The sequence below is a fragment of the Amblyraja radiata genome, chromosome 8 (genome assembly GCF_010909765.2).
Source record: "Amblyraja radiata isolate CabotCenter1 chromosome 8, sAmbRad1.1.pri, whole genome shotgun sequence".
Lineage (NCBI taxonomy): Eukaryota > Metazoa > Chordata > Chondrichthyes > Rajiformes > Rajidae > Amblyraja > Amblyraja radiata.
Window position 1 is genome coordinate 60,459,988 of NC_045963.1, and position 260,771 is coordinate 60,720,758.

The 260,771-nt window shown below is 40.6% G+C and overlaps 1 protein-coding gene and 1 long non-coding RNA gene across 4 annotated transcripts in view; one reads left to right on the forward strand and one right to left on the reverse strand.

Annotated features, from left to right (window-relative positions):
• The window catches only part of LOC116976283, a 19,900-nt gene extending 19,669 nt beyond the window's left edge, over positions 1-231 (forward strand). Inside the window, exon 3 of the long non-coding RNA XR_004412916.1 lies at positions 1-231. This exon is cut by the window's left edge and continues 102 nt beyond it. This is a non-coding gene — a long non-coding RNA (uncharacterized LOC116976283).
• Positions 232-8,045: 7,814 nt separating this feature from the next.
• Positions 8,046-243,373, reverse strand: col12a1 (collagen type XII alpha 1 chain). 3 transcript variants are annotated; one of them, XM_033026046.1, is made up of 65 exons: positions 243,129-243,373; positions 231,959-232,066; positions 225,555-225,671; positions 215,868-216,011; positions 215,451-215,507; positions 211,304-211,567; positions 210,673-210,837; positions 208,531-208,704; positions 206,519-206,809; positions 203,169-203,771; positions 201,908-202,180; positions 186,867-187,139; positions 176,629-176,898; positions 175,165-175,431; positions 170,120-170,312; positions 163,929-164,053; positions 158,335-158,484; positions 158,113-158,232; positions 155,916-156,080; positions 155,090-155,236; positions 150,634-150,773; positions 146,901-147,030; positions 144,554-144,699; positions 138,844-138,973; positions 137,150-137,289; positions 133,783-133,912; positions 129,758-129,897; positions 127,285-127,417; positions 125,692-125,718; positions 122,623-122,759; positions 116,215-116,344; positions 113,984-114,126; positions 108,068-108,197; positions 107,062-107,204; positions 106,659-106,788; positions 103,298-103,440; positions 103,013-103,142; positions 98,275-98,394; positions 96,756-96,902; positions 91,924-92,040; positions 83,369-83,521; positions 81,505-81,579; positions 80,210-80,349; positions 79,173-79,296; positions 77,900-78,043; positions 75,025-75,189; positions 74,177-74,215; positions 72,536-72,674; positions 66,678-66,820; positions 59,021-59,130; positions 44,118-44,276; positions 42,138-42,215; positions 40,427-40,513; positions 39,916-39,969; positions 39,257-39,352; positions 35,417-35,470; positions 34,117-34,170; positions 32,652-32,705; positions 32,090-32,161; positions 27,558-27,593; positions 24,737-24,803; positions 22,976-23,164; positions 20,780-20,857; positions 17,746-17,910; positions 8,046-9,442 (listed from the first exon to the last, which is right to left on the reverse strand). In XM_033026046.1, exons 2-65 carry the CDS (start codon positions 232,029-232,031, stop codon positions 9,321-9,323), a joined length of 9,054 nt encoding a protein of 3,017 aa, XP_032881937.1. In that variant the 5' UTR covers positions 232,032-232,066; positions 243,129-243,373; the 3' UTR covers positions 8,046-9,320. The 3 variants fall into 3 exon arrangements, with proteins under 3 accessions (XP_032881937.1, XP_032881938.1, XP_032881939.1); XM_033026047.1 differs by having other exon boundaries at positions 8,046-11,245; XM_033026048.1 differs by lacking the exons at positions 163,929-164,053; positions 170,120-170,312; positions 175,165-175,431; ... (9 more) ...; positions 215,868-216,011; positions 225,555-225,671 and having other exon boundaries at positions 243,129-243,368.
• Positions 243,374-260,771: the final 17,398 nt, after the last annotated feature.

Consider the following 260,771-nt stretch of genomic DNA (forward strand, 5'->3'; position numbering starts at 1 on the left):
GGGAACTAATGGAATCAGAAGAGAATGCGAGGAAAGTACAAGCCAATCTGGGACAATCACTTGACCTCTGCCTTGAGGTTGGAGAAAAACAAAACTTAATACTGAGTCTATCTCTCTGCAAGAATCGTATAACTATCTGGGGAAGAACGTGAAAAGCAAATTCAGTGGTATCGAGAGAGAAGAAATGTTTTCCTCGGTTTTATGGAAGAGGCGGAGAAGTGGTCGTCAGAAATCATGGCACGAACATTACGCTCTACCAAGGAAGAAGCAATGCAACAAGGTGCTAAAATGGAAGAAAATATAGCATTTCAAATGTCCCAACACGAAGATCAAGACATAAATCTGGTTCTGTAGCCAGTTCAACCACAAGGGTCTAGAATAGAATAGAATAGAATAGCCTTTTATTGTCATCCAGACCGAAGTCTGAACGAAATTTAAGCAGTCATACATATAATACAATACAATAAAAACAACAATAAACACATATTAACATCCACCACAGTGAGTCCACCCAACATCTCCTCACTGTGATGGAGGCAAAAGTCTTAGGGCTGCAGTCTCTTCCCTCCTCTTCTCCTTCTGCGCTGAGGCGATACCCCCCGGGCGATGTTAAAACCTGTCCTCGCGGCTCAAACACCGCGGCCCGGGGTAGTCGAAGCTGCCGCTCACCAGACCTGCTGACGCAGCCGCTGGCCCGCGGCCGAACCCCCGGTCTCAGGCCACCGCCACCAGAACTGCCGTCCCAGCCCCCGGAGCATCGTTCCAGCCCCGAGCCGGATCGCCCTCACGTGAGTACTGCCACCGTCTCAGCCTCGCGCCAGGCCGCCGCTCCTCCCTCGGGCCAGGCCGCCCCGACCGGGCGCCGCTCCTCCCTCAGGCTGGGCCGCCCCGACCGGGCACCGCTCCTCCCTCAGGCTGGGCCGCCCCGACCGGGCACCGCTCCTCCCTCAGGCTGGGCCGCCCCGACTGGGCGCCGCTCCTCCCTCAGGCTGGGAACGCCGTACCTCCCCGAGCTCGGCTACTCCGACGGGAGCACCGTTCCTTCCTCGGGCCGGCCGTCACAGCCCCTCACGAAAGCCCTGTTCCAGCCCCGAGCCGGGCCGTCCTCACGGGCCTAAGTCTCTGCTCATATGGAAGCTGAAGCAATTATGGTTGCTCTTTTGCTACAAGCTGCCACCTTGGTGAAAACGCCTAAGATTGAAGCACAGGAAGAATAGTTGAGAGAAGCTGAGGCACGTGCGGAACAGACGAAAAGAGAACCTGAGGTACGTGCGAAACAGATGAAGAGAGAGGGTGAGGAACAAAGAAAGCAGTTAAGTAGAGAGAAGGATCAGTTGGAACTGGATACGAAGTTTGAAGAAGCCAGGACGAAGATTGAGATACTGGAAGGTCAAGGTTCAACGTGTGGCTCGAAAGTATCTTGGAAGAAAAGTTCCTTAATATGAAAAGGAGCGGCCATGCTGGAAACAGCAGCTAAATCAAATTTACAGCCAGAGAATATCTGGTCTCGTGACTCAGAACTAGCACTGACTAGGTGGATGAGCCACAGAACTTCATCTCAGCAACTCGGCACTCTTCTCAGAGGCCTAATGTACGGGATCAAATGAGCCAAGATTGGCACAGGTCTGTTGATCATCCATCTGTGCCCAACCAGGGATTTCACCCAGTTCTGTGAATTGGTGAGGAATCAAACAAGAATCAGCAAGCTCCTAGCTCAACAGAATCTTTGTTCCACCTTACCTCCAATGAAAGTTCCTAAGTATTTATCCTTGTGATCCTTTGCAATATGAAACTTTCATAATAGCGTTTGAGGAAGGAGTGGAAATCAAAATATTAATCAAAGAGATCGCTTACGATTTCAGGAGCAATACACAAGCGGATATTCAAACCAGCTTGTGAAAAGTTGTCTACATTTGCCTGCAGATGAGGGCTAGCGAATGGCAAGAGAATTGCTGAAAGAACATTTTGGTAATGAACAGAGGATTGCTAATGCATACATGAACAAGGCTTTTGCTTGGTCAGTTATCAAGCCAGAAGATGTGGCATTGCATGAATTTGCGATATTTCTTAGATTGTTGTAGCTCGATGAAAAATCTCAACCACATAGAAGAAATGAATGTTGGTAGTAATATGAAGACTATCATTTTAAAACTGCCTTATAGCCTTCGAGAAAAATGGATGGATAAAGCAGGTCTGCTACAGGAAGTTGAGAATCGAGAAGCCATGCTTTCTGATCTGGTGAATTTGATGGAAAGGGAAGTACGGTTAATGTCAAATCTACGTCATGCGAGTATTCAAGATCCTAAACCAATTACAACTGTTAAAGGTTCTACTTTTACAAGAAGGAAAGGAAGATCCGGACCTAAAGAAAGCAGTGTTGCTATGCTGTAATACCTGTAGATACAACAGGTGGAATGAAAGGAGATGCATCCACTATTAAGCCAAAAGGATTATGTTTGTCATGTGATGAAGTTGGTCACACCATAAGGTAGTGTCGAAAATTCAAGGAGAAGGGATATAAAGCCAAGATGGACCTTAAAGGAGAAGGGAATCTGCTTTGTATGTTTGAAGAAAGGACACATGGCTGGAGACTGCAAGTCGTATAACTTGTAATAAGTACAACCAAGATCATCCTGAATTACTTCGCACTGGACAGAAGAATGCGGAAAAGAAGCCGCAGCAATTAGAACAGAAGGAGAAGCCAGTTAAGAATGACACTGACACCTCACCTCAGATAAATGCGCATATTGGGGCCGGGGTAGAAACCTATATTTTCTCCATCTTACCAGTACAGGTAAGAAGCAGCAAGGGGAATACAGTGTTGCAAACATGTGCATTTTTGGATCATGGAAGTTCGGCTACTTTTTGCACAGAAAGCTTGATGAGAAGGCTGGACATTACAGGAGAAAAGACTGAGATTCTCTTGCGTACCATAAATGAAGAGAAATGCTGCGATAGTCATCACATCACAAGTATGAAAATATCTAGTCTGGATAAAGACAATTTTATACAACTATCTGATGTGTTTACACATGAGACAATGCCTGTTTCTCATCTAAATATACCCAAGCAAGACCTTGAACAATGGCCTTACTTGAAGGATGTCAAGATACCTAAAATAAATTCTGGTACCTACTTATCGGAACAAATGCTACGAAGGCATTGGAACCTAAAGAGTTTGTCAGTGTCAAGGGGACGGACCATTTGCTGTGAGAACCCTACTTGGATGAGTTGCCTATGGCTCCTTGAGAAGGAACAACAAAGGCAGGAATAAGAATAACTATCCTGCTGCTGCTGTCAAACAAATATCTACTGTAAAATTAGAAGAGCTATTGATCAAGCAATACAATCACAACTTCAATGAAAAAACCCCAGCATGGGATCAGAAGAAATGTCCAGAGAGGAGGTAAAGTTCTTGGATATTATGAATCAATCGGTAAAGATGACAGAAGGACATTATTGTCTAGACTTACCTTTCAAACAAGAAAGTATTAATCTGCCAAATAATCGTTGCATTGCAGAACAGCGCACCCAGAATCTGAAACGCAAGTTTGGCAAGAATACAAAATTTCATGATGAATATACATCTTTACTAAAAGAAATGATTGAGAATGATTATTGTCATTGCAAAATGCAATTATCTCTTTCGGTCAAAGACAAAGATACAAAGAAGAGATATCGAGGTTGGAAGCTGGCGTTCATGGTGTCAAAAGAAGCAGTCATTTGTACAAGCTTGATCCGGTATTGGAAGAAGGACTTCTGAGAGTAGGCGGTCACCTGCATAGACTAGCAATGCCTGAAGAGGCTAAGCATCCTATTTATTCTCTCGAAGGACTTTCATATTTCAACATTACTATTACGACATATCCATGAACAGATCGGACATGGAGGAAGAAATCACATGCTGTCGTAACTTCGTAAGAAATATTGGATTATCAAAGCTAACTCTGCTGCAAGAAAGGTAATAAAAAATTATCCTGTGTGCAGACGACGGCGTGGAAAGGTTGGAGAACAGAAAGAGGCAGACTTACCTCTGGAGAGGATTTTTCCTGATAAACCTCCATTCACAGATGTAGGAGTAGATTACTTTGGTCCTATAGAAGTCAAGAGAGGACGAAGTCTTGTGAAAATATATGGTGTAATCTTCACTTGCATGGCAAGCAGAGCAGTGCATCTTGAAGTTGTATCTACACTGCTTTGTCTGAATGTGAATATAGAGTGCATATTACTTTTGTTTTTGATGTCGGTTAAGTTTTTATAGCTCTTTTTTGTTTTAATGTTTGTTGGTAATTGCTTCGTTATATACGTAGAACAATTAGGTATGTAGGAGCCATTATGTTTAAGTCAGTATATTAGAGCCATGTCTAATATTTTTAGTTATTATCTGTCTGTACTTTTGTAGGTGGGATTGATGCATAGAGGGGTGTGTCTACTTTGGAGGAGACTAGCGCAAACTCATAGATTTGAGTTTTAGTTTGTCTCGAGGCTAACAGTTTTTAACCACAATCTCACGCTCATACCAGACACGAGACGCCACATTCTTATAAAATGACATTCTTATATGATTTATATGCCACAAATTGGACAGGTATTGTGAACGGAAAGTTATGAGTTATTTCTTTGTCGTGTATTACTTCAATAAAGACCATTTAATCAAGAAGCAACGTCGTTTTTGCTATGATAAGAGTTTGGTGTGTGCGTAAATGAGTAGCTTCATCACATTCCAGAGGTAACGGATATCGAAGTTGGACTTTGAGAAGGTATAGAAACTGCCATTACACTTCGATCATAATAGTCTTAGTAAAGAAGAGTTGTGATGTCATGGAAGAAGTTATTTTTACAAATGGAAACTACAAAAAAATTGATTTTATTTAATTACGTCATTTTGTTTCGGCAAAATCATTCAATGAAAATAACGGAAATATTAATTCCAAAGGTTACCTGGTTCCAATATGGTGTCTAAGTCCATAAGCACAAACATCAAAGATTTATTTTTGTATTGTGTGGAATAATCGAAATACCCCTTTAATGGATACAGATGGTGTGATTCTTTCTTTGAAATGGATCATAATATTGACATTTCTTTCATATACTCCCAGCGGTATGATTCATGGTGTTGTTATATTGATAAACTCAAGTCGACATTTACTAAAGCTACTGATATTTTAACCTCGGCTGAACAGTAACCACTTTTCAACTAACAAGGAAGTGATATCGTAAGGGATATTGGATTATTTTCTAATTATTTCTCTGCCCTTTGTTTTTGCAATCAATCACATGGAAATAGTATCAGCATTTTTTTCATTTTCCAAAATTTTATGCATTATGAAATGGTTCTTGCTAAATGAGGGTGATGAATATATTTAAAAATTGGAGGAGAGACAAAGTCAATATAGATTTATTGAAGGCTAAACATATTTGACCAAACTACAGGACCTTTTTGAGGATTGGTAGAGCAGATAAAGGAGAACCCATGGATTTGGTGAACTGTATTTCAGGCCTTTAATAAAAACTACCCCGTACGAGGTTAGTGTTGTGACAGCATCTCCTCCCTCATGTGCCGCTCTGATCCCCATCACCGTCAGACAGTTGAAGAGAAGCCAATCCTCAGCACCACGAACAGCGCATGGTTTCCAGAAAACACCATCACTCTGCTCAGAGCTCCATATTGATCTAAGGCCACAGGGGGGGGGGGGGGGGGGGGAGAGAGAGAGAGAGAGAGAGAGAAAGAGGGGGAGAGAGAGGGAGGGAGGGGGGAGAGGGAGAGGGGGAGAGATGGGGGAGAGATGGGGGGAGGGGAGGGGAGGGGGAGGGGGAGGGGGAGGGGGAGGGGGAGGGGGAGGGGGGGAGGAGAGAGAAAAAAAACGGCACCTCCCTACTAGATGTGTTCCCCTTTTTCGGGTTTGGAGGAAGACTGAGTTGGACAAGTCCAAGATCACCAATACCTCCTTTTGAGGCAAGAGTGAACTGCAGAGACAAGACTGAGATTGCTGTGCATCCATTTTTGAGGCTACGATTGAGCTGCCGGGTCAAGCCCTAGATAGCCGCTGCCTCCTTTGAGGCCAAGACTGAGCCATCAGGGCAATCCTGAGACCGTTATGTCTCTTCTTCGAGGTCAAGACTGAGCTACCAGGACAAGCCTACGAGGGGATTGAATGCAACATCTCCAAGTTTGCGGATGACACAAAGCTGTGAGGAGGATGCAAGGAGACTGCAAGGTGAATTGAATAGGTTGGGTGAGTGGACAAATGCATGGCAGATGCAGTATAATGTGGATAAATGTGAGGTTTTCCACTTTGATGGCAAAAACAGGAAAGTAGACTATTATCTGAATGGTGGCCGATTAGGAAAAGGGGAGATGCAACGAGACCTGGGTGTCATGGTACACCAGTCATTGAAAGTAGGCATGCAGGTGCAGCAGGCAGTGAAGAAAGCGAATGGTATGTTAGCATTCATAGCAAAAGGATTTGAGTATAGGAGCAGGGAGATTCTACTGCAGTTGTACAGGGTCTTGGTGAAACCACACCTGGAGTATTGCGTACAGTTTTGGTCTCCTAATCTGAGGAAAGACATTCTTGCCATAGAGGGAGTACAGAGAAGGTTCACCAGACTGATTCCTGTGATGTAAGGACTTTCATATGAAGAAAGACTGGATAGACTCGGCTTGTACTCGCTAGAATTTAGAAGATTGAGGGGGGATCTTATAGAAACTTACAAAATTCTTAAGGGGTTGGACAGGCTAAATGCAGGAAGATTGTTCCCGATGTTGGGGAAGTCCAGAATAAGGGGTCACAGTTTAAAGATAAGGGGGAAGTCTTTTAGGACAAAGATGAAAAAAACATTTTTCACACAGAGAATGGTGAGTCTCTGGAATTTTCTGCCACAGAAGGTAGTTGAGGCCAGTTCATTGGCTATATTTAAGAGGGAGTTAGATGTGGCCCTTGTGGCTAAGGGGATCAGGGGGTATGGAGAGAAGGCAGGTACGGGATACTGAGTTGGCTGATCAGCCATGATCATATTGAATGGCGGTGCAGGCTCGAAGGGCCGAATGGCCTACTCCTGCACCTATTTTCTATGTTTCTATGTAATACAACTAGCAGCACTTCTCGAAGCAAGAGTGAACTGCAGGGATACACGTCAAATCATCATGCTTTCTCTATTGAGGCCAGGATTGAGCCACTGGAACAAGCCCAATACAGCCTTCGAGGTAAGGCCTGAGCCTCCAGGCCAAATCTAAGACTGCTAGTGCCTCCTCTTCGAGATCAAGACTCAGCTGCCATGATCAGCCCAAGACAGCCAGCACCGCCTCATATGCACACTGATGATGGAGGGACTGTACCCCCACTCAAACCTGGACTTTCTCATTACTATTGTCCTTCATATAAATAAATTATATGATGTGACTGCACCCTACTGTGAGTGATGGTGCAGTCCGTGTGGTGAACCTGTGGAATTCATTGCCACAGATGGCTGTGGAGGCCAAGTGTTTGAGTATTTCTCAAGTGAAGATTGACAGATACTTGATTAGGGTGTAAAAGGTTATGGGAAGAAGGCAGGAGAATTGTGTTGAGAGGGAAAGATCAAACCGACCATGATTGAATGGTGGAGTAGACTTGGTAGGCCGAATAGCCTACTTCCACTCCTATGACATACAACATTATTGGTAACCCAGCATCATCACTGATGACCCTGTGTGTAAAATTAAACCATATGAAATTGAAGGTAATATTCTATCATGATTGAAAGTTAATTGCTAGACAGGGAGAAGCGATTAGGGATAATTGGACAAGAATAAATAAAATGCTGGGCATTCAAGATCATTACAATTCAGTGTTTCCAAAAAAAATATTTTTGGCCTTTATAAACAGTATCGCTATTCCTATCACATCCACTCATAGTTTTGTAACTTTGAATATCTCCTCTTAATCTCTTGTTGGGCTTTGCATCTCTGAGAACCATCTGTACTTTTCCAAACACTTCTTTACCCTCAGTTTGTTGTTATTAACTGTTAAACAAAATAATGTTAAAATAAAAATAGAGAGCAGTTTAATTTCAGTAGTTTTATTGAAAAATGCCTCTTTTGTTTCAGAAATAAATAGGAAATTTAGGCTGTGAAATTCACAATGGGCAGTTACAAATATGAAGCAGCAATTCTATATCCATAGGCTTGCAAATATTCCAACTGCATTCATGTTTCCGAAAACACTATATTCTGGTAAAAGTTCCATACTAAATATACATCACAGACATGCTTTTCCATCATTTTATGTAACAATTCTGCTGAGAACCAGCACATTTACATTTAAAGTATTAAAGTCTTAATGTAAAAAATAGTTCTAAGCAGTGTTAAGTACTGTGTCTGGTAGGTACATTGAATCTAAGCAGTATTCTTTTTAAGAGTGTGTTGCACTTAATCTTTTGATGTAACCAGCTGATACACTTGTAAGATAAAGTAAAATATTCCTATAAGCTTATAACTTAAAATACAGGCAGACTATATAATAATTGGAATGTATTGACAAGCAGGTCTTTGATTAATTGTCGCTATTGTTTGAACATAATCTGGAGTGCTAACATTGGGTAAAGACTCAGAGTAACCATTGTGAATGCAGGCATAATGGGGACATTTGTAATTGGAAAGAGAGACTGAGGTGTAGACTGATGTGAACAAAGATATTTCAAAAATATTGTAAACCTTTTTTTAGTGTTTTGTCATGTAATTCTGTGATGTAATTAAAATTAATGGGGATGCAGTTAAAATCAATCAATGCATCTGAATAACAGCAAAGGCATGTTACAAAGTAGAAGCATAAACACAAATAGGAGGAAAGTAACAGGCGTGAGTACAAAGAGGATATTTGCTGTACAGAAATGCCATAAATGTTGACAACGAGGAAAGAAAAGGCTAACCTGATTGCTGTGGTTACAACATTGAAAGAAAGCTTGCCATTGTTTTTAACCAAATCGTTTCTACATGCACATTGTGCAGGGGAAATTGTGTGGATATTAGGAACTCTTCCAGATTTTGCATGTAACAATGTTGCAGTAACAAAAATGTATCTACTTTCACTCAAGTCAACTTGGGAGAATTCTTCACTTATTGTCAAATGAATTTATGCAAGATATAAATCCAAAACCGAAAAGTTACAATTCAGATCATGAATATTTTCTAGCTGGTCATTCAAAACTAAATAATCCAAAATATAGAAGCTTCTGCAGGTATGAATGTGGCAATAAGGCACAGACTGAAATTCAACTGGATTCAATGCATCTTCATGCCCTCCCCCATTTATTGGAACAATGATGGACATTCCTTATGATTACACTTGACTAAATCCAGGCGACTGAATTTCAGATTCAATTTGGTCGATTTCTTCATCCTCTTCCCTTTCTATGGGAACAACACGGGTTTCTGGACGGTAGGGTTGTTGCTCGTAATGTCCTGGTTGGAAATATGGGTCTCATATATCAAACACTATAATTGTCAGCCTACCAGTCCTCATGTGTAGACATGTACACATGTTGGACACAAAATCTTACAACATATTCATTTATATATAATATCTATATATGTTTACATTTATATGCATATTTTGATTTACATTCACCTGAAAATTAGTCTTTTGCAGTTATACTATTTTCTAACAAAGCAATGGGGAACAATAGAATTGCTTCTTTTTAACTCATCAGTAAGATTTGTTTAAACACCTTTTTCCTGAATAAAATAATTTAAAAAAATAAACCAAAACAGTAATTGAACATGAAGCATAACCATCATCACATTTGGAATTGTAGGGCAGTTTAAATCATGTGGTGCAACATACATAAAGGGATGCCCAATAAAGGACAAATATTTTGTTAAAAATTCTATGTAGGTCTGAGCATGATTAATACTCACACTGAATGTTCTGATTTTGAACTGCCCAAGGCTGTTAACAAATACCCACTAAATACAATTTAATAATATGAAGGCAATTGCAGTTTTAAATAGGACAATTAAGGGAAAATAGCAGACAGAAATACAAGGTAGTCATGGAAGAAAAAGGGGAAATAAGTAAGAACAGTGGTGGATGCATTGCTCATATATTTGAGGCTCTAATTCACAAATCCTATGTTATCATGGGGGAATTTAGTTTGTTTGGAGTATGCATCAGAGGAATTACCGATACTCTTACTCATGTTTGGCTGTGTGTGGCTCCTTACAAGAAGAACAGGAACAAACAAATTCAGACTTAGAAATTGTGGTATCATTCCTAGATTATCACCACCTATGCAGCTGATAATACTACAACAGCAAAGCCATATTGTTTGTTTCTTATTGTTGTACAACCATTTTTCTAGTTAAACCAAAACATTTAAAATATATATATGCTCTGCCTTCATGAAGTCTGAAGTAAGTTATTTTGACCTCACTCCCGCTTAACCTGCATTTCTTCGTGCCTATCGTGTCTATCACCCACTTAGAGAAAGATTTTGATGAAAGATGTTTTGTTTTTGGTAGCAGAAAATGGCATTAGTGAATCAGTAGCCCATTTAACTTTCAATCTAATTTTCGTTTCAAACTTTGTAAGACGTTATCTGGCCCGTAGAACATATATCCAATTAACGATTGCTCATTGTAGATTACCAAAGACAAATTTCACCTCTCTATGCTTCTATGATTCTTTTGATTTATTTCAGTATTGTTGTATCAGTTTTTAGGGGGATACTTTAATGCAAGAATGGTTACTTTCTAAAGCAAATAGCAAATAGCAGGCCTGAATATAGAAGCTGATTTAATAGATATTACATCTGGTGTGGGTTGTGATTTAGATTGAACCATTGAAATGCCACAATTAGTTATTTACAGAAACAATACGACAAAATAATTTGAACATTCCAAGCTAAAAATCTATGATTTTTGTTTGTTGTGGTTTGCAAAATAATACAACCTCCGTGGGGTTAGTTGTAATTTTAAGCTTTGTTCGTGTGTGAGATTTTTTTTGCTTCACGATGAAACAATCTTACTAGGACAGGCATCTCTGACGTCTGTTTCATATATAGAAATTGCAAACTCTCTTAGTTTAGTAGGTGTGATTTTCTTTCCTTATGAAGAACTGATGGTCAACAGAGTTCGTTAAATCAACTCCTGGTGAATTTTCCAAAAAGGCTCATTTCTTATTAAGATCGGGAACAAATATTTCAGAAACAGGACTTTTCGGTTTTTTGTAAGCATCATAGGTATCTAGTAAAATTTATCCGGAACCTGAAATAGGTTAAGAATGATATTAGTTTTGGGAAAAATAACTAAATATATATATATATATATGTATATATAGTTTTCTCTTTTATTGCAGTGGCGAATAAACAAGATTTTTCTAATTTCTTTTAATTATTCAGTACAAAAATCAAACATGTTACATCACAATATTTAGACCATTAACATATCTGGGAAGAGAGTTAATTTTCTCTGTGCCCTAGTTGGTGTTAATTCCAGGAAGCCTTTTTATCTACACCGATTTGGTTGTATCTTAAACACAGTAAAACTATTGCACTGAGAAAATTAAAGTCTCTTTTATTGATGTTTTTATTGTATTTAACAACATTTATTTAGTTTATTTTTATTTTTTTTATTGGTAGTAAGTTAAAAAAAACCCCAACTTAGTTAGATTTTAGTATGTTTCAGCATGTTATAAATTTAATTTGTTCTCAAGATCTGTTTATGTTTCTTGTGAAGATTTTTTATTACTTTTCATTTATTCATTTTTGTTAAATTAGACTGTAAATTCAACTCTATAGTACTTTTAAAATAAACAATGGCTACAGTTGTAGGGACAATATATTTTATCATCAGTTTATGGATTTATCTGCAATAATAAAGCTCTAATAATATTAATACTTTTGTTCACTCTGGCCAAAGCTTTCTTTGATGATTAGAACGATTTCAGCTCAGACAGTTTGACCAAGTATATCACATTTTTGTCTGTTGGAGGGAAGGGGATCATAGAAATCAAAGAAATGAAAGTCCTGAACACCGATTACCAGGGAAAGGAAATCCCTGAACAGTTGAAGGAAAGTTTGTGGGACTGGCGATTAGGACTGAGATGAAGAGAATGTTATTTCTAAAACCAATTATGAAATAAATTGGAGTTTAAATTGGAGATAGGATAATGAGAAAGGGAAAGGAATGCATATTTTGAAGTGTTGAAGGAAAGGAAGTCCTGGAAATAGGGGTAGAAAAGTTATATTTGCATAGATTTTATAGTGGGAAAACTTTGAATGTACGGGGCTTTTAGGTGAGGTGAACCTCTGCATTCATTGGCTTCGTGAGGTTGGAAAATACTGCACTCGTGGTGTCAGTGGAGGAAGAGGACACTTTAAATTGGGGGGGAATGTAGCAATGTCTGAGTCAAAGCTATGATATTTTCTATTCCTATCAAATCAGCCACCTTCCTTCCAATGCGAACAAGGCCAGCCTATTTAATCACCCAGCATAACAAAAGTAAATATTAAGCATAATTTTAGTCTACCTTATATTTTCTAAACTATTGAAGAATGGGAGATAATCTCATTAAAACGTGTGAATTTAATGTGAGGTTTTGATGGGATAGAGTACATTACTAGAAAATCAAGAGCAATAGAAAATAATCTGAGAATTCTCGTTTAGTTGTGATTCTTTGAAACTCCCCAAAAGACTATGGAAGCTCGGTTATGAATACATTAAAGACGATTAAATAGATTTCTAGGACCAAGTGAATCAAAGGATTTGTAAAGCCTATGGGCATGGGGTTGAAAGGCTAATGGGAACAGCATTGAGAAGGGAGAAGGGTAACAATTGTGGGTTTAACAGATGAGGGGCAGTGTGGCTCATATTAGTATATATTTTTTATGTATGAATAACAAAATTGCAAAAACAGGAACAATAATGCAAATAATCCAGTGGGCAGAAAGTGCTTAAATGAAAATAGAGTGCTACGAATATTATGTAAAATTCTAGGTTTCTCTTTTGTAGCAGTCAAAAGTTGTTAGTTATCTTTGCATATACTGTAGATGGTGAAAGTAGTTTTCACTTTGAGGTGAATTGTTGCAAGCAATGTTAATAGGTTTTTTGCTTCAAGAAAGACCAGATACAGTCCTGGTGAAAATAAGCAGTTATTTTGATAGGAGGGATAGAGATATATGACACGTCCTGTCATACAGTAATGAGGGGCAGATAACATAAGCTTAAGGAACATCACCTTATCTTTCAATTAGGCATACTACACCTCTCAGGACTCAATATTGAAATCAGCAATTTTAGATACCAGACCTTCCAGTTTATATCAGATCTGCCCAGTACTAAAAGTGTTTTGTACCATCATCCCTTGTCATTCATCTCCTTCTAATTACATCTGTTCCAGACTGATAGTTAAAGGCTTCACCACTTTCTATCCGCTAGCACCAGACTGTTTGCATTATTCAATCTCTCTTTGTCATTGCTCAGTCATGGTAATTCCCTTTGCCCTCTCCATGCCTCTTCTTAAAAGCAAATTTGTTTTTAACTTTTCCTGGTTCTGATGAAAGGTTAATCTTAAATGTTAACATTGTTTTTCTCTCCACAGATGTTGCCAATTCTGTTCAATGTTTCCATAATTTACTTATTTAATAATTTTGAAATGGATATCACTCTCTGTATTCCATGAGTATTCCATAGAAACCTTAATTGGAGTTTCAAAAGTGGCTTTCCAGTTGTGACTTTCCTGAAAGATTCTCTTCCGTTGGTGTTTCCTTTCTCACTTTCTTTCTCTCTACCTCATCAATTGTGGCATATGGTCAACTGACATTATACCAAAAAGTGACACTTCTCACAGCATGAATTAGTGATCACTGCTGAATTACAGAATTGGAGTATTTGATCATGTTTTCTTTCCTGCAGGCGCATGGAACTTAGAGAACCACAGGCAAAAATCTGAGATGGAAACAATGAATTGGAATAGTTAATACTTTTTTCCTATGTTTCTTATTGTGCCTGGCGCAGAGATAGAAGGTTATTTGACCCAATGTTTCAAAGCTGCCTCTTTTGAAGAACTTTGCAGTGAGGCCCACTCTGACACTCTTTTCTCTTAGTTCTATAAGTAATTCCTGTTACTGTTGAATCTGCTACCACTGCTCTTTAATGTAATGTAAATCAGATCATAGCTTTTTTTCTTATGTTCCTTCCATTCTGAAGGAAAAAATGTTAAATTTATGTCTTTGAGAATGGAAAAAGTTATTCTTATCTACTCAAAAGCACTCAGAATTTTGAACTTAAAAAAAAAAATCTGCTCGAACCATCTCCATCTCTTGTTCCTTAACATAACAGATTACTAAACTCTGATATTGTTCTTCTTTTTTTCAGGATGTTTCTCAGGATGACCTCTTATTCCATGCCAGTTGGTGTGTCTATCTCAATACCTCTTAAGCATTTCTATTGTATTTGGTTCTATGACCATACTTGGCAGTGCATTCCAGGGACTTACCACTCTTTGAGTAAAAAAACACTTATCTCCCACATCTCTTTTAAAGCTTCCCTCTCTTCTCTTAAACCTATGCTGTTAGTATTTTACATTTCTGCCTTGGGAAAAATACTGTGAAAGATTCAACCCTATCTATGCCTTGCATTATTGTATATGCTTCAACCATGTCTCCCCTCAGTCACTCACACTCCTGCGAAAACAATCCAAGTTTGTCAAACCTCTCCTTACAGCCAATAGACTCAAATCCAGTCAGCATCCTGGTAAAGCTCTTCTGCAAGGTATATTTGGTGGCAAAAACAAGGGGGCAGATTATTATCTCAATGGGGTTAGGTTAGGTAAGGGGGATGTACAGCGAGACCTGGGTGTCCTTGTACACCAGTCACTGAAAGTTGGCGTGCAGGTACAGCAGGCAGTGAAGAAAGCTAATGGAATGTTGGCCTTCATAACAAGAGGATTTCAGTATAGGAGCAGGGAGGTTCTACTGCAGTTGTACAGGGTCTTGGTGAAACAACACCTGGTGTATTGCGTACAGTTTTGGTCTCCTAATCTGAGGAAGGACATTCTTGCCATAGAGGGAGTATAGAGAAGGTTCACCAGACTGATTCCTGGGATGTCAGGACTTTCATATGAAGAAAGACTGGATAGACTCGGCTTGTACTCACTAGAATTTAGAAGATTGAGGGGGGGATCTTATAGAAACCTACAAATTTCTTAAGGGGTTGGACAGGCTAGATGCAGGAAGATTGTTCCCGATGTCGGGGAAGTCCAGAACAAGGGGTCACAGTTTAAGGATAAAGGGGAAATCTTATAGGACTGAGATGAGAAAAACATTTTTTACACAGAGAGTGGTGAATCTCTGGAATTCTCTGCCACAGAATGTAGTTGAGGTCAGTTCATTGGCTATATTTAAGAGGGAGTTAGATGTGGCACTTGTGGCTAAAGGGATCAAGGGGTATGGAGAGAAAGCAGGTACAGGATACTGAGTTGGACGATCAGCCATGATCATATTGAATGGCGGTGCAGGCTCGAAGGGTCGAATGGCCTACTCCTGCACCTATTTTCTATGTTTCTAGGAGTAAAGAGGTTCTTCTGCAGTTGTATAGGGCTCTGGTGAGACCACATCTGGAGTATTATGTACAGTTTTGGTCTCCTAATTTGAGGAAGGACATCCTTGTGATTGAGGCAGTGCAGCATAGGATCACGAGATTGATCCCTGGGATGGCGGGATTGTCATATGAGGAAAGATTGAAAAGACTAGGCTTGTATTCACTGGAGTTTAGAAGGTTGAGGGGGGATCTTATAGAAACATATAAAATTATATAAGGACTGGACCAGCTAGATGCAGGAAAGATGTTCCCAATGTTGGGCGAGTCCAGAACCAGGGCCACAAGAATAAAGGGGAGGCCATTCGAGACTGAGGTGAGAAAAAACCTTTTCACCCAGAGAGTTGCGAATTTGTGGAATTCCCTGCCACAGAGAACAGCAGAGGCCAAATCACTGGATGGATTTATGATAGAGCTTTAGGGGCTGGTGGAATCAAGGGATATGGGGAGAAGGCAGGCACGGGTTATTGATTGGGGACGATCAGCCATGATCACAATGAATGGCGAATGGCCTCCTGCTGCACCTATTTTTTATGTCTATCTTTCTTTAAGGGGGAATCTATCCAGGAAGTGCCTGGCAATTATATACTTTAAATAAGTGCAATGTAATATGAGTGAATTTCAGAGATAGAATTATTTGCCAAGATAGTGTTGCAGCACAGAGTTATGTGTCATTATTATCATCAATAGAAATATATTACCCTTTAATCATCATATAATATTCGTGTTTATGTCATTATCCAAAAGGATCTTAGAATTGTTTCTGGGAGCTATTCGGGTCTGTTAGACTGACGCACTAGGACTTGCCTGTCACCTTACCCTTTCCATTCATTCCCTTTGTTTCCCACTAACCAGACTGAAAATATATTTCTCAATTTTATCCAGTGTGTAAACCACTGGCCACAAGTGACTCAAGAGAAATCTAGATTTTGCATCTGATTAATAGATAACGAGAAGTATTTGGTAATGTGGTTATGGACATGTGTTTGTTTAACATAACTATGGTTACTGAATGATAATAATTGTAAATTTAAAACACATTTACTGAAACTGTGAGAATATGTGTGAAGCACTAAAATTAATTTATGTAACTAAATATAGCCACAACAGTGACCAGTCAACACTTTCAAATGAGTAACATTGATTTAGCTATGCATTTCATCATCCATGAAAACATATTCATTTTCTGTGGAAAGAATTGCCTGTCATCCTGCCAGGAGGATACAATTCAGCTACCATGCAATTCCTGGAGAATCTCAAACAATCAGAGAGCCTCGACAACCCTAACTGTGGTCCTCACTCGCCTTTGGACCTGATAGTCATGTGAACCAAGCCACAGATAGACACAAAATGCTGGAGTAACTCAGCGGGACAGGCAGCATCTCTTGAGAGAAGGAATGGGTGAAATGGGAGTTATTCCAGCATTTTGTGTCTATCTTCGATTTAAACCAGCATTTGCAGTTCCTTCCTACACATTGAATTAAGCCACATCCTGGCTTCACAAATCCTTCTAAATAAAATTATTAGTGGAAAAAGATCTAATACAGGTGCCATACCATGACAAATCACTTTTTACAGATAACATCTCTGCCAAATACCACAGTTATTCCACGCTCTCCTATTAAAGTGATTTGCTAACTTATGTTGTTATTTCAGTTACTTGTTGATTTAGCCATCTGTTTAAATTCAGATTTATACAAGCAGCCACAGGAGCATTAAAAAAAAAATTCCAGTAACTGCTTACATTTGCAAAAAAATGATCAATGTTATAACACTGCAATTAATATTTATTATGTCCTGGTTGACCTATCGATAAATAAAGTGCATACCACAGGACAGAATGGTCGACTGATCACACTCCAGTTTTGTGAAGCTTAAACTATTCATTTGTCAAATTGATGGTTGGTTTACAAGCTTCACCAGAAGCCTATTAGTTTTTAGTACCTTGATTTAAATTGTTAATTACTATGTTAAAAAGTCATATCTTTTAAAATAAAAGTTATCTTTTAGAAAAATATTTATAGCATAATTATAAAAGTAGTTAAAGAAGTTCTGAATTGACCAAATCAACAGGAGTTTATTACGAAAAGGTGTTTAAAAACTATTGTCAGTTATATGATTTCAAAATACAAAGATTTGCATAATTAACTTTCAAAAGTATAACCTACTTGGATATCCATTGTAAGGGATGCCTGCACACATTGAGGAGTCGCAGTAACCAGGAGGGCCAGCTGGTCCTCTAATTCCATAATGTCCTTGACGACCAGGTGGTCCAACGGGTCCCCTTGGACCTGGACCACCTGCCGGACCAGTTCTTGATTCTCCAGGTGGGCCTATAAAGAGAAAACAGACTGATCATGCCTGGTCCAGAATAATGTTAACATTATTTCCCTGTTTCAGTTTCATTTCCTGTTTCAGTTTCATTTCCTGCCTCAGTTTCATTTGATCTCTATTATGTCTCATCCTTTAATTACCTCAGCAAACCCACAACACTGTTAGAACACAGAACAGTGCAGCACAGGAACAAGCCCTTCAGCGCACAATGGCTGTCCCCAACTTGATACCACTTCAAACCAATCTCCTCTGCCTGCACATGATCTATATCCTTCCATCCACCAATTAATGTACATATCTAAAAGCCTCAAGGTTACTAAGGAGGTAACAAATAAGGTTGATCAGGGTTGTATTTCAAGTAGAACTGCAGATGCTGGTTTGCAAAAAAATGACATAAAGTGCTTAATTAAGCGGGTCAGACAGCATCTCTGCAGAACATGGACAGGTGACGTTTTGGATGGGGGAGTGATAAAGCTGAAGCAGAGGGGGCAAAACAAAGTCTAGCAAGTAACAGGTTCATACGGGTGGGGGAGGGGACAAATAGGCAGGTGGTTTGACAAATGCTAAAGATGAAACCAAAGGTGTGGACAAAAGGATTGAACAGTTGTGAATTGAAGCTGGAGGTAAGAATGTAGGTGGAAGGGGAGGGGCCAGGGAAAAACAGGTGCATGTCCAGATGAGGCACAGGGAGGGGAAAGAAGGGTGGAAATGTGCACAGCTTTACTGGGCACAGCTTTAAGGTGAGAGGGGCAAAGTTTAACGGAGTTGTGTGAGGCAAGTTATTTTAGACAGAGTGATAACAGGGGTGGTGCTGGATGTAGATATTATGGTTAAAGAGGCTTTCAGATTGGTGCATGGATATCCAGAGAATGGTGGGGTACAGATCACATACAAACAGAAGGGATTAATTTAATTTGACATTATGTTCACCACAGACGTTGTGGGTCGAAGGGCCTGTTCTTGTACTGTTTGGTCTGTGTTCATGCACGCAGAAACGTATATCCATATAAAAGTTATTGTTTACTCTAAAAGATGAACTCACTTCTTAATATAGCACACAGAGGATGGTGGGTGTATGGAACAAGCTGCCAGAGGAGGTAGTTGAGGCAGGAACTATCCCATCATTTAAGAACCAGGTGGACATGTACATGGATAGGACAGGTTGGGAGGGATATGGACCAAGCGTAGGCAAGTGGGACTAGGGTAGAGGACATTGTTGGCCAGTGTGGGCGAATTGTGCCGAAGGGCCTGTTTCCACTATGTATTAATCTATGACTCTATGTACTAACAGTGTATGTGTATCCATATATTTTAGAATGGGGAGAATACCCACAAGCATAATAATATTTCTGATTATGCACTGAATAGAATATGAGCGCAACTAATGCTGGTGACTTTATTTTACTATGTAGAATGGGATCACCCTTTTTTTCTTATTTTTTGTTTGAATGGATATTGTAAAATCCCGAGTTATTAAATGAAATCAGTGCATATGTACATTGAAACACTAGTGATTTAATATATTTTCTTTTCTCGTCCTCTTTGATAATTAACTTGCAAAACTAATGTCTAAGCCCAGAACAGCCTGGCAGCTGTGCCTCTTAGTGTCTAGACTCCGTCCACATAATTCAAGAACTGTCTTCCGTAACTTTAAACATATGTTTTAAATTAAGCTACAAAGCTAGGAGCCCTTCACCCAACCTTCATGAGGTCTTACCTGCCCCTTACACCTCCCCCCTACCTCTCCTCCACCCCCCCCCCCCCCCCCCACCGCCCCCCACCCATCAGCTTTGCTCCTGAAAGGAAAATGAAAATGTCTTATCACTGTATAAGTGACTCATGTACCCCCCCATTTTCCAAGATCAAATTACTCTCATATAATTACCAAATTATTCACTTATGGCACATAGATTCAATATGCTACAAATGAACACATGGCAAATCAAAATCTCTTTAATTTACAGTAGGAATGTGAGAAAAAAAGTTTTGTTTTAAATTATGAGCTGTGGCTATTTTGGTTGATAGCCTGCCTTAAACAAATAAAACAAGCCACCACCTATGCCTCCCTAAAACCCAGAAGGGGATGATGTAATATTTATGTTGGATTTAGACATTTCAAGGATAACAGAATAAATCAACCTCGTAGTGTTGAAGACTGAGAAAACCATATGGATTCCAGATCTTGTGTTTCTCAACAAAATAATGCTTAAATAACAGTAATATAATTCGAAGGACATGGTCCCAAACATCATTCACAGAACATTTCTTATGGTAAAGGTGTTTTCAGAAAGGTTTGAAAAGAGAGACTTGGGGGTTAGTGGGTGGGGGGCAGTGAAATTAAAAACCCTGGAAGCTGCTGCCTGTAACCTAGGGAGAAATCATATCATCACCATTTTCCTTTGTAAATTATTTACTATTACAAACTAATGAAGCTCATTAGTTTGTACTGTTGTGTTGTCTGGACATGTTATTTCAGGCTTTGTCTAACTGAATTATTGTTAACATGGGGCAGAATATTTCAGGAAGAAATTTGGAGCTATTATGTGTTTTTGTCAGGGAAACCGAGAATTCCTCGCCAAATATTTCAGTACAATGGCTCAAAAATTAAAAATTAAATTTCCCCAAATCTAATTAACATTAAATTGAAATAAATTGCAAAATCATGATGGTGAGCCAATTCACCATAACCCATTTCACACAATCATTGAAAATTGTAGTATCTCCATGATATTGGCATTCAAGCAAAATAGTAGAGCAATTTGATTTTAATTCATAATTCCCCAACCAATTTGGAGCAATAAAATCTGCATCACGTAAATTGCATTCCTTGCTCATTGCAAATATTTTTTTATAAATAAACCCACATACCAGGAGGTCCAGGTAAACCTGATGGTCCTTGCTTCCCAATACCTGGATTACCCCGTTCACCCTTTTCTCCTGAAGGTCCTATCAAAGACAAAAAAAATGCTTTTACATAATTGAAAGGCTCAGATGCGTAACAATTATACAGGAAAAGTCTACTTCACAGTAAGTACTTTCTTGGGACATATTGCAAAAACAAAGCTGGAACACCATCAGTAAATGAACCACAGCAAATTTTCTCAACATAATCCTTTATTACCACAATAATTAACCGTTTAGTTCAGATTAAATTTGATATTACATTGTAATATCATAGAATCTGCTTTTTGGAGACTAGGAGTCCACAAGTTCTCCTTGTTATAATGTAACACAACATCCCACAGACAGTCCTGCTTGTGACTGCAAACATCCAGACCAGACCATCCCACATATCTTGAATGACTGCTCACTGAGGCTTTTTCCCTGGTGGCATCAAAGCCATCCACCCAGTAACTGATGCTGTCCTGGCCTTGATGTCTACCCTTGATCTACAACTTTAGGCTGTGCACGCCATACGCAAGAAGACGACAAAATCCCCCCCACCACTGATGGGCCGTGGTTTATTTCTTGCTGGCACAATTAAACAGGCAATGCCTATATATGGGAAGCTGTGGATTTAGGAGACTGGGAGATATGTACATGCAACAACTCCATGGACCAGATTCTACAACACTTGGCAAAATATCATCACTGCAGCCTGTCAAAGGATTTGGATTCCTAGCAAAGGGTTGGAAAATGGAGTGTCCAAAGGTGCACTTTGAGTGAACAGTTATCAACTACAGCTTTAGAAATTAACTGTTGAACACTAAAAACATTGTGGTTTGTTAGATCTCTTCCAAAGGTGAACTATATCAGAGCTGTTAACCAATGTATAAAATCAGATGGTGTTTGGGCTAACTTTTATCGGCCAATTATCAACAAGAGGCAATCTGTCTATCTCTGGTTCAGGCTCTGTATGTCTGGAAATGTAGTGTTCAATTTCAATTCAAAATCTTTATTTTTTTCCAGAATAAAACATGATATTTCCAAGGCATAAAATCAATACAGCCCCTTCGGCCCAACTTGCCCACACCGGCCAACATGTCCCAGCTGCACTAGTCACACCACCCGCGTTTGGTCCATATCCCTCCAAACCTGTCCTATCCATGTACCTGTCTAACTGTTTCCTAAATGTTGGAATTTCTCAATTACCTCCTCTAGCAGCTTGCTCCATACACCCACCACCTTTGTGTGAAAAAGGTGCCCTTCAGATTCAGATTAAATCTTTTCCCCTTCACCTTAAACCTATGTTCCCTGGTCCTCGATTCACCTACTCTGGGCAAGAGACTCTGTGCATCTACCCAATCTATTCCACTCATGATTTTATACATTTAGTGGTAGTGGTCATTTAATGGTAGAGGCTATTTCTGCAGCAGCTGCACATAGAATGGCATAATTTCAAGGGAAAGTTAACAGGGAACCACAAAGCATGGGCACTGATGGGCCAACCTGTATCTTCTATGCACAATGTGGGATTGGGACTCCTGTAAATTGAATCCCACACTTACCTTTGATTATTTAGGATCCACCCCTCCTCTAAACACGAGTCCAGGTCCATAATGTAGACCCAAAACTCTATCTTCTCGCAATCAAGCTTTGAAAATTGCCCCCCTCAAATCTTTCCCTTCACCAGCCATCTACTCTGCATGCTGACACAAATTCAGACCTCAAACCTAGACCTGTAGATATAAATTCTTCTCCTCTTGTCCCTGGGTCAAGATTTAACCAAATAGAGCATGTTTTCAAAATTGTGTAATATCCTTTAAATACTACTGAATTATTATTATTAGTAGTTTCAGGGCATTCTCGTGGACCTATTTTTTTGCAGTAGAATTTCCAGGTCCTGTTTGTCCCCTGCACAATGTTGCCAACCATTTGCAGGAGCTAGAATGGGTCAACCTCACTTAAAGTAGAGCTCATTATTCCTTTCTCAAAGTTGTATCAGTAAGTAATGATTTATACTAGGAAGCATTTAGTTGAAGGTCCAGTACCCAGTCGCTACACAAATGTTGAATAATGTAATATTTTTCCTTAAATTATGATTATCTGCAATTGTAACTGGAACATTCTGGGAAGAGAAGAGATTCATCTGCAATTGAATAGTGTAGAATTAACAATTCATACCTCTTTCACCTGGTGTTCCTCGATCACCAGGTGTTCCAGGGAATCCTGATGGACCTGGTGGTCCTGTTTCTCCTACTGGTCCACGATTACCTGTTTGGCCAGGTGAGCCAGGTGGGCCTGGGACAGCACGGTTACTGTGGTAACCATTAGGAATCTGGTTTATCATTGAGTTCACTCTTCTCATTTGGTCTAAAAATAAGAACATAAGTTAACAGAATATCTTAAATCATGATCATTTGTTAATGTCATGGTGTGAATCTTGTCTTATATATCCCTAAAGCTGCTAGTTCCTTGGGGCGGCAGCTGTTTGAAACCAATCTCGGGATATTCATCTACATAGACTACTAGGATTTTTGTGCAGTTAGTCTAATTAAGGCTTCTAAAAGCAACATACTGCTCATCAATAATAAGCAAGCAATCAATCAGTTAATCTTTAAGATATCCAAACATGACATAAGGAAAACCCCCAGTGGAAGCACAGTTCAAAGTCAAACATTTCCCAAGCTTGCTGAGTTACTATGTCTTGACTCAAATACGGTATACATTTTTTGGAGATAGCAACCTCAATATCAAACTAACTTTTGCTTCTTTCATGATAATTATTAAATATGATTATTATAAATATCTTGCCAATGATGCCTATAATTTCATAATGAATTCACGAACCTTATTTGATGATACCTGGATAACCTTTTCAACCTCAACATATTCTTCAAACAATTAGCAAATTTGTTTGATCACAGAAACGTCTTGAAAGTTAATTTAAGAGTTGTATACTAAAATATGTTCAGATGGTCTTTCTGTCTTTCTCTCAAGTCTCATCCAGCTTTGTTGTAGTATAGTTAGGAATAATGTTAGTAAAGTCATGGAAACAGGGAGGGTGACTGAACTTCCTTTTGGACAGCAGGACTGAAATTAGGATAAATTAGTTGTCTGCTTTGTCTTATCTATACATAATATCCATCCATGATTTCTATCCATGTTAGTCTCATTTTGCTGCATTCAGCCATATCCCTTTAAACCGTTTCTCTCCCAGCTCTCACACTTAATTTGTACCACATCTGTATACGATCAACTTTTGTAAGCTGACAAAGTCAATTAGCAAATACATTCTTTTCGTAATGATCTATAAAATATTTTAATGACTGTTTAGGAATTAAGGCTTTTCTGTTTGGCCAGTGGCATATATGTATATTTGAGTTCAAACGTAACATCTTTGCTCATATTTGTCCTCCGAAAGCAAAAACCACAGCATTTTATATATTTTTTCATATTTACTTTAATAGTGTTTACATAGTGCTTAATCTCTGCCCTAGGAGAACTGTAGATACTCTACGATATCAAGGTCCACACTGAAAAAAATGACCACTGATCAGTGGTCATTTGACTATGAGGATGGAATCCCACCATTAAACTCAACATGTCAGAAAAGCTTTATCTATCATCAGGAATGATAGAACAGGTCCGACTGACATTGGTTTAATCAATTATTGCCAATGTTCTCTAACTTTGCTTCAGGAGAGCAGCAGTCAGCCTCTGTCTCACAGCAATGAAGATGGAAAGTTTGAGAGCAATCTGATGATTGATGTATATTTCATTCCTTTCATCTCCCCACTCACTGAATTATGAGAAAGCACATCAAATAGAAAACTTAATATTCATAGCTGTCTCAAGTATAGGAAGCAAAGAATATTGCAAGCTGCCCAGCCCTCAGCTCCCAAAGACCTGTAGTTGCCTGTGGCAACTTTACAATTTACTCACTGTTCATCATCTGCTCACAGACTTGTCTTGAAATTGCTCTCATCATGTTCTGAGAGGCAAAGTCTCCCTGGAAAAGTTAAAAATTTTTTTAAATTAAATCCATGTAGAAATCAAAGGAAGACTTCGGCATATGTCATATCTTCCAAGCCCGAAAATAAATTCCCGAGTGTTTACAGTCAATATAGTACTTCTAAAATATAATCATAGTTGTAATGTAGGAAACGTGATTGCCAATTTGTAAACAGCATCTCCATTTATTTGTTGGTTAGAAGATAAATTTGCGTTACAGTAAGAAATCCCCTATTCTTTGACAAGGGTTATGGTATGTTTTACAACCGCCAGAGAGAGTGAAATACTGAGGCCTGAGTTCCCTTGATCTGCGTCATCAATTATATTCCCTCCTACATAACAACAACAGAATTGTTCATCAGAGAATACATAATTCAATTTCAAACTCTTCAGATAATTAATTAGCCTATGTTTGAATGCAGTCAAATTTGGATAACACTCAGACATGGGCTGATTAGTTGAATATATATACTTCATTATTACAAGGCAATGATTATCTCCATCAAGAGAGGGTCAAGCATCCTTTCCCTGATAATCACTATCAATGAGTTCTTACTGTCATCACCCTGCAGGAGTGAAATTCACCAATTACTACAAACTTAATTGGGTTGGCCAGGTACATCCACAGGATAGAAGAGCAAGTCAGAGAGTGTGCAATCTTCCTGACTCCCAAACGATTTCCAACCATCAGTAAGATACAATTCAGGATACAATACAATTCTGATGGAATTCCTTCCAATTGTGAATGAAACAGTCACAAGCAGATTGACACCATCAAGAATAAAGCAGCACTTAATTATAAGTACAGCCACCACCCTGAACATTTGCTTCCCCATCACTGGCTGATTGTGATACACTATATACCATTTCCAAAATGCACTGTATCTGTTTGTCAGTGCTTATGCATTACTTTGCAAACCCACTCAATAATCACTACAGAGGAATGGCACTACAAGGTTTAGAAAAAAACATAGAAATTAAAAATATGAGTAGGACATGTGGCTCCTTGAGCCTTCACAACTATTCAACATGATTATGGCTGATCTGACCACGCCTTAGCTCCACCTTTCAGGAGGCACAAGAGACCATAGATGCTGGAATCTTGAGTGAAAAACAAAGTGCTGCAGGAAGTCAGCAATTGAGGCAGCATCTGTGAAGGGAAATGGACAGGTGACATTTTGAGTTGGGACTCTCCCTTATACTGATCTTAATGTACCCTTTCATCCTTGACTCTCAACAGATCAACAATCTAGCGTATGAAAGAATTTCAAAGATTCACATCCCTCAGAGAAGAAATTCATCCTTTTCCATCTTATTTTGAAACCATGCCCTCATTCTACATTTCTCAAGGAAGGGAAATATCCTATCAACATCTACCTTGTCAAATTTCCTCTATGTTAAAATATGATCAGCTCCCATTTTCCTGAAGTCCAATGAGTACACACCTAACCTATTCTATACCTTTCATCCCAGGAATTCTGAACAGTGCCCAAATCAGGTATATCCCTCCTCACCAAATCTAGAACATGACTTTTCTATTTTTATACTCATCCCCGCAAAATAAAGGCCACATTCCTTTTGTCTTTCTCATTAATTGCTGTAACACATGCATTCTGTTTCAAGTCTGAGGAACTCAATTTCCTCTATATTATTCTATGGTTCCTCTCCATTTAAACAATATTCTGCTTTTCAATTTTTTACACAAATTGCATACTCTTACATTTTGCCATGTTATATGGTATCTGAAACATTTTTGCCTGTTGTCTTGGACTTTGCAGAACTCAATGATATCCGTACACTATGCGTTCTTGCTTATCCTTATAACTATAGTGCACCTGTCCCTTCTTCTAAGTCGCTAGTGTAGGAGCAGGGAGGTTCTACTGCAGTTGTACAGGGTCTTGGTGAGACCACACCTGGAGTATTGCATACAGTTTTGGCCTCCTAATCTGAGGAAGGACATTCTTGCCATAGAGGGAGTACAGAGAAGGTTCACCAGACCGATTCCTGGGATGTCAGGACTTTCATATGAAGAAAGACTGGATAGACTCGGCTTGTACTCGCTAGAATTTAGAAGATTGAGGGGGGGATCTTATAGAAACTTACAACATTCTTAAGTGGTAGGACAGGCTAGATGCAGGAAGATTGTTCCCGATGTTGGGGAAGTCCAGAACAAGGGGTCACAGTTTAAGGATAAAGTGGAAATCTTTTAGGACTGAGATGAGAAAAAAAAAAATTACACAGAGAGTGGTGAATCTCTGGAATTCTCTGCCACAGAATATAGTTGAGGCCAGTTCATTGGCTATATTTAAGAGGGAGTTAGATGTGGCCCTTGTGGCTAAAGGGATCAGGGGGTATGGAGAGAAAGCAGGTACAGGATACTGAGTTGGATGATCAGCCATGATCATATTGAATGGCGGTGCAGGCTCGAAGTGCCGAATGGCCCAGGAACTTCCATTGAGCAAACAATATAACTAAGCCAAATACTAATATCTTAATGAGATAACGGCTACCTTATAGTATGGTCCTTCATGCTTAATGCTTTCGTGCGGTTCTTGATTTAGCACTTTGTTTTGTTGGTCGGTCAATCCAGCCTAACTTTCCATTAATCTCTATCCCATAATTCATTCTCAGTTACTCTGAGATATAAACCTTCATTAATAGCTGTCACAGACTCAATCAGTTTAATTGATCTCAGCTTTTTATGATGATGCAATTTTTAATGTTTGAATTACAATATCCTTTTGGCACTTACTCGGTCACCCTTCTCACCCTTCGGTCCCATTGGTCCCTGAAAAACAAAGACAAAAAATACTTGAATTGCGTTATTCTTTTAAAGGTAAAACTATACAATGCTTAACACAGAGTGTTCAAGGCACAAAAAAACAAAACAAATAAGGTCAATATTTTATATATGTAGTCCAGTGCAGTGGATGCAACCTCATGTGCTTTATCATCTCACACTTGTGCTCATCAACAACTTAATGTATTCCAAACCCATATTTTATCCAGCAATAATTTCTATTAATTAGAACTGATACAAATATATGAACATATAAACATTTGATTAGGATAATCAAGGGTAATCACCCATAGGTCTGCTCTACCATTTCATATCATGGCTGATCTTGTGGTAAACCTGATTCTGCATTCTTGTCTGCAGTAATCACCTCCTTGTGTATCAAGAATCTATCTATCTCTGACTAAAAACATTTAAAGAGCCTCTTTGCACCATTCTTTGAAAAAGAGAGATTCAAATCCTTAAAACTCTCTAAAAGACACAAAGAACACCTTATATCTGGTGTTAATTTTAAACACTAATCTCTGCATTTTTAACAACTTTGAACTTGGATGCAAGTTGGCACCGGAAACATGGCAACTCTTGTGTACTACATTAGTATGATCTATTCTTACACTCTTGTACAAGTATGGTTATACCTATGTACAGTAACTTTTTTACTGAACTGTATGTAAAAAATAATCACTGCACAGTTAGATGGACATTGGCTAATTAGGGATAGTCAGATGGTTTTGTACGTGGGAAGTCGTATCTCACGAATCTGATTGTGTTTTCTTTTTGAAGATTTGACCAAAGAGGTTGACATGGGCAGAGCTGTATATATGCATTTCAGCAAGGCATTCGACAAGGTTCCACATGGTAGGCTGCTCTGGAAGTTTAGAGCGCATGGGATCCAAGGATGGATAGAAAATTTGGCTTCATGGAAGGAAGCAAAGGGTGATGGCAGAAGGTTGCTTTTCAGACTGGAAGCCTGTGACTAATGGTGTGCCTCAGGGTTTGGTGCGGGGCACATTGCTGTTTGTCATCTATATCAATGATTTGGATGAGAATGTACATGGAATGATTAGCAAGTTTAGTATAGTTTAAAGATACAGCGCGGAAACAGGTCCTTCAGCGTCGACCACAAATCCCCGCACATTAACACTATCCTACACCGACTAGGGACAGGTTTTACATTACCAAGCCAATTAACCTACAAACCTGTACATCTTTGGAGTGTGGGAGGAAACCGAAGATCTCGGAGAAAACCCACGCAGGTCATGGGGAGAACGTACAAACTCCGTACAGACAGTACCCGTAGTAGGGATTGAACCCAGGCCTCCGCCGCTGCATTCGCACACAGAATTGGGGGTTCAGTATTGATGTGGATAGAGAACTGGCTGGCATACAGGAAGCAAAGAGTAGGAGTTAATGGGTCCTTTTCAGAATGGCAGGGAGTGACTAGTGGGGTACCGCAAGGCTCAGTGCTGGGACCCCAGCTATTTACAATATATATTAATGATTTGGACGAGGGAATTGAATGCAACATCTCCAAGTTTGCGGATGACACAAAGCTGGGGGACAGTGTTAGCTGTGAGGAGGATGCTAGGAGGCTGCAAGATGACTTGGATAGGCTGGGTGAGTGGGCAAATGCATGGCAGATGCAGTATAATGTGGATAAATGTAAGGTTATCCACTTTGGTGGCAAAAATAGGAAAGTAGACTAGTACCTGAATGGTGGCTGATTAGGAAAAGGGGAGATGCAACAAGACCTGGGTGTCGTGGTACACCAGTCATTGAAAGTAGGCATGCAGGTGCAACAGGCAGTGAAGAAAGCAAATGGTATGTTAGCATTCATAGCAAAAGGATTTGAGTATAGGAGCAGGAAGGTTCTACTGCAGTTGTACAGGGGCTTGGTGAGACCACACCTGGAGTATTGCGTACCGTTTCGGTCTCCTAATCTGAGGAAGGACATTCTTGCCATAGAGGGAGTACAGAGAAGGTTCACCAGACTGATTCCTGGGATGTCAGGACTTTCATATGAAGATAGACTGGATAGACTTGGCTTGTACTCGCTAGAATTTAGAAGATTGAGGGGGGATCTTATAGAAACTTACAAAATTCTTAAGGGGTTGGACAGGCTAGATGCAGGAAGATTGTTCCCGATGTTGGGGAAGTCCAGAACAAGGGGTCACAGTTTTAGGATCAAGGGGAAATCTTTTAGGACTGAGATGAGAAAAACATTTTTTACACAGAGAGTGGTGAATCTCTGGAATTCTCTGCCACAGGATGTAGTTGAGGCCAGTTCATTGGCTATATTTAAGAGGGAGTTAGATGTGGCCCTTGTGGCTAAAGGGATCAGGGGGTATGGAGAGAAAGCAGGTACAGGATACTGAGTTGTATGATCAGCCATGATCATATTGAATGGCGATGCAGGCTCGAAGGGCCGAATGGCCTACTCCTGCACCTATTTTCTATGTTTCTATGTCTATGTTTCTATGAAAGCATTCGTTCATTCTTCTCTTCCCCCCCCCCCCCCCCCCCCCCCCCCACATCAGTCTGAAGAGGGTCTCGACCCGAAATGTCGCCTATTTCCTTTGCTCCATAGATAATCTCAGGTGTAGTCTGCATAGAGTCTCCAGTTTCCCTCCCCATCCCAAAGATGTGCTGTAGGTTAACTATCCACTGGAAATTATCCCTTCATGTAGGATAGAGAATCAGTTCCAGAAAATAAGGAGGAGAGAATCTGGATGTTGTGATTGTTCTGTTGAGACCTATAATAAGTCAAATGGAATAACTTCCACCTGTTTGGATGAATGCACCCCTAACTACATCTATGAAGTTTGAAACATTTGAAGACAAAGTTGAACACTTAAGTGGCATCACATGCACCATCCTAAATCCCTCCACTATCATGACTGCGCTGTAGAGTGTCAACAAAATACATTGCGTTTTCTTATCTGGCGTACTCTTAACAGCACCTCCCAAAACCTCCGCCATCAAGGAGGCACTTGCTTTATGGGAATATCATTGCCTAAATTTACAAGCAACAATCTTGGAATTATTTCTCCATTCTTGCATTCTATAAATGAAATTATCGATGAACTTCATCAAAGGGACGTAAGTTATTTAAGAAAGTGACTTATTACCATCTTCTCCACATTGACCTTGCCAATGACATTGACATCTCATGAAATTAGTTTTCAAACAATTTGGTGTACAATCTCTGGCATTGTGGACTTCAAACATCAATGAGCATTTACTTTCTTGGGCTCTGAGTCAACCTATTGCAAGTACATTTCCAATTATCATATTCCAGGGGGATGGCACAGCCAGCGAATTCAAATTGTCTGTGCCTTTACCTTGACTATACCTCTGAATTAACATAGGACCATTGCCCTAACATTCTTTCCAGGTTCAATCATCAATATCATTGCTTGCCCACATACTTTCTCTTACACACAAATATAATTTTCCATTCTATGTGTACCACCCACCTCATCCAAAATTGCCTATGAATTGGCTAAAGAAAATTAGATGCAAATAATGCAAACAAACTCAGCTCATCAATCGGGATAAATGAAAACTCTAGGTCAGTGCTTGGAAGACATTAGGCTAGGAATCATCCATATGCATCAGATCAGGGCCTATTTGAAACAACACTGATGTCCTCATCATACTCTAGTGGAGCGCTCAGCTCTAGACTTATACCACATCTGTGCTTAATTTATTGATATGTCAGGCTACCAAGAATAATTTAGCTCAAAACAGTCTGAAAAAATCACATAGCTTGAAGCTGTCAAAAGTGAGAATCCTAAAGGCTTTGGAATTATGCTCAGGATCGGAGTGTGAATGTTTGGTGAATTAGTCTAAAATTTCCCTGTGTGTGGAATTCTAAGTGAATGTGCCCAGCATATTTATCAGTCAGGAAATTGATGATTTATTTACTATTTGTGCACTAATGGACCATTTGATTTAAAGTTTACTGTTATTTTCTAATACCATTTACTCCTTCATTGTCCTTAACATTATATAATAGGATTTTAAAATAAAGTCTTAATCACAGAAGTAGAGCTGAAATGGTTTTAAATTGTCTAACAGACATGGAGAAAAAGCATTCTAGAAATCGGTCTAAATGTTCGGAGGTCCTTGAGAATTTCCAATAAAATGTCATACAATAATAATATTTGAACGTGTACAGAATGTATTCAACTATGCATAAATTCAGTCTTTTGCCATTTTAACACAAGAAAGGATTTAGAGCAATCATTCTTCCAAATCCACCTGCTTGAGGTATACAGAGCAACTGGATGTCTGCAAGTGTTTGCCTCTGCTGAGATCTCAGGGACACACAGTATTAAGCACAGGTCTTTGAAAGTAAAGATATTTTTTTGAAACAGAAGATCTGCAGGAATCTGCAGATACATAGAAAAACTGATGATGATAACAATTCCTTATTCACCAATTCCTTCAACCAGGATATTGAATTACTTAAGTTGACAACTTACCTGCATTCCTGTGGAACCTTGTTTCCCTTGATTCCCAAGGGGACCAGGCGAACCTGGGTTACCCGGAGGACCCTGAAATGAAATGAGGGAAATAAGAAGTGAGTTTCTGAACCATGACCCTCATATTTCACATGTGATTACTTGAATAAGGCCCAGGATTACAGATATTAACATAAATTAAAAATTGAGAATATTAGGATATTGGCTTTCCTTGATCTCTTACTAAACTGGTGGGTGTTCCCTTAATGTTAAAACTGATAAAACATTTGAGACTCAAAATCAGAAGGGACAGTTTAAGGTTTCTCAGCCAATATGATTTCTCAGGCATATTCTGCTGAATAGCCTTCTTCTCTGCTGTAAAGCACAATAATTTTAATATCAAATGTTTAGACTTCACATTTATGCAGGTTTGAAGAAATTAATCTTTCTCGTTTTTGCCTTGTGTTTTAACATTGAGTTTTTGAAAAGATGCTGCCCAAAAATGATGAATTTTAGATGCTATTATGATGAAGATTGACACATTCACATTAAATAACAATACATTTCTGAAGACATGACTTACGATTGGTCCTTGGGGTCCACGTGGACCAATTGGTCCATCTTTACCTGGGAAGCCCTACAGCATAAAAGAAATATTGCTTCAATAATGTCAAAATAAGTTATTATACCTTTTCGCATTCAATTCCCATTCAAAGTAAAGCATCAGAAATTGTTTTTTTGGGGGGTTGTGAGGTGGAATTAGATGTCTAATTAAATAACCACTAAAGCTTGTTAATGTCTACTATTACCTATGATATCAGAAGGGGATAAATATACACAGACAGAAGGAATTAGCATGTGGATCAGATGCCTGGATAGTTTGAGTGAATCTGTTACTTTAATGGAATTATGGAGCCCACCTAAGAATTCCAGGCATATCCCTTGCCAAAATCAGAGCAGTGCCAAATCTTGAAAGCTCCTTCTTGAAGACAAATGGCTGTATTCACCAGCAAGTAAAAAATGACATATTTGGTGCCATTTATCCTTGCATTGGTAGATGCCTAGCTATTATTCCACAATGACCGTTTTGCCTAACTACATGACTCCCTATTGTCCACATTAGGCCTATATGCTTCTAAACCCTGTTTATTTAAGTATCTGTCGAAATGCCATTTAAACGTAGTAATTATATGTGATTCCAGCAATTCATCTGCCAGTGCATTTCAAAAATCCACCATTCTATGTGTAAAACAAAACTATCATTCCTATCCCTTTTAAAACTCTCACCTTAAAACTATGTTTTCTTAATTTTGTAATTGCTACCATGAAAAATATTTTGACTACCCTATCTACCCCTTTAATAATCTTATTATCAGATCACTCCTCAGCCTACTTTGCTCCAGAGAGAACAAGCCCCTGCCTATTCAAACTCTCCCCATAACTAAGGTCTTCCAATACTATCATAATCCTGGCAAATTTCCTCTGCATTCACTTCCAGCACGATCAGATTCTTTCTATTGTGTGGTGATCAGAAGTCGTGAGGGGAAGGGGGGGGGAAAGTACAACAGAGGACCAGGCATGGGCGAGCTGCAGTGACGGTGGGGGGGAAAAACAATGGGGACCCGGTGTGGGGGGGGGGGGGGCCACTGTGAGGGGGAGGGGGAGGGGGAGGGGGAGCGAACAAAGGAGGAGCCAAATTTGGAAGATGTCAGTCTGATCGGTTTATAGTTTGTCCCTCTCCCTTTTTAAATAGTAGATTTAAATTTGCCATCTGCCAAATATGGAAAATATACTCTTTTATGTGTTGAACTCATTCTCCACACTGTTAATGCAGAAATTGATCTGCCTAGTTAATATGTAAATTTAAAAAAATAGTTCCTACTTTGCTCTGTGACTCTCCTGATTGATACCTTTTACCTAATGTATTATTCACAGGCATAAATCATGGACAAAAACTGAAAGCTACTATACCACAATTGTTTCAGCAACCAAGTTAGAGCAGTGAATCATCTTTAAACCAGTTTTTATATGACAGCAAAGGTACCTACCCTTGAGCCCTCTGTTCCTGGCGAACCCGATGGGCCTTGTCGTCCAATTAATCCCTATTAACAAACAAATGATTTAGTCAGACATTGCTGTTAAAATATGTCTTATTAAAAAATATGTAATCTTGTGCATTTCCCAATGTGCATCTGACCTTTACCATAAGACTGTAGAAACAAGTATTTAAATACTTAATACATTGCTAAGGTCGACGTTATAAATAGTTTTTCCAAATACTGACACTATCTTTTACAAATTAAACATCTGAGACATGGCACACAAGCATTCTTTTGCACTATTCCACTGACACCTTTCACAGATGCACAGTAGGACGACGCTTTCCACAGATGCTGCCTGACCTGCTGTATGTTTCCAACATTTTCCATTTGTATTTCAGATCTACAGCATTTGCATTTTTTTAATTATCATCTAGTCCAAAGGAATTTAGTTGTTTATAGTAAATTTCAGCAATGGCTGTTCAGCTACCTCTTGACAAACAAGAATGTGGTCATAATGAAATCTGATTAAAGATGAGATCTTAAATTTCAATAGAACATACATACTGGCAGAAGTACAAAGCAATTTTAAAATCTTCTATGAGAGTAAATTTTTTTTTAATGTAGCAAGCTAAGCAGAGTCATTTTAGACCAATCTCAAAACATCGTGTAATAAAAGATCCAATTATTATATTACAGAACTGATTCAGAAATTCAAAGGATGCGAGAAAAAGGTTGGGATAATCATTGCGATAATGTAATATCAAATTCAACAGGCTTTTTATTATATAGGTATACAATTTTATATAATAATATATAATTTTAGTTCACTAAAGATTAGTCAACTTTGCAACAAAATTATATGTTGCTCTGTATAAATGAAATAGTACATTAATGTTGCCTAAGAGTGATTTTATAAAATGAGCATTATAACAATTATATTATTCATAAAATCCAATAGAACATTGGTTAAATGCAATATTCTATTAGCCTTTGATCCAAGGTCAGTGCAAGGTAAAATTCCAACTATACACGGTTATCAAATATACTCAAGTCTCAGGTGGGACTGAATTCTTGGTAAAACTTTTTAATGAAATGCTTCATCAACTGTTTCTAGGTATAAAAGGGCTACCCTATCAAATAATCAAAGAAGAGAATTGTTTATAATATTATTATAAATTGTTTATATTATTATTATTTATTATTATTAATTATTGTTTATTCCCTACTGCAAACATTAGTTGACTTTCTAAATGAGATTCCCAATTACATTCATTAGGTGTATTTAAATGAAAGAGATAATACTTACTGGTCGTCCTGCTATTCCTGGTTCACCTGCATCACCTTTCATTCCGGAACGTCCCTGTAAAAGACAAAGTCCACATCATCAGCATGACAAACAAAATTATCCTGGAATGATCTATACGGTTAACAGTGTTCCCAGCTGTATGACGGATTTGATGGAAGTTGCAAGGTTAATATTAGACCAAAGATAGACACAAAGAGTAACTCAGCGGAACGGGCAGCATCTCTGGAGAGAAGGAATGGGTGACATTTCGGGTTGAGACCCTTCTTCAGACTGATGTCAGGGGAGAGGGAGATACAAAGATAAGGAAGTGTAAGGTGCAAAAATAGGACAAAGGGAATAGATAACAAAGCAAACAGATAAAATGTAGTCGGAGACAGTAAGACTAGTCAGAGAACTGGGAAGGGGAGGGATGGAGAGAGAGGAAAAGCAAGGGTTACTTGAAGAGAGGAATTCAGTCAACATCCACGAGGACCAACAAACATCCGTACACTGGTTATATCCTACCCATTCGGGACTATTTACAGAAGCCTACAAATCTACACGTCATTGGAATGTGGAAAGAAACCTGAGCACCAGGAGAAAACCCAAGTGATCACATAGAGAACATCCAAACTCCATACAGACAGCACCTGTAGTCAATGTAAAGTAGAAACTCTACTGCTGCGTTACTATGCCACCTCTTTGATCCATTTTTCACCTTCTGGTCCCTTTATCACCTCCTCTCCTCCTCATTATACCAGCTAACTTCCCTCTCCATTCTCAGTCCTGGTGCAGTTTCAACCCAGAATGTCAACAATTAATTTCCTTCCACAGGTGCTGCTCAACCCGCAGCTCCTCCAACAGATTGTTTTTTTGCTCTGGAAACCCATATATATTCTTGCTAATAACGGAAGCAATTCTGAATTTAGAAACTTCACCATGATAATCAAGAAATCAATGCATCAACGTGTAGAAAATATAAAAATTCTCCTTTCTCCAAACATAATATTTCAACAATTAATAAGGGCATTATGTCTTTGAATGCTTTTATTTGTCAAATGAAAATTGTTGCTATGCTTGTGTATACACTGATCCCTCTATTTTCCCCTCTATTTGCATCTTGTCTGTTCACTGCCTTACAGGATAACACCCAGTTATGGTTTCATGGCAATGATGTCCCAGAGTGTTAAAATTGATTCTGTCTCCAGAGCAGAAAGGACGATGATGGTGGGGCAAAGTTAAATTTTAAATGGCTCGTTAAAAAATTGATTGATTTAATGGTTCCAGTTAACCTGCATGGTAAAATAAAAAATAAATTAAAATAAATTTAAAAAAGGGTCTCCTCCTCCATTGCCAGAGTGAGCAACACCGGAAATTGGAGGAACAGCACCTCATATTCCGCCTGGGTTGCTTGCGTCCGGATGGCATGAACGTTGAATTCTCCCAGTTTTGCTAGCCCTTGCTGTCTCCTCCCCTTCCTTAACCCTCGAGCTGTCTCCTCCCATCCCCCCACCCTCGGGCTCCTCCTCCTCCCTTTTTCCTTCCTTCTCCCCCCCACCCCCCATCAGTCTGAAGAAGGGTTTCGGCCCGAAACGTCGCCTATTTCCTTCGCTCCATAGATGCTGCTGCACCCGCTGAGTTTCTGCAGCATTTTTGTGTACCTTTGGTCACTTTAGACAAGCCATTTAGTTTCTGTTTAAAACATTATTACTTCTCTTCTAAGAATTTAGGAATAGGAATTATCCAATCTGATCCTTGAGGTTAGTTTGTTGGCATGACTTTCATTTGAGTATTTCAGTGCCAACAGATCTTGTCCCACTTAAGTCTCAATGCCAATGGAGCAGAGCCATGGATAAAGTAGCAGATTGTTGAAAGATTACTTGAAGCTCAGGAATAAAAAAGTCACAGCTAGTCCAAAATCCATCTTGGAAAGTTGTTAAAAGACGCAAGACAGAAAAACAAACTTTCTTTTGCAGCTGAAGCATATCTGTGAAAACTATCATCGTGAAGCCAGTCTAGGTTTTAAATATTTTTCATAGATATATTAAAGGAGCATCATTCAAATTATTTGATTAATGGTCCTCTTTGTTTCAACTATAGGAGCATAGCGGTCTGAACACAAAACATACATGGGAGAGGGGGGGCAGAGCTGAAAGGAGAACTTGGAATTTGCTCACAGTAAAAATATTATTGCTGACACCATCCCTTACATATGTTCAAGCAAGATCTTTTTCAGTAATGTTATCTGAATATTAGGACAAACTCCATTGTATTTGTACATGGCAATTTCCCAAATTGTTCCCATTTATGCAATGTGAGATCACCTCCCCAAGTAATAGAATGGAAAAGTATTATGTTTACTATTCCTTCTCATGTGAATCTTCATAATAGCTGTAGCCTAAAACAGCTGATAACTAGAAACATCTCGAAACCAGTTTCTCTTGATGTCCCAAATTAACAAAATCCAAATGACTACAAATGGCTGGAGTTTTAACATTAAAATTAAACAACCAAGGAAAAGACTTGACCAACTGTGTTCAGTAATCATTTTTGAGGTTCATATTGTTGAAATTGTTATGCAATATGTAAAGAAAATCAACTATTTTTTTGACAGGTACAATCATTTTTAAAAGACGTATTAGATAATGCTCACAGCTGCAAAATAATTGTTCATAAAAGAGAATTGTGGCTTGATGTAATTGTGATTGACAATCAGCCATTGGAAGTATAGATCTATGACTAAGATCTTCCTATTCAAAATTCTATTTTGTTTAAAAAATGCTGCAGTACTGGGATATTATATATTCTGGGCTGGCCATACTCTGGTTTGCTAAAAGGCTGACCATATTGATGTTTGCATTAAATACAGTGAGAGCCAGTAGGTCTTGTGCTGCCTGTTGCTCATGGCAAAACAAATCCTGTAAAAATTTAGACCAAATAAGGTTTTTTTTAAATGGCATTTCTTTCCCTGCCCACATGATTTACGAGGATATTGTCAGGATAAGAGGGTCTGAGCTATCGGGAGAAGTTGACTAGGCTGGGACTCTATTCCTTGGAGTGCAGGAGGATGAAGGATGATCTTATAGAGGTGTATAAAATCATGAGAGGAATACATCGGGTAGATGCACAGAGTCACGTGCCCATAGTAGGTGAATCGAGGACCAGAGGGCATAGATTGAAGTGGAAAATATTTAATAGGGGTTACTTTTTCACACAATAGGTGGTGATTGTATGGAACAAGCTGCCAGAGAAGGTAGTCGAGGCAGAGATCATCCCAATGTTTAAGAAAGTTAGGCAGGTACATGGATAGGACTGGTTTGGGGGGGGGGGGTATGGACCAAATGCAGGCAGGTAGGACTAGTGTAGCTGTTCTACTCCCCATTAACATAATTTGGACATATATTGCCATTTCTTCATCATCCCTAATACAAAATCATGGAACCTGCTCCCCAACATAATGTAGAGCTATTTCACCACATATACAGCAGTGGCTTAAATGGCAAGATTACAGTATCTTCCTCGAGTCAAATTGTGGAAAGGTAATAAATACCAGTGCCTTCTTTGATAGTGGTACCTGATAGTGAAACCAAAAATGGATAGGTGTCAGAGTCTGAATTTTTCTTTATTATGAGCAACACCAATAATTCCAACCCATTTGTTCTCTTCTCTTTCATGAAATGCCTTTAGATTATTTACCGAGTAAACTATACTGTTCTGGCATTGGTCCTGCTGTTGATTTCTGAAAGCAAACTAGATTATGCGCAATGGCTTTGCTACTATAAAGCAGGTTGATCAGCCTAACACGTTATGAACTGCCTATAACCTCACACTCACAGGTAGTAATAAAACAAACAGACTTACCGGTTCTCCTGGAATTGAGAGTCCATTAGGACCCTGAGGGCCTGGCAGACCTTGTGGACCTGGGGCGCCTGGCTCACCACGATTTCCTGTAGAACCCTGCAGAAAGGTAGTTCAGCATTTTTATTATTTTTGAGTTCTGAATGACAAACATAAAGAAATCTATTGTTGTCATTGCATTCATCTGTATCCATTACATAATTGCACAAATTGGTCCAAAGCAAACATGCATACATTTCACCCAGCTATCACTCAGGCATTGCGAAATCCTAGCAGCTCAGTAGGAAAAAACATCAATCAACATCGAACAGAACCAGTCCGACTATGGTCGATTCATGATCTGTGCTGCATGAACTGATTGGCTTGTTGTATTGTCGGAAATTGCAGCAATCAATTCATGCTCAGAAAGATCCCACTGCTGCCACTCAGGGCTTTGAATATTTTTCTGGATTGTTAAACTGATCCCCAAATTGCCAGTCTGTTAAATTTGCCAACGCCCCACTATTACATTGAGCTGGGTGCCAAAATTGCCAGAGATCATAACCTGTTGATGTTTATAGTCATGGAACCAGAGGATTTTTAACTTGAACTGGAACCAAGCATCAATTAATATTTTATAGAAAGATAGAAAGAAAGTTAGAATAAATTAAAATTAAATTTACATGTGATCCATGTAGTCCTCTGTCTCCTCTGGGACCTTTGCCACCAAATTGACCCTGTAAATGAGAGACAACACAGATAAGATAAACAAAATGCTTCTTTTAGTCTATGCACTTGAATTACTTTCTTTCAAGATTTCCCCTAGCTCTTAAAACTCCCCAGAAAAGCACGGGGTACATATGAGATTATAAGATTTGATATGCCAGGAGACTAGTGCAAGTCTATATGCAGCAGTGGAATTAATAAATACAAAACATATGTCTAAAATTGCTGGCTCAATATACTCTGTTTACTTGACATTGGAATTATCATGACTTTACTCCTCTTGAATTCAATGATATACATATTCACAAATATTCCCTGTAAAATTTTGCTGGTGTTAATTCCGTTGCAAATCCCTCTCTCTCTCTCTCTCTCTCTCTCTCTCTGTTTCCCAGTATTCCCACAGATCAGAATTATATAAGATATTATGATTACATAAGGAAGACAAGAAATAAACAAATATTTCCTTACAGCAGGTCCGGGAGGTCCTGGAGGCCCTTTGCTGTCTTGAGAGCATGTGCAAGCATGCGGAAGGGCAGGGCATTTTGCTTCATCTCTCTGAAAAACAAACAAAACAGCAACCATCAAATTATGGAACAAAGTGTCACAAAAAGAACAAAATTTTTAAAAAACGAATCAATTTCCTAATCAAACCAACGGCTGTTGGTTATGAAATTTTGAAAACAAATTGAACTGCTATATCATTCAAATTAACTAAAGCAGAGATATTCATGGACCTTGCATGACACTATTTTCTGGTAGCTTTTAATCAGTATTTTCATTTGCACATGCATTTGTTGGCAACATGAATAATACCTCCATGCTAAACAAGCGGAGAAGAAATAGAATTGACCTGAAAACAGTCAATAGTGATTTATAAAAAGGTTATGTAGGAAGGAACTGCAGTTGCTGGTTTAAACCGAAGATCGACACAAAAAGACCCGTCTCGATCCGAAACGTCAACATTCCTTCGCTCCAGAGATGCTGCCTGTCCCACTGAGTTACTCCAGTTTTTTTTCATTTTTTAAAGGGAGTTGGACACTTGAGGGCCAGTACTTTGGACGTATACAAGAGTAAAAGAGGGAATGAAACCAAATCATTTGATTTACAAGAAGCATATTCTTCCAGTATATCTGAAAAAATAACACGGAGGCACATGAAAGCAGAAGAAACTGCTGATGATGGAATCTTGAGTAAAAAACAAAGTGCTGGATATTAGGTAGCAATTGTGAAAGGAATGGACAGACTACACATCAGGTCATTAACCTTTTACATATAGATTGGACTGGTAAGGAGAAAGCTGGAAAAAGGAGGTGGAGGTTGGGCAAAGTCTGGATACAGACGTAGGGAGGGTGGTTAGTGATGGGTGGAGTAGGTAATACCGCTGCAAGGTGAAAAGGAGACAAAGGGGTGTTAAGCAAGGAAAGAAGAGAAAGAGTGAAATGTGGAGAGAGGGATTTACGTTTGGGCTCGCCAATATAAAGGAGGCCAATACTTCCCTTTTTTCCTCATTTTTTGTCTGGCTACCCAGGTCCCTCCTTCCAACCAGATCCCTCACTCCAGCTTATCAGACTGTCTTTCCTTATTGGACACTCTTTTGTCTCCCTTTCACTTCTACCCTTATCACTTATTCCACCCATATACCGATAATAACCCCCTACCCCACCTCTATTGCAACTTTCTCCTTCCCATTCCAATCAATCTGAAGAAGGGTTCCAGTACATTATTTTTTTGCTCGTGGAAATACATGAGTTAATTTACTCAGATACCCAAATTCAACCAATCATTCAGAGCAGATTTTTGAACCACCCTTTTTGTGTTTGTGTGTAGTGTCAATTTACTCTTTAAAAAAAAGGTCAATATTTTGTGCTAGTAAGATTGCAACACCTCAAGCCGTGTAGCCAACCTTAACACTATTATTTGTGATCAAAACTATGCTCCCTTCTCATACTTCTTGTTATTCAGCTGGATTACTCTTGACAATAATCAAATATTCCCTTTACTCCAGGTTAAAACAAATCAAATGGAAGAATTTAAACAAAATAGCATTTTGTTTAATATCACAATAATTACATGCAGTGTAAATGCCTAACAGTTGAATCAGGGAAGAATTAAATCAAAGGAAGGAACACAAGCAATCACAACCTGACAATCTGTCATCTACTGGGTATTAGATACTTACCATGGAAGGGATGTCGCAGCATTTGTCTCTAATGGCCCAGCCCAGACTGCAGATGATATCAAAACTTTGGATCTCGAACTAGAATTGAGAGAGAGAAAAATGTTTTATAAGCACATAGCAAGCAGTTGCTGCAGCTGTATAAACTTTAATTCACATAGCAGTTGTATAAAACTTTGCTTAGTCCAAATTTGAGTACTATGCAGTTTTGGTTGCTGCATTATTGAATGGATATGGATGGTGAAGAAGACATTCACTCGGTCATAAGGTCATAAGTAATAGGAGCAGAATTCAGCCCATTCAAGTCTACTCCGCCATTCAATCATGGTTGATCTATCTCCCCCTCCTAACCTCATTCTCCTGCCTTCTCCCCATAACTCCTGGCACCCCTGGATTGGATATTATCTATCAGTTAATATTGGACTAACTTTGATTGTTTTTTCTGGAGTTTTGAAGGCTGAAGGGTGAATTATATAAAAGTGATAGAAGTATATACAATTTTGAGAACAATTTATAGGGTAAATAGTCAGAGTCTTCTCAGGGTAAAAATGTCAAATACAAAAGGACATAGCTTTGAAATGAGAGGGGGGAAAGTTTAAAGATTTGCTCAACAAGTTTTTTTGAGAGACTGATAGGTGCCTGGAACATGTTGCCAAGTGAGGTGGTAGCAAATACAATATCAACGTTGAAGAGGCATTTAGACAAACTGTCAGAGAATAGAGGGATATGAACCATGTGCACACAGATGGGGTTTGTTAGATTGGCATTATAGTCAGCATGGACGGAAGGGTCTGAAGATGCAATCATGTATTATGTAATCATACATATGTAATCATGTATTATCTTTCTGCTGACTAGTTAGCACGCAACAAACTGTACCTCAGCACACATGACGATAAACACAACTAAACTGAACAATATTCATCCTCCAGAGATGTTGCCTGACCTGCTGTGTTACTTCAGCACTATTTTTCGAAACTAGCATCTGCAGTTCCTTGTGTCTCCCAATTTGTATATGGTTTGACCAATGTCAAGGATGGTGAATGCAGTAGACTAGATTTGAAAAAGCGTAATTGTTGCTTCACCCAGTTTGTGCTCCTGGCTGCTGGGAAGGGAAAAATGAAATGAATGGATTAGTATTGCATCTCTTCTTACTGCGAGGGAAAGTGTCAGTGGAGGGGGCGAGGTGGGTCTGGATGAAAGTGTGGATAAAGTAGTGACAGAAAATAGTCCTTGCAAGACACAGAAAGGAGATGAATAATTTGTTGAATGTGATGGCTGGTGGTCGGGGGGGGGGGGGGGGGGGGGGGGGGGGGGGGTTACCAGGGGAACAAGATGCATGTTTGTGTGCCCTCAATTCTGGTTGGAAGTATTTTGTGCCGTGACCACTGGAAGGAAATCACAAACTCTCTAGGCATACAACGTCACAATACATTATCACTAACACATGGAGATGCAGTTTAAATCTGTTCTATCTCTTTCAGACAGCACGTGATATTAACTTTGCAAATTAAGTAAGTAAAGAGGGAAGTGCAAGGCAAATGAAAAGGTAGTTTGATACAAAGAGTGGAGGGGTAAGTTGTAGATTTGCTAAAAATAAATATCTTTATTTTTTATGTATGTCTCTATTCTCTGACAGCATCATCTTGGGTTCTTGGTTGATATACATAACCCCATGGGCCCTGAATAGGTAGTGTAAGCCACATTGAGAAATGAAACTGATGAATAACATTTGTATGCAGCAGGGAGGAGGAAATGTGCTATCTGATATCTATCACTGGCACAGACTGTGCCATTACTAATTCCGTTTCAGATTGAAGCTAAGGAGAAAGGACCTAATTTCACCTCAAAAGTTACTTAATGTTCCGCGATTGCATAAAAATGAATTGCAAACCAACAATCTGGAAGGAATGTTTATAAATGAGCATCGAACACCGTAGTGAATGTAATTTGCTTTTTAACAATAAAATGTACACCACTTACTGCAGCAGACTTGCCCTTTGGCCCTCGAGATTTAACCAGTTTTCCAAGGCTTTCATATCCATTTGTTGTTATATTGCCAGGTGGGTTTGCCATCTTCTCTTCAATTTCTTGACAGTCCACGATCAGTTTAACACTGTTTTGATTTACCAAAATATGAACCTGTGCAGGAAATATTTAAAAATATATATTTGGGTCAATGTTTATCATTGTCAATTGGATACTTTCTTGCAGTCACAAAATTGAAGGATTGATTGAAGTCTGTGTTCCTTTCATCCCCTGGGCCTCCAATTTTTCACATCTAATAGTTCTTTGCCTTAAGCTCTGTAATTAAATATCAGATTTCACTTACCTAGTCACAGATTTATTTTTCATCACCACTGGTAAATCTGCTTTCATTTCTAGCTTATGAGATTTACTACTTGTTTAAGATAATCCTTAAACCCATACCTATGACAAGATTTTTGTTCCTTGCTTCTACCAAATGTCTCTTCCTCAGGATCTGAAGAAGGGTCTCGACCCGAAACATCACCCATGCCTGTCCCACAGAGTTACTCCAGCATTTAGTGTCTCCATCAGGATCATGTCATCTCATGTTGGAGGTCCCAGTGACCTATATATATCTTGGGCCTATTTATATTTGACCCAATATATCTTGGGCCTCTCTAACTCACAACCTAGGCCAACTTACTTTTCTCTGCAGATTCCATGATAGTAGAGTAAGCAAAATATAAGTCTTTGAGTATCTAAGGCCTTTATGTGCAACATAATTTTTCAGCAGCGGACCCCAAAACATGTTGTTACTCTACCTTCAAATTCTATTTAATGTTCACATGGGCATTTAGTCAGTGACGTAAAACTGGAGAATTCAACTGGAGAATTGGGTTGTAGACTACCCAAATCGAATATAAGGTGGTGTTCCTCCAGTTTGAATGTGGCCTCACTCTGGCAATGATGGAGGCTGACGAGGTCAGTAAAACCTATTCAAGCCTTTGAAGCAATGAAATAAAGAGTTTTCCATTGAGTCTTCAAAGGTTGGATTGATGAAGGTGCAGTAACTGCCCTCAGATAAAATTAGTAAACTATCAACAGGAAGGGTGTTGATGAAGGGTGTTAAATGGAAACGTTAGCAGAAGGAAAACTAAGAGGCAGAAGTGAACAGAGTCTGCTGAGCTTCTAGCAAAAGCAAAATTATGACATCAATTGTGTCTCAGAGATCTGTAGGAAAACGAGATAAAAGATCTCTTCTTGAGCACTCAAAGTACTAACCTATACAACATGAAAGATATAAGATACCTTATGGTCTTCCGTATAAAGAAAAGACCAAAAATTGAATGCTAAAAAGATAATGGAAGAGGAACATTTGCGCAGAAGACCGAAAAACATGATTAAGGAGAAAGATATTGTGGCAGTTTTCTAAAAGCTTGAAAAAGGTGCAAGATAATTGGATTAGGCAGGGGTCAAACGTATAAGTAAAATAAATTAAACAATAACAATTTGCTTAAAGGGTTTTAAACTCTGACAAAGGCTTTGAAAGTTTTTCAGTCATTAATGAATGAAATATCAGCCAATATGTTTCAACCATACAGCTGGAGAATGCAAAATATCAGTCACTATTTGGGGAAAATCAATGGTAAAATTGACCGTATTTTAAATTTTATTTTTCGCATGGCAATAAATTTCTTGAATCTTGAATCTTGAATCTTAAAAGTACTTCCTTATCCTTTATAATTCTTTAATGGGATGACAACTTTTGTTTTCTGGCTTGAAACCTCTTAGTCAAAATCCAAATCCAGTTAGGATTGATGTTTATCTCTGAGATTGAGATTAGGACCACCATGAGTGGAGGTGTGTCCAATATTAAAAACTCCATAAAATGAAAAACAATTTCAGGAACTGGAAAATGCACTAAAAGTACTAGTCCACTCTGCTGATTAACTGATTACCTGCACCTTTTGACTATTCATACTGTTTTACCAGGGACTGGATTGTTTTGATTTTATGTGTGAAATGTTTAGGTTTTATGTGCGATGCTCCGGTATTCCCTGGGAAACATCTTCTCATTTTGCACTGTACCTGTTGCTTTGCAAGATGACAATAAAGGTTGATTGATTGATTGATTGATTGATTGATTGATTGATTGATTGATTGATTGTTTGATTGAATGGAACCCTGTAAACCAACTAACATTATAATTTTCTGTCTTTTCAACTTTTTAACTAAGCCCTCTTCAAACAATCCTCATTCAACATGTTTTCGTCATTTTCACTCAGCATTTTTGTTTGTTTAAACTGCATGCTTTTAAGTAATTTTGGCTGGGTTCTTAGTATATGAATGCTTTATATTCTTTACAGCTGGCGACTTTTTAAACTGCTCTGTCAGTACTATGGCAATGAGGATTTTGAAATCTCTGTGTTTATCTAGCTCATCCTCAACAAGGTACTTGCTGGGTTGGCTCTCATCCATCAAGAACTTTATTTAAAAGATTCAGCTGTTCTTACCATCTGCTGCCTCCTGCAATGTGAATGGAAAACCCATGTAATCAAGCACATTCAGATCTCAATCTCTCAAAATTGTTTTTTCCTGAAAAACAAATTTCCCCTTGATGTTGCTTTGCAGGATATCACTGAGTTGAATAGCTCCTATCATCAATCCCTGACGTGACCCCGTCATTATAATGCAAATGTCAGTGCACAAATTGGCAGCATTCCTACATATATTATAACAGCCCCTATACTTCAATTGCTAAAAAAATATTTCAGTCAGCCTGCGGTTGTGATATGCTCTATGTAAATACAACTCTTTCCTTAAAGTAGTTATAACTTAAGTGCATTGCACTCAACAATATTATGAAAATAGAAGCAGATGACTAGTGTTCTGGAGTTGAAATCTGTAACTTATTTACAAACTACTCAGTACTTTTCTGTCAATCTCTGACACACAAATTTATAAAATCCCATAAGGAACATTTGGAAATTATTCCAAAGACATCATTAGTCATTCAGGCATAAATCCATGGTATCTCCAATCTCCAAACAAATAATTTATGTTTCCCTTCATACCACCCATTCTGCCAAGTCTTACTGCACTGATGACATAAGATTTGGAATGAAACCAACAGGGATCTTAAAACAACTCTGTCCCAAAATGACTATCACCAGTGGTTTGATGGGTAAATGCAAAGCTTGATGTAACTGAATTTATAAAGGTCTTTCTCTTCTGTGGTCCCTCCGGATTGAGGGTGACTTATGTATATCTAATCCAATTCAGTGAGTTCAGAGTTGATTGATGAGCCCCATTGTGGGACATATGATTCAGCTTGATGGTTTGAGTGCATGGGTGGTTTGGGAGGTGGTGAACTCTTTCCATTATTTTGATGCACCACCATGTGCTTCCAATGGAGGTACTCAGTGCCATCTCACACATAGGTAGTTGGGGCATTATGTTAGACCTGTAAAAGTAATTGATAATACCTCGATTGGAGCATTGTGTACTTTTCTGGGCACTCTTATAGGAAGGGTGTCATTAAACTGGTAAAAGATGCAAAATTAATTCATGAGGATGTTACTGAGTTTAGAGGGTTTGAGTTATAAGGAGAGGGAGGATAATTTGGTTTTATTTTTCCTGGACCAGTGGAGGCTGAAGGATGACCTTACAGAGGTCCATGGAATAGGAGAGCTTTAAACTAAAAGGTTTACATTTAGGATGAGAGGGGGAAATTTTAAAGGTATTTAAGGAGCAACACAGAGATTGATGTGTGTATGGAACAAACTGCCCGAGAAAGTCATACAGACAGAAACAATTAAGACATTTACAAGACACTTAGATGGGTACTTGGATAGGAAAGACTCGGAGGGATTTGGAGGGAACCACGCGCAGGCAAGTGGTAACTTGATTAGCATGGACGAGTTAGGCCAAAGGGCATGTTTCCATGCTATGTAGTCCTACGATGCTCCTCTAGCACACCAAGGAAATCAAATTTTCAAGGAGACTAAAAACATCCTTGAAACATTTCCTTTGACCTGGTAATCGTTTGCCATGACAAAGCTTGACAAAGAGTACTTTTTTTGGAGTTTAGTATTAAACATGTGAACAAGTGACTAGCCCACTTGAGATGGCTCAATATAATTAGAGCCTCGATGCTGAGGATGTTGGCATGGGGGAATTATACACTTCATCTGGCAGCTCATTCCATATATAATGATCCTCTGGGTAAAGATGTTTCTCCTCAGTTCCCTTTTAAATCTTTATACTCTCACCTTAAACCTCTACTACCTGATTCCACTGCCCTGGAAAAAAAAACTGTGCATGTTCACCCTATCTATTCACCTCATTATTTAGCAAGTGCCAGTGAATGAAGAAATCAAATTGCTATTCCAGAAACATACCTATAGGATGAACAAAGCTTGAAACAAAATATTCCAGAGTATTCAATACAAAGGAAGGATGGAAAGAGTAAAGCAGATAGACACAAAAGGCTGGAGTGACTCAGCGGGCCAGACAGCATCTCTGTAGACAAAAGTGCTGGAGAAACTCAACGGGTGCAGCAGCATCTATGGAGTGAAGGAAATAGGCAATGTTTCGGGCTGAAACCCTTCTTCAGACTGATGTAGGGTGGGGAGGGGGGACGAGGAGAAGAAAGGAAGAGGAGGAGCCCGAGGGCTGAGGGAGAGCTGAGAAGGGGAGGAGACAGCAAGGGCTACTGGAAATTGGAGGTCAATGTTTATGCTGCTAGGGAAATATGAGGTTCTGCTATTTCAATTTCCGGTAGTGCTCACTCTGGCCATGGAGGAGGCCCAGGACAGAAAGGTTGGATTTGGAATGGGAGGGGGAGTTGAAGTGCTGAGCCACAGGGAGATCAGGTTGGTTAACGCGGACCGAGCGGAGGTGTTCGGCGAAACGATCGGCAAGCCTACGCTTGGTCTCACCGATATAGATCAGCTGACATCTAGAGCAGCGGATGCAATAGATGAGGTTGGAGGAGATTCAGGTGAACCTCTGTCGCACCTGGAACAACTGCTTGGATCCTTGAATGGAGTCGAGGGGGGAGGTAAAGCGACAAGTGTAGCATCTCTTGCAGTTGCAAGGGAAAGTGCCCGGGGAGGGGGTGATGCGGGAGGGAAGGGAAGAATTGACCAGGGAGTTACGGAGGGAGCGGTCTTTGCGGAAATCAGACGGGGGGGGGGGGGGGGGGGGGGGAGATGTAGAAAAGGAATGGGTGATGTTTCGGGTCAAGACCCTTCTTCAGATTGAAACATAGAAACATATGGGCCATTCAGCCCATCGAGCTAGCACTGCCATTTAATATGATCATGGCTGATCATCTAAAATCAGTACCCCATTCCTGCTTTTTCCCCATATCCCTTTATTCATTTAACCATACAAGACCTAAATCCAACTATCTCTTGAAAACATACAGTGAATTTGAAGAAGATTGGAATCTGAAGAAGGGTCTCAACCCAAAATGTTACCCATTCCTTTTCTCTAGAGATGCTGTCTAACCCGCTGAGTTACTCTAGCATTTCATGTTTATCTCTGGTTTAAAGCAGCATCTGCAGTTCCTTCCTACACACTATGGAAAGTAAAGAAGGTCTGATTGTGCTATTAATAAGGGATGATATCAGTACAGTTCAGCATGGCTCAGTTAGGTGCAGCTAAGAAGCAGATGAGGGCAGTAAACATTGGGAGTTGCCTAACAATCTCCTAGCAGCTGGCTTGATGTAGGCGGACTGTTCCCGTACTGGGGATTCCTCTCAGAGGCCCGCATCAGATGGCGGGGGTGGCGGGCACATCCGCCTTACCGCATTTTTGGCAGATTTGGCAAATCTCGGGTTGGCCCTGTAGTCCTGCTGTGAAAACAGCTTCTCTGTCCAGTGGGCAGCTGCTGATCTGCCCCTCATTAGGACTTACGAGGACAACTCGCTAAGTGGCACCTCGTGCCTGTGCAGGTTTCGCTGTAAAATTTACATTTATAATTGGTTTTATTTTAGTCTCTAGCAATCCATGATGCTTTAGAGACATGGGAGGGATATAATTAGTGGGTCAGCGGTGTATTGCTGTATTATTATTACGTGACCTCTGTTGGTCCAGCAAAATAGATGATATAGAAAGGCTCTGGAACTTAGGGTGCTGCAAAATCGGTGGTGGACCTGTTTTAACAATGTAGTGGTGAATTCCTGGTATGCAGATGAGATAGATTTCTGGATCACCATAGTGAGGAACAATGAGGAAGCAGACTGTTTTAGATTGGCATTGCTGAATAAGAAACGTCAGTGAATCTTTGTACAGCTATGCTCAGGAGAGCTGTTGAAGTCAGGCATTGATTGCATTCACAATAGATCTTGATAAATTTCCGAACATTGAAAGAATCAAGAACTAAGGGAATGAAGCTGGAAAATAGCCATAATTTTGTTAACCGGCAGAGTCGTTTGAGGGGCTAAATGGCCTTCTCCTGTTTCTGTCTCTTATATTTTTCTGCTCCATTTTGTTCCTGCTATTTCCAGCTCTAATTATATCTACTGAGCAAAAAGACAATTGAAGTTGTCCACAGGAAAGAGGTGCATATTTTTTCTTCAGAATGTTGTGAGACTATATTCCTCATAATTCCTCTTTGAAGACTTTTAAGCCAGAGCATATGAAAGGTTACTGTGGATAGATGGGAATGCAAAATTAGATTCAATCAGCCATAATCTTGTTCAATGCAAACTCGAGGGGCTATTGATTTATTTCGACTGTATTATCTTATCAGATTTGTTTATCATATTTGTACAACTCTCTGAATGTTATTATTATGATTATGATAAGTTCAACTGTTTGTGGAAAACCATGTTCCAGGTCCAAATGTGCATTATTGAAAAGAAATAACACAACAGAAGGAAAATGAGAGGGAGGGAAAGAAAAACAAACTTTCATTCACATCGCATTCTTCAACCTGCAATAGCTCTTACAATGGTGACTTTGGGCAGTTCTAAGTAAGCAAAGCAGGCCATTTGCACACAGCATGCATTCACACTTAACAATGAGATAATGGTCACCACATCTGTTTTGGTATTGTTAGAGGTATAAATATTGGCACGGATAAATGGAACACATTCCGACTCTTTTTCATTTGTATCGTGGGATCTTATGCAAAGAAAGCATATAGAACCTTGCCTTAATGTCTCATCCAAATGACAGGCTGGTATTCCAGTGGTCTCTTTATACAGCATCTGGTTGGATTATGTCCATAAGTTTATGGAGAGGGACTAATCCATAAACCTCCAAATGAGAAATGAGAGTCATCTCACTGATCCTTGATTGACACGATTAAGAAGGAACACAAACTTTAACATGTAGCAAGGCTGATATCATCAGGAAATACAAAATAACACATCATTTTCTGAATCCTTTTACTCGACTCCACATGCCATTAATCAACTCCTGGCAGTCTATTTTAAAAGTAGAGATTATTATTGGATACTTGTATTGCAAGCTCATATATTTTAAAATGAATGCAACAGATTTTCCACAATGCATTTTGATAGATTCCCTGTTGGACTGTGAAGTTATAACATTGTCCTAGTTAGATAATCCATTTGATGGCTACCTTCATCAGCGGCCGCTAGAATGACAAATCTGTACAATCATGCAACAAACTGATATGCAAGAATACAAGAAAATAGAAGCGAGTAGGTTACATGGCAGCCTGCCCCATCATTCAGAATGATCATGGCTGATCTATGCTGACCTCAGCTCTTCATCTGAGCCATTTCTACACCCTCTACTCAACGATCGATCAAATATTTATCCTCCCGCACTTAAAATATTTTGAGTGCTCCAGCTTCCACTACTCACTAGGGAAGAGAATTTGAGACATTTACAATCCTCTGTCAGTTTTAAATAATGGGCCACTGTCAAGCCTCCTTAAGCTTATCATTCTATTATATATTTCATTTTTTAAACTCCTGGTAAAATATGCCTAATCAGGATCTGCTCTGTCCAATTGATCACTTTCTTCTTTCCATCAACCAGAGAGTCTTTTCCACATAGTATCCAGCTGTCCCACCATTGTGGCTTAATTATCTCTTTTTAGTAAACTTTCTCAGATGCTGATCACCATTTGTGCAAAGAAACCGTACTGTTGGCTTTAACCATAAATTGATCTAATGACCGTAATAGCCTTGGCATTAGAGTATACTTTCACGAGTATAATTTCACAATTCCACCAAAAGAACCTAGCACACTTCTACAATACCTAAAATGTTCTAAATGCAGAGATCAAGCAAATTAGATATATTACACTGTCCCACAAATTTGAGGCACTGCCAAATTTCAGTTAAAAAAAATTGTATCAATATTTTCCATTCATGTGTCTTTGAGAAAGATAATAATATGAAATCTATCCCCAAAAGACATTGAGGCTACAATTATACTTAATTCGTGATCAACAGATAATGTAACATTATGCACATACTTTCACTTTTCCCTTTTGAAGTTTCCATTTATAATTTTAGTTCATTCCAATTGGATTAAATCTAACTTTCTGTGTGTGTGAAGCAATTGAGATGGAATTTCCAAATGTGCTTGAAAGAAAAAGATGGCACCAGCTTGTTGTTTCAGGATATAGTTGTGTTAATCAAGTGCAGCTTCAAGTAAATGTGACAGAGTGGAAAAAAAAGGAGGATTTCAAATTCAAACTACATTCTGTGCCAGATGCAGGCTGTGTTTATTGTGTCCTCCTTGAGTGGATAAAGGAGATATAGGAAAGAGATGAGGATGGAGGGTGCAGGGTAAGTGAGTATGATTCCACGATTGACTCATTGAGACAGCAAGATTTCATGATAGGAAGGTGCTGTAATCAGACTCAGTGATTCTGGATGATTAATAAGTAATTAGTATCTAGGGTGCAGCTCCAACTGTGCTGTATGTCTTTGATTCACATTAAATCTATCGGGTCCAGTTCAGTTTGGGTTCAAATGTTGAATTTTTACAATATCTGCAATCAAAATGCACAAACAGATAACGAAGAAGGTTGTTTCCACAGAACATTAAAAAAGGGAATTATATTAGCAAAATAATTGTAAGGGTACATCAAAGAATGGGATAGTGCACAAACTGGGAAGTCCTATCAAAGAATTAGAATGGAGATCATTAGAGCAAATGGCCTCCTGCACTGTAAATCCCACTAATTTTTCCAATTCTGTCAGCATTGGTAATACAATGCAATGGTGGGTGTTAGGAAGTGTGAGGGGATTATTTAAGAATAAGATATTCCTCACAATGTTGCACTATGCTTTGTGGCCTGAAAGCTCACTGGGTCAGGGGAATTGAATGTTTAAGGAAGTGCAAAAATGTCTTTAAACTAAACAGTCAGAAGCCTGTCCTTGGTCACCAATATATTCTGTTCCCTTGCCACCTTTTTGATTCTATTTCTTGTCAACTATCTGAAAGTGATACAAGCTGCTTATAATGTTGGAGGTAAGGAGCTTAGGTTCTCATATTGATGCCACAGCACCACATACTCCACCTCCGTCTCAGGGATGTACTAGAATGGTGTTCAACTTATTGGACCAGCTACCAGATGATAGCGTGTTTCTCTCTGCCCTCTCAGATGAATATAAAATACATTATTCTTTCTGATATTAATCCATCTTCAAAGTCACTGAAGCAGATGACTTGGCCATTAGCTCATTGGATATTTGGAAGGTTGGCATGTCCACATTAACTGCAACAGTGACTATGTCTCAGGCGTGCTTCTTTGTTTTGGATCATTAGAAGATATGGAAGGCTCTATTGTCATGAGAAATGTTATTTACCCAGAATTAAGAAAATACATATTTTATATGTTGGCAAAAATTATCTTTCTACCTAATTTATGCATGAATTTCTGTGCCATAATATTGCATTTGGACAAGAAACTGAAGTGTGAGTGTCCAGTGGGAGAGTAATCAAGTAATAGGATGACGATTGGTATTAAACACTGAAAGATGCATAACACTGTGGTCTTTGTTTTACATGTAACGTGTCCAAAATTCACAGCTACTTAATAGCAGTGATTCCTGATTCTTGTTTTGATGACTACATGGGGGAGTAATTTGTCTGTGAGCTATTTCTGGTGAAATTACACATCCAAATTGCTACTTTTTATATTTCAGCATCAACCTTTGAGTGAAAGTCATAGTGTCTGCCAGATTTTTTTTACTGGGGATGGAAGGAAATCATCTGCTGGGGGAATTTAGGCATGGGCCAAAGATCAATGACTGATGGCCAGGAAATGAATGGACATCAACTAAGACATGAAGTCATATCCAGAGAACTGCTAAACTATTCAATGGGCCAACTTTATTTCCTGTTAGAACCACGTGAGGTCGTGTGGACTTGGGAATGTGGACAAGGATAAGTAAACTGAAGGACAGCAGGCACACTTAACCAGGAGAGATGAAAGTGCTTATACTACATGCTCCAGTAGGAGGTTTAGAATCTGTGATCAGACAGATTGAATAGATGAAGTTCATTTTAACTCAAGCCATGCATTTGGACAGCCAAAGAAGGGGCAAGTACAAAATTCACTCACTGAGACTACAAGGTTAAACATCAGGTAATGTGATAATCGGCAAACTATATACTGCCCTGTCTTGTACTGATTTTAATAATATACTAGACGGCCCATGGACCCGTTGGGTCCCATTGTGACGCCACCACGACAGAGGAACATATAATGTTGAACAGTAAAGCAAGTTCAGACCCTTTTAATATACCCAGGGCAAGAGGAGCATAAACAAGAACCAATATTTGGTAATTCATCAACTAATAACCAAAGGAAATAAGAGTTTCTACAGCAAATTGAAATCCATCAACTTCTCAAAATCGGCTCAATTGGAACAGAAACATTAGCATGATTAATTGAGTTTAATAACCTTCTACTGCATATGCTAAACCTTTCTATGTAATGTTAACACAAATATAAGTACAGCATTCTTGAAATAAAAATGTTAAAAGGTAGCCTATATCAGTTCCCAAAGCCTGCATATTTACTTCTCTATGTTGGTAGCAGTACCCACACTTACTCTCAATTTTTTTCCAACATCTAGACCCAATAGTAGTACATAAATGATTGTTAAGACTACTTTGTTATATGCATCTCAGGCACGATGTGAACATGTCCACCAAAAAATTAATGGATTTTAAAATTAACGACCTGTGGACCAGTTGGGTCCCCGTTGTTACGCCAGTCAAGTACAACACTCCCCCAACTGCACACGCGTGGATACCGGGCCCGGCAACCCTCCCCCAACTGTGCGGGCGCATCTGACGGGCCTGGCAAGTGGGAGCGCACTGTGCAGGCATGAATGCCACCCGTTGGGTCCCCATTGTGACGCCAGTCAAGTACAACACTCCCACAACTGCACGCGCATGGATACAGGGCCCGGCTACCCTCCCCCAACTGTGCAGGCATGACTGACGGGCCTGACAAGTGGGAGCGCACTGCGCAGGCACAACTGCCACCCGTTGGGTCACCATTGTGACGTCAGTCAAGTACACATGGTAGTATTAGACTTGTCCCGTTCACCGTATAAAGTTAATTAAAGTTTATTTGGTGAATTACTTTGTTAAACAGAACAAAACTTGATACTGCACACCACAGGCAAATATTGAATAAGGTGCCCCTAAAATTGTTGCGCTATCGTGTACCATTTTGGCTGTATTTCAGGAACATACATACATACATACATACATACATACATACAAGATGACACTTTAGTTATATATATTAAATGACCCGTGGACCCGTTGAGATTATATATATATGTGCATGGATGGATGGATGGATGGATGGATGGATGGATGGATGGATGGATGGATGGATGAATAGATGGATGGATGAATAGATGGATGGATGGATGGATGAATGAATGTATATATGAATGGATGTCAGGATCTTACAAGGAACGTGTTGATTTTTTGATCTAGTGTTTGCTTCTGTACTGCACTTGGACGTAGAACATAGAACAGTGCATTACAAGAGCAGATACTTTGGCCCATAATGTCTGTGCTGAATACGATGCCAAGACTATTTCTTATCTCCCTGCATATAATCCATATCCCACCATTCCCTGCATATCCGTATGCCTGTCCAAACTGTCTTCTAAATGCCGCTATCATATCTGCCTTAACCACCAATCCCAGCAGCACATCCCAGACACTCATTAAAAGTTGCCCCGCATATCTTCTTTAAGCTTTGCCCCTCTCACCTAAAACCATGTCCTCTAGTATTTGATTTTTTCATCCTGTTTAAAAGGTTGTGTCTGTCTACCCTACCTACGCCTCTCATAATATTATATACTATTAGATCTCCTGCAACCTCTGGTGTTCCAGAGAGAACAATCCAAGTCTGTCCAACCTCTCTCCCTTACAATGTCCCCTATTCTAGGCATCATTTTGGTAAACCTCTGAACTTTCCAAGCCTACGCATCCTTCCTGTAATGGGGTGTCCAGAACTGCACACAACACTCCAAATGTGGCCTAACAAAGTCTTATAAAGGTGCATCACGACATCCTGACTCTTATACTCAAAGCCTCAACCTATGCATGCAAGTGTACCATATGCCTGCTTTACCATTCTATCTACTTGTGTTGTCATTTTGTATTGGAGTTTGACTCCAAGGACCCTCTGTTAAAGGTCATGCCATTAAAAACAAAACACAGTACCTCACACTTGCTCAGATTAAACTCCATCTGCCATTTCACCATCAATTTCTGTTGCTGATCTATATCCAGCTGCATACATTGACAGCCTGCCTCACATTCTGCGACACCAGCAAACTTTTTGTCGGCTGCAAGCTTACTAAACAACCTGTCCACATTAACGTCTAAGTCATTAATGTATATCACAAACTGCAGATGTCCCAGCATAGATCTCTAACGAATTCCACTGGTCGCAGACCACCAGCCTGACTATTGTCCTTCGATTAACCCTCTTCTATCAGTAAGCCAGTTCTAAATCTTTATGACCAACTCACTGTTAATCCTGTGCATCTTAATCCTCTGGATCAGCATTCCGTATGGGACTATCAAATGCCTGAAGGGCTTGTCACACTTGCGAACATTTCAAAATCCAGCGGCGACAAAATAAATGTTGATACACTTGAAAAAACACCGCGTGTCAAACGTCATCATGCCGCGTCACCGCCGCGTCACGCCGCATTGCTCCACAAATTTTTCGGTGACCCGATACGTCAGTCAATGATGCTGGCAGTCGCCGAAAAAAATCGCCAAGTGGGACAGGCCCTTTTACTAAAATCCATGTAGACAATATTCACCACCCTTCACATATTGATCAGGTAGGGCGTCAACTCCTCAAAAAATGTTCTCGTTAATAAGACATGACAGCTATCCTGACTGTCTCTAATTAACCCATTCTTTTAAAAATGGGAGTAAATGCTATCTCGAAGAATACCCTCCAATAGCTTCCCTACCACTGACGTGAGGCTCATTGGCCTATAATTCCCTGGATTCTCTCTACTCATTCATAAATAAAAATGACAAATCACTCCAGTCTTCTGGGTCTTTGCCTGTGGTTAGAGAAGACTAAAATATTTTGAGCTATCTCCTCTCTTGTCTCTCTCAATAACCTGGATAAATCGCATTAGGTCCTGTGGATTTATTCATCTTAATGTTCTTCAAGAGCCCCAACATCTCCTTTTCTAAATTTCAAGCTGCCACTGCCGATTAGTATCCTCCACACTGATCTCATTGTCCTCCATGTCCTTCTCCTTGGTGAAAACAGATGCAAACTATTTGTTTGGTACCTCGCCTATATCCCCAGACTCCAAATTCCCTTTTTGATCCGAGATTAGTCCAAACTTCTCCCTGGTTTTAATATAGATATAAAATATTTTGGGATTTCCTTTAATTGTTCCTTCTTTCTTGATATTCCACAAAGGGCCTGTCTGATTCCATTTTCTTAAGCCTTGCACACGCTGCCTTTTTCTTTTTGACCAAATTTACAACTTCCTTGCTCCTCTAAGGTTCCCTTACATTGCCATCCTTATCTCTTTCCTCATTGGAACATGCTGGTTCTGAATTTGATTAACTGGTCTTTAAACAATTCCCACATGTCAGATGTAGACCAATAACAATTGCTTGCAGTGTACCCTCCCAAGCTCCAGTCTTAGAACGTTGCAGTTGCCTTACTCCAATTTAGTGTTTTACTGCAAGGTCTAGCCTTCTCCCTATTCAAAACAACCATAACACCAGATATGCTGGCAAATAAAGTGAAATATCTGCTTGTCATCTTCCAGTTCTGAGAAAAGATCATTGAAATGAAATGTTAATTTGCTTTCTCACTCTACAGATTAACACGTGCATATTTCCAACATCTTCCCTTTTAATTTGATGTTTCCAACTGTCACAATATTTTACTTATCAATGATAATCCTGTTTCTTATTTCTATGAACATTTATTACACTGTTGAGAAGAATCATAAGTAGAAACAAGGGAAATAAAATTCTTAAAAGTAAGCTACTTAACAGCGAATCTAAAGAATGTTTTGCATGTGAGTGAACCAGATCGGGCCTTTAAGATGAGCAGAAGCAGGCCTCACATTTCTTTGAAATACTACTTCTGTACAAATTGCATGTTAAACTAAGATGTTACTTAAGTTGATTTGGATTTCTTTGCCAATTACTATGTAATGACCCAAACTGGTGCCTGGTGTCTATGTCAATACCTATGAAGTCTGTCACTAAGTTGACAGTCAAAGAATGTATAATTTTGAAATGGCACACACCACTTCACTAGAGGCTACATTCCATCAAACACCGTTTTCTCAATGTCTCAAGGACCAAAGAGCCACTCAATCACTAGGTACAAGTATGTTTTATCCTGGTGGAATTAAACATCAAACCAGGACAACACCAGGACTGACCTTATGAAAGTTGCCATAGAAGAGTTTCTTCACGTCTTCATTGTTAAATGTGATAGTCTGGGACTCGCCTCTCTCATCCTTGTTGAAATATGATAGTGTATTACTGTTACCTATAATTTGAGAAATCAAATCATTATTAGATGGTAGGTTATTCATGCAAATTAAATAAGAGGCACACTTCCCTACTTTTGCTAAAGCATGCATAAAGTTTAATCCTGAATTATACTTAACTACTTTCCATAACATGGTTTAAAATTTCTAATTCTTGCTTGAAAATATCTATTCACTCGTGCATTTAAACAACCCTTGTCAAAGAATTGGCAAATAAATTACTGAAAGACTTAAAAGTGTGAATACCCAGGTAAAAAAGGATTGATAACTGCAGTATGTTTCACTTAAATAAAGTGTGCTGGCACCACTGAGATAACAATGGAAATGACAGATGTATTGTTGAGGAGTATTGATAGATTGTTGTGAGGTAACGGATAAGTGTTATTCGGCAGATCACTCATGATTTAATTTGATAACAGAACAGATGAGGAGATAAAGCTTCTCCACATTGCAAAAAATTGCCACAAACACAAGCATGATGACATTCTTTCGTTTTATTGGCAGAATTTGTCTGTCACTGGCAAGGCCACCATTTATTGCACCACTAAAATTTCACCTTAAATAAGTGGATGATATTACATTTTGTTATATTTTATCCCATTTGCCATATAATCTCTTTATACAGTATCGCATTGACACCCAGCTTGATACCATCAATAAACCTGTCTAAAGACAGTCTTTACGACGTTCTCGAAGTCCAACTTCGATAGCCATTACTCCTCGGGGATGGTTAGGAGGTATATTTTACGCACTCACGACACACTTAAGGTAGTAAAAACAAATCTTCCAAATGTTGTTTCTTGATTAATTGGTCTTTTATTGAAGTAGTACATAGCAAAGAAATAATCCATCACTTTACGTTCTTAATCGCTGTTCCATTTATGTCATATAAATCATATGAAAGTTTATTTCTATTAAAGTATGTTGTCTCATTAACTTGTGCGTGTGTGTGAATAAATGGTAAAAAAATGTATTCTCACCATCCTTCCGAGACCAAACTGACTCCTAATCTATGAGTCTGCGCTAGTCCCCTCTAGAAATAGACACACCCCTTCTACGTATCAAATCCCACCTCCAAAAATACAGACAGATAAAGACTAAAATATTAAAAATGTTAGACATGACTATAATATACTGACTTAAGCTTAATGGCTCCTACATACCGGCCCCTAATTGTTCTACGTATATAACAAAGCAATTACTAATTACCATTAAAAAAAAGGAGCTACAAAAGCTTAACATTTATCAAAAAACAAAAGTAATGTGCATTATATTTAGCATTCAGACTTCTTTAGCGATTCTTCCATCTTCACCCTCGCCTTCTAGAAGCAGACATATCTTGGTTATCGGTCTTACCAAGACCAAAGTTGTACTGTACGCACCAAACCTTTGATATCCGGCATGATTTCCAGTATCCTTCCCAAAACCCAAAGTTTCGACAGCATATAATTTCTTCCTCCATGTCCAATCTGTTCATGGATATGTCATAATAGTAGTGTTGAAATATGGAAATTCTTTGAGAGAATAATACGAAGCTTAGCCTCTTCAGGCATTGCTAGTCTATTCAGGCAACCACCTAATCTCAGAAGTCCTTCCTCCAATACCGGATCAAACTTATACAATTGACTCTCTCTTTTGACACCATGTACTCCAGCTTCTAACATTGATATTTCTTCTTCGTATCTGTCTTTGACAAAAATATATAATCGCGTTTTCTGCCTTGAGAAGATCATCAAGACGTAAACCCTATCCACAATACGATGCCTTAAAAACTTGCATCTTGCTTTCAACCTTTTCCTTTCGTTTTTCAGGATCTTTTTCAGAAATACTTTCAGCAATTTCTTTCCTTTTTCGAGCAAATAGCAATAACTTTGTTTTAGCTTTAAGAACCCAAGCTGCCACAGTCACCAACTTATTCCATGATGAAAAATGGGTAATTAAGTAATTTGTTATGTTTGATGAATCCTTAGCAATAACATTCACTTGGATGTCTATGTTGAATTTCTGGATCATTAGCTGAGATTTCAAATCACAGCTCAAGCTTTGGCCATTCTCTGTCTGACTTACAGAGAAACTCTGTTCCATTGATCCATCTCCTTCAGCTTTAGAAGCGATCTGCTGTTAATCCTCCAGAAGTTTCATCCGCAGGATTTTCCTTTGTATTAACATATTTCCACTGTGATACATTAGTAGCTCTCCTTACATAAGAAATTCTGTTTGCTACAAATGTTAGAAAATGCTTGTTCTCATTGTTAAAGTAAACACTGTAGTAATATCAGTCCAGAAGATAGATTTCTCCAGTTCCTTTTGCAGCATTATGTCAACTTTAAGAGCTAAGACTGTGGCAGTAAGTTCCATTCTGGGAATCGTCATTTGCTTCAATGGTGTCACTCTGGCCTTTACCATTAAGAATGCAACATGTACTTCATTGTTATCATTTTCCAGTCTTAAATATGAAACAGTACAACAGTCACTTTCACTTGCGTTTGAAAAGTGATGCAGCTGTGCATATCTGATTCGACCAAAGTTTGTAGGCTTCATGCACCGGTCCACTTTGAATTCTGAGATCTTGTTGAGATCTGCTAACCATTCTGTCCATCGCTGAGAGGAAGTTTGCTCTCATCCCATCCAAGTTTTTCCTTGTAAAGATCCTGCAAAATCAACTTGGCTGGCAGTGTAAATGGTGCGAGAAATCCCAAAGGGTCGTAAACAGAACCAATTTTGAATCAAGATTCTGAACTGGAACACATCTGTTTTGACACACCAGTGCAATCCCACTGCCCTTTTCATTGGCAGATTTTCTTTGTCCAAATCCAATTCCCTGGTCTCCTTAACTCTGTTATCTGGTGAAATGGTTTTTCATACAGCAGGGCTGTTGCTGATCCACTTGGATAACACAAATCCCCCCTTATTGCAGTGGGAAGTCAGATGTTTTATCATTTAAATTGCTTCCTCTTCCGAAGACATGGATTTTAAACAATCATCCACATAGAAATTATTCTTTACTGTGTTTGTCACTTCTTCTGGAACGTGAGCTTTATTGCCCTTGGCAGTCTTCCTTAATGCAAAGTTTGCACAACTTGGTGATGACACCGCTCCAAAGAGTTGTACCTTCATCCGATATTCAATGAGAATTTGTTGTGCATCACCATCAGGCCACCATAGGAATCGCAAATGGTCAATATACTTTTCTGATATTTTGACTTGATAAAACATCACTTTAATATCAGCCATTAAAGCAACCGGTTCTTGTCTGAATTTAATAAGAACTCCAATGAGTGAGTTGGTAAGGTCTGGACCTTGCAGCAGTTGACAGTTAAGTGATGTTCCTTTGAAGACTGCAGCACAGTCAAAGACCACCCTCAAGGTCTCTTTCTTCGAGTGATACACCCCGTGGTGTGGAATATACCAAAGCTCCGTCACTTTGATTCAGCTCGTCTCTTGGTACCATTTTGGCATAATCATTGAGAATCATGTCCTTTAGGAAAGATGTATATTCATCATGGAATTTTGTATTCTTGCCAAATTTGCGTTTCAGATTCTGGGTGCGATGCTCTGCAATGCGACGGTTATTCGGCAGACCAACACTTTCTTGTTTGAAAGGCAAGTCTAGGCAATAGTGTCCGTCTATCATCTTTACTGAGTAGTTCATAATAACCAAGAACTTTAACTCTTCTCTGGACATTTCTTTCAGCAAATTATCTGTCCCCTTGACTGCTGACAAACTCTTTAGGTTCCAATGCCTTCAAAGCATTTGTACCGATAAGTAGGTCGATACCAGAAGTTATTTTAGTTATCTTGACATCCTTCAAGTAAGGCCATTGTTTCAAGTCTTCTTGCTTGGGTATATTTAGATGAGAAACAGGCATGGTCTCATGTATAAACACATCAGATATTGGTATAAAATTGTCTTCATCCAGACTAGATATTTCCATACCTGTAATATGATGGCTATTGCAGCATTTCTCTTCATTCATGGTACGTAAGAAAATCTTAATATTTTCTCCTATGATGTCCAGCATTCTCTTCAAGCTTTCTGTGCAAAAGGTAGCTGAACTTCCTTGATCCAAAAATACACATGTTTGCAACACTGTATTTGCTTGGCTGCTCCTTACCTTTACGGCTAAGATGGAGAAAATGCAGGTTTCTACCCCGGCCCCAATATGCACAATTTTTTGAGGTGAGGTAACAGCATCACTGGCTTCTCCTTCTGTACTATTTGCCCTGGCTCCTTTGCCGTATTCTTCTGTTCAATATGAAGTAATTCAGGATGATCTTGTCTGCACTTATTACAAGTTATACGACTCTTGCAGTCTTTAACCATGTGTCCTTTCTTCAAACATCCAAAGCAGATTCCCTTCTCCTTTAAGAAATCCTTATTTTCTTTATATTCCTTCTTCTTGAATGTTCGACACCACCTTATGGTGTTACCAACCTCATCACATGACAAACAGAATGCGTTTTGCTTAATAGTAGATGCATCTCCTTTCATTCCTCCTGTCGTATCTACAGGTATTACAGCGGTAGCAACACTGGTTTCCTTAGATCCGGATCTTCCTTTTGTTTTGGTAAAGGTAGAACCTTTAATAGTTGCTGGTTTAGGATCTTGAATATTCCCAAGGTGTAAATTTGACATTAACCATACTTCCCTTTCCATGAAACTCACCAGATCAGGAAGCATTGTTTAGAAGGAACTGCAAATGCTGGAAAATCGAAGGTAGACCAAAATGCTAGAGGAACTCAGTGGGTGAGACAGCATCTATGGAGCAAAGGAAATGGGCGATGTTTAAGGTCGAGACCCTTCTGACACCTAGAGCAGCGGATGCAATAGATGAGGTTGGAGGAGGTGCAGGTGAACCTCTGCTGCACCTGGAAAGACGGCTTGGGTCCTTGAATTGAGTCAAGGGGGGAGGTAAAGATCAGGAAGCGTGGCTTCTCATTTTTCGACTTCCAGTATCAGAATTGCTCTATCCCTCCACTAAGCTTATAGGGCAGTTTTAGAATGATAATTCTCATATTACTAACAACATTCATTTCTTCTATGTGGTTGAGATTTCTCATCGAGCTACAACAACCTCTCAGAAATATCGCGAACTCAATCAATGCCTTCACATTTTCTGACTTGATAGTTTTCCAAGCATAGGCTTTCTTCATGCTTGCATTAGCAATCTTCCGTTTATTATCAAAATGTTCTTTAAGCAATTTCCTTGCCATTTGATAACCCTCTTCTGCAGGCACATTTCGACAACGTATTACAAGCTGCTTTGCATATCCGCTTGAGTAGTGCTCCAGAAATTGTAAGAAATCTTTTTAATTAGTAGTTTTCATTTCCACTCCTTCATGAAACGCTATTATGAAAGTTTTGATTGCCAAGGATCACCATCATACTTAGGAATTTCCATTTAGGGTAAGCTAGGCTGATTCTCGTTTGATTCCTCACTAATTCATAGAATTCACTTTGAGATCCTTGGCTGGGCGCAAATGGATGATGAACAGGCCTCTGAAAAGAATACTGGTCTGGGTAAGTTTTGTCACGAGTCCCATGACCAGTTATTTGTCTCTGTCTCGAAGCTGTTTTCAAGTCTGCATAAACAAGCTTCCAACTGCATTCTTTATTTCCCCAGAATATTCTCACAGGCTTTTAAAAATTAATGCTTCTGGCAGTTCTCAAACACGGCAACCAATCGATCTACTCACGGCCCTCTCGGTCAATGAATTCTTCTCTTCCTCGAATGACCCAGGTATCAACCTTGTCAGTTCCTTCAGTACACTGTTGAATCAGTCTTTGTCTTACTACCTCCTGGTAGTAACACAGTTTTTTACTCAATATAATGGCAGTCTTTACGACGTTCTCAAAGTCCAACTTCGATAGCCATTACTCCTCGGGGATGGTTAGGAGGTATATTTTACGCACTCACGGCACACTTAAGATAGTAAAAACAAACCTTCCAAATGCTGTTTCTTGATTAATTGGTCTTTCATTGAAGTAGTACATAGCAAAGAAATAATCTGTCACTTTCCGTTCTTAATCGCTGTTCCATTCATGTCAAATAAATCATATGAAAGTTTATTCTTATAAAAGTATGTCGTCTCATTAACGTGTGTGTGTGAATGAATGGTAAAAAAACTATTCCAACCATCCTTACGAGACCCAACTGACTCCTAATCTATGAGTTTGCGCTGGTCTCCTCTAGAAATAGACACACCCCTTCTATGTATAAAATCCCACATACAAAAATACAGACAGATAAGGACTAAAATATTAAAAATTATTAGACATGACTATAATATACTGACTTAAGCTTAATGGCTCCTACAACCTGTATGTTGAACAGTCCCATCATCTAAATCATTGATATAAATTGTGAAAGGCTATGGCTCAGTATCAATTCCTGCAGCTCCCCACCAGTCACCCAATTATCCATCTTGAAAATACTCCATTTATTCCTGGCTTCTATTTTCAATAACCAAACCATAATATTTTAATTTATTATCCTGTCAATGCCTAATTTTTCTTTATATAATGTATAACAAACATGTGATATTATTCACTGTGGTGGTAAAGAAAATGGAAATACTTTTTTTTACAAAGATGAAATATTAATGTTAAAAATAACCTGTACAGCTGTCACTATAAGTTAGCTATGTGAGCAACTAGGTAGTTAAATTGAATGTTTTCTTTAAATAATCTCTTGTGAGGTACCATTTGAATGTACAAATACATTACATCTTTTGATTCTCCCTTATCTATTCTGGTAGTTACATCCTCAGAAACTCCCAATAGATTTCTCAAACAAATTTCACTTTCAGATCTCCATCAACAGCCTAAATCTATTATTATTTTCCATGTGCCCTGCTGGCAACCTTTAATAACAGATTTCAGCATGTTATGAATGAATGAATGAATGAATGAATGAATGAATGAATGAATGAATAAGTTTATTGGCCAAGTATGTACACATACAAGGAATTTGTCTTCTTTTATATCAGACTAACTGCGCTATGTATACCTGTTTTCTCTATCTGTTTCTTAAATTATATATTTATATTTGCAGCTTACTAATCTATGAGAAGTGTTCCAGAATCTGTAGACTTTTAGTTAAAAGAACCATAATGAAGTTTTTAAATACAAATTTGAACTTCCAAATCCTGTCAAGTAAAGCAGTAAAATTGCACATAATAGAATTGGTAAATAGTGTTCATGAAATGTTTCACCAAAGTGATTTATGAAATGTTATCCAGCCATATCTGCCTAGTTTTTTTTATATACAGCCTCCCAGTTGGTCATCATTTTTAACTTATTTTCAATAATCTTAAAGGATGGTCACTCAAATGCATCTTGTTTGTATGCTTGAAAAAAAAACTGATGGATCTACTGCACGAGTTTATAATTCCTATTCATCAATTTCTGTACAGTTGAATAAACCATAGATTTAAAACTAAAATCCAGGCAAACAAACAATATGTAATGTATCAGTATAGGCATAGAGCACTGGAATCCACCTCGAGGGCAGTTCCTATTTGATACAATGAGAAACCAACTCACCATCTAGACGCACTCCAACTTCTGGCTTGAGATCTTGGTCTGTGATCTGCCAAATGGTAAAAGGCTCAGAGGTTGTGGTTGGAAGAATGCGGAAAAGCATCATAATGGTGTAGCTTAATGGCATGCCACTTGGATGAACATCTCTGTTGGACAATAAAACACATTAACTTGGTGAATTAGGTGGATAGTTAGAGGTCATTCAGTTCATTCATACTCTGTCTTCACTCTGTCCCAATGCAGGATGTCAACAGGAAATGTTGACAGTTCCTTCCCGCCCACAGTGCTACTCGACCCACTGCGTTCCTCCAGCAATTTGCTGTTCTGGCATCTGCAGTCTCTTGTGACTGTTCTGATGACAGTTGCCGACACTAACCACAACACCTTGTGTTTGAACCATATCCCACAGGTCACAGCTCTTCAAGTACACTCAGGTATGGTTTAAATGTGATGAGGCTTTCTGCCTCTCCCTCCTTTTCAGGTAATGAGATCGAGACCCTCATCAACCTTTAGTGTAATTTTTTTTTCATCTCCATTCCAACCTTTCTTCCAGACACTAAATCTTTGCCCCCTAAATTTTCTGCTTATGAAAATACGTCCTTCTTTTATCAAGGATCCTCAGAAGTTTATATGTCTTTCCTCACCCTATGTCCACAGAAAATAATCTAGATTTTGACAATACTTCGTTTTAGCTAAAAATTTCAAATCCTAGCAAGGCGATTGTAAATCTTCACTGTATCTTCTCCACTGTAATTATATATTGCTTATAATGTAAATATTGCCCTTATTTCTTTATATTTGGATAGACTCCAGAGGCTAAACGGTTCTCCGTCTATTGTCCGTGAAATAAAGGAGATTGTGAAGGATTCTGGCAGAGATATTTAAATCCAGGAAATGTAAAATAGAACAGAGAGAAAGTGTTATCACAGATGGCATAGACAGGAATTAGAACAAATAAAAAGGAAAAACATTTTTACACAGTGAATGGTTGGGGTCTAGAATACACTGTTTGCAGTCATATCAGAGGCAGATTTTAATGCAGCATTCAGAAGGTATTCAGAAGAAACATTCATGATCTCAGTAGGTATAAAAAAACAAAAATGCAGGTCTATGGAGAGCAGATGGGGGGAGGTTGATGGTGGGAGACAGCTGGATTGCAGGTCTCATTCAAGAAATAGAAAAAAACATAGATTGTGCAATTGAGGGTTGTGGGGGACTGCGCTGAAGAGGAGTTGAGGCCAACAAAGATCAGCATGACCATTTGGAATGGCTTGTGTGCTGGCTTATTGAAGTGTTAATATTCTCCAAAAATTGCTTTCGGCTTGAGAGGTTGAGTGGTCAGCTTCTGTTTTCCTGTATTATTGTGAAACCATTATGAAACATGAAGCTATCACCATTCTTTGAAATTGTTTCCTGAAGTTGTTTTATGTCTCAGGAATTGCAAGCAAACACTTTGCTTGTCCATTAATGTGTAAGACATTTCTATTCAGCTTTGGAAACAACTGGCTTGTTACCAGATTGAAGTACCCCTCCCTCTTATTTTATTTTTAATGTTGTTTCACCGTCCCATTTTGAGATAAAGGATCAAATTAAATAGCAGCACCACTGATCAATTTCAAGTCTTAGTATAGTTTAAATCTACAAAAAGCAAAATAAATACTCCATGAACAGCTTGTAATTTGTTTCAAAATGCTAAGCAGTAGCTCTTCCTCCAATGTTACCAAATTTCCATGGTATCCAAATGCCATGGACTGTTTAATTTAATTTAAATTGTACACACTTTGTACTAGCAAAACAATTTTAAATAATGGAAGCCACTCTCAATTTTAGACAGTCCCACTGAGTTACTCCAGCATTTTGTGTCTACTCTTAATTTTAAACACCTACTTTCCCTACAGGTACCTTATTTACATAAAGCAACGGCACAACTGTAGCAGAAACACATAATTCTACTCAACAAGTCAAGCTTTGTGCCATTTCAAACATTAAGCACTTCCAGCTTTTATTCTTCACATAATCAATTTGTTTCAAAATAATTAATTTTGAAGAAGAATGGGGTATCAAATTAGGAAAAATCTTGCTTCAAATGGACAAGGGCTTTATGGGATTGTTCTATAGGTACTGTATATAATTTTTGTCTCATTGTTAGTGGCAATGAGGGGGTTCACTGGATTAATTACTGCACTGAAAGAAGGGTCCCATGTATTATATTACACTGCATGGTAATAGGCTAATTTGCCCAATTAGTCCATACCAACCATATTATCCATCTATGATCATCTTATCTTCCTGTGTTTGGCCTACATCCCTCTAAACATTTCCTATCCTTATGAGGTTGGAATGTTTAATAGCATGATGGCTACAGTGAAGAAGCTGTTCCTGAACCTAGACCTTACAGTTCTCAGGCTCCTGTACCTTCTTCCCGATGGCAGCGGTGAGATGACTGTGTGGCCAGGATTCATACACAGCAAACAATAGTTAGCTTGGGAACTTTAAAGATGGATAGTTATAAATGGGATGGGATCTTTTAAATTTACAAATGAGACTAATTTAGATAGCCAATTTAGTTGGCAGGTGATCAGTTGAATATGTCCATTCTCTCCACAGATGTTGCCTGACCCACTGACTTCCTCCAGCACTTTATGTTTTGCACAAGACTCCAACATCTGCAGTTTCTTATGGCTTCCTGAATAGTTATTTTGTTAAGCAATCTGAGTCAGACTTGTAAGTCATAAAGTCAAACTGCTGTAAGGGAGGTCGGTTTGTGTAATGGTTTAGGCTGCGTCCTCAATTCACTGCAATTTCTTGCGGTCTTGGATGGAGCTGTTCCCAAACTAAGCTGTGATGCATCGTGATAAAATGTTTTCTGTGGTGAATCTGTAAAAGTTGGTGAGAGTTGTAGGGGACATGCTGAACTTCCCAAGCTTTCTAAGGGAGTAGAGGCATCGGTATGCTTTTTTAGCCGTTGCTTCAATATGGGTGGTCCAGGAGAAGTTGTTGGTGATAAGAGTCCTAGGAATTAGAAGTTTTCAACCATCTTTACTTTGGCACCGTCAATGCAAACTGGGGTATGTGTACCGCTTCGCTTCCTGAAGTCGATCCCAATCCCCTTTGTCTTGTTGACATTGAGAATAAAGGTGTTGTCTGGATACCAGGACACGAGATTCTCGATCTCATCATTTTTTGATATCTGGCCCACAATGAGGGTGTCATTGAGAATTTGAAAATTGAATTGGATTTGCACAATCTTGGGCATACAAGGAGTAAAGAAGGGGGCTGAGAACACATCCTTGCGGAGCCCCCGTATTGAGGATTATCGTAGAGAATGATTTGTCTGCTATCCTCACAGATTTGGGGCTGTTGGTCAGGAAGTCAAGGACCCAGTTGCAGAGATGAATGCTGACACCAAGTCTAGCATGTTTGGTGATAAGGTTTGATGTTATAATGGTATTAAAGGCAAGCTGTAGTCTATGATACAAATGCTTAAAAGACTGATAAATTGATGGGAGAAAACCTCGAGAAACCTTTAAAAATACATAACTGGTAGGTTTATTATCTTTTAAAAGTGTAGTCACCATTATTTTAAAATATAATATTATAAACAGTTCAAGGATGGCTATAATGCACAAAGATCAACAATAGTAAAACTGGACAAGTTCCTGCTCGTGTCCAAATATAATTATTTAAAATGTTTTCAACAAACCAGCTGGTGGCTTTATATTTTAGTCCATGGACCTTGTCTAAAAAAAAAAACCCAGTCTCCCTGGATCTGATCCTGGGCTTAATTGCAGATATTGGCCTTAAATCCAGAGGGGAGGGGGGGTGGGGGAGGGCCCTGGCAACTGATTGATACCTAATATCTGAACCTTAAATCTTATGTAAAGTAAGAAAATAGATCTAGTATTTTATGGATCAATTTTTGGATGAGAAAACTCACAAAGTACTTTTTATAGAAGTGTTAATGTTGTTGTAATGCAGGAAACACACTAGTCAATTTAAGCGAAACAAGGATCCGGATCTAACAATGCGAAACTTCCCACTGCGAATGTAAGCTGAAGGATAAACATTGAATGGAGCGCCAGGGGGAAGAAACCATCACTTCATTAAGTAAGGTCATGGGATTCTTTACGAGGTTGAGGGACCTCAGTTTAGCAACATTTGAAAAATGGCACCTAATTTGTGTTCTTTGATGGGATGGGGCCTTCAAATCATAAATCTCAAGACTCTTGAGAAAGCTGTAATGAACCAACTTTCTGAACCTTTGCTGTCCCTAAAGTAAAGGAATATTTTAAGTGTTTGGCAAGGAATTTTAGGATTTTGGATGAGTGTTAATGAAGAATTGACAATATAATTTAAGTCAGAATGGTGTATAAATTAAAGAGCAACCTGGAGTTGGTTGCATTTCAATACTCACTGTCCTTGACCCTACGGACAGTAGAGGTAACATGCTTGAGAAAACTCTAGTGACTTCTGTATTGAAATCTGTCGATCATATAGACTTTAATGACTGTGGGTCAGTGGTTGAGTTGGTAACTTTTCAATGGTGATTGCTGAGTGCTGTTCATAGAGATATACAGCATGAAAACAGGACATTTGGCCCACTTTGTCCATGCTGACCAAGTTGGCATACAGGTCTATATCTCGTTTTGTCTGCATTTAGCACATGGCCGTCTAAATCCTTCCTGCCCAAATACCTGTCAAACAATCTATTTTGTCCTGGGCAATGATGAGCATTGCTGGATTTACACTCATTCAGGCAAATAGAGAGAACTTCATAGCACTCCTGACTTAAGCCTTGAACACAATGGAAGGACTCTGCGGAGGCAGGAAATAAGCCACTCACTCATAACTGAATACATAACATCTGACCTGCTTTTAATACCACAGTATTTATATGGCTGGCCCATTTAATATTCTGTTCAGTGTTGATCATGTTTGTTGGGAATTTGATAATGGCAGCTCTGGTAAACATAATTGGGAGGTAGTTAGTCGCTGTATTTCTGGAAGTCATTGCCTTACATTTGGCTTGGTTTGCTTAGAAAAGGCTTATTGCCAGATAAATGTAGGTCTTGAAGCCATTCGAAACTGCATGGCAAGAGGTTTTGGTTGTCATGAAACATAAGATGGGACATTTATACTTCATTGCATGGCATTCTTAACCATCTTTTATATCACATGGAATCAGCAAATTGGCTGAAGAATATAATGGTGATTGTAAGAACCTTAGATTAGTTGAATCATTCATTCTGTAATGATTCCTCTGAGCTTTTCATGAGTTTGATAATGATTATAAATATGTTTCCTTTTGCACTCACAAGCTGGCTTATGCTAATGTTGAGAACAGAACATTTCATCAACTCCATTTCATTCTAGCGACTTAAATGTGCTCCATCATTTATGTCTGAATGTGCAGGAGAGACGAGGTTTCAACTAATCCATTGATAGCTGAGCACTTTGTCAATGGCATGTCAAATCTGCTGCTCTAGCTTCAGCTCTATTATAGTTTCACTGAGACAGTTGATGTTTTGATACTACTCCTTGAATTCTACAAATGTCTGGTGGCACCATCAATACTGTATCACGAGTGCCTGCTTGTGCTCCATACTGTGGAGTGATGATGAATTGGCAACTTTCAGATTCAACGGCAAGGTTTTACCATTAAACTATGGCCAACTGTGATAGATACTGAGAGAGGTTCACTCTGAAGCAAAAAAACAAACTGCAGAGGAATGCAGTGGGTCAGGTGGCATCTGTAGAGGCAAAGAGACAGTTGTTGTTTCGGATCAAGGCCCTGCATCATACGCAGGTTCTCTCATGAGTGACTACATAATGTAACAATGCTATGTTCACTGATAACTTACACAGTAGGTTGCTGGAGGTTTGCATCCTTATGAATGTTGTAAGCTGTAAAGCTATTGAAAGACCCTGGCACCATAGAAACTCCTGCAAGATTTGCAGCTTCCTTTGTCGTCATATTAAATGATTCCAGCATTCTGTAACCTTTGGAGGAGAAACATGTGTAAAAAAATATTAGATATTCATTCCATGTTATAAAATTCTAAAAGTATTATAAAATGGTAACATTTTCAAATCCTGCTGGTTGAGCAACAGTGCCCGGGTGCTTCAAATTGGCAGATGTGCTACCTGACTTACTTCCCAGTAATGGAGCTAAATCAGGCATGTGCCATGTGTAATTACTCAGGGTGGGCAGTCAGTCGGCTTTTAAAAAAAATCTTAAACCGCGCAAGCGCAGATTGTTCTCTTCTCTAAATCCTCTAAAAATAAAAAATTAAAATAAAGAAAGGAACAATTCAATTTGCCCAAGCCTCCCAAATCTCCTTCATTCTGAATTACTGAATCGGTGGGGGGTGGAGGGTGACGCCAGGTGAAGAGATGGTGGGAAAAACGGGAGCACACCGGGACAAGTTGAATCGGTTGTGATCTTATTAAATGACAATACTAGTTCAAAGGGACCAATTGGGGGGGGGGGGAAAGAGTTCCTTTCACAGCATGTGGGGAGTCTGGCCAGGGGTAAAGTTGCAGAGAGGCCAGGAGCATTGAGAAGAAGGGGGTCGGGGATGTTCTTGATGTTGCTGTACTGAGGGATAACCAAGCCTATCTTTCTTGGCTACAACCTAACCTTCAGCCTCCAACATGCAGGTACATTTTCGTGCCTTATTTTTGGGTAAAAAATAGTGTCTTCGTTGCCGGGAAATATGGTATTTAAAAACATATAATTCAAAGAAATCTACTGAACACATTATTTGTACATGAACCCATTCTTCTCTCCTTGATACTCTTAAGAAAGTGACAATCCATGTTTGAAAAACCCGCCAAGAAACTTGCGCTGCGCCTGCGCAGTACGCTGCTGCGCATTCGCAGTACACAGTCCACACTGCAAAGGCAGAATTTCAGCTGCCTTCAGCTCCCCTTGAAATTGATGGTTTGAAGCAGCGTTGACGGCACGTCAGCTGCACAGACTTTCGCGAATTACATGTACTGCACATGAAAGGCACAGAGAATTATGCCAACCTAAGGAATCGATCTCTTAGGTAGGCATAATTCTCGCGTGCCTTTACTATTTATATTTATTAATTATAATTTTATAATTTTAGTCAGGGTAGGCAGTGCCTACCTTGCAGGCACGTGCCTGAGCTAAATCCATCTTAGCTCCCAGACCTTTTCTTGGAATTGCTCCCATTCTTCTCCTGCAACTTTGCCATAGGTATGTCAGAGTGTTAGAGACAGATAGAAATAAACACAGATGATGAGAGAAGTCACAAAAGAAAAAGAAGTGAGAAGAAAGAGAGCCTACAGAAATATACTTGCTGTGACTAGTACAAGATTGCTTCTGGTGACAGCTTTAATTTAGAGAAATGTATTATCGATAAAAAAAACTATAATTAATCTTCCAAATGCTGCATTCCAGTTGTAAAGCACATTCTTTCTTGATAATGATAGCTTCAGTGAACGAACGGAAATGACTACAATGTGTCCCCTACCTGGTGTAGTGAATCCATGAAGATAAATCAATGGGCAAGCTGCAATGAGACAAAGAAGTGGATGTCAATAGGAAAATATGCACATTTCTATAAAAGGACAAAATAACAACTGGCTTCCCATTATAATTTCACTTTTATATGGTACCAGCATTTTCTGTGTCATCTGGTACTTATGGTCTCCATCCATTCGCAGACAGTCTCTTAGTTCTCTACACCTCTTCTCTGCAATGTAAAAACAGGCTTCTTTTCTCACTTTTCCCAGGTCTGAAGAAGATCCATGACCCGAAATGTTAACAATATTTCTTTCTCCACAGATCACTGCCTGACCTGCTGTGTATCTCCAGTATTTTCTGTTTTTATTTCAGATTTCCAGCACCTGCAGTTTATTTGAGTTAACAGAGGCAAAGCAAGTAGGGAGGGGCAGGAAGAGTTACATTTATTTATAGTTTGCTTGGTTCTTAGCTATACACCAGATTTACTCATTACTGTTTAAAACAGGATGAGGAAGATTGTATTTGGTACTTCATTCTCATCACATTGATTTTAAGGTGCTGGTCACATCATCGCAACCAAAGAAAGTAGATTTTGTACCATAATTTTTCTTCTTGCTGGCAGTCATTCACATTGCATCATAGTCTGATTGGTACATGCAACTCTCTGATACACAGTCGATTATTTAGATTTGTCGGTAGACTTGCCACACTGGATACTTTTTGAGAAACTTGTTGCATAGGCCAATCTTTTTGTCGGGGAAGTAGATAACTTTTTCAGCGAAGTAGCAAGATGAGTGTTTCATTAATATTAAGAAGGAGAGTGACCAATCAATGAGATGAAGAAAAGTAACTCACTTGAAGTAGCTGTTTCACAAAGGAAAGTGATGAGCTCATCCTGAATCTTCTCGAATGCGTCAAAATCATTTACAAGGAAGAGATGCCTTTCACTGGGTTTGCTGCCAATGTTTTTCAACTCATTGATATCAATGTCAGCCACTCCCACAACGAACACACTGTAACCTGCATGGAAAAGGAAACATCTCTCCAGTTTAAAGGACAGCCAGCACTTATCAGCAAGCCTCAAAGAGGAACATGCTGTGCAATAAAATACATTCCAAATAGTATGCATTGCACCACAGTGGCGGACATGTACTACAACTATCATGAATTATTTATTAATCTGCATGATCGATATTTAAAAATGTATCCACAAGAGACCCAGGCAAGAAGCAAACTATTTTTTCAGTGGCAGAGACCATTTGAAGCAGTGGACTTAAAGTCAATAGTTCCTCCCAATTCTGCTGCATTTATCACATTGCTTGTCTCAAATTGCTCACATACTTTAAAAAAAAAAAGGTCATAAGAGATTCTTCATAGATTGTATCTTTACTATAATCTTTGGATTCATCCAGATGAATCAATCCTGAAAATATTTAAATGAGATTAGTAATGCAGAAATGCCTCTGCACTGTGGCGACGGGGAGAAGCAGCGTGTACATCACTCTGAGCATAAATGGATTTATCATTGAACTCTTAGGCCCAAGCTAGAGGAACGTTGGTGGTGATACTTATTATATTTATATTGTAATTGTAGTTATGTATTTATATTCTCTGATGAGAATTGACACACCAAGGTCATTCTTCTTATACAGCATGAACAAAATAGGTCCAAGAAACGTACCTTGGACCCAGAATTGAACATTTAAATATTCATGACTCGAGCAACTGTGCAATTACTTAATCGCATGCAAATGAAGTTTAATTTACAAAACATTAATGAGGTAGTCAATTTATCGGTGAGCAATCTGACCCTCATATATCGCTGCATATTTCCCCTCACCACACCTCCAGCTAAATACACACTATCATCTGATAGTAATCAGTGGTTCAAATATGTTTGTGAATGACTTGCCAGGGTTTAAATTTGACTCATCTTACTCATGCAGTTATTTGGTTTCCCTTGCCAAGAATGTTTCAGCATTTAAATCCATTAAGCTGTGGTCTGTTTGCTGATCCATGTGAATGATAATTGAATGCATTGAAGGAGGGTTGAATAACTTAGAAAAAAAGACATCCTAATTCCCAGATATAACTTCTTATATGGGAGTTAAGAAGTAGGTTATGTGATAAAAATGAGTGGGCATATCTCCCACAAAATAAATGGCTATCCGTTGGTAAAGAATGCATGAAATGGGAATGATCTGATCTACAAATATGATCAACGGTCCCATTAGAATGAATATTCATGATTACAAATGACCATCAACGGCCTGACAATCAATAGTCACTGACTGGGAACTTTTCCAGAATATAAACAAGACCCAAATTTGTTAAAGGGAGGATTAGGGACAGTATTTTGCCACATATTGTCAGAGCAATCATTTTGGTCAATAAATTTTAACGTACATATTATTGCACAGAAGGAGGCTTTCTGGCCCTTTGGATCAACGCAGTAGTTCCAATACAGTAATCCCATCAGTCCCATTCTCCATTTTCTTACTTCCCGCACATCTGCAATTTATTCCCTCTCAAATGTTCAGCAACTCCCCCTTGATTTTTATGCACTTACTTATACTAGGGGTAATTTACAGCAGCGAATTAACCTCTCATCACATCTTCGTGATGTGGCAGGAAACTAGAGTACCCAGAGGTCACAGGAAGAACAATCAAACGCTGAAAACAGCACCCAAGGTCAGGATTGAATCCCTATCTCTGTAGCTGTGAGGCACCAGTGCTACTTTCATTTAGTGACAGAAATAAACATTAAACAAAGCGCCCACAAATCAGTTATTAAAACCCATTATAATAACACAAAAACAACGCATTGTGAACAATGATAAAGTTGATTTTGTTATATTGTAAAGACTTTGGATGCTTATCACCACTTAAAGAACAAGACCATAACTGCATAACAAAATAGCAGGAATAGATTAAACCTTTCTTGTCTGTTCCACAGTTCATAAGATCATGAATGATCTTTTACTTTAGAGCTACTTTCCTGGATTAATATATTCCATTTATCATGTTCTCACCAATGCATTTAATCTGTCCACATCCCCTTGAAGCCTTTTAATATCCTCCTCAGCCCACACTGCCAGCCAGCTTTATGACATCCTCACATTGGGATACATTTACATTTGATCGCCTCTAACTGGAACCTTACATCCACCCAACACAAAAATAACCTTTTCATTCCAATTTCTTTTTTACGTCACTACATTAAACAATCCTCTGTATATTATGCCAGCACTGTTTATTTTTAATTTCAATTATTATTTATATGGGATTTGAAAGTCAAAATATATCACATCAATAGGTTCCTCCTGATTTATTATGTCTGCACCTTTGAAAATAAAATGTAAGAATAGAGCAGATTCTGCATGGATTTATGAAAAGAAAATAATGCTGAACAAATTTGTTACAGTATTTTGAAATAGTAACCTACAGAGGAGATAATGGAAAATAATTTGTTGTGATATATTTGAACTTTCGGATGCCTTTTCCTCATCTTTGCAGTGAATAGTTACAATGTGCAGTATCGACTGAAAAATAAAAAATGAAGGACTGAATTTCTCACTTCCTAAACCAGTCATTACAACTAATAGGACACTCCAGGATGTGAAAGGAAACAATGACACTTTTGACTTGGACAGGATCATTCAAACTTATCAAAGACCGATAAAATAAAATGAAACACTGCTCATAAAGAGTCATTAACTGCATCACTTACCAGTTTCTTGGAGCACAAGTGCGGGCTTCTTAATCTCATCCTGTGAACGACCATCAGTCACAACAACAAGCACCTTGGGTACACCCCTCCTCATACCATTTGAATGAGCCAAGACATGTTCATTCATATATTTGAGAGCCCGACCTAGAATATAAAAGTGAGTCCATAGAATTGGTGACTTGCCAAATCCATGGCACATTCATTTGTTCCATTAAGATTTGCCTCTTTTAATTGGGAATGGACTCCTTGCTTTTGAACAGAAAACCTTTCAGTGCTTTGCACCCAGTGTTGGCATCAAGCATACCCGAGGTCAGATTTAGATGGTTTCATGGTTTAGAGAGAGGGCCATTGTTTACTAGTTCCTGAGAGTTTATGGCAATGGCCATCACAAAACTAATGCACCGTTTGGTGCATCAAACAGAAGAGACGTAACACAAGGGTCTCAACCCACAATGTCACTCATTCCTTTTCTTCAAAGATGTGGCCTGTCTTGCTGAATAACTCCAGCATTTGGTGTCTATCTTTGGTGTAAACCAAAGTTCCTTCCTATATACCCCAACTTGCCCAGTGGTTGAGCACTTAAAAAGCTCTGTGATAGCCTCACAGATACACTTGTGTAACATACATCTGTCAGGAAAGGTCAGAGAGACTCCAAGGATTGGAAAACTGAAAAAAAGCCCTCCAGCAAAAACACAATGGGCTGAATGGCCTCTTTGTTGTATTATTCATTTTGTGAAAGCATGGACTCCACACCTCACCAATCCTCTACACCTACTACACCTCACCAAAGGGATCATTTTACTAATCCTCTGCATTCTCTCCCTCACCTTGACATCCTTTCTCAAGGTCAATTGTTGAGTGACAGCAATTAACTTAATGAGGTTTCCTATAAATGTATTTATTTTGTCCCCTAAAGTCTCTATCGGGTTCCCATAAACATTTTATGGAGTCATGATAATGGAGACATGCAGCAGAGAAACAGGCTGTCCACCATATCCATGTCTGCATTAAGTACCCTATACTAATATCAGTTTTTTTATTGATTTGTTTAGGTACATTTTAAATTGATTTGTTCCTCTCCTTCATTCAATTGTGCCATTCTGTTTCTCCCTTGATTATAAGTGAGCTCAACAGTAAAATATTATGAGGGCAATTTTCAAATATTTCTCAACGCATTGCCACCCTGGTTTATGCTTTTGTACAATAATGCCTCACAGCAGACGTGCATCCTATGAACCATTAAAATAAATAAAGAAACATTATTCATTAGTACCTGTTTTAGTGTTTCCTCCTTTGTAGCTGATTAGCTGAAGAGCAGCAAGAACCATTCCTTTATCATGGTAAGTGTCCAATTTAAATTCTGCTTTTGCATCATCACTAAACTGAACAACTGAAACCTATGCAAAAAGAGAAACAATATTTTAATTGAACAGGAATATCATATGAATAATATCTTTACAAAAATAAGTTAACACAGGACAATAAAGCAGCACAGCGGTAGAGCTGCCTTCACACAGCACCAGTGACCTGGGTTCAATCCTGACTACAGGTGCAGTCTGTGCAGAGTTTGTACATTCTCCTTATGACCTCGTGGGTTTTTTCCGGGTGTTCCGGTTTCCTCCCACATTGCAAAAGCATGCACGTTTGGAGGTTAATTGGCTTCTGGAGATTGCACCTAGTGTGTAGGATGCAAAATGGGATAACATAGAACTAGTGTACGGGTGATCAATGGTTGACGTGGTCTCGGTAGGCAGAAGTGCCTATTTTCCACACAGTATCTCAAAAAAAACAATAACATCTCGCAGAATGGTTTTTGCACACAATAATTTGCACTGATGTTGTACAAGTAATTGTAGTGACCATTCTGCACAACTGGTGCTTATAAAATGCTTTTAATCCACCACCTATATTGAGGAAGTAAAGGGTAGCCAGAATCTTGATCCAAAATATATGTTTGGAGAAATTATCAATTGGAAGCTAGTGTCAAGGATAGCTAAAACATGGGAAATGGGCATTTATACACAACAGACTGAGTGAACGATAGCCTCTTTCTCTGTCATCTGTCACAGTTAAGTCTTGCAAACCGCATCGAGCAACATCTATTTACAATAACAGATATCGGACCCATAAACTTCTCAATGGGTCATATCTCTAATGGTGCAACATTGCTTCATTTCACTTATTCCCTGTCTTATGCCTCTAATCCATAATTAACCCTCTTAGGCAGTAGTGGTACCACTTGACCCAAGCTCTATGTAAGAAACAAAACTAATTTTGCTTTATGAAACAGGAATAAAGTCTTGCACATACCTGCATTCCACCTGGGCTGATCTCATCCAGAGCCCCAATGATATCGAAACAGAACTGCAAGACCTTTTGGAAGTTTTCATCCCCAATACTCCATGAGCCATCAACTAAGAACACCAGGTCTGCCTTTGCACCCGAACACACTGATGGTTAAAAAAACCCCATAGGTAATAAATCGATGCAAGCTATTTCTCCCTCATCTTTCATGCAGATTTTTACAACACGTGCTGAAATATTTTGACTGAAATGTTCATACTTTGAAAGCAGCTGCTTTAATTAGATGCACAGTTGAAATAAAATCTGTTGATTGGTGAGTGATACGAGAAAAAATAGAATGTGAAACTTGTTACTACAAATAATAGTTGGAGCAAATTGCACAGAGTCAGAAAGATACTGATATCACACAGAGAAAAATGACCATGGGATTGGAGAAGGTAGGTTGGGAACATTCAACGCTGGCATTGATCAAATAGATTTGTATGTTCTTTTGCTATCAGTTTTCCCTAATTCTATGTAACATTTCCAAATTGATACATTAAAAAAAAATTGCACATTAGTCTGAAGAAGGGTCTCGATTCCTTCGCACCATAGATGCCGCCTCACCCACTGACTTTCTCCAGCATTTTTGTCTACCATCCATAATTTAATGTCAATTTTTGTTCAAATGATTTGGTTCCAACACCACACCCAACCAACTCTGATATGGATGACTTACTTTCTGAGATGATAGCAAGTTTGCAGCCTTGCCTCAGCTTCTCACTACTCAGACATGAAATGTTTACCACATAGTTTATAATAAAAAGAAACTATTGTTTTAAACCAAATTCAGAAGTCCCTCATCCTATTACAATAATTTGTCCCTAATCACCAACCCCAGTGTGGAACATTGACATAGGTATGATTTTTTTTTAAATTTCGTTGGATGGGGATGTCATCAGAAGTGCAAGCAATTATACCCGTTATTAATTGCTCCTGAATTGAAGATTATGGTTAAGAGTCAACCACTTTGTGAGTTTGAATGCAGCATAAATATTAGACTGGGTAATGATGGCAAGTCCAACCAGAGTTAGCAAATTTTGTGTCCGTGTAGCCATAAACATGTTCTTTCCTTTCTCAGATACTTTTGACCTGCTGTATTTCGCTAGCCTTTTCTGTTTTTAATACAGAATTCCCTTTATTCAATTGACCAAAACAGGAAATTTAGATGTTTTCAGAGAAGCCTCTGCCTTTGTGCCCAACCTACTGTTCTGTGGATGCAAGTGCACGAGATGGCAGCACAGACAAGGTAAAAAGCTTACCTTCCCGGGCAGGTGGGATTGTTGGTGGAGGGGGAGGAGAAGGCGGCTCTGTTGGAGCTGTTGTTGGGCGAACCACTGCAAAAGGAAGAAAACAGGCATTTGTAATTTAAATCAAATTAAGCTGATCATAAATTTAACACTTTCACATTAGACTAGTTTTTCAGTTAGGTCATACTATTCAATTCCAGACAGGTTGCCAGTACAAACACAAAAATACCACATCTTGATAGAGAACAGTAGTCATTCTCAACTGGTGCAAGTGCTTATTCTTTCTCCGAATCAAGAACGTACGACTTCAGTTGCAGAATGTCACTAATGGCAAACATGATAAAGGCCATTCTTTCTCCATAAGATCAGACAGTAAATCCCAGCTGCCTGAACAAAGTAAATTCACACTTGCCCTTCTCCCATATCAACCTTTCTGTCCTTGGCCTAATCCACTGCCAGAGTGAGGCCAAACACCAACTGGAAGAAATGGAAGCACGTCATATTCTGCTTGGGTTACCTTCAACCCAATGACATAAACATTGATGTCTCCAGTTTCAGATAAATTCCCGCTCTTCACCATCCCCTTCCATCCACTATCTCTCTCTGCTCTAACATTTCACTCCTCCTCTACCCTTCTGATCTGACATCCTTATGTCTCTATTTCACTGCTAGTCTTTGGTGCTATCTCCACCCGTCTACCAATCTTTTGTACCTCATTTGTATCAACCTATAACTTGCTAGTTTTTGAAGCAGGAATTGCTGGAGCCCTAACTAGAATATACAAATCATCATTAGTCACGGGTGAGGTGCCAGGAAACTGGAGAGTGGCTAACGTGACTCATTTTAAGAATGTCTGCAAATTAAAACCAGGGAACTATAGAGTAATAAGACTAATATCTGTGGTAGGCAAGTTATTAGAGGATTCTGATAGATCAAATAGACATGCATTTGGAAAGATGAAAGGTGATAAAGGATAATCAGCATGGTTTTGTGTGTGGAAGATTGTATCTCACAAATTTAATTGACCTTTTTTAAGAGGTAAACCAAAAATGTCGATGAGAGCAGCACTGTAGATGTAGTCTACATGGATTGCAGCAAGGCCTTGGACAATGTTTTGCTTAGTAGACTGCTCTGCAAGGTTTGATCTCATAGGATACTGGGAAAGCTAGCTAATTGAATACAGAAGTGGCTTGATAGTACGAAGCAGAGAGTGGTGGTGGAAAGTTGATTTTCAGGCTGCAGAACTGTAACTAGTGCTCCTCTGTTCTTCCCTTACAATGTAATAATAATAATAATGGATGGGATTTATATAGCGCCTTTCTAATACTCATTCCTAACTGATACTCATTCCTAACTGCATCGTTATCAATGTCAATTCAGTTTCACCCATTGATTCAGTTATAATTCATGTTGCTTCCATAAAACAACCAAAATAATCAAGGTCCCCTTGCACCCCAGTATTTCCCTCTCCTCCTCTCTTCTATTGGGCAGGATACCAAAGCACGTGCCACTTTCCACTCCGTTATTAATCAGTCCACTGAACAGTCCTTCCATTAGCTAGGGTCCAGTCCTGATCTTTCTACCGATTTCATTGCGGAACTTGCAGGTTTTTAATCTCCAGTTCCTCTGCAACTGCAATGCTATAACACCATATTCTGGACTGATTATTTTGTGATTTCTGTTGTACTTGTATATGGCTTGATTATAATAAAATTTTGGTATGATTTGACTAGATTGCATGCCAACAAAGCTTTTTGCTGTATCTCAGTACACATGGCAATAAAATAATACCAATACCAATTGTCGCCATCAATTTGAAAGCTTATTGCCCCATCCATTCTCTAAACTTCATTGCCGTTTACACTCAAGTACTCACCTGTACGTTCCCGCACGGTAATTCCAGGTCCTTCCAGGTTTGGAAGCTGAGTGTAGACAACAGCATCATATAGGGTATCAGGGTTAAGACCAGGGAAGCAGTAACTGGATTCAGCACCATTGATGGTAATTTCTTGGTGTCCCCCAGCATAAGCTTCAAAATAATCAGAAACATAGTCAGGTAAAAATGATCATGCACTGTAGAGAATGTGGCTACATCCAAGAAACAACTCAGTACAATATCATCGATTAGCGAGACAAAAGAGAAATAGACAAGTGCCTCATATGGTAAAATTTACCAAATAAATTTATGGCATATTTATGAATATAGTATTGTTTCACACAGCATTGACCTAATTTTATTTTATATTTCATTTTTTAAACTCATATTTGCAGGCAATACCCTATATCTAATCCGCTTTTAATATATTTTTTATCGATACAATTTCTATTTTTATTTGTTTGCAACACACCTTTTGTTCCATATTTTATATTTTATTTATTTTAGAATCTCCTGTTATCTCCCTATGACTTCAGAAACAGAATTTTTAACCTCAGTTTTTTAGGGGTGGCTTTTAGTTGTGTAAGTATCAGATGTCCTAAGTATCGGAGTGAATTTTCAGTCTGTTCTCGGGAATGACCAGCACATGGTTAATTATTATTGGTACAGCACATAATAGGATCATTGCTTAGTTATTCTTAAGTTTCAAAATTCTTAAGTTTTTGGAGAATAGAAAAAGGTAGGGGTTAAGGTGGGGTTTGTGGATAATGAAGTAGATTTTCAAAGTCCACAGAGAGATTTATGCCAGTTGGAAGAGTTGGCTGAAAGATGGCAGATGGAGTTTAATGCTGATAAGTGTGAGGTGCTACATCTTGGCAGGACAAATCAAAATAGGACGTACATGGTAAATGGTAGGGAATTGAAGAATGCAGGTGAAGAGAGGGATCTGGGAATAACTGTGCACAGTTCTCTGAAAGTGGAATCTCATGTAGATAGGGTGGTAAAGAAAGCTTTTGGTGTGCTGGCCTTTATAAATCAGAGCATTGAGTATAGAAGTTGGGATGTAATGTTAAAATTGTACAAGGCATTGGTGAGGCCAATTCTGGAGTATGGTGTACAATTTTGGTCGCCTAATTATAGGAAGGATGTCAACAAAATAGAGAGAGCACAGAGGAGATTTACTAGAATGTTGCCTGGGTTTCAGCAACTAAGTTACAGAGAAAGGTTGAACAAGTTAGGGCTTTATTCTTTGGAGCGCAGAAGGTTAAGGGGGGACTTGATAGAGGTCTTTAAAATGATGAGAGGGATAGACAGAGTTGACGTGGATAAGCTTTTCCCACTGAGAGTAGGGAAGATTCAAACAAGGGGACATGACTTGAGAATTAAGGGACAGAAAGTTAGGGGTAACATGAGGGGGAACTTCTTTACTCAGAGAGTGGTGGCTGTGTGGAATGAGCTTCCAGTGGAGGTGGTGGAGGCAGGTTCGTTTTTATCATTTAAAAATAAATTGGATAGTTATATGGACGGGAAAAGAATGGAGGGTTATGGTCTGAGCGCAGGTATATGGGACTAGGGGAGAATACGTGTTCAGCACAGACTAGAAGGGTCGAGATGGCCTGTTTCCGTGCTGTAATTGTTATATGGTTATATGGTTAAGAGGGAAGCAATTCTGTTGGAGTAACTACTCATATATATGTGCAGTGAGATGAATGATTAGCTGGAACTGTGCTATCAAAACTGGAGAGCATAAAGTGTGGGCCGCTGGTATCTTTAGCCCAGGCAAAATCAATGCTTAAAGCAAAATAAATGCAAAAAATAAATTTAAGCAGCATACGTAGATACGAAACAAAATTAAAATGGCCATGAGGTCAGTCTACATCAATGGAGATAATCAGAGTAGCAATCCTGAGCTGACAGGGTTTGATAGAAGTTCCGAACTGAAATCATTCATCTGAACATTCCACAAGTCCTGCCTTACAATTTTAGAAAAAACTCATCCCTTCCATTAAGCACCAATAGGATATTGGAGGGTAAAATTGTTTGGCTTGGAAATAGATCAGGGTGCAATAGCTGCACTGCCAGAAACGTAGAAGTTTACTTGCAGAACACAAGACATGTTTTAAAATATTGAACAGCTCTTCAAATCAGCTACTATACACAAGCCAGATATATATAACAAGAGGAATCGAATATAGGAGCAAAGAGGTCTTTCTGCAGTTGTACAGAGCCCTAGTCAGACCACACCTGGAGTATTGTGTGCAGTTTTGGTCCCCTAATTTGAGGAAGGACATTCTTGCTATTGAGGGAGTGCATCGTAGGTTTACAATGTTAATTCCCAGCATGGCGGGACTGTCATATGTTGAGAGAATGGAGCAGCTGGGCTTGTACACTCTGGAATTTAGAAAGATGAGAGGGGATCTCATTGAAACATATAAGATTGTTAAGGGTTTGGACGCGCTAGAGGCAGGAAACATGTTCCCTATGTTGGGGGAGTCCAGAACCAGGGGCCACAGTTTAAGAATATGGAGTAAGCCATTTAGAACGGAGACGAGGAAACACTTTTTCTCACAGAGAATGGTGAGTCTGTGGAATTCTCTGCCTCAGAGGGCAGTGGAGACAGGTTCTCTGCATGCTTTCAAGAGAGAGCTAGATAGGGCTCTTAAAAATAGCGGAGTCAGTGGATATGGGGAGAAGGCAGGAACGGGGTACTGATTGGTGATGATCGGCCATGATCACATCGAATGGCAGTGCTGGCTCGAAGGGCCGAATGGCCTACTCCTGCACCTATTGTCTATTTCACTTTGAAAGTATTGTCAATTTCACTTTGTCTATTTAAAACAAACTGAAATTGTATTCACAGTGGATTTTCTCTAATTTCCTGTTGGTTCATATTAAATAAATACTCCCAAATTATTTACTATACTTGGCACTCCATGAAAAAAATAGATGATTAATCCAAGGGTCTGGATCAAAGAACTGGATATTCAAGAAACAAGTAGATGAATAACTAATCATGGACAATCTCTCCTCCCTCCATATGTTTGCATAACTGGCCTATAATAATGGGCAAAAAACAAACCGCTGAAGGAACTCAGCAGGTCCAGCAGCATCTATGGAGGGAAGTGGGCAGATGACCTCAAGTCTTGAAGAAGGATTCTAACACAAAGCATTGTCTGTCCATTTTCCTCGGCAAAGCTGCCTGAACCAGTGAGTTCCTCAAAGTTTGTTTTTTGCTCAGGGTTCTAGAATCTGAAGTGTCTTGTGTCAACATAATTAATATCTGAATGTTTGTTTGCTACAAATTCAGTGTAATTTTATGTACGTGTGTAGAGGTATGTATTTGATTAATCTACATGTCTGCGTTACTATGTATATACACCCATACGTATAAATATGCAGATGTGTGTGCATAAATATATGTATGTATCTACATGCATTTCTTGTTTCAAACTGAAGCTAAAACTAAAAGTTCCATTCAGATACCATTAACTTCTTTATTTTATATTGGTTAACAAATTAGTTGGCAAATGTTAAGAGATTATGCGAAGGAAGGCTAAAAGATCATAGCTTTCAATCCTCTTTATCTTCCTTTTTTTACATCCCGCAGGCTTTGTTGTGAATTGAGACCATGTGGAAACAACATAATAGCTGCAAACCATCCAAAGCCACATCAAAATAATAAAGGTTTACACATTGAAATTGAATTGCCTTTTGGTGCCAGCATTTCTAAAAGGTTTCTTCTTTCTCAGTCATCACCAATTTAAAATATGGATATTAAATATCCCATGGTTTTGAATAAACAAAATTACAGTGAAAGCATATTTGTCTACTTTTCCAATCTTCAAGAAATAACCACAATTTCTTTAAGTAAATTAACTTAAGTAATTTTGGCGTGACTCTGGTTATGGCATGATGACTATTTTGTAGGATCACTCTCCTGTGAATAACATGGAAAGAAATGGGCATAGAAATTAGTCTGTCGCTGTGAGAGGAAAAATTGCCATCCAAGCATTACGACAATAAATATGTTCTGATGCCAATTTCCACAATATTCTTTAGAGTATCAATCAGCTCTACACTCATATTTGGATAGCACTGTGCAAATGTTTAAAGTTAATGTGGGCAAGTCGCAAATATGGAAAGATAACAGCTCCATCTATTGCATCATGCATCAACATTCAAGAATCAATCTAAATTAATGAACATTGTAATTATGCATGCCTGTGCCACAATCGTTTGATAATGCCAAGTTACTTTGGAGGCTTTTGATTATGGCTATAATAGCTTATAGCTAAAAATATCGGTGGATATTTTTAAGGCAGAAATAGATTATTGATTAGTACAGGTGTCAGGGGTTATGGGAAGAAGGCAGGAGAATGGGGTCAGAAGGGAGAGGTAGATCAGCCATGCTTGAATGGCGGAGCAGACTTGATTCTAATGGCCTAATTCTGCTCCTATCACATGACCTTATAACGTTTTCTGCTTTAAGACCTGAGCTTATGATTTTGTATTCCAGTGCAGTACTGGTGGAGCATTGGATTACAAGTTGTGCGTTCTTTTTGATGAGAAACCAGGCTCAACAGCTTTTATAGCATCTTTAACGTGTTAAATGGCTCTTGGGAATATTATCAGAAAAAAACTCCAATGGTAGATGTGGAGGACAGATGACCAAGACTTCAGCCAAAATGGACGGGTTTATGGAAACATATTAATGGAGAGAGAGGTGTGGAGTGAGTGATTTAGGGAGATTATTCTGGAAACATGAGCTTTGGTAGCTAAAGACAGAGTTTTCACTCGTAGAGCACTTAAATTTCAGTATGATCAAAAGTCATAATTAGAGCTTTACAAAAATGACTGTGAGACTGACATATGAAGTTTGAGGACTGGAAAGTAGCCAATGTTTATAAGCCAGTGAAACTCATATTATTGGCAGGGAAGATATTTGGGACTTACTCATATTTAGAAGATAATTTAATAATTCGGAGCAGTCATTGGTTTTGGCTGTGGCATGTCATATCTTACTAGCTTAATCAAATATTTTGAGGAGGTGATGAAGGTGATCATTGAGGGTAGGGCAATGGATGATGTTTACAAAGATTTCATTAAGGCATTTCATAAGGACCCCCTATGCTAGGATGATCCAGAAGATTAAGTTGAACAGGATACAGCAGGATATAGATAAAAATGGGTAGAACAATGGCAGATGAAGTTTAATCTGAGCAAGTGCGAGGTGTTACATTTTGGGAGGTCAAATGTAAGGTTAAGGTATGCAGGTAACGGCAAAACTCTTAATAGCATTGATGTACAGCGGAATCTTGGGGTCACAAGTAGAGTGGCAAAGAAGGCATATTGTATGCTTGTCTTCAAAGGTTGAGTCATTGTGTGTGTCAACAATTCATGATGCAGCTTTAAAAACTCTAATATTTATGGAATTATCTATTTAATGTTAATCCATGAATTACGTTAATAACTTAACTAGCATCAGGGACCAAACTAAGTCTTCCTGTCGGGTTTCACATTGAATTGTACAACACAGAAGAAAGTTATCTGGCACCATGTTTGTTCTGGCTCTTTGGAAAGATATCTTCAAATTGTCCTACTCCAGCCTTGCCTCATGGGCCTGTAAACTTCTGTTAGAACATGGAAACAGATAATTTGACCCAACAATCCATGGTGCACATACCCTCATGTGATCATTTATATCCAATCAAATTTCTCATCCAGTACCAAAATCATTTGTTCCTTTTCGTTTATTCACCTATTTGATTTAATAAACTTCGACTGAGTTTCGGTAAATTCACACGAGTAGGCTGAGCATTAAGAACCTTGGTGACAGGGTCATGTGTTTATAGCTCGTCACTGGACAATAATTAATTTTGATTTCAATCTGTTAGTCACAGGAACAATGCTGAGTTATTCAGGCAATGATTAATTGTCTCAGCTTCCACACTATATCCGCTTATGTGAGTCAGAGCCTTCAAATTTTGTATCATTTCTCTGAGTGTTCGCACCAACATCTTTCTAGTGTAGAATTTTTATGTTTATTCATTGTCCGTATATAGTAATTGTACTTGGAACAAAGTCAACAGTAACTACCCTATGAGTTGGTTGAGATACTATTTAGAGAGAGGCAGCTAAAAATAAGCAAATCTATGATTTTATTATTGTTATAGTTGGGTACCTCTTAATATACTTTTCTCTTGTGAAAGTATCTCCTCTGATGGAGAGATTCCAGATCCACAGGCATCCAAGCTGCCATGGGACTTCACCAAGAAAGTATTTATCATATATGGGCAATGAAGGGTTTCAACTGGAGCGGAGTCAAACCACAGCCCCTGGGAATGAAAAATGGTACCAGTGCTTAATCCACTGCACCATCTGAGCTTCTCTTTTTTATTTCTGGCCTTGGAATGTTTTATTAATGATTTCCAGTTGTGTTGAGTCATTGACAAAACATAACATTTTGCTAACTAAAATAAAAGTAACTGTCACATTATCATATCACATCGCACAACTGAAGGCATGGCCATTTCTGCTGCAGGAGTCACTGTAGCCACCTCACAGTTTTAGTGTGACGGACTCGATCCTGACCTAGCCTGCTCTCTGTATGGAGTTTACATGTTCTTCATGTGACTTTGTGGATTTCCCCTGTGTGCTCTGATTTCTTCCCACATTCCAAAGTGGGTGGTGGACACAATATGCTGGATTGACTCAGTGGGACAGGCAGCATCTCTGGAGAGAAGGAATGGGTGACGTTTCAGATCGAGACCCTTCTTCCAAAGTGGGTGGATTGATTAGCCACTGTAGATTATCACTTTTCATAGATAGATGGCAAAAACAAAAAGTCAAATTCGGACTTGGGAAATAAGATGGGATGTTGGACTGCAGAATTGCTCTGAAGGTCCCAGGGTAGGTTAATTGAGGAGAATTATCTCCGTTATGTGTGTTAGTGAATAAGGCGGAGGAAGGAGGTGATGTAACTAAAGCAGGATTTGCAGGACAGATGAAATCTTGCAGTATGTAAGAGGTTACAGAAAAATGGAGGAAGGCACTAAGTAATGAGTATATGTAGACTTTCAAAGGAATTTAATAAAATATAATTTAATAGTCTTGACACCCGTCTGAAGAAGGTCTTGACCCGAAACGTCCCCTATTCCTTTTCTCCAGTGATGCTGTCTGACCCGCTGAGTTACTCCGGCTTTTTGTGCCTATCTTGAAGCAATGAATAATCGGGCTGGATAAAGAACTGGCAAAGTGACAAGAAAGAATCCAAAGGGTTATTTTTAAGATAGGAAGGGAATGCACAGTAGATTTCCCCAGAGGCCAATAACAGAACCACTGTTTTCTTTAATAAATATTAATGACTTGGATGTGTGGAATAAGAAAGTTGGAAGCATAGTAAAGTGTGATGGGAATAGTAATGGACTTCAATGGGATTCAACTGGAATGGTGGGATGCTTGGACATCTGGCGGATGAGTTATGCATAACAAAGAAAAAAACGTGCGGATTGAAGAAAGACAGAATAACCTAAAAGACATTTTGAAAAAAGTGCTTAGGAGCCAAGTGATCCACGGGTAGATTTGTGTACATCATTGAAAGCAACAGTGCAGGTTGAGAATGTGGTCAAAGATGTATTTAGAATTCTGAGCTTTGCCACGAGGTTCAAAGACCACCAGAGCAAGGAAATAAAAATGAACCGTAACAAAATACGACAAATCTATGTGAAAGACTGATTTAGCCACAGCAGAAATATTTCCAGGTGTGGGCTTCACATTTTAGAAGGAACATGAAGGCTTCACAGAATGTGCAGAAGAGGATTACTAGTATAATTCCAGAAATGAGAGTTGTTACTTCAGTAAATAGACTGTAGAAGCTCGGATTGTCTCCATGGAACAAAAACATTGAAAGGAGATCAAGTAGAGGCACTTAAAATTAAGAAACATCTTGATATACTGTACTGAATTATAAACTTGGAAGCACATTAAATTATAATTGGATTTCAACATAGTTTTGAGTTATGATTCAAATAAGTAGATCAACTTCTAGAAAGTGTAAATGCAGAGGGATGAAGGAAGGATGACCAAGAAAGAAGGTGACTTTAAAATAACCAAAATCAGAGGGAAAACCGTTTTGCACAATGAGCAGTAAAATCTGCTATGACATGATAATAGAAGTCATATTCATTTGCAGTGACAAGGAAGAAATGGATAAGTTGATGTAGGAAAACCAGTAGGCTGGGCTGTGTGTGGTGTAGAGGAAGAAGTGGATTGCTCTTGCATAGTCAGCACAGTCAAGGGGCTGAATGTTCTCTTTCTGTGCTGTAACCTTTCTGTGATTCCGTGCTTCTGAATAGTGAATCAAAAATAGGCAATATCTATTCATTAAATTTGTCTTTGAGACTGTAAGCAAGGTAGGTTAGAAAGCCTTCAGCTTTTGAAGGAACAAGACAGTAGGAATTAGGCTATAAAGACAAAGATTTTTAATATAGTGAATCTATATTTAAAAACAGTAGTTTGTTAAAATTAAGATAACTTTAATGCTTCCTTATTATTACCATCAGCTGGGTTCAGCTTTATTCTATAGGAGGTTGCTTCTCTGTGAGGGTTCCACTGGATGCAGAAGGTGTCCCAGTCTATGTCATACGTGTTTATTCCTGTCACATTCAGGTACACTAGAGGAGAGAAAGATGAAAAATTTTTTTAAATTCCTTTCAAGGCAACATCAAATACAACTGATATGTTCCAAACCATGTGAAGATATGTGTTAAAGTCTTCCTGAATATTTGGTAATTGACAACAGTTGGAGGAGGAAATGTGAAAATCCATTCCGTTTACCTTCCGCTGTCCTGGAGGTTATATGGCACAACACCTATGAAGTCCCAGGCGAATCAACACAATCAATATTTATCAATTAGGATGCCACAAACCAAGCCATAAGGCATAGGAAATCCCCAACGAAGGAGAGCTTTGAGAACCATAAGCCTAATGTTAACAATTCTAATCAAGGCTCCCATGCCTACCTCGTGTGTGAGTTGGAGGAAATCTCACATTTGCATTGAACTGAATGAATGAATGAATAACTTTATTGGCCAAGTATTCACATACAAGGCATTTGCCTTGATGTTCCACCCGCAAGTGACATGACATAGTGACAGTTAGGAATGACACATAAAACATGAAACATTAATAAAACATTATTGAGTAAACATGTGAAATAAATAAACTACCAGAGCAAAAGGAGGCTACAGATTTTTGGTTATTGAGTAGAGCTACTACTCATGGAAAATCTGTTTTTATGTCTGGCTGTGGCAGCTTTGACAGTCCGGAGTCGTCCTCCAGAGGGAAGTGATTCAAAGAGTTTGGGGCCAGGGTGAGAGGGGTCAGAGATGATCTTACCCGCTCGCTTCCTAGCCTTTGCAGTGTACAGTTCGTCAATGGAGGGAAGGTTGCAGCCAATAACCTTCTCAGCTGATCGGACGATTCGCTGCAGCCTCCAGATGTCGTGCTTGGTTGCTGGCATGATGGAGAAGGTGAGAACAGACTCTACGATGGTCGTATAGAATTGGACCATCATTGCCTGTGGAAAATTGTGCTTCCTCAGCTGCCACAGGAAGTACATCCTCTGTTGTGCCTTTTTGACTGTGGAGTCGATGATGGCCCCCCATTTAAGGTCCTTGGAGATGATGGATCCCAGGAACTTAAAAGACCCCACAGATGTGACTGTGGTGTTGTTGATGTGGGTTGAGGGGAGGGGGAGCTCTCCTAAAGTCTGCAATCAATTCCACTGTCTTAAGAGCATTGAGCTCCAGGTTGTTGCGATGGCACAAGGATGCCAGCTGCATCACTTCCTGTATGTAGGCAGATTCCTACCCATCCTGGATCAGTCCAATCAGGGTTGTGTTGTCTGCAAACTTGAGAAGCTTGACAAAGGAGCCAGTGGAGGTGCACTCATTGGTGTAGAGAGAGTAGAGGAGAGGGGAGAGTACGCAGCCTTGCGGTGCTCCTTTGCTGAGGGTTTGCGGGTCCAATATGCGCTTTCCCAGCCTCACATGCTGCTTCCTGTCTGTCAGGAAGCTGGTGATCCACCGACAGAGGGGTCAAGGCACAGTCAACTTGGAAAGTTTGGAGTGTAGTAGCTCTGGCACAATGGTGTTGAATGCAGATCTAAAATCAACAAACAAAATCCTCGCATAGGTCCCCTGGCAGTCTAGGTGCCGGAGGATGAAGTGCAGGCCCAGGTTGACTGCGTCATCCACAGATCGATTGGCCCGATAAGCAAACTGCAACCAGGGTTGTGATATTTTTCAGCTTGGCCAGCACAAGCCTTTCAAGGGTCTTCATGACTACAGAGGTCAGTGCGACAGGCAGTAGTCAATAAGACCAGTAATCCTTGCCGTTTTGGGTACAGGGACAATAGTGGAGACTTTGAAAGGACAGTACAAGTTTGCAGGGACTGGTTGAAAATGTCTGTGTAGACCGGTGCCAGTTGTTTGGCACAGAGCTTGAGAACAGAGGCGGAAACATTGTCCGGCCCTGGAGATTTCCGGCTTTTCTGTCTTCTGAACAGCCTCTTCACCTCCTCTATTTTTATTGTTGATGATGGAGAAGTGATGTTGTGCAGCACGGAGGGGGTGGGTAGTGGACGTGGCCGCAATCTTTCGCAGTCAGGCTATAATTGGGTGTTAAGTGGTGATTGGAGGGGGTTGGATGGGAAAGGTTCCAGTCTTTTCAGACTGGAGTCTTGCTTTAAGTAGGTGTGAAGTGGAGATTGACGAGGAGTGGGTGTAGAAGGGTCCAGTCTTTGCAGACCGGGGTCTGGCTGTGTTGGTTGGGGAGGGGGGAGGGGGTACCAGGGTTACGTTTCTGCTTGTCAAACCTGCAGTAGAACCCATTCAGGTCATTGGTCAGCTGACGATTGTCCAAAGAGTGGGGGGCTTTCCTCTTGTAGCTGGTGATTTCTCGCAAGCCCTTCCAAACTGACGAGTCACTAGCTGAGAACTTGCTCCTCAACTTCTCGAAGTACCTTTCCTTGGCAGCTCTGATTCCTCTTCTCAGCCTTTACCTGCCTTTAGAGGTCTGCATCCCACTCCTGTCAGCTTCCTCTTTAGACAGTCGGAGCTGTCTGAGTTCTGAAGTAAACCAGGGCTTGTCGTTGTTGAACCAGGTCCGGGTCCTAGTTGGAATGCAACTGTCCTCATAAAAGCTGACAGATGATGATACAGTGTCTGTATACTCATCGAGGCTGGTGGTTACTTCCCTGAACACATTCAAATCTGTTCAGTCAAAGCAGGATTGTAGGTTCTCAATGCCCTCGCATGTCCACCTCTTTGTTGTTCTGACCACAGGCTTAGCAGATTTTAGTTTCTGCCTGTAGGTCGGAATAAGGTGAACTAGACAATGATATATTTGAGCAAACTATATTTGCTTGCACCACATTCCGTAGGAGCTTGCACCATCGGTTGGTCAACAGCTAACTGAATATTTTGCAATAAAATAATACCAGTGTTCACACTGCGAATAGCAAGAAATTTGGCTCCTGCTGTCATCAGTGTCTACATAGTGTGGTCAAGTGAACAACTGCTCGGATTGGACAGGATTTAAAAGGCATTTAGGTGGACACATGAGAAGACAGTAAATGGAGGGATGTAGACCATGTGCAGTCGGATATACAATTCAAACTGACATCATGTGCAACACAGACATTGTCGGCTGAAGAGCCTGTTTCTGTGCTGTGCTGTTCGATCTCACATCTCAGTTTTGAAATCCCACTCTGTTACATAGAAACATCGAAAAATAGGTGCAGGAGAAGGCCATTCGGCCCTTTGAGCCAGTACTGCCATTCAATATGATCATGACTGATCATCTAAAACCAGTACCTCGTTCCCTGCTTTTTTCCCCATATCCCGTGATTCCTTTAGCCCTAAGAGCTAAATCCAACTGTTTGATGCGTGACTTCCAAAGGGTGACATCAGGACAGTGTCATGTGAGAATGACTTCTGGGGTGGCATCTAGATGACATTTGCTGGCTCATATTTACTGGTAGTGATATTTCTTTCACATCTGAAGTTTAAAGATATAGAGTTATATGCAAGACTTGTGAACATACAACTATGTGTAAGACAATTATATATGAAGGCTTTAAACCTTTCACCTACATTCCAGAGTAAGCTTTTCACCAGATTACCTCAGAATTGGCCTGAGATCTGTGTTGGATAGAACAAAAAGCTGAGAGATAAAACATTACACTTTTCTGTGGGGATTGGAAGCAGATCGATTACAGGGATGGAAATTTAACATTGGCCAATGTTTCTGCTGGATTTGGGCAGCTTTCTATTTTATCCCATAAGAAACCAGCAACATAAAAATTAAATCCACAAATGGAATATGTGAGTTACCCAAGGAGCACAAGGAAGCAGAAACCAGGTTACTGCAGAATAATCTCAGCATTTCTTTACAGAGGAGAAATAAGGAATGGAATTTATGTAAAGATGCCCCAAGCAATATTTAACAAAGTTCGCCAAATAGGATGATAAATAAATATTGGTTTAGGCAGCATCGTCTACATACAGGGAGTATAAAGATTATTTTGTATTGTTAGTCCTTCATTAATCCATCTCACAATTGCTGATATCACTTGTAACTTGCTCCTTGTAACTAAACTCCAATAACGAGTGTCCCTTTTCCTTGGGTTGGTAGAGAGAATGGGTTGGTAGAGAGAATAGAGAGAATGTTGCTTTCCCATTCATTTTTTGGATGTGAGTAAATGGTCAAGGAGTGGGTATAGCACAGAAACAGGCCGATTATGTCCATACAATTATGTCCTTATCTACATGTACACAGATCGTAATGCCCGTGTTAGGTCCATATCCTCCCATACCTTGTCTATTTATGTGCCTGTATAAATGCAGTGATTGCATCCAATTCCACCACCTTACCTGGCAGCATGCTCCAGATATCAACCACTCTTTGAGTAAAATAATTTCCTCTTGGATCCCCTTTAAAACTTCGACCCATGTTACAACCATGCCCTCTTGTTTTTGATATAACTACATAGGAAAAAAGATTCTGACCATCTATTCTATCTATCTAGTCTATTTTCATATTAAATTTTTTTTTTGCCATTGATGCAAAACCAAACATGTGATTTATGTCCCTTTCAATTTTGCAATGTGATTCCTAGGTACATAAGACCCAAATTGGCGATTCTATTAATATGCCTTCTAAAGTGATGCATGCAAAGAAACTTCCGTCTCCAATCCTTCACCAACAGCGAATTTCATTGTTTGTACATGGTAAGACATGGACGTTGAATGTATGCATAAACATAAAAGAAGTAATCAAAGGACCCATTTCATGTTTCGGTAAAACATTGTTTATTTCAACTCACAGGTAGTGCCTTGGCCTGTCAAAGCTTCACTGTTTCCTGATGCATAGGTAGCATAGACCTGGACATCATATGGTGTACCGGGCTTCAGGTTTTGCGGTGTGTATGATGTCACGTCTCCCACAAATACTTCCATTCTCTCATTGGTGCCTGAAAGAATCAATCATTGCGCCTGTTAAATTCCATTTTGAGCTTATTCTTGTATGTATTCTTGTCCCACTGGGCACTGTGAACAGACATTGACTTCAGTATGGAGGGAAAGGAGAGCACAATTTAGTATATTTAGTCTAGGTTCTAGTTTGATTGAAAGAAAACCGCAGACAAGGAAACAACAGTTCCAATCATTTTACTGAAAATCTGTCTTAAAACCTCAAACGGTTGGAAATTATTTCAGGGCATAATTCCAGGAAGACTTCAAATTGGACCCAAAGCCTTGACTGTCAAATTAGTTCAAGTCCTGGGCATCAAGTCTTAGGTGTTATTCCCTTGAACTTCGCCTACATAAGTATCATGGCCAGTATAAATAGGCAAACATCAAAACAAAGGTATGCATTAGTGAAGGAGTGGATAGGCCAACACAAGAGGGTTAGGGCTAAGTGATGACAGGGAATGATATTTGATGTCACAAAAGATCCAAAGCCTATTTCAAGTGATTCCCGACTTTCTACTTGGGGATACATGTAATTCAGGAGTAATTTGTTGATGGTTATTGGACATCACTTTCATTTTGTTCCCCAAAACCCTGTGCAAGAGGTTCCAATTACCCTCCCAGATTCGGCCTCAGCACAATCTCTTGCATCCGTATTTTCCTTGTAAGCCCATCTGCAGCGGATGTCAAATTATACACAACTTGTTTGTGGTTTGAATTAACATGTTTGCCCTATTTTATTGGACATTGTATTCATTACAATATGACATCTATTCACTTCCCCTTAATTAATCCAGCACCATCCAGCAATTATGACACCATTCATTATTACTTGAATGTAACGGCCCAGTAGTATTTCCAGGCTAATAATGTTTTATCTAAACTTCATCCACGCGACTAATACCTCCAGAGTCAGGACAACCAAACAGCTCACCACATCTGCAAGAAACACAACATGAGAACCAAGCCCTACCTGTCTCAATCTAAGGATTTTGTTTTGTTTTAATATTAACAACACTTAAGGAATGGTTACAGAAATTTGTAATTATAGTAATTTCTGCCAAAGTCTAAGACGTGGATTTTGTGAACCTCTCTTTCTCTTTAACCTCCAAGATACAACCTACAAACAACCAATTTTGTGTCTTAATATTATGTTGTACCTGTGAAACATACTGCATTTTTTACTGCTTTAAGTATGCTAAGTAAAATTACATTTATCTTATTGGACTCCCTACAAGAAATCTAGAGATGGAAAGAGTGGGCAAAGTTGGATTAGCCAGGGGGCAGGTACAGGAGTGAAACAAAAATACATTGAAAAGCAATAAACATCAGGAATTTGTGGTACATGCAACATAGAAGCCTGCGTTTACCTACCTGCGGGCTTGTAAACAAGTTTGTATCCAAGGACTGGTGATGGAGCAGGGTCCCAAGTTACATGGAATCGTGTGTACCACTCATCAGAAACTCGAAGATTGCGAGGTTCCAGCAAGCCCACTGAGAAGCACATAGAAAGTATATTAGTGAATGGAACTCCGACTTTTTAAGTGGTAGGGAACTTTCTCCTGTTGATCGGATGTCTGACTTATTGGTCTTGAGTTGAACAGCTTTATTATCAAATATACAAAAAACAAAAATATCGAGACAAAATAACATTAAAAACTGACAAACCTAGAAACTGGATTTCACCTATTTTTAATGCACTAAAACATTGTTGTTTTTAGCATTACAACAAATCAGCTCACCAATTAAAATTCACAAAATTGTCCAAATTCAACATGCCAGGGTAAAGATGCATCAAAAAGAGATTTCCACACTTCTTGATGGGACCACACTCAACTGAATGCAACTTCCAGCATTTTATTGAGCAGCAATGGGTGGCTCGTTGGTGCAAATGAAAGAGTAGCTGCCTCACAGCTCCAGCAGTCCAAGTTTGATTCTGATCTCTAAGATTGTATAATCTCCCTGTAGTTACCTTTCACTGGTTACCTTCCACATCTCAAAGAACTGCAGGTAGTCAGTTGATTAGTCCATGTTAAAGAAATCTTCTATTGTGTGGGTGAGTGGTAAAATGTGGGGGAAATGGGACATTGATGGGAATGTGAGGAGAAAATAGGATTAGTGCAGGATTAGTAGATGATGCTCAGCATGGACGTGGTGGGCTTTAGTACTCTAAATCTCTGAGTCTATGAACAATCAGGGAAGAGTATCAACTGTTAAAAGCACCTTTCTGCATGGAAGGCAACTGCAGAGTAACCATGGATGAGAGAACAGATGCAAGGGAGAGAGCTCCCAGAATATTTGAGATATGGGTTCTTGTTAGGAAATAGATCTTGTAACCCATGAGGACAGAAGACACAACATAGCCACCAGAAGAACCCTGGAAAGAACTAGCTCCAATTGTCTCCTGGTATAAAAAGCCTTGCATGATGAAGCAATGCAAAATAAATGTTGTGTCTTCACAATGCAAGCAGATCATTGAAAATATTGCTCCCTCTCACAAAGCCAAAGACTAGTTGCGATTAACTCAACCATTTACTGCAATCACTCAACCTGCAGTAAGCCTCTACATCCTTCCTTTAATGGCACAATCAGAACTGCACATGAGATTCCAAATGTGGCCTAACCCAATAGCGTATGTGCTTGAAAGATAGTCCACCAGATGATTTCCCACTTCCTTCCTGCTGTTATCAGACAAAGAAGAGGGTGTAGTTCCATTCTTCCAACCCTCCCCATTATGGAACATGCACATTTTTTAATCTGCACTTTCTCTGTAACTGTAATATTATTATGCTGTAACACTATATTCTGCACTCTGATATTTTACTCCTGTACTTATGTATGCCTTGATAGTACATGCGTATAGTATGATTTTGATTGGATAGCATGCAAACAAAACTTTTCACTGTCTTGATACTCATGACAATAATAAACTAATACCAATACCACTCTCCGTACTTGTGTTAGCACTTTTGGGAGCAATGAACTTGGATCCTAAAATGCCTTTGTACTTCAATGTTGTTAAAGGTCTTGATATTAACTGTATAGTTTTCCCTTCCATTTGACATAATGAAATGCAACACCTCACAACTGCCCAAATTAAACTCCATCTGCTGTTTCTCCACCTATATCTGTAAATAGTCTATATTATTTAACAGCCCTCTGCACTGTACATATGTTCACCAATATCTTAGCAGCCTTCTGCACTGCACTTAAGTCCACTAACTAAGCAACCCATCAACATTTTTGTCCAAGTTACTTATCTATATCATAAATGACTGAGATTGCAGCATTGTTCCCTGTGGAATATCACTGGTCACAGACCTTCAGCCAGAATAACACCCTTCCACCACTATTATCTGTATTGTTAAGCCAATGTTGAATTCAGATTACCAACCAGTATGGAATTCAAACTACCAAGTCACCATGGATCCAATGCATCCTAATCTCCTGGATCAGCCTACCGAAAAGGACTCTGGTAAAGTCCATGTAGACAAAACCCACCCAATCACCATTGTCACCTTTGCTCAATCCATTTTTCAAGGTATGACCTGCCGTGCAAAGGCAGTGCAATACAAGTGCTTCACAAAAGGGGAGCCTAAATGTAATGTCAAATTAATGAGATCTGGATAGAACTAAGCAAAAATCAATCAACAAGAATCAAATACTGTAGTTGCTGAGCAGCAGTAGCGTAAATGATGCTGATGTTCAAGCAAATCCATTGGTTCGTATTCTATTCATTTGTGGAATAAGTCTCTAGGTTGCTTAGGAGGGCAGTTAAGAGTCAGTTACATGGCTCCAAGAGTGGTGAATCTCTGGAATTCTCTGCCACAGAAGGTAGTTGAGGCCAGTTCATTGGCTATATTTAAGAGAGAGTTAGATGTGACCCTTGTGGCTAAAGGGATCAGGGGGTATGGAGAGAAGGCAGGTACAGGATGCTGAGTTGGATGATCAGCCATGATCATATTGAATGGCGGTGCAAGCTCGAAGGGCCGAATGGCCTACTCCTGCACCTATTTTCCATGTTTCTATGTTTCTAAGATCTGGGTCAGGTATGTGTCCAAATTAGGTAAGGGCAGAAGATTTATTTTCCAAAGAGCAGAACTGAAATTTGTACCTTTAATTTGACAGCTTTATTGTCACGTTCACTGAAACCAGCCTTCTATTTAAACTGAAGTGAATTTCTGAATATGCCATGGTGAGATTTGAACTCTGGATATAATTACGAAAAATGTTATTCATTCACAATGTTGTAGTGATTTGGCACATGCTGTCTGCTAAAGCTTTGTATCTTCCATAAGCAATTGGACATGCACTCAAAAGTGTCCATCTGCAGGGTGATAACAAAAGAAACCAGGTTTAAGACATCATTGGAGAGCTTGTTCAAGGCTCTGGCATAGGCATTGTGAGCCTAATGTCCCCTCCTGCGGTGGAAGAATTCACAATGCATAATTCTGTAGCGGAAATCTTTTACGCAGAGAAATATGATGGTATGGAATACACTGCTTGAAAGAGACTTTCAAAATAAATTTGATAAATACTTGCATAAACAACATTTGCAAGCGATGAGGAAAGAGCAGTGTGTGGAACTAATTCAATAGTTCTTTCAAAGAACCGATCTGTCAAGTGGCCTCTTTCCTTGGTTATTCATACCATGATTAAACACATGTGTATCCTAACAAAAATAAATGAATAGTAAAATCTGTGCTATTTTATCTTCTTTTCATGGTTAAGCCATAAAAGCAATGAATCACAGTGAACTTCGAGTAGAACTAATGAGAGAAAAAGATGTAGATTTCCAACATTATATATCAGAGGTTGCCCTGTGTTATTGTATTTCTAACCCTCTATCAGATTTCTATTCTTTTTGTTTTTGTTTGAATTACGAGCGCATTGCTTCTAGTGTGGTATGTTGGATATGTAATACAAAGGCATGGTTTGCTCATGGAGTAGCTAACAGCATCTGTGGTTTCAAGTAAGTGATTTTGAAGCATTGTTTGGAATGAACCCATCATAGTTTCAGCATACGCATGGCAGTGTGCCATTATTTACACACTGCAGATCGGATGCCAGTATTTTCATTGGACCATTGAGACAAACTGCTTATTTGTAACAATGTTTGGGAGTGTGTCAGCATCATAAGGGGTCTCCAAATGGCAGACAATTATTTTGAGTGGGGGGGGGGGGGCAAGGAGCGTGTCGGCATGGTGGATATAGGTCCACTCTAACAAATGACCTACAATTAAATATATTAATGTTGATGCTGTGATCAAGTCCCGAGTTATCTGCTGTTGGTCATTTGCATCTGAGGCAGAATGACTGAAGTCCCATTTCAACAAATTGACTTTGTAGTTCAGGATGCATCCCCAATGTAGTGTGAAGGGTGTGATTCACTGACCACAATACTTTCCTTAAAGGGTAAACAAAGATGCTATTGATCTCTTTCAGGTGATATCAAGGATCCCGCAGGACAGTTTGTAAATAGCAGCAGTGTTATCTTTGGTGATATAGTCCCAATGTTTATAACTCGATCAATATCACTACAAGCCAAATAAGCTGATTATCACCTGCAAAATACTTATAGATCCGGAGCATGCCATGTTTTTTGCATTATTATGGAAATATAACATACTTTTTCAAAATTTAGTATATTTTAGTTAGTATTTTGGGCTATCCTGAGATTACGACTTTAAGTCCATCAATGTGAATCAAATGCATTATAATGCAACACTTGTGAAGAATGGCCATAGGTTATAGCTTTGTCACACTTTTGTAAACTGACGTTTACATCGCAGTGCTGTTATACTGTCATTTCTACATGACGTTCGGTGCTCAAACAATTGAGCACACGGCCAAACACAAGTAGTGAGGAGTTGTGTTCATTCCTGCTATGGAAAGACCGGATGAACTGATGTGAAGACTCTGCTCAATAAAAACGTACGTTTTTGGGAACCCAGTGGTCTGGTCGATTATTGTCGCAACAACCGATGAAAAAAGGCTTGAAACCTCAGTAGCATTTATTTTCTTGCATTTGACAGCTAAGAAAGATCAGTTATTACTTTCTCATGACCAGGTGATTAGGGAACAAAAACAGCAATGAATTAAAGATGATTACCTGTCCTCCCATCTCCAGTCAACTGCCCTCCATCTCCATCCTCATACATGGCCACAACATTAATTCTGTAGGGGGTATCATGCGTGAGTGGTTGCAGAATCACATTGTTTCTTCTCGCAGGAACAAAGGTCTGGACAAAATTAATGTTTGAAAAAAACAATGTTAAATCAGGTCAGACTAAAGGAGAGAGCCGACGTAGAGGAGGGAGGTGGGGAGACATAATTTCAAATAATATAATTTTTATATACAATCAAATCTATAAGCCAGATTGCAAAATCTACTTACAAATTCCTCAATTGGGTCTCCAACAGTTGGAGCATATATTATCCTGTACTGCTGTACTGGTCCCTCTGCATGGTCCCAGTTCACAGTCAAGCTGTTGGTGGTTTCATCATACACCCTCATGTTTCTTGGCCCACTACGAGTTACTACAGGGGGAAAAAAATGTCTCGTGAAAAAGTGTAGATACTATCACGCAGGACACACTACGTAGAAAATAAAATGTAGAGACAGTCCATTGTGTCTAATTGGCACATGCTTCATATTTCTGTTCCATTCAAACCTCCTCCCATCTCCCTTCATTTAACCTATTAGCACTATTTTTTTATTTCACCCTTCCTCATTTATTTATCAGCTGCATCTAAGTTCGTCTGCACTGATTGCCTCATCTAACCCCAACATTGTGAGTTCCACATTCTCACTGTACTCTTAAGTTTATAAACATCTCCAGGTAATGTAGTAAAAACACAAGTAAGATATTGCACAGCAAAATGTCCCTGCATTATAACACAAGGATAATTATTTTACATTAGATCACCCTGTAATATTTGTTTCCTCACACTTGCCGACTGCCCTTTTAAGCAGTGCAAAAAAGGCATAAAATATTTAAGGAGGAATGAGGAGAACATTTTCACCAAAACAGAAGAGCTGGATCTATAATTCACTGCCTGAAAGAATGGGAGAGGAGTGATCTTCACCACATTTGACGTGTTCTTGCAGGTATCTAAATAAATCTGTTTAAGAAACCAATTTATTTACAGGGGCGATCGGGAAGGGTTTCGTACTGATATTATTTATACTCTTGGGTCAATGAATTGATACTTCAGGAAAACTATCTTCATCCTGTTCAATGGTCAGTTATCATTGCACAAAATATTTTTTTTTAAACGTACGATGTTGGGAATTTGAATTAAAATCAGAAAATGCAGCAACTGTGGATAGAAACACAGTTAATGTTAAAGGTCAAAGACCCTTCACAGTTGCTGACTTGCCTGCTGAGCATGCTGCAATTGTACAAAAGGCTCTTTGTTGGGATGATGCTTATCTGCCAGGTTTACTGGCATTCTAACTCATTAGAGATTAAAGTGCTGAAAGAACTCAGCTGATGGATCCTAACCCAAGATATCGTCTGTCCACTTTCCTGCACAGATGCTGTCTGACCAGTTGGTTTTGGGGGTTTTTTTGTTCAAGATTCCAGCATCCGCTGCCTCTTGTGTCTTCTCTCTTAACTCATTGGAGACATGTTTCATATTATAGTGCCAGAAGACTTAGGGCAGGAAAATAGAATCAGGCTGGGTATCCTTTTATTTTCCAACCAGCAGCACATGTTGTACTAACTTTTATATGAGTGCAGTGTTCTAAATAAATAAACACTGCAGGTATTGACCCTGCCCCCCAATGAATCTCAGCATGATCAATCATCTCTTGGAAATGCCAATATCAAGGTTCATGTCTAACAGAAACCTATTTCCCTCACCCCCAAGAGTGCTAATAAGCTTAAAGTTCTAGGTCATCATTTCTTCAATGTGGTCTTTGTGTAATAATGACTGATCATTGAACAGGATGGTACTGTTTTCATCAGGTGGCAATTTATTGACCAAGGATTGTATTTTATTCTCTCCAGGTTTCATGAATATGAATCAAAGGGAAGTGGATAATTATGTGGAGTTGAAATTACAATTAAATCGGCCATAATAACATCACATTCGACCAGCCCCGATGCGAGGTTCGATCGCCCGGCACAGGAGGAGCTGATATCCCCCCGATGCGGGAGCTAATCGCCTCGACGCAGAGGGCAGCTGTGGGAGCCAAGATCATCTCATCAACGGAGGGCTCGAGGCCCCCGACCGCGGGAGAACAAAGGGAAGGGACTTGAACTTTATTTTGCCTTCCATCACAGTAAGGAATGTGTAGGAATCACTGTGGTGGATGTTCATGTTAAAGTGTGTTTTGTGTGTTCTGTTGCTTTTTATTTGTATGACTGACATGGCAAATTAAATTCCTCGTATGTTGCAAAACATACTTGGCAAATAAAGTATTATTCTGATTATGATTCTGATTAAATAGGAGTGCAGTGTGCGGGGGGAGAGGGGGGGAGGGAAGCAGAGATGGTGGTTCCTTATAGGTAAGAGTGTAAATTTGTATATATCTCAATTCTGCTTCAATCTTCTCACAAAACAAGATTGCCTGCCAGTTTAGTCATTCCTAATCATTATACTTAAAAGCAATGATACATACAAACAAGGTGGCACAGTGGTACAGATGATGGAGCTACTGCCTCACAGCACAAAAGACCTGGGTTCAATTCTGATCACAAATGCAGAATGTGTGAAGCTTGAATATCATAATCACAATCACAATCACAATAATATTTTATTAGCCAAGTATGTTATGCAACATACGAGGAATTTCATTTGCCAGGTCAGCCATACAAATATAAAGCAATTGAACACACAAAACATATTTTAACATAAACATCCAGCACAGTGACTCCTCCACATTCCTCACTGATGGAAAGCGAAAAAAAGTTCAATCTCATCCCTTTGCTCTCCCGCGGTCGAGGGCCTCGAGCCATCAGTTGACGGGACGATCTTGACTGCCGTGGCCGTCGGCGTTTTGGGCCTCCGCGTCGGGGCGATCCAGCTCATGCATCGGGGGGGATGTCAGCTCCCGCATGCCAGGCGATCGAACCCTGCGTCTGGGCTGGTCGAGCCTCTGCGTTTGTCGGAGCTCCCGACTGCGAGCTCTTGATTGTAAGTCCGCAGGCCGCGGTTGAAGCGATCCCAGGCTAGGGATCGGCTCCGATATTAAGTCTGCGCCCGGAGTGGGGCCCAAGGTCAGTCCGAGGTGGCCTCCAGCTCCATCGATGGTAGGCCGCAGAGTGACCGGAGACTTGACCTGGAAACATCGTGTCTCCGGCAAGGTAAGAAACTGAAAAAAAAGTTTCCCCCCCCTCCCCCCACATAAAACAAACCGGAGAACATTTACACAGACTTATAAAATGCACCGAAATTTAAAAAAAGATGACAAAACAAAGACTGTTGGCGGGGTTGCCAATTGTTCGGCGCCCCTGGTGGTCTCCATGTGACCACAAGGGCTTCCTCCGTGTGCTCCAGTTTACTGCCACATCCTAAAGACGCACGGGTTTGAAGGTTAATTGGCCTCAGTAAATTGTCCCAGGGAGTGGACACAAAAGTGGAATAACATAGAACTAATGTGAATGTGTGATCAATGGTTGGTGTGGACTCGGTGGGCCGAAGGGCCTGTATCCATGGTGTATTTTTCAATCAAGATATACAGAATCACAGCCGCATGCTAACATATTCATACATGTACACAGACCAACTAAAACAGGTATTCAACCTACATGTCCTGCCTCTATCGGCGAGCTGACCACCTTCCCCATCTGCATACAAAGCCACCACATTGACAGAATACGGTGTGTCTGGCTGCAGGCGCTCCAAAAGGACATTGTTGGTGTTTCCTGGCACCACCATCTGCTCAACAAAAAACAGCTCCATATCAGCACATCCACAACTATGAAATGGAGTGGTCCTACCAAACAATAGTTACCATTATTACATCAGAGAATTAACTACTTGCATCAAGACCGCATACATTGCATTTCCCCAAACTTGAATAATAGAGGGGGAAAAAAAATCAATGGACATTGTTACTTTGTTTTTAAATTATTGACACTCAGAGAGTTATGAAAAGGTGTAAAATAATCAATTGTAAATGTGTATCATTGGAATGGTGCAATGACTTACAGATTGTGAGGGTTGGGTCCCAGTCAGAGGTGCGTAGACCACCCTGTACTGCTGCACAGGACCGGGAGCACTGGTCCAATGGACATTCAGGGTGTTTGGTGATGGGTTGAAGACTTTAACATTCCCTGGTGCTCCACGAATTACTGAACAGCCACACAAGAAAAAAATTCCATTACATTTTCAGTATAGAGAAGGCATTTCAGAGCAACAGATAGATGTAAGTAACCTAACCAGTATCCCGCACTTCATCTCACCACAACCTTGTGAATGCACTAGCCTTGTTCAGAGTTGATTAATGCTTTGGGTTGGAAGACAATGCAATGGCAAAGAAAATATGATCACAGTGGCCTCAACCACTTGTTAGCTATTAGTTACTATGGAATGTTATCCAGAATACTCCACTACCTTTAGAGAATATTCTTAGAGGATTGGACAGGGTAGATACAGGAAAGATGTTCCCGATGTTGGACAAGTCCAGAACCAGCGGTCACAGTTTAAGAATAAGGGATAGACCATCTAGGACTGAGATGAGGAAAAACCTTTTCATCCAGAGAGTTGTGAATCTGTGGAATTCTCTGCCACAGAAGGCAATGGAGGCCAATTCACTGGATGTTTTCAAGAGGGAGTTAGGTTTAGCTCTTAGGGCTAAGGGAATCAAGGGATATGGGGGGAAAGCCAGAACGGGGTACTGATTGGGGATGATCAGCCATGATCACATTGAATGATGGTGCTGGCTCGAAGGCCCGAATGGCCTACTCCTGCACCTATTTTCTATGTTCCTTTGAATAGCACTGGACCACCATGGGAGTCATTCCACCATAAGGGCTACAGAAACATAAGTAGAAAAATCTCACATACCCTCTTGAAGATGAACCAGGTGACATTAACTACCAGTCATGCAGTAACAGCCACATTTCAAGAATTCAAAGGATATAAGAATTAGTCACCAGGAGATTAAAGTAGGAAGTTAACTGATTTTGAGGCTGGCATCTCACTAAGAACTCACATGTTTTTCCAGTGCTGGACTTCGGAGCTCCATCACCTTCTCTAAACACAGGAACCACTGTAACATCATAAGGTGTATCGGGATGCAAGCTCTTCAGGACCGTACTGTGTGTGTTTCCTTGGACTGTGACCTGCAATATAAAAACAAGCACTACTCATCATCTGGGAATTATACCAGATGGATTACAATGATATGTAGGAAAGAACTGCAGATGTTGGTTTAAATTGAAGGTAGACACAAAATGCTGGAGTAACTCAGCGGACAGGCAGCTTCTCTGGAGAGAAGGAATGGGTGATGTTTTGGGTCGAGACCCTTCTTCAGACTGATTACAATGATACATTGGTAAAGTTATTGAACAAATCATCTAATGACCTGGACTAAGAATTCATTGGAAGACAAGTTCAAATACCACTTCCGATTTCAACACAACTTAAAAATTGAAAATGGAAAATACTTGGTGGTGTTAGTACAATTGACCATGTCATATCAGATCAAGCCAACCAAAACTCCCTCAAAGTCTTCTGGAGAAGGAGTCCTTTCATGATGACTTGGTCTGGTTAATATGTCACTCCTGTCTGAGGTCATACTAGTTGATTCTCATTTACCCTCTCAAGCGGTTTAACAATCAGTTCCATTGCATAGAATCAAAAAAGTGATACTGGCGATGTCAACATATATCGAAGCCCTGCGTATATTGAAGCGCTAAATATATATCGAAGCATACATATATGTATGCTTTCCTTTTTGCAAAGCCATTTGCAAAAAGGAAAGCAAAGTACCTGCAAAAGAAGATTGATGAAGGTAGGATAACAGACACTGTCTGGAGAGACTTTGGCCAATGCATTTGATAAGATTTTGCAGGGTCTGCTCATCCAAAAGGTTAAGGCACATGGGATCCAAACAAGCTAACTAATTGGATCTAAAATTGGCTTGGAAATGGGAGGTATAAGGAAATGATGGAGGTACGCAATGTTGAGACTTGTGGTATACCACAGGACTTTTGGTTGTGTTTTATGACTTGGATGTGAATGTAGGAGGTATGGTGAGTAAGCAAGCAGATGACACAGAATTTGGGGGTGTTGTGGATAGTTAGGAAGGATAGAAAAATAGAATATATAGATCAGATGGAAAGTTGGGGGAGAGCATTCGCAAATGTAATTTAATCCAATAAGTAAAAAGCGATGCATTTTAGGAAATCAAATGGGGAAAGGACAATCCTAGTAAAATATAGGCACTAAGAAATGCTGATGAACAGAGGGACCTTGGGTTAGAACATAAATCCCTGAAATATGGGTGGTGTAGAAGGCATATATGTATGCTTCCCTAGGAGGTAAAATATAAAAGTTGGGTTGTTTTGTTGCAAATTTATAAAACACTGCTTAGACTGTATTTGGGGTATTCTTGGGATAATCTTAGCTATCTCATGCTCACTCTTTGCCCTCCTGATTTCCTTCTTAAGTATGCTCCAACATTCCATATACTCCTCCAAAGATAGGAAGGAATAGGAATACTTTATTGTCACATGTGACTAGGCACAGTGAGATTCTTTGCTTGCATACACAATGTATCCAAATAGCAGTCACCTATGACAACGTTACAAAGCACGCCGGCTCCCCATTTTGTCATCCCCCCCCCCCCCCCCCCCACCCGCCCAACAGTTTCCCCAAGCCAGGTCCCAATTGTCCATTGGTCTCCCCCACCTTCTTCACGCCAGGTCCTCCATTGTTCTTCCCCTCCCCCTCTCATGGTGGCCCTCCACGCTTTCATCGACCGTCGATCGCGACAGGAACCGCGAAGCATCGCCGTCGGTGCGAGGCTTCACCACCGCCGAGGCCCCGTCGTCGCAACGCTTCACTGCTGCCGCCGCCGAGGCCTCACCGCTTTCGACGCCCCACTTCACGCCTCCGTGGTGCCGACCCGGGCCCCAGCCATGGGCTCCGTCAGCTGCTTCACCCGACCTCTACGTGGCGATCCGAGAGGCATCGAGACCGCAGCACTTCAATAAAGGCCTCCGGCCGTGTTCACAGTCCACAGCCGCGGGGCCCGTCGGGAAGCCTTCTAGCCGCGCGATGCACTTGATCACAGCTGCTTATACTTTAAACATGCTTCCTTTCTTTTTCCTGACCAGAGCCTCCATTTATCTCGTCATGCAGGGTTTCTTACTCCTAGCCCTTCACTTTACCAGGAATTCGCACTATCGCAGTTTTAAAAGCATCCCACTTTCTTGAACTCCATTTGCCTGCAATCAACATACTCCAACTTAGCATGTTCCTGTCTAATACCATCAAGGTTAGCTTTGCTGCTGAACCGTCTTGAATTCCCTGTTCTTATCCATAACAATTTTAAAGCTAATAGAAAACTGTGGTCGCTGGTCCCAAAATGCGCAGTCACTTATCCTACACAATTTCCTAAATTTAGGTCTAGCTTTGCCTTATCCCTAGTAGGGCCCTTTACATATTGCCTGAGGAAGCTTTCTTGAACACATTGGACAAATTTAATTGAAATAAATGCAATTTAATCCAACTGTCTTTCCTTTCTCCTTGCAGTGTTCCTCTTGCTGAGGAGATAGAAAGAAGGTGGGTGCTGGGAGAGGTATATTGGAATTATAAGAAGGTAGATAGAGCCAAGTCAGAATCTTTTTTGCATGGTAGGGATATGGAAAACAATACCTAAGTTTAAGGAGAAAGGAAGGAATTTTCAAAGTGATTTGAAAGGAAAAGTTTTTTTTTTATACAGAGAGTAAACAGGTTGGTAACTGGAACTCACTGAAGTTAATATCGAATCACATCAGATATATTTGGATAGGCACTCAAATCAGAAAGGCAAGGAAGGATACAGACCTAATGCGGGCAAATGGGATTGGTGTAGATGTGCAGCAATGGCGCACGAACATGGTGGGTGGAAGGGCCTGTTTCTGGGCTGTATAACTCTATGACTGTAACTCTAGGAAGCAAGCAAGTTAAGCAAGTGGGCAAGAAGGTGGTAGGCAGAATGCGGTGGGGGAAAATAATAAGGTGTGCATGTTAGAAGAAAAAATACATAGAGTTTGAAATATGAAACAGTTAAATGTGTGTACTGAAAGATCTTGGTGTACTAATTCATGAAAAACAAATGTTAAAAAAAATGGATTGCGCCTATTTTTAAGCATGGCCACATTTGGCTGATGTCCAATCAGGTTTCCCAATATGAGTTCAAGCAATTGTGTGCATATACTAATTCACCAGTCAGAGAAGGCATCAGTCTTTAAAGGATTAGTCTTTAAAGGCATATTCCCATGACAGGCATTTAGCAGCAACAAACACTTCGGCTACCATGGAGACAGAGGCTGCAGGGGAGAGATGGACAGACCCTACATTTATGCATCGGGTCTGGCAATTTATAGCCAATGTGATATGTGCCAGAATGAAGCTTTTAATCACAGTCACAGAATTATACGAAATGAACCAGGCCATTTGGCCCAACTCATCCATGCTGACATAGGCGTCTTCCTGTGCTAGTCCAATTTACCTGCATGTGGCCCATATCTCTCTAAGCATTCCCTATATATGTACATATCTATATGTGCCTAAGCTGGGACATCCTTCATCTGCCTGCTCTTTCTGCTGCTCTCCAGCTCAGTCACATCGCCCTCAAGCACTAGGTCACCAGAGAACATAGAACAGTGCAGCACATGATGTTCGTGCCGATCATGATACCAAGTTCAACTGGTCTCATCTGCCTGTACATGATGCCTATTCCTTTGTTCATTGCACCTCTAAGTGCCTATCTAAAAACCTCGAACATTACTATCGCAAAGCCTCCACCACCATCCCTCACACATCTCTATGCCCTCCAGTGTTGGACAATTCCACCCTAAGGAAAAGGTTCTGATTGTCTACCCTATCTATGCCTCTCATAATTTTATGGAATTCTGTCAAGTCTCTCCTCAGCCTCCAATATTCCAGACAAAATAATCCGTTATCCATCTCTCCCTGTAGTTATACACTTTAACACAGGCAGCATTCTGATAAACCTCTTCTGCACCCTCTCCAAAGCCACATTCATCCTGTAATGGGGCAATACTCAATACCATGACTGATGTACACCTTCTTTACCACTCTATCTATGTGTGTTGCAACATTCAGGGCACAATTTGGCACTCATTGTAACTACGGTTAGTTGCTGTATTTAGAGAGTGCACTGGTATGAATAGCCACAAAGTAGAGGCTCATCTTTGTCACCAGGGATCAATTTAAACGCCGTGGAAAAGTAAAGTTTGATCATTGACCTTTTTTTCCAATTTAAGAGGGACTGCTGCTTTAGGTGTTGAGAACCTGCTTCCTCAGGCTGGAGAACCAAGATCTGGCACACTGACCAAGAATAAGATTCTTCTTTTATTTTTGTGCGGGGGAGATTGTTGTACATAATATGCCGTCAATGTTTTCTGCATTGCATCAGTGTTAATCACCTGGGGAAACGCCTGCTGTCTGTGATTTCATTCACATATGTAACACTGCTGGTGTTGGGGGGAGCAGTAGGTTATTGTTGAATTTACTGTTGCTTGGTAATTTATTCCTTTGTGTCTCTTAGTCAATTATTGGCACAAAAAGTTGCAATCAAGGGATAAGAAGCCATAAATAGAAACCTGAACAACAATCTCCATTCAACTGATACCAGCCTTCTTTGCTCCTACGCAATGTTTTTGCACAACTCTGATGGTAGTGTGCATTCCGTAAACTTTACCCTAAGCTCTGAAATTCCTCCTAAAACCCCTCTGCCCTCTATTTCATTCTCCTCCTTCAAAACCTGCCACTTTACCAGTTTTTAATTACTCCCCCAAAGACTCCTTAAGCAGCTTTTAGCAAATATTTGCTGCATCTGTATTTTTTTTTGGAGTCGAGAGAATGAGGGATGATATTACTGAAACATCAGATCCTAATGGACACAACAGGGAAGATGTTGCAATGTTTCCACTTGTGGGAAAGTTTCAGACGTGAAAACATAGTAACAAGGAAAGGGACTGGCATTTCAAATTGAGGTGCAGAGGAATTTATTCTTATAGAGGGTGATGAATTTCTGGAATTCTCCCCGCCAGAGGTTAAAGCTAACTAAGAAGGAGCTAGATACATTTGTGAAAAATTGTGGCAGTTCTGGTTGACTGGATTCAGACACATCAATTACAGGATGTGGAGGTTTCAGAGAGGAGCCAGAAAAGATTTTCCCCAATGCAGCCTGGCTTAGAGGGTATTAGCTATAAGGAGAGTTTGGACAAACTTAGATTTTTGTTTCTCTCTGGTGCATCGGAGTTTGAGGGGAGGCCAAAAGTACATAAAATTATAAGAGGCATTGATAGGGTAGACGGTCAGGACCTTTTTCACAGAGTGAAAATGTTAAAGATTAGAAGTTATAGCTTTGAGGCATAGAGGGGGAAGATGTGAGGGTTGATTTTTTTTATACAAGTGGGGTTGCCTGGAATGCACTGCCAGGGATGGTGGTGAAACCAGATGCGAGTGTGCTTTTTAAGATAATTTTAGGTGGGCACATGGATATGCAGAGAATGGACGTATATGGAGCACATGTAGGCAGAGGAGAATAGTTTAAATTGGCATCATGTTCTGCTCAGACATTGTGGGCTGAAAGACCTATTCCTATGCTGTACTATTTTATGTTCTGTAAGGGAATTGAGGGCTATTAGGAATAGGCACAGTAGCACAGATTTGCCTGGGGAAGATTAGCCAGGAGCATATTGGATGGCAGGCCAGGTATCAGGGGATGTGTGGCCTACTCCTGATTTGTGCTTGTGTTCTTTGGTACATTCCTGTAAAATACCTTGGGATTATGCTATTATAAAAACTGTTGTTTACTGCTGCCACACTAAATCTCGTAATGCTTGATTTCATTTGATAGTGACTGTGAAAATGAAGTTGAGAAACTTACCACTTCTTCATTTCCAGGTCCAGCAGATGGAACATAATGGACCTTGTAGCGTCGCACGACACCTTCAGCGGGATCCCAGCTCACACTCAGTGTACTGGTTGATGGGTTGTACACCCTAAGATTTCGAACTGAAGCGAGTGGTTCTAGAAGAGAATGAGACCAATGGTTTTAAATCCTGCCTCAACAACAAGTATCAATGCTGCTCTCCTGATCGGAACTAATTACATTTCTTCACCCTAGCCTTAGCCTCATGTCACCCTTCTACCATTTCATAATTTGATAATGTTATCTCAATTTCATAATTCAAGCAAGTGAGTATGATGGCATTTTGCCTCAGTGGGGGGGGGGGGGGGGGGGGGGGGGGGGAGGGGGCACGTGCCATCCCACATGCCTGTTATTGTGGACTATTACTGGAGAGCATGAATGTTTATGATGGAGAATTGGAAGGCATGCAAATGACTGCTTTGTCCTAAATCTTTTTTCTTCCATTTAATTGGACATGCGTACAATGTTGACAATGCCAACATTTACTGTCCCTCCTTAATTTACACAGTTGCAATTGCATTTCGTTGGTGCTGTTAGAATTGCACTCACTGAGGCAAGTAAAGATGGTTCCATCACAATCCTGTGCATTTCAGTCAGAAGACACATTTATCATTACAGAAAATGTAGGCAGTGACTGTACTCAGTTGCCACACCAATTATGTGGCTTGATCATTTAGATTTCTAGTCTCCAGGATACTAGAGCCATAAAATCGGAGCTGTACATCATGGAAGCTGGACCTTTAGCTCACCTTGTCATCCCAACCAAGTTGGCATATTGGGCTAGTCCCATTTCCTTGCATTTGGCCCAATGCCCTTCACACATTTCCTATCAATTATCTGTCCAAATATCTTTTAAAACTCATTATTATATCTGCTTCTTGAACTTCTTTTGCACAGTGTAATAATATCATGCATTTTGACTTAATCCCTCATACTGTTAAGGAATTTGTCTTCTTATTGCTGAATGCAACTGTGCAATGTGCGAATGATTTCTATACATTTTCCATAATCCTTTTCCCAATCAGTTCATTCTACCATTGAGTTATTCAAAACATAATCTGTTTATGTAAATGTCTTTCTTGCTCCCAAACTCATTATTTTTACATTTTTCAAACAAGTTGTTTTCCTGTGGTCTCTTTGAAGGAAGTTGAGATGTTTGAGCCAAATGAGGAATTGTTTGTACTATGGATTTCCAACTATATTTCAACAGTTCCAAGGCTCAATGTATTTAAGGACAAGCAGAGAAAGGGGAATTGCACTCTGCCAACTGAACATTGAAGTTAAATTATAAACGGACAATGCTGAAAATGATCAGCAAGTCAATCAGTATCAATGAAGAGAGAAACAGGTTGCCATGAGGTTAAGCAGTCGAGGAGGTCCAATTTTAGATAACCTCTGACCACCCCCCTCCCTCCTTTCTCTCCCACTCCCACCCCAATGCCCCAACCTATTTCTTCCCTCCCCTTCAATCTCCTCCTAAATTCCTTCCTTTGCCTTATCAATTCGCAACACCTCCAACATGTCTCTCACCTTTTGCTTTTATTCCCGGCATTTGTTCCAACCATCTGCCTATCAAAGCCCCCTCCGCCGCCTGAGTCCACCTTTTATCTGACACACTTTGTCCTGCCTCTCCACTCTTCTAACTTTCTCCCCACCCCTCCACAATTACACTGAAGAAGGGTCCTAACCCGAAATGTCACCTATCCATGTTCTCCAGTGATGCTGCTGGAGCCACTGAGTTACTCCAACACTTTTTGTCCTTTTTTTGCCATGTGGTTAATTTCTACAGTTGCCATGGGGATAAGTGTGGATAGAACTTATCCCCATATCAAACCTGACATCACCAAGTTATAGATATTTCCTTTGTCTTATCTCTCCCTCCCACCACATTCTATGTTAATTAAAACTAACCAATTTTCTCTCTTGCCCAATTCTGACAAATGGTTTTCCATTTAAATTGCCAAGCCTGTATCTCTTTCCACAAATGTTGCTTGATCTGCTGTCGAAGCATGACCTAAACCTGGTTCCTTTATAGCCAATGGGATAATTTAATATTGAGGTCAAAGGGCTAACAAGGCTAGCAAATGGATGGTTTGAATGGTTTCTCTATGTTCTTAGATCCCTGGGATATAATATTCAACAATCCTTACACGGTTAACAAGTAAGAAGAGGAATATTGAACATACTTGTTCTGCCATTGCCGGTTATCTGTCCGCCATCTCCGGTTTTGGAGAAAGATGTGACTCTGATTGAATAGGGGGTATCTGGTTCCAACTTCTGCAACACAATACTGTTTTGTTTTGCACCTACTGTGACCTGGAAGAGAAAAAATAAGTTTGTTAAATATTGTGGATAGTCCCAGGAAAATATTTTTATTTCAAGAGCACCTTTGCCTTAATGAAGGATGTACTAAAGAGCTTTCTAGTCAATAAGGCAATTTTGGAGCTGTGGCACATCAGTGATGAAACAGAGCCGTCGATTTGCATTTATTAAGCTCACACAAAGAGGCAATGTGATGAAAATGTTAATAACATTGAGTGATGGGAAAATATAGGCCAGGGTGCGTAGTTTCCTGCTCTTCTGGATAGATGCGGAAAGCAAGGACCAGACTTTGTCCCTCAATGACCTCTCACCACCTCCGTCTTTTGAACTGTGGAACACAGACTGGAGGTGGACTATATTGCTCAGTATTCTAGCTCTCCAGAGTTCTAGGCCAACTCCAGAGCCTTGAGCAAAAAACTCAAGGCTGATATACTCGGTTGAGTATTAAGTATAGAGTAGCACTGTTGAAAGTATTATTTTACAGATGAGGCAAACTATATAATGGATGTTACAGCATGTACTCCTCACTTATTACTCATCCCTCAGACAAAAGAACAGAGTATTATTTATCTCATTGTACTTTTTGAAATCCCTGGCAAAAAATGATGCCAGACTTCTCACTGCACCCAGCTGTGCTTCATCAGTTTTAAAGGACTTTCAAACTGTCTGCTAGTCCTGTTCTTCATGATGATGAATATTAAATATGCTTCAAATCAAGTATGATACAATTTTGATGAGCATCGCTGTTTGATGTAATATTAATATTTTAAATTAATTTTCATGAATGAATGTGATATTTATTGTTATTTATGGTTAAATATTTTCAATTACTTAAATGGACGGCACTATTTCTAAATGTCTATAATCATCAGAAAGTTTTGGCACTGTGGCAAAGGTCTTTAATGACAAAACCTGTCAGAAGACAATCAGGGCGGTCACTGCATGCAGAACATTACATACTGCTCATATCTCCTAATGTCATCGACTGGAGAAAATATAAAATAAACCTCAGGCTCACAGATGCAAGAATCTGGCATGCATAATTAGAATGCTGGAAGAACTCAGAAGGTCATGCAGCATCTGACAAGGACTAACCGTATGTGGACATTTCAGATTGAGACCCTGATGGTTGAAAACAATTTAACCCATCAGGTCCATATTGGCTCAAAAAGATCTGATCTAAATTTATAAAATTATGAGAGGCATAAATAGGGTAGACAGTCATCACCTTTTCTCAGGGTTGAAATGTCAAAGACTAGAGGGCATACCCTTAAACTTTAAAGGTGATGTGTGGGGCAAGTTTTTTTACATAGCGAGTAGTAGGTTCCCGCTGCCAGCGGTGGTGGTGGAAGCTGACATGATAGTGGTATATAAAAGGTTTTTAGAAAGGCATACGGATATGCAGAGAATAGATGGATATTATTCATGCACAGGCATATGAGATTTTATCTTGGCATCATGCTGAGCACAGGTAATGTGGGCCGAAGGGCCTATTCTTATGCTGTCCATTTTTTTGTTCTATATAAATAGATTTCAAGGTGTTCTGATGGCAATACTGAAAACCATTAATCATTTTTATGGCAGATGAAGATTGTAAAAGGATTAAGCAGTGCTTTTGGATGGCTTTATGTTAAACAAAGCAAAAGTCTGTTTCTGATAAGGTGTGTGGTGCAATGCAACAAAACCCTGGATAATGGATCAATGAAGATCACCAAAAACTTCTCTATTCATCTTGTCAGATTAGATGCCGGTTAGAGTAACTTGCCAAAAGGGTCAGCCACAGTAAAGAGTAAGTATTTAATTTAATGCAAAACATTTTATTGGCAGGCATCAAATAACTGGTGTTTTGTATTCTCGCAGAGTGACCTTACTTAAACTGTAACTGAGAAATGACCATTTGGAAAATTGGTGAGCCAGGACATACACAATTTTATTATGAATACTTTAATCTGTTTATTTGAATCTGTTGTCAGTGTTCACTGATATACCGTGCAAACAATACCGAGATCCACGATTGGAGTAATTTGCAATATGTCATATGATGAATGCAAGTGCACATCGGGAACAAGGAGGTTGCTCATCCAATTGTAGTCCAAGGTAGACCACCTGAGAGAAACGGAATGTTAGCTTTGATCACAGCCCAAATATCTATGTAATTAAAAGTCTAAACTTGACCACTTCCTGTTTACACGGTATGAAACTGCATTTGAATTTGGTGGCCTTGCACCCTGCTTGAAATGGTATGAAACTGCATTTGAATTTGGTGGCCTTGCACCCTGCTTGAAATGGTATGAAACTGCACTTGAATTTTGTGGCCTTTCACACTGCTTGAAGTGGTAGGAAACTGCACTTGAATTTGGTGGCCTTGCACCGTGCATGAAATGGAATTTCAAGGAATAGCTGTGACCCAACTGCCAGCCCACCAGCCGTGAGTGACTGAGCTGCCAGCCCAAGAATCCATTCGGCCCACAATGTCCATACTAGCCCTCTGGAAACCAGTTCCTTCAGCCCACAACACCCATACTAGCGCTCCAGAAAGCCCCCCCACTGGCAACCAATATTGGAATTGGTGGAGAGGTGGAATATTGCATTGGGGGACCAGCCCTCCCATGTGAACATGGGACCCAACGGGTCCCACTTAGTCTAGTTGTTTTCTAAAAGTGACTATCAGGGATGTTGTAGACAGAAAGTCAAAAAACTGCAAATGCAGGTAATCTGAAACGAACACAGAAATTGTTGGAAACACTCAGCAGATCAGGCAGCATCTGCGTAGAGAGGAACAATTAACATTTCTGAATGGTCTGAAGAGGATCTTGTCCCGGAACATCACCTATTCCTTTTCTCCAGAGATGCTGTCTAACCCGCTGAGTTACTCCAGCTTTTTTGTGTCTACCATTCAATAGAACTGGGGAAGAGATAAACACACTGTATTTTTAGTATTAGATAATATGGAGAAAGATGATGTTCCATCACTCCCTAACCTTTTCTGCTAATTTTCTGTTTTTATTATATGCCAGATGAAATAGGTTTTCTTTGTCAGATGATTACGAGCATTAACGCATAGAATCAGGATTGGAGAGAGTTCTGAACTATAGTTATTTTAATAAATTAAAACCAGAAAATGAAGGGCAATTTCAGACCACCTCTGTGGAATGAGAAACAGAATTATTCATTTTTTAGCAGAATTATTCTAATAACAAGTCATTAATGTTAACTCTGTTTCTTCCTCCACAGACACTGTCTGACCTTTTGATTCATTTCAGGGTTTTCTATTTTAATTTTAAATTTCCAGCATTTGGAGGATTTAGCTTTATGATTGCAGTGATTTTTTGAGGGGGTAGAAAACATTATTTTACATCAATTAGGTATCTTGATTTTTTTTGCACACAAAGCTGAATAAATTAATAAGGGTGATCAGAAAAAAAAACTTGACAGAAACTATTCTTGTGTAACATGCTGACTATTTTGTTAACTGAGAGAGAAAAACATCTGTTAAAATAGGGAAACCTGATGCAGATGTGTTAAGTGTCTACTTAACAATGATGCCAACAGTTTCTGTCTTGAATTATTTTAAAGAATCACATTGAAACTTTATATTTGCAAACTGTTAAAAATCACTCCAGCATTTCACAATGAGGTCCACACTGAAGACCAGGTTTACATTTAACAGTGGCAAGCATTTTTCTATAGTTAAAGCAGCTGCAAATAGTTTTGAGAGTAAAATTGCTTCCATTCGTCTAATGTGCTCAGTTCTATTCACACATGCACACACCCTTTGGGGACATTTGCATTGGGGGTATGAAACTCCAGCGTTTAGCAATTCATTGCCAAACGCCATTTTAGATTAACTACAGTGCCCTCCATAATGTTTGGGACAAAGACCCATCATTTATTTATTTGCCTCTTCACAATTTGAGATTTGAAATAGAAAAAAATCACATGTGGTTAAAGTGCACATTGTCAGATTTTAATAAAGGCCATTTTTATACATTTTGGTTTCACCATGTAGAAATGACAGCAGCATTTATACATAGTCCCCCCATTACAGGGCACCATAATGTTTGGGACACAGCAATGTCATGTAAATGAAAGTAGTCATGTTTAGTATTTTGTTGCATATCTTTGCATGCAATGACTGCTTGAAGTCTGCAATTCATGGACATCACCAGTTGCTGGGCATCTTCCCTGGTGATGCTCTGCTTCCCTGGTGATTGCAGCCACTAGCTTATGCTTGTTTTGGGGTCTAGTCCCCTTATGTTTTCTTTTCAGCATATAAAAGGCATGCTCACTTGGGTTCGGATTGGGTGATTGACTTGGTCACGGAAGAATTTACCATTTTTTAGCTTTGAAAAACTCCTTTGTTGCTTCAGCAGTATGTTTGGGATCATTGTCTTGCTGTAGAATGACCAATGAGTTTTGAAGCATTTGTATGAACTCGAGCAGATAGGATGTGCCTATACACTTCAGAATTCATTATGCTACGACCATTGGCAGTTATATCATCAATGAAGATAAGTGAGCCAGTACCTTCAGCAGCCATACATGCCCAGGCCATAACACCCCCACTACCGTGTTTCACACATGAGGTGGTATGCTTTCGATCTTGGGCAGTTCCTTATCTCCTCCTTGCTTTGCTCTTGCCATCACTCTGATACAAGTTAATCTTTGTCCCATCTGTCCACAAGACCTCTTTCCAGAACTGTGGTTGCTCTTTTAAGTACTTATTGGCAAATTGTAACCTGGCCATTTTTGCAGCTAACCTGTGGTTTGCATCTTGCAGTGTAGCCTCTATATTTCAGTTCATGAAGTCTTCTGCGGACAGTGGTCATTGACAAATCCATACCTGACTCCTGAAGAGAGTTTCTTGAGCTGTCGGACAGGTGTTTGGGGATTTTTCTTTATTATATAGAGAATTCTTCTGTCATCAGCTGTAGGGGTCTTCCTTGGCCTGCCAGTCCCTTTGTGATTAGTAAGCTCACCAGTGCTATATTTCTTCTTAATGATGTTCGAAAAAGTTGATTTTGGTAAGCGTAAGGTTTGGCTGATGTCTCTAACAGTTTTATTCTTGTTTCTCAGTCTCATAATGGTTTATTTAAGTTTCATTGGCACAACCTTGGTCCTCATGTTGATAAACAGCAATAAAAGTTTCCAAAAGTGATGGAAAACTGGGGGGCAGTGTTAGCTGTGAGGAGAATGCTAGGAGGCTGCAAGGTCTTTTAGGACCGAGATGAGAAAAACATTTATTACACAGCGAGTGGTGAATCTGTGGAATTCTCTGCCACAGAAGGTAGTTGAGGCCAGTTCATTGGCGATATTTAAGAGGGAGTTAGATGTGGCCCTTGTGGCTAAAGGGATCAGGGGGTATGGAGAGAAGGCAGGTACAGGATACTGAGTTGGATGATCAGACATGATCATATTGAATGGCGGTGCAGGCTCGAAGGGCCGAATGGCCTACTCCTGCACCTATTTTCTATGTTTCTATGGAAAGACTGGAGGAAAGATTAGGTGCTGAGAGCTCTCTTTACCTGCATTAAGGAGGCATTGAAACACACTTGAGCAATTACATGTGAAGCCATGTGTGAAGCACACCTGTGAAGCCATGTGTCCCAAACATTATGGTGCCTTGAAATGGGGGGACTATGTACAAACACAGTTGTAATTTCTACATGGTGAAACCAAAATGTATAAAGATACCCTTTAATAAAATCTGACAATGTGCACTTTAACCACATGTGATTTTTTCTATTCTAAATACCAAATTGTGGAGTGGCAAATAAATAAATGATGGGTCTTTGTCACAAACATTATGGAGAGCACTGTATATACATCCAGCTGGATTCTCCGATAATCAATTCTCATTCTCTCCCCCAATCACCACTTGCATTAACATGTTTGCTTTGAAACAAATGCTAAAAGAAAGCTATCAGTAATTTGCAATCTGAAAGTCACACAATATATTGTGGAAATAACTCAATTATGGCTTCTTTTGAGAGTCATAAAAGTAATGCTGCCTGTCTGACTCAAAACTTTGACTGCCTGTCTGTGGAAGGATGTTGACCACTCAACCCATCAAACTAACCCTATTGTTACATCAGATGCAGAACAATAATTGATCCCAATGCCAGTGCATCATCCAGTTCTGGTTTCTTGGGAGGTGATGCAGCAAAAGAAGCCAGATACCAATGTGGGCTATGTCGACGTCTCTTGGAGACTATTAATACACTTGCAAGGCAAAACAAGATACATGTTGCCTTCAAAGTAATTTAACTTACCGTTTCATCAATGGGGTCCCCAGTCAAGGGTGCATAGATAATCCTGTATCCTCGGACTCGGCCAACGGCAGGATCCCACTTTACAGTCAGGCTGTGTGGTGTGGCATTGTACACTTGGAGGTTACGTGGGGGAGGAACTGAAGAAGAAACAAAATCATTGTCAATACTCATTTCCTTCCCTGGACTATTTTCTAAATGGGGAGCAAATTCAGAAATCGGAGGTGCAAAGGGACTTGGGAGTGCTGGTGCAGGATTCCCAAAAAGTTAATTTGCAAGTTGAATCAGTAGCAAGGAAGACAAACACAATGCTAACAATTATTTCAAGAGGATTAGAATAAAAAAACAGGAATGTAATGCTGAGACTGCATAAGGCGCTGGTCAGACTGCATTTGGAGTATTGTGAGCAATTTTGGGCCCCATATCTGAGGAAGGATGTGCTGGCACTCTAGCGGGTCCAGAGGTTTACAAGGATAATCCTAGGAGTGGGTTAACATGTGATGGGCGTTAGATGGCACTGGGCCTCTGCTCGCTGGAGTTTGGAAGGATGAGGGGGACCTCATTGACAAATACCAAATAGTGAAAGGCCTGGATAGAGTGGATGTGGAGAGGATAATGGGAGTCTAGAACCAGAGGTCATAGCCTCAGAATTAGACATTTCTTTAGGAAGGAGGAATTCCTTTAGTCAGAGGGTGATGAATCTGTGAAATTCATTGCCTCAGAAGGCTCCCTGAATTCCAGTGCATTTGTTAATGTCAGATACAAGAAAACAGACAATAGATTACTTTTCAGGGTCGCAGCCTGAAACATCCTCTGTCCATTCTCCCTACAGAGGACCCGCAGAGTTCCTCTTTGGTTTTTTTTTTGTTACAATACTTTGGTTTTTTTTTGCTCATTGTCAATGTCAGTCTGGATTATGAGCTCAACTATTAAAATTTCCAATCATGGTCAATCACTCTTTGCCAATTCTCTCTCATCAGCATTTTCTCTATTTTACCATCATGGCATTTCAGCCGTCTCTGTGGCACCTCCTTAATAATCTGAAGCTGTGCCAAACACGAAGGGTTTATTATGCAATGGAATCTTGCTCACTAGCAATGGGGCTCCAGCCAGCAGAGCTCATTTAACCTTTTTAAGCCAGCAGATGGAGGTCCCTGGCTATGTTTAAACCAATACATTCATTACCTCACCTAGATTCTGCTGCCTTTACAAATTTCTTTTCAGCAATAAAATATATTGAGAGTATTTGAAAGATTCGAATATTCAAACATATTCTGCTCATAGATGACCACTTGACAGATTTTTATTTTTTTTATCCCCGAAGAATTATGAGGTATATTCATCTCAGTGACAAAAGGTAATGGCCACGATCTATCAAGCCCATCCAGTTATTTGAGTTATCAACCCAGTTTTGAGTGTTTGAGGGCACTGGGCCTATATTCGTTGGAGTTTAGAAGAATGAGAGGGGATCTCATTGAAATGCATAGAATAGTGAAAGGCCTGGATAGAGTGGACGTGGAGGATGTTTCCACTAGTGGAAGTATCTAGGACTAGAGGTCATAGCCTACGAATTAAAGGACGTTCTTTTAGGAAGAAGATGAGGAGGAATTTCTTTAGTCAGGGGTGAATCTTTGAAATTCTTTGCCACAGAAGGCTGTGGAGGCAAAGTCAGTAGATATATTTAAGGCAGAGATAGATAAATTCTTGATTAATACGGGTGTCAGAAGTTATGGGGAGAAGGCAGGAGAATGGGGTTAGGAGGGAGAGACAGATCAGCCATAATTGAATGGCGGAATAGAATTGATAGGAGTAGAATTAGGTCATTTGGCTTATCACATGATCTTATAATCTTATGATTTGGTTACAATATTTGGTGCACCATAAAACTGCTAAATACATAAGAGAGCTAATTTGAAGAGTTATAGAAGCAAAGGCAGAGGGGGAGGTAAATGGGACTACTTGCAGAGCTTGTGAAAGATGATAGAGGCATGATGTGCCAAGTGATGCTGATAGGTGCCAGTGGCTTTACTCACTCTCACTGACAATTTCATCATGAACTGAGACTTAGAAATAAATATTACAAATGCTTTTTGTAATATTAGAAATGTGTTTGCACAAAGGCAGAACCATTTTAATTTGGCCTTTTATTGAATCAATACTTTAACTCCAAGGATAATGTTGATCCCCAGCAGGGTATTCAAGCTCAGAGAAAGCGATAAGTTTAGAAAATAAGGAGGAATATTGAAAGGATTCACACACTGATTAACAGCTTCTTCCATGCCCTTAACCCTGCTAATTGGGGGGTTAATCCAATGCAGTGGGTCCCCCAACCCATGCTGTGATGGAAGGAAGCCAGGCCTTTCATCTGCAATGTGTTAACTCCCTTCTCTATGTCAATAACAATTCCAAGTCTGGCCTCCGCACAGGGATGATGTCTGCAATGGGGCTCATATTGTGCACTTCTACCATCAAAGCAGTTATGCTACCCCAGTAAAACTCTGATAATCCACTATGTTTATTTGCAAATCCTGACGGTTCAAAAAAGGGGTTACAGATGATGTTTCCTGTGTTCCCCTGAAACTCCTTGGGGCGTTAGTTCTCATGCTCCCTGAAACTCAAATTGGCCTCATTTTCAAAGCTCCCCTGAAACATTCCAGAGTTGACCTGAGATGACAAAATCCCCTGAAACTCGCCTGGCACTGTTCCTGCAATCTCCCTAAACTGACGTCAGCACCAGTTCTCCTTAAAGTGACATGGGCTCAAGTTCCTGCAAACTTCAAAATCACCTGGGCCCCAGTTCCCATGCTTCCCTGAAGCCTGCCAAGGTTCTAGTTCTGGCACATCCTACCAAAATATCTCAAAAAAAAAATAACACTGCTTATGTTCTAAAACAGGAACTCCAAGTATTAATTGTAATACCATCCATGAGTCAAAAATAACTACCAACCCAGCTTCACCGATGTCCCAGGCAAGAATGGTTTAAGGAGCTCCTTACAACACCCTGGATAAACCCCGGAACTACAACTAGCCTCCTTACTTATGAGTAGAGATTTCAACAAAGCATAAGCTTACCTGGATCGATCAGAATTCTTTTGACTACTGAAAAATATAAAAAAGAAGGTATATTAATATCAGATTTAAATGATGACAGGTTTTGCCTCAGACTGATTTCTTCAAAGACTTAGAGTCAAATAATATACTTCTGCTGTTGGTTGTTTGGTGGAGACAAGGATTTATTGAAAATTCAAACCACAACAAAGGTAAGGCAAAATTTGATCTGTAATACGCAAATTGAGGATACAGAAGCAGGAATATTAGCAGTCAGATAGAATTAGTTCATATACAGAGTGAAGGGGGGTGTTGTGATGAGCGGGGAGTACGTGAAGGAAGTTTCAAAATAATCCAGTAAATTAAGAAAATGCTCAGCAGGTCAGACAGCACCCTGTGGAAAGAGAATCAGAGTCCTTGATTTGAAACTTTATCTCATTTTCCACAGATGCTGAGTGACTTGCAGAGTGTTTCCAACATTTTCTGTTTTTATTTCAGATTTCCCGAATCCGAGTTGTTTTTCTGATTTTTAATTCTTTGATCTCAATGATAAAGTTAAATTCAAGACTTATAGGATTTGCTATTGGAGAATACTGATCATGGATCTGGTGGATCAGTGGGTTGAATTCCATCAAAAAGGAGTGGCAGAGTAGAGCCACAAGGTCAAAGCTCAAACTATCCACATTCAATTTGGATCTCCAATGATGTTTAGTTGGTGTTTGCAAGTTCTCCCTGTGACTACACAAATTTCTCTGAATGTTCTTGTTCAAGTTTACTCTCACATCGCAAAGACCTGCAGGTTGGCAGGTTAACTGACTTTAGTGGAAACACAGAAACATAGAAAATAGGTACAGGAGTAGGCCATTCAGCCCTTCGAGCCAGCACTGGCATTCAATATGATCATGGTTGATCATCCAGAATCAGTACCCCCGTTCCTGCTTTCTCCCCATATCCCTTGATTCTGCAAATGGTCCCTAATGTGTAGACGGGTGGTACAATCTGGATGAGCTCATGACAATGTGTAAAGAATAAAATGGGACTAAGGTAGGATTGGTGTAAATGGATATTTGATGGTTAGGATGCAACCTGCGGGCAGAAGGTCCTTCTTCTGTGATATGGTTCTAATGATTCTTATAATTTCTAATGATCTTCCTTATTACCCTTTCCATTAAAAAGGTAGATCTACTGAAAAGATGTGTTCAAAGTTTACCAACAATAAACATTAATTGTGTTTAATTTATTAATCAGTGTGCATACTATATTTTTTAATGAGGAAAGAGAAGTTTCAATATTAGGTAAGTGTTAATTTAATTTATAATGCAGATATACTTTAACGCAGGTGCGAACAATGTCCCCCAACACCAGCATTATGTCATATGAGTGCCATTTGATTTTATTGTCCGATGTAGACCCAGTTAAAATCACATCTCGAAAACAACATATTTGACAGTACAACACTCAAAACTGAGAACACCATACCCTCTGAAGGACAAATAAACGTACTGCAAACACAGTGTGTACTTTTCAATAGATTTCAGTGTTTTTTTTGGTGTTTAAAGACAATTGATTGTGGGTCAAGAATAAAACGACTGATGAATCACCATACTAAAGACTTACATGTACGCTGGGAACCAAGGAGATCTTCACTTTCCATTTCATCTGGATAAATAGCCGTAAGAGATACATCATAGACAGTGTCAGGATTCAGGCCTTCTAATAAATAGCTGGTCTCGTGGCCGTTTATAATTGTCTGGATAGAAAATGCATTAAGTTATGGTCAAAAAAGGATCAGTCTCTGAAATCAACTATCATTCTTCAATTGCATTCCTTCATCAAATTACTGGACTTGAATGTCATAGTGAATGGCTAATCCTTGCCATGCAGAAACCTTGAAATAAAACCCCCAAACCGAACAATTATCATAAGTTCAGCTTGGCTGAAGTAAAACTTCCTGGTGCTGTTCCTTAAAGCCCATGTTGAATATCGCTGTATAAAATCTAACACAAGGGATCAAATTATGTTGGAGTGTTTGTTTTGGAGAAACAGGTGTTCTGGTTTAGTTGGGTCAATTGATCCCTGAATCTTATTACCAAGCATTTAAACTGCTAATGGAAAACATGTCTCTGATGATTGTGTGTAGCAACACTATGAACATATTCTCAATGAACCATCTTAAATTTTTACATGCTGTGAGATTGAAGCGGCAACTCCTCATTCTAATTGCAATGCTGCTCTCCGTCTCTTTTCCCCTTCTAGGGTGTAATGTTGAAGCTCCTAGGCGCTGTTCCGGCTGCATTTGGAGTACTGTGAGCACGTTTGGGCACCATATTTGAGGAAGGATGTGCTGGCTCTGGAGAGGGTCCAGAGGAGGTTTACAAGAATGATCACAGGAATGAATGGGTTAACATTTGGTGAACATTTGACACCACTGGGCCTACACCCACTGGAGTTTAGAAGGACGAGGGGGAACCTCATTGAAACTTACTGAATAGTGAAAGGCTTGGGTGTGGATGTGGAGAGGATATTTCCACTAGTGGGAGAGTCTATAACCAGTGATCATAGCCTCAGAATTAAAGGACATTCCTTTAGGAAGGAGATACGGAGGAATTTCTTCAGTCAGAGGGTGGTGAATCTGTGGAATTCTTTGGAAGGCTGTGGAGGCCAAGTTAATGGTCATCTTTAAGGTGGAGATAGATAGATTATTGGTTAGTATGGGTGTCAGGGGTTTGGGGGGGAAGGCAGGAGAATGGGGTTAAGATAGAGAGAAATACATCAGCCATGATTGAATGGCGGAGTAGATTTGATTCGCCGAATGGTCTAATTCTGCTCCTATCACATACCCTTATGACCTTCACCCCACTCAAGGCAAAGAGTTTCAATCCTTTTGAAAAATACCAGTGTTTCTGGCCTTCCCTGAAACTCCAACTCATTGCAATGGGTAAATAATAGATATTGATGAAATCTCTCATTGTGTTTCACGATATTGTCTCAAAAGCTACCATAAACAACCCAAAAAAGTCACAGTTTAACACCAAATGCTGTTGGCATCTCCAAAGCCCCAATGAGTTCCAGTGCATGCCAAAAGCTCAGCTTGGCATCAGCCAAGTATCTGCTAATCATAACCAATGGCAGATCCCACAAACCAGGGAAGGCAGAATTCACACTCTTCATCTTGTTCAGAAAACAACTATCAGAAGTGTATGTGTGTGAACTCTGAGTAGAAGGCACATTCCAATATCCTGGTCCCAGTTGATGCATTATTAATATCTATTCAAGTAGATCACTAAGAAGTATTAGCAAAAGGCACATATCATGAAAGATTGGATTGACTGGTCTTATATTCACTGGAATTTAGAAGAATGAGACGGGATCTTATAGAAGCATATAAAATTATTAAGGGATTGGACAGGCTAGATGCAGGAAAAATGTTCCCGATGTTGGGCGAGTCCAGAAACAGGGGTCACAGTTTAAGAATAAGGGGTAGGCCATTTAGGACTGAGATGAGGAAAAACATTTTCACCCAGAGAGTTGTGAATTTTCTGCCACAAAAGGCAATGGAGACCAATACACTGGATGTACTCAAGAGAGAGTTGGATATAGTTCTTATGGCTAATGGAATCAAGGGATATTTGTGAAAAAGCAGGAACGGGGTACTCTTTCTAGATGATCAACCATGATCATATTAACATAGAAACATAGAAACATAGAAATTAGGTGCAGGAGTAGGCCCTTCGGCCCTTCGAGCCTGCACTGCCATTCAATATGATCATGGCTGATCATCCAACTCAGTATCCCGTACCTGCCTTCTCTCCATACCCTCTGATCCCCTTAGCCTCAAGGGCCACATCTAACTCCCTCTTAAATATAGCCAATAAATGGCGGTGCTGGCTCAAGGGGCCGAATGGCCTACCCCTGCACCAATTTGCTATGTTTCTAACTGATGAGAACTAGGTTAGAACGCAGTGACAGAAAAAAAGGACGATCGTTTTTCATATTTGCAGGTCAGTTTGGCAGTGGTACATTACTCATGCCTTCTTTGCAACAAAAATGGAAGCCTCTGCTGAGGTCACAAAAAAACGGTTTATTTTACCTCGTCTTTGACGCCTCCTCCTGAGGGAGCCCAGGACAATCTGTAGAGGGCCACGTCTGGTGCGCCATGATTCCAGTGAACCCGGAAACGTGTTTCTTGTACATCCGAGAAGTGGAGGTTTGCTGGTGCTGGGACAACCACTGCAAAAGGGAAAAGCAGAAGCAGCGTGAAACTTCCCAGATACAGAGTAGCGATGTTACAATAGTTACCTTCAGCGGCGCTGCAGTTCTGCCACTGGCCGTGTGCGCGACTTTGGCAACAAAATGTAAGTCGTTTATTTTACATATAAACTTGCTTCTTAGGATGACTTTAAAATTTCCTTGGCGAAAATGTGTTTTTCCTGCCGATATGGGGTTCAAATTCACCGCAAATGCAACGTTCCAATCTATCGCGCTCCACAAAAACTCACTCGCAAGATGATTAAAATGCCCATTAATTTACAGGAATTAAACATTAAATTCCTTCCATTTGGTCTATAAATTCATGACAATGAGAATTAAAAATCATGTTATATTGTGAATTCCTGTGTGAATGTTATTTGGACACTTAGGCTATTTAAAAATGTTAACCTTTTCTTAAGAAATGGATAGATGTTTAGATCTAGTAATTGAATTTTGTAATTAGCTACAATTAGGTAACTAACTAATTATATGCTTTAATTTCAAGTCATCCAAGTAAGATTGTTTCATATTTGTTTCAGAATGCTTCAATCTATAATAACTGAACATTTTATTCAGTTCTCTTAATTTTTAAGAAAGTTATGGGCTTTTGACTGTCCTCGATCACAGCTTTTGAGTTAAGTCAATGGAAAAGCAATAGGGGACAAGATGCTAATTACAGAGTATGAAAATTGCCATAACATTTTTAATACTGAAGATATAAAAGTGACTTAGGTGTCAAATTAAACTTCTTTTTATGCTTTATCTGATGGGATGATTGCAGACTTGATTTTTTTAATCTGAAAATGTTGTAACATTGCTATACAGAGGGTAATTAATGCTATGGCACGCAGCCCCATTGGTTAGCCCGGGCGGCAAATTATCATGAAAACCCGATTTCAGAACCTGAGACCTAATCCGATTAACCACAATGACATGCATTTTCACCATCATACACAGAATAGTCCTATTCTCATATTATTATTCACCTCAACTAAGTATTTTCTTCACCTTATATATTTGTTTATCCTGTTATAGGGCATCTTAAAGTATGAGAGCATTGGCAGTGAGGATTAAGACAGAACACATGTGCAAAATAACAAACTTGTATTGCACGAGGGGCCTTCTTCTGGTTACTATCTCCAAAATGTAAAAGCATTTGAACAAATTGATTTATAATTCCACAGCACTGAGCTATCAGGGACAATTCCTGACCTTAATAGCAAGGCTTCACTAAAACCTCTCTGCTGGATTGCACTACGTCATATGCAATTAAATACTGTGTTTCATCTTTTGCCTTGACTCGTTGCAGAGTGTCTGGCAAGTTTTTAGGGGTCTGGTTCCGGTTTCCATCCTACACTTTATTTCCTAGCTGCATTGAAATTTATATCACCACACATCTGGATGAATGCCAGCACTGTTAATGGACATCTTTATTACTTTCACAGCCCTTCAGGGATAGACGCAATGTCACACACATCATACAGTTACTTCGCAAATACTTGCTCAGAATATTTTCCATTCTCTGTTGGGAAAATCAACGTGTTTACTTAAACGGAGAGCTAACTTTCCTAAAAACTACTTCATTTCAGGGTTTTTTTTGTCAATCAGTTTCTGCACAACTCAAAGTAACTGATGTCTGAACCAAGAAAATGGAATAGTTAGACATTCCAAACACCTAATTTAAACCTTATGTGTTTCTTTTGGCTATGAAATAGATTACAGATGTGGTTTGAAACTCATTCTGCTGGAGCGACCTTTGCAGAACATTACCTGCTGAGTCAGGGAAGCAGGCTCAGAGGAACCAGTTCATAGGACTGGTAACCTTTAAAATGAATCAATTATAAGGAGAGGTCAAGGATTATAATTTTTTGTTTATCTTTATTTCTTCAGTACCAACAGACCAAACAATATTTTTATCGATAGGCTGGTCACTGAAAAATTCCTGTGTCTCGTGTTACTGGAAGGACCTTGTGCAATTAAATAGCTTTCCTTCCCACCCCTTACCACTGATATAACTTGTTCATTGCATCATTGGTGATGATTGGGAGTGGAGTGGTGTACAAAATGGGGGTGGTGCAGAGAAAAGGGTTGGAAGGAGTATGTATAGGGATCAGCAGTTAGATAGATCAGTTTTGGAATTAGTGAACAGTAAGCAGGGGAGAAGTCAAGAAGCAGATGCTGGTGGCTACGTGGGATGGGATTGGACAGTTTGGGATCAGAAATCAAAAAGGGCAAGGAGTGGGATTGCCAGTTGTGAAAAGGTTGTGTCACCAAAGTGAGAAAAGGTGTGTGTGCGTGTGAGGAGGGGAGAGGGGGTTATTAATCAGAAAGGGTCATGGTTGGACATTCGGAGCAGATCAGGGATCAACAGCAGTTCAGTTTAGAAATACAGCGTGGAAACAGGCCCTTCGGCTCAGAGTCCACACGGACCAGCAATCCCCGCACATTAACACTATCTTACACAAGGGACAATTTTTACATTTATACCAAGCCAATTAACCTACAAACTGTATGTCTTTGGAGTGCGGGAGGAAACCGAAGAACTCGTGGAACCCACGCAGGTCACAGGGAGAATGTACGAACTCCGTACAGACAAGCTCCCATAGTCATGATCGAACCCGGGTCTCTGGCCCTGCAAGGCAGCAACTCTACCGCTGTGCCCCATGCCGCCCAGTTGACAATTGTTAGGTGTAAAACTGGACAGTGAATACATTGACAGCCAAGATTTTAGTTGCCATAGTATCAGTGCTAGGGGATCAGGTGTGAATTGGCAACTCAAGCGAAAATGAGCGGGGAGAGGGGATGGGCAGTTGTTGGTGAAAAACAACCATCCCATCAACCTGTTAGAAATCATAACCACCTACTGTGTCAATATTTCTACTAATGCTGTTTCCTCAAAGGACATGGAAGGCCTTGGAGAAATATAAATCTCTGCTTCTTTTTCCATGATTTCAAAGACCTTTATCAAAACTTTTCAGCTTTCCTTGCTCTGAGAATAATGCTTCCAGTCTTCCGTCTAGCTGAAAGCTGAAATGTCACTCCTGGAACCGTGCTAATAAATCGCATCGGAACCTTACCAAGGTACCAAGTTATTTCTGAATGCAGGTGGTCCAGCTATAACACAATAGTTGTTTACATAAAAAATATATTATAGAAAATGACATTCTAATTACAAAATTTGATCAAATGGGAAAAGCAGGTTAGGGACAAAAGATATCGAGACTAATAGTAACAAAGTTATTTTTTCCCTGCAGGTCTTTCAACAATAAAGGTCCTTTTAATGACCATAAGTTTATTTTTGTTACGATAAGTTAAAATACTAAATTATTTAACAGAGTATCACTGCACCAGTGTCAACAGAAGTGACTGCTTGCCAATTTCAATGGCCTCCTGCAGTGAAAGTAGCAGCTGTATTCGCAAGACCAAATGGTATCTGTTTACTATGGGGAGGTTACAACAGAAATAATGTTTTCTTGGTGAAAGCTTTTATTCCCGTTTGCCAATTTCCAAAGTAACTTCTAAGTGGTTCACTCGTTCCCGATCAAAATCACTTTATAATCATTTGGTCCCGTGTAATACAAATAGTTTTTCCTAGTTTATAAATTCATTACATCCAAATCACATTGTGGAATAATGCATTAAAGCAGAACTACCTGTACAGTGTTCACCATCCTTCCATAGAATCATGGAAAGGAATAATATTAAAGAAGGACATTTGGCCCCTGTGGGCAATTGAAGAACACTACATTTAATCCTATGCTCCAATCCTTTCTCCAGACTCCAAATGTATCCATATTACCACAGCTATGAGGTGGGTGACTAGTAAAATGAAACATCCAACACATGACCAAACATTTTACTTACAAGTGCTTTCTCTTCCATTCAGGGGAGGTGAGACCCCTTCATCGTAATTTGCAAACACCGACACATCATATTCCGTTTGGGAAACAAGACCTGTGAGTGGCACAGAGGTATCGCTGCCAGGAACCACCACCTATCAAATTAGATAATATATTGTTAGCTTGTCAATTTCAACTGCACTATAATGGCAACACTGGAAAGAGTCAAGATTGAGAGAAAGTTTATTCAAATCATTGATGGTGACCCTCCAGCATATGGCACTGTTTTATTGCTCCATAGCAGTATATTAGTATTATTTGATCAAGTTATCCTACAAGTCTTAGATATCAGTTTTTCTAGTATGTCAGGCAACATTTTAGGATTAAAAACAAGTTACAATGCAAAAGAAGGCCCACATTGACTATGCAAGTCAGAACATGAGCCGATTAGATGCCTCCTATTTCCCATCTTTTAAGGTCATAAGGTCATAAGGAATAGGAGTAGAATTAGGCCAGTCAGTCCATCAAGTCGATTCCACCATTCAATCATGGCTGATCTATCTTTCCCTCGTAATCCCATTCTTCTGCCTTCTCCCCATAACCTCTGACACCTGTACCTATCAAGAATATATCTATCTCTGCCTTAAAAATATCCACTGACTTGGCCTGCACAGGCATCTGTGGCAAAGAATTCCACCGATTTACCACCCTCTGACTAAATACATTTCTCCTCATCTCCTTCTGAAGAGAACGTCTTGGTCTGTAGATGGTGGACTTTTGATATAAATGAGACTTTTGTTTCCAAATCGCTTTTATTCCAATCGCTGAATTCAAACTCTCTAGAGCCCTGGAGAATGGATCCGCATTTCACCTTCAAATTTATCTCCTGTTTATGGAATCTAGAATTGTAATGTTGTTAATGGGACAGGATATACACGCATTTAGATGGACAAGGGCTGATTAGGGATAGACAGCATGGTTTTGTACGTGGGAGGTCATGTCTCATAAATCTGAGTTTTTTGAAGACCACAAAGGTTGATTAGGGCAGAGCTGTAGATGTTGTATATATGGACTACAGCAAAGCATTCTACAAGTTTCCGCATGGATGCCCTGGAATGTTAGATCGCATGGGATCCAAGGAGAGATAGTTGAATGGATAGCAAATTGGCTTCATGGAAGGAAGCAGAGGGTGATGTTGGAAGGTTGCTTCTTGGACTGGAGGCCTGTAGCTAGTGGTGTGCCTCAGGGTTCCGTGCTGGGCCTGATACAGTTTGCTATCTATATCAATGTTTTGGATGAGAACATCGAGTACATGGCAAGATTAGCAAGTTTGCTGATGATACCAAAGTGGGTGGTTTTGCAGATAATGAAGATGGTTGTGAAAAATTGCATAAGGATCTTGATTGATTGGCCAAGTGGGCTGAGGAATGGTTGATGGAATTTAAAACGGAGAAATGTGAGGTGTTGCATTTTGGGGAGTCAAACATGGGGAGGACCTACTCATGGTAGGTCTCAGGTCTCGTACCAGTAGGATGAGGAACAGCTTCTACAATCATACCGTCGCATTGCTGAACTCGGAGTCCCGCCGATAGATTCCTCCGATCCCTCCGTCCCCATTGTTTAATTATTCTGCAATTTCTATTGTTCTGTATCCTCCTTTTTTTTTTTTTTTTTTTAAATTTCAATATTGCACTACTACGGACTGACGCAAAACTGCATTTCGTTGTACCGATACTCAGTATTTGTGCAATGACATTAAAGTTGAATTGAATTGAATTGAACTGAGGGACTTGCCAGAGAGCATTTCATGGTAAATGGTAGGGCTCGGGGGAGTGTTGCAGAGCAGAGGGATCTAGGTGTGCAGGTGCATTGTTCCTTGAAGGTGTAGTCGCAGGTAGCTGGGGTGGTCAAAAAGGCTTTTGGCACATTGGCATTCATCAGTCAGTGTATTTAGTATAGAAGATGGGAGGTCATGTTGCAGTTGTATAAAACATTGGTGAGGCTGCATTTAGAGTATTTTGTTCAGTTCTGGGCACCATATTAGAGGATGTTGTCAAGATGGAAAGGTTAAAGAGAAGATTTGCGAGGATGTTGTCAGGACTGGAGGGTCTGAGCTGTAGGGAGAGGTTGAATAGGCTGGGACTCTATTCAATGGAGCGCAGGAGGATGTTGGGTGATCTTATAGAGGCGTATAAAATAATGAGAGGAATAGATCGGGTAGATGCACAGAATCTCATGCCCAGAGTAGGTGAATTAAGGACCATTGGGCATAGGTTTAAGATAAAGGGTAAACTATTTATTAGACATCTGAGGGGTAACAAAGGGTGGTGGGTGTATGAAACAAGCTACCAGAGGAAGTAGTTGAGGCAGGGACTATCCTAACATTTAAGACACTGTTAGACAGGTACATGGATAGGACAGATTTGGAGAGATATGGACCAAACGCAGGCAGGTAGGACTAGTGTAGTGGGGACATGTTGGCTGGTGTGGGCAAGTTGGGCCGAAGGGCCTGTTTCCACGCTGTATCTGTGTCTATGACGTTATATTGCTAGACTTACGGCTTGTCATAAAAACCCAGCCAATTTGATGACATTCTTTAGAGGAAGATGCTTGCTATCCTGCACATGTAATTAGCCCCACCTCAATGCAGTTCACCATAAAATACTCTCTGGCCAGTCCCTCAGTTGTACGAGACTACTCTTGGTGGCTGAAGGAGAAGATTAATGATTACCAACAATACTGGCATATGAATGGGTGAATTTTTTTCTTTTTGGTGATATGAGCACAACCCCTACTTCATCAGATACAAACTGGTGAGATAATGGTTTCATTGTATTATATTATCATGCAGTAGTGGTTTGGATATCATATACTGAGATCAAGTCAAGTAAAATTGAGTTTACTATCATGTGCGCAAGTACAGTGAGTTACAGGTACAATGAAGATCTTGATTGCAGCAGCATCATAGGCAGACATCATACAAAAACATAAATTATACATATATTACACATAGGTTCTGCAAGACAGTAAAATTTAAAAAAGACTGCAAGAAACGAAACATCAGTGCAAAATGTGATCCGTGGTGTTCCGTTACCGAGGTAGGATCAGGGTGGGGTAGGTCAGTGCCCCACCTGCCCTTTGGCTCCCTGGATTTGACCTTGTTCTAATACCTCCTGAGGCATTTGTGGATTGAATTTCAGGTTTCCAAAGCCTGGTTGACTGCTCTCTGAAACAGCTGTGCAAGCCATTTAGTTTAAGAGCAGCTCGGTACAGCCAGGGCCAATGATGCCCTCACCCTTATAGGAATTTTTTAAAAGAGAGACTCAAATGACCTTAGAGTTTAAAAAATATAACTGCTTTATGCTAATTTTGCAATGGAAAAGTAAGCTCACCTCCTTTGTGACGTCATCTCCCACTTCACCATATCGTACTAAGTAATTAAGAACATTGCCTGGTGCAGGATCCCAATGAGTTCTTATGGTGCTGTGGCTGACATCAGAAAACCGAATATTCCTGGGTTCACCCAGAGGCACTACATGAGGAGAATTGAACAAAATAAGTTAACAGACAAAATCAGGTGCAGAACCTCTATAAAGTAAGTGAAAAATAAATCAAAAATAATGCTTGATGGATTCTGTTTCGGGTCTAAATTCTGACTGTTTTATTTCAGCAGGTTTAAATCCCTCAGAGTATATCTTTACCGTGAACAAATCAAACCAGATGTTGGTACAGAAGCAGGATTAGTGTGACAACATGAAAACTCTAGGATGACATCAGTTCCTTTGCAATGACCCTTTCCATTGTCATTTTCTTTCCAAAATATTTTATTTTCAACTTTTTTACTTGCCAGAGTAAAATAACATTTAATTCTGAAATAAATATATTTAAAAAATCCAAAACAAATGAAATTCCCCAATTTGTTGGAAATATATTGTGATTTGCAACAGACACTCCATTAAGTGTATCTGATAGTGCACTCATTATAAAACATGGCTTTCCATTAGCCTTTGATTGCTCCTGGTGATTTGCCTGCAACAATCCTAAATGCCTACTTTCCTATTATACCTCTTCTGAGTTGTACTATTCTTGGATGCAGATGGATTACCTCACTCTGCCCAATTCTTAAGTTCACCTTCCAGTTTCTCTCAATCTTTTACACTGCTCTTTACTGGATTTCTGTTATTTGCTCAGATTAGCGGACTGATTCCTGGGATGTCAGGACTTTCACATGAAAAAAGACTGGATAGACTCGGCTTGTACTCGCTAGAATTTAGAAGATTGAGGGGGGGGGGATCTTATAGAAACTTACAAAATTCTTAAGGGGTTGGACAGGCTAGATGCAGGAAGATTATTCCCGATGTTGGGGAAGTCCAGAACAAGGGGTCACAGTTTAACGATAAGAAGGAAGTCTTTTAGGACCGAGATGAGAAAATCATTTTTTACACAGAGAGTGGTGAATCTGTGGAATTCTCTGCCACAGAAGATAGTTGAGGCCAGTTCATTGGCTAGATTTAAGAGGGAGTTAGATGTGGCCCTTGTGGCTAAAGGGATCAGGGGGTATGGAGAGAAGGCAGGTATGGGATATTGATTTGAATGATCAGCCATGATCACATTGAATGGCGGTGCAGGCTCGAAGGGCCGAATGGCCTACTCCTGCACCTATTTTCTATGTTTCTATTACAAAGTGAATTTCCTCATCTGAAACCTGAAGCTGCTTTCTTAACTGGGGTTATCTATTAAAAGGGCATATGGTACAATTCAAACAGATTCACTTACTGTGGACAGAAAGTTACCAATTCACATTAGAAAACCTTCATCAGTCCTGAACCATTAACTCTGCTTCTCACTCTGCAGAGGCTGCCTGACCCGTTGAGTATTTCCAGCATTTTATTTTTTTCGGGTTTCTAGCATCTTCAGGTTTTTATTTTGATTTGGAAACAACAACTTGTTCTTAATATTGCCAACATGGATTCAACCTCTTAATTTCAAACTTTCCGTCAGAATCGTTTTCAACCAAGTTCAGATACAAGCATGACAGGAAATAATTCTACAAGGCTGCGGAGGAAGTATTGCAAAAGTAACTTACAGGTAACTTCTTGTGTACTCAGTGGATCACTGGGAATGTCACCATGCATTGCATGAATTGTTAAAGTATATTCAGTGTTTGGTAATAAGTCAGTCAGTTGTACCTCATGGACGCCAGGGTCAATATTAATCTGCAAGAGAAAATTTAAAGCATCTGTAAATGAAATCAAATTATTTTCCTGCAAAAATTACTTTTAATTGAGGTTTCAAAGATGATACAATAACATGTATCAGTCCTAAATCTTTACCTCATATTGGCCTTGCTGTAAGAATCTTTTAATGCTAAATGACCATAACTAGGGTATGTTTTGACATAAGGTCTCTGGCCTGAAATATTAATTTGAATTCTCTTTCTACAGATGCTGCTTGGCATGCTGAGTATTACCAGCATTTTCAATTTTTATTTTGGATTTCCGCAATCTTCAGTGTTTTGGTTTTTAAAAATATCAGAAAATCTAGTCTTTGTCTGATAGATATTCATGTGCCTGGCTATCACATGGAACAGTGACTATGCACAAGAACACAAGAAAAGTGGAGCAGGAGTTGGACATCAGGTCATGCCCATAAGTTGCTATCTGTGCCAACTCATCTATCTTATTGAAATAGTTGACTATAAAATGCTTTGAAAATAGATAATCTGGTGAGGCATGTTGGGCAGGACATTGTAGAGCATTTTCTGCTCTTCTTCAAGTTAGTGCCATGATATGTTTTTCAATCATCTCATTTCACAGATGGCATCTCAGCTCAATATTACATCCGTAAGATGGAATCACTAATGGTGAGGCACTCCCTCAACAATGGCTTGTAAATGTCCGTTTGGATTCTTTCCTCAGATCTCCAAAAGAAGCTTGTGACCCACAACCAAGCCACTGAACTCTGCCAATAAGCCAAGATGAAAGGAACTTTCCCCATTGATTTGTTGTCCAACAGTTAACATAATTCACAGTGTGAAGGTGCAAATTATTTAGATTATATTAACTCCATGGCGGCCCTCCATATTCTTTCAATGGCTCCAACCTTCCCTAATGAAATACGAATCAAACCAAATGTGGTGCATGTGACATATTCCAGGACGTGTGAGCGGCACTCTGACAGTTCAGTAAATGTTTCAATGCATCTACGCCATTTTTGATTTTCAATGATGGCATGGCTAATGTTTGGTGAGTCCTTTTGATTTATACGTTATTTCACATGTTACAAGCCAAGGAAATGATTCAAGTTGCAAAGTATTTACAGGTGTATAACTCTTAAGGGAGTGTGGGGAGTTACTACGCTGTGACTCAACCATTAAATGCAGGCGATGAATGAAACTGCTTGAATGTTTCGTAAGATATCATGACACAAACTACAACTCAACTCCGAGCTCACCTTTCATTGCCATTGGCGTTATCCAATGCCTAAAGCTCTAGGAAAGCCTTCACTCCATGCTCAAACAAAGTAGATTATGAACTTTTTCTTTACAATCAAAATCCAACCTCCTTCAACAATAGTTAATTATTAAATGCTATACTACATCCCAACTTGAGTATAGAAGTTGGGATGTAATGTTAAAATTGTACAAGGCATTGGTGAGGCCAATTCTGGAGTATGGTGTACAATTTTGGTCACCTAATTATAGGAAGGATGTCAGCAAAATAGAGAGAGTACAGAGGAGATTTACTAGAATGTTGCCTGGGTTTCAGCAACTAAGTTACAGAGAAAGGTTGAACAAGTTAGGTCTTTATTCTTTGGAGCGCACAAGGTTAAGGGGGGACTTGATGGAGGTCTTTAAAATGATGAGAGGGATAGAGAGAGTTGACGTGGATAAGCTTTTCCCATTGAGAGTAGGGACAATTCAAACAAGAGGACATGACTTGAGAATTAAGGGACAGAAGTTTAGGGGTAACATGAGGGGGAACTTCTTTACTCATAGAGAGGTACCTGTGTGGAATGAGCTTCCAGTGGAAGTGGTGGAGGCAGGTTCGATTTTATCATTTAAAAATAAATTGGATAGGTATATGGATGGGAAAGGAATGGAGGGTTATGGTCTGAGTGCAGGTAGATGGGACTAGGGAAAAATAAATGTTCGGCACAGACTTGAAGGGCCGAGATGGCCTGTTTTCCGTGCTGTAATTGTTATATGGTTATATGAGCCACTCAATGTTTATCAAAACATTACCAGCTATCAAAAGGGATGATTTGGAGATATAAGTGTTGTTTTTGGCTGCCTCTACTTTTCTAATTACATGCTTACTGCTTCAGCCTATGTATAATGGGAGAAAAATGACTTCCAATCTGGTTTGTGAAGATTTCCTAAAAGATATCAAATGTCCTCACTAGATCATTGAATTCTAGAATGGAAAAAAGTTCAGTGTAATATGGTTTTGCTTCGCAAGTCCCATAGCTTAGAATAGCCACTTCAAGAGCACTAAACTTATGAATGGATTTGAGTACATCAACTGGAACTGAAGTGTTACGTTAATTATAATGCTTGGGGTAGGAATTGAATCATTTGCTCAGCTTGATGTAAAAATCAAATCTAGTCTGGTGTAGTTTACCTATGCTTATTTGAATATCTTCAATAACATTTCTTATGTTATGGGCGAAAATGGTAAACTTTCCTTACGTCCTTTCCAAAAGATATCAATGGGTATAAGGAAGGAATAGGAATCACTATTGAAATAAAGGCTTGGCCATTATTACATTGAATTGTTCAGCAGGATTGAATGGCCTACTCCTCCAGTTTTTTTTCCCCATTGTTTCTGTCCTTTATAGGTCAGTATAGTGTAGAACCACATAAGTCATTGAGAGATTGTAAAGTGGGATTAGTGTAATCATATGCTTGTTAGTCAGCATGAAATCAGTGGGCTGAAACAGTCTGTTTCCATATGGCATGACTGTACAATTAACACTGGTAAATGCTGAGATTGAAGGAAACTATCTTCCTGTTGTAGCTCCACACACCACTTCACCAGTAGAGCAGCAATAGAATTCATCATACTCTTTTCAGAACCTTTGGAAATTAGCAGAGGAGACTGGAGCACATTGACATGACTGAGTTTCAGGAAAGAAAAGCTTTTGTAAAGAATGGTCTTGGAGGTTGCATGTTGACTATAACGTTGCTCAACCACAGCGCCTTAAAGCAATGCTGCAATCCATTTGTGTCACCCTTTGCAAATTTTTTGGCATGGATTACATATACACAAACACAAGATGGTTTAGACCTTCCACAAGCCTTAATTTGTCAAGCCGTTTTAAATACAAGCTGATGTTTTCAATCAACAAAAGACTGTATTGGATCAGCCAATTATACAATAATCTTAACATTAATCAAACAAATGAATAACTTTCTAAGCCTGTCATTTATTCAAAACTGAAAGCATTGGGTTAAAAAATAAAGAATTGAAGAGATAAAGCAAGCAAAATGAACTGCTATGTAAGAAAATAATGGTTACATTATTCGACGTGTCCCAGAAGCCTAAACCAATAAACTAGTGAAATTGCTACATTCCAATATATATTGAATTTAATTTAAACAATCTAGAAGCTGCTAGTTTGTTGTAAACGTTCAAACGTTCTGTAATTTCCTCCAGAGAAGAAAGGCTGTCATTCTAACCAAGTCAGTCTTGCTTGCAACTGAAAGCTACAAAGTGCTGAAATAACTCAGCTGACCAGGCAACATCTGGATGAATAGGATAGGTGACATTTCTATCCTTTTCCTCCAGAGATGCTACCTGACCCATTGAGTAACTCCAGCACTTTGTGCCTATCTTTGGTATAAACCCATCTGCAGTTCTTTGGTTGTACAATTTTGTTTACAACTGACTCTGGTCAGATGCTGATGTGATTAACATTTAACTGCTTCTTACAGCCAGAAATGTTTACCAGCACCAACATGTGTGTGAGCAATTAAGGGATTAGCAATAAATGTTAGCCTTGGAATGTTGGAATAAAGGCTGACATTTTGGGAATCAACAATATGCTGTTTCTTACCTCATGTACAAACAAATAAGGGGATTTAGCGAATCAGAGAAAAAAATAATTCTCTGAATGACAGTTAAAAGAAATAAGTTTAAATAGAAAGTAGACAAATCTCCCGGTCCTGGTCCGATATATCTGAGGACACTGTGGGAAGCTAGAGAGGAAATTGCAGGAGCCTTGGTTGATATTTACGATTCGTCATAAAATACAGACAAAGTGCTGGAGGGTGGCAAATGTGCCACTATTTAAGAAGGGCTGCAGGAAAAAGATTGGGAACAATAGGGCAGTGAGCTTAACATCTGTGGTCAGAAAGTTACCAGGGCGTATTCTGAGGGATAGGATATACATATATTTAGATAAGGGTTGGATAGGGCTGAGGGATAGGATATACATATATTTAGATATTTGGACAAGGGTTGATTAAGGATAGTCAGCATAGTTTTGTACGTGGGAGGTCGTGTCTCATGAATCTGTGGCGTCATTGAAGATGTAACCAAAAGGAATGATGAAGGCAGAGCTGCAAACATTGTATATATAAGGATTTCAGCAAGGAGTTCCACATTGTAGCCTGTCCTGGAAGGGGAGATCCCATAGGATCCAAGGAGAGAAACTGAATGGATAGAAAATTGGCCATGGAAGGAAGCAGAGGGTGGCGGTGGCAGGAGGTCTGTGACTAGTGGTGTACCTCGGTTTGGTGCAGGGTCCATTGATGTTTGTCATCTATATCAATGATTAGGATAGAACGTACATGGCATGATTAGCAAATTTGCAGATGACACAAAAAGCAGGGGTGGGGAGGGGGGGGGGGGGGGGGGGGGGGGGGGGGATAATAGATAATGAAGTTGGCTATCAAAAATTGCAACAGGATCTTAATGGGTGGTTAGTCGGCTGAGAAATGGTTGATAGAATTTAATACAGAGAAATGTGAGGTGTTGCGTTTTGGGAAGACTAACCTGGGCAGGGCCTACACAACGAATGGTAGGGCTCTGAGGAGTGTTGTAGAGCAGGGGGATCCAGGAGTACAGGTACATAGATCATTAAAAGTGGCATCACAGGTAGATAGGGTTGTCTAAAAGGCTTTTGACAAATTGGGCTTCATCAGTTAGAGTATCGAGTATAAAATGTTGCAGTTAGATAAGGTATTGGCGAGGCTGCATATAGAGTATTATGTTCAGTTCTGGGCACCATGTTATAGGAAAGATCTTGTCAAACTGGAAAAGATGCAGAGAAGCTTTAAAGGATGTTGCCAGGACTCAAGGGCCTGAGCTATAGGGAGAGGATGAGCAGGCTAGGACTCTATTCCTTGGAGTACAGGAGAATGAGGGGAGATCTTATAGAGGCATACACAATCATGAGAGGAATAGATCAGGTAGACACACAAAGTATTTTTCCCAGAATCTCGGGGAATCAAGAAGAAGAGGACATGGGCTTAAGGTGAGGGTGGAAAGATTATAACAGGAACCTAAGAGAAAATAACCTTTTCACACAAAGGGTGGTGGGTGTATGGAACGAGCTGCCAGAGGAGGTAGTTGAGGCAGGTACCATTGCAATGTTTAAGAAACATTTAGACAGATACATAGATAGGACAGGTTTAGAGGGATATGGCAGGTGGGACTAGTGTAGCTGGGACATGTTGGTCAGTGTGGGTAGGTTGGGCTGACGGGCCTGTTTCCACGCTATATAACGTTATGATTAAAACTGGCACTTGCTGCTGAAGAATCCAGTTATTTTGCTTAAGCGTTTTCCAATACCTTTTTCTTTTCAGCAGACAGGGCAGCATCAATTGGTGCATAAAGTAGAGTATACCCAGTGGCTCCACTCACGGGATCCCATCTGACCTTCATCGTGGTTGGAGTAATGTCATAGGCATTAATTTCCGTCACAGAAGGGATGGACACTGCCAAAAAAAATTTGAAAAATTACAATCAGGCAAACATCTGAAAATTTTGATTTTTTAGCTCATTAAAGTGAAGATATCTGGGAATTATACCCACTTCGGACACCTATGGCCAATTTATTTCTGTAACCAAAAGGGAATCACTATCTGCCAGGCAAAAACCATTACAATAAGACCAAGGAACTGAAACTCATGGGCAGGTGGCTACTTTGAGTATAACCATGAAAGCAAGCTTCCTCTACACCCTCCAACAATGCAGCTCAATTACGGCTCTGAACTGCAACCCTGGCTGTTCTCAACATCAGGTGTCAGTTCTTTGCAAACTGGTGTTGAAATCAGTCTGAAAACCAAAATCAGGACCTGACGACCATACAATATCTCCAGACTCACAACATTTTAAAGACATTTGAAAAAGACAAAGGCATTTTGATAGGTTAATGGATTGGAAATGTTTAGAAGGATATGGGCAAATGCAGGCAGGTGGGACTAATGCAGATGAGACATCTTGGTCATGGTGGGCAAGTTGGACTGAAGGGCCTGTTTCCATGCTGCATGACTAAGACTCCATGACTGAATTGACGAGACAAGCAATGTCCTTGGCTGTTGATCCATGCACTGAACATCTTATGAAGGTGTTGAGTTGAACATCTAACAGCTCTCATGACCAAAAAAACAATAACTTTAATAATGTATTTGCATCGACTATTAAAAGGCAGACAAGAGAGTTGTTTGGAGAGTGAGTAAATATGCTCATTCCTGAAAGGTTATTCACCACCACTGCCTGGTAAGCCCTGCAGATGACTCAAAAAAGTGTGTGCTGGAAATAGATAGTCTGTAAAGGAATGTAAATGTATGAAGTACCAAAATTATGCCAGAATGTGAGATTGGATTTGGAAGGAACATCCTAAAAGCAGAACATTAATTAGGCAGTGCAAAGTTTTTAAGTGTTGGTATTCAAAGAGGTGCAATGATCCTGGCACCAAATATGCAGAAAATTGGCAGACAGATAACAGGGGCTAATTTGGAAGGTACATGGAACATTGGCCTTCATTACAAGAAAAACGAAGCATAATAGCAACTGTGCAATGAATTGGTGAGATCATACCTGGAGTGCAATTTTATTTTATTAAAGAACGGTTATAACTACTTAGGAGACAGTTCAAAGAATGGTCATTAGATTACTTTCCCGTGGAAGGAAGGAACTCTCTTATAAGAAAACTTTAGACTAAGTGGGACCCGTTCCCCAATGCAATATTCCACCACTCACCCGTTCCCCCAATGCAACCCACCCCCCCAACACAATATTGCACCACTCACGCATAGCCCCCAACTGAGCAAGCACGGCTCATTTCCCCTTATCGCCCAGGAATTCTTCCCCCTCCTCTTCACCCTCCCTCTTCTTTCCACTCTCTACTTCCCCTCCCCAATCCTTCCCTCACCTCTCCCTCCCTCTCCTTTCGTCTACCCTCAGTCACTCCCTCCCTCCCTCCCTCAATAACACTTCTCCCCTCCCCCATCCTATCCCTCTATCCTCCACTCCTCACCTCCCCTATCCCCCCACGATCCCTGATCTTCCCCACTGCCCTCCTCTCCCTCTATTCCCCTCTCCCTACCTTCCCCACTCCCCCCCCTCCTCTCCCTCTTTTCCCCCTCCTCCCCCAGTCTCCTCACCTCCCCCACTTTCCCCCTCTCTACCTCTTCCCCTCCCTCAATCTCCCCCACCCTCCATCCTCAGGATCTTTCCCCTCTCCTCCTACCCTCCCCACCTCTCCCTCTCCTTTCACCAATCCTCAGTAACTCCCTCCCACCCTCCATCCATAAAAAGCAGCATCTGCAGTTCCTTCCTCCACAGGTAATTCATTGTTAGCAGTGGTTTAGATCCCGTTGACTTGACGATTGAACCAGTTTGCATCGCGCACGTGTGTGTGTGTGTGTGTGTGTGTGTTACTCAAACTCCATTTTTAAGATTTTTAAGCCTCGATAACTTTTACAATACACCACCGATCAGAACAAAGCTTGTTGCACTCGCAGCACAGAAGAACGGTGAGTAACCAGGCAAAACATCGTAGTGCTGTCACGTACCGTTCATGCGCAAATAGAAAAAACGCGCAAGATCAGAGTTTTAGTTATGTACAGATAGATTGTATAGTTTGGGTCTATACTCCATGGGAATAAAAGAAGGAATAAAGTAGTTGACTCACATGTCATCTCAGCTCCCTCAAGTGGTTCACTGACTTCACCTTCCAACAATCCGTACACTTTAACCACGTATTCCGTGTCAGGTTGCAGATTCATTAACACCGTAGTCTTGGTTCTTCCACTAACTAGAACCTAAAAAAGCATGTTGCCACATCACTGTACAAATGGAAAAACAAAAGAGCCCGACCAATGCATAGACAGGATAAAGGCTGTATAATTCATCAAGCCCATTCCACACAGAGCTACTTTTTTGAATTTGTCTAACATGATATTAATAACCAATACATCTGCATGGAATTCTTGTGTCTGCAGTTTTTTTTTAATGAAACTATTTGAAATGTGGATTAGTGCCTTGAAAGAAATTTCAAAAGATTGTGCTAATGTGTTATTTATTGATGTTAGGCAGTTTGGAGTTGACTACTAAAGAAGCTGCCCAAAAGGTTCATTTCCTGAAAGCTCCACAGACATTTCTCTCAATGCTTCTGAGCAATGGAGGGAACTTCCAGTTTATCTCTCCAACCCCCAGCTGCAATGAATTATTTATGTTGTTATCTGATAGCTACTGCCACATAAAAATGATTATGCTTGATTACAGCAAAGGGCCTTTGGACAAATGTTGTTTGTGTTGGTATTGACCTTTGGTTCCCACAGCCCAAGTCTCTGAAAGGCACATAATTTCATTGTTCCAGTTCATATCTGGCGCAAATGACAAATAAAACATTATTGACTGCATATGCTCTATCTCTGCTGCAATATAACGTGGATGGGAGAGTGCTATGAGGAAAGGAGCTTAATAATGGTGAAAACTCATATGGGGTAGAACTGTTGCATCATGAACTGAATACTTAGCCTATTATCATAATAATATCATAATGTGATTAATAGTCTGCAGAGCATTTGCAGAAGTTCTTTTCAAGTCAAGTCAAGTTTATTCGTCACATACACATATGAGATATACAGTGAAATGAAAAGTGGCAATGCTCGCGGACATTGTGCAAAAAACAAACAAACTACAAACAGAATGGAACAGAATGAGGAAACGTATGAGGAATTATGAGGAATTTATGAGGAAATGTATGAATTCAATCAATACTCTGTGTACCGCGGGTGGTGGATCTCAGACCTTACATCATCTCGAAATTGCGATGTGGACTCAAAATGTCTGCAAATTAAATGGACAGGTTGAGTGATCAAAAAGGTGACAAATAAAATAAAATTAGGACAATTGTGATGCTAAATTATCTGAGTGAAATATAAAATCTGACACAACTTGATAAGGGAGATGTAAGAAGTTATTTCAAGTGGGAGAGTATCTGGGACTAGGTAGCATAGACTCAAGATATGAGCTTTCCTCTCATGGATGGTTGTAAATTTTCTCTAGCTTAGAGAATTGGATGCCGGAATACTCAGTATATATTTAAGGCTTAAGTAGATTTTTAAACCACAAGGGATCATGAACAATGGGGATTAGGCAGTAAAATGAACTCCAGCCAACCATGGATTTTATTGAATGGCGTTAACGGCTGAAGGAACCAGATGGCCCACTACAACTTCTATTATGCTCATTTTTATTTCTTTGTAATTTCCCACTACAAGTATTCGAGTTGGTTCCACTTTGCTCACACTTCCAGTTGCATTAATAATAAAAATAGAATAAGCTGGCAAAGTTCAACACTCAGGCAGCGTTTTAATGAAGGGTCGTCGACCTGAAACGTTAACTCTTTTTCTCTCCCCATTGATGCTGCCCAACCTGCTGAGTTTTTCCAGCACTCTTCTGGTTTTATTTCAGACTTCCAACCTGCATTTCTTTTGATTTGAAAATCCCATTAACTTCAGCATTTAATTGTGATAGAAAATGGAGATGATCTGGATTGTAAATTACAATATCAAAACAGATCACTCAATAGCCCAGTGAGTTGAAGCAGAATATGCATTTTGGACACACCATAGAGGAACTTTCCTACTGCAATGGTCCTAAGAGCAGAATATTGCCTGGAGGAGTGTTGTTGAAAATGAGGGGAGACTTGGTAATGAGTGTTGCCTGGTAATTTATCCAGCGGGGAATATGGAACTTCTACATCTATATCCCAGCATAGACTCTCAACATGCATTACTCGGTCTGTAGACCCAACTTCCATAACGCTCGCTAGTATTTGAGACTGAAATATTGTTACAAATTTCAAATTATTACCCTTTTCCTCGTTTTAACTCTAGGCATGCACACAAAGGAATATAAATGTTAAAAAAAACATTTTAATCCACAACTGATCCAAGCATGACCTCTTATTTGTTAAACTTTCATTGCCTTCAACTGATGCCAATTGCCTGTCGAAATCCAATTTTATGTTTATTTCCTTAACTCTTGAAATAGATGTGTTTAATGGACAGATATTTATTTACTTGCTAAAGGATGTGAGCATCACTGCATTAAATACCCATTTCATTTAACCCAATTCATAATTTCAATTTGTTTGGCCATGCAGATCTAATCCCAGTCCCATTCTTAATAATCCCAGGATAGCAATTGTCCAAGAGGTCCAGAACTTGCAGTCGCTAGTTGCCTGCATTCACCTCTGCCCTCTGATGAAGCGTGATAGCAGTTCTCCTACCCTAAATTGAGACATGGTAGTGTTGTGGGTGATTCAACTAATGCACAGATCGATCCATGTGTAAATTGGGCATTTTCCCTATGCCCACATGAATTCTTCCTTGCAATTATGATTTTCCTCCCGTAGCCCAGAGAGGTTGCTAGATAACTGGCCACTGCAGATGACCCCGAATGAGTAGGTTACATGGAAATAATGGGCAAGAATGGGATTGATGTGATAGCTCTGAAAGCAGGCACAGACATAATGGACCAAATGGCCATCATAACAAAATATAAGATGAAAGTATGAGATTAGAGCACTCTTTAGAAGGTTCAAAAGTCATAGTGTGTCAGCAGGTGAGGGCTGCAGTATAACACCATCCTATAAGCCACACAAATATCGAGTGTTCCATTCAGGCCACAGCTCTTGGTTCAAATGAAACCATTGAATGTGTTGAAATATTATTCCTAAAATTCAGAAACACTAAAATAATTAACATCGATTGACCTTAACAGCAAATCACAGCAAATCCCCTTGAATTACTGCTCTGGCACTCAGTCCAACCTGATTCCACACTACAAGCACATCATCTCTGAACTCCCACTCAAATGCTGATGGTTTTACATATGCAGACAGTAGATGCATCTGGAACATCTGCACACATAGAAGCACGGACGTTGCTGCCAGTTTTGCGGATTGCCATCAGCCAACAACAACAATTTTATTTATATTACCACCCAAAATCTGAGCCCTCCTCACTGCAGTGTGGTTCATACTGACCAGCAGCATTTTTCCTTGCATTTATATTAATTCTTTATTTATTTATTTATGAACAAAATTTGTTTTGAAATATATATATATATATATATAATAGAAGAAAACAGTGCAAAGTTCTTTACATTTTCAGTATTGGTCTATATATATTCAGTGTTCACTGGTTGCATACACAATAGTGTTCGCACATCTCTGTTTTGTACATAGCACAATTGCCTTTCCTGTTGCCATTCTGTTGTTTAAATTTCAGTTACTTTGGCGGGATTCAAGTTAAGTATGTCATATTAATAACCCAGTCCTTTAGTTACTGGTCAGGTAAGTTAATTATTATGCTATAAAACCCACACAATGTGCGTGGAAGGAAGCCACTCACCTCTTCAGTTTCGCCTCCACTCACTGGGTAGTATTCCACTCTGTATCTATCCACACTTGAGTCGGAGTGATCCCATGTTACACGGAAGGAATCATGGGTTGCCTCAGAAGTCACCAGGTTTCTGGGTGGATCCACGCTACCTAAAACATTAGATATTAACACGTGTCAGACATGCTCCAGTACTGCCATTCTACCTACCTCATGGATTTCCTTGCTCTATTGATGGATCCTTCCAAAAATTGCCTCTGCTTGCCAAACAATCACAATAGCACTTCTGGACATGCAACATTAGGAAGGACGACAGCGGTAGGTTATGGAACATCGTCACCTGCGAGTTCTCCTCCTAATTATGCACCATCCAACTTATAATGTATCAGTATTCTTATGTTGTCACCCAGACAAATCATTGGAGATCCCTGGGCAAAACCCCATGGAACTACCTTGTTACTCAAACAGTTCAAAGTGAATGTTCACTTCCATCTTGCTAAGGGTTTGAATGGATATTAAACAATATCCTTACCAGTTACCACATCGATGAAAATGAACTTTATCACCAACACCCATTCAATTATGACATAATTTCCAAGATTTTATTTTAAATATATTTTTCACACTGATGATCTTGGTCAAAAGAATATGCTGGGTTTATTACTAACATATTGGGATAGCTCCTTAAATATATCTCTAGATTTATGGAGCTTGGGTCTTTCAAACCCTCTTTGTAGTTCATTCCGGTACAGACATCGAATCATGGGAAATTCTTTGTGATTTTCTCAAGCATTTTGCAAATTGTATGATGCAAATTTTCAGTCCCTCTTTAGAGGCAGCTCTCATTTTCACTTTGCATATTTCTCCTTCTGCTCTTTGAAGTGATGAACATCATCGTTGGAGAATGGACCAGTTCCCACAATATTGCCATATGTCAATGCTAATTACTATCATGGTCGACACAATATGTGGAATCAGCAGTGCACTGCCCACTCTACATTAGTACACCAAGCATTCTCAGGAAAAAATCCAGCAGCTTTCATCAGTTTTTCCAAGCCCTTCTCTCTTTTCATGATATGGTGAAATAGAATGTCAATATTGTCCTCTCCCACCTCAACTTCCATCTACATCAGCCCCAGGGCTAAACTAGCCTTTTGTAACCACGCAGCTCCTAAGCTCCTCATGGTAACATTGCCCTGGTCATATGTCAATAAATTTGAGACAACATATGACTCAATATTTAGATAGGTACATGTCGAGAGATTTAGAGCGATAGGGGCCAAATACAGACAGATAGGACCAGGTCAGCTGTGAAACCTGTTTGCAATGGATGAGTTCGGCCAAAAGGCCTGTTTCTGTGCTGTGTGACTCTATGATTCCATGACTCTAATAGCTTGAATATAGAGCAAAATAGAATAATATATACAGAACATTATGCCTGTAACCATGCCTGTTAAATGAATGACAGTGATCCTAATTTGACTGATGTGAAGCTGAAGGGCCTGATACATCATGTATCCTTTTACTGAATGTCCATGGGCCCAATGGAAATTATGAACAGGAAGAAGCCATTTGTCCCCTTGAGCCTGCTTCCACCCTTCAATCTTTATGGCTGATATGAGTGCAATCAGAACTCTACATTCCTTCACCTCCATGCTTATCAAGGATCCATCAACCTCCGCCATCAAAATATTTAAAGACTCCCATTTCCTCCAACCTTTAAGGAAACGAGGTCGAAAACCGCACAAACCCCAAGAGGAAGCATGTAAACTCATTGTTGTCTGGACTGGGTGAATACTATATTTTTAACGTGATCTCAGGTTCCACAAGCGGAAACATCCTCTCAATATCAACCCTGTGCAGGAGTCAAATGTACATTGGGTCTCCAATGTGTTTCCAATTTCCACTGAAGTCCAGAATTATCTAACATTCAAACTGCAGCTCGGAACACTTAGCTAGCTGGCAGCCTGTTCTGGCCTCTTAGGCTGTGATTTAAGACTTGAAATTGAACAGAAGCAGGAAGCCAATGAATTGGCTTCTGTAAAAAAAAAAATGGAGCCCCACTTGAAGAGCACAGGTGCAGGTTCTGGCACCCGCCCACTTTCTTTCCCCTCCTCCACCCACCTCCCCCTTTGGTTTCCCCAGAGGAAACCAGCACTCTGTGCTCACACAGGGATTCTGATGTAGTCCAGTCTGCAAACTGCTTTTAATACAGGTAACTTAAGACGAGCAGTAAATCCTGCCATGGAAATCGTGAAGTAACAAGATTCTGCTTTCCCATCAGATAATTCAACAATGTTCCTCTCAGAAGCTGGACTTTAATCCATGAAGATGCAGATATGGCACGGATAACAGGCTTAAAAGCTTCTAAATGCAACACAGATATTTTTTTTATGGATGTCAGTCAGGATAAAATATGGCAGACTGCAGCTTCTGTTTTTGAAGACATTTCGTCAGCATTAATATCCAATGAGATCATCGCATAAAGACAGAAGCAAAAAAAATCTTTAAAAAACAGCATTCTCTCCATTGGCATCGTTCCACTTGAGGAAGAAGCCCAGCACAGGGCACACTAGTGGCAGAGCTGGTAGAGGTGCTGCCTTGCAGCTCCAACGACAGGGGTTGAATCATGACCTTGACTGCGGTGGGAAATTTGCCCATATGTACACGTTAGCTTCCATAGTTTCCATCTGCATTCCAAAGACATGGTTGGTTTATTAGTCACTGTAAATTGCTTTTAGTATGCAACTGAGTGATAGAATCTGTGGGAAGTTAATGGGAAAGTCTAGAGAATGAGATATGATTGGTATATTGGGTACTCAATGTACGGTGCAGACATGAGGGGCCAAAGGGCCTGTTTCTGTTCTGTAGGACTCTATAATCTGGGTTGGCATCACAATGTAGCACTGAAAGGAGAATGCACTAAGCAATGTTTCAAATGAGTCATTGAACTGAAAACCCCATCAGCTCCCTCAGGTCTTATTAAAGTTCCCAAGGCATTTTCAGATGCATTCTTTATAATGGCCAGGGAAAGAGTTATTCATCAAGTAAAGCAGATTATCTGATTCTGCTCTTGAGAACTTGATTGCCACTTTCAAGACATTTCAATACTGACTAATTCATAAATGAAAATGTGTTGTTGTTGCCCTGGAGCTGCGATAAATGCCAAATTAATTGAATTTATTTCTGCATTTCCCTTCGGAAGTATGAAATTAAAAATATATGTCTCCATCCAGGGGAATGTTTGCTTTATTTGTTCCTTCTGAATTAACTGGGCATCCATATCTTCTCAATACCAATTCAGCCTTTGTGGCACTTAACCTCCTGATTCACCATTATTATTTTAATCTTCATTTAGATGTTGCACAAACGACTATAACTAAGGCAAAGGGTGAAGGCAAATATTGCAATAGAAGATTACGTAGAATGAAAGTCTCAGTGAACCGGCGACTTGCATGGGTAATGCTACATTTCACTTCCATTTCATCTCCTCAATCCAATATGGAGATTTGGAAATGCACACTGCACACACACACAGTCCTCAAGATAGAGAGGAACATCATTTTCACATGGGTGAAAATCCAAGTAAATTGTATGTACAGTAACAGGGGTGTTGTGAATCAGTTAGTTGAAGAAACTGGCAACATTAGAATTATTATCTTTCCCCAAGGACAATAATCCTGACTTTTAATGGGGGTGTCCAATTTATATGGGGTTTTGATAAAATGGAATGGTAGTCGTACAAGAGAAGGGACAGTACTTGACTTCATCTTCGGAAATTAAACCATGTAGGTAGTGGAAATGTCAATTAGGGAATACTACAGAAATTATCACCATAATTCTCTGACTCATTGGTAGTGTTGGTTTGTTTATACAACTTAGTTGTGAGTATTGGGAAGCTGATATTGATTGAATTGATTGAAAGAAACAGCATGAATCAGGCCTTTCGGCCAAACAAGTCCATGATGACCATTGTTCACTCCTTCACACTATTACTATGTTATCCCACTTTCATATCCATTCCCTACACACTAGGGGCATTTTACAGAGGGAAATTCACCTGCAACCCTGCATGTCCTTGGGATGTGAGAGGAAGCCAGAGCATCAAGAGGAAATCTATGCGGTCACAGAGAGAATGTAAAAACTCCACGTAAACAGCACCCAAGGTCAGGATTAAACCCTGGTTTCGACCAACTACACCACTGTCACCCTGCCCCATTTGATATATTTGAAAAGCAATGGGAGATGGAAGACAATATAATTCAAAGCAAAAAGTTATTATGATCTTGAATGTTTTCTCTGCGAGGGTAATGGAAACAGTTTCAATGCAAACTTTCAGAAGATAGATGGATAAACATTCAAAAATTGAAAAAAAAAAGCTAAGCTATTAAGATATAGTCAAAAGATCCTTTGATATTACTGCCATGCACAAAGCCTATTAAATAAACGATTGAAAGATATTTCATACTTGGTCCTTTCACACTGTTGCAGAGGTTTATGCTGAGGTCCTCAACAATATCGACCAGCAATGCAAAATCAGCCACGTTGTACATGTGGATATTGTCTGGATCTGTTGCAACCTGTCTCAATTCAGCTTCATCAGCATTCTTAATACCTAGAAAATACATCAGAATCAGAAAAAAACAGCAAGTACTGATAAGTCCTGCACACTGACTTCAAAATCATCATTGCTGACTGAAAGCCATTCTGTTGTCTTTCCCTTCCTTGTACCACTGCAGTTCCTGTTAATCCATCTTTCATCTTGTCTATGTTACAGGCCGACTGTGTTATTTCTCCAAACTGCCCTCAAACTGGAATTCTCTACAGACACTCTCCCCGTTGCATCCTGTATCTTCTCATAGTTTGTCTTCACTTCCACACAGTCTCCCCCAGCCTATCCCTCAGAAATACTGTTAGCTGGGATTATGGGTTGATGGGCAGATTCTGTTACCCACCAATAATAGTAAAGTTATATCTAAAATTCTAAGGTTTAACTTAATTGTGTGAAAATTTAATAGCTATGTTATTGGACACACAATCAAGAAAATGAGTTTAAGTTCAAGCAGCTAGAGAATTTAATTCAGATTGCAAAAAATATGGAATTAAAGTGTCAGATTGACGTAATCAGTGGCATAAAATTGGAATTGGTCTGGTGAGAAGAGTATCATATTGATTGTTGAACTCAGAGATGGTTGACCTGTTATATATTCTGCGTGGCTTAATATGCCTAGAATGTCCAATTTATTTTCTGGCCCTTTCTCTGTGGTTCTGCGTTACTTGACAAGTTAACGTACCAACAGCGTAAAGTTCCACTCCAATGTTGCGCAGAGTATCAGAAGGACGGATAACGTCGTCTTGAGATTTGCCATCAGTAATGAGAATGCCAATCTTGCGTGCATTTGGTCGAGCACCTGCATCAGCCTTGAAGTTGTTTTGCAATATGTAGTTGAGAGCCATGCCTTTAAATAACGGTGAGAAGGAGTAACAGAAAATACAAATTATCTCAGACAATTTTATTGAGAATTAAATTGATAATAGACAAGGATCAAAATGAAAGCGCTTGTTCCTACTCCAAAGCATTTGATAACCAGCCAACCCACCCAATATATGGAGTCTAAAATTGTATGCAGATTCAGTAGAGAACTCATCCAAATAGAATCACCCACAATCCGGGATCGCACAAGCAGAAAGGTTGTCTACATGCTCCAATCTCATTCTACCCTCCTTCTTTTATGAGTAAACCAGTTCTGAATCCAAACTACCATCACCATGGATCCCATGTATCTTAATCTTCTGGATGAGCCTACTATGGCAGATTGTGTCAAATGCTTTACTAAAGTCCAAGTAGACAACATTTACAGCTCTACCCTCATCAATCACTTTGTCACCTCAAAAAACTCAATCATATTTGTAGGATATCCTGCCCATGATAAAGCCATACTGACAGTCCCTAATTAGCCCATTATTTTCAAATTTGAATCAATTCTATCCTTAAGAATCCTCTCCAATAGGTTCCGTACCGCTGACTTGAGGCTCACCGGCCTATAATTTGTAGCTTATACCTATTTCCCTTCTTAAACAAATGAACAACTTTAGCTGCTCTCCAGCCCACCAGGATCTTGCCTGTGGCTAGAGGAAAATTTGTCTCCTTGGAGAACTTAACCATTGTACTGGAATCAATAATTGTGTACTCTCCTCCCCAGATAATTGCATCCTTACTGCCCTTTGGGAGGTCATTATCTGATTCAGATGCATGGCTTGGGCCACTGGGGGGGGTCATGGATCAGACTGACTTGAGAGACAAGGGACAGGGCTGTCCAGAGGTTGGGTGAAGAGGCAACGCAGTTGTGTTATGGTTGCGGGAGGGATGGGGGCAGGCTGAAGATTGGGGGAACCAGGGGAAAACTTGGTAGCATCTAAATAGTGTTCAATATTTTCATTAATGGCAACTAAAGCAGAAAAGTTTCCTTCGGTACATTCCTAATTTATGACACAGGTTACCGTATTTCCCGGCAATGAAGACGCTATTTTTTTACCCAAAAATAGCGCACAAAAATTTACCTGCGTCTTGGTGGCCAAAGGTTAGGTTGTTAGCCAAGAAAGATAGACTTGGCTATTCCTCAGTACAGCAACATCAAGAACGATAGCCAAGGGATAGGGATAGCCAAGACTATCCCTCATTGCTGGCAGCTGATGGGAAGCAGCTGTAAAAGGACAGCACCACTGGGGGGGGGGGGGGGGGGCCGGGGAGGGAAGTAGTTCGGGTGGCTGCGAGCGGCCGCGGGACCGGACAGCGGAACCAGCCGCCACCTCAGCATCTTCTGCCTGCCCGCTCACGTCTGGCAGTGCTCTCCATCTGAACACCTCTCCTGCCGCTCGCCGGCCTTGCTCATGTCAGCCGCTTCCTGCAAAACCTTATATTCCGACTGCCAACGTGAGTAGGACATGGCCTCATTTGCTGCGCTGGGTGACACTGCAAGGCATTCACTGCCCAGTCCGTGTCTTTCAATGTAGTGACAGTGAGGGACCAGCTCAAGAGCAAAGATCATAGAGCAGAGTAGATCAGCGGGCGATGGATACAGGACAGCGGGCGGTGGAGCTTACTCCTGTGTCAGCGCGAGTAACCTCAATTTGTATTGTCATTCAATAAGATCACAACTGATTCAACTTGTCCTGGTGTGCTCCCGTTTTTCCCACCATCTCTCCACCTGCCGTCACCCCCCAACCCCCCACCGATTCAGTCATTCAGAATGGCAGAGATCTGGAAGCCTTGGGCAAATTGAATTGTTACTTTCTTAATTTAAATTTCAATTATTTTTTTTGAACGTGAGAAATTCAATGTCCCGCCATTCTTTTTTCAAAATTTAGCAACTCAAAATGGGGGTGCGTCTTCATTGCTGGGAAATACGGTAGCTACAAATCCAGTTGAATGCTAAGTAGATTTTGGGGAACTGTATGACCTATTCTCCTACATAACATTAAACAGCCTACCTGTTAGGGTGTTGCCACCTTTGTAAGGTAAATTGGACACAGCGTCCAGTAAGTTCTTCTTGTTCTTGTATTGATTAAGTCTCCACTCAGTCCTTGGATCTCCACTGTACTGTGCCAGTCCTTAACAAGCAGAAATATCAGTGATAAGTATTTTTTTTAAACTGGGAATATGAAACAACATGTCACACTGAAGCCTGGCCATCTCTTACAGTGAAAACTTACCGAACTGTACTCTTCTTGGACCAATCTCGAACACTTGGATCAACTTGGAGATGAAGTTTCTGATCTGACGGAAGTTTAATCGCCCGATACTCCACGAGCCATCCACAAGCAGCATGATATCCGCAGCTGCTGTTGTGGTACACTGCAGCCCTGTTGCCATTAGAAAACAGTTAGTCGAACGAACAAAATTTCAATCAAACTTTTAATCTCACTTTTACAAAGGGAATCTATATGTTAAGGGGCAATTCATTTTCTAGTTGTTTAATAATGAGACAAAACAAACAAAACCCATAATTTATGATTGAATACAGTAAAAGTTAAACTCAGGGTGAAGTTTCCTAGCAATACTCACCTTTGTGACCTTCCTCAGGTACCACTATATAAAAAACATCTCTGAACTCAAAAGAAACTTCATCGCAGGAGAAATTAATGAGGTGAAATTGCACATAGTGGGTTGAAAGACAATAGTTTTTTACAAATGTCATTATTTCACTCTGGAGTAATTAGCAGCAGAAGCAATTCAACCAATTGTATGTCTCGAACCGAGTCCAGTGTCACCCGATTGCCTCTTCCTTCCATAATTTTTCCTTATTCTCCAGACATTTGCTCTGAATATCTCACTATTTCAGTTATATTTTGAAGTCAACATATAAAACATTGCTCTCTATGTTCATTGGCATAATATACAGAGAAAAGTTAACAGCTTAATGGGACAATAGCCTCATGGCAGTTGCTTGACCAAACTTATTTTGTTTGAGGGGGAAAAGCCAGAGAACTCATGCATCTTTTTTTTGTTATAATGACATAATTGAGCAATGTTATGGTTCCATGTGGTTTACCACCTTTACATCGGTTATTCTTAAAAAAAAAGTTTGGCACAACTTTTGAATGAGGTTTGATTTCTCCTTGATACGATATTCCAAATGGAGAAAAATTAGCTACAAAACTGCATTCTAAAATTAGCAATATTTTCAAGTAAGCAAATTAACATGAAATCCAAGTTTTTTTCTATGGCTTAAAATGTATATATATGATTGAATCTTAGTATAAACACACCTGGATTACCATTTGTCACTTTATGTTGAATTAAGCGCAATAATCTCTGCATCAGATGGTATCCTATACTATTTAAAGAACACAAAGTTTCTGAAGATCCTTAGAATTCATGCACTTATTATACCCAATACCAAATCAAATGTTGTAAAGATACTGAAACAAAAGTCTGATGGAGAGATGATATTGAAAATCATACTTTCAACACCAGAAAATTAAATATCAAGTTAACACCCTTACAATAATGTTCAAGGTTTCATAATGAAGTAAAAGAATAATAAACTGAAAATAGTGCACATATTTTTAAATCTTTGTCATTTTACCTGTGTAACAATGTAATACAAGCCACTTCAGTGAGGCATAGTGAATACCAACATAAATAAAGAAAATGATAAAAATTAAACTGTAAAAATATCTGGCATGCCAAAGACCACAATACACAGGCGAGGGTTGCAAAAAATTGTTTATTTAAATTTGTTGAGTGCTTGCATGGGTCTGGACATAATTCAATTTCTCTTTTTGTAGATGTCATGAAAATCCACACAGGTGTTGGCTTTGTACCAAGCAATGACTCTTGGTCGATTTCTAGAAGAATCCATTTGCATGTTTCCTCCATGCTTGTTAAGGCTCCTGCTTTAAATGGGCAAAATAGAGTAAGCAGGCACACAGTTCTAGTTGCAGAAGTAAAATGTGAGGAGAAACGGGTGGAGCGGGATGGAAATCCTCCTCAATATAAATCTCCAAAATTGATATTTGAGGCAAAACCACAAATTATGCATTATTCAGATTGAGCTTTATAGATAAATCAATACGACTAATGATCATGAATGCAAAAATAGTCAGGCTCATTTTTGCATCAGCAATACACATATTAAAATATGTATGCAGAGAACTGGAAAGTAACTGCAGTTAAAGTGCAATGAAAGAAGATAAGAACTTCAGAAGTTCTCAAATGAACATTGAACACATTCAATTTTCTCTGTTTTTTTCAACTCAATTAAAGTAAAATAGATTAAATGTGTAACTGTAAATGGAACAATAAAAACTGCAAATATGCCAATTGGTATTGCTTCCATTCATGTAGAATGTATATTAATCAAATTTTACAAGCAAGGGAAGTAGTTATAGAGCCGACCAATGTTTGATAATCACTGTGGGAGAAATGATGGAAAATATCAATGGGATTAAACAAAGTCAAGATGGATTTACAAAAAGAAAATCATGAGAAATCAGCAAGAGTTTCATTGAGGAATTAGCTGGTACAATAGATAAGATATACAGGTAGTGCATTTGGATTGTCAGAAAGCCTTTTATGCAGTCCTACATTAGACATTATTGTGCAAAATTAAAATCCACAGAATTTGGAGCAATATTCTGATAAGGATTAAAAATTGGTTTTCAAACAGGGGAGTGTGAATTTTTCAGGGTGGCAGGCAGAGATTAATGAAGGGTTTGGTGCTTGGGCCCCAATTATTTACAACATATAATAATGACTTACATGAGGGTGTGGAATGCAGTATATTTTTAAGTTAGCTGACAACACAAAACTGTGATGAGAGGAGGGGCGAATGTGAAGTCTTTAAGGCAAAGTGAACAAGTTGAGTGAGTGGGCAAATAGGTGGCGGATGCAATGTATCATAGACAAAAGTGAAGTTATCCACTTTGGTCATAAAAACAAAATGTGGTCAATGAAGGGAATGGGAATATGGTAGAGAATCAGCCATATTGTATTGAACAGTCTATTCCTGCTCCTACTCTCTATTTCTATATTACAGCTACCTTCTTGAGAAAATATAACTGCATTGCTCTTAGGATAATCACAATGTGATTATTCTTGCTGCATCTGTGGGTTCAATATATTGATAAAAGGAACATTGCTTTATTTTCATGAAATGTATTGTAGTACACTTATACATTATGATTTATAATGTATTTTTTATCATTATATGTACTTAATCAATGCTGATGAGTTGGGATGAAGGGCCTGTTTTCGCCATATGACTCCATGAAGCTATGACAAAATTAATTTAATTATGTTAGCCAGTGGTACTCCATCCAAACTATTTTTGAACCCATTTTAAAATGTCACTTTTATATTCATTATACACTGCCTTCAACATTGTAAAAACAATCTTGAATGTATAATAAATATTTATTCAAATATAACTCATTTGCAGGGATTCACATCTGTATTAAAACAGGACATAGAAGAGTCTCATATGGTTGTCTGGGGTGGGAGATTGCAACCTTCACATGGTCCGCCCCGTTTCGACAAATGCAATCAACCTGGTTTGCACGATCAAATAAGATCAAATAGAACAAGTTGTCATACAACTTTAGGCTGTGCACGTCATACGCAAGAAGAAGAAGATATGGTTGTGTTAAATGCTCAGAAGAGAAAATTCATATCCTAGTCTACGAGAATTAAAATGCACCTACTCTTTATAACTATCACAATACTTGTAACTTATTACAAAATTCTTAAGGGGTTGGACAAGCTAGATGCAGGAAGATTATTCCCGATGTTGGGGAAGTCCAGAACTAGGGGGTCACAGTTTAAGGATAAGAGGGAACACTTTTAGGACCGAGATGAGGAAATCATTTTTTTACACAGAGAGTGGTGAATCTCTGGAATTCTCTGCCACAGAAGGTAGTTGAGGCCAGTTCATTGGCTATATTTAAGAGGAGTTAGATGTGGCTAAAGGGATCAGGGGTTATGGAGAGAAGGCAGGGATGGGATAATGAGTTGGATGATCAGCCATGATCATATCAAATGGCGGTGCAGGCTCGAAGGGCCGAATGGCCTACTCCTGTACCTATTTTCTATGTTTCCATGTTTCTATCACCTTTGGTGATATTTCCATGTTTATATATGAATGGCAACCAGGAATTCAGATAGCACTGCAGATAATATCTGTTGAAATATTAATACATCTTGGCTTGATGATTATTGTTGGCCTCTGTTATCTGCTCACCTCTGAGACTATCATTGTCTCCCGCTGGTCTCCTGGCAACCACAAAGATTGTGATTATCATTAATTAGGGCTCAGATTGGGAAAGGAAAGGCACTTCAAACCTTGTTCCTCCCTTGCCAATATCTCAGAGGGTGTTTGATGGAAAAATAAACTACTGGAAAGCGGCCAATGATTTATTTTATTTAACTATACTGAATGGATTCTTCTGGTAACCCAGAGGAGAGTAAAGTATCACATTCCAATATTAATCTCTCTGAAGTATCAAGCAGAGAGCTTGTAGTTTCTGCAGAGAGAAGAGCTTGACAATCTGTCTCTTTCTTCTATTCCTGCAGTCCCTTTGGATTAAGGTGATGGAGGTTCCACGGGCAGCCTCAGTACTGTTCTGGGGTTATGTTTGACATTGCATCAAGTGACCTGGCGATCATCAAATGCAGTTCTGGTCATCCCATTACAGGAAGGATGTGGAGGCTTTAGAGAGGGTGCAGAAGAGGTATACCAGGATGCTGCCTGGATTAGTGGATATTAGCTTTAAGGAGAGGTTGGACAAACTTGGATTGTTTAAGTGTTAACATGTTCAGCACAAACATTCTGGCAAGCATTCCTGTGCTGTACTGTTCTACATTCTATTTCAATAGATCTATTTCAATTCTTATCTAAGATTTTGCCATCTTTAGATAGACTGAGATCAGGACTCCTGGGAAAGGCAGGAAGATTCTCAGGTTAAATTGCAGCATGGTACATTAGCAACCTACTTTGCCAAGTGAATGGGATAAAGAGGCGTTTAATAATGTATTCAATGTCCTCCAATGTGAACTATCCTCTTCCCAATGATGCTCCCTGACATGTTGAATGTTTCTGTGTTAATTTTAATGTAATTATGTATTTGGGTAATTGGTGACATGAGGAAAAATATCTTAATGCAGCAAGTGCTTAGAATCTGGAATACATGGCCAGGAACAAGCAGGTTCAATTGCAGTAATCAAAGGGGTCTGTTTGCGTAGCTGAAGGGAAAGAAGTTGCCGGGCTGAGAGGAAAAGATGAAAAGGGTGGGACAAGCATGATTACTTTTTCAAAAAGCCATAACAGATTCTCCAAGCCAAGTCAATCTTTCCATACTGCTGTCATTCAGTAATCACCTTCAAGAGAGTTAGGGAGAAAAATTAGGGAAGATATAAATATGGGTTAAAGTTTCATTTATTTTAAAATTAATCGTAGCTACAAGCAAATGATCAGGTGGAAAATAGAGCCAGTGTCACTCATTAATTGATTTACAGGAATGATTTAAAACAAAAGGTGACTAAAAGTTGTTGAGGCTGGGCATTATTTAAGAAATTTATATATTTTATTAATTTATGGCTTTGGGGTTATGGAGAAATGTTATGAAACGGGTAATTGAAATGAAAGTAGAATTAAAAATGAATGCACAACAGTTTTGAAAGACATGAATGACGTCTTTCTATCTTGCTACAAGTTCCTCCTTCTATGCTGCTATGAGCAATGTCTAATTCGTCACTACCTGGAAGAAAACGTTACATTTAATAACTGATTGATCAATGAGCTGGTTACCTGATGCATCGAAAGGCACAATTAAACCCTCATCAGAGAGTGTTGTTTGTTCCTCCCCCAATAATGGCAAACTTTCACCACCATCAAACATTCCAGAAACTGCTACTTTGTAGGTGGTGCCAGCCCTGTAATATTAAAAACACAGTGAGATCATTATCAGTCTAAACAATTCCGTACAATCAAAATATAAAATGCAACTGCTTCACTGTGAAACACCATAAATGGAGGTGATATTTATCTTCAGTTCAGTGACTGTGCGTATATCAGCTGCTCATTGTTCTCGACGCCACTCACAGAAGTCAATGTAACCAGATCTGCTGAGGTTGATAGAGCCGGCCATCAATGATGTATCATTGGTGACCAAAGGCAAACATCCCCAAGGTGGTCTCTTGTTAATACCTCCAGCAAGATATGCCAAAAAGCATAAGACAGACACAAAAAGCTGGAGTAACTCAGCAGGTCAGGCAGCATCAATGGAGAAAAGGAATAGGTAACTTTTCCGGTCGAGATCCTACTTCAGACTGAGAGTCAGATGAAAGGGGAATGAGACAGTACTTAGGACAAATGAATGATAGATATGCAAAAAGCACCAATAATTAAGGAAATGTGGAGCCCCCAATGGTCTATTATTGGCTGTGGGATAGGCGATAACAAATTATACAGACAGTGGAACTCACCAGGATGACAGTAAAACTAGTACGATGACTAGGGTGAGGAAGGAACAGAGAGTGAGGGGCATATTTGCCATGCAGACCATCCTTTGTCGCAATCATGTGTCAGTGTTGTTTACAGTATGTCTGGATTTGAAGCCATTTTTGTGGAAGTTTCCCATCACTATTTGGAAGATTTTGGAGGGGTGAGGACATGCAGAGCCTTAATGCTTGCCTTCATCATATCCCTCTCAAAATATATGATATGGAAACAAGTGAAGTCCATTGGGCCCTTTGACCCCGTTGCTATTTATCAAGATCATGGCTGATTTACCTCAATGTCATTTTCATACCCCCAGATTCTATAATGTTAAGAAATCAATCATAGTCAAAGAGTCATAGAGTGATACTGTGTGGAAACAGGCCTTCGGCCCAACTTGTACACACCGTCCAACATGTTCCAGCTACACTAGTCCCACTTACCTGCGCTTGGTCCATATCACTCCAAATCTGTCCTATCCATGTACCTGTCTAACTGATTCTAAAACTTTGGGATAGTCCCAGACTTAACTACCTTATCTGGCAGCTTGTTCCATACACCCACCACCCTTTGTGTGAAAAGTAATCCCTCAGATTCCTATTAAATCTTTTCCCATTCACTTTGAATCTATGTCCTCTGGTTCTCGATTCCCCTACTCTGGGCAAAAAACGCTGTGATCTATTCAGAAGGTGGAGGAGTGCAGGAGGTGGGGAGTGCAAGTATCCAAAATTGAAGCAGAGAGGTCATGGAGGAAGTTCAAGTGGAGGAGAAAGGCAGATTATGAAGGGAATTAAAAATCAACCTAGGAAAAAGATAAAGCACGAGAGGTGGGTGACTCGGACTTTATGCTCCAACAGCGTGCATTGCAAATTTTCAGGTCAATGACAAAAGTAATAGAACCTATTCAGCTAAAACAATATGCATAATGACAGGCTTTCAAGTGATATATGCCACAGGTTCATACGCAACTATAGGCATAAAGAACATACTCATGTACATTATAATTCAAAAGATAGCTCACAAATTAAACTTTTCACTGTGTCTCGGTACTGGTGACAATAATAAACCAATACCGATACAGTAGTAAGATAATAACTTGCAAGGCATCTTGTATCTAGCCATTATAATAGTCCAGCCTTTGACTAACAAACAGTTTGAAATGAATACAATCAAAGTAAATTTTTAAATGTGATAACTCCCTCGAAACTTTGATTATCTCAAAAGTGACATGCCTCACATTTTCGACGTTACAAGCAAACTAATCAAGTAGATAAGTGGAACACTGACATTTAATTGTACACAAGGGAAGTGATTCAATTCTACAGTAAGGAGGTATAATAATATTTAAAAGACGAAGCAAAAAGTTACAATGTGTAAAACCAGATATGTCATGGCCTAATGGAAAACAGATAAAGTAATCAACAAACACTTCCCTCAGGATGAAGTAGAGAGTAGCTATATTACTTGATTGTCCTCGGGCTTCAGTCTGACTTGGAATAAGTGAGTAATGTGTGAGCTGTTGATTCAGCTGTTGTGAAATACTGGACCCTCATGCTCAGGTGAAAAGCAATGCATGGCAGAGAGGCAACTTGATCGATTGTATTGAGAAGAAGATGTGAGCTGCAAAGAGAGCAATGCAAACCAGCCGCAGTATGCCCCAAGCTGGCCCGCGATCATTCTTTAATCACAGTCATAGAGTTATACAGCACGGAAACAGGCCAATCAGCCCAATGTATCCATGCTGACCACGATGCCCCATCGAAGCTAGTTTCATTTACCCATGTTTGGCCCATATCCCTCAAACCCTTTCCTATCCATTTACCTGTCTGTAGTGTTTTTTTAATAGTGTATATAAATAGTAACTGTAACTTCAAGAACTGAGTGCCAGAATGGTGTGATTTGAGTCATGTAAAATATTAATTATATTATCAGTTTTGTGAATATGTATGAATATGCACAGTGTACTTTTGCAAAATAAAAAAGACCCACACTGGCAACAGCGTGTAATGAAAAACTGTGCTAGTTGTTATCTATATGCTACTGCCATAATATCTTAGACTGCCCAAATATATTTTCAGTGTTGTTATAATAGCTTTGTTTCCTATTAATTCTGGCAATTTGGTCCATATACTCACCACCCTCTGGGTGAGAAAATTGCCCCTCAAGTTTCTATTAAATTTTTCCCATCTCATCGTAACCCTATGCCCTTTAATTCTTGATTCCCCTACCTGGGAAAAGATTGTGCATTCACAGTATCTAGTGACATAAAGCTGGGTGGCAGTGTGAACTGTGAGGAGGATGCTTTGAGAATGCAGAGTGACTTGGACAGGTTGGGTGAGTGGGCAGATGGATGGCAGATGCAGTTTAATGTGGATAAATGTGTGGTTATCCACTTTGGTAGCAAAAACAGGAAGGCAAATTATTATCTAAATGGTGTCAAGTTGGGAAAAGGGGAAGAACAATGGGATCTGGGTGTCCTTGTTCATCAGTCAATGAAAGTAAGCATGCAGGTACAGCAGGCAGTGAAGAAAGAAAATGTCAAGTTGGCCTTCAAAACAAAGGGAGTTGAGCATAGGAGCAAATAGGTCCTTCTGCAGTTATACAGAGCCCTAGTGAGACCACACCTGGAGTATTGTGTGCATTTTTGTCTCCCAACTTGAGGAAGGACATTCCTGCTATTGAGTGAGTGCAGCATAGGTTTACAAGGTTAATTTCCAGGATGGAGGGACTGTCATATGCTGCGAGAATGTAGCAGCTGGACTTTTATACTCTGGAGTTTAGAAGGATGAGAGGGGATTGAAACATATAAGGTTATTAAGGGTTTGGACACACTCGAGGCAGGAAACATGTTCCCGATGTTGTGGGAGTCCAGAACCAGGGGCCACAGTTTAAGAATAAGGGGTAAGCCATTTAGAACAGAGACTTTATCACACAGAGAGTTGTGAGTCTGTGAAATTCTCTGCCTCAGAGGGCGGTGGAGACCAGTTCTCTGGATACTTTCAAGAGAGAGCTAGATAGGGCTCTTAACGATAGCGGAGTCAGGGGATATGGGGAGAAGGCAGGATCGGGGTAATGATTGGGGGTGATCAGCCATGATCACATTGAATGGCGGTGCTGGCTCAAAGGACCGAATGGCCTACTCTTGCACCTATTGTCCATTGTCTATTGTCTATTCCCTTAACGATTTTATATACCACTATAAGATCACCCATCAGACTCCTGCATTTTGAGGAATAAAGTCTTAGCATCCCCAACCTCTCCCTTTAGCTCAGCCCCTCAAGTCCTGACAAAATCCTCCTAAATCTTCCACCGTAATGGTACCTTTCCTATAGCAGGGTGACCAAAACTGAACACAGTACTCCATGTACAGCCTCACCAATGCCTTGTACAACTATAGCATAATGTCCAACTATCATTCCCTAAATGATAAAAGCTAATGTGCTGAAAGCCATCTTCATCCCCCTATCTACCTGTTAGGTCACTTTCAGGAACTCTGTACTCATACTCCCATATCCCTCTGCACTACCATTCATAGTGAAAGTCCTGTCTTGATCTAATGTCACAAAAGGCATCACCTCACATTTATCACAATTAAAATTCTTTAGACATTTCTCGGCCCACTTGCCCAGCTGATCGAGATCACCATGTAAATTTTGATAACTATCTTCACTGTCTACAATACCACCTATTTTATTGTCATCTGCAAATTTATTAATCGCACCTTGTACATTAGTATCAAAATTGTTGATATAGATGACAAACATCAATGGTCTCAGCACCAATCTCTGATGCACACCGCTAATCACAGGTCTCCTGTCTGAAAAACAACCTTCCACCACCGTCTACTTCATATCATGAAGCCAATTCTACATCTAAGTCACTTAATACAGTCATTCATTCCAAGTCAAGTGATGATGACTCTGGTTACAGTCCATCAGTGCTGTCAAAAAAATGACCATACAAAAAAGTTCACTGGGATACTTGCTTTTTCAAAGACAGACAATGAAACTAGAATTTCCATAAACCCATGCCTAATTTTCCTAAACTACAGTATCACAAAACATTCATCTGACCTTTCCCTTTCAATTTCACCCTAGTTTAGTCAATTACAGTTATTGGCCCAAGACCCAGATTACTCCGTGGATACTGCTTTTTGCTGGAGCAAATTATAAAAGTCCTGGTTTTTGATCTGACAATTGAACACATTTGGAAGAATTTAGAAAACAAAATGTTCAAAGATTCATGGGCCTGCTGAGGTAAACCCGAAGTTACCGGGGATTCACGGCAAAATAAAATGAATCATTTTTATTGACAAATCAACACATAATTTCTCAGTAGAGGGAGGAGACCTGTTTTATTTAAAATATCTTTCAATTTGCAAAACTTAGTCCATTAAGTCTGGGACACAAATCTGACCAGAAAAAAGGGATTATTAGAAAGTCAATCAAAAGCAACAATCTCATCAATGATTTGAAGTAGACTAAATATGGAATAATATTAATTCCCAAGGGTAGGTTTCAGGCTGGAACCAAATAGTGTTGAAATGATTTACAATGTACAATGCACCAGATAATAAGTTAACAGGGGGATTCCAGTGGTTCATATGGAGTAATGGATGCCTGGGAGTGAGTTAGTTGGAATCCAATCAAGGAGATCAGATGGTTTATTTATCCATCCTGACCATGGTTCCACAAGCCCAAGACTAACAGATGAGTGTAATTTCAGTGTGACATGTTTACATGGGCGTTTATATTATAAATCTAGACATAAGAATTTTTAATGAAAATATAAAAAAAATATGTTCAACTTGTTTAGGCATCCCCCCCCACTCATTCCCATGCAGCAGAAGTCTGTGGAAACCTTGGAAGAATAGAGTAAGCAGTCCTTATGTTGTTTTTCAACCAGGCGTTCTCTCACTCTTGCAGCAGATGATCAGGAGAACACCTGCAGAAGACCATTTGCTAGTATCTTTGAGGTCAGACAAAATTAAATCACTGCATCTTGGTCATACGCTTCCTTGGCCCTTCCCTCAATTCCATGATCTTCAGAAATGAATCTATATCTTTAAATACCACAAATGATCTAAAGATCTTTGCATATTCACAAGTCAAACATCATAAACAGGTTACACTGCCTCCAGTTCCATGATTTAAAAAAAATAAAGAAGAATAAAATCCATTATTAAACCCCTTTGAATCTCTCTGTGATTTTTTTCTAGTGCACAAACCTTCTGAACTTTTGTTCTCAAATGTGTCACGATGGAGTTAGAAATGCAAATTCAATGTTTTTCCATTGAGAAAGCTGACTGATCAAACTTGGCTGGCCATGACTAAAATTTATCAATTAATATGTTTCCAAAATGTAAAGGTCAATGGTTTTCTGAAGGACATAAATGGATTTCTTGAATTATAAATCAATGGGACTTGTTCAAACTCATTCATTGGCTTCTCATTACTCTCGTTAAAAAGTAATATCATCTAGTTCAATGCTTATTGCTTTACCTCAACTCCTCGAGTACCACAGTTGTGTCGTACGGTCCAACTACCAATTCTCCCAATTGTTCTTCTCTTCCCCTTGGATGGTAGATTACTTTATATCCTTTTACCTCCCCTGGAGAAGGCTCCCATGTCACTCTGAAGCTTGTTCTTGCGGCATCAGACGTCTGTAAGTTTTGGGGAGGTATGTATCGTGAGGCTGTTAGGAAGATTTAAAAATCACAACTGAGATGTCAAATCATCAACATCAGTTAATGCAGATAAATATATAAAAATACCCAGCAAGAAAAGACTAAGTCAACACTCAGCCAATTACATTAATCTGGCCTCACATGGTTTAGATAACTAATGAACACAAGACATTCTCTCCCCATCCATCAAACATATAATCTGGAAGAGATGTAAAAATAAGCAGAAACCCACTTTGATTTGTTTTGACTAAACCAAAGAATGTGGCTGAGCCTTCAACAAATGTTTAGACTTCAGATTGGCCGATTTCCAATGTGAACCGTGACCTGCTTTCCCTCCAATGTCACTCAGAAACTCTTCTTGGTGATGAAGGAAGGCAAACGCTCAATAAGTCGTGCCAAACCTCCAAACTCATTTAAGATAAAACAAAAAACAAGAATTTCAAAGGTATCAAAGGTATCAAAGGTATTTATAAGGCAGATTAAAACATCAGCTGCAAACATAGGAAGAATTTGAATTTCTATAACACTTTTGACTTCTAAAAGCACTTCAAAGCTTAATTTATGTTTAAAGTACATTCCCATTGCAATGCAGAGAAACTGCAACTAGTTTCTGAAGAGAGAGATTCTATAAATGTATGATCACGGCCAGATAATTCACTTTAATGATGCTGTCAGAGATAAATATTGTCCAGGACATAGAGAAACTCTCATAGTGTTCTTCAGAATGGTACCGTTGGACATAATATCCACAAATGTGCACAAAGATGTCAGATGCGATTACCTGCTCAAGTAGTTCTCATATTCTCATTGTATTTTATCACATAGAAGGCCACTCAGCCCATCACATTTATGCCACCTCGCAGAACAATCCTTTTAGAAGAATGAGCTGGCATCTCAATGAAATCTAATGAATAATGAAAGGCCAGGATAGAATGGATGTGGAGAGGATGTTTTCAGTAGTAGGAGAGCCTAGGACAAGACGGCACTGCCTCAGAATAAAAGGACGCACCTTTAGAAAGGAGGAGGAATTTATTTAGCCAGAGTAGTGAAGCAATGGAATTCATTGCCACAGATAGAAGTGGAGTCTAAATCATTAGGCATTTTAAGCTGAGATTGATAGGTTCTTAATTAGTAAGAGTGTCAAAGGTTATGGGGAGATGGCAAGAGAATGGGGATATGATGGAAAAATAGATCAGCCATGATTGAATTGCGGAGTAGACTTGATGGCCAAATTCTTGTCCTATGTCATGGTTATATAAAAATCCCACCAATCTTCTTCTATTAACCATATATAACCATATAACAATTACAGCACGGAAACAGGCCATCTCGGCCCTACAAGTCCGTGCCGAATAACTTTTTACCCTTAGTCCCACCTGCCTGCACTCATACCATAACCCTCCATTCCCTTCTCATCCATATGCCTATCCAATTTATTTTTAAATGATACCAACGAACCTGCCTCCACCACTTCCACTGGAAGCTCATTCCACACCGCTACCACTCTCTGAGTAAAGAAGTTCCCCCTCATGTTACCCCTAAACTTCTGTCCCTTAATTCTGAAGTCATGTCCTCTTGTTTGAATCTTCCCTATTCTCAAAGGGAAAAGCTGGTCCACATCAACTCTGTCTATCCCTCTCATCATTTTAAAGACCTCTATCAAGTCCCCCCTTAACCTTCTGCGCTCCAGAGAATAAAGACCTAACTTATTCAACCTTTCTCTGTAACTTAGTTGTTGAAACCCAGGCAACATTCTAGTAAATCTCCTCTGTACTCTCTCTATTTTGTTGACATCCTTCCTATAATTGGGCGACCAAAATTGTACACCATACTCCAGATTTGGTCTCACCAATGCCTTGTACAATTTTAACATTACATCCCAGCTTCTATACTCAATGCTCTGATTTATAAAGGCTAGCATCCCAAAAGCTTTCTTTACCACCCTATCTATATGAGATTCCACCTTCAAGGAACTGTGCACGGTTATTCCCAGATCCCTCTGTTCAACTGTATTCTTCAATTCCCTACCATTTACCATGTACGTCCTATTTTGATTTGTCCTGCCAAGGTGTAGCACCTCACATTTATCAGCATTAAACTCCATCTGCCATCTTTCAGCCCATTCTTCCAAATGGCCTAAATCACTCTGTAGACTTTGGAAATCCTCTTCATTATCCACAACACCCCCTATCTTGGTATCATCTGCATACTTACTAATCCAATTTACCACACCTTCATCCAGATCATTGATGTACATGACAAACATCAAAGGACCCAACACCGATCCCTGAGGCACCCCACTAGTCACCTGCCTCCAACCCGACAAACAACCATCCACCATTACCCTCTGGCTTCTCCCATTCAGCCACTGTTGAATCCATCTTGCTACTCCTGCATTTATACCTAACAGTTGAACCTTCTTAACCAACCTCCCATGAGGAACCTTGTCAAAGGCCTTACTAAAGTCCATATAGACAACATCCACTGCTTTACCCTCGTCAATTTCCCTAGTAACCTCTTCAAAACATTCAAGAAGATTAGTCAAACATGACCTTCCAGGCACAAATCCATGCTGACTGTTCCTAATCAGACCCTGTTTATCCAGATGCTTATATATATTATCTCTAAGTATCTTTTCCATTAATTTGCCCACCACTGAAGTCAAACTAACAGGCCTATAATTGCTAGGTTTACTCTTAGAACCCTTTTTAAACAATGGAACAACATGCGCAGTACGCCAATCCTCGGGGACTATTCCCGTTTCTAATGACATTTGAAATATTTCTGTCATAGCCCCGGCTATTTCTACACTAACTTCCCTCAATGTCCTAGGGAATATCCTGTCAGGACCTGGAGACTTATCCACTTTTATATTTTTCAAAAGTGTCAGTACTTCTTTTACTTTGAAACTCATAGTATCCATAGCTACTCTACCTTAAGTTTCCCTTACCTCACATAATTCAATATCCTTCTCCTTGGTGAATACGGAAGAAAAGAAATTGTTCAATATCTCCCCCATCTCTTTTGGCTCTGCAGATAGCTGTCCACTCTGTCGCTCCAATGGACCAATGTTATCCCTCGTTATCCTTTTACTATTAATATAGCTGTAGAAACCCTTTGGATTTACTTTCACCTTACTTGCCAAAGCAATCTCATGTCTTCTTTTAGCTTTTCTAATTTATTTCTTAAGATTCTTTTTACATTCCTTATACTCCTCAAGCACCTCATTTACTCCATGCTGCCTATAATTATTGTAGATCTCCCTCTTTTTCCGAACAAGATGTCCAATTTCCCTTGAAAACCAGGGCTCTTTCCAATTTTTACTGTTTCCTTTCAACCGAAGAGGAACATAAAGATTCTGTACTCTTAAAATTTCCCCTTTAAATGTCCTCCATTTCTCTTCTACATCCTTCCCATAAAACAAAATGTCCCAGTTCACTCCTTTTAAATCATTTCGCATCTCATCAAAGTTAGCCTTTCTCCAATCAAAAATCTCAACCCTAGGTCCAGTTCTGACCCTCTCCATAATTATATTGAAACTAATGGTATTGTGATCACTGGACCCGAAGTGCTCCCCAACGCATACCTGCGCCACCTGTCCCGTCTCATTTCCTAACAGGAGGTCCAACACTGCCCCTCCTCTTGTAGGTACCTCTATGTATTGCTGCAAAAAACTATCCTGCACACATTTTACAAACTCCAAACCATCCAGCCCATTTACCCAATGCGTTTCCCAGTCTATGTGTGGAAAGTTGAAATCTCCCACAATCACTACTTTGTGCTTACTACTAATATCTGCTATCTCCTTACATATTTGCTCTTCCAATTCTCGATCCCCATTTGGCGGTCTATAATACACCCCTATAAGTGTTGCTACACCTTTCCCACTTCTCAGTTCCACCCAAATAGCCTCTCTAGATGAGCCCTCCAATCTATCCTGCCAAAGCACTGCTGTAATATCTTCCCTGACTTGCAAAGCAACACCTCCACCTCTTGCCCCTCCAATTCTATCACACCTGAAGCAACGAAATCCTGGAATATTTAGTTTCCAATCACAGCCCTCCTGCAACCATGTTTCACTGATCGCCACAACATCATACTTCCAGGTGTCTATCCAGACTCTAAGCTCATCCACCTTCTTACAAACCTCCTTAAAATATTTAATGCTAGGAGCACATTTAAGAAACCCCCCGCCTCTTATTCTGTTTATTTCCTTTATTTTCTTTCTCCTCTGGAGTCCGAGTGCTTCCCTTTTCTGCTTCCTGCCTCCCATTCTGTCTACTAGCTTTCTCTATTTGAGTCCCTCGCCCCAACCATTCTAGTTTAAAGTCTCCCCAGTAGCCTTTGCAAATTTCCCCGCTCGGGTTCAAGTGCAACCCATCCTTTCTGTACAGGTCCCACCTTCCCCAAAAGAAGTCCCAATGATCCAGAAACCCGAATCCCTGCCCTCTGCACCAGTCTTTCAGCCACGCATTTATCCTCCACCTCTATTTAATTTTTATAACTGTCTCTTTCTCATATGACCAGAAACTTCCAATTGCAACAATTCCTCTTGCACCCATTTACATTCGGGGTAATTCAGAGTGACCAATTGACCCAATAACCGGCATATCTTTAGGATGCCAGAGAAAACCAAAGCACCTGGAGGAAAACCATCTGGTCACAGGGAAAACATGCAAACTCCACACACACAGGTCAGGATTTAACCACTGCACCCTATTTGACCTGATAATTTTGCATTACCATTATGAAATATGTTGCCCAGAAATAAAGCGTAATGAAAATACAGAAGAGACTTTTCGATTAGCTGCAAAAATATTTAAACCTTAGCAGAATTCTCATTAAGTAACATAAACTCACCTGTTGTTCCTTGCCCCAATCTTAATTTTCCTTCTCCTTTCCTGTACATCGGAACAATAGAGACATTGTACGTTGTCTGGGGATTGAGCCGTCGTAGGACAGTGCTGGTCAGATGAGGGGGAACCTTGGTGATTAGGGCTCTTCCTCCAACTGCAGGTCTGTAAGTGAGTCGATAGTTCATCACATTGCCGGGGGCTGGAGCCCAGCTCACTCGAAAAGTGTTAATTGTTTCATCTGTTATGCGCAATCTCTTGGCCTCTGGAGTAGCTGCACAACAGCAGAAGAAAACAAATGTTTCTTATTCCATTTGTGACATCTTTGATGTAATATTATGAAGTAGAGAAAAAGCAGCAGAATACTCAGATGAACAGCAATAAAATAAATAGCCAGAGGATCCTACTTGGTGCTAATCGTAAATTGGTTGAAGGTTACACAGGGACACCAGACAGAGATCCCTGCTCTTTCCTCATCTTTGCATATGATATAGAAGTAGGCTATTCAGCTCATCAGCTCTATGCCAGCTCTCAGAACAATCCGATCAATTATACCCCGCTTCCTTCCCTGCAACCTTCCAAATCCACATACCCATCAACTTCCCTATAATTCCCTCAACACTATCTACACTATCTACATTTTGATGCTGCTGCACCCGCTGAGTTTCCCCAGCAATTGTGTGTACCTTCGATATTCCAGCATCTGCAGTTCCCTTTTGAACACTATCTACACCAGGGTCCATTTACAGCAGTCAATTAACCTACCAATCCACATATTTCTTATTTATCTTATCGTGCATCGTGGAACGTTATGGAAACCTAGGGATGAAATAACAGGGACACTGGCAGAGATATTAAAAGTATAGTTCTACACAGCACGAAAAAAGGCTTTTTGACCCCTCATCCATGCTGACAAAGTTGCTAGACTGAGCTCATCCCACTTCACTGCTATTAGTCAATATTTCCACAAACCTTTCTAGTCACGTACCTGTCAAATATCTTTTAGATGTTGTGAATGCATCCACGTCCACAGTCTCCTCTCGCAGCTCATCCCATATGTCTACCTTCCTTTGTATGAAAATTTTGCCCCTCAGGCCCCTTTTAAAATCTTTCCCCTCTCACCTTAAATATTTGTGTTATAATCCATGGAGACAAGACCTGGCTGTGCTATCGCATGTGATCAAGTCATTAAGACTACATTTGAAATGCAAATTACACGTGGTGGTCAGCACCCTGCACAACACCAGATACAGTGGGCCAAGAATGCAAGAAGCACAATGGGAGGAATGGCAAAGTCATTGATGCAAGAAGAAAAGGCACTGGGATGTTTTTTTTCATTCAATTCAAAACATTCAGTTTCAAAATTGCAAACATATAAAATTTACAGGACTCAACGTTTAAAACACTGCACTGGTTAGGACTCTTGAAATAATTGAATGTGAGATTCTTGCTTCTAGCAGGATTAACATACCATCAGTGATCTCCTCTCCTTCAAGCGAATCTCCTTCACCACTGCGGTAACCGGGATAGACAAGGATCTGATATCTGATTTCTGGCAGCAGATTATCCAACGTTGTGTAGGGAGTGGATGCAGAGACCAACTTTTCTCCTTTATCGTCGCCGAAATGTGACTTCCAGGTGATGCGGTAACTCTGTACATTCCCTGGAGCTGGTGTCCATGAAGCATCGATTGTAGTCGGCGTGACATTGTCTGTCACGAGATCGCGAGGAGAACCACGTTCTGGGCAAAGAAAAATTGGTGCAAATTCAGATTCATTGTTTTTCCATTGGGATCTTATGCCTAGAAACTCAAGCTAAACCTCTTTGGTGTGCCTGCCTCCAAGGTGAATAGAGCAAAGAATCCCTCAAATAAAGTTTGTGAAATATGTAGAAATCTTGCACAGTGGCATATTATACCAATTCAAACAATGAAATAAGACCCATGTAGTTCCAATTGGTAGTTAGATCTGAGGGCCACTCTCAGTGGGACAGGCCCTTAAGTAAAACGCAGAGGAGGGGTGAGGGCAGCTTCCATATATATCGCAGTTCCCCACCAATCCAATACTGGAGTCGCATGCCGTGGACAACTCCGTGCCGCTGGGAACTACAGGCCGAACTATTCAGCAGGATCTTGCCCAGAGATTCACAGCACAGTCATTCAAGAAAGGCACAATGAGGTATCGCTTTACAACTGAGCAATGAGTTATGTTGTGAGTGAAACATCAGCAATATACAGTTTAAAAAAAATCTATATCTATTTTTGCTAATCTGCTGCTTCAGTCCTTGCAATATTGTGCCAAATAATAGGTCATAGTTCCCATTTTTGCACTTGGGCCATATTTTCCAATGGGTAGATAATTGATCCAAAATAATCACTAACCTGACTGAACCCAGGAAAAAGCATTTATGTTGAATTTTTACCTAAAATAATGGGTGGGAGATTGCAACCTTCACGTGGTCCATCCTGTTTCACCGAATGCAATCAACCTGGCGTGCACAATCAAAATCAAATGGCATCAGGAATTTGTCCCGTATTTTTAAGTTTTTACCATTATTTGGGAGTGAGAAATTTGGCAACACTAATTAGGGAACCCATTTAAAATTTAAGCTCTATCAGTACATTACACTATATTACGCTATATTTAAGAGGGAGTTAGATGTGGCCCTTGTGGCTAAAGGGATCAGGGGGTATGGAGAGAAGGCAGGTACAGGATACTGAGTTGGATGATCAGTCATGATCATATTGAATGGTGGTGCAGGCTCGAAGGGCCGAATGGCCTACTCCTGCACCTACTTTCTATGTTTTACACCACATCATCACCTGGACAGGATAGGTATTTACAACCTTTCAATACCAATGTGTTACCCACATATATACCTGTAATCACTCTTAAAACCTCTGCATTTAATTATTTAACCTGATCTTTCTGAAAGCTGTTCACAAATTTGCTTTTGACTTCATATTGTTGTATAAGAAAGCAATTGCAAATTGGGTTATTTTACTTCACTTCCACTCGCCTGGCTTCAGCAGTACATGAGCAGCTCGCACTGTTGCCAGTTTGCATTATCTCACAAAGTCATGGCCTTTCCCTTCTGTGAATGAAACAGCTGCATGACTGGCTTAGCTGTTAGCAGACTCATCTCGGAGTCACAGTGTTGCGGGTTTAACTCCCATTCCAGGTTCTTGAGTTCATCTTCTTAGCTGATGCTACTTCACAGTGTGAAAGGTAAATGGGGTTGCCTTGAAGATGAGGGCATGCAGCATGAAATAGCAAACCAGTAAACTTAATTTCCGATAATCGTAAAGTTGAATTGGCCAAACAACAAACCTCCTGCTGAGTGCAACGATATATGAACCAGAAAGTCATGAAATCTTAACAGCCAATAATGATGACATTTGATCCACCCTTGCCAGAGGAATCCTAATCTCAAAGCCCTGTTCTCTTCCTATTGTTCTGTAAATTCCCTCTCTAACCAAAGTCTAATTGACAGTAGATAACATACTGCAATAAAACAACAGAAAACTATCTTCCAGTTAAAATGGGAATATACACTTTCTCAATATTTAATTAATTAATTAAATGTGTTAATTCATTTGAAGATACATTGAGGGGACTTCCTCAACTCTTACTTCCCCTCCTGAGGCATTCTTAATTAAATTATTTAATTAGCACTTTGTGAGCCGCAATTCTTTTCATTGCTGCGTCATAGCTGATGAAAGAAACATGTTTGTAATTTCCGCCTCTCATATACTGTACCCCACCACATGCTTGTGGTACAAAAATAAATCACCTCTTCATCAACCATGTGTGTTACTTGTTGGCAATGAATAATGTGCACAGATATTTGGATAAGCCCAAATGTAGTAGCCAATTTAAGATAATGTTTAGATAGAAACCATCAATATTTTAAGAATGAATGCTCAGGATGACACAGTGGTGCAGCTACTCGAGCTGCTGCCTCACAGCTCCAGTCACCTTTACCTCTGGTGCTGTCTGTGTGGAGTCTATATGTTCAATTTGTGATTGGATGGGCTTCCTACAGGTTTTGTGGTTTCTTCCCACAGCCCAAAGATGTGAGGATTGGTTGGTAATTGACCATTGTAAAGTGCCATTAGTGCACAGATGAATAGTAAAATCAAAGGGTATTATGGAACCATAGAATCTAGAGTTGTACAACACAGAAATGGGCCCTTTGACGCAATTCATCAATGTGGTGCTTATCTACACTAATTCCATTTATCTGCATTAGCCCCCTATCTTTCCACACCTTTCCTATTCCCAGAGGTGCTCCACCTAAGCCTATTTTTAACTCCATCCCATTCGATTATTCTGTTATTGCACTTTATTTTTTATTGCACTACTTCAGATTACACTACAATCTCTATGTTATTCTGCTATTTTGCAATTGTCATTGTAATGATTGTTGTACTTATTGTATTTATTGTTTACCCCATGAAATTCATGCGAACTAGGAATTTTATTGTACCCGGATTCTGAATTTAAGTGCCCCTCCTGTCGCCTTTCAAACATGGTTGATGGGAATGTTGGATGGGAAAGGAATTAGTGATGAGTGCAGGATTGGCATAAATGGTTGTTGCAGACTCAGTGGGCTGAAGAGTCTGTTTTGATTCTCTCCGACCTGTGCCTGAATTCGCACAATGCAGCAATCTTGCCTTGACTTTTGGAGAGTTCTCACTCTGCTATTAATCACCCTGTTATCCAAGCTAAAGTTGATGAGCAGTGCAGTCCACTCGAATTAATGTTAATTTTAAAATGCATTTTTGTCCGCGCCAATCTAATACCTGAGCCAGGATAGGAGGTAAGCTGTTTTGAAAATAATGTTCCAGGAATGTTCTCAAAAATGAACTACTGGCTGATTTTTGATTTATTTGACATAAGAGGCAGCCAAGTCATATTTCAGTTGAAAATTGATTTAACCTAGAAACCAAAGAACTATTTACAGTCAAAGTCAAATGACACAGGAAAAGCCCATACTGACCATCAAGCACTTATTTACACCAGTTTTAGTGTAGTCTCTTTTTTAAAATTCTCCTTATATTACCCGCATCTCCCTCCTGTGATTTTACCACTCACCTACACACCACAAGTGCACAATTGAGGTGGAACCGATAATTTATTAAATAAAAAGTTTAAATACTTCAGCAAATAAAATTTTATAGTTGATATTCTAAATCTCATAAATCACTTGCTAGGGCTCAGCTGGAAGGATTTCAAGACCTTGGAGAAACTACAGGTTCCATGATTAAACATCATTTATGTGGATAGAAGATGAAGCTTGGCTTGTATTGCTTTAGGTCGGAGATTGGAAAGTGATCTCCCTGTGATTACTGCCAATTGACATTGTTCCCAGACATGTTCAAAATGATGAATGTTTTTAATGGATTCAAGAAGGAGAAATGTTATTCCCTGATAGGTTACCATGGGAGATTTAGCATAACTGGCAACAAAATTAAAAGGGACAGGGGAAGAAATTGTTTTGTTAATGATTTGATTGGAGTCCGATTTTTGATATTGGAATAATCTACAAATATAAGGTAGATCCAACATTTTAATTTCTGGCCGATGTGTCTTCAACTGATCCCAGCCAGTGGCATAAGGATGTTCAGGGCTATAATTGAATGGGCTTGATGAAGAACAATCCCAGGAGTCTAGGATTAGAGCTTGCTAGAGTGGATGTCAACTGGACACTGAACCTGGCCCACCAGTGATGGTCCCGCTATTGACTCTGACACAATTTCTGATTTAATCACATTGTTGCCAATATTCAGGGGATGTGGCAGGATGCTGGAGGACAATGAAGCGTGAGGTCCAATTTAATCCCCCCTTCAATTTTATGCTCTGCTACATGGATTGCAAGATAGGAAGAAGAATCCCATGGAGCTTCCTCCCTAGGGTCAACATCTGCCAGCAGAAGATGAGAGAAACAGAGGAAGGGAAGCAAAACCAAAAAGTCTTGAATATCACTATGTGGAGTCTTGACCTTTGTGCTCACCCACGTGTGAATGAGTACATTCTATCCACAGGGATGGCTGGTTTTTCTGACGCAAGTCAACACCAACATTATTGTGGCTTCTGAGACGAACAAAGGAGAAAGGAACTTGGAAATTCTCAGCTGTGCATCTGTCCAAGGGAGCGAAGGGAATGGCAGCTGTGGGTAGGTGGTATCGTGGGGGGCCAAGAGGAAATGAGATCAGGATTGTGAGCAAACCTGATGGGAGCCAAAACATTAAAAACAATATTTGTGACCATGTGGAACAAGCAAACGTTCAGAACATGTCCCATCCCACATCTAATATGTTAACCTTCAAAGACGAGTGACCAGTCCATCACCCACCATGCCCTCTTAGCAACAAAACTAATAACAAGAAAATCCATTTGGTAGGAAGGTTAGTCTCCACTCTCATAAATCTTTAATATTCTTGCTTAAATATTTTGTCTGCTGAGCTCGTTAAGCATCAAGTATTCCCCCAGGCACTTTCCATTCAAACTCTGATCGACAATACTGAAAAGCTGTCATGATTTTCAGGAGCATTCTTCCATCTGATGAATTTTGGCATGAGAGTACAAAGTAACTCCACACTCCATACTGTTGTGACAGGACCAGAGATATTTATTTTATCCAGGAGCTTTTTATGTACACTTTGGAATAGTAGAAAATGCACAAAGCTAGCAGTTTAACATGCCCAGTAGAAATTTGCATTTATTGTTTTGGTCACTGTATCCTGGAGACGAGATTCCACTTGTTTCAGACAACGAGGTTGCCACATGCCATGTTAGCAGTGTAGAATAATCACGGCACCAATATGAGAGGGAAATCATACAGAATATTTCTTCCTCAATCTTCTGCCAGTCTCAGAACTTGTACTGCCAAACTACAATCATACTATTTAAATAATGACACAATTATTCTGCTAAAATGGTGCAGAATGTGACTCGGTTGGAAGCGCGTCTGCCTCCAATCAGGTAGTATATTTCTGGCCATAACCACGCTGCATGAAAAATAAAGTCACCACTTCTCCCCTTTGGTTACAGTGCCAGTTGTTGTCAACCTTTTGCCTTTAATTTTTCTACTCTTGGAAACAAGATTTCCCTAATTATACAAACATTTCAGTAACTTGAACATCGCTATCACCTTTCTACATCATTAGCTGGTCTAAGAAGGGCAATCCATTCTAAATCTTGGGCAATCACACACCGATTTTTTTCAATCTCCTAATCTGAAGGAATAGAAGCTAGGTTTGTAAATTAACCCCAAAGCATTGTTATCTTCTGGACAATCTGTCGAGCTAGATTGGATCTTGACCACCAAGATGGACAAATGCAGCAGATGCAGGAGGAACACCCAAAGATTTCCTTCCAAGTCCTACAACATGTGGCTTGGAAATATATCACCATTCCTTAGACCACTGGGTCTAAATTCTTGAATTGCCTCCCCAACAAAACCCATGGGAGTACACCCCCAGAAGGTTTGCAATGGTTCAAGAAGGTGGCTTCATAGCAAAGATAATGGGCAATTAAATGCTGATATCCTGGTGATATCCATGATCTCCAAATTAAACGTTTTTATAAATGTGAGTGGAAGAAGTGAACATAGGGAGATAGACAGACAGTCAGAATGATATGGTAACAAACTTTAACATCCCAGAATGGAACTTTAGACAGTGCTGATACTCTCTGGTGCTGTTATCCTGAACAACCCAAAGAGTGCATCTGTGAGAGTACAGCAAATATTTCAGCCTTTCCCTTTCCTCCCGCATCCTAGTTGGGTTAACATTTATTAATTGTAAAATTGCTTGTACACATTTGATTCATGAGGTAGTCTTTAGCCATCTGTTCTATTTACAATAATGAATGCAGATGCATCTTTATGGCAAAATGGCCCAAGAATGAACACTAAATGTAATATTTTAAATTTGCACGACATTTCTAGTTTAACTCTCTTTCAGCTTTACAAAGTAACAACTGACGAGAAGTGCAACCTCAAGACTTGGTCATGGAGTCATACAGCACTGAGACAGACCTTTTGGATCAATTTGCCCATGCCTACCCTAGGACTTGTCTTGTTAGTCCTATTTGCCAGCATTTGACTCATATCCTTTACTCCACTTTCTCGCAAGCCAGGTCTTACATGCACATAAAGAAGCTCAAGTTGTACTCAGATGACCATCCAGCCTCTCAATCCCACTCTAACCTTGAGTCTAGGTCTGATCACTCTGTCATGGACATACTTCTCTGCTATCCATCTCTTCTTTGCTCCTGTGAAAATCTTTGCAGCAATTACAGCATCTTCCTGCTAATGACAAGATGCTAAGCCAGCTCCATGTTAAAATTACCAAGTCATACCAAATCAACTTGCGTGCATTTAGAACTCAGCGTGTGGAGAGAAATGGGCAGTCAACATTTTGGGTCCCAACTTGAAAAGTCATCTGTCCATTTCACTCCACGGACGTGGAGAAAACACTTGTTCACCCATTGATCACACTTGATCACCACTGGTTTCCCCCATTGATCACAATGCCCCTACTGGAAAAAAAGCAGTCTCTTATTGGGAACCATGACTCGGGAGCCATTGAGTGGGAATTTAAGCTCTGCCACATGCACTAAATGCATAACATACCGCTGACCTTACACTAACCTCAATGAAGCTGAACTACAGCAACATTGTACATGCATGTTGTAATTCTGCTGCTCTCCCACTTTCCCTGAACCTGGGTGCCCACTGGCTGGCATGGAAATAGTGGGCCAAGTGGCGTGCTTCCCTGCAGTAAGACTATGGCTTTTGTCTCTATAACTAACTAATTTGCTCGGCTTGTCAAAGGTCATTACAACTGTAGCAATGGATTACCCACACCCAAGTGAACTAGTCTGGCTCAAGGATATTTTTTTACTGCTGGCGGAGCTATTTAGAAAGAGAAATTCAAATTCTGAAAGTACCACGTTGGGATTTCGACAGTCAAATTCAGGTTTATTAATTAATCAGGTGCCCAGGATAACAATCCAATAACATGACTAGTACACTGCAGTATCACATTTCAATTACACTGGCAAAATAAAAGTCACATTTGTGCATCACCTAAATCCAAAATATTTACCCACTCTTTATGATTTCACATAATAATCTCTGAAGAAATTGCAATCATTGTATTTTTTTTATTATTAAGTTTATAGAATGCTTAAGACGGAGCAGTTAACAGACCATGTGACTGTATTAGTATTAGTCACAAGTGAAAAATGTGCGAACTGTTCCATTTTCCAAGATAGCCTTATTATTTAGCGATCTTTCCACAACTTGCAAAGACTTGTTTAGCTCCCGGGAGGTTGGATGCTGGACGTGTTTGGAGCTGTTCTTTGTTCTGCTCTGACAGTTGCAATAAGGAGGGCAACGTTTTGACAGTCTTCTCACACAGAGAGGATTTGCCAAAAATAAACCTTTTGCAGGATTATCTCTCTTCTATTCAATGTCAATCTAGAAACATTGGAGGGTAATCTTTCATGGTTTTACACTCAAGTCAAGACACACTACATCTATCCACATGCCCCATGTGCTCTGTGCTGAATAATATGACTAATATAACTAAACCCTTTGCAACATTTTTCCAGTTTTCCTCCCCTTGTGCTCTCTTGATGTACCTTACTAGAAGTAATTAAGTTAAGTTTTTGGAAAGATTGTAGAATTTATGTTTTTGGGGAACTGGCACAAAAGAAGAGTTGAGGTCAGCATAAATCAACCATGATCTTAATAAATGCAAAGAACAAACTGCTGGGGGAACTCAGCAGATCAGGTAGCATCTGTGGAGGGAAATCAACAGATAACATCTTGGAGTAGGGATCCATTGAAGGCTTGAGGGGCTGCGTAGCCTATTCCTGCTCCTATTTCCTTGTGTTTTTGTAGATACTAGTCCAAACTGCAGGATTATATTACGAATCACTTGATGTGAAACATGGATCTAGCTAATGACTTTCAGCAGTCTATTTACATTTTGTTTAGTTATTGGTACTACCAGCATTGATTAGTAATACCTAGATGCTGGTCTCATGTAAACTGTGATCCTTGCTAATTCAATTAAGATTCAACCATTTTGGTGTTGGACTTTCAATCCTCAACCAGCGAATAATGGCTGGGATACTTCTATATAGAATATGAGTGAGCAATATTTGGTATCATTTAAAAATAAATTGGATAGGCATATGGATGAGAAGGGAATGGAGGGTTATGGTATGAGTGCAGGCAGGTGGGACTAAGGGAAAAAAGTTGTTCGGCACGGACTTGTAGGGCCGAGATGGCCTGTTTCCGTGCTGTAATTGTTATATGGTTATATGGTTAATTAGTAACCATAGATTCATAGAACGGAACTGTTCACTTGCAAAAGGAAATGGGGTCTTGGCTAACATCATCCAAAGAACAGCATGCATCTCCTTCAGCGCTGCTTTTAAGCGATAGCTTTGCTCAGCATTTGCTTTGTTCAGGATAAGAAAATATGAACAACTTGTGAACAGCTGGGGTGTGAGCACAATTTGGAAAATGGGATGCAACTGGAAGGCCAAATTGTTTTTTTGTTCCCTGTTCCAAATCTCTCACGTCTCCTGCTCATGGAGACATCTGCAGTTATTTCAGCATACCCAAAATCTGTGAACCCAGAATATACCTTCTTCCTCATATACACTCAGTAATCCTCAATCCTTTGACCTCTTTCTCTGTCCTCCAGGTTTATTTTCTGACATATCTAATTCCAGTCCTTCCAGCGATGTTCCACCACATCCACATCCTCAATTCATAGCCCTTTCCTTAGGCGTAAACTGCCTGACTTGGCAGGGAAAATGGTTATCATTTCCAAAGCGAATTTGTACATCACGAATAACAGTACTACATTTATTCTCCACATCTCTCATATGCTGCTTTCCTGCACATATATTAAGCATTGATAAATAAACACTGCGATCTGAGGATGATTTAAGTGCAGTAATCTTAATGCAAATTGTATTTTGTTGTCATGAACAATAAGGAAGTAATTTAAATGTTTAGAAGCATCCAGGGATAACAAGACTGTCTGGAAATAATTTCAGTGGCTCTTTATCACTTATATGACTGTGGCCTATGAAAATTGGCTTAATTAAGCACTCGATTCTTTGTATATGCTAACTATAGCTCCCCTTATAACACCTATTGTGCTCCTGTGGGCCACAATGCTCCATATCGTACCTGTGTGGCATTGAATGTTGAAGAAAGAAACTCAAGGCCTATTGTGGGATGCACCTGCTTTATCTTCTCCTTCAGTGGCCAAGTATAGAATGGAAATTTTCAGATTTATTTCAAGTCACTGAACAGGTTGGATACAATTTATGAATAGATTAGAAATGAGTTGGTTGGCCATTCTGAATTTAGGTTTTCTCAATATAGATTATTTATCATGTTGCCGTAACCAAAGATATGCCAAAGGATAACCAATGGCTGGCATTAATTAGATGGGATTAATGATGATTCATGGGACTGTCACAAGGCTTTATACAGAGTATTACAATATGATTGACATTGTTAGCTTCTTTTTCAACTACTTTGCACTCACAGAAAATTGTTTCAGCTAAAGATATCTGATGGAGTATGAACCTTGTGATATTATTCAACAGAATGATAGTTGATTCTAACAAAATTACATTTCTCATTTATTTATTTTGAACTAAATTGTACCTTCTTTTGTGGTGCCTTCTCCAATCAATGGTTGACCAACCAGCGTCTGATATTGAGCCAGAATTTTCACTGAATACTTGGTGTCTGGCAGTAGATACCGAAGGATCGTTTGTGTCGTTCTCCCATCAACCATTGTTTCTCTTGTCTCCCCACCAAGTACAGGAGTGTACTCCAGTCTATATTGAAGGACGTTACCAGGAGCCGGTAACCAGCGGACCGTGAAACTATCTATAGTTTCGTCAAAAACCTCCAAGTTGCTTGGTGATCCAATTTCTATGGGAGGACAAAGAAAAAAACCATTATTAAGAATAAGGAACAAAAAAAATTGGTTAAATTGAAACCAACAAGACCTTCCCTCAAGTCCTGTAATCCATATTCAAATGAAAGGGTTAACAGGTCAGGCTAATAAATGAGCTGTGAATGGATTCCTCTACCGCCAACAAGCCACCAACAAGCCGCTACTGCATGGTTGCACTGCTGGGGTATTCTGGCAGTGGAGCACAGTCAGAACTCAGAACTCAGAACTCAGACAGTATATTCAGGACTACTGCCATTGTGAGGAAGATCTACAACATTCTGCACTTTAGGAAGAAATGCTGACAAAATGGCTGAGCACCCAGAAACATCCAGGGGATTTATTTCAGTCTTAATAGTGTTACTCAATTCGTCATTCAGGGAATTGAGTCTAGAAGTTGGAACATTATGTTACAGTTGAAAACGATGTTGATGAGGCCACACATAGTACTGTGTTCAGTACTGTGTTCAGTGTTGGTCACTTTGATATTTTATTACTTGTAGTGCCTAAGGCTAAAGGATGATCTCATAAAAGTGTATAAAATCTGATGGGAATAAATAGGGTGAATCCCCAGAGTCTTTTTTCCCAGGGTAGAGGAATCAAGTACATAACAATGTTATTTCTCTTATTTATGAACAACTAATGATGAACAGATACCGGTATAACAGAACCAAACCCAGTCAGTCATGAGAAAAAATACGTACAAATCCAGAATCAACAAATTTACCCCCTGGGTAGGCGAAATTTACGCCCTGGGGTTAAATTTACCCCAGGTTGGGAACCCTTGGTTTAAGGTGAGAGGGCAAAGATTTAGTCATAGAAACATAGTCATTGAGTTATAGAGTCATACAGCACGGATACAGTCCTTTCAGCCCAATTTGCCAATGCCGACCAAGATGCCCCATCATGCTTTTGGCCCTTATCCCTCTAAACTTTCCTATTTGTGCACCTGTCCGTATGTCCTTTAAATATTGTTATAGTACCTTTAATAGGTATCTGAGAGGCATAAAGAGTGATGGCTATATGGAATGAGCTGCCAGAGGAAGTACTAGAGGCAGGTACAATAACAAATTTTAAGATACATTTGAACAGGTACATGGACAGGAACAATATAGAGATGTATGAGTCAACCGTGGGCAAATGTGATTAGCATAGTAATTGCATCATGGTCGGCATGGACGAGTTGGCCGGTGAGCCTGTTTACATTCTATGGTTCTAATCCAAGAGTCATTTTTGGGGACACAGCAGCCAATGTACATTTAAGTATCTAAGCAATTAGCATAAACATTTGAAACCTTGAATTTAAATTGAATTACGGAACATTGGAGTTCAGTATTAAAAATGATTAGGGAATTTTGCAGAACAGGAGGAGGTTGTTCGAACGTCTGGGATAATTTTTTTGGATTCATATCCAGCCCTGATCAAGCAATTATGTTGGGTCTTGAGGCTTCAACTATTGTCTTAGGACATTACATTATACTCCTGTGCATCTTGCAAGCTAATTCACTAAAGCTGGCAATATGTTTGAATAATATCATGCCTGATGACTTTTCCCTCATGATCTAAAAAGTATCCCAGAGCTATAGTTTGTCAAGAAATGCATTGAACTGCTGTGCTCTCAAGTGATGGTGCACATTACAGTACTCAATCACTGACTGTTCCATGATTTATGGATGATAATCTACTGATACATTTGGCAAATATATTTTGCAGACCCCCATGATACTTAAAGCTGGAGCCAAGCTAATGTTACTTGTGCAAGAGCCAGCAGAAAATGAGTACTTTAACATATTTCTCTTTAAAAAAAAAGTCTCTATTGTGATATTTTTCTCTCTCAGAAAATGGGTTGCAAGAATTAGTTGTTAACTAGCTAGGTTCAGGTTTGCAATGAAGCTTGAAATATTTGTATAAGTGACAATCTATCTCTTTCTACAAAATGAAAAGTGCTTTCAGATGATATTAGCAATGGCTCCATGTTAAGGTGTAGGAAGGAACTGCAGATGCTGGTTTACACCAAAGAGAGACACAAAATGCTGGAATAACTCAGCGGGTCAGGCAGCAACTCTGGAGAAAAGGAATAGGTGACGTTTCGCATCGAGAACCTTCTTCAGACTCTCACACTCAGTCTCATTCCAGTTTTAGGTGGAAGGGAATTCATCTAACATGCTCTTCCAAAATCAGGGTTGTGGAATGGATAAAACATTAGGAAGAAAAGAGAACTCAAGAAATTTGCAGTAGCACCAGCTTGGGGATAGCTAATATCCAAATTATCCTTAGAAATCTAATTTAATTTTAGTTTTAGTTTAGTTTTGTTTAGTTAGCCCTTTGGCCCACCGTGTCTGCGCCGACCAAATTATCCTAGTTTTGCATCCTACACTCAAGAGCAATTTACAGAAGCCAATTAACCTACAAACCTCCATGCCGTTGGAATGTGGGAGGAAACTGGAGCACCTGGAGGAGACGCACGCGGTCACAGGGAGAACGTACAAACTCCATGGAGACAGCACCTATATTTAGGATCTAACCCAGGTCTCTGGCACTGTAAGACAGTAACTCTACTACTGCACCACCATGACAACCAATTACCCTTTCAGGCAAAAAAAAAACTGAAGAAGAATCCCGACACAAAACATCACATCCATTTTCTCCAGAGATGCTGCCTGACCCACTAAGTTATTCCAGCATTTTGTGACTACCCTTTCAGGAACTCCATCCCAGTTTATCGTAACATACTGGCATGGCTGCCTTCATCAATCAGGGTATTGAGTACAGGGTAGACAAAAATGCTGGAGAAACTCAGCGGGTGAGGTAGCATCTATGGAGTGAAGGAAATAGGCAACGTTTCGGGTCGAAACCCTTCTTCAGACAGTCTGAAGTGCATTTACATTCGCTTTCAAACTAACCTATTTTACTGTCATACTATTATAACAAATTCTAGGTCCATGATGACTCATAAACAAGATCACAAATCACATTTTGAATTCTCAAACATAATGTGATTGTGAATAATTGCAGAGTTGCCAAGTTTCACCGAGCATTTCCGTATTGTGATGGCTGAAAATCAGTATTTTGTTGGGGAAATCGATATTTCTCACATAAATGCAATAGAACATACCACTGGATTTTTGAAAATCAGTATTTTGCATGCAACCTCATGTATTCTCAAATATCAGTATGGAATACAGAAAATCAGTACTACTAAATTGTGAATTCATTTTTGAAATGTGAATTTATAATTCTTGATTTTGATTCAATAGCATAAAAAATATATAATAACATCCTTATATAATGCCCCTTGCGAGCTGCCACCCCCCCCCCCCCCCCCCCCAGGCGAGCTGCCGTCCCACTCCTCTCCCCTCCTCTCCCTCCGCTCTATACCCACCTTCCTCCCCCCTCCTATCTCTCCGTACCCCCTCCTCTCTATCCCTCCCTATCCCCTCCTCGCTCCCCTCCCATACGCCCCCCCCTCTCCCCCTCTAGACGTGCCTGTGAGTTGGGGGCTATGCGTCAGTGGATAGGGTAGGTATGGCTAAAAGGAGCAAATGAATAATATTATTATAACTAGACTAAGTGGGACCCGGGAGGTCCCCCAACGCAATATTCCACCTCTCTGCCAATTCCAATATTGGTGGCCAGTGGTGGGGGGGGGGGGAGGGGGGGGGGGGGGGGGTTCTGGAGCGCTAGTATGGGCTGGCAGTTGACTCATGGCCATTCCTTGAAATTCCATTTCAAGCAGGGTGCAAGGCCACCAAATTCAAGTGCAGTTTCATACCATTTCAAGCAGGGTGCAAGGCCACTAAAGACAGCAAGTCATGACCTCCCCCTCCTCCATCTTGCAGAGATTGAGCTATGCCCACACTTCTGGGTTTTATAGTCCCCCCCCCCCCCCCCACCACCACCAGAAGGGGCGTGGCCTTCATGGCATGATTGATAGGAGAGAGAATCTCAACATTTTTTAAACACTAATAACTCTTTTATTTTTAATCGATGGGAAAGAATCCTCAGCACCTGGTGAGCGGAGGGGGACTATGAGTAAGATGGCCAAAAATCACAGCTGTACATGGTAGCGTTTTTTCTAAAATCAATATAAAGCATAAACAGGAAGTGGTCAAGATTAGACTTTTAATAAAATAGAAGGCATGGCAACTTTAATTAGGCAAGGCAACTTTAATTAGGCAACCCAGCTTTAGCATTTCCAAACCAAATGTAGCACAGCTTTAGCATTTCCAAACCAAAGGCAACACAACTTTAGCATTTCCAAACTATATTTTCAAACCACATTAAGGGCACTGACAGGTCAGTAAAACCACTCACAGTTTAGTCGACAGGTGTTCAGTGTTATTCACAGCTCAGACTGAGAGACATGAGCCCCTCGCTCCCCCATCGTGCAGAGACTGACTGAGGCACTCAACACTTCCGGGTTTTGTGTGTGTGTGTGTGTGTGTGTGTGTGTGTGTGTGTGTGTGTGTGTGTGTGTGTGTGTGTGTGTGTGTGTGTGTGTGTGTGTGTGTGTGTGTGTGTGTGTGTGTGGAAAGTGGTTAGTGTGTGTGTGATGCCACAGGCGACCCCCCACCCCTCCCGCAACCGCGCGTTGAGGAGATGGGACCCAACAGGTCCCACCGTCTTCCTTACAACTATAAAACTCTGATCTTCGGTGTGTGTGTGTGTGTGTGTGTGTGTGTGTGTGTGTGTGTGTGTGTGTGTGTGTGTGTGTGTGTGTGTGTGTGTGTGTGTGTGTGTGTGTGTGTGTATTTGTTTGTGTGTGATCACATCTACTCGAAAAAATGACACGTTTACGGGAAAATCTTTACATATTCCTGTATAGTTCTATCCCATGGGGTTCAAAATTGTCTTATCTGAAAAATTCATGCTTTATTTCTCGAGTTATTTATGAAAATGTTCACAAATCTGAAATGTCTTTGAAAATAGAAACCAAGCGGCTCTGGCTGATGACGTCACAATGGCTCTGCATGCTGTGGCCTCTGCGTGCTGCGTCTGCGCTGCAAGTGACGTCCCCCCACGAGTTGCCCCCCCGCGAACTGCCATCAGGCTAGCTGCTGACCCCCCGCGAGCTGCCCCTTGAGTCATGAGCTGCCCCCCGGGCTACGAGCTGCCACCCCCCCCAGGAGCTGCCGCCCCGCTCCCCCTTCCTCTCTCTCCCCCCCTTCCTCTCTCTCCCCCCTCCTCTCTCTCTCTCTCTCACCTCATCTCTTCCCCCCCACTCCACCACTCTCACATTCCTGCCTCTCTCTCTCACATTCCCCTCTCTCTCCCTTCCATGCAGTGATGCAGGGCCCGTGGCTGGGGGGGTGAGGCGTGAGCCTGGTGAGGGGGGTTGGGGGCAGGCGAGGGGCCTGGCACGGAGGGTGGGGGAGAGGAGGCGAGGGGCCTGGCAGGGGGGGGGGGGGGGGGAGGCATGGGCCCAGCCGGAGTGCCCCTTGGTGTCAGGGTCATGGCCGCTGCCAGGACTGGGTTCAGATTCAATGGTTCTCGCTCCCGCCCGGCGACGGGAGAACGGTCTCCCTGGACCCGCTCCCTGGACGCCAGGCGAGGCTCCAACACCGCGGATGGAGGCGATGAACCGGGCGGGATGACACTGCAGCCCTGAGCCTGGTGAAGCGGGCACCATTTTTTTCCCAAATCATCCCACGGGCCTGTTTGACACCCCCGATAAAAAACAAACAGTCTATCCCTCCCGCAACGCAATATTCCCCTTACCCAAACTACGCACGGCTCGTCGAGGCGATGCAGTGAAAATGGTGGTAATCTGATCCCGCCCGGGCCTACTGCGCACGTGCGGAGAAACTGTGTCATTTTGTGTCGCTTCTGCGTCACCGGCCTCCCCCATCTGTGCAGGCGCAGATGGTCACAAATATTTTTTTCCCCCAAATCTTCCCGCATGCCGGAACCAAAATTTCCTTCAAAGTGGAAACACTGATTGCGCTCCAATTATTTTTTTCTCTGATTTTATTTTTACTCTGGGGGAAAAAAAGGGGGGGGGGGGGTGGGACCACACCCAACGCACCCCCCCCCCCCCTTCCCCTTCCCCTTCGGATGGCCATGTGTATTATTACATATTTCCATCCTGGGAACAATGTTCTGACTATCTACCCTATCTGTGCCTCTCATAGTTTTATATAGTTCTATCACATCTCCCCTCAGTCTATTGTGTTCCAGCAAATACAATCCAAGTCTGTCCAACCATTTCTTGTAGCCTAATATCTCTTAATCCTGGCAACCTTCTTTGCACTCTATCTAAAGACTCTACATGCCTCTTCCTGTAATGGAGTGACAAGAACTACATACAATACTCCAAATGCGGCACAACCAAAGTCCTATAAAGCTGCATCATGAGTTCAGACAAGGACTTTTTTCCAGGAGGCAGAGAGGTGACCTTAAAGAGGTTAACACAATCATGAGGAGCATAAATAAGGAGAATAGGCACAGTCTTTTCCTCAGGATAGGGGAATCTAAAACTCGAGGGCATAGGGTTAAGTTGAAATGAAAATAATTTAGGACCGGAGGATAAACTTTTTCAGACAGATGGTGATACATGGAACAAGCTACCAAAGGGCGCAATTATCACATTTAAAAGACAGTTGGACGGAAACATGCAAAGATTTTGAAAGATATGGGCCTTCTATATTCACTGTTTTCTCCTTTTAATAAAAAGCTACATTGTTTCTTTATTTTATCATAATTTCCTTTGATCTTAGACATCTTTCTTCAATCGCCTCTTTCTGCAGCCAGGAGAACAATCGCACGTTTTCCAGACATTTTTACACATAATTAAGAACCTGCTATCATTCCAGTAAATCAACTCCACACTCTCTCCAAGTTCCTTTATCGTAAAGTGCACTTTACAACAACTAACTAAGCTTCCAGTGAACATGTTTTGTGGATTTGGGTGAAGCCCCATGGTCACAGGAAAAACATGCAAACTCTATGCAGATAACACCGGAGGTCAGAATTGAATCTGGGTTACTGGAGCTGAGGGGCAACCACCACCCTTTGTTTTTTTGTCAATCCCTGCGGTTACATTGACTCAATGAATGTTCATAACTAAGCAAGATGTTTGGAGAACAAATGTCATAGAGTCATCCATTCCATATGTACACTGATATTTAATTTGTGATGAACTTAATGAAGCAGGTTCACACTTCATATAATTTTGTCCAGGAGGACATAGAATACAACATCAGCCATAAAGTGTTTCTGCTTAAACCAAGCACCGACATGATTCCTACACATTAAAAATTGAGATTTAGCACCTTATGGAATAACTCTTGATCTGCTACAGATGTGAGCTGAAAACTAAAATTGGATCCTGGCCAGACAACTGCAGCAGTGGTACAAGAGATAATTTTTCAACTTGAATTAAGTTCCTTGTCAACCGCATTTTTCTTTTACCTGCCCTACTTAAATTATTGTCTTCCATGTTTCAGTGAAGAATTTGGCTGAACTGCTCCCAGATTTCTGAGAAGATTTTTTTGTTGTTAATATCCCCTATACCAGCCTCCTTTTAGTTCTGTTTTGCCTCAACTGCTACTGAAAGTCTCATGCCAACATCACATCTAGATTTAATTATCCCACGCACTTCTGGATGGCCTTATTTCTGCATTCCTTGAACATCAAATGGTCTTAAAATCTGATGCCAGCTTTCTACCCCACACCAATTCCAGCTCATCCACTGCCCTGCTCAACATTATCTCATAATACGCCATTACCTTCAGTCTAAAATTCTCACCTGTCTGTCACTCTGTGGTTGCCCACTTCCCCATCTCTTTAACCACCAGTGAATGCACATTGGGAGAAGATAAATAAAATATGTGAACAGTAATTAAATGTTTAGTAAAACAACTGAACGCAATTCAGGACTATTCTCTCATTGAATCTAGTAAAATTAACTGTAGTCAATAAAATGTTGACTTCAATAAGGCCAAATGGAAGAATTGTACAAGACATTCGTGAGGGCACACTTGCAGTATTGTGTTCAGTTTTGGTTACCATGCCATAAAAAAAATACTAAGCTAGAAAGAGTGCAAAGAAGATTTATGAGAATATTGCCAGTACTCGACATCTTGAGCGGTAGCCAGAGTTTGGTCAGGCTGGGACTTCATGTCCTGGAGCGCAGGAGGCTGTATAAAATCATGAAGGAAATAAATAGGGTGAATGTACATAGTCTTTTCCCCCAGGGTAAGGGAGTCAAGAACTAGAGGGCATAGATTTAAGGTGGAAAGGAAAGATTAAATAGGTAGCTGTGGGGCAACTTTTTCAAACAGAGAGTGGAAGATATATGGAATGAGTTGCCAGATGAAGTAGTTGAAGAAGGTATAATATCAACATTTAAAGGTCATTTCCTCAGATACATGGATAGTAAATTAGAGGAATATGGGGCAAACATACAAAATGGAACTAGCTTAGATATGGCATCTTGGCATATGGATGAGTTGGGGCAAAGGCCCTGTTTCTATGCTGTATAACTCTATATTACACATAAAGAACAATCTAGGTACTTACGACAATCTCGCAACATTTACAGTCAGTCCTTTCCCAATTCAAGACTATAGATTTTTACTGATGTCAGCTTCATAACTCAACACTGTAGATCTAATTTTCCGGGGTAATCTCCTCATCACTAAATTGTTACACCAAAGTCTGACATAACTCTGAAATTAAATATGAAAGATAAGTCACAGGATCCAGGGCGCGCAGAGGTATGTGAGGTTAGGTGAAATTAGTTCTGTTCAAATCAGCACAATTGGGTTGAATGTGGAAGACATTAAAACGGTTGAATCCAATTCCATAAATTTGTGTTATTTTGGGATGAAGCAAGTGGGAGATTGTGATAAATTGATGGAGGTATAGCTTTATCATCATTTTGTGCTTTGAGTGAATTTAGTTCCAGTGCCAGTGATCCTATTGGCATCAGCTTTACCATTTGTAAATGCTCACCTTGGAGCATTGCCACTTCGTTTTGCTTTCCTTATCTTGGTAGATGCATATTGCATGGAAGAAGGTCTCCAGTTATGATCCATATTTGTTCATGACTTGCACCATTACTTTTAAATAAATAGGCATGTGCTTTTTTGAAGTCTCTGTAATGTTGACATAAAATTGTAGAGTGGACATAAAATTGTGTTTTATAACACTCTCTTCAATATAACTGCACAGTTGACCTGCAGTTGTTCCTTAAATTAAACACGGTGTTCTGCTTTGCTGGCATAATTTGCATCAATTCTTCTTTCCTCAGCATCTCTCAAACTCACCACATTTGCAAACTTCATCCAGAAAAGATTCATGTATCTTGGGCATAAGACAGAATCCAGGAAATGTGTTATTGTAATTGTATGGGTCAACACTATTTACCCCAGCTGCCAAGAGATGATTACAGTGGACCCAGGAGACCTGACATAGGGAGTTCACCAATTTTCCCCTGGATGCCTGGTTTAATTTGGTGCCAAAGTCAGCAGTTATATAAAACAACAACAGAGATAGTAACAATGGATCTTTTCAGCTATATTCATTCAGTCCATGAGCACTAGGTTGTCGATAAAATATACAGGCAAACTAAGGTCCTTTTTAATCTTATTTAACCTTGTGCAAAACTCTCTCTTCTTAGCTCTCTTCCGAACATTATAATTGCTCTTGACATCCTGCAGCGGCAATAGGAACAAAGTGGCTTCCTAATGTTGGTCAATTTTCAGTGGGGATCAACTGGAAAATGTGCATGTGTATGTGTGTGTATGTGCTGCTGTAGACTGTGAGCTGTGTGCATTGCAATGTCTGGACACTGTGTATACTGTATGTTGTGTACATTTTCTTACATGTACAGGTGTGTGCAGTGACAGGCATAAATGCACTGGGAACTGTGTACATTTATAATCAAGGTATATAAGGGTAGTACTGCCCATCGCAGTAGTATATCCAAGACGCAAACTTACTGATGAAGCATCATCGCACACAAACATATGAGAGTTTTAAGTTCTGCAGCCTGCGGTCATAACAAAACACCTCACAAGGAATAAAAGAAGAAAATCTGAATGAACAATCGTGCAAACTTGGGCATAACGCAGTAAATACAGCTGAACATTGTTTGAGGTTCCTCACAAGAGGAAATACATCCTGATGCACTTTATGGTGGTGGAAGAAGGAAACGAATCGTAGATTGAGCCAGGAGTGAAAAGAGGGATTTTGAAATGTTTCGAGAAGGGAGAAGATTGATAAATCAATAGCATCATGTAGAGAGCTGCAAATGCGAATGATATTAGCAAACCCACTGATATTAGTAGAATCAAAGAACTGCAGATATTGATGCACCCACTAATATTGGTGCAGATGGAGTAAACATAGAGATGGGGCAGCTTCAATGCAGTAGAGTGTATCTACAAGCAGAAGCAAGTCCTGCCACCTTTAGAAGGCTCATCTTTTGAAGAGTATTTTAAAATAATGCCTCAGGAAACTTGCATGCTTTCTTAATAAGCTTAATGTTTCCAGCGAGGGACAACTGCCTCTGAATTACCAAGCCCCACTCCCCAATGGATGTAGAGCTTAAAGTTACTGATGAATTGGGAGGGATGAGACACTGTGGAATCATCATAGATTCGTAGAGTCATGCAGCATGGAAACAGACCTTTCATCCCAAATGGCCAAGATGCTCCCACCTGCCTGCCTCTGCCCAATTTCTCTCTAAACCTTTTCTGTCCAAGTGTCTTTTAAATGCTGTTATAATACAACTGATGAATAATCTAAAGTACCTGTGGTTTGACAATACCACGCCACAACCACCATCCATCAGAAACCCTGCTGATTTGCTACATACCATTCTCCTTCCATTTCATCTATCCCCAATGGCAAAACACAGTGCAAAATTACTTTTACTTTAATGAATCTGCTGTGTATTAGGCAATATCCTAAAAAATACATGTTTGTGATGCAAACAAACCACCACTCCTACACTTCAACCCAGACGGGTTGTGGGGAGGTTGTTTGGCTGAGTCTGTATAACTGAGTGCACTGCAAGGACAAGCTAACTGACAGAAATAGTCTGTATCTTTCAGGTTGCAATTATATATCATGGAATAAAAAGTTGCAATGAGTCATTGATAAGATGCCAGTACAAGAGTTGTTTCTGGATTATCCATTGTGGCCCTAGGATTGTCACAGATTTGCACATGCATATGTGCGCGCGCACACACACACTGTCTCTCTCCCTCTCTCATAAGCAGTCATAAAATAACTCAAACATACACTCAGGTGCACAGGCATGCACTCTAATAAGCAAAATGCATTGACATTTACCTCACATACATAGCCACAGACATTCTATTCTATTGACAATTGATATGGTTTCCTTCCAAGGACTCATCTGGACTGAATCTGTGATTGTTCACACTAAATTTAATTTAGGCTCTTGTCCAGGGATGAGCATTTTCTCTAAAGCACAAAATCAAAATATCTGTTAATCCTCCACCCATTATTTGTTTGGAAAAATGTGTTCACTTCCATTACCCACACTTTTTCACACAGACAGCATTGACTCCACTCGCTAAGATTCTGTGAGCTTTCAGTCCTAGATACTGAATTTGTAATTAAGCAGGGGAACAACACTGCAGCCATCCCACTTTACATCCACTCTCACAAGCTTATATTGCCATACATACGAACAGGCATATGTATAAACACATAAAAGATGGACATGAACACATAAATGGTCGTACTTTTATACATGCTATCACAAGTACATACACAAAGAGGTGGACACAAAGAGTAATTGACTTATACAGCAAGGAAACAGGCCCTTCAGTCCAACTCATAACGACAAAGATATCCTGATGATGAAGAAAATGACCTCAAGACCAAGCCATTGGACCTGACAAAATAGAGTTCCCGTCTTCATGTATAAGACGTTGATGAGATCTCATTTAGAATATTGTGTTCAGTTCTGGACACCATGGTATAGGAAAGATATTGTCAAGCTTGAAAGGGTTCAGAAAAGAGTTATGAGGATGTTGCCAGGACTCGAGGGTGTGAGCTATAGGGAGAGGTTGAGTAGGCTGGGTCTCTATTCCATGGAGCGCAGGAGGATGAGGGGGGGATCTTATAAAGGTATACAAAATCATGAGAGGAATAGATCGGGTAGATGCACAGAGTCCTTTGCCCAGAGTAGGGGAATCGAGGACTGGAGGACATATGTTCAAGGTGAAGGGGGAAAGATATAATAGGAATCTGCGGGGTAACTTATCACACAAAGGGTGATAGGTGTATGGAACTAACTGCCAGAGGAGGTAGTTGAGGCTTGGACTATCCCATCATTTAAGAAACAATTAGACAGGTACATGGATAGGCAGGTTTGGAGGGATATGGACCAAGCGCAGGCAAGTGGGACTTAGTGTAGCTGGGACATTGTTGGCCGGTGTGGGCGAGTTGGGCTGAAGGGCCTGTGTCCACACTGTATCACTCTATGCCTCTAAGTGCCCGAATGAGTGATCTGCTGAAACTCACTGCTGACAATTGGTTCTGTGGTCTACAGCTACAAGAGAAGCCAGAAAGCAATCAACATATCAAAGGTCTGATCCCAGCATGCATACCAATTGATGAGAGTGGCCAACCTCATGACCTGACCTTGAGGCAGAACAAAAGGCCCAACCTTTGGGACCGCTCCAAGATGTAACCCATCCCTTGGACTCCACCGAATGCTCCCACCTACCTCATGGAACAGCCAACTCACTCACAGAATACCAAGCCTGAACAGAAACAGCCACATATCTAGAAAACATAGGAAACGTGCTGGTCTGGTCGTGCTGTTCCTGGCAACGATCCAAGCTATTGAAAGAAAGCTGGATAAACTTAAAGTGTGTATAAAGGAACTGCAGATGCTGGTTTATACTGCAGATAGACACAAAGTGGAGGTGTAACTCAGCAGTTTGTTTAAGAAGGAACTACAGATGCTGGAAAGTCGAAGGAAGACAAAAATGCTGGAGAAACTCAGCGGGTTCGCTATAACCAACCTGATCTCCCGGTGGCTCAGCACTTCAACTCCCCCTCCCATTCCAAATCCAACCTTTCTGTCCTGGGCCTCCTCCATGGTCAGAGTGAGGACCACCGGAAATTGGAGGAGCAGCACCTCATATTTCGCTTGGGTAGTTTGTACCCCAGCAGTATGAACATTGACTTCTCTAATTTCAGGTAGTCCTTACTGTCTCCTCCCCTTCTCAGCTCTCCCTCTAGCCCTCTGGCTCCTCCTCTTCCTTTCTTCTTCCTGCCCCCCCCCCCCTCCCCCTCCCCCCACATCAGTCTGAAGAAGAATATTGGCCCGAAACATTGCCTATTTCCTTCGCTCCATAGATGCTGCCTCACCCGCTGAGTTTCTTTTTTTTTTTTCTTTTTTCTTTATTTTTTTTTTTAAATTAGAAGTACAGTAAATTACAGTAATACATATCACATATATCTCATTACATTTGTTGTACCACTTCATTTTTCGAGCTTTAAAAAAGGTAGAAATAAAAGAAGTAAGGAAAGTGAGCAAGAGTCGTGAAGGTGCAGGAAAGTGTTGGGAAAAGAAAGCCCCTTACAAAAGAAGTTAGAGAAGGAAGTAAAGAAAGGAAATAGACCCTAGAAAGGAAAGAAAAAAAAGGAGAAACAATCGCTCTATTATAACACAAAACTCCGCAAAAAAGGATATACCAGCCGTGTTTTTTTACCCCACGTTACCAGATCCTGGTACCATTTATTTTTTAAATTACTATTGCACCTTATGCTTGTAATAGTTCCATAAATGCAGACCACGTCTTTTGGAAGTGGTCTGCTTTGCCTGCTAGGAGGAGTCTCATCTCTTCCAGGTGTAGTGTTTCGAACATGTTTGAAATCCACATTTTTATTGTTGGTATTGGAGCGTATTTTCCAGAATTTGAGTATAAGCTTTTTTCCCATTATTAGCCCATAATTAAGTAAGTTCTTTTGAAACACGTTTAGTTCGGGGTTACCTTCCGATATTCCAAAAATGATCCATTCTGCTTTTGGTACAAGTTTTATTTTAATTAATTTTGTGAAGATTTCAAATATTTTGTTCCAGAATTTTTGGATTTTTATACAAAAAACAAAAGAGTGCGCTATGGTAGCTTCTTGAGACTGACATTTATCACAAATGGGTGAGACATTGGGGAAAAGTTTATTTATTTTGGTTTTTGAATAATATAGTCTATGTAATGTTTTGAATTGAATTAGAGCACGTCGTACGTTGATCGAGCATTTATGCACATATAAACCCGCTGAGTTTCTCCAGCATTTTTGTCTACCTCTGTGTAACTCAGCAGGTCAGGCAGCATCTCTGGAGAAAAAGGATGAGACCCAGTCTGAAGAAGGGTCCTGATGCTACCTGACCTGCTGAGTTACTCCAGCACATTGTGTCTATCTTCTGGATAGACTTAAAGCTAGACTCAACTATCTTAGGGATAGATCCTGCTGTTGTGCTCTGATCCACAGAGAGAATGCAGCATGGGGGGGGGGGGGGGGGCTACAGTCAGTCTGAAGAAGAGTCCCAACCCGAAACTTCACCTATCCATTTTCTCCAGAGATGCTGCCTGGCCCACTGAGAACATTTTATTAAATGGTTATACTCAGGATGAAGGCGTCACTGTCATTGTTGAAATTTATTGAAGTGCCATGAGCCAAGTTGGTGTCACGATCAGTTAGATTACTATAAATTCAGTAAGTTAATCACTGTACACTCACAGTGATACAATACCTTCAAGGGTGGTGTCTTTTCCATCCACTGGTGAACTTGGACCTTCCGCGTACTCTGCGACCACATCGACTAGGTAGGTGGTCTCTGGCAGTAGGTCGGTCAGGACTCTGGTTGTTTGGTCTGCGGGAATCCGAATGGACACTGGATAACCACCCGCTTCCACGTTATAACTCAGTAGATATGACTGCACATCTGGGCTAGCTGCTGTCCAGCTCACTCGGAAACTACGGGAAGTCACTTCAGATGTCCTCAGGTCCGAAGCTGGAGTTAGACCTATGATTAATGGACATCAATTAGCAACAAGACCTTTGAGCTAAACAGTCAAATTTAGACAATTAAATCCCCAATCAGGATGTAGTTTCAGTGATGAGAAAACAGCCACTCGCTCACTGCATGAATCTGCAACCTACATGCACTTTAACTCCTATAAAATAATATGTCAATAACATTAAATCACCAATGATGCTGTTACAATTCCTACTGTAACATGATGAAGTAATTTAATCTATGGGATTTATAAAAGAAGTTCAATTTTGATTAATGAAAGAAAAATCATTTATGTAAAATTAGAATATGGGAAGCATATTCACTGTTTTTGAAAATTGATTATTATTTCTGATGGGCAATACAAAATGAAAGTGATTGAGAAACCTGACAGATACGCTATCCTGATGTAGCAATGAGCAATATTTAAAAAAAATTGTCTTAAAAAATGTCCCTGCTGTGCCAATGGGAGCTCCCACTATCTCCTTTAAGTTTGGATTATCAACAAGGACATCAAGAGTGTTAAGGACACTATATTTACCTGGATGATGGCAGCACAAATAACTCTCATGAAGCACGGCACCATCTAGGACAAAGCAGCCTTTTTTGTGTGATCCCTGACCACAACCCTAAGCAGTCAACCCCACTCCCACCAGAAAGCAGTTGCTGCAGCATGCACTTCACTCAAATGCATTAACATTTTTACTAAACAGTGCTGCAAGACGCATTATCAAGTTCCCAATAAAGTTAGTTTGCACGTGAATTTAAAAAGCCATGGACAGTGGGTGGTCACTTGGTTTGAGTGCTGTTAATTACCCCCATCCATTCATCGGATTTCAAGCAGGCCAGACATTTAATGATTTATGTGTAGTTAATATATTATTTTGCCTTGTTGCCTGATATCTACCCCCAATTTGGAGTTTCCTATTACTGTTTATAATTGGATGTACAGCTGAGTAAATCACAAGTTGAAAGTTCCTATCCTTGGCTCACTCACTCCGCGCTCTGATGGCTTTAGTTTCCTCCTCGATCCTGAGACACAGTGTCTGGGTGAGCTTTGTTGATACCCGCTGGAAAGAATCAAAGTCGTCCACTTGGTACACGTGGGTGTTTTCAGGCGGAGAGGCGATGGCCACAAGTTCGCTGAACACTGCATCCTTGACTCCCACAGCAAAGATCTCCACACCGGCATCTCGCAGCTTCATGGCGGGTAGTTGGAAGGTGTCAGAAGACTTGCCATCCGTGATCAACACCATCACACGTGGCACATTGCTCCTTGCTCCCTTACTCTGGACGAAGACCTTCTCTCTCACATAGGTCATGGCCTTGCCTGTGTTGGTGGAGCCACCCCTGTAGGGGAAAGTGCGGATAGCCCGGACCACATCCCGGAGTGTTGAGTGTTTATTGAGAGTGAACTCTGTGAATGAATTCCGGCTGTACTGAACCAGACCAATCTGGATACGGTCACGACCAACGTTGAATGTCTTGACTAAGGTTTCGAGGAAATCTCTCACCTTGGCAAAGTTGCTCAAACCAATGCTGTAGGAGCCATCGACCAATAGGACAACATCAGCTTGCGTGTTGTCAGCCAGGGTACATTCTGCGGGAGTCAAAAGAGATGAAATCCACAATCATTTTATAATATGAACAGTGTTATTGACTTGGTAAGTGAGTAGCATGCAATAAGAAAATGCATGGATCATTTAGCCTACCTGGTTGACTCTAGCATTTATTGCTCCCCTCTCAATACTTTACACCTCAGTCTATCAACATTAACTTCCCCTTTGCCATCAATCTGTATATCCACCTTCCTTTTAATCCAGTGTGCCAATACTGGTCCTAGCAGATTAAAAGTTCTCATTATTCCCTGAATAAGATATTTGCTGATTCCTGGGATGTCAGGACTTTATGAAGAAAGACTGGATAGACTTGAATTGTACTCGCTAGAATTTAGGAGATTGAGGGGGGATCTTGTAGAAACTTACAAAATTCTTAAGGGATTGGACAGGCTAGATGCAGGAAGATTGTTCCCAATGTTGTGGAAGTCCAAGACAAGGGGTCACAGCTTAAGGATAGAAGGGAAATCCTTTAGAACCGAGATGAGAAAAACATTTTTCACGCAGAGAGTGGTGAATCTCTGGAACTCTCTGAATCTCACAGAAGGTAGTTGAGGCCAGTTCATTGGCTATATTTAAGATGGAGTTAGATGTGGTCCTTGTGGCTAGAGGGATCAGGGGGTATGGAGAGAAAGCGGGTACGGGATACTGAGTTGGATGATCAGCCATGATCATTTTGAATGGCGGTGCAGGCTGGAAGGGCCGAATAGCCTACTCCTGCACCTATTTTCTGTGTTTCTATGTTTATATTTTCTATAAAACTGGCCCCCAGTTTTGGTCTGCTTCACAAGTGATAACCTTCCTACATTTATCTTTCAATAATCACTCCTCTTCAGGACAATTATGAACATCAGAAGACATTTGAACAGATATGTGGAGAGGAAGAGTTTAGAGGAATGAGAATAACCCAGAATACCAACATTGCAATAGTCAAGTTGGACTGAATGCCTGCTTCCATGTTGTATAGCTCTATGACTGTTTAATTTGTGTGGGATAATACGAATGTATGTGACTCTTTTGATTCTCTTTGATCATTAGGAGATCAATTGCAGAACTCTCTCAAGGTCAGTTAGAAATATCATTCCAATTGTTTCAAACCAGATATTGACCAATCTACTGTAGATGAGCTAGCGCAACATTTTCTGCTTAACATTTCCATACATTTTAGAGTGGATCAGTATTGGACATAAGAAATTGTAGCAGGAATTACTATTGGCCTTCTTGTGCCCGATCCACCATCAATTCATCGTCATGGCAGATCATGTACTTCAGTGCTATATTCCTACATATCCCTTGCTTCCCTTAATTTCTGAAATTCATCCGTCTGAAACACATCCATCTTGAACACACTCAGTGTCTGAGCCTCCACAGCTTCTGGTTTGGAGAGCTCGAAAGGTTCACCACCATCTGATTAAAAATGTGTTCCTCCCTTCTAAATGGCCTTTTCCATTTCTGAAACTGTGGCACTGGTCCCAGACTCTTAAGTCAGGGAAACAAGCTCCGTGCATCCAGCGTGTTAAACTCTTAAAGAATTTTGTAGTGTTGATGATATCTCCCCTCTTTTTTTGAAACTATAGACAGTGTCATTCCAGTCTTCTCATACTCTCGACATACGACAAACCTTCCATCCCTAGAAACAGACTGGGGAATCTTCATTTCACTCCCTCTGTGACATAGAAACATAGAAACATAGAAACATTAGGTGCAGGAGTAGGCCATTCGGCCCTTCGAGCCTGCACCGCCATTCAATATGATCATGGCTGATCATCCAACTCAGTATCCCGTACCTGCCTTCTATCCATACCCTCTGATCCCTTTAGCCACAAGGGCTACATCTAACTCCCTCTTAAATATAGCCAATGAACTGGCCTCAACTACCTTCTGTGGCAGAGAGTTCCAGAGATTCACCACTCTCTGTGTGAAAAAAGTTTTTCTCATCTCGGTTTTAAAGGATTTCCCCCTTATCCTTAAGCTGTGACCCCTTGTCCTGGACTTCCCCAACATCGGGAACAATCTTCCTGCATCTAGCCTGTCCAACCCCTTAAGAAGTTTGTAAGTTTCTATAAGATCCCCTCTCAATCTCCTAAATTCTAGAGAGTATAAATCAAGTCTATCCAGTCTTTCTTCATAAGACAGTCCTGACATCCCTGGAATCAGTCTGGTGAACCTTCTCTGCACTCCCTCTATGGCAATAATGTCCTTCCTCAGATTTGGAGACCAAAACTGTACGCAATACTCCAGGTGTGGTCTCACCAAGACCCTGTACAACTGCAGTAGAACCTCCCTGCTCCTATACTCAAATCCTTTTGCTATGAAAGCTAACATACCATTCGCTTTCTTCACTGCCTGCTGCACCTGCATGCCTACTTTCAATGACTGGTGTACCATGACACCCAGGTCTCGCTGCATCTCCCCTTTTCCTAATCGGCCACCATGACAATCACAGGTGATGCTGCTAGAGCGCCTTATAGAAAATTGTGTTAAAAAAAATTGTGTCAATGTGGAAAAATAATGTTTGGAGCAAAAGAGTCTCGGACGCACAATAAAAAAGTTATTTGTCCCTCCTGACTTTCAAAACGACACCATGACACTCTTCAAATGTTGCCAGTCATTGGATCGTTTTGTTCTGTATTTGTGCACTGCTTGTGTCATTTTGAAAATTACACAACCTGCTCGAATGTGTGCATCATTCGCACATATTGAAACCTGCACAGCATGGATACCAACTTACCAACTGTAACCTCATAAGGATGTGTCTTGTCCATGAGTGTTATTGGATCACTGGATGCCAGCTCTCTCATGGCATACAAGTTAATCTGGTACTCAGTGTCTGGATTGAGGTCTTTGGCAATCACAGTCCTGGTGTTGGCATCAACATTGAGGATTTGCTCTTTGTTGCCCGCTGCCATGGGAATCAGATGAATTCTGTAGCCGGTGATCCGTCCAGGTGATGAATCCCAAATGATCCTCATGTAATTGGATGCAGTCTCCAAGACCTGCATGTTGGAAGGAGGTTCAACTACTGCAGTTTGGGGAACAAGAAAAGGCTTTGATTGGCCTTTATCATCAAATCATTTTTGATAACATTATTTATCTATTACATCAATTTGAAGAATTGTCAGTCTGAAGAAGGGTCTCAAGGTGAAATGGCACGATTCCAGTTCAGCCAGTGATGCTGCCTGACTTGCTGAGTTACTCCAACACTTAATTTCCTTTTGTGGACATCAATGTCATTTACCACAACTTGTCCAGCACATTGTTAATAATGTTGTACATGAAGCTCCTGAAATCCTCTTTGGAAAATCCTATCAAAATAAAACTTTCTATTTTCTTTCCATTATATTTATTCAACCTTCCCTTAAACTAAACTTCAGCTTGCTCACATCAGCTATGACCTTTGAAAGGGTTATCGAAATGGGTATCCCATCAACTCCTTGTCCTTTCTAATCACTTTTCAGTGGGCAAATGTAGACATCTTGCATTGATCTTGGCTTGGGTTGCCTGTGATTATAGTACTCATGGCATTAAGGTACCACGTGCTGTGCAGAGTACTGAAATTAATGAGACTCCTGCCGGCTGGAGGAGGGCATCCGGATCATGACCTTTTGGAATGCTGCAAAATCATGGAATGTGGGAAACTGGCATGAACTGACAAAAGATCTCAGAACTGAAACATTACCTCCTTCCATAGATGGGGCATAATTGTTAAGTGCTCCCAGTATTTGCTATTTTTATTTCAGGAAGTGTGGTGACCAGAGTTGGACATTCAAACCACTGGGCTTCAAATGATTAAGAATTAAAAGTGGGTTATATAAATTGGTATTGGTTTAGTTTATTATTGTGCAATGAAAGGTTTTGTTAGTGTGTTTTCCAATCAAATTATACCATACATGAGAACACTGAAGCTATACACAACTACTTCTAGTGAAGGAGAAAAATATAGTGCAGAATATAGTGTTACAGTGTTATGAAAAGGGTGCACGGGCTGCAATGAGATAGTTTAGAGGATCATGACTTTAGAGAGGACTGTTCAGAAGTCTGTTAACAATGGGGAAGAAGCTGTCCTGAAGCAGGTGACACATGCTTTCAAACTTTTGCATTTCTGCCCAACACGAGAGGGGAGAAGAGGATATAATGGCCAAACCCCCTTGATTGTCTACAGACCTTCTACCATGGAGCTATTGGTATAATTGCTAAAGTAACATGATTCACCATCATTTTAAGTCATTCAATAAATTTATAGAATTCATAGTAAATTTACAGGACAAGAACACTCGGCAGTCGTTCCCCAATCTCTGAGTAAAGCAATCTATTCAACGGTTTTCCAGTATCACTTCAACATGTTTCCCTTATTTTCCCATCCAGTTACTTGTTGAAATCCTTGAATGAATCTGTATCCACCACCTTTACAGGCAGTGAGTTCCAGATCATCACCTTTTTCTGTGTATTCTAAGTTACCTCACGTCCAGCCTTGATCTTAGACCATAATTTTAAACCAATGGGTCCCACTCCTTGAACCCTCTTCAAAGGGAACATGTTTTCAGAACCCTCCCATGAACTTGTACACTGCTATCAAATTTCCTCTCTGCCTTCTCCCATTGAACAACCCATCAGCACCCAACTAGCTCTCGACCAAGGAAATTCTCAGTAAAACAACTACCAAAGAATCGGCAGGGGTCAATTAATAGTGCGCGAGAAGATGTAGATGAGAAGAACAACCAGGATCCTGGTAACAATTCTTACCTTCTTCACCACTCACAATTTCATCAAGTTGTTCCTCAACACCAGAGCATACCAGGCTAATTATCTCACTCTGCACATTTTCAATCTGGTCAAAATCTGCCACTTTGAACACATGCTTCTTGAAAGGAGCGGAGCCAATTAACTGCAATTCATCCAACTCTGCTCCCTTTATACCTAAGAAAAGAAAATCAAACTACATTCAAATTGATTAAAAAAGAAACTTATTTCTTTATTTTCAAAAATTGTGAAATTTATAGGTCAGAAACCATAATTAGATGAGGTAGATGTGCTGTTATTAATTCTTGAAGTATACAAATCAGCTTATTTTCTGGTTTCATGGTCAAATTATTTTAAAACAAACAGATTTATTGGTTTATTATTATCATGTTTTCCAAGATACGGTTAAACTTTGTTTTGTATGTAATCCTGCATATCATACACACACGAGTACAACGGGTTGTGCGAAGAAAGTTAAACAGTGTTTAATATAGTGCAACATCAATAGAGAGCGCAGTTAAAAAAGCTGGATGGGTCATTTGGAGATCAATAAATAATTCCTAGCATATCCGTGATCTGTTTAGCAGTTTGATAATAGTGGGTTAAAAAGCTGTTCTTCAATCTGGTAAATTATGCTTTCAAGCATGCCTCAAGCACGGGCCCCATATATGAGGAAGGATGTGCTGGTTCTGGAGTGGGTCCAGAGGAGGCTTATAAGAATGATTTCAGGAATGAGTGGCTTAGCATATGATGAGCGCTTGACAGCACTTGGCCTCTATTCGCTGGAATTTATTAACAGCATTAAGTGCACATAGAGTAAAGTTGGGGGGAGGGGGGGGAGTTAAGTGATGTACTTGGATGCATTCAGAAATCTGCAACTTTTTATGGTTTTAGGCAGAAGATACCTTATCAAAGTTAGACACAATAAGTTGGAGTAACTCAACAGCACGTCTGGAGAAAATAGGTGACTTTTCAGGTTGAGATCCTTTTACAGTCTGAAGAAGGGTCTTGAACCGAAATGTCACCTATTCCTTTTCACCAGAGATTCTGCCCGAACCGTTGAGTTATTCCAGCTTTTTGCGTCCATCTTCGGTGTAAACCAGCATCTGCAATTCCTTCCCACACAGTTACCATACCAAACTGTGTTGCATACAGATAGAATGCTTTCTATGGTACATCTGCAGAAATTGGTCAGAGTCATTGGGGATATGCCAAATGTCTTTAGCCTTCAGAGGAACCAAAAAGAAGGTAATTTATGAAAGGTCATAAGACACTGTCAGACTTGTGTAAAGAGGAATGATAGGCAGATTGCTGTGGTATCACCACAGGATACATAAAAATGTTTATTAGCTGTTGAAATGTAGACAATGGTGTAACATATGGCAGCATAGCAGTCAATTTGTAAACAGTGTTAATGTGAAATAAAGGGAGTTTAGCATTCTGCTGTATTGTGCTTCTGGGAAAGAACAAGTTAGCATTGAAAATAGCAGAAAACCAAAGTATGAAGATTTTTTTGCCTGGAACTGGAATAAACAGGATAATACCATGAGGACAATGTTCCCTACAGCAGAGAGGGAGATGTTTGAGACTGCAGATGAAAAGAAGATTTCAAAGAAGGGAAATATCATTAATCTATATTCTGACCAGATGTGCAAGAGAAAGGCATGCCAAAGGTTCTCCCCAGATGTTGAAGTATATAAATCTTACATAGATTTGGATTTTATAGGTTGCTGCCAATGAAAGCAACAGCCCTGGATGTATAAGTTTGGATGTGGGATTGATATATATTTTGGTTTGTTTATTTTGGCCAGCAGTGAGATGTACATTGTAGAATTTTTTCCACGGGACACTGAGTCTATCTTGGTTTGAGTCTGTGGAGGAAATAGGCTCTTCAGACTAGATGGGTCATTTTTACCCTTCCATAAACAATGAAGGTTCTGTTTTATTCCTTCAGAGGGTGTTGGCATCGTTTCCGAAGACTGCATTTATTTCCCGAGCCCAATTGTCCTTGAGATTACCGTCTTGAGCTACTGAAGCTGCTCCCACTCTACTAATTAGGGATTTCCAAGGTTTAGACAATGTAGGAAGAATGATAAGCATGTGCATTTTTTGTTAAATAAGAAAGAATAGATGAAAATAACCTACCCAAAACAAATACTTCAACACCGCTGCTGCGAAGGGCTTCAGCACTTTCTGTCACTGGGTCCTGTGATTTCCCATCAGTGATGATTACTGCTATCTTAGGATAGGATTTCCTTGCTCCAGCACCTTCAATGAATGTGTTCTTTACCAGATAATCCATGGCTTCACCTTCAGAAACAAAAGAAACCAATTTCAATTCCACCAATTGAAGCAATTGAAGCAAAGACAAAACCACTGGTTAATCACTCTGACTGTTAAGACATTAACATCTTCCTGACATTTCCTTCATTATATATATTAAACCCATGAGCCCTGTGATTTGATCCCAGTCCATGACACATTCCTTCTTAAGCATTTTTCTGAATATCAATATGAACCCCACATTTAGATTCTAGTTTCTAACCCACTTCAGGCATCTATTACATTCTCAAAGTGCTTCTGTAACTTCCCCTTGAACATACCCTGTCTGTGGCACCGAACGCACAGTATTACGGCATCAGTAGCCTGCATCCAAAATCCATTTAATGTTGAGGACTACCAACTAGAGACAACTTTATAGATTGCATTCTTTTCAAATCTCAGTGTAAAATGCAAATGAACTGTTTGGAAACAAAACAGGAAAGATATTCTGTACCAGTCATAGTATTTCCCCCTTTGTAGGGGAGATTGGTAATTGCACTGAGCAGGTCCTCCTTCCGGCTGAATTGGTTCAGGTAGAATTCTGTTCTTGTGTCTGAACTGTACTGGACAATTCCAACTCTCGTTTTGTCATCTCCGATCTCAAATGCAGATACAAGGGAGTAGATGAATTCCCTGATCTTTCTGAAATTTGCTCTTCCCACGCTCCACGATCCATCAACCAGAAATACCAGGTCGGCCACAGCCATGGCTGAACATTCTGAAGAGACAAACCATGGCAAGGTTTATTAACAGGGAGAATTAATGTGGATTAACAACCACCCACAGCGCACCAAATGCACACAGTAGATACATAGGGGATGTAACACTGTAGCTGGCAACGTAATTGGCCATTGTAAGTTACCCCCAGTGGGTAGATGAGTGGTAGAATATGGACGGCATAGATGTGATTGTGAGAACATACTAAAATTATAGTCTATAACGAAGGCAATTAGGTGCTTGATGGAGCAGGTCCTGATGCAAGCCATTCCTTTCCCTCTACCAATGCTGTTTAACTTGCTACGGTTCTCCAGAAGATTGTTTGTTGCAGCAGATTCTAGCATCTGCAATCCAAACAGATCCTTTGTGGTTTGTCTGGACTCAATAGACCGAAAGACCCGTTTCCCTGCTTTATGACCATGAAGCCAAAATGCAAGGGGGACTGGAAGACACAATGGAGATTTGCCCAAAGGACCAAGGCCGAGGGAAATAATTTGTATGGGGTTGAACAGTAGGAATGTTCGGATGATTGTTCCTTGTGGGTCACATTCTCAGAATAAGGGGTTAAGAAGCCAGAGATCCACGGCTGTGAAGCTCGGCAAACATTAACATTACCGGTCGGTTTTCCTTGGTTCTGAAAACTACTGTTTACGTTTTTTTTCCCAATGAGCCAATGAAATTCACCGGTCTGCACCGACTATAACCTACGAGAACCTTCGACCTCCTGGCAACCCATTAGGACCTATGGCACGGGAATTCTCGCTATTCTCCATGTTGAAAATTTTGCGGCGACCATAAGGAGGCCGCGACGAGTTCTAATTCATAACGGAGGTGAGAAGAAATGTCTTCACCCAGATGATGGTGAATCTTTGGAATACACTAACCAAGAGCTTCTCAAGCTCAGTCACTGAATATGCTTAAGAACATCAATAGACAATAGGTGCAGAAGTAGGCCATTCGGCCCTTCGAGCCAGCACCGCCATGCAATGTGATCATCCCCAATCAATACCCTGTTCCTGCCTTCTCCCCATATCCCCCGATTCCGCCATCTTTAAAAGCCCTATCTAGCTTCCTCTTGAAAGTATCCAGAGAACCGTCCTCCACCGCCCTCTGAGAAAGAGAATTCCACACTCACAACTCTCTATGTAAAAAAGTGTTTCCTCATCTCCGTTCTAAATGGCCTCCCCCTTATTCTTAAACTGTGGCCCCTGGTTCTGGACTCCTCCAACACCGGGAACATGTTTTCTGCCTCTAGAATGTCCAAACCTTAATAATCTTATATGCTTCAATAAGATATCCTCTCATCCTTCTAAATTCCAGAGTATACAAGCCCAGCCGCTCCATTCTCTCAGCATATGACAGTCCTGCCATCCTAGGAATTAACCTTGTAATCCTATGCTGCACTCCCTCAATAGCAAGAATGTCCTTCCTCAAATTAGGGGACCAAAACAGCACACAATACTCCAGGTGTGGTCTCACTAGGGCCCTGTACAACTGCAGAAGGACCTCTTTGCTCCTATACAACTCCTCTTGTTATGAAGGCCAACATGCCATTCGCTTTCTTCACTGCCTGCTGTACCTGCATGCTTACTTTCATTGACTGATGAACAAGGGCCCCCAGATCCTGTTGTACTTCCCCTTTTCCCATTTAGATAATAATCTGCCTTCCTGTTTTTGCTAACTAAGTAGATAACCACACATTTATCCACATTAAACTGCCATGCATCTGCCCACTCCCCCAACCTGTCCAAGTCACCCTGCATTCTTATAGCATCCTCCTCACAGTTCATACTGCCACCCAGCGTTGTGTCATCTGCAAATTTGCTAATGTTACTTCGAATCCCTCTAAATCATTGATGTATATTGTAAATAACTGCGGCTCCAGCACCGATCCTTGCGGTGCCCCACTAGTCACTGCTTGCCATTCTGAAAGGGACACGTTAATCCCTTCACTTTGTTTCCTGTCTGCCAACCAATTTTCTATCTATGTCAGCACTCTACCCCCAATACTAATTTTGCTTATGTGGGAACTTATCAAATGCTTTCTGAAAGTCCAGGTACACTACATCCACTGGCTCTCCATTGTCCATTTTCCTAGTTACATCCTCAAAAAATTCCAAAAAATTAGTCAAGCACGATTTCCCCTTTGTAAATCCATGCCGACTCGGACCGATCCTGTTACTGCTATCCACATGTGCCGCTATTTCATCTTTTATGATTGACTCCAGCATCTTCCCCACCACCGATGTCAGGCTAACTGGGTCTATAATTCCATGTTTTCTCTCTCCCGCCTTTCTTAAAAAGTGGGACAACATTAACTACCCTCATGAATGTGATGGTGAGATTTTAAAAAATCAGCCATGATCATTGAATGGAAGAGCAGATGTATGGAGCTGAATGGGTTCTCCCTGATTCTGCTTCTTATCCTCAGGCAACATTACAAGAGATCTAAGGGGTTGGTTTTTCACTTAAAAATAGCAGTGGGTTTATGGACTGAGCTATCAGAGGAGGTGGCAGAGACTGATGCACTTACTTTGTTTAAAAGGTATTTATATATGAACTTTGATAGGAAAGGAGTAAAGGGATATGGGCCTAGTGCCAACAAATGGGGTTAGAGTAGTTAGGCTTTATGGTCCGCATGGATGAGTTGGGCCAAATGGCTAATTTCTGTGCTGTACAGCTCAATGAGAGTGTTTGAGATCACAACACAGCTTCATCCTCGCATGAAACATTGTTACTCCCACCAAAGCCAGTGTCAATTTAATAATCCAATGTTGTCTTCACCAGCCTCTCATTATAAATTGGCATTGATGAACCTGCTGCCTATGTTCCAACTGTAGTCATGTATACTATTATTTGACTGGGTAGCATGCAGAGCTAGGTAGTGGCAAAACATAAACTATTACCAAAACTACAAAATGTATTCACTCATCACCAATGTGCTTATTAGCTTTACAGTTTTGATCTTTCAACTCTATTTTAAAACTGTCAGTCTTGTTTTCAAATGCCTGCCAGTCTTTACAAATCTTCCCCTCGGCACTCCACCAATTCTGGCACATCTTCAGTTTTCTTGCATAAGTGATAGGAGCAGAATTAGGCCATTCAGCCCATCAAATCTACTCCGCCATTCAATCATGGCTGATCTATTTCTCCCTCCTCACCCCATTCTCCTGCCTTCTCCCCATAACCTAAAGAAAAAATTACTTTCCTCTGACATTAGTAGCCAAAATGATCAGCTCTCTCTATTGGAAACCTTCAATAATTTCCACCTTTCTACCTATCCCTCTGCCTTAACATCCACCACTTTGAACAAGCCTTTGGTCATCTCTCCTATTGCTTTCTGCAATTACTTTATGTCAGACTTCATTAACATTCTTGTGATGTACCCTGTTTTTTTTCCATATTTCACTTCTCATTAAATCTATGTCAGCTCACAAGGAAATCCCATTCACTCACTAATTTCCCCTGAAATGTATTGTCACCACATTCCCTTCAATTCTCCTTGGGTTCTACCAATCACCCACGGAATAGGGGTAACTTAGTGCAATCAATTAGCCTGCCAACCTGTACATCCTTGGGATGCTTGAGGAAATGGAAGTGCCCAGTCAATACCAATGCGATTGAAGGAACATAGACACAAAATGCTGGAGTAACTCAGCGAGTCAAGCAGCACCGCTGGAGAAACGAAGAGAATGTGCAAACTCCACAGATTCAGAAATGAACCCAGCTATCTGACTGTATGGGACAGCAGTTCCGATGGGTGCACTCCAAGTTATTATATTAACGTGCTACATAAATCCAAATTGTTTTTACTTTATCTTGATTTGCAAGCGACTGGGATACACATCTGAGGAGACAGAGAAGATTTAAACAATCTCACTTACTTTGTGCAAGCTCTTCTTTTTTCTCTGGCAGTTTTGTTGGTGTGCGACCTGACTGGACTACGAAGTAAAAAAAGTAAATGCATTAGCCAGCATACATAGCTATTTTTATTTTAAGCAACCAGCCACCATTATTTAAATACAGAGGATGTACAGCAGTACACTTACAGGGAATGAGTAAAACGATTATAAAGGAACAGAACCTGCCTGCCATTTAACGAGTAAAATGGTTAGAAAGGAAATGAATCTCTCTGCCAATTAATGGCTATACAGTATTTCTTGTACATTCACCCTGAGAGGATTATATAGGAAAACAAGATTTTTACTCCAAAGGATTAAATCAGTCAGGTTTTTACCGAACATTAGTTGCAGACAAGGTCTTTGTTTATTTGCAACTCATGAGATGCAGTCTTTACTTACTTGTGAACTTTCCAGAGACTGGGACACTCTCAGTGGAACTGTCAAAGGCAACCAACATAACACTGTATTCTACTTCTGGGACGAGGTCTGTAAATGTGGTTTTACTTGCACCTCGGGGCAACACACTTTCTTTTGCAGGGCCTCCTGAAGTAAAATATAGACGAAGAAAACAATAAGGAAGCATGATTTTAAACAAATCTCCCTGCAAATAATATCAGAACTTAAAGGAACACACGATCATTATCTGCCAAACAACACTAAACTTTATTAAGTAACTTAATCTGTGCAAAAGAAAACTCACTGGATAAAATGTCTCACCCATTCTATAATGTGCCTGAAGTAGAAACAGGCAGAATGTCAAATAGTTTACAGATTATCTGTCTTCAAATGGCTGAGTTGGGTTAAAATTACCCAAGCTTTTAACATGGAGAAAACAACTCAGGGCTGCAAACTAATTATTCTACACAATCAATCACTAATTGTGGATGAATTACAACCTAACTGCAGAGACACAATGCATTCAGTGATAACAACAACCTGGCAGGTGCATTCTATCTGTGTTCCACACATCTGTATTTTCGCTCCTGTCTATGCTGGGATGCAGTGAAGCCAATTTTCTCAGTACTGATTTCCCTTCCACATCAGAAGCGAACTGGGGAAATTTGAGGGCCAATTCCTCATAAGCAATCAGTAAAAGCCAGCCAGCTCACACCTGTCAGTATTGGTATCCAACAGCTTGTGTGCAGACAGACAGGATGATGCCTGGGCTAGGGTACAGGCAAATTGTGATGCAAGTAACAGAAAATAAACATGTGCAACCTGAAGCATAAAAGACAGAAGATGAGAGAGGTCCTGGTGAACTGTTGAGATGATGCAGTGCTGCCCAGTGCAGTGTTGGAATTTACTTGGCAAACAGAGTCTGGACAATTCTGCTTATTGCCACTTTATCATATTTCCTTAAGACGAAGACGGAGGTTATTGTGGTCTGTAAAATCTATGCCAACTCAAATAACAATCCTATTCCCCCTCCAATTTCCCCTGTAACCTATTGCCCCAAAATCTGATCATCTCCCCTTTACTCTGACCCTTGCCTACAGAGTAGGGCCAGTGGCCAATGGATCGACCAATGTTCATTGTTGTTCCGTTAAAATCAACAATTTATTCAAATACATTGGATGCCAGTCATGAGAAGATCCCAAATATGTATCCGGTCCCTATGTATAACAGTTATAAGATAAAATGTAAGCTTTAAAATAAGACAGAACAGAATGTCTGTTCCAAAAGGGAGGCATCCTTTGGTTGAGCCACTGAAATCTGCTCAATCAGATGTATCTTTGTGTAATGGTGCCTGGAAACCATGTGACCAGACTTCATCAAGAAACCAGGCTAATCAGTGCCAACTGATCGGTTGGGCAAATGGTTGGGTTGGGCAATCGGTTGGGCAAATGGACCACAGCCCATCATGTTATCCTTCGACTAGCTTGACAGTTGCATGCCAATGATGGAGATTCTCATCATGAGTTCATCACTACAGTCTCTGCAATAAACCTGGGCAGGAGGTGCATAATCCCCAATGAGTTTTGAAGAGTAGAGGTCTACAGTTATCTGTTCTTCCTGAGCCATAAGACACATATCATTTCTAAAATAAGACAATTCTCGATTAGCTTCCATGTGCCTCGTTCACCCTACAACATTAACACACAGAAGAGGGAATCTTGGCTAATTTTGCCTCATAATGGCATGAAGATGTTCCTGACTTAACCGCATATATCTTTCCTCCTGCCTTCTCCCTTCCCACCGCCAGTAGTTAATTCATAAAGTCAAAAGTCACAAGGAATAGGAGTAGAATTAAGCCATTCCGCCCATAAAGTCTACTCCGCCATTCAATCATGGCTGATTTAGCTCTCCCTCCTAAGCCCATTGTCCTGCCTTCTCCCCATAACCTCTGACACCTGTATTAATCAAGAATCTATCCACTGACAGCCTCCACAGCCTTCTGTGGCAAAGAATTCCACAGATTAACTGCCCTCTGACTAAATATATTTATCCTCATCTCCTTCCTTGAAGAACGTCCTTCAATTCTGAGGCTATGACCTCTAGTCCAAGACTTTCCCACTAGTAATTCAGCATCACCTCGGTAGTCTCTTCTGAAGCTATTGTTTGGATTTCACTTAGGCATAATTTTTGGATGAAAATTTTAAATGTTTGCAGATGATACAAAAACTGACCATCAGGTTGACGGTGGGGAAGAAAACTGCAGGAAATGTAGTAAATGTCATGTGAAGTATTAGTTAGCCTGCAATGGAGCACTGGTTTCAATCATGACACAAGTGAAAAAATATCCAGAAATATTGAAGAGAGGCTACCAGTAAGATGAAAGGAGATGAGCTAAGAGAAAAGATAACTGAACCACAGGATTCCTAGTCTTATAAGGAAGGCATTGGAAAGAAAGATCTGTAAATCGTGTGGGAAAGATAAACAGAATAACCTAGAAGAAGTGGAGCCGAAGACGTCATAAATATATTCAGCAGCAACTTAAAATATTTTCAGCAGGAGTAGGGATTACTTTCATGACCCACAGGAGTTTCATTATAACACCAGTGAATAAAACTGCCCCAGGAATATTGGTTATAATTTGCACTGCATACATCAAATCTAGAGCAATGTATATGTGGGTTCATTATTAATTCACACTAGCTCTTTCAATATTGTTCCCATGTTACTAGAAGGGGTGGGGTAGTGAAGAAGGTAGATGGACAGAAGTGTCTCAACCTGAAATGTCACCTATCCTTGTTCTTCAGAGATGCTGCCTGACCTGCAGTGACTCCAGAACCATGTCCTTTTAGGTAGATGGACAGGAACGATTTAGAGAGCTATGTTCCAAATGTGGGCAAATGGCACAAACTTAGATGGTGACACTAAAACAGCAAGAGACAATTGAAAAGGTAATGTTCAAAGTAGAGTCCAATGCTAATATTAGGAAAGCTAACGTGGATGGATGAGCTTCAAAGGACAAGCAAGCTTCTCTCATCTTTTGTTTTTATAAATGACTACATTTCATGCTGAAGACTTTTCAGCTTTTTTTCCACAAATGCAGTGGAAAATGTAACATCTGGAATGGATTAATGCTTCCATCATTTCCACCCCCAACTAACACTGCAGCATAGTGCTGTAAGGAATATGCATTAGGAAGAAAGATGATGGAATTCTGCCTAAATTCCATTACTTTTCTCTGCTCACACAGTTCATGCTGGAGACCACCTGTAAAGTAGTCATGAAAAGAAGCAGGTCCCTTGGTGTACGACAGATTTCACATCAGCGGCCATAAGCAGGATATGGCCTGCAAATAATTTTTCCAGAGGATGATCATTCTTGAAATCAGTCTAGACACTGGCAGTACTGGCTCCACTGATGGCTGTTACAAACTCAGAAATAAATGATGGGTTTGGCATTTTTTTCCCATTCAGATTGGGCAATGTGTGGAAAACGTTGCCAGTGAAGGCTGACAGCTCACAAGTTTGGAGATCCAGATGTGGAATCTTCCTCTTTCTGCAGTGTTGCCAATTTCTTCCCTGATGGGAACATTTAGGACTAGGACAAAAGTATCCAAAATCCATTCCAAGTTATTTCGGATTGGATTCTTATATCGGTTTTTGGATCCTGGTTGAGGTGCAATTTCAGGAGTAGGGCTGACTACCATTCTCTTTCGTCCCTCTACCAGGTGTGTTAAGTAATTCACTAAACCAGAGCAAGTATTGTAAACTAATAATAACAACCACCATCAACCACCTCTCCCATACCGAACTCCTACCCCTGCCGACAAACAGCAATTCATGTGTCCAGTGCAAGCTATACCCTCAGTCCTTTCAAGCCATCTTTATACATGCCGGGGTTACAGTCAAGCTCTTGGTGTCATAGAAACATAGAAACATAGAAACATAGAAAATAGGTGCAGGAGTAGGCCATTCGGCCCTTCGAGCCTGCACCATCATTCAATATGATCATGGCTGATCATCCAACTCAGTATCCTGTACCTGCCTTCTCTCCATACCCCCTGATCCCTTTAGCCACAAGGGCCACATCTAACTCCCTCTTAAATATAGCTAATGAACTGGCCTCAACTACCTTCTGTGGCAGAGAGTTCCTGAGATTCACCACTCTCTGTGTGAAAAATGGTTTTCTCATCTCGGTCCTAAAATATTTCCCCTTTATCCTTAAACTGTGACCCCTTGTCCTGGACTTCCCCAACATCGGGAAAAATCTTCCTGCATCTAGCCTGTCCAACCCCTTAAGAATTTTGTAAGTTTCTATAAGATCCCCCCCTCAATCTTCTAAATTCTAGCAAGTACAAGCCGAGTCTATCCAGTCTTTCTTCATATGAAAGTCCTGACATCCCAGGAATCAGTCTGTTGAACCTTCTCTGTACTCCCTCTATGGCAAGAATGGTTTTCCTCAGAAAGACGCGAAGTGTCGAGCAAAGTGTTGAGCTACATGGATTCATCTTATGACCTTATGGATAGATGTCTATCTGAATAACAAGTACAATTTCCATACCACCAATATAAATAGATATTGAAAAATATGATAATTGTAAATTCCCTACATTTATAACCATGAGATTGTGCTCATATAATTTTATGTTCCCATATTAGCTTCCGATCAATAAGTGTTATTACTAACTTCCACGTCCAATCTAATAATAGTAGCTGTTTCTTAAATTACTGCACCCTTGTTGCAATAGTCCCCACTGTATTTAAAGATAAGATCTTGACATTCAAAAATACTATTGGTATGTTAGTTTTCAAAATTGGAAGCAAGGAATATTAAGGGATATTCAGAAACAGTTGCATAAAAAACTCTGATTCCAATATTGGTCATCATGTCTTAAGATAGAGAGGTAGTTGCACTGTGCAGAATGTAACAGGCTAGCATTCCTAGGGTATGGCATGAGGGTGCAATCAATTATATAACTTATTGACAGGAAGCTAACATGAGAGTATAAAATTGTCTGATATAATGAGATTGTGATGTTTAGTATCTTGGAAAGAATTATTAAGATAGATTGAGACAATCTATTTTGCTGACTGCATCGGTAGTGAACAATAGAAGATGGGGGAGACAGGGTCTAGAACAAAAGTATACACAATCTATTCCAAGTTGAATATTTTCTCTCAAAAGTCTCAGAGTTTAGAACTTCCCATAACTGCAATAGTTGCTCACACAATAAATATTTTTTGACCTGATATTGCTGGAGCATTATGGCAAAATCAGGGCCAGTGCAATGAAACAAGTAATGAACGACAATAGCCATGACCTTACTGACTACTGAAACAGGCTTGAGGGACTGAACATTCCCAAGTTTTTTCTAGTCTTCCTTCCTGCAGGAAACTGACTGACAATTCATTTAAATTTTTTTTAAATACTTTGAATCTATTTACCTATTTATAAAGTGCGCTTATAAACTAGCATTATTTTATCGTTTTTAAACATTGGCTGCAATAGATGCAAGTGTAGATTGAAGAATGTAATTACAATCTAGGCTCCACACTATAAGCTCTGTGCTGGTCCCAAATAGAATGCCTATCCTGTAAAATAATATTTGATTATCAGGTGAGAATTTTGATTGAGAAAAGTTTTAAAAAGTAACAAACAGCCAGTATTTGGCTTTCTGAGCCTGCCTGATTTTGACTTCAATGTGAGTGAGAGCTACATATTGTTTTCTTTAAAATTTACCACAACTTCTAAGACTAGTGATTAACCTGATTTATGATATTGTCTGATTCAATGGCTGGAAACCACTGCCAATAGTAACAGCAGCTGTAAGCTAAGCATATTTGCTTGACATTCTTTTTTTTTAGGTTTATCTGCCTCAACTAATCACTTTAACACCTGCATATAAATAGCATGGAAGTTAACATGCTTTGCATGGTTCCACTTCTTTCATCAATAGAAATATGCTACCTTGTTTTTTTTGCACAAGTAAGGCTTGAATTACTGTTCCATCTGCGGGATTTTCATGGCACGTCAAGAGCACAATGAAGAGATAGACAGATGAAGGTGTTCCATTTTGCCTCAGGAAATGGTAAAATTGTCCTTCTTGAATACTGAAGATATCAAAATACTTTTCACTCATTGGCTTCCTTTGGGCATGTCAATTCAACAAGCCATAAAGCTCTCAGACTTGACCCCAGCTCTACAAAGTTAATCTAAGCAGTGGTTGCAGGCAGTGTGCATCTCAAGTCCCGGCATTGGGAGCAGACAGGAGTCATAGTTAGCACAGAAGGAGTGCACCACCTCAGAACTACTGCCCACTCATCCATTCTGTCAGACACCTTCTGCTATACCTACAGCTGAGTCTGCAGGTTCCTCACTGGCCTCACCCCAGAACTGAAGTGAAAGCAAGTCAATCTTGACATATCTACAAGATATGAGAAGGTGATGAGAAAATGGTATTGAGACAGAGGATCAACCATGATTAAATTAAATGGTGGAGCAGGCTTAAAGAGTCAAATATCCAACTCCTAGTATTACTTTATGTGCCTCTATGACTACCCAAGCCACTCCTAAGGAGAAACAAGAAAATTAATAGTTTATTTGTTTCCAAAGGGAAGGACCAGCCATGGTTCTCATGACTCCTTGACACTTTCTGGAATATTTCCATTTGTGGATCGAGGATTGCACAGAGAACTGACATTCTTAACACTTCAAATGGCTCCCATGATGGTACAGTTTGCTGATCTTCGTTGTTAAAGATCAGGGTGCACAAATGCCTTGCCTTCGAACCTTACATAGATGTTTATCATTGAGCCACCAAGACCACACATGAAGTTCATAATAAAATTAGGCTGACCTTAATAACAAAACCCAGTGTTCTGAGTTTGGATTTATCTACCAATGAGGCAACATAGCTGAGAGAAAAAAAAACTTTTACAAACCACCAGCGATCAAAAGGCTCTAACGAGCAGGTAAGAATTTTAAGTTGAAATGAAAGGGATTCTTGAGATTCATAATCATCTTAACAAGATTCAGGGCAATGTGTAGTCCATGGACCCTGGAGCTTTTCTAACTGATCAAAGAGCAGCAGTAATGGTGCAAATAGTCCTAGCAAGGAGTCAGTAACATTTGAAGAGAAATGGGAAATTTATGAGAAAAAAATTCAAACCAGTTCATTAAATAGGCTTCAGTTCCTGTGCAAAGGAAAATCCTTTTCTTAATTGCATCCATATTTTATCATTGGTGTACCGTTAACAATATCATTGTTTTGACCTGTTTCCACAACTTGCAAACAAAACCTTCTGTTATTTCATAAAACGTATATATTTTTAAAGAGCTATAAGCTTTAAATACTGTCCAAAGGCATTAAAATCAGGGAATCTCTGGAATGTACCAGTTGAACTCTTTGTCACAGTGGGGATTGTTTTTATATCAGATCTATTCATTAAGATGTGGCTCTCATCTGGGTTTACCATGCATAAGTACATTGAGGTGAGGGAACTCAGGGAGGTTAATAGTTATCAAGAAGGAACTGCAGATGCTGGAAAATCAAAGGTACACAAAAAACTGGAGAAACTCAGCGGGTGCAGCAGCATCTATGGAGCGAAGGAAATGGGCAACGTTTCGGGCCGAAACTCTTCTTCAGACTGGTCAATAGTTAATAGTTATGTCTTGAATAGAATTAATCCATGTTACAGAGGAGGAGGTGCTGGAGGTCATAAAATATATTCAAGTAGATAAATGGTCAAGTGTATCCTAGAATATTGTGGGAAGTTAGGGAAGAAATGGCAGAAATATTTGGATCATTGGTAGACATGAATGAGGGGCTAGAAGACTGGAATGGATAATGTGGGAAGATTACAAGGAAAACCCTGGGAATTACAAACCCTGGGAATTACAAAGTCTCACATCAGTGGTGGGTAAATTATTGGAGGTGACTCTGAGAAACAGGATTTAACAGCCTTTCGAAAGGCTAGGGCTGATGCAATGTGCATGTCTTGTCTCAAGAATTTGATTGAGTTTTTTAAAGAGGTGACTAAGAAGGTTGATGAGAACAGAGTGGTAGACAATGCCCACGTGAACTTTAGTAAGGCTGTTGAAAAGAAACTGCACAGTGGGCTGGTCTGCAATGTTAGATCACATGTAAACCAGGGCAAGCTGGCCGATGTGATACAAAATTGGTTTGAAAGTAGGGATCGGAGAATAGTGGTAGAGGGTTGTTTTTCAGACTGAATATCTGTAACGTGGTGTACCACAGGGATTGATGCTGGATCCACTGTTGTTCAATATTTATATTATTGATTAGTGAGTAATAGTGAAGGTAGTACGACTAGTAAGTTTGCACATAACACTAAAATTGCTGGTATAGTTGTCAGTGAAGGTTATCTGCAATCATAACGAGATCTTGCTCAACTGTGCTAATGGGCTGAGGAATGGCAGGTGGAGTTTAATTCTGATGAAAGTGAGATGCGGCAATTTGTTAGGAAAAAACCAAGGCTGGACGATAGCAAGACGTTGATGACACAGTTGGACAGATAGTAAAGAAGGTGTTTGGCATGTTTGCCTTCATTGATCAGTGTTTTGAGTACAGAAGTTGGCACATCAGGTTACATATGCACAAGATATTGGTAAGGCCACATTTGGAATAGTGTGTACAGTTCTGGACACTGTTATAGGAGGATGTCATTAAACTAGAAAAGATGCAAAATTGATTTACGAGGAAGATTTACTGTTCTAGTAGGTTTGACACAGAGGTCTTGAGTATATGAAGAAAACTGGTAGTGGTAGAGGCATGTACAATCATGACATTTAAAGGATGTTTGGACACATATGTGAATAGGGAAGGCTTGGAGGGACATGAGCAATCAAAACCACATTGGAGTCTTGGTTTGTCAACTTGTGCAGCACAGACAAGTCAAGCCAAAGGGGCCTTTTTCTATGCTTAATTCTTTGACTCTCAGTAATGATGTTCAGCTCTGCTGTCTCCACTTTACTGGGTTTGCCTCAACTAACAATCTAATTGACTTTTGGAAATATCTGTCATCAGTCAATGTGACCATGAAGCAGTTGACTATGGTAAAATCTTAACTTGTTCACCATGGCCTTTAGGGAAACAAACCTCCCAGTATACATTTCACACCTTCTTCTCCATGGCCATTGGTGGAAGCTAGTGCAGAAAGGTTACAAACGTGGGAAAGATAAAAGATCAGCTGTGATCCAAATGAATGGAGAGGCACGGGGATGCTTCATCTTGGTTCCATTTCTTGCTTCCCTCTGTTATCAGATGCATTGCATATTGTTATTTAATATAAGAAGTTCTTATATTCTGGATAAACTATCCACCAGTGCATGGAATCAGATTCAAGATTAAATCACCTTAAGTATTCTTAAGCTCTGTGTGTATTAGCCGCCAGTGCATGGAAGCAGATTCAAGAGCAACTTTCCTTGAATCTGCTCCAGGTTCAGGGTACATTTGCAATGTGGCCAATGACTTGGGTAGATTTTATCAAGAGACTGACCTGATTCTGATTCTGTCATCCTGGGACATTTTGATAGTCTTAAGTTTTTTCTTTGGGAGGGAGATAAGGGGCAGGCGGTTTTTGTAATCTTAAATCTTTCATTACAAGTTACGAAGTTATATACGTGCCACTTGTCCCCTGGTGTCTGAGGTGTCCGCAGGCGGGTCGTACTCACCAGTTGCAGATGTTAATGTCAATTTGTAGCCTCCAATTCTGTTTGGCGAACGCCTCCATGCCATTTGAACTTTACTTTCAGATAAAATTTTAAACCTGAGCTGTGAAGGAGGCTCCACTGCGGAGAGAAAAGGTAGCAAAACAAAAGGAAAGGGCGTCAGTCTCGGTCTGGACTCACGCTTTGCAAATAAAGTAAATATTTTGTATAAAATCTGTTCACAGTGCAATAGTTAAAAGCAGAGTGTGTCGAATGACAGCTAAGCGTTTGAAGACCCACATAAAATCTTTGCATAAATTTGCTTTCAACAATAGGCATTTCGAGCTTTGATGTCTATTGTTGGCAAGTAAGGACAACTATAAAACACGTGTCAGAAGCTGACGGGAACACAGAAAAATAATGACAAGTAATAAGAGCACATGGCCAACACAAACATCGGGCGTTCTGCCGCAAGGGCAGTGTACAGCGGAAAACAAAACAAAAGATCAAACACGATGAACAACAAATCAGATACGAGTACAACGGGTAAACAGATAGTGTTCAAATGGGCAAACATCTCACAGTGAACTCAAGTTCTGATTATTGCATGCTGATTCTACTCAATACAAAGCTGGTCAAATTACTGCCCATAAAAACAAGACTCACGCTGAAAGTTACACGTCGCCGTGTCAATTCGGGGTGGGAGGGTTGGGGAGGGAACTTGCAATATAAACCGGTCAGAGCTGCTGGAAGGGTCAAAAATTTTGGAGAAAAATAATTGACTTAAAAATAATCAAGGACTCATAAAACTTGTTTTAGCTTCGATGGAACTCGCTACAATAGTTCAATCAGCGGTGATCCGCAGATTATATATAATGCATTGTCACGCTTTATGCCTGGCTTCACGCGGAAACGATGAAACTGTTTTTTTTTGTAAGATCAGACGAAAAAGAAATACAAGATTTAACCCATTAAATGAACAAAAATGTAATGATTGGTGAACCAATCAATGGAAATTGACCTCAAGCGCCGGTGAGACCTGACAAACGCTACTTAAAGATCCGGACAGGGCCATGTGATCATCTGATAATTTGCGATAGCTTCTGTATTGAAATAAATCACGATAATGATTTTGTTAATCTGTACACCAGGTCACAACTGGCGATCTTCAAAACACGCACTGGTGTTTACGAAGGACCCCAGCTGGAGTTGATGTAACAGTCACTACATCTTAACAGGCAAGCTTATTATCAAATTCCACAGGCAGAGACAATGCAAGACGTTCACGGGACCTTCACAGATAAACGGAAGTGTTACTAGCAGTTGTGCTTCTGTATAATAACCAGAATCCACCTGTATTTCACGTGTACCTGATCCTACGTTGGCTTAACCCAAGAGACACAATAGACTGTTGATGCTGGATTCTTGAGGGGAAAAACACGAAACAAGCCGGCACACGGGTAGTTTCTGGGTGTCAATTGGTTTTATAATGTGGATGAAAGGAAATTATTTGCCCCATGCAAGGTGGACCGGGTGATTTTCAAGAGAGGGTCAAGTCAAGTGTCATATTGTCATATGTCCGAGATAGAACAATGAAATTCGTACTTACTTTGAAATTAGGGGGCGGTTGGGAAAATTCAATTTTTGGAGACCGGAAACCCATGAGGATTTCAAAGCTATTTATTGTAGATGAGCGTATTACACGTAGAAGTCATATGGTGGCTAGAACTCTTCTTATTCTCTGTTTTTAATCCGACCAATGTTACTCCCAGCAGGAAACAATTTGGTTGTTGTGTATTACGTCTACTGTGTATGTGAATGGGGGAGATTGATGAGTATGTGGGGAGAATAAAATGCGGTTGATGTATAATTAATGTTTGATGGTGGGCTTTAGAATGAAAATTAGGAATGTCTTTAGCCAGAGGGTGGTGAATCTGTGGTCTTCATTGTGGAGGCCATATAATTTGGGGTTTTTTTAATGCGGAGATTGATAAGTTTTTGATTAGTAAATGTGCCAAAGGTCACAGTGAGAAGGCAGGAGAATGGGGTTGAGGGGAGAAAACAGATCAACCATTGCAGAGCAGACTCTTTGGGCCGAATGGCTTAATTCCGTTCCTACGCCTTATGGTCTTATGAGCCGAATCGTCTATTTCTATGGCGGGTTGTGGTGTAACGGCTCGATTTCTCGTCAGACAGCTTCGATTAGACTTGCCCACAGTATCCTGCAGTTTTCCACCCACGTCCCTCCGAATCACTCGCAAAATACAGGAAGCCTTTTACATACAGGAGCACTGTAACAAACTGTACAGAAATAAAACGTTCTGACACAAATGGTAATATATATATATATATATATACTTTGATTAGAGATCGGTCACAGTAATTAGTGTCTCACATGTTCATGCAGATCGAAACTGAGTTGGAGCAACCCGAGTTTCACCCTCACACAACGAAAGCTTAAACACAAAAGACTTTATTCACATATTTTATAATGATATTCCAATTCTTTCATTGTGCGCATGCAGGATGTGGCTGTCCCTTTTCAAATGTGCTTCACCTGACTGGATCGATTAGCTCAGGAGGACGTGCATCAGTTTAGTTCCGTCTGACTAATGTTATTTTTTAATTCTTGAATCTACTTTAAACTGCAAAAGAAATGAAGCTTAATAATTAATTGAGGTGGATTGTTTCCTTCTGTATACATGCAACCTGAAAACGCAAGGTGCATTAAACATGCCAACGCTTGTGCTAAATCTGGAAGTCTCATCGCAATACTTGTTATAACCTCATGCACACGTTGGAGTATAATCTGAGGTTATGGAAATGTCACTTGCAAATTTATTCTTGTGTTAGTGTCCGGAACTGAGGAAAGCAGAATACCATTGTAAAATATTCTTCTTGTTTCCAAGATCAGGACAAATTTAATGCAAAGTCATACACATTGAACAAATGTTCACTTTATTTTTAATTAGCAATTTTTTTTTTGGTTTAGTTAAATATCGTTAGGTGGAAATAAAAGGATTATTACCAACCTGGGTTTGTGTATTAAATTGGGGAAAATGAGTCGCAGAGGGAGCAGAGTCAGTTAGTGCATCCAAACTTTCACCGACTCTTGTCCATGTGCCCACCCTGAAGGGTGGTGAGGGAGAGTTGGCTGTCCTCCCACAGGCCAGTGTCAATCCTGCCGAACTCCACTCGAAATTCCCGGCGATGGAGCGGTGGGAATGAGTCTGTGTCCCCACAGCGATGGAAAATCCGACGACAGTTTGGAGCTGGTGACAACCTTATGGAGCGGTCAGCATCCTCTGACCACACACACACACACACACACACAAACCATGATGCGGAAAAGTTAAAAAACCCTAAAATTGGGGCAACTCGACCAGCCTGTAGCCATCTGAAGATCCGTGGATCTTTTGCTGTTTAACGAATTACCCCAAATACGGATTTTCCACTGCAGACAACTATATATAAATTGAATTGATATGCAGACGCAAGGATGTGGAGATGCTGGTTTAAAACCCCACAAAGTGCTGGAATAACTCAGCGGATCAGGCAGCATCTCTGGAGGACATCGATCGGCGAGGTTCCGAGATGCTGTCTGACCTGTTGAATTACTGGAACACTTTGTGGTATTTTTTGCCACCGCATAAATTGGAGGAAAGAGATGAAGGTTCCTCTGCCGTCCACTCAATGCGATCACTCTTAACACATTGGTACATTCACATTGAGCTTGTTCATTGCTCCTCGCAGTGAAAGTTCAGAATGTTCTGCCGCGGTTTATCCGGGCAAAGGTTTGTCGAATTCGTACGATTTTCACACTAACGCAGAGCCAAGTTCCGTTTTTAAATTGAAGTTGGCAGCCAATTCTGGCATGATCGATCTGTGTTGTGTGCAGGCTGTCACTTGTGCATTTATATTTTATGTATAATGTGTTGCAATGGAATGTATTATTTTAAGATTCGGCCCCCACCTCCCCATCCCACCTTTCCACAACTCAGACACTTTTATTGAAAGGGAACCCATTCAGCCTGCAGGTCAACTGTGGTTTCATTCTCTCATACGCGTGGTCGCGATGCCACGAAGGGGAGTGCGAGCCCGAGGCGCAGGAGTCTTCACAAGTCCGGAAGGTGCACTGTTGAAAAAGGTTTGGATCTAGACACGGCTTTCATTGCATTGCAAGGCGAATCATATCGCACAATAGCTATACACAGCCAGTGAACGTCGCACCTTGCAAGAATTGAAATAATAATCCTATTCTGTGGCTTCTCTCTTACTGAAAATGAAAGCCTGTTCCATAAAATACGACACGAATCTGCAGTCCCTGTTCACAGTCAGTGCCTTTACAGCACTCTTCAAACATTGTCCAAATATTGTGAAAAGGAGTACAGTATAATCCAAATCTTGCTGCTTTCCCTCTGGCACTCGTGGGGAATTTAATGCCATTACCTCTGACTCGAGAGGATTATTTGTGCGTTTATTTATTTGCGTTATTCTCTCCTTCATTTGGGGGTGTAAAAGGGTAAATAATGAGACTGTCTTCTCACTTGCGGCAAGGTCTGTAAGTAGAGGACGCAGATTGAAAACAATTGGCAAGACTTTGCGATCTTGCCTATCCTGTTTGAGGGGAGATTTCAAAAGAGAATTGGGATACATATAATGGAAAATTTGAAAGGAATCGCTTGAAGAGCTGGCAGGCCCATTACTTGTATGCTGTAAGATCCTATGACATTTATTTATATAAATTTCATATTTTCTTACGTTAAAGAAACAGACAATTCACCCGGAAAGTCATGGCTACTCTCAGAGATAATCCAGAAAGTTCATTCTCCGAGGTATTTCTACTCTCTTTCAGAGGCCCTTCGGGTATTTCCACTCTCCTGCCGTTTGTACAAGGTGTTCGTTATTTAAACGATTGTCATTGCATATAAACTATTAAATCTGAAAGATTTAATAGTTTATATGCAATGAAAATCGTACGGGGTAATCCTATTAACCAATTATTTGTACGGTTTTCCTTTCTTTTTTTATCAAACCCTTCCCGTTATATAGGAACCACTAAAACCACGGGCTAGTTGCATTAACAAACGAGGATAGTTTGGAGACGAGGTTCGTCGGGACGTTGCCCAGGGTCAGGCGTTGAGGAGAGACTGGATAGGCTGGGTTTGTTTTCGTGAGTGGAGAAGACCGGGTAGGGGGCGCACATTGTAAGGGAAATAGATAGTGCACTTTCGGGACAGGGACAGTCCAGTTTACGGAGAACAAAACGTTCGAGTTGATCCGTTTGTTTTGTCACCAAGTTGAGATTTACCCAGTCGGCCGTCTGCTCTTCAATTCAACGAATCTCAGACTCGCCAACAATCTGCGCTTCATATCTGCAAAACCGAACCAGCTGTCGGATTTGGTTTGAAAATCGTTTTAATTTCGTTTGCAATTTTTTTTTTAATCACCGAATGTGTCAAAGGACTAGATAACTAAAGGGTCGTTTACCTGAAATATCAACTCAGTTTCTTTTTCCACATATGCTGTCTGACCCATCGAATACTTCTTTAATTATCTGTCTTTATTTAACGCAGTGCTGAATCCCACACATTTTGTGAAAGTGGTTGGAATCAGGACTTATGTTATCCAAAGATACACACAAAAAGCTAGAGTAACTCAGCGGGACAGGCAGCATCTCCGGATAAAAAGAATGGGTGACGTTTCGGGTCGAGAGTATGTTATCCATATATTCCAATGTTATTTAACATTATTTATGTCTATGGGCAGCTGTGCAAATCTCTCCCCCCCCCCCCCCCCCCCCCCCCCCCCCCCCCCCCCCACCACCACCACCCCTGCTCTATTTACACTTTGTTTCTGGAAACATTGCAAAGGCACAAATATCATTCTCCTCAGTTTAAACACGGGGCAGCCAGAATGCTGCCTGGTCCTATAGAATCTGCATGGTAGATGGAAAGAAAATAGTGCAATTAAAAAAACATCACTTGAATATAATTCTGAGCCAGCCGCTGAACGATTGAGATGAATATTCCACCTTCTCAAAGCTCTGTGCTGACGAACCAAATGACACCGTATTAATTGACGAGATGGTATCGACGAATGGATCGCTGTTGTTATTCCAGGGTTTACGTATCCTTTTAGGAATAATTATTATCGCCATCAAATCGCATCCAATAACAGAAGATTAAGCAATGCAATGAAATGATTCCGTTATTAAAACACGCGTTCCTTGTACCTATGGAATGAAAAGTTACGTTTGAGGGTTTTTTTCATTTGCTGTCGCTCCTGCAGAGTATTTTGCGGTGTCAGATGGCGCTAAAATCGTTAGTTATAACACGGGATGGATTGGCCAAGGGCATGGACTTGCCAACAGTCTCAGCCCTTGTGCCACCCCCGTCGGGAGTGAAGGGGTGTGGAAGAGACATTACCTTGAGCTTCTACCGAGGCGGCAAATAGAGCTGCGAGGACAGCAACAATCGCTAGGCTAAGCCTGCTCTTCATCTTCGCTCGATGCACTCACAGGATCATGAATGTATCTGGAAAGAGAAGATGCATCTCATCAGCGCACAGAAAACCTGGTCAAGGAACTGCCCCAGGAGTGGCAACCCAGCCCGTGGAGGCTTCTCACTCTCACTCACTCACGCACATATACAATGTAGAACACATACTTACACGATACAGAACGCACCCATAATAGAAAACATAGACATAATTAATAAACACACACATAACATATATATACCATACAAAACAAACACATACAATACGCAACATACATTTACACGCAATCGGATACACTCACACATACACATACACACATGTATATACGTCCACATACACAAACACATGCCTATATCGTTGTCAAAACTGGAAAGGGTACAGAGAAGATTTACAAGGATGTCACCAGGGATGGAGGGTCTGACCTATAGGGAGAGGTTGAATAGGCTAGGACTCTATTCCTTAGGGCCAGGAGAATGAGGGGTGATCTTATTGAGGTGTATAAAATCATGAGGAATAGATCGGGTTGTATTTTGTCCAGTGCAGGTGGATTGAGGACCAGAGGACATAGGTTTAAGGTGAAGGGGAAAATACTTAATAGGAATCTGAGGGGTAACTTCGTCACACACATGGTGGGGGGTGTATGAAACAGACTGCCAGAGGAGGTAGTTGAGGCAGGGACTATCCCAACATTTAAGACGCAGTTAGACAGGTACATGGATAGGACAAGTATGGAGGGATATGGACCAAATCCGGGCAGGTGGGACTAGTGCAGTTGGGACATGTCGGCCGGTATGGGCTAGATGGGCCGAAGGGCCTGTTTCCACCTTGTATCACCCAATGACTGTAGGACTATGTACACATTTAGAGACACATAAACACTATGCAAACACACACTAACCACACGTATGCACTTTATAACCGCACACAAATGTAAACGTTCATACCTGTATGCAACCCCATATCCTCATGTTCTCATACCGATACATATGCATAATACCACACACGTGTATATGCGCCCACTCACAGATATGATCTATATAGATACAGGCACATACTTACACAGGCACAGATACACATGCATAAACAAGTACACACACACACATTCGCAAAACAAACAGGAATATAATTATTCACAGGTACCAGGCAGACCCAGTTGAACAGCCACCCACATGTTAGTTTCATAGCAGTAAGTAACCATTACAAATTTAAACACCAGATACCGCCATGGGGATGCCATCGACCTGAAACGTTGGCAATGTTTTTTCCATCGCTGATTCTCCCTGACCTGCTGAAGATTCTTTATTTTAAACACCGAAGTAAAGAAGAGTTCGACTGAGCAATAAACTATTCAGATTACTTAAAGCCCCAAAACAGTGCAGACCGAGTATCGCGATCAAAGTGCCGAGTTTTATCCAGGTCCGTTTCTGTAAACGAATTGCCAAAGGACTCAGCATTAGATCCCCTAGAGGTTTGGGCGCATGCCTAGTTCCCGCTGCCTTTCGCTCTCATACGCTCTGCTATTAAATATCTGTGATTATAGAACTTCAGCCTCAGCAGACTCACTCACTCAAACACCCCCCGGGGACTGATGTAAAAGGAACGGTGTAAACATAATGGGGAAGGTAGTCACCTCCTCATTTCACAGGAGACACAAGAGACTTTAGGCCGTTGTTCCAACACGTTACAGAGGGAGCCCCGCACCGTCAAAAGCGCCAACCTTTTGGTATACCTTTAACCCAAGAATACCCTGCCTTCTCGGGTGGATGTAAAGGATCTTGCGCTCCGTTTGAAGAAGACTTCGCTCAATCATTCGGGACAACAATCCTCTCACAGGCAGTGCTACCAAAATAGGTTAGCTGGATTGTCATTGTCTTTCTGTGCCAGAGGGCTTTGTCGACAAACTTGCCGCCCTACCCATATCATAAGCGTGAGGAGTATCAGAGTAGCCCAGTTGGCACCTACATGTGAACTGCGGGTTGCCAGCTCTCTTGGTTTGTGCCCAAGTCGCCAAGAATCCAGAAACATTCTCCTTGGCGTGGTTGCAAGCCAATTGGGAAAAGTCATTAGAACATAAAGAAGTTCATTTTTAGCTTCGTGTTGAAATGTTGTGAGGCTATTCGACTGACTGGAATGGTTGGAACAGGAGCTCCTAAAATCAAGTCTAGGAGAACGTTTCCCATTGGAATTTGGGATGTGGTGGCCAGTGACAACAGAAGAGAAGACCACGTTTGATTCGTGTCCAGGAATCCCCAGGCATGTCCAACCGCACATTGATAAACAATTCGCGTTGCGACACTCATGCACTCACTGACTGGAGCCCAGTGGGAACACTTCCGGACTTTATTCCCCACAGTGTTGCAGGGAACAAGGGGAGAAGGTAACATTGTCAGGGGAAAGTCATGGAGGAACAGACCGAGACAGATGGAGCAACGCTATGGATGGGGATTGGAGAGTTACAATTAAAGTTCTTGATGCCCAGCAGGAGCCTGTGGTGTATAAACTAACAACTTTGTTTCCCACATTGTAACAGTGACCGCATGTTCGGCTATACAGCGTGTTGGGACACCAAGATTGTTTGCGACACTGCAGAAATTTACAGCTTCCTTTATTCGTTATTGTCGAGTACGTTGAGGGGGGGGGGGGGGGGGGGTTATCATTCTGAGTCCAACAAAGAGTGTTGTAGAGAAAGAAAGTGAACTTGTTGACATTAATGGGGAGGAAGATTGCACGAGACCCCCAATTGAGGTAGTGATCTGGGGAACCCAGGGAATAAGACGTGCAGGAGGGGGGCTCGCTTAACTTTGGGATGCGAGGAAATTTATTTTCCTGTGCTGGTGAGTCCATGCTGTATATTCGAGAACTTCTTAAGAGAGCCTGTATGATATAGAGCTTCCGAAACATCTTATGCAACATCAGACTGGTGTAACCCATAAATAACACTGTTTAAATTGCTGTTGGATTCTTTTCGACCAACTGGAAAGAATTCTGCCTGATTGGACGTTTAGGCAGAACACAGTCCAACTTTTAGCTCACCTGGGAACAGTCAGAGTGGAGTCATATGTTTGCACTGAAAGGTAAGAGGGGAGGCTCCAAAGGATTTATTTTTCTTCGCCTGCTTGCCATCTTTTGACAGAAATTGGAAAATGCAATCTTCCTTTTGAAGATTAACATTAGCAACATTCCCACCCCTACTATGGTCACACACGCGCGCGCGCACACACACGCACACTTGCATGCACACGGGACACACTGATATACTCCACATATTCTCACATACGAACCCATGCCATCAAACACACATTTAGTAACACTGGCAGCGCACATTTGATTTGATTTGATTTGATTCCTTTATTGATTCTATACACATTCGTTGCAGTCATAAAACACCACATTCATACATGTCTAAATATGTACAGACACCATATATTCATGCACTGCTTCCATAAAAGATACTCCAGTTAATGTACATGCATCTCTACAATCATACCGACCTTATCATACCGACACATATATCACACAAGTATGCGCATAGTTTCAGGCATGTATAAACTCCTTATCCGTCACTCTGAAAAATTGTGGAGATTAAGCTAAGGTTTCAGAGATTGTGCCGTGTTAACTGTAAATAGCTTGTGGCTCTGGCTTATCACTTACAAAAAGTATTGGAATAATGTGCCCAAGGTCATCCGTAAAATTTAATACGTTTACCAGTGGCAAACTGACCGTCGAAGCCTGTTGTTGATACACTCCAAATAAGGTTAAAAACTGTATTCCTTTCACTGTCCTCTGTTGTATTGGATAGCACATGCAGTACAATGACTCATTTCACAGTTTAAATGGCTGCAATCCATCAGACAACAAACCAACTGAATTCAAGACGCTGCCAAGTTTGAGCAAAGCATCTTCTCTTCCTCCTGCACATTATACTCACCACACACAAACGCACATACGCGCACACATTGATAAACTCAACATATTTTCACGTACAAACCTACACTATCAAGCACACGTACACTAATACTGTAAGACTCTCTTTGGAATTGGACAAAAATGCTGGAGAAACTCAGCGGGTGAGGCAGCATCTATGGAGCGAAGGAAATAGGCGACGTTTCAGGTCGAGACCCTTCTTCAGTCTTCCATACCCGAAACGTCGCCTATTTCCTTCGCTCCACATATGCTGCTGCACCCGCTGAGTTTCTCCAGCAATTTTGTCTACCTTCGATTTTCCAGCACCTGCAGTTCCTTCTTAAACAAAACTCTTTGGAATTGGAAATTCCTTTCTTCTGAAGCCTTAACATTAGCAGCATTCACGCCCCTTCCATGCTCATACGCGCGCGCGCGCACACACACACACACACGCACAAAGACACACACACTCACACACACTCACACACACGCACACGCACACACACAAAGACACACGCACGCACACACTCACGCACGCACACACTCACGCACGCACACACGCACACACACACAAAGACACACACGCACACGCACACACACTCACACACACTCACACACGCACACGCACGCACACAAAGACACACACACGCACGCACAACACGCACGCACACACACGCACACGCACACAAAGACACACACACGCACGCACAAACACGCACGCACACACTCACACACGCACACACACAAAGACACACGCACGCACACACACACACGCACGCACGCACACACACACAAAGACACACGCACGCACACACACAAAGACACACACACGCACGCACACGCACACACGCACACACACAAAGACACACGCACGCACGCACACACGCACGCACACACGCACGCACACACACACGCACACACACACACACACACACACACACACACACACACACCAGCCTAGTACTCCCACTTTTCCCTCTCTCAGTTGTCATCCGTGGCTCAGCTGTTAATTTTCTGTCGGTTTGTTCTTTCAACCAGATAGACCTGTACCATACTAACATGCACAAACACGCAATGCAAAGTATGCACGCTGATGCAAATACGCACCAATATTCATTCATTCACGTACACATCCACACATACGTGTAAACATACAAATACGTATGCACACCTACATAACCACGCACATTCACACATACATACGCACTCCTGCAAAAACACACATACCCCAGCACACGTACACTCACATGTGTACATATATTTTACGCCCCCATCCATACACACGCATACAAGCAGCAGGACACAAACTTACACCACACACACCAACGCTCTCACACACAATCTCATGTCAACACACATGCAAGAGCACAGACACATGAGATTTATAGTCAAGCGACGGAACTCTGGTCAAGAACATGAATTGCACCTGATTCTTCACCCTCCTCATTCTGACTTTGACCGATGGGGCCAATTACAGTTCACATAGCTGCCGAGGGAATTGGCAGCTATGTGAATTAGACATTTCTGGATGTACAGATTACCTGCTGATTAATAATCAGCAAAGCAAATAACTGCAGTGTTTATATCGCAATTTTCATTGGGCAGAGTGCGCCACAGCCTATTAATTCCATCTGGAGGGCAGTCGTACGTTTAGAAGTGATGAGAGCAGAATTAGCCATGCGGCCCATCAAGTCTACTCTGCCATTCGATGCTGGCTGATCCACCTTACCCTCTTAACCCCATTCTCCTGCCTTCTCCCCAATACCCCCTGACACCCGTACTAATCAACATCTATTTATCTCTGCCTTAAAAATATCCATTGACTTGGCCACAAATTCCACAGATTCATCACCCTCTGACTAAAGACATTCCTCCTCATCTTCCTAAAGGAACGTCCTTTAATTCTGAGGCTATGACTTCTGGTCCCAGACTCTCCCACTAGTGGAAACATAGTCGCTGTTGTAATGCAGGGTGTCAGACAATGCGAGCACAGCAAGCTCCCATAAGCAACAGTGTGCCAATAAAGGGAGGGAGGGGGGGGGGGGGTCACCAATTGATCACTCGTCCCGGGCCGCCAGAACTCTCCTGTTCCTTTTATTCAAATAGACATTCAAGGAGGGTTACGTCCCACCTAACCCCACAGCTTGTCCTCGGCTCCGTTCGGCCTGGGGAATCTGCTCACGTGGTGGGACAGGAACCCGCTACAGAGCGGCACTGGTAGAGGCGCTGCCTCACTGCACCAGAGACCCATGTTTGACCCTGACCTCGGGTGCTGACTGCGTGGAATTTGCATGCTATCCCTGTGACTGGGCGAGTTTACACTGGGTGCTCCAGTACCCCCCCCCCCCCCCCCCCCCCCACATCCCAAAGACGTGCGGATTTGTAGGTTAACCGACCTTAGCAAATTGGCTCTAGTTTGTGGGGAGTGCGGTAACGGAAAGTGGTCTAACGTAGAACTAGTGATCAGTGGACTCGGTGGGCGGAAGAGCCTGTTTCCATGCTGTATTTCTACTTTAAACAAATAAAGCTTTCCAGAAACTTCCATTGAGTGAGCCAAAAGCAGCTACTGAGGAGGCAGGGAGGAAAAAGTCAGTCACCAGCCATAAGCCCTTTAAACAAATAACAGTGCGGGGTAGGCATTCCGAGGTAATGCTGTCATAATGTGAAGCCCAAGCTCGTTTGATTGTAACACACACGGAAACTTTCAATGACTTTCAACCACAATGTGGTCCATGTAAGTAAGATTTCAAGTGCGCGTGTAAACGGGAGGCAGGTATCAAGAAAGAGGCAGGGCGCCAGTTTAAATAAAGACCGACATCCAGGTGAGAAAGTGTCAGCGACCCTGCCGTGTTTTTTGCACCTCCTGTTCGCGGGGACTACGCAACGAGAGGTCACCGGTTCACAATCTGAGAGACATGAGTGGCGGGGAGGGACGGTAGGTTGCGTGGACTTGGACACTTTAGGAGAAAACAGGTGTAAAGGGGGAAACTCCTTCGGTGGCAGTGGAATCCCCAGTGTTTTACGTTTTTGAATAGAAACAAGAAAAAAAATCAGACTTCATCATGGGTCACCTGTCATAGTTTGCTGATAATATATGTGTACACCAAGAAGGGGTCTGAGTTCAAAAATCCTCATGTGGACAGGCGCTAGGTTTGGAACACATTTAATCTCTGTACAATTGAAGACGTTGGAAGTTGAACATCATTCATCTAGGAATAAAAGCAATCGTTCAGATCTTTAGCCAGGGCAGATTGTCATACATTACAACCCTCGTGTTTAAGAAGGAACTGCAGATGCTGGAAAATCGAAGGTACACAAAAATGCTGGAGAAACTCAGCGGGTGCAGCAGCATCTATGGAGCGAAAGAGATAGGCAACGTTTCGGGCCGAAACGTTGCCTAGCTCCTTCGCTCCATAGATGCTGTTGCACCCGCTGAGTTTCTCCAGCATTTTTGTGTACCTTCTATTAAAAACCTCGCCTGGGTTTCTGTGAGGATACTCACTAGTTGAGCCCTAAAATGCCCCATAAACAGCAAAGTTCCTCCGTCTTTTGTGTTGGAGTCACCCCGCCGCCTCATCTGCTCGGTGAGACTGTTAGAGGGCGGGCGAACCGTGAAAATCCGCGCGGAGCAAAATCGTTTTTTCCCCCAGGGGTTGGAGGCTGGTGAGCAAAGGGTGAGGGGGGTATATTTCCAAGAATGTTTGGGGAGCCTTCTGATCTGCAGTTTCTTTTGCAAGAATGTGCGATTTACACTCCCGCCTGCGGTCCGGCGTGGAGGGAATTGCACGTGCGTGTTAACCAGACACAAGCTGTCATGGAAATAAATAGTTCTTGGCACAACCGGTTAGACGGTGTCAGTCCAGATCACCAGGGATCACTCATACCGACCCCGTCTCCCCAACCCCCGTCTGGTGTCTGCACGACATTATCCTTCTGACATTGCCGCTTCCGGCAGGTCACAGGGGAGACCCCTCGGGGACGGCACGCTCCTCATGTTTCAGTCTCTGTCGATTTCAGCTGGTTTACCAGCTGCTCACATTTCCGCCCCGTCTCTCAGAAGCCGAGGCGGGCGAATCAATCAGTGTTGAGATCCCTCTCTTACACAAATCAACCACCCAGGTCCGCAATGCTCGCCTTGAGTTTGATTCATTTCTACAAGGGGCAGACGAAATGATCGCTGCAGATAACGGACCGAGCCTCTGATCCCGGCCAAATGAGTGCAACGCCGAGGGATATCAAACCAGCCCCAGTTATTTGTTGTGTAAGAAGGAACTGCAGATGCTGGTTTAAACCGAAGATAGACACAAAAAGCTGGAGTAACTCAGCGGGACAGGCAGCAACTCTGGAGCCCATTCCTTCTCTCCAGAGATGTTGCCTGTTCCGCTGAGTTGCTCCAGCTTTTTATGGCTATTTCCATTTACTTGCTGCTCCGGCTGACAGCAATAGCCAATCAACCAGAAATATGCAGTTACCCCAGCTCTACCAAACAGCCCAGCCCTACAGGCATATTCTGCCCCGTGGGAACTCACATTTCCGACGCGAACTGTTTACAGGGACGGACCTGCCCTAACGTGGAAATCGCTCGAATAGCTTCTGAGCGTTTCATATTAGATATGTCCCCCTCCCCTCACCCGCCCTTCACCCTTTCCTCTCCACCTCCCCAATTCTCACTGAAACCATTTAATCATTGTCTTGACTACAACATGGTGGGGCTCAAGAGAATGATATAAAGTAGTTGCTAACTCAGCAAAGCCACGAGGACACAAGGGACTGCAGATGCTGGAATCCTGAGCAAAAATAAGACAAAGTGCTTAGCGGGTCAACAGCATATGGTGAGGGAATGGACATGATGCGTTTCGGGTCGGGACCCTTCGACATTCTGAGCTATGAAGAAATTGAGTTGTTTTGTCCACCTATCCAAGAGGGCATACGTGTAAGGTGAGGGTGGTGTGGGGGCAGGGGAAATGTAGGTGGGATCTGAGAAAGATTTTGTTTCAACCGAGAGGTGATGGGGGGGGGGGGGGGGGGGGGTTGACATATATAACGGCAATTCGAAGAGATCTACAGGTAACGCTGCCTCAGGAAGGCAGCTAAATATCATCCTATACCCACTCCACCGTGGCCGCTGCTACCATCATGAAGAAAGACACAGGAGCTTGAGGTGTAATAACTCCGGCTTCAAGAACAGCTTCTTCCCATCAATCGTCAGGCTCTTGAACCACCCAATCCAATCTTAACCACAACTCTAGCACCACCGAACCACTACGGACTTTGCACCACGGTGGTTTCTTTGTTATATTTCTTGTTGTGTTGTGTTGTTGCGTCTAACGACCCTGCAAAGCAGCAGTAAGTAAGAATTTAAATGCGGATAGACAGACAATGCTGGAGTAACTCAACGGGTCAAGCAGCATCTCTGGAGAAAAGGAATAGCTGTTGTGTCTGCCCTCGGCATAAATCAGCATCCGCATTTCCTTCCTACACAATAATTTAATTGGACCGGTTCATATCCGGTGTAAACGTTCGACTATTTTATAAGGTTGAGTGTATAGGAACAAAATACATAATGCCTAAATCCGAGTCTCGGGCTGCACCTAGATATTCAACTGCTTGTAGCCATCATTGCCCTTTTACGGAATCATGGAGTGGCAACAGCATCGAAGGATTCCCATTCGGTTAGTCGACCCTAGATGCCCCAGTCCCCCGCCCTCTCCCTGCAGTCCAGGACTTCACTTCAGATCTCACTGTTCCAAACCCTAACTTTTCGCTGCCTGAATACTTTTCCCGTGAACTATTTCCTCAAAACATTCTAAGCAATAAAGATAACAAACCAAACGCAATTCCGCTTTTCCCTGTGAAAGTCGGCGACGCACTCTAACTATTTTAGACGATGTGTTTTAAAAACTTCGAACTTTAAAAAGTGCGTCTTCGCAAATTCACTTTGAGATTTCAGAGCCTGGGGCGAAGTTCAAACTGGTGGCAGAGCTCCGCCTGGCGGCCGACAGTGGGTCTGCGACTCGGCCGGTCCCAGACACCAGGACACCGTTCAAAGCAAAGAGCGCACATGAGGCATTGGTGGAACGGTGTGGTGTCCTGGGAGCCCACAGAATCCCGTTCTGGCATGCAGCATACAATCAATTGCCCAAAGCGCCGCACGTTACTGTGTAATTGCAACGCACACAATGCACTCTCGACCCATCCAGGACATCACACGGAATCTAAGATCGATTTGTGTAAATTTCTCCCTCCACTATAAATAGTTTGATTGGAAGCAATTATATTAAGACAATCCAGATCACTCTTCACCGAAAGGTGTTAAAAGTGGTTAAATTGATATATCGTGAAAAATATTAACGTATAATCTTGTGAATAAGGGCAATGATTTTAAATCGGACACTAATCTTTCTAATTGATTTATCCGTGCCTGTATATTCGTCTATTTCAGCCTATGATTGCAAAGGTGTATATCTGCTTTCATATATGCATGCATACAATTGGGTATGCGTTTTCTGTGTCTGCGTGTTTGTCATACCTTTGTGAGAGGTTGGAAGTGTGCGCGACTCATTACCTACAGATGAATATAGATGTGATTTGTGTGAAACACACAAGCTCAATTGATGCCGTTATCTCGCTGCCCCGTCAGGGTAACCCACCCAACGTCTGTGTGCTGTCCGTCGCACTCAGTCATAGAGCAGCCCTTGGATTCCGTGCTTGCTGCATTTTAACAAATGCTCTCCCAAGAATATCCCCAGGATGGCTCCCCAACAGTGATTTGGTTGCAATGGTTCCGAAAACATAGACAATTAAACTGCGCGGTCCGGACCGTTGAATAAACGCAAGCGTTCGTCTTAATCCATAAAATACACAGGCTACTTTGAAGTAACACAGGACAAAGCAGCTGAGCCAACTCACTATTTTACTGCTTGCAATGCAATCCCGACTGTAACCAGATTCCTAAAGAAAACCAATTGTACTGATGCATTCAAAACTTTCCAACTCCATAAACGCAGTATTTAAAGAGACGTCCACCACATAATTGAAACTTAAATAAAGTGCTAAATATATATAAACCTGAACAGTGAAACGGTATCCCGTGGAAAATAAGCGAAATAAAGTTTGCATTAAAGCATACAAGAGAGAAATCCTTGGAGAAAACCGATTGCAGTAAAGTCTGGAGTTAAAGAGCCGAATGCAAACCTGTGCTGAGAGGGAAATCCTGCCGCGGTGGGAACTGCGCTGGGTTGTTGGACTGCCTTTGGGTCGCTGGACTGGAGGGGAATCCTGGTGTTTCTAAATTGTTCCGAAGACTGTTCTCTCTCTCTCTCTGTACGAAAGTGGGACGATCCTATCCAGGAAAGCCCAGCTTAATACCAACCTATTCCACAGCCCATGCAATAGCAAAAAAAATGCAGCTTTCGTAAGGTGTTACGACATGGGTTTTGTGGAGGGGGAGGAGGGGGGGGGGGGGGAGAGAAGAGGGGAAAAATAATGTCATGATGTGGTATATGTAATATCTGGTTTGAGCAATTGCTGCCAGCGCCATGCATTCTTGTCTAACGTAACCGCATTCCATTTCTAATAAGATCATTATATATTTAAAAAAAAAGAGGGGGTCTGTCCAAAAACTGAAACTCCAAAGGCATAGCTCCGTTTGACTCAGAAACAGAAGCATCCCGAGTTACAACGAGTGAAACCTTACTGAAGCGAGTGCGCGCGTTTGTTCTTTATTCTCTTTCTCCGCACTTCAACATTAATGGCACTTTGGTCAACGAAAATAATAGCATAGAGTTTTGGTCAGGCGGACCGGTGGGGGGCAAGGAGAGCCTAGAGTCAATCTTTCTGGGGTGTTTGACCCGGCATCGGAATAGCAATTTAACAGACCGAGCTTATCTTTAAAACAATCTCAGCCCTTTGTCTGCAAGAGCGTGCGGAACGTAACGCCACCGTTTCACTGACCATCACCACAACTTCCCCCCACCACCATTCCAACCCTTTGTGTAAAAGTGGAATAAAGTAGCAAATCCCCCCCCCCCCCCCCCCCCCCCTCCCCCTCCCCCCCTCCCCCCTTTCCCCCTTCCCTCGCTCCTTATTTTTCTCTCTGGCTCGACCTTAAGACATTTTGTACTGGAGCGTTGTAGCGAAGATGCCTGTCTCCAAGCATGTATATCTGCGCCTGTCTCAATGAGCCGCCTGGTCACAGTTCAAAGCTGAACACGCAGGAATAGACATTAATCACAGCCGAAAATGATACTCGGGGGCCAGGGGGGGGGGGAGGCTTCGGTGGGCTCATTATCAGAGGAACTGTTACCACAGTGGTTTTGGTCAACTTATATTCGACGCATTCCTTCTGAACTACTAGGCTTGCATATCTTTCTGATGTTGCATCAGAATATTGTCTCTGCGATCCAGCCAGACGGTCCTTAGGGAAAATCAAGTGAGATTGAGGCCAGTTCCAAAACCTTACCATCAGCAGTCAATTAATGGAAGGTGCTGATGTAACGGATCTGACTGCATTCAGAAGCATTCCTGTGCTATTTATTAAATGGTCAATTTTAACGCATGCGTTCTCTGACAGTTAATTACCTGGTTTGGGAGGGCGGGGGTATTTGGGTCTGATGAAAGGATAATAGTTTCATTATTTATCTAAGGTAGTATTATGTAGTCTGAGGGAGATATCTGCAAAGTGGTGCTATGCAAAAGAACACGACCCCTTTAATTTAACAATGTGGGAGCTTCCTGTTCACTCACTGTCAAAATCAATGTAAAAATATAGTTTTATGGTTCCCTAATATTCCAGTTGCACAGTTCTCTCCCGGGAACAGAGAAGTTAAAGACTGTTTCTCAGAATCTGCCATTTAATTTTTAACCTCAGCTTTTAGAATATTTCATAATTTTCCACTTTTAAAGTGGCCGGAAGTCACCAACTCAATTTGGAATGTTTTCTGTCTTCTCATCAGGATAGTGAGCAGTTTGCAGAATGTTAAGTCATGCCAGGAAGATTTTAGGTAGGGGATAGAAGGTACGTGATTGTCATGCGATGCCGATTGGTAGCGACATCGACCATCGACGCAGCTAAACAGAGAGAGGCGGAGTAGTTTCAATGCAGAGTTGTTGAGCTGGAGCCTGAGCTCATGACTATGTAGAGCACCAAGGAAGAACTCTGAGCCGATAAAATACTCTTTGCATAGTATGGATAGCTCTGCATTACTGGTTAAGGCAGTCGAGGGACTTTACATGGTTTTACGCCGTTTTTCAGGATCAAGGGTGACTTTGGTCTCGTGCTTTGTGTAGCCCATTGAAGCCAATGCAGGAACTGTAGACTATGCCAATGACGGATCAGGTGGCGGCTGACAGCCAGATGGGTGGGCTGTTTGTGAAGTGTTCGCCTCTCATCTGCTGTCTGTGCATGATCTCTGTGCTCTGGTACATGGGCGAGGTTCTCATTGCCATCCCAAATGCTCCTTCTCCACTTTGAGTAGTCATGGGCACTCCTTGAATGTTTCCCTCCATCCACCTAGACATCTCTTCCCACGGCAGAGCTCCTCACAGTGTGCCTGCTTTAGGAATCTTGTCCCAGGCGTGAGCAACACGGCATGCCCAAGGGAGCTGACTAAGTCTAAATAAGTCCCCAGTGATAGTGAGAGTTGCTTACCTCTCCTTTCCTTGGCCAGGCAAAGTATGAGCTTCAATCATTGACTTTTTAAGAATAACCTTTTTCCTCACCAGAATGGATGAAAACGTCTGTTGCAAGGAAGTTGGGCATTTTCATCTTCATACCTGGATGTTGTTAAGTAAAACAGAGTGTATCAGGAAAGGGTGGTGAGGTGTGGGTGACAGTGGTACATCAAAGAAAACAGTTAAATATTAACCAGGTTGTGCTATATTTAATATAGCATATAAAATAAAGTGTTCATAAAAAGACAGATAAATTGCTGGTGGGTATCATTGCATGGTGCAACATTAACTAATGGTGACCAAATTACCAAAGGTAATTGAAAACCATGAGAATGAAGGATGGGGTGAAGTGGAGAGAAAGGAAATCTATGTTTCCTGGAAATCAGAATGCTCGTATAACAAGAGCAGAGAACACAGAAGAAAGGCTTCCTAACAACTATTCCTCTATTGGAGAGAGGGTAAACCAGGAAATCAACAGATTAGGTACAATGCAGCTATCAAAAAGTTATTAATAATTGCACTGCAAAAACCAAATTAACAAAATTAGTTATTTGTTATTTGGGATATAGATGACCTATCGAGTCCACACCAACTATTGATCACATTTTCACACTAATCCTATATAATCCCATTTACCCATCCTCTCCTACACTCTAGTGGCAATTTATTAAGTACTACCGAACAAACTTGCATGTCCTTGGGATGTGAGAGGAAACCTGATCATCTGGAGGAAACCCTCAGGGTCACAGAGAGAACATGCAAACTCCACACAGACAGCACCTGAGGTCAGAATTGAACTGGGGTTCTGACGCTGTGAGGCAGCAGCTCTACCAAATGTGTCACTGTGTCAACTATTTTGGTAGACAATTTCAAATATATTGAAACAGCTTCCAAAAATATTATTTAAAGAAAAGCATAAAATGGAAAGGTTATTCATCAATTGGTATTGTGCAATGATGTTGGATAAATTGCTGCTGGTTGTGATATACAATACAATACAATACAATACAATACAATACAGTACAATACAATACCTTTTATTGTCATTTAAACCTCACATGAGGTTCAAACGAAATTTGGTTTCTGCAGCCATACAAAAAAAGAACCAAGACACACAACAACACAATTCAATTCACATAAACATCCATCACAGTGAGTCCTCCTCACTGTGATGGAAGGCAAAACTTAAACATATCTCTCCCCTGCACTCCCCTCTCCCCCCCATGTCAGAGTCAAAGACAGAGTCAAAGCCCCCGGCGGGCCATGTTAAATGTCCCGCAGCCATTAAAGCCACATATATATTCCATATTAAATCTAAATCAATAATATTCATCAGGAACAAATTATCAAAGGTACATTTAGAAATTAGATGGTCATATCTGATAATAGGTAAGCAGTGACAATAATTTGTAACACAATGAAAATACATTAGCCAAATCAAAAACAAGTCCATTGGAAAAGAATTAGTCATAGATGACAAGAGAAATGAAGGACAAATTAAGTAATACATGCACGAATGCTGCCAAGAAGAGTTGTAGAAAGGAAATAGGGTTTTAGAAAATATAAGCTTAATATAAATTAAGCTTAAGAAAATATAAACTTAAGAAACTAGTAAATAAAGGCAAACACTTGATCAAATCTTGTGGGCAGTGGGCAGGTGCTGTAGACCTGCACGGGAAGGTAGACGCTCCCGCCCCCATGAGTCTCAGGCAGATGGGACTCGTCAGTCTGGGAAGGCGGTCCATCTGGGAGAGGGAAAACTCTGATTTAAAACCTCCACTGCCATGTGGCCATATCCAGTCATGGAAAAGGCTCCTGGAGTAAACCTCAAGAAAATCCGGTCGGAGCCCCTAAGGTAGTTCGTCGTTGTCTACTACCTTGCTCTGGCATCTCCTGCGACGGCGCTGGTGCCAAACTGTAATGGCCCTCCTGTTTCTTTGGATCGATCAGCGACATGGAGAGGGGGGACGTGCTTCATGGGCAACAACCTGTCCTCCATATGACATCGCCCAGGCTTGCATCCGACCACACATCACCTGCAAACTAGGATGCATCACCCATGGTCAGTCATGACCGAGAGGGTGGGGGGGGGTCAACTCATCAAGATCAAATCATCAAGGAAGATTAAATAGTTTATGAGTACAGGTATAATTTTAATATGGCATTTAGCCAAAGTTTACATTGTACTTTAAAGGCAGAAAACTGAGAAATTATAATGGGAGAGGGCAAACAAATATTTAGTACATTGCAGTAAAGTACACAAAACAGGAACAAAAAACAATGAGAAGTAATGAGAATGAAGAAATATTGGAGAAATGAATAGTACTTTGGATCTTCTACAGTTCCCCAGTTTCTTCAATGATCCGTAATGATCAAAGAGCTGCAAAAAACTGTACACTAAAGAAGAGAGAAAGCAAGGATTTAAAGACCTGTTAAACCAATATCAACTAAAATGCTGGAAAATGATGTAATTATTTGGGGGTTTCAAGGCATGATTAAGCAATGCTTTATGAATGGATAAGCTGGTGATAAATGGAACCCCACAGATAGCTGGAGTAAACTTCCTGACCTGCTTCTGAGAAGAACTCAATCCCATGATGCATCTTCCTTCATTCAGCGACTTTGACCTCAACTGTGTTGATTCCATTTCCCATACAATTTTTGCTCCCCCTCCACCACCACCCCACCTCCTTCCTTCCAGAACCATGGTAAGTTCCCCTTATCTCCACCACCTTCAGCTTACCAGCCTATGTATTCAACAGATCATTCTCCAATATCACTGGCATCTCCCGTGTGATCCCACTGCTAGATATCACCCTTGCGTATCCTTTTAAACATTTCAACACAACTGTTCACTTAGGACTGTTTTGGTTCACTCTTCAATCTCCACCAATATAATTTCCCCTTCCCACTCTCTCCGCAGAGTCATTGGATACAGTTCGCTCCCCCAGAAAATTGTGGAAGCTAGATCAGTGGAGGGAGAAACTGTTTTGAAAAATCAGAGAATCAGAGTTGCAGGGAATGAAAAGGAAGAGGAATTAAGGCCTAGGGCAGATCAGCCTCAATCAAACTTAAGCAGGCAGGTGAGACTTGAACCTGTCACTTTCACGTGATGAGGACTGTGCATTGATGAATGGTCCTGACACTACCAGTGGATGGAGATGCCCCAAGGGCTTCAACAAATTCAGCTGTTCATCAACACAAGAAAGTTTAAACAATTCAGTCACATTCATTTCCAAAGCTTGGTTTCAATCAATTCCATTAATTCCCCAGGGTTCACCCAATTAACCTGGAAATGTGAGTTCAAATCTCACCTGGTACCTTGAGAACTTGATCGCAGTTAAAAGAAACTGGAAATAATGTAAAACTGGTATATTATAAATTACAGAAAAGCCATAATTTTATTGGAGAAATACACAAAAATAGACATGTTTATACAGGCATTCATTTCTTTCAAAGTAATTTCTTTAAATTCACTATCAGCATCAGAGTATCACAGACAAGGCCACTATTTAATGCCCATCCCTAACCAAACTTGAGGTGTGGGTGTGGTGCCTCCTTGAACCACTGCAGTCCTTCTGACAACGAAGGTGCTCCCACAGTTTTGGACTCGGACCCAGTGATGATGAAGGACACCGACACACATGTATTTCCAAGTCTTTAGACAAATACATATGCGCTCAGGCACAGACATGTGAATATACTTCCACACACATGGAATTTCCTGAGCTCAGAAGGTTGTTGGACCTCACAATGGATTGCATAGTATGCGGTTGCGATAGAGAATGTTCCCTTTTTTTTAAATGTTTGAAGTGTAGGAAAACACAGGGCTCCTGGGAGTGAAGACGGATTTATAGCCAGATTTCTTTAAAGAAAACTAATTGCAAATTTTGGAACCACCATATTTGGACTTGAGCTTGTGGACTATGATTAATTTTAATTGGTCTAGAAAAGAGCAGCCTCTTACACAGTGAAGATACTGCACACACCCAAAAGAGAGCCATTAGCTCACCGTACAACTGGGATTAGACCTCTTATTCTGTTGATCTGCATGGGTTCAGTGTTAATGAGCTTCAGTTCCTTTGTTGGAGAGCGGTGAGATGGGGTGATGTTTTCCATCCCACTGATTGTTCTTAGAGTCCAAATTTTACTAGTGTCCTCTTGGCTTCTTTTAATATTTAACCATTCCAACTTTCTCGTAAAGACACATAAATAAATCTAATCAAGTGTTCCTGTTCCAAAAATAAATCAATGAAATAGGTGTGAGTTTCTCTTCAAAAAATGACTTGGGTGCAAAAATAGCTTGTAATCCTCTTCTCCAATGAAGGTTTCCTCCCCAAGAAACCTGTTATCAATTTTGGTTCTCATACAGCATTAAGGAGTTGAGGAACCTGGATTTCTGTAGCATTGGACATGCTCAAGATGGAGCCAAATCACTTCTGAGGCACAAAAAGTACTTTTGAAATGTAATTACTGTAGATGGAGAAGTGGTGGCCAAGCTGTACATAGCAAGCTTCTACAAACAGGAACAAGATAACGAATATCACATGTTTTTGATTGTTTTGATTTGTCTCTGGATCATATTGCTCCAATTGCCAAATTTTAATGAAATCAGAATTTCAATTTCCACCCGACCATAGTCATTCTCTTTGTCCTCTCCACCCCTTCCCCCTCTCTGATGAAGGATCCTTTTCCTGAAACATGTTTCTCCCTCCGGATGCTGTTTAACCTGCTGAATGCTTCCAGCATTTCTGATTTTTATTTGGATCTGCAAGTACTGTATCTGCGACTCTTTGATTCATTGTATTCAGATGTTTAACAGTGGGGTACATCTTTTGTATTTTCCTTTTGTCTTCTCTTTCTGTCGATCATGTGGAGGGATGACTCCAACAGAGTTCAGAATCCACCGGGCACTTGGAGAGGTGTTCTTCATCTTGGCTTCACCTGGATGAGGTCTGTATATTCTTGGCACATGGACACAGACCCCTGACTGCCATCGCAGATGTTCAGTTCACTGTGTGCAGTTCTGATCACACCTTTACAGGCAGGCAGATCCGCTCCCCCCATTACATGAAGGATGTAGAGGATCTGGAGAGAGAGGCAAGTTTACCGGAATGCTGTCCAAATTAGAGGGTATTAGCTATAAGGAGAGCTTGGATGAACTTGGATTGTTTTCTTTGAAGCATTGGGGGCTGAGGGGAGACCTAATAGAAGTTTATGAAATTATGAAAGGCATAGATAGGGTAGATGGTCAGAACCTTTTCCCCTCGGTGGAAATGCCAGATTCTATAGGGAATAATTGTAAGATGAGAGGGTAAAAATTTAAAGGAAACACGTGAGGCGACCTTTTACACAGGGAGTGGTGGAACTCACTACCTGGAGACGTGGGCGGAATAGTGGCATTTAAGAAGCTTTTAGATAGACATTTGGATTTACAGGGAATGAAGGGATCGATAATGTGCAGGCAGTGGGGTTAGGCTAATATAACTAATGGTCAGCACAAACATCAAGGGTCAAAGGGCCTGCTCTGTTCTGCTTCATGTTCATTTTCCCCTTTTGAGAGATTTCTAGGAGTTAGTGATGGCTTGCAAACTCTCAAGGATGCTTTGAGTATATCCTTGAATCTTTTTCTCTGAACGCCAGGTAATCTTCTGATAGAAGGTAGACACAACATCCTGTGTAACTCAGCGGGTGAGGCAGCATCTCTGGAGAGAAGGAATGGGTGACGTTTCGAGTCGAGACTCCTCTTCAGACTTAAGAAGGGTCTCGACCCGAAACGTCACCCATTCCTTCTCTCCAGAGATGCTGCCTCACCCGCTGAGTTACTCCAGCATTTTGTGTCTACCTTCGATTTATCCAGCATCTGCAGTTCTTTCTTGCACCAATCATCTGACAGACTTCCGAACAGAGTGCCTATTTTTGGAATCTGGCACAGACATGCAAATAATGTTCCCTGCCCAATGATGCACATGACAGGCATGGTACTCTGTGTAATTTTGATCCATGTAATGTGTATTTTACTAGTCATGCACAAACCAAACTATTGAGCATTTAGATCATGACTATTCTGCACTTCAACTCCAATTACCCACCATGGCTCTGTATCTCTGGACTAAGAAATTCCATTTATTTCAGCCTTCAAACTTCAACATAGCTCTGAACACCCACAGCCTTTGGTGGCGGGTAGTGTCGGGTATAACCAATATGAAATGATCTGATTTGGAATGGCTTGGTTGTCATTTGAATGTTATTGAGGTGTAAAGTTAATACAATAGAGATGACAATGCAGTCAAATTTTGAAATGTGCAGATGCAACATAATCGTGCATGTAATGATGGTGATCCAAGGGCTTGTATGTGGATGTAAGCTTGCTTACAAAAGATCCTCTCAGCAGAAAATGTTCTAATTTTATCAACTAAGGTCCTGTAACATTCTAACCATCCCAATTGGGCCATCCCTTACTCTTCCAAGATTAAATCAACACCTACTGACCAAAGAGTAAGTCAGGTAGAGCTATGGAGTCGACAACACAAAAACAGACCCCCACCACATCTGTGCCGATCATTATTCAACTTTCTATTTTAATCCCATTTACTGGCAATTGGTCCATAATCTGTCCTTACAAGTCAAATGCTTGTTTAGCTGCTTCATGGATGTGAAAACCTCTGCCTTCATCACCCCTTCAATTCCAATTCCAACCACCCTCTGTGGAAATAAGTTTGTCCTAAGATCCCCTTTAAACCTCTTCCCCCCTTTACCCTACACATGAGCTCTCTTGGGTACCTCAGCCAGGGGAAAAGGCTTCTAACAATCTGCCCTATCTATTCCCCTCACAATACAGTAAATATCTGTCAGGTTTCTCCCTCAGTCTCCTCAGCTCCATGGAATACAAATCTATCTGATCTAGTCTTTCCCGATAACTGAAACACTGCAGTCTAGGGAACATCCTAGTAGAACTCGTCTGCACTCTCTCCGGTGTAATCACATCCTTCTGAGAGTGTGGTCATCAGAATTGTACCATCTATTGGTCTTGGATACAGAGGTCCCACTATTCTGCAACCCTCTCTCGGGCTCTAACATTCCTGGTGAATCCCCTCATCTTGTTAGCTCCCTGAAAGTGCATCATCTCACAATTAGCAGAGTTAAATTCCACCCACCTGTTGAAAGCAAAAGGCTCCTTTCAAATTCTAAGACAAATGTCTGGAAGCAGACTGATCCCAGTTGCTGCAGTGAGGGCCAACAGTTGATAAATTCAGTGATGTTTATGGTCCAACATGTTACTTGTTGGTAAAGAGGCTTGCATCAGAAAGGTCTTTCCTTCAGCCCATTGTGGACTGCACATAGCAGGCAGGTAGGCCTGAAGTTGGGTTTTGCGAGATGGACAGGAGGGCGAGAGAGTGGGGAGGATTGGAAGGATAGTCATAGGTATGATTCAGATGACAGATCTGAAACAGGGTTATTAGGCCGGCATCAGAAGAGATTCAGGATCAGGTCATATTGTGTCTTTCATTGAAATTAAATCAAAACCATGACTGTTGGGATCCTTGCTCTAGTAATTGCTCAGAATCATTTTGGTTTCTGCATTAGAGGCTGGAGATTCAAGTCTGGCTCCAGTTTGGAGCCGTCTCCAGAGTGGCACCAGCAGTGTGGCCATTACAGTACCGTACAGAGCCAGTGCCACAATGCTGGGGCCATTTGCTTCGGTAAGTCTTTACAGAGTCAATCTCAGCTAGTGCGCAAGATCCTTTGATTTTACTTGCAGGATTGCAGAATCATGCTCCATGTTTGGCCGATACCATCGCTCAACCAATATCACCAAACCAGATCTCCCATCTCAATTACCTGTGAGGGAAATGGTGTGCACCCATTCAATGCCACATTTTCTATGTGCACCACAACAAAATAATGACCATACCAAAGCTGGGAACATTGCCCAATACACAAAATAGATAGATTCCTGTCGAAATTTAGATTTTTTAATCTTCTATTAAAAAAAACTTAAGAAGATTAAATGCAATATTTTCAAATTCTTTCAAATATCAAAGCTTGCTTTTATTTAGCTTTCATTATGATTTCATTATTAAGATTCTTGTCATTGTTCAGTGGCCACTTGTTGACCAACGGCATCTCCTGCTGGTCAAAGGTAAAATGACGGGGAAAGACATAAAATGGTGGCGTGTAACATAAAACTTGAACATGCCCCCAACTCCCACTTCCCCCCAAAAGAGAACTGCTGCATTCTAATATTCAAAGTTAATTTTGTTAATTAAATTAATAATCAAACCGACCCGACTTCCTGCCTGACAACAGGACAAGACACCAAATAAGGATAGATTACAGTGAGAGGATAGATTACAGTGAGGAGGTGGAGAGTGAGGGAAGGAATTAGGGAGCTATCAGCAGGTTTGGATGACATTTGCTGGTTGGAGTCACATCACCTGGCCTGAATGATATTGGTTTGAGCAGCATTACTTGGTTGTGAATGACATTATTGAGTCCAGATTATTTAACTACATCACTTGGTCCACTGGGTCTAAATTAGGCCAGAGGCTCCAAGTGGCTCAGAATAATCCAATGACATCCCAACCATGTTAGCGGTCTGAAAATTCCATTGAAATTTGTGAGGCCATCTCTGCGGATGGGTGCCGTCATTTCATGGATTAAAGATGTCACTGTCTCTGAGCACTTCAGCACGAGTGAAAATCAGGACTTGTTAATTCCCAATGGACAGGTCCAGTAAGTAAGTAGGAAGACAACAGGTACAGTGGCTCATTACAGAATACATACAGGAGTAATGATGTTCCACTCACTAATACCATCTCTTGGTGGGACCATACATGGTCATATTGTACCAAGACCACATTGTACAGAGTTTGGCCTGCTTAGTTAAAAATGGATGTGCTGGCCAGAGAGAGGGAGAGAGTGCAGCAATGATATCACATTGTGCTTCCTCTACACAACAGAAACAACGCAGACTGGATGATCGCTTTGTGGAGCACCTACATTTGATCGGCAAGAGTGACCCTGAGATCTCAGTCTCCTGTCACTCTAATTCTAAGTCCCCCTTCCACCCTGACCTCTCTGTCTGCAACTTCCAGCATTGCTCCAATGTCACCGGGATAAGCTTGAGGAAGAGCAACTCATTCTCTGTCTGGACATGTTGCAGCCCTCGGGATTCAATATTCATTTTAATTTTCGGTAACCACCCTTCTTTTTCTCCAAAGATGTGGGTTTATTTTCCGTCATTTATTTTTCTTGTTCTTCTCCTGTCTCTAATTGCGAGCTTTAAAAAGTAATTTTTATCCTGAAGACATTGGTCTGCGCCTATCACAGACATTCAGCGTACTCTCCATCTTTCTCTCTGTGCATCTTAAAGACACCTTTCTCATTGTGATGAAGGGACATTGATTTGAAACAATCTCTATCACTTTCCCGACTAGTGCAGCATGAGCTACCATGCACTTCCAACATCCTGTGATTAACATCTGCAGATCAGGTCCAGGTCTGTCACGTAAGGAGAGATTGAGTAAACTGTTACTGTATTCTCCAGATAAAAATATAAAATTTGTATTGGTATTGGTTTATTTTTGTCACGACATACTAACATACAATGAATAACTTTGTTTGTGAGCTATCCAATCATATCATACTATACATGAGTACAATCAAGCCTGGCACAAGCACAACAGACTGGTGTGAAAATAAAATAACTCCATGTCACAATTTTGATTGCTATGATGTCTCCGTTCTACGGTGTGTCTGTGGAAGTTGGTAGGAATTGGTAAGAAAAAAACTGCAGATAGTAGAAATTGAAAGATATAACAGGAAATGCTGGAATCACAGCATCTGTTGGAAGAGAAACAGAACCAAAAGTATCAGATCAAAGACCCTTTGGTGGAACTAGGATGGAGATGAAAGGTGCTTGTTAGGTGTCAGAAGGGATGGCGAAGGGAGATGTCTCTGATGTGGTAAAACCAGAGGTGACCATGTGGATAAGCCGTAAATAATGTTAGCTGATCGATGAGTGAATGGGAGTAGAAAGAAAGTGAGAACGAAGACAAAAGGCTACAAGAGTTGGAAATCCAGAGCAGGAAGATCTGCTCAGCAGGCCAAGCTCCTGGAGAAAAAAATGGAAATCAAACAAACCAGTTTAGCCAACGTCACCGGTGGACCACTGATACGGATGGAAATCAAGTTATCTGAAGTTGTTCAGCTCAATATTGAGTAGGATATAGAGAGTAAATGGTAGGCTAATACTTAGTGTTGATCAGCAGAGACAACTACAGCTCTGTCTAGTTTTCCATGAAATGGGCAATACAGGTGGATGTAAGTGTATAGAACATAAATGTCGAGATATTACATTGCAACTTTATAAAAGACTGGCAGGATCATAGAGTTACTGAGCATACAAACAGGCCATTTGGCCCTACCTGTCCATGCTGACCAAGGAGTCGACCTGAGTTTGTTGCCTCTGCTTGCATTTGTTCCATATCCCTCTAAACCTTTTTTATCCATGTACCCATCCAAATGTCTTTTAAAATTGAAATTTTAAAGGAATTGAGGGAACTTGGGATAATGCAGGAAAATAGTGGTAAGGAAGAAGATTAGCCGCAATCGTGATGGAATGTATAGCAAGTTTCCAGGGCCAAATGACCTATTCCTGCTCCTAGTTCTTACAGTTATGAGCCCTTGGGACACAGAATCTCCTCTTTGTACCACTGATTCAGTGGTGATCATCACCCATCCTATGTAACTTCCACTTTGTATTCTCCCCACATTCTCATAAACTCCATCCCTTCACAGATTCTACCATTCGCTTGCACCAGTGGTCATTCACAATCTTCCAACCTGCACATCCTTAGGATTTGGAGCCCTGGGCTTAACTGTCCATAATTAGGTTTCTAGCACTCTCACGATGACTAGAATCACCACTCCCTTAATTCTAGAGTTGTTGACCCATCTAGTTAATTGCTAAAACTCCGGCGACAACAGCAGGAGTCAGTGGCATGTTTAAGAGGCGCAGACCCAATGATCAGCAAGATTCAACCACTCTTAGCTGCCCTCTGATCAGAACTAGCAATGTGCGTTTCATTTCTCAAGGAGGAAATGCCTCTCTCATTAGAGCTGGCGTCAATTAATTTCTCCATATCTCTTGGATTCAGCAATCCTGCACCACAGGCAAGGAGATGTAGAGTCATTGTAACATACCTTTGGAATTCTCACCAGTGGTTTGAAGAAAAGTTTGGAGAGTTTAGAGTTTAGAGATGCAGCATGGAAACAGGCCATTCGGCATACCAAACCTATGCCAACTATTGATGTCCCATATGCTAATCCTATGCTATCCCACTTTTGCATCCTGCAAACTAGGTACGATTTACAAACATATTTCCGAAAATCTTTCCTGGACCCAGCATACTGATACAATTATAAAGAAGGCACATCAACGACTCTACTTCCTGCGAAGATTACGGAGATTCGGCAAGTCAAAGAGGATTCTCCTGAACTTCTACAGGTGCACAGTAGAGAGCATACTGACTGGTTGCAACGTGCCCTGGTTCGGCAACTTGAACGTCCAGGAATGGAAAAGACTGCAAAAAGTTGTGACCACTGCCCAGTCCATCACCGGCTTTGACCTACCCACCATCGAAGGTATCTATCGCAGTCGCTGCCTCAAAAAGGCAGCCAACATCATCAAAGACCCACACCATCCTGGCCACACACTCATTTCACCATTGCCACTGGGAAGAAGGTACAGGAGCCTGAAAACTGTAACGTCCAGGTTCAGGAACAGTTTCTTCCCTGCAGCTATCAGGCTATTAAACACAACAAAAAATAAGCTCTAAAGTGCAACAGACTATTCTTATTATTGTACTATATCTGTTATTTATTGAGTATGTGTGCATGTGTGCACACACTGAACTTTTTTTCTTCTCCCGTTATGTACTATGTTAACATATTCTGTTGTGCTGCAGCAAGTAAGAATTTCATTGTCCTATCTATGACATATGACAATAAAACACTCTTGACTTGACTCTTGAACCTACAAACCTGCACGTCTTTAGAATGTGAGAGGAAACTGGAGCACCTGGATAAAATCCACAGTCACAGGGAGAATGTACATATTCCACACAGAGGGTCAACCCCCCAATGCTGTCTGTCTTTACTTCCCAGATGCTGCCTGATCCGCTGAGTTCCTTCAACACTTTGGGTTCTGCTCCAGATTCCAGCATCTGCAGTCTCTTGTGGCTCCAGTAGTTTTATGTCTGAGTTTGGTGTGGAATACTACAGTCTATGGCTCCCTCTATGGGCCACATAACAAACTGCAACCCAGAAAATGGGGACGGGACACCTGCATTCACCCAGGAACTGGGAATTATTGTAGGTAAGAGTAATGCCCCTGTCCCACTTAGGAAAGCTGAACGGAAACCTCTGGAGACTTTGTGCCCCACCCAAGGTTTCCGTGAGGTTCCCAGAGGTTCCCGGAGGTTTTTGTCAGCCTCCCTACCGAGTAGGGAAGATTCAAACAAGAGGACATGACTTGAGAATTAAGGGACAGAAGTTTAGGGGTAACATGAGGGGGAACTTCTTTACTCAGAGAGTGGTAGCTGTGTGGAATGAGCTTCCAGTGAAGGTGGTGGAGGCAGGTTCGATTTTAACATTTAAAAATAAATTGGATAGTTATATGGACGGGAAAGGAATGGAGGGTTATGGTCTGAGTGCAGGTATCAGATTCAGATTCAGATTCAGATTCAATTTTAATTGTCATTGTCAGTGTACAGTACAGAGACAACGAAATGCATTTAGCATCTCCCTGGAAGAGCGACATAGCAAATGTAGATGGGACTAGGGGAGAATACGTGTTCGGCACGGACTAGAAGGGCCGAGATGGCCTGTTTCCGTGCTGTAATTGTTATATGGTTATATGGTTATATGGTTACCTGCTTCCACTACCTGCAACCTCCGGCAACCCCCTGCAACCTCCGGGAACCGCACAGAAACCTTGGGTGGGGCGCAAAGTCTCCAGAGGTTTTCGTTCAGGTTTCCTAAGTGGACAGGGGCATAACTTTCCCAGAGGATGCATGAAGGAACTGGAAACATCTGGACACTTGGATTTTCCTTGGTTTTTGTATGCTGGGCTTTTGAAGTTAATGGCTGAGATGGATGGCAGGACTGACATATGATGAAAGAATGGATCGACTGAGCTTATATTCACTGGAATTTAGAAGGATGAGAGGGTATCTTATAGAAACATATAAAATTCTTAAGTGATTGGACAGGCTAATGGAGGAAAAATGTTCCACACCAGGGGTTACCGATTAAGAATAAGGGGTAGGCATTAGGACTGAGATGAGGAAAATCTTTTTCACCCATAGAGTTGTGAATCTGTGCAATTCTCTGCCACAGAAGGCAGTGGAGGCCAATTCACTGGATGCTTTCAAGAGAGGGTTAAATATTGCTCTTAGGGCTAATGGAATCAAGGGATATGGAGAAAAAGCAGGGACGGGGTACTGATTTTGGATTATCAGCCTTGATCATATTGAATGGCAGTGTGCTCAAAGGGCTGAATGGCCTACTCCTGCACCTACAGTATTTTCTATGTTTCCATGTTTCTATGACCCACCTCATTTGCAGTGTTGTGAGAGGTAACAGCCCATCAGTTCTTCTGCTCCTGGCCAAGGGCGAGACTCCCATTCATAAAGATGTGTGCCATGCTGAAGCTGCTCTTTTCATGATGCACAAATAATGTAATTTTGACGTAGAGGGGGGATATTGCAGTCACAGTACATAGCTCACTGAAAGTAACAACACGTAAATAAAATGGTAATGAGGGATATAGTGAGTGCCTTCATCAGTCAAAGCGTTTGACAAAATCAGGAAGTCATGTTGCAGCTTTAGGAAATATCTTAAAACTATATTTGGAGTACATTTGCCTCATTAAAGAAAGGATATGATGATTTGGGAGAGGATGCAGAAGACGTTTCCCAGTTTCTGCTTGGATTAGAGGGTACGAGTTGTAAAGCGAGTTTGGACAACCTTAGACAGTTTACTCTGGAGCATTGGAGGTTGAGGGGAGACCTCATAGAATTTTATACAATTACTGGACCAAATAGATCCCGTTGGGTCCCAGTCACACAAGAGGCCTGGTCCCCCAACGCAACTCATTCCCCAATGCAATATTCCACCACTCACCCATAACCCCTATGCGCAGGCGCGGCAGACGGGTTCCCGTTGCGATGCCCCCTCACCCCTCCCCCCCCACTCTGCACCTTGCCCTTCCCCCCACACGCATTCACTCCCCTCCCCCCCCCACAAATCCCCCCCCCCCATCCACTCTTAGAGGCTCTCCAGCGGTGCAGCCATTCCCGCCCATTGGGTTCCAATTGTGACGTAGAACACATAGAACACGCAGGGCACGGCAAGTGGAAAAGGATTTATTAAAGCTTAAAATGTGAATAACTTAAAATATAACAACAATTTAAACATTAAAGTTGAAATTTATTCAGTCCATTCTTTCTTGTTGCATCTCTTGTTGTGTTCTGCAGCCGATGGAGGAGGACGGCTTCAGGCGGGGGAGGGGATGTGTGTGGGAGAGGGGGAGGAGGGTGTGTGGGAGCGGGTGTGTGGGCAGGAGGTGTGTGGGGGAAGGGGGTGTGCGGGTGAAGGGGGTGTGAGGGGGGCGTATGGGGGGAGGTGGAGGAGGAGGGGGATGTGGGCGGGGGTAGGTTGTGGGGGATGTGTGGGGGAGGGTCCGGAGAAACGTTTGTGCATTCTCTCTTTAGTAGTAACTTTAAAAGGAAAAAATTGGAAGGAGATATGCGGGGACACAGAGAATGGAGGATGCCTGGTATCTGTTGGAAGTGGTGGTGGTGGAAGCAGAAACCACAGTCGCATTTAAAAGGCTTTTAGATAGGCACATGGATATGCAGGATAAATGGAATATAATGGATCATGTGCAGGCAGAAGGGATTAGTTTAAGTAGGATTCATATTCGGCACAAACATTGTGGGCCAAAGGCCTCTCCCCTATGCTGTGTTGATGGAGAGAGAGTTATACAGCATAGAAACAGGCCTTACTGCCCAATTCATCTGTGCCAACCAAGATACCCCATCTAAGCTCATCCCATTTGCCCACATTTGGCCCATCGCACTCTAAACTTTTCCTATC

What these genes read in the sequence shown, in the direction of transcription:
- col12a1 (XM_033026046.1), bottom strand. Translation starts at nt 232,031, where the DNA reads ATGAAGAGCAGGCTTAGCCTAGCGATTGTTGCTGTCCTCGCAGCTCTA. An exon ending in TCTATGGCAACTTTCATAAG is followed by an intron (nt 44,277 to 59,020) that starts GTCAGTCCTGGT and finishes TTTCCTGCACAG; the next exon opens with GTTCATATTTTGGTAAATCA. An exon ending in TCTCAATTCCAGGAGAACCG is followed by an intron (nt 35,471 to 39,256) that starts GTAAGTCTGTTT and finishes TGTCTTTTACAG; the next exon opens with GGACGTTCCGGAATGAAAGG.